A 288,358-nucleotide genomic window follows, 5' to 3' on the forward strand; every position below is an offset into this window, starting at 1 on the left:
ATAACAGTTTCCACAAAATGACTCCTGCCTGTTATGTTTTGGGTAGCCGAGGATGAATATAGTATAACAGTACTTTATTAGCAGAGACTCATGCAGCCATTACACAACAGTAACTTTCACTTTTAAGCTCTCCAGGAAGTATGCACAGTATAAGTCTGAGCACAGTGACATCTACAGAACATTTATATAAACACCACATATTCCCCCTATAGTTGGAAAACATTTGGAAAACTATAATAAACAGCAACAATTAAGCAGTATGCATTTTAAAACAATATTATACATTCTTCAAATAACAAAGTCCGTGGTCCATGCAGGTAGTTTTCTGATTCTCTCAGTATGCCTTATAGGTCCACTTTCTTCAGGCCTATTGCAGTTGACATCAGGAGTAGGAAAATGTCCTTCATCAAATGGAGCTTCTCCAATGCCATATCTAACAGGAGCAAGACGACTTGCATTCTATATGCGTCCATCAGACAGTTCATATGTGTATGGTCCTCGCTGGCGTCTCACTTCAAGTGGTGTAGTAAATTTAGTTTGTCCTTGTTTCAGTATTCCTGGTTTCTTAATTCTGACTAAAGATCCAGGCTGAACGTGTACTTCTCTGGCACCACGTTTTCTGTCAGTATAAGCCTTGCATTTGGCTTCTTGACGTTTCACAATGTCAGCAGTAGATGATTTTGTAGGCACAGTATTTTGTGGACGTTTGATGTCTGCAACATGTAACTTAGTGCGCATCTGTCTGCCATGTAATAATTCATCTTGAGATGATTGGGTTGTTGCATGGCACGTGCTCTGTAGTTATGTAGGAACTCTGTTGTAAATACTTTCCAAGATTTCCCAGTAAGATTTGCTGTCTGTAATGCTTCTTTCAGACTCTGTTGAATCGCTCGAATTCTCCATTTGCTTGTGGGTAATACACTGAAGATTTCCTATGCACATTATTCCTCTATCTCAGAAAGGATTCATTACGTACTCTGCTGAAGACTGTAGACAGAAATGTTATCACTGTAGCTGGCAGGCCATTTACTCTAATAGTCTATCAAGGTTATAGCAAATCTGCAGTCTATAGGAGCATCTGTAAAAGGACCGACAATATCAACAGCAAGTTTTTCCCATGCTGAATCAGGAAATGGTTTTACATTTGGTCTCTTGTGTACAAGGTTCTTTGCACAGCCCAGTGAAGTCTTGTTTTGTGGTGAAATTTTAGACACTGGCTGTGTGGCAGGCACTGGTGCTGTAGTAATGAGACCATCAACTAATTGTAGGTTTAATGCAGCAAATTTCATTTCATCGCCAATTTGTTATGTTTTGGGTAGCCGAGGATGAGTAGAGTATAACAGTGCTTTATTAGCAGGCTCTCATGGAATCATTACAACAGTAACTTTCACTTTCACTTTTAAGCTCTCCAGAAAGTATGCAAAGTATAAGTCTTAGCACAGTGACATCTACAGGCCATTTGTATAAACACCACACTGCCTGCTTGCTATAATTACAAATTCCCAGACTGAAGGAAACAAGATTCAAATAATTGATATTGTGTAAGTAAAGTTCATTTCGCTTGACTAATATGATAAAATAGGATTTCGAATCATTTTTTTGGTGTGATGGATACCGTTTAACAGTCATCTTAATCTGCTGATTATTTGATCCTTTGTATGTTGATGATCATATGCTGTTAAAATATGTTAATAATGTTATAGGTTCACAGTTTAAAACACGTCTTTTAAGAGATTATCACAGATTTATGACTGGTGTAGCCATTGCAAAAGCTTGATGGAAAAAATATCTGTAGAACAAGAGGAGATTATAACTATGTCAGCTTACTGTTTTGTTATTGTTTATGACTCTTTCAAGTAATTTACGAGTTATTTTCCAGAACAGAATTGCAGCCCAGTTTACTGGGTCAGTGACAGACTTAAGGTAAACTTGACTCCTCTGAAACTCTTTAGTGTTCTAGTAAAATCGTAAAAAGTTGACAAGGAAATAAAGGAGAAAAATGCAAAAAAATTAATCTAGGTTGAAGACTAGAATAATATAGTGAATAAAGTACCCCCTCTTGTAAAATATAAGGATATTATAAGTTACCGAGGAGTTTCATGACCAAATTTTTGTTTTTATACAGGTCATGGAACTCCAAGGTAACTTCTAATATCCTTATATTTTGCAACTGGAGGTACTTTATTTATTAGAATACAAGTTCAGTTAGTCATGTGACAGAAATGACATCAGAACTTACCGTTTATAACTGATGACATCAGAACTCATGGGGATGTAGACTTCACTGTACATATCAGTCTACAGATATTTGTGCAGAACTTTCCTTCTGTTTAATTCTGAGTAGCACCTGCCCTACTGATTGCTTTGGCCAAAATAGAATGTAACCGCAGCAGTATTAGCGCTAGAGCTCCTGCTTTTTTAAATGTAAAATGCCTAAGCAATAAGACTGCAAAATGCAAATATGCAGATGATGCATAGAATAAGCCTTACATACATGTAAAAGGGTAAATAAAGTCTGAGCATTAATCAAATATCATAAATATAAAGGTACAGGTATACGTTAGTTGCAATTCTTGGGACCTGGGTTTTCAAGCTAAAGGATCTTTTTGAAATTAAATCACTATACCTTAGGTCTGCTAAAAATCATTTAAATATTAAATAAACCCAATAGGATTGGTTTGCAACCATTATGGGTTTATGCAGCCCAGTTAGTATCAAGTACAGGTTTGGGATCTGTGCTCCAGAATGCTCAGGACCTGGGGTTTTCTGGATAAGGGTTTTTTGCAGTTATTTGTATCTACATACCTTAAGTCAATTAATTCAACGCCTCCAGTAAGGATTAATTATATCTTAGTTGGAATCAAGTACAAGTTACTGTTTTATAATTACAAAGAAAAAGGAAATCATTAAAACAATGTTGAAATATTTGATTAAAATGGAGTCTATGGGACCCAGCCTTTCTGTAATTCAAAAAAGGGAATAGGAAATATTTGATTAAAATGGAGTGTATGGGATATGAGCTTCCTGTAATTGTGAGCTTTCTGGATAATGGGTTTCTGGATGACAGACCCCGTATCTGTATGTAAGATAACACCCATAACAGTTATATTTTATATGCTGCTTTACTATGAACTACCTGTAATGTAGAATAGCTCTGCTTGAAGCAAAACATCCTGGAATATTCAATGTGACTAAAATAAATGTAATTGCAATTTTGAAGTCAAAATATGCCTCTCAACATGACAGCATTTTTTGGTGTCATTTAGCAGTTTTCGTTAACACAGTATCTTCAGTTCCAGGGATAGAACAAATATGCTGAATGGGAAATAAGGGGATGATTTATGTTCACAAGGTGTTAAATGAAATGGAGGCAAATGAAGAAAAATAGTACAAGCAGAGTGTGTTTTATCATCTGACACAAGTCACAAGAATATCCCACTCTGATGCAGGAGAAGGTGTTAACAGGTATAAATAATATTCTGTCAGCAAGTGCAACATCTGTCAAAATAGAGTTTTAATAAAGTCAGGGGTCATAAATATGCATGCCAGGCAAATAAAAAGATGACAACCTTTGTTGCAGAAGGTATTATATATATATGTTATTTTTTTTTTTAAAAAAAAAAGCTGTGAAATAAATTACAGGTAAATTACAGATCTGGTAGATTTGCTGAAGTCTTATTATGTCAATATCACTAAACTTTCCAACATGCTGCAATACAGCTCTTGCTAAACTACAATTTCCATCATCCTCCGCCAGCTTTTGGGATGCCACGGGGGACTATTTTTCACATGCAAATGGGCACAGTGACCCTGTAACCATCCAAATGTTGTTGGAGTTGTGGGTGAACAAGCACTCGAGGCTGGAAATCCATCCTGTAGAACAATTATCATTAGCACATTGCATCTAGCTGGGTACATCACACCAAGGGGGTAGCCTGACATTTCATGATCACTATGTCCCCTGATGATGTGATCCTGAGGGGCTCATTACTAATCAAATGAGTACTTAAAGACTGCACTAATATCTGCACAGTTACACTGCATATCGTGTGTCTGAGCTGATTAGTAATCAGTGCTGTAGTATGTTGATTTTTAGAATGCCTGGGATTTGAATTATGGCTCTGAGATGCAACATGCAGCATCTCACCTGTGTTTCGGTAGCTCACTTTAGTACAAACGTAGAAAATAATGATCTTTTAACACATGCATTAGAGTGCAGTGGATAGCAAAAAGCCACCCCACTTTGGGGGTTATTTAATAAACTCTGAATGCAAAAATAACGAAAGATTAGTGATTTTTTTTTATAAAATCTGACTTTTAAAAAAATCACGAATTTTTCGGAAATTTATTAAACCCAGAGGATGGAAAAGACAGAATCATAAAATCTGTTGAGGTTGCATATAAGTCAATGGTGGGTCCCAATGATTTTTGATGTGCCCTGGGTTTCGTGCAATACCCCAAAGTTTTCGGCTGAAAAATCCGAAAAAAATCTTGAAAATTGGCAAAAGCTAATTTTCGGGAAAATGTAATAATAATTAATAAATAGCGGATTTGATTGGAGTTTGTAGCAGAAAATATTGAGATAAATTTGGACTTTAATAAATAACCCCCTTTATGTGCACTGTATATAATATCCACTTGTTACATATTCATGCACAGGGAAAATACACTGTTGAATTAAAAGAATTACCCGTGTAATAAAAGTGCTTGGAAAATATTCATATCACTCACATTAAGTGCATAAAAGCTAACTCTAAAATAGGTCTATAGGGTTATACTACAATGAATAATGCAGCACGTGTTTTTGGTTACCTGTTTTTCTCATAAAAGCCCAATGTATTATCTTATTTTGTCCTGAAAGCACAATTACTAGATAAGTTCCCATTCTCTATAAAATAGCCACAAATAATGTGTTTTTACGTCCCCAGACTTAAAATTACTGCCCATTTACTGTTATCTGCACAGTCCCAGAACTGCTTTCACAGGTCATGCACAGGGGAAAACTGAAACATAAATATACACATAGATTCCCATACCCAAGTATAGCTGTTCTTTGGTTTTCTATCAGGCGTGTTGCCTACTGTACATGCACCTTACAGGGCAGAATGCCTGCCAATCTGTGCTTATACAAATGCAAAATGTTACTTTGAGTGTAAAACTAAGCCCAATAGATATAACAACACCAAACATCTATATAAAACACTATTCATACACTTGTTTTATGTAGGTACATTTAGAGACACATTTATCACAGAATTCTTGTGAGTTTTTTTTAAAACTCCCCTAAATTTGCATAAATTCTAAATTCGACCAATTGAAATTTATTAAAAAAATCGAATTTTTACAGCTCCGGTGAATTGAATCGACCTGAAAATGCAAATAAAAAAACTTGAATGTCAGGAAGGCTGTAAACAACTCCAAATTGATCCCTGGACTGCTCCCATTGACTTAAATAGAAAATCGGCAGGGCCAGAGTATGATAAATCTCAAAAATCTAATTCAATTTTTAAAAAAAACTCAAATCAAATTTGAATAACTCAATATCTATCTATCTATCTATCTATCTATCTATCTATCTATCCATATATCTGTCTGTCAATATATCTATCTATTGATCCTCTATCTATCTAGCTACCATCTATTTATTAATCAATCTATCCATGTATCTATTCATCCATCCATCTATCAATCACTTAATAAATCAATCAGTCTCACCATCCATCTAGCTATCCATCTATCCATCATCTATCTATTTAACCATCTATCAGCCTATTTATCTATGCAACATCTATCTATCTATCTATCTATCTATCTATTATCTATCTATCTATCTATCTATCATCTATCATCACCTATCCATTTTCTATCTATCTATCTATCTATCTATCTATCTATCTATCTATCTATCTATCTATCTATCTATCTATCTATCTATCTCCTATTCATTATCTATTTATCCATCCATCAATCCATTCACCTATCTATCTATCCATCCATTATCTATCTATGTATCTATCTATCTATCCATCTAAGTTACATTGGACTAAGAGAGAGAGGTCCAAAAAAACATTCCTCTTGATTGATCAAACTGCTTAACTTTGTCATAAAGTTTTTATTTGCCAAAAGTGGTATTATCCTGTGCAAAACAGGAGAATTGGGGATCTGCTGACTATGGTAGTATGTAAATAATGTTATAGAGGCAAGTTTAAATTAATGGTAACTTTCTGTAACTCATCTTATTTCCAAGGAAAAACTCTGGATGATGACACTAATAACCTCCCTGATAAGCACTGAAGCAGGTGTTAAACCAGCTGTGGTATCAGTTCAGGGTGTTAAAACTGATGAGTCTGATGACAAAAATAGGCAGTAATTCTTCTTGTCAGAACTTTTCTTTTTTTCTTTTTACAAAGTTCAGAGCATAATTTAAAAAAGGAAACCCATCTGAATTAGAAACCATACAAGCATGTCTGCCATATTATTCCTATTCCTAGAAAAATGTATCTTTAAATAAGTACGACAAGAAAGAAAAAAATATATTAATAGAAACATGTTCAATTTGAAACTGTCTTCAGGACTGGAAATTTACAGGATATTACTCAGATACATCTTATATTAAAAAGTAATAAATGTCACAAAACAGAAACAAATTCAAACTGAACCAAATAGTATGTAATAGCAGGTTCATACCAGGGCACTTTATTGACTTAGCAAGGCAGTTGCAGACTAAAAACTGATCATAACTTTGATGCTTTGCTTCAACATTCTAGTTTCTGACTACCATGAAAACTAGATGAAAGAAACCAAACCAACTCAATAATGCAAAATAATATACAATTCTAAGCTAAATTTCCAGGGTCAGACTGGGCTGATGGGGCCCCGGGAAAAAAATGGTGGACCTGTGGTTCTTGTGGGCCCCACTGGTCCAGATCTGCTCCCACCTGTCAGATAGTCAGCACTCCCGACCCTGACTGATGTAAGAACAGCAGGTATGCACTGGGAGAGGTGGATAACGGTGGGTTGTTGGCGGCTGGCAAGGGTGCCCTGAAGTTGGCGGAGGAGGGGATCAGGGGGGCTGAAGTTGGCAGAGTGGGGTCAAGGTCCTGGAGCTCTTGTGGGTGTGTGTGTGTGTGGGGGGGGGGCCTTTGATGTGGCAGCCCCCTAGTCTGACACTAAACATTTCAATGTACTTTAACAATGATTTTAATGTTAAATGTAATTGCTAAAGGAAACAATCTTCTATAATCTCTATACTTCTTTCTCTGACTACTTGTGAACAATGTAACAGAAGTCAGCTGATTAACAGACCTGGAAAAGAGCTGACTTCAGCTATTTTTTTTTTTTTTTTGAGAACTAGACCGAGGCGTGAGTATAGAGAACAGATAGGGATAAACAAACATTGCTTTCAGTTGGAATTCGTTTAATTCCTTTGTAGTGACGGGTGAATCTGTGCAGTTTTGCTTCGGCAAAAAGTCTGCAAAACGCATTGAAGTCAATGGGCACCAAAATAATTTTGATGTGCGTCAATTTTGACGTGAGCAATTTTTATAAGTGCGACTATTTGGTCCAAATGTATTAAAGTCAATGGGCGTCTGAATATTTTGACGAGCATCAATTTTTATATCCATCAATTTTTTTTTACGCGGCTGATTTTTCTCTGACTAATTGTCAACATAGTTTTGAGAATTAATTCGATTGCCTTGAAATGTAGTAAATTCATAGCGAATTCGTGTCTGGCAAATTTATTCGCCCATCACTATTTATTTATAATTAAAGGGATTCTGTTGCAGGAAAACATCAGTTAATAGAATCCTGCATTGAAACCTGTTTTCAAAAGTGCAAAAATATTATTTTGAAATTTTGTTTTGGAATTTGACATGGTGCTTGATATGTTCTTACGTTTCCCGGGTGCCCTTGACCATGTGACTTGTGCTCTGATAAACTTTAATCACTTTTTACTGCTACACTGTAAGCTGAAGTGATATCACTTCCTCCCCGCATAAGTCTATTAATAGAACAGCCAGATAGTCAGCACTCTGTGATCTCTTCCCACCCCAACTGACACAAGAACAGCAGGTATGTGCTGAGAGGGAAGAGGTGGATAGAAGAGGGTTGTGGGCTACTGGCAAGGGGGGCCTGAATTTGGCAGAGGAAGTAGTTAGGGGCGCTGAAGTTGGGTGCCCTTGGCCATGTGACATGTGCTCTGATAAACTTTAATCACACTTTACTGCTGGACTGTAATCTGAAGTGATATCACTCCCTCTCTCCCCCCCATAAGTCTATTAATAGAACAAAAGGAAGGTAAAGATAACAGCTCCCCAATAAATGCCCCCATGTTAGTTAGTTAGTTAGTTAGTTATGAGTAATGCACTCAATAGTAAAAACCCAAGTCTGGTTCACCCAAGTCATGACTCCAGTTACATTAAGTAGGAGAATTAATAATAGCTTATCTGAAAGTAGTTCTATTGTGAAGTGCTAGCTCTTTTTGAAAGCACAGAATCAGGCTCAATAGCCTGTGATAGCTGCCTACATACCAATATTACAGAAAAACACATTTATTGATTAAAGAACAAAATACTATATGGTAGAATGAATTATTTAATGTATACAGTGTAATTTGGTGATAAAAACTACACAATAAGAATCATGATGGAATATATTTGAAACTAGATTAGAATTGAATTTGCATTAACAAAACTTTAAATCATTGTGCATAAAGTTCTTAAGACAAACTATTTTGCAGAAACACAGAGATTCTACATGGCAGGGTTCTATTTTCTCTTATAGGAAAAACATGTCACATGCTGCTGGTTGTGTCCACATTTTCTGCTATTAAAAGTGTTAAATTGTGTCTTAAAATGTATTTCTTGCAAGAAGTTTATTCTCATGTAGCATAGCATTCCTACATGATATACAGTATAATACTTATAATGAAAAAAAGCCAGATTTGAAAACTAGGTGGAAAACCACTCTAGAACTGTACCACTGCAACTTCCTGTATTTTAACATATTTAACCAAAAACTCAATTACAGATGCAAGAAAACTCATCAGTAAGTGCTCCAGTCATGATGTTGTTAGCCATAACAGTCATCCATCTTACTGTTACCTTTCATAGAGGAAGATTTACACAGATCAGTTAAGATTTATTTGCAATTTAAAGGGGCCACAGGCCCTGAAGAACTGGGGCAAGATTTATTTTGCAATAATGGTATCTAATTTAAGAAAAAACTCAATTTTGCAAGTTTAATTTGTGAAACCTGAAAAAACCCGCTGACAAAAATGCACGAGACAAGTCGGATGGAGTCGCGAGTCAGAGTCAGAGGTAACAACTACATTACATCCAACGTGACACAACTGTCGGGTGTGGATGCAGAAAGCAGTGTCTTCATCCAACAGTCGGACCATGTAGACTCCATCCAACTTGTCTGGTGTGTTTTGTTGGCGGGTGTCGATCCAGCGAAAAACGGTTGTGGAGCTCTACCCTTCAGCTGTTGAACAATTTAGATGGCGTCACCAAATATAATTTATGTTTCATTTTCCTATTAGGCATTTTTGACATAACAAGTTGTAAAGGTGTGCCACATTGTTCAGATTTGATCTTTTGTTAAAATCCTGTTTGTTTAACTTGGAAAACAATAAAACATTAAAAAAAACTAGGGATGCATCGAATCAAGTAAAATTAGGGGTGGAGAGGGAAATCACTTGACTTTTTTTCACAAAACAATGAAGTAAAAAATATTTTCCCCATCCCACCCCTAATTTGCATATGCAAATAAGGATTTGGTTCGGTATTCGGCCGAATCTTTTGCGAAGGATTCAGGGGTTCGGCCGAATCCAAAATTGTGGTTTTGGTGCATCCCTAAAAAAAACAGGAATTTGTCGACAAGGGCTTATAAAAATGTTTATTTATTGAAGATATTCCCTACAAAAATATTCTAGCAGACAACATGATCACATGCTCTCAGTGAGCAGTTCAATGCTGATTTCTAAATAATCCTTTTTACTCAATGTGCCTTGATGAGAAAAACGATGGGTAATCATGCAAGAAGCTGTGATTGTTCACTACACTAGCAGGAAAAATCTGCATGAAGAAGTAAAAACTGTTATTTTTACTAAGAAGAACTCTGGGGAAAGGTTAGTAAAACTCTCCAAGTGTAGCTTGTACGCCAGCAAATTTTCAGAGTATAAAAATTTGCCAGTGATAACGGATGTTTCACCAACCATGGATGATGCTTTATCTGATTTAATTCAGGAGACACATATTTGCTGTCTGGATAATCACAAGTTGATTTAATACAGCTGGATAGTTACAGTTGCAAAAGTAACAACCTCCTGAAAAATTCTTATCTCTTTTGTACTTTGGACTGGAAAGCTCAGTGAATTCATAAATATTTTTTGAGAGATTTTTTGGTTATATGATTGCAGCCATAAATTTAGTTCCACCTCCACATTACTAAAATTAATGAACATTTTAAATATTTTAGCCAGTGAATCTAAACAATCAGGAATTTAAATAAAGGGGTTTTATTTTTTCAAACATCTGATACATAGAATAGAAGCACACAGACACAAATGTTTAGGATTTGACCAAATCCAATCGTCTGGCCAAACCTAATCCTTAAAATTATGGGACTTTTTGTCACATGAACGAATGCAAATTTTTCCCAAATGCTGTGCAAGCAGTTTTTAACCATTCCTTATATGAATGTGAATAAATGCACAGTTCTTTAAACAATTAAGAATAAAAAAAATCTAATACATTGTAAACCAATAAATTGTTGTTTCAAGCTGTGGAATCTTTGTGTATAGCCTGTTGCCCATACAATGGTTTAGATGGACTAACACACACTTTCTACCCCAATAGTCTACTTGACTTATGTTACATTTGAAATGCCGTTTCATATCACTGTATTTTGCTTTTGACTGCATTATTAGGCCACAGTGCTGAATTCACAGTCTCTACATTCTCAGTAGTTCCCTGACTGAGAATTTTAGCCTCTGCCACTACTGTTTCAATTTGGCTAGCAACTGTAATAGCCTTTGCAAGGGTTAAATCCTGCTCTAGGAGCAGTCTCTCTCTAATGCGAGGCGCATTAGTTTTTTCCACCATTTGGTCTCTTCACATTTCATCTGTTAGATTACCAAACTCACAGGTAACAACCAGCTCTTTTAAAGCTGCTACAAATTGTTCTGTGTATTCGCCATTACATTGTCCACGTTGGCGGAATTTATATCTTTCAGCAACCACATTTACTCTTGGCACGAAAAAGTTCTTTATAGCAGTAAGAGCAGTTTCATAAGTATCATCAGGTAATGGTAATGTATAGAATATATGCTGTCCCTCTGCTCCCAGGCAGTGAATAATAAAGCAAGCTTTCTGGCAGCAGAAATCTCCCCTTGGTCAGCAGCAATAATGTAATTTTCAAACATACTGATCCAAGCAGTAAAAGGTATGGTAGACTCACCAGGGTTTGGGAGCAAAGGTGCAGGCTGCTGCAGAGGTAGAAGAGACATCTTGTCGCCAATTTGTTGTGTTTTGGGTAGCCGAGGATGAGTAGAGGATAACAGTGCTTTGTTAGCAGGTTCATGCAGCCATTACACTTCAGCAGTAATCAACGATAACTCCTTAAGCAGAATAGAAAGTACTATGCATACACAGTACAACTCTTGTGCACAGTGACACCTACAGGCCATCTGCATAAACACCACAATAATGTTGTAATATATATACAGAGATGTCATAGTTTCATTTTTCTATGTTACAGAAACTAGGCCACCAAGAGATGAACTGGTCAAAAGAATTCAAACCAAGTTCTTGCCAGGGACAGAGCACTTAAGTTCTCAGCTTCTGTCTTACACTATTTTTATTTAATGCATCTTTCTGTATAACCAATATCCTATTGTTGGGTTAATACATCCCCATAGCAGTACTTAATTATAATCATTAGCTTTTATTGCCATAGTCTAGCAATATCCTGTTATGATTTCCTTTTTATATTTACTATAGCCCTTAATAAATACACCTGATAAGGCTAAAACTACATACAAAAAAAGACATGGCTACAGTCATTTGGTTTTATATACATGACTAATGTGCCATTCTCTGATTTCTTCTAGACATGTGGATAATTGATCATCAAGAGGTTAACAACCACAATGTATTTAATTGTTGGATGAAGTGTGATTATTGCTTTATACAATTCATTTGATGCAGTTCACATATTAAATGTACCTTGTTGCACCGGTTTAAGGTATGAAAGCAGCTCCATTTTCTAGGTTTTTGGCTAAGGTACACAGGTGGATTCTGATGTTCAGGTTTATTAATTGCAATGTCGCTCTCTTGATAACAGGCCGAGAGTCCAAGTATTTTCTTTTCTTAATACAATTCCTTTACTTAGCAACAACTTAATCTAATCCGTCACAGCTATTCTTCATCAGCTGCTTAAAATTTACTCTGCTGGGTCTTTTTTCCAACTTGTATTCTTTTCAAGCAGGCTTACCAATATGCAAAAACCTTGCATTCTCACTAAAAGCAGGCTTTCAGATAATATTAACGTTAGTCATAAGAAAAAAAAATATAGATTTCAAAGGAAAATAATGTATTGATTTAACCAGCTCAGTCTAATCAAGGGAGGTTTCGTTAATTTAGCTTGTTTAATTAAATGTAGCAATTTTCACAACACACTATATTTATTAAAAGGCCTGTTATGTTGCATTTTTATTCTGAATGGCTACAAGGAATAGTATACCTTTTTTTCAACAAGAGTTTATTGAATAGGGCATATGCTGAACATAATTTATGGCTGCTGTTTTAAACAAGAAAATTAAACCAGATTCACTTTTGCACTTCCTGGTCCTGCACAGCAGAGGAAGGGCTGATAAAACGAATTACATGTCCACTGAGTGGCCCTCTGTTAATGAGTTTTTCAAAGGCTATGTTTGTTGCTTAAAAGGTAGAGAATGAGCTCTGAACAAATTGTGCTGTTTATAATGGGAAGGGAGATGATGTTCAGTGGAAAAAAACTACTTTTAAAGGAAAACTATACCCCCCAAACAATGTAGATCTCTATAAAAAGATATTGCATAAACAGCTCATATGTAAAACCCTGCTTCATGTAAATAAACCATGTTCATAATAATTTACTTTTCTAGTAGTATGTGCCATTGGGTAATCATAAATAGAAAATTGCCATTTTAAAAAACAAGGCCGCCTCCCTGGGATTGTAGGATTCACTGTGCACACAAACATACCAACAAACCATACTTGTTAGGTCACATGAGCCAATTAACAGACAGAGTTCTGTCTTTTGCTTCAACACTTCTTCCTGTTACAGGAAGCACACAGACCATCACAAAATGGTGGCTCAAGGAAAGAGAAGAGGGCAATATTTACTTAAATATATATATTCCAGTTTGATAAGATTCTTTAATATGCCACTTAATATGATGTAAACTATATGTTGCTTAAGTGTTAATTTTGGGGGTATGGTTTTCCTTTAAATTAGTGCTTTTGAATGGTGAAAAATTTAAATTATATTTTTTAATTAAAAGAATAGGCAGAATGTATTTTCAAGACAAGTTCTATTTATTGTGATCATTATTACCAAAGGTGTTTTTAGGTGAGTACTGTCATAAACATAAAAACATGTTTATAAAAAGTATGGCAACGCAATTTTCAACTCAACAATAGCAAATAGCAATTTTCTTGCTACTGAGTGTTACAATAGCAAGAAAATGTAATTTCTCTCACACCGATATAGACCTGTGTAAGTATAAGCATGCATGCCAAATGGCACAAGACACAGTGGAGTATTTTCACTTAAATTAAAAAGAAAACATCAATATTATTAGATGTTTAACATGATGTAAATATTTAACATATAGGGTAATTAGACCATATATAATAAAACCCATGCAATGAACATATAAAAATGTTTAGTATTAAATACTGATACAATATTTTAGAATATTGCAAAAATAAGTACCCCATTTCCCACTGTAATTAATTGATTTGCTTTTTTTTTCTTTTGTGTGTTGGAGAAGGGCTGGCATATTCACTATGGTCTACAGTTACTGAACCCTCTTCCCTGAATTTGCCAATTTGCACAATTTGCAATTTGCCAATTTGCAAAGTAAAACAAATCACCAGTCCACTGTGTCTTATTCACAAAAGAAATGTTCTGTTGTATAAAAATGAGATACAGCATTGCATTTTGGACTGCTTACCTCAAAAAAATAATTTTAAATTTACTCTTCAGGAGAACCATAAACTAATATCACAATTTTTATAGCATGTTCACTTAATGAAATTGAAATTGTCAAATTAAACATTTTTCCATCTTTAAAATAATAAACAATCTTGTTGGTCAAAATCTACATGGCATGTTGGGTTGTCTTGGCCTCGTGGCACATTGCCTGTTTGTGCCAGTAATTTGTGACTTCAGCAGATCTTTGGTATTTAAATGTAACCACATTTGGACACAAGTCGTCTTATCCCGCGTTTTATATATATTTGTCATGTGTTAATTGAGATATAATATTGGTATAGTCTGGTCCTATTTGTTACAAAGCCAGAATATTCTAAAGAGATAATGGGCCAGATTCAGTGTGAAAAAGGTTTATCCTGTGAAAACTCATGGACAAGATTCAGTTTGTGATGCAATTCAATTCAAAAAACTTTTCTCGATGTTTATCAAGTGAAATCTCTATTAAGTCTATGGGAAAAAATGGAATTGAATTTGGAGAAATTTTTATATCTCCTCGAATTGAATCTCGTCCATGAGTTTTCACTTGACTTCACTTCACGTGATATAACCTTTTCTCATTGCATTGAATCTGGCCCAATGAGTGTAAAGTTTCCCCATCGTCCCAGTTGCCCAAAGCAACAAAACACAGAGCATTTACTGGTCTATTGTTTACATGGTTCATTAGACCTTGAGAATACTTTGTGCCTATTACTCCATTACCCCATAAAATATTATTAACATGACAAAATAAAATATGGTATATATGCAAGGGTTTTACTTCTAGTTCATTATAATTCTGTTTTGTTCAAAGAAGCAGTGCTAATTTAAAAGGTTCTGAGAGGTTTAGTGAACTGTTGAAAAGTGGCTTGAACATAGAATCAAATCCCATAATAATATGGAACAGAATTCTTTATACCTGGTGCTGTAGTCTGTTTCCCTTTAGCTGTTGCTGAAATACATCGATATACAAGTATGGGACCTGTTATACAGAATGCTCGGGACCTGTGGTTTTCCAGATAACAGATCTTTCCGTAATTTGGATCTTCATACCTTAAGTCTACTAGAAAACCCAAACCCAAAAGGTTGGTTTTGCTTCCAATAAGGATTAGTTATATATTAGTTTGGATCAAGTACAGTGTACTGTTTTATTAGTATATGGGAGACAACCTTTCCGTAATTCAGAGCTTTCTGAATAATGGTAGCACCACGCCAAACTGAATAAGAGACAATGTGTGCGTTGGATCCCCGAAGCAGCGGTATTCCAGCTGCACTCACCTTCGGTACAGTAACAATTTATTTATGTATTTCTTATAAAGTTTATTTGCATTGTATACTCTTTGTAGCACTGTGGTACTGATGGGGCTTTTTTTGGCTTACTTTATATGTGCTCTCCCCATTAGCACACAGTATTGTAGTATGGGTTTTATTTTCTAAAATTTGGTGCATACCTACTCTTATTAATAGTATTTGTTGGCTTGCAGATAATTTGCCAGCAGAGGTACAGTTTTGATAAAGAACAGTAAACAGCAAATATGTGTGTATAGTCATGTTAAAAATGTTTGTGAATAGTTGATAGATTTTTTTTCCATATTCTGAATATGGTGTATTCAAGGACTAAACAAATTAAGTTTTCAAAACAAAGAATATACTCACAGCAATAAAATAAAATGCATTAAAATGTGTAAAAGGTAATACTGTTAGAAAAAAAATGCGTTACGTTTCTGAAGCCTGTTACATATTGTAAGGAAAAGTACTGTTAATTTAATGGACGTTGAAAGATTTTGCAGGCTGAAGGAGCTTGATTGGATTATCAAACCTCATTATCTTAAAGAAGAATAAAGTTTATGGGTTTCTTATGAAGAAGAATTGTACATTAAATCTTTGATAAAATGGCAAGCATGAATGCGTAATTATTTATAGTTACTCTTCCCATTAACAAAGTGTAAGCCATTTTTCTTTTAGTCTGCTATTAGGAATTAATTAGGTTAATCATTTTCCATTTCTGGAATGGCTATGTTTTATAATGCAGTTTTGCAATACAAATTACACCTACATTAGAATAAAGGCAAAAGTAGTTTAAAGGAAATTTCTCATTTCTGTTCCACCGAGGGCAAAATGCATCTCAATTGACTGATTTAGAAGTAGAAGACCCCCCGTTGTGGGGGCTGTAAGACGTGTGGATGTCTATTAACAGGTGGAACCTTCCCCTATCCCCACAATTGTAAGAGACTCCGGATACACCATAGACTGACCTGTACATCGGACCACATGATGTATTGTATTATTTGCCCATGTGGTCTGTATTACTTTGGGAAATGTGTAACCCCATTTCATATCAGGATGAACAATCACAGGTCCTCAATACATTTGGCTTTATCAATGGGTAAGACTGAAATCCCACTGGCCAGACATTTTTTGACATATAAGCATATACTTCCATCCTTGAGAGCCATATTAATTGGTCATATCCTACCACAACTGAGAGGAGGGGACAGAGATAATCTACTATTGCAGAGAGAAGCTAAATGGATCCGTACTCTAGATACAATCGCCCCGAATGGGTTAAATGAAATGTACTCCCTGTCCTGCTTCTTATAAAGGTGATGGGTGTTTGATTAATGTGTAAATACATTCCGTTAAAACTAAGTGGATCCGGCTGGATTCAGACTATGCTGAGGTGTGGAACTGTAGCATGGGAACATGATGGAAGATATTTAATTAATGGTGGATATTGATACAATATACAGTTGATGGTCAAGTGACTTTTTATGCTCTCTGGGACTCCACGTGTACTCTCCAAAAGTGGATACTCTTGAACGGACTTATATCTAGTTTTAGAAAATGTTGTTTTTAACCTTCAGCTATGTTTTATGTTTTATCACTTTGCATCACAGATAAGGGTGATTGGTGTTGAATAACATATCATAATTGAGACACTTTGGAAACACATTTGGTACAGTTGTGTGAACTAGGTAGATACTTAATACCTTATTTGAATAGTGTGAGATGAAAGCGTTCATACACATTCAGGGTCTGGTTGTTTGTCTCTTATGCCTTGTTTGACATACAGTTGCTCATAGAGTTAGAGAAAGTAGGTCCCAATTAGTAAGCACATATAAGTGATTTAAAAGTTACTTGGAATTGATATTATGAATATGATTGCAAGATGGTGTTATAATTTATTCCTTCTTTTGATACAATTGGGCTTTACAATGTATCGTCCCGGGGTTGAGCTATGATAATACATTTTCTACTACCCTGAGTGACAAGAGACCAAATGAGCTTGTTATGAACCTATATGAGCAATTGTTTGTTCAACATGTGGTTTTTAACCTTTACATTTTAAATTATCTGTCACAATCTTAAACAAGAGTTTTTTTTAAAAAAAAAAAATGTTTTTTACTAAATTAAAATATTACAATCGCAATGGGTTGAACACAAAACACAGAGAGGTTGATGTAATGATTGACTTTGCACAATGATTGGTGCAGTGTGAGATAAATGGGTGTTTCACTTCCTATGCACTATCCTGATGACGATCTTCTGTAGATTGAAATGCGTTGATGCGATAATGGACAAATAAAGTTCTTTCTTTCTTACAAATATTTGAACTTGCTGCCGTGAGTGCTTTCTTCAATGGAACTATATCTCTATATATATATATATATATCTATATATATATATATCTATATATATATATATATATATATATATATCTATATACAGTATATATATATCTATATATATATATATATATATATATATATATATATATATATATATATATATATCTATCTATCTATCTATCTATATATATATATATATATATATATATATATATATATATATATATATATATATATATATATATATATATATATATATATATATATATAATGACTATTACTATATCCAAGTAATCTAAGTCAACTGGATTTGCTGTATTTTTTTTTAATCTCTTGAAGACAGTTCGCTAGTCATCCCACTGGGATTTCAATTCAGAATTCTCAGTTCACATTTTAAATTAAGAAAGCCAGTCATATGACTAGTGATATGTCCTCAAGAGTTGATTTGACTAATTACTATGGATATACCATGACCTCTAGAAGAATGAGAACATTCACAGACTAATGACTCTAATGGGGGTTATTTACTAAACTTGTTTTTTTTCTGGTCGTTCCAGAAAAAAAGGGACATTTTTTGAGATTTAATATACCCCAAAGCTGCAAAAAGTCTGAATACGAAAATCCGCCATCTCAAACCTGTCAAGGTCATGCAAAAGTCAATGGGAGATGTCCCTTTTACAATCTGAAGATATTGTGATATGTTCTGGATTTTGTCCAATTATCTGAAAAATTCAGGGTTTTCAGGCAATATCTCAAATATTTGGGTGTTAAATCTGAAAAATGTGTACAATTTGGGTTTTCACTTAATTATGCTAAGTTTTTTCCCAACTCCACTTTTCAAGTTATTTTATTGATAAATAAGATAAAATCATGGTTTGGTCAAGCTTGGTTTAATATGAGACAAATTTGAGTTTTAGTAAATAACCCCCTTAATGCTTATTTTTAATTGCTGGGGAAAATCTAACTTTTTTTAATGCCTGCAATTGATTTATGAACCAATTGCTGCTAAAGAGTGAGTAGTATTTACTGGGCACTTGTTTTAGTGCAAATCATCTATGCCTTGCAGTACAATGCAACTCCTGGTTGATCCATTGGTTTGATTTCCTTAGGTGATCCCTCTTTTCAAAGTATTTATCTTTATATAGGGGAATTAAATACAGATTTGTATTTCTATATATGGAACAGTGTAGAGTAACACCATTGCTTCTAAGATAAACTCAACAGAAATCCCACGATTCCTTACCTTCACTTGGTTTGTCACTCTTTATCCATAGAGGAAAAGACATTAGCAGGGCATTTTGTATCATGAAAATATCCAGTTTGCTTTCTCAAATTAGGATCAAACAGCTTTGAAAGAGGAGTGGTAAAATCCAAATGACCAGTACTTTCCTTTGTGTACAGATAAAGTCAGAGTTATCACAGACTGATATTTCAGGCTAAATTAAACCCAACTACTTGCTGTGCAATATACCTTAGTGTAACTTGAACTGTAATCAGGATTCTACTAGATGTGTGTTCAGATTTTAACAAACCACAGGCAATGCATTTTGCTTTGTGACATCATTTCGACCAGGAGGCTGCAGACTAAAAATTCTATTTAGCAATTGCACATTTAAGGGTTCAATAAAGCAGCAGCCTAGACAATGGACATGCATGCATTTTGCTTGCTGCTCCTTTTTTATGCTCTTTAATACAATGCTAAAAAAATATATTCTCAACTCAACATTCGAAAAAGCAGCCTTTGAGTGTTATAACTCTATAAATTTCTAAGTTGGTTCAGTTATCAATATGGCTATCTTATGTGTCTCTGCATAGCTGGAAGTGATGTATACAACAAAAAGATGGAAAAATCCCCCCCCCTGCTTCTCAAAGGATCCTATTACTGTACTTCAAGTTTTTGACATCAAGTTTTTAATGATTTTCTACTAAATATATCTGTGAATTTTAAATGGAGTATTTTTATAGAGGGCATTCTGGATGAGTGTTTATTCCCTTTAGAGCTGTGATAAATCAGCTACATTATATCCTTTTGAATTTGTAGTTTATAGTGCTAGGGCTATAGTTCAGGGAATATAAAAATACTTAAAGGAGAGAACATAAAACATATACTGTCTGTTTCTCAATTTATGCCATTTGCCCTTAGCTTCTGCAGTTAGGTTTTGCTAAAACAATATACATTTTCCCTCATTTTGTCAACATACTGTAAATCTCTTTGTTCTGCTCTCCAGCTTTGCGTACAGACTATGGCTCTGACTTTTGCATTGCCTTTTGCAATATCTCCTGTTGTAGTTCTGTTTTCGGTACAGTTAACTTTCTATATACCATTCACCATCTGTATACAGCCTTAGCCTTTTTATGGTGCCACCTTACTGCCAGGCAATATCTCTGACAAATGGGCATTAAAACGTACAATTTAGATTAAAAGTCACTCAATGTATTGAGCTATTTATAATGCCAGCTGAGGTCTACACATCTTGGTAGCAATTTATTTCCTCTCAATGAGTAGGAAAAATAACCTCCCTTGTATGAAAATAATTATTGTTATTAACAAGGATTTATAAAGCACCAACATATTTTACAGCAATGTACAATCATATTTATTTATAAAACAGTTTACACACAATTACTAACAGATACAAGGAGGTAAAAGGAGCCCTGCTCTCAATCTAGAAGTGAAGTTTTTTTTTAATAAATGAAAGATTAAGGCAAAAATTGGACTATATGTTGTGGGAAGTTTAAATCGAAATAACTGAGCTGCACTGCTTGCCAGGACATCTTATTCCAGTTAGAAAACTAATGGAAATGTATTTCCAAAATGAGCTCGATTTCTTTTTGTACCTTTGCAAAATTATTATAACTTAATTATATTATTACTCAATATTATTACATTAAGGGGCAGATTTACAAAGCTCGAGTGAAGGATTCGAATTAAAAAAACTTCGAATTTCGAAGTGTTTTTTGGGCTACTTCGACCATCGAATGGGCTACTTCTATTATTCTATTTTAGATTTTAGTTGCCCTTTAAGGAGCACTTGAAGGTTTGGAAAGAAGGAGAAAGTCTGACAGCTCGAGGCAGAGAGTTCCAGAGAAAAGCAGAAGCCCAAAACAAGTCTTGTAGACGAGAATGGGCAGAAGTGATGAGTGGAGAATTCCTATACTTGAGGTCCCATTTAGACTTCTTTATATTATCATTAGCTGTAGTGGTTTCTACTCAAAATTGCAATTCTTACTCACCATATGTGGCATAACAATTGATATTAGATTTGAACCCAAAGAGAAAAATAAAAATTAAATAAACCAAGAAACCATTGTCCAAGGGTTCTAAATAAAGAAGCTTTGGCAATGCAAGGCATGTCTTATGTGCATTTGTCCTGAAAGCAAGAGAGTCTGGGGAGAGCAGACTGGAAATGAATATCTGTAGCTTTCTATTTTGGAAGTTGTTTGGGTGTGTGGCCAAACTTGAAGCTGCCATGCCATTTCATTATCTGTAATCTCTTTTTATAAAGTACAAAAGTGTGAAAAATAATAGAATCAATAGAAGATGCAGCCATGCATCTTGATTAAAAATAATCTAGAAGTGCTGCATGACTAACTGGCTCTATGTAAATACATGATTATGGTGAAGACCTTACAGAAATGATTTCTTAAGCCACTTCTATCTTTAGAGATCCCACATTAATAAAAGCCTTGGTCAAATTGCTATACCACAAGAAAATGCCAGATAAGTGCATTAATAGTCACCAATGCAAATATATGAATGCAAATGGCAGTATTTGCTCTTTCCCTTTTTTCTTCCTGCTCAGTGTTTTAGATTTGATTTTGAAGGACTAGTCTGTAGCCATTTATCTTTCTGAATATGGTGCTGCATATATTTGCAGCACAAAGGTTTGCCACTGCTACATAGGGAAGTGGGAAAATACTTCAGTCAATCTTTTCCAGTTACTGCATATGGTAACAATTTTCTGACTTGATTACGTTATCATAATCCCAATTAAGAATATTATATACAGTCAGATATGTTTCCTGTGCATTTATCATGCTAACAGATGTGTGTGTATGTGTGTGTAGCTGTGAAGCTGTGTTGTCTAGATCTTGTTGAGGCTACCATAAAGCAGGAATGCTAATTGAAACACACATGCCATGAGAAGAGATAAAAGTAAGGAAGAACATTTCTCATACTGAATTAACAAAAGTCACTGGTGACTAATATCTCACCTTGTTGTTTTTAGATCAATAAATATTATTTTATTGCTAAAAGGGCACACTCAAATTCCTACTTTTTACGTCATTGTTTTGGGTTTTGTACACAGTGTACACATTACAAATTTAGAAGCACAGAACACAGAAAATGTAAAGCAGACAGCTACAAATGAGTTTTCACTAGTCTAGAATAGATAAAGTCACCCAGTGTCATTTTTAAAGGAGAAGTATGCCATAAAAATAAATATGGTTAAAAATGGCATATTTTATATACTGCACTTATTGCCCCAGCCTAAAGTTTCAGCTTCTCAATAGCAGCAATGATCCAGGACTTCAAACTTGTCACAGGGGGTCACCATCTTGGAAAGTGTCTGTTAAACACATGCTCAGTGGGCTCAAAACAGCTGTTTAGAAGCTAAGCTTAAGGGCCGTCACAAATTATCAAGCAGAAAATTAAGTTGTCCTGTAATATAAACTGATGCTACAAGGCTGATTATTAGAGTATCATGCTAGTTGCACTGGTTTCTATGCTGCCATGTAGTAATTATCTGTATTAATTGCTAATCAGCCTTACATTGTGAGATTTATATTCTATGTGTATTGTATATTTTGAGTGAGACCCTAAGATCAGTAAGTGACAGCAGCACAGATCATGTGCAGTGAATCAGCAGAGAACAAGATGGGGAGCTACTGGGGCATCTTCCCTCGCACAGATCTTCCCTGCTAAAGGGCTGTGGTTGCCTTAGGTTGGTACAGAAGCACAAAACATAATGTACAACACTTCTAGCCTGCTTCTTTAGTTAGGCTTTTGTTCTCATTTAGGATACAAAGGGTACAGAAGGGGGGGGGGGTGGAACAGAAGAAAAAAACATCTGCACCATTCCTGCCATATCTAGCAGCCAATCGATTATTTGCTTTAATAGGTGAATAATAATACTCACTTTAGGTCTGATAAATGATATAAAAAGCAAGATCTGAGCTAGTAGTACATTTCTGGAAGTATTCTCTTTTGTTTGAGGCCCTCTACCACAAAATGCTAAATCCTTAATAAAAAAAAAAGTGGGGCGTAACACGTGAATATATATACAGTATATGTATATACATGTTTATTTGTATATATATTTTTTTTTTCTCTCAAAAGTATAGATTTATCCATAGAAATCTTCACCTTTATTTATTCATCATTAAAAGAAAACAACCCAAGGTTTCGGTCCCCTACTTGGACCTTTTTCAAGACACCATTTTGAAAAAGTTTAGATTATGTTTATGTGTGTTTTTTCCCATGAGATGCCAAATTGGTATGTAATGTAATTAGTTCAGTTTCTATACTTTTTGAAAAAGATTAACTACTTGATCTCTTAGATGTGCAAGGTAAAAGGTCGATTTGGGCCTGAACCCCTTATTAGTTAATCTAGCGGGGGTGTCTAATGATTCCGAAGATTTGAATGTTTTTTCTTGAGTGACATATTTGGTAGCACCGCCTACTTGCTTCCCATTATTGGCCATCTTTCTTTTAAATATCCTGTATGTAATGTTTAAAGTTCAGCCTATGACTAAGTGTCTCTGGTAGACACGAAACAAGCCAGGCCTTGGTTCTTAATTTATGGAAAATAAAATGTAACTGTCAGTTGTACAGGCTGATACATTAGATAGCTTTAAGAGGTGGTTGGATGGCTTTTTAGTAAGGGAGGGAATAAAGGGTTATGGAAGACAGGTGATAGTACAAGTTGATCCAGGGACTAGTCCGATTGCCATTTGTCAGGCAGGATTATTTTTCTCCCTCTAAGGAATATTGGAGAGGCTTCAGATGGGGTTTTTGCCTTCCTCTGGATCAACTGGCAGTTAGGCATATTAAAAAATGTTAAAAGGTTGAATTTGATGGACATGTGTGTTTTTTCCACCTAACTTACTATGTTACGATGTATACTTTCAAAAATATTTGAATGCTTGGCAAAGGATAGCACCTGAGTCGACGAGAGTGCTTTATCTTTTGTATTTTGGATATAATTGATACTTCTGCCAGGGGACTGAAAAGTTGGCCTGTTTTGTTTTAATTTCAAATGGTGTCTTGAAAAAGGTCCAAGTAGGGGACCGAAACGTTGGGCTGTTTTCTTTTAGTGATTGAATAAATAAAGGTGAAGATTTTTATAGTCAAATCCCAGTGTGCATCTATACTTTTGAAAATATCTGAATGATTGACACCAGGATTGCACCTGGCTCGATGAATTCTCATATATATATATATATATATATATATATATATATATATATATATATATATATATATATACACGGCACAATTACAACTCATGAAAGTATAGTCTCTTTTGGGTAGTTTATTTTTACTTGCAGCCAAATAAACAAAAAAAAACCAAAACAGTTCCAGATAAAATACTTGCCACTTGGGCTTCTAACTAATACATCTCAGTTTTCCTAACCAATCAGGAAGAGGCCTACCACCTGTCTCCCCACTAAAACAGATAACATTCAGGAATATACAACATTCCAAACCTTGTGGTGATTTCTATCCTTTTCAGTGAGCTCACACAGGCAGCTTTCCTGTGATTTTCCCCAGACAGGAGCTCAACACTCTGGCTTGAGCTGTCTTTTAATTATCCACCTGTTATGAACCTAGGGCATGAATAAGCTCCCTCCTGGACTTTCCCAGGTATCCTAGTGGTGACCTCACAATATACTGTATATATATATATATATATATATATATATATATATATATATATATATATATATATATATATATATATTCTAGAAATAGATATGTGCATAAACTTGAACATGTCATAAAGTACAGCATTGTTTTTTCTAATTTTCTGCCATATATCATTGTAAAAGTCAAACTTTACATGAAACTTTTTTGGTTATATTCTATTGTTAATTGTAATAGTTAGAAGTTTCACTTGCTGAATTATATATATATATATATAGAGAGAGAGAGAGAGAGAGAGAGAGATACTCAAAACAGGCAGACGGCACTTCTGGAACCTTTTCCAGAAGTGCCGTCTGCCTGTTTTGAGTCTATTGGATGTTTGCAGTGGGGACACTGCTTGACAGAGCACCTGGATAAGCGTATGCGGTGAGCAGTAGCGGTCCTTTTCTTTTGTTTCCTATCTTTATATAGAGATATATATATATATATATATATATATATATATATATATATATATATATATATATATATATATATATATATATATATATATATAAAGGCAGCTATTCAGATCCGTGATTGAAGAGTTCCTTCACCTAGCTAATTATCTGCAATCGGTTCTCTGTGACAGCAAATGTAGAGTGAGAAGATTAAAAAAGAAATCAGTGAAAAATGTTAGAATATCAATTAAATCAGGGGGAGTGCTTAGGTAATGTCAGAGTGTCCCAATACTGCATGAAATTACTCATATCTGCTCTAAATATTCAGTGTAGACAACAGTGCAAAATATACAGAAATCACTGCATGTAATAGATGCTTTTCAAACTGTTACTGTGCAATTATTTGTTACAGATTTTTAACTACTCCTCAAATAGCAGGTCAATTCATGTATTAATTTAATGAAGAATTCTGTAAAATAAAGTGAAAATACAATGATTAAAAAGCATCCACTGATTTGCCTTCCAACCTTGGTATATTCTGCACATTTCTTGTATGTGATGGACATCTTTTTCTATCTACATTATATTTAGAGAGAGAAGAGTGAAAGGAACTTACTAAACTTTTACAATTCAAAAAGATTATTTTACTCATAGCATGACCTTGACCAGGGCAGAGTCAAGGCACTTGGTAATCAGAACCCCTACCAGCTGCCCTTTATCATTCCCTGTTTACCCCAAGAAAGTACACACAAATGTCCAAGATGGATGTGAAGGGCCACAGCTTTATTAACACAGTAATCAAACTGATATATTACAAACTGTTGAATAAACAATGCTGTGGTCTCCTGGCAGCATAAGGTACTTTCCCTTTCTATGATCCCACTCTGAATTTACCTGCCTCTCTACCTTCATTGCGCTGTCAAGAGTCCACTTCTTTAAACCTTCAGGTCCGGATAGGTCCAATCTCAAGACAATCACCCCACGTTAAAAATCCCCATGTACCTCTCTGATCACCACCCCATCTTAAAGTGACAGGGCTTCTCCATAGAATAAATAAATATTGAATTGACAATTCAGAATCTCCCATATTTCCATTAGATATTTAGCATCACCCTCCAAAATAAACCTTATCAAAAAAGTATACATACTGTGTCCTTATAGTCCCAATATTGTGAGAGAAACTTTAAACCCCATCACTAAATATCTACATCATACCTTCCAATATTTGAAAATCAGAAAGAGGGACAAAAGTTCTGCCATGTGTAGCGTAGCAAATTTTTTTTTGACCATACCTATTTTGTGGCCACACCTCCGAAATACCATGTTCATTTTACAAAATTTAGCAGGTTATGGAAAGTTTGAATACAATTTTAGGGCCATGTTTTATGTGGTATTACAGTTTTATTAATGAAGGTGAATTGCCCTTTAAGCTGTAAGTCTCAGTAATACCAAAAACTGAAAGTGTATCAAAGTAATTAAAATATAATACACAAAAGCCATGAATATGTTGTACATTATATCCTTATAAACGGTGAGTACTGATGTCATCAGTTATAAACTGTGAGTAGTGATGCCATTTCTGTCACGACTCACTGAAACTTGTGTATTATAATAAATAAAGTATCCCCTGTTGCAATATATAAGGATATTAGAAGTTACCTCAGAGTTCCGTGACCAGTGTTGGACTGGCCCTCCGGTATACCAGGAAAACTCCCGGTGGGCCCAGGTGTCAGGGAGCCCTTGTGCAGCTAAAGATTTGGCCTATGTCATGGCCATTTCCTATTTCAGACTACTATAGCTTATATAAATAAGCTGTTGAGTAGCCATGGGGGCAGCCATTCAAGCTGGAAATAACACACCATTGTATTGTACAGGGGTTATCTGTTATGTGCCATGTAACATGTGCCTTTTCTCTTTTTTTTACAGCTTGAATGGCTACACAGCAGCTTGTTTATATAAACTATAGTCATCTTTCTGAAGCAAACACGCAGCTTTTACTAACATGCTAACAGTATATTAAATGTTATTACTTTAAAATGCTTTCATTTTTTGGTATTACTGTTCCTTTAAATAGTTACAACTGTATCTTTGCTTATCTTAAGTTGTTACAAATGTAAGTGCAGAAAGATCATTTTAATTCTAATCCAATGTCCCCACACTTCATACTATCATACAAGACTTGGTAACTAAAAATAAGGGGGATTGGTTAAGTTAACTTAAAAGAAGAGCTTTAAACAGCAGCAAGATAAGCTGGAAATAAGAAAGCGTGCAAGGTGAATTGGAACATAACATGATTACTTTATAGAAGCCTCTAGAAAACAGAGCTGCATTCTACAGTATGATGTGTCATGTCATGATCTGTTGACCTACGTATAAATGTATAGCTTTCACAATACTACATGCTGTAGATGTATACTGAAATCTATACTTGTTTTTATGAAACTGTTGAATTATTTGGTTTTACAGTCATTTTCAGATAAGCCTTAAAAAGTTGCCATGCTATGACAATCATGCTCACCTTTCTTCTTGGCACTGTTTACAGGTAACACAGAAATAAGAATATGTGACCACCAGTCTCAATGGGTATTTCATATAATGTCATAATCATTTTCACTGCAATGCATGGTGAATATGTCACTTTGTTCCTAGGAGGGAATTATGCAATTATGCAATTTAATTAGGTGGCTTTTAGCGGAGTTCCTTGGAACATCTGAGACATTTAAGAGCAATTATCCAAATTGCATTCACCTTCATACAAGCAATTTGAAGAAAAAATATAAACAAGAAACAACAGAGCATGGGAAGTAGAGAACTAAATAAATAACCATAAAGGTCATGGTGTTAATGTGAACTACAATTTGCTAGCATTATGAAAGTACAAATGGGCACCACCACAGTTTATTTAGATAATCTACCATGGTCAATAATGCCTTATTTGGTGTTACGTTCAATAGTTGTTTCTATTTACAAAGTTTGGAGCAAAGATTCCCCGTGAGTAAAATGCAAAATGATTTATATTTTTATTCAGATTGTTCTGATTTCCATCAAGCTTCTTTTAGGATCTGGGGCTCATTTATCAATGTTGAGGTAATTTGAACCTGAGCATCAACATATTGCAACCAATCATAATATTGCTTTCATTGTTCTACATGCACCAGACTGAAAAGTGAGCTGGCAGTGACAGATTAACGTAACGTACTGTACCTCTCCACAGGTTGATATAAAGTATGCCAGAGGAAAATACACACTGTTAGATCACAGCCAACCAACAGAAGCAAAACATCAAGTTTAGAAGTTGTTTAGAAGTTTTATTTATTAATAAACATCAATTATTTCAGAATAATTCTGCATTTCTCCATTGCAATTTTTTTTGCAAAACTGCAGTGAAAATTCTCCGCCAAAAAATTTGCAGTTAAAAAAAAGTTGCGAGACAAAAATTATAATTGAAACTAAAAAGTCACCATAAGATAAAACGTCCATTGGCTTTAATGCATTTGGATTAAAAAGTCGCCATGAGGAAAAAAAACCCCATTGACTTTAATGTACTTGGACAAAAAAAGTCACAGAGACAAAAAAAGTTGTAACAAGAAAAATCTTCGCAAATTTTTTTAGCAGTTTCGAGAATTTTTCATTAAAGTGCAATGCGACAGATTTGCTCACCACTAATAAACATCAATAATAGAATGTAAACAAATATAAATAAATAAATAAAAAGAGGAAGTATTTGTGAGGAAAAAAATTGCAGGTAAAAAACTCTTTTTTCTTTTGGGACAGATTGGCCCATCACTACTCATAATAGAAGAATCAAAACAATGCCTAAGGCATTCAGATTCATGACCCTCTAAAGTTCAACTCTATGCCTCTCAAGCTATTGTGAACTTGTATGCATGCTAGTGATTTAGTTAATATACTGTAAGTTGGAGGGCATGAAGTTGGATTTTCTATTAGAAAACACCCCTTAGTACCAATGGCAAGGTTGAAGGGCAGCAGACTATGAAATTTGGACATATTTTTTCTTGCCCATCCTTTGAAAAATGTAGAAAATTACAAATGACATATTTAATCTCAGATTTGATTACTTTGAATTTTTTTTCATTCTGTTACCTGGAACCCAAACAGAAAAAGTGGGGGAGTGGGCATATACAAAAAAGAGCTTGCAATGAAGCCCTGACATACAGTAAGAGGAGCAGCCCCTATGTCACTGGCACAGAAGAAGAGCAAAAGATCCCAAGTAAGGCGGAGAGTAGTGATGAGCGAAAAATTTGCAAAACTCATTGAAGTCAATGGTCTTCAAAAATATTTTTATGTGCAACAATTTTTTACACGAACGACAATTTCTTGTGGAATTTTTCTTGTGGAATTTTTTTTAGTCTCTGGGACTTTTTTGTTCAAATGCATTAAATGTAATTGCCATTTTTCTTATGGCAACTTTTTTGTCCAAATGTGTTTTTTCTTATGGTGACTTTTTTTAGACATTTTTTTAATCCTGTATTTTGAAACTAATAGCACAAGTATATTTAACTTTTGATAAAGAATTAACTGCAATTTCAAAGAACTGGGTGATGGATCCCCTTTTAAGGAAAATTCAAAAAATTAATATGCTGGATATACTGTCCTTACTGTACCCTCAGAGGTTCAGCAACCCTACATTATATATATATATATATATATATATATATATATATATATATATATATATATATATATATATATATATATATATATATATATATATAAAATCACATCAAATATAACAGCCAGAGGGCTGTAGTCTAGACTTGTCTGTACTCAATCATTTATTTTCACATGGTGCTCTCTAATTGAAAATACAATATTCATTATTTGAGTTTTCAACTAATCAATGTCTTTCCACCTTAATCAAATGTATGTAATTGGAAAAATTGATGTTTTACTGCAGACTCAGTTAAATATGAGCAAAATATAAATATAGACTTGTTCTGTGCTTCTTAACCACAAAGGCCATCTCAGATGCTTTTTAAATGGGGGGATGTTCACAAACAGTTGCTTTAACAATAAGAATATAGAGGAAATATATGATGCAATGTATTTAGTGATTTGCCAGTCTTAATATTTTACATGTAGCAGGATTTTGATCTTTTTGGGCCTCTGTATAGGTAGCCATTGGGGTAGGAGGAGATCACATGTGTTAGGAAGAAACAGCAGCCAGGTTTCATTTTCACTGATGAGGAGGAGGTACTTAAGAACAGACAGGAAATGAACAATGTGTTGGGTAGATGTAATGGTAAGTTTGCTAACTTAGAGAAAGCTGCTGGGGAATGCTTGGTATTCAGTGAGTTTTTCTCTGTAGTAAGATAAAACCTAGAATGCAGAGTTCTGTTTGTTTTGATTTCTTTTTTTAATGATTTTAAATATTATGGAATGATTCCTTTCCAGATAAAAATGCCATTCCTGGGGCGTGTCCAAGATGGCGACTTCAGCAGACGTGCTTGAAGAAGCTCTCTCACAATCCAATTATCCTGACCGCCACAACAGCAGGAAAGGCAAAGTTTTGTGGGCTCTCCATACACGCATCACAATGGGGAAGTATGGGCCAAGAGGGAAATCTGAACAATTGCAAAATTAGATAAATATTTGCAAACAACGCAGCCAGATCAAGACCACGAGGATGAACAGGACTTGAGGCCTGTGTCACCTAACCTGCCTGCCCAAAGCTAAGATCTCCCTATGGTGGCAATTAACAGCTCGCACACAAGCACAACATCGCAACTTGAAGCGATTAAGGTAGATACATCGCTCCTGCATCAAGATTTACAAAACTAACGGGAGCGGACTATCGAAGCAGAGGCACGCATATCAACCATAGAGGATAACATCGCCCCATATCCAAGGATGTTCACGGCTCTACAGCAACAAGTGGCAACACTTTCTGCTCGAGCAGAGGATCTGGAAAACCGCAACCGGCAAAGCAACCTGCGCTTGGTAGGACTACCAGAGGGCAGTGAAGGGAGATCCCCGGAGGCCTTTGTGGAATCCTGGCTGAACGTACTCTGGGTGAGGAGACTTTTTCTAATATGTTTATTATTGAAAGCCCCTACCTCCAGGCGCCCCACCTAGGCCCCTGATCATGCAGCTCCTAAATTATAGAGACCTCGACACAGCTGCAGAAAGGAAAAAAGGCCAGCTGACTTTTAATGGGGCAAATATTTCTTTGTACCCTGATTACTCCCAAGCTCGGCCGCAATTAGGCCCAGATGGATGAGTTGAGGAACACCCTACAACCACTTGGATATTTCAGAGGGAACTATTGGCATTATGGACAGAGTATTCAAAACAATGCCAAGCTTTTTTTGCAGATTGCTTGCTTCATCGATTGCATCGGTGGCTGTTAGTCGAGCCACATCCTATTCTGACAATCATTTCGACTCTCGCTCTCTTTGCTTTACGGGACTACCGTTGCAGGCATCTGTGCATATACTATGCTTTGTAGTGTAGCACTTGGAGCAGCCTGATTTGCAAGCTTCATGGCCCCTCTGGGAATAGGGCTCACAGGTGGCGACTGTTACCTTTTTCTTACAGCGGATTTCCTTTATCCTGCAAGTGCATTCTACGTGCATTATGTTTATGGTTATGTTATTAAGTTGGAAGTAATGTAAGAGCAATTTTAGGATTTACTGCACTTAACACTTTGCCTTTTAGATCCTATATAGAAGTGGTTTGGCGAGCAGCTACCTCGTCAATAGGCATTAACCTGAGCAAGTTTAAAGTTCTGGGTATAGGCTCACCCATGTTCCAGGGCTGGGCAGAGTGAGATGGGTTCAAACCTACTTTTAACAATAATATGTGAGGAAAGATAATAACAGTTGGGGATTTTGTGTTTTATATTAATTGGTATGTATTCCCAGTCTATGCAATGTTTGATATTGGACAAACTACACCAGGTGGCGCAAGGCTGACCTCATTTCTTAATATACCATCACTATGGTAGGGGTAACATTTGTAACATGGAATGTTAGAGGCCTCAACTCTAAATTCAAAAGAGCATTAATACTTAACCATATCTACAGACACCATCCAGAGGTGGTTTTACTGCAGGAGACTCACTTAAAAGGACATTGCTGGCCCTCAAACGACACTGGGTAGGACATGCTTATCATGCCCCATATTCAACGCATTCCAGGGGGGTTTCCATTTTGATAAAAAAAAGGTTTCCCGTTTGAGCTTCTCACAATACACACTGACTTTTTCAGTAGATTCATTATTCTGCATTGTAAGATTCACTACACGCCATTAATTCTGGTGAATGTGTATATTTCACCTCCATTCTTTTCCCAAAAAGTAATGGCCCTCCCCACTGATCCTTTATGCTACATGGGGGACTTTAATTCCACAGTGAATCCAGTGGTGGATAGGCTATCAGGAGTGGAAGGTACTGCTACCCATCTAAAGGGTTGGATGGAAGCCTTAGCACTACAAGACCTATAGCGAAATAAATATCTGACAGACCATCAACACTCATGTCACTCCAAAACTCATAAGACGCTTTTAAGAATAGATTTAGCCCTAGGGAAACCGTCTTTTGCACGACTCCTTCAGGAAATTACATATTTACCAAAGGTTCACTCTTACCACTCCCCACTAGAAATTAAAATTTCCCTGGGCATATCTCCAAAGCATTCCTTATGGCGTTTGTCGCCACTATGGTTATCAAATGAATCAGTGGTCAATAGCTGTGTATTGGGAAACAAACGACTCCTCAGCAAAAACTAACATAGTCTGGGATGTCTCTAGGTGTACCCTCATAACTGCAATAAGAAGTGCTAGGGAAGCTACTAAGGAGGAAATAAAACGAAAAGAGGCAGCAATGCAAGTGGCCCATGCCGCATTCATCAGGGTAAAATCTGAGGAAAATCATGCTGAGTTAGTGAGGGCTCAAAAAGAACTTGACCTGCAGCAGGTGAATTTAACTAAGAAAACGTTACTGTACCAAAACCATAGAGTATTTGAGTCAGGTGATAAAAATGGTGCTAGCCCACCTTTCCAAAATATCTGAAGCCACAATGGTAATATCAACTATTAGGGATAGCGCTGATAATCTGTGTATGGACAACAACAAATAGCAAGCATTTTGCCTCATATTATAAGGATATTTACACTGAACAAACCACTAAAGTTGAAACTACCTAGACAGTATCCCAATCCCCAAAATGTCAATTGAACAAAGGCACTATCTACACAATCTTATTCCCTCCCAGGAAGTTGAGGAGGCCATACTACCATCTAATGAAACACCAGGCCCAGATGGGCTTCCAGCAGCATGGTACAAGATGTTGTGTAAAGATGTAGCCTCCCCTCTTGCTAAAGTATTTAATGAATCTCTAGACTCCCAGACACTTCCTGAGACATTCTACGAAGCTGTAATTATTCTAATCCTCAAAGCCAGGAAAGACCCAACTCGCTGTGACTCCTATAGGCCTATATCTTTAATTAACTCTGATGCTAAAATATTGGCGAAAGTGCTTGCTGAAAGACTTGCAGGAGTTATAACGGAGTTGATACATAGTGATCAATCCGGTTGTATGCCTAAAAAAACTACTTCAATAAATCTGAGAAGAGTTTTCACTCACCTGCAATACTCTAAACTAACACAATCAAAGGGACTTCTAGCGTCTCTCGATATAACAAAAGCATTCGACTCAGTTAGATGGGAGTTTCTATGGGCAGTGCTAGAATAATATGGGTTTGGCCCCAGGTTTATTAACTGGATTCAATTATTGTACCAAAAACCTACTGCACGCATCCGGGTAAATACAATCCTTTCTGATAGAATATGTCTGGGCAGGGGTACTAGACAGGGCTGCCCCTTGTCTCACCTATTGTTTGCATTAGCGGTTGAACCTCTGGCAATTGCTATCTGGATCAATGCAGGGATTAAAGAGATACTGACACCTGAAATTAAACTTTTTTTTACATCTATTATGATATTGGCTTTGCAGGCTACTTCTAACTTTGCCATAAAGTATTTGCATGATGCTTTTACATTACCTGTCTGATCCCCCATGTTCCTGTATGAGGGGGCTGCCATATTTGTGCAGCAGGAGTCCGTTAGCATTAGAAACTGTAACTAACAGGCTGAGATTGGACAGTCTGGTTGGCAAAGTCAGAGTGTCAGAGAGTCAGGCTTAGGAACTTCAACTAACAATTATATACAAAAACAAACCTCTCAGCAAAAAATGATCAACATGACCTATAGGTAACAACTAATGTACATGCATATGCTAAAATTCATTTTTTAGTGTCAGTATCACTTTAAGGGCCTAATGGTCGGCAGGGCTGAAGACAAAATTGCCCTATATGCAGATGACATAATTCTTTTTTTGGAAGATGAAGGGAACTCACTTACTCAAGCTTTGAACAAGGTGGAAACGTTTGGTGACTATAGTGGTCTCAGAATAAACAGGCAAAAAAGCTATTTATTTTCTTTAGAGGGCCCAAAAAAGGGAGACACTTTGCATGGGTTATGCTTGGTATCCCAGTTTATATACCTTGGTCTAGAGATCACTAGAGATACTTCTAACTTTTGTGACACTAATTTAGACCTGATAGTAACCAAATTCAAGAAGTATGCTATTCACTGGATTAAACTACCTCTAACGGTATGGGGCTGAATCAATTTATTTAAAATGATATATCTTCCAAAATTTCTGTACCCCCTCCAAAACGCCCCAACACTAGTGCCAAACCGGTTCTTTACTAAGCTCAACAGTGAAAGTAGATCATTTATATGGGCCAACAAATCTCCTAGAGTCGGATGGGCCACCCTTACAGCTCCATATCATATGGGAGGCCTAGCTATGCCTAATAAGCAACAATATTATCTAGCGGGACAGTTATCCTACATATATAATTGGTTTAATCCAGACCCTGACAATCCTCTCACAGTCTTACATGGAAATATTATGGGGTCTCTAGAGGCACTGCGTAATGCGCCATATAATACAATGAAAGATCTGCCTGCTATACTGGAGGTCCTTAGCACCCTAATTAGCGTATGGGACAAGGCATTGAAACAGAAGTCAGGTACTTCTAAAACTCCCTCCCCACAGACACCCATCTGGAGAAATTCTAACCTCCAACAGTTTCTAGATATTCCTGACTACCACTATTGGCTCCATATGGGAGTGAAATGGTTGTCTGATCTAATAGTTGAGGAGAACTTCCCTCAATTCGAAGCACTCAAAGGGAAAGTAGGGAACCAAAACATTCAATTCTTTAGATACCTGCAGCTACACCATGCTTTAAGGAGCAGTTTGGTTCCCTCAAACTGGCGACATGCAAAAATGCATGGGAAGATAGATTATGGGAGCCCACAGGTGATAAGCTGCTTTCCCAATTATATAAAATCCTTGCACAGGCTACGCCTTCCCCCTTTGCTAAAGTGAAAATGAAATGGAATCATTTTGTTAACAAGCTTGTGGGCCCATTTACTAAGGGTCGAAGTGAATTCGAAGTGAATTTTCGAATTCAAAAAGTTTGATTTTTTTGGTAATTTTTGGGTACTCGAAGTACTGTCTCTTTAAAAGACTTCAATACTTCGCCACCTTAAACCTGCCGAATTGCTATGTTAGCCTATGGGGACCTCTTAGAACCTATAGCCAGTATTTGGCTAAGTTTTTAGAAGTCAAAGTTTTTTTTGAAAATCATTTGATCGATCGATTAAATAGTTCGAATCGATTTGAACGATTTCTATGATTGATGGAACGATTTGAATATGATTGGAAATAGCTAAATTCACTCGAAAAAAAACTTTGACTATCAAATTTCTACAATTCGATGGTCGAATTTCGAAGTTTTACCACTTCGAAATCCGACCCTTAGTAAATGTGCCCCTTAAAGGAAAACTATACCCTTATTAACATATTAAAGAATCTTACCAAACTGGAATATATATTTACATAAATATTGCCCGTTTACATCTCTTGCCTTGAACCACCATTTCGTGACTCTATCTGTGCTGCCTCAGAGATCACCTGACCAGAAATACTACAACACTAACTGTAACAGGAAGAAGTGAGGAAGCAAAAGACAGAACTCTGTCTGTTAATTGGCTCATGTGACCTTACATGTGGTTTGTATGTGTGCACAGTGAATCGTACGATCTCAGGGGGCGGCCCTTATTTTTTAAAATAACAATTTTCTATTTATGATTACCCAATGGCGCATACTACTAAAAAAGTATATTATTATGATAATGGTTCATTTACATGAAGCAGGGTGTTATACATGAGCTGTTTTACTCAGTATCTTTTAATAGAGACCTACATTGTTTGGGGAGGTATAGTTTTCCTTTAATGATGAACAATGGGAGGAAGCAACTGATCACATTTACAACTTCTTGATTGCCACCAGAGATCGATTTATACAATGTAAGTTTATTCATCAAGTGTATATCACACCATGTAAACTGAAAATTATGGGGAGACTACCCAATGCTGAGTGTCCAAAGTGTCAGGAAGTGAACACTGGTTTTGAACATATGGTATGGGAATGTGTACACATTAATAGATACTGGTCCGTGGTGATGGGGTACATAGATGAGCAGTTGGCCCTGCCCAGGGTTAAGTCTCCTGAAGTTTGCCTCCTGGGGGTAATTGATGACATCATTCACGAAATGGTTCTAGGCAACTAATGAGAGCAGTCTTGTTGTGTACAAAAAAATAGACTGCCATAAAGTGTTCTGAGGCACCAAAGATGGTAGATTAGATAGCACTGGTGAACAAAACTTTACCACTCATAAAACTGACATATGTGGCCCGAGGTGATCCCTCAAAATTTGATAACATTTGGACCCCATGGGTTGATGCCAATCCAATAGTAGCATTCCCCGATCTAGCATGTCCAAGACAACCCCAATAGATGGAATAAAGTTTGGTACTCTGAAGTGCAATAGACTGGTACAGGTTATAGGTATGGTGAATGTCCTCATATAATATACCTTTGTTAAGTTGACGATAAGTTGTAAGTAGACTGTGAACATCTTGTCTTGTCTGCTGTTTGTTAAAAAAACAAAATAAAAACCTTTTTAAAAAATGCTGTTCCTGTACAAAGAACAGATACCATATTATTGTGATAATTAAATTTATATAAAGAAACATTGGATAATTGAAACTTTTCTTTAGCATTAAAGGATCAACTAAATATGCTCCAACTTGGATTAGACTTGCTGTAGCAATTACATTCCATTCATGTTCTAATTATGTTAAAATTTGTTGAGTTTCAATTTATAGAAATTACATTAAATTACAACATATGTATATGCATATGTATACATATGTTTATATATTTGTTTAGGATATTCTGCAAATTAGTTTTCGACATAGAAATGGGAACAGGTTTAATTATTATTATGAGAAACCCTTATCCAAAGACTCAAATGAAAATGTGACCTCTGATGGGTGTCATGAGAATATATTTTTAAAGTACAGGTATGGAAATGTATTATCAGGAAGGGCATTTTCCATAGACTCCATTATAATCAAATAATTCACATTTTTAAAAATAATTTCCTTTTTCTCTTTAGTTATACAACAGTACCAGTACTTGATTCAAGCTAAGGTATAATTAATCCTTATTGTAGAACAAACAATTCTGTAGGGTTTATTCAATCTTTAAATTATTTTTTAACAGACTTAAGGTATGGTGATCCAAATTATGGAAAAACACTTATCCAGAAAACATCAGGTCCCGAGGATTCCAGATAGCATGTATACCTTTATACATTTCTCTGATATTTGACTGTTCTTACTTAACTCTTTTACAAATTTTTGTCAACATACACAATTGATCCTGGATTGATTCTAAAAGCAATTATTTGTTGTCTTTAGATATTCATCAAAGGCACAGGATAACAAGAACTTAAATTCACATCTCTCTGGGATCTTTATAGTATTATTAGGATTTATTGCCAGAATAGGATCCCGCTTTTACTACTTAAAGGGATTCTGTCATGATTTTGATGGCGTAGTTTTTATTTCTAAATTACACTGTTTACACAGCAAATAATTCACCCTACAATATAAATTTTCATTCCTGAACCAGCAAGTGCATTTTTTATCTGTAATATTGGTGTGTAGGCAGCCATCTTTGGTCATATTGCCTGGTCATGTGCTTTCAGAAAGTGCCGGGATGAAACTACTTTCTGCCAGGCTGTTATTTCTCCTACTCAATGTAACTGAATGTGTCATAGTGGGACCTGGTTTTTAATACTGAGTGCCGTTCTTAGATCTACCAGGTAGCTGTTATCTGGTTACCTTTCGATTGTTCTGTTGTAAAGCTGCTGGGGGGGAAGGGAGGTGGTGATCTCACTCCAACTTGCAGTACATCAGTAAAGAGTGACTAAAGTTTATCAGAGCACAAGTCACATGACTAGGGGCAGTTGGAAAACTGGCAATATGTCTAGCCCTATATCAGATTTTAAATATAAAAAAATCTGTTTTGCTTTTGAGAAACAGATTTCAGTGCAGAATTCTGCTGGAGCAGCACTATTAACTGATGCATTTTGAAAAAAAACTTTTTTTCCCATGACAGTATACCTTTAACAGAAAAAGCTGAGATCTTGTTATGGCTTGTTATATAAGTATACTGTAATAATGTGTAATAAGGTAAGGGTTGTGTCACAACTCCACCGTAACACTACTAGAGACCAGCTCATCATACTTCTACAAAAAAATGTGATGAATCAGCAGCTCATTGGATTTGTGACAGCAAAATGTAGCTAATCTTCTCTTATTCTGAGACTTTCAAACATAAATGGAAGGTGCAGATACTATTCAGCAATACAGAAACATTATCAAGATTAATAAAATAGCACAAGAGGAGACTCACTATGGCATAGCCATAGATGCATAACAATGAATGAGTAACCCACCATGATGCTGACTGATGATACAGTTTGCACACAGTTATGTATGTTTTATTCATCAAAGTCAATCCCTTGTTACATTTGTCAACATTACTCTTTTCTTTGAAAATTTTAAATAAATAAAAACTTTAAATATTTTTTAAAAAATTAACAAAGCAGCAATACTTAAATTGGTTCCAACAATTGCTCCAAAAATGTAATTAAGATCTTTTTCCAAATCAGTAACTTGTCCTCTCAGAGAAACTGTAATCTCTTCAGTTTCTCTCCTTCAGTTCAGGAAAGAACACTTTCCAAAAGTGAATATAACAGTTATCCAAATTCCAAACCATAGATAGTAGGAATAATATTTTATAGACAGGAAGAGTTCTGTGGCCCAGATGCCCAGATTTATATTTTACATATAAGAATTGTATTTTACTGGTGACAACATTACATATTCCGAAAGATTTGTATTCCACAATACAGCAAACAGCAATAAGTAAAATCCTGAGGATTTAAAACACTTCATTTTCTCTGTATTGTTAATGTTGCCTTTAACAAGGAAGAATCATAACAGTTCTTTTTCTGCAGAACACTGTACAGTTATAGATAAACCAAAAAATCAGACACTGAACCTTAATCAGTCCAGTACAAAGGCACAGTCCCTGAAAAGTTGAAATTTTTTTAATAGCCCAAAATCATAATCCTGATAGGTAGTCCAGTCTTCACAGTGGCTCCAGTAAATGAGATTGACTGATGCAAGGGAAAATCAGCACTTTTAATAGGCTCCAAATGATCCAAGTACAGTACTTGTAGAAATGTAGTGTCACAGCTTCTATGTTTCCAGTGATCCATGGAATAATAAAAATCAATAAGTCCAGGTGTGGATTATATAATAGAAGGTGCAAAACTGGCACTCAATCAGCAGGTAGCATTTACTGATGACCTTGAAACATTTTATTGGTTGCTATGGGTTACTGCAACTGAGCAAGCTTTGTGCCTTTTATTACATATGGGTAGAAGAATAAAACTCCTCGTTTGTACTCTCCTTTGATCTCAGGTTCTTGTTTTATACTGGAGAAGGCATTGGTTCCACCCGACTTTCATTCTGCCCATCCAGGACCTTATTAGTAGCATGGACATGTCTGGATTTACCCTTTTTGGTAAATTGAAATTAACATAAGCATTAATCTTTTAATATATAATCCAAAATAGAGAGATTAGAGTTCATTATGTCTGTAGATGCATGGGCTATTTTAGTCAAATTGGAGGCAGAGGCCAGTGAACATCAATGGAAATTAAGACAGGCATTAGAGGGGGAGATCTCTTGATGAAACCAAAGAAAAGAGAGGTTTATTGGATTTTTCACCTACAAACCAGGTTGCCACTCGGTCTCAACTACATGTTTGATGTTACTTGTTATATTTAATTATATGTATACTATTTTATATTGTATAATTATACTTCTGTAAATGCCCCGTAACATGGATTATCTAACACATAGATCATTGTATCTGAACAAAGCCATTAGCCCTATGGATGATATATGGCAGTTGTAACACATGTTTTGGATTGTAATTGATTTTATTGAGGGGAGGGACTATGAGAGCTAGTATTTAAGGAACAAAGGAAAAGAAACTAGTTGGATTCTGCCTATGACTAAGTGCTGGGTAAGCATGAAACGCGTTAGGCGCTAAAGGGGTTATCTCTTATGTATTTTAATAATTGATGTAAATAAACCATAATTTTTAACTTGTCAGCATGCCTTGGGGAATTATTTAAGTATATGTAGATGCATGGGGGCAACTTGTTCTTTTCCCCATAGTGACTTTACTCTAAAACCACTTTCATTAAAGGTACTTGCCTCCAAATGCCCTTTTTGCACGTTGTATAGTTGTGCTCAGTCCTTCCTGCCTTCCCTTCATTTCTGTGGCTATTGACGGATGATGTTGTTCAAACCATGAAGCTACCATCACCTCCTGACCAGGAAGTAGCTACAGAGTTCCATCAGTGCCCTGTGTCAATAGATGCAGCACACTTGCACCTAAAGAACTGGGCACAGATGTCATTCAAAAACTGGAACTGAAGCCAGGCAGAATGCAAAAATATTTGTTGCAACTGCATCCAATTTACACTAAAGTACAAATGCAGATGCATCCATTCTGATGATTTGGATGCAGATGCATCAGGTGCAGCATGTATGAGCTTATAGTGCTCAATGCTGCTAGAATTCTGGGTAAAAATTGTGCATTGTAGGAAAAAACATGGTGATTGCACTCGAACTTGCACTTTGCACACTGCATCAAGGTAAGTGAATTCACCCTATTAATTACAATGCTCTTATAACATGGACCCAATTTCTGTCTTTATACAGTATTTTAAATGTGACTCTCATCCACATTTACAAGAGGACATGGCTTAGCCTTGTGCTATTTTGTATTAATTTCAGATTTGTTTGTTTATTTATTTACAAACCTATATTGGATGACTGTTTGGCAAAAACATGATAGTTTAGGCATTGGTATTAAAAAGCAAAGGTGTAGAAAGCAAATAATGCATTATATTGGTTAAACTGCCTAAAAGGAGATGTAGATTCCTTCTCTACAGTAAAAAAATATATTCATAATATACAAACATACTACCCTATAAAATTCTGTTATCATATCAAAGACTTGGAAGGACGAAATATATGAGAACCGTGTATTGCAGTAATTTTATATTTAATATACAGAATTGTTCCAAATTAATGATGTGTAGCACGTTTACTGTTGTAGTCAGCCTTTATTTTGACATTGGCTGTTAAATTTTTATTCATTTGAACATGAGAAGTGCTAAAAGAATTGACTGTAAGGGATTTAAAGTATCAATTAATTTGCTTTTACTGGAGAATTTGTACTGCTATGACAGTACTTTGACATTAAAAGAGTTTAGCAGGTGAAACAGCTGGGAGTATTTGTATATTAATCGGTTGTAAAAGCATGTGGCCTTTAAACATTTTCCACTAGAATGTTTCATCAGCACTAAGCATACACAACATTAACGAAGTAGAGCTATCTTTTATTTTTTAATACATCATATATATTAAAAAATATCATCAACAATTATTTTGGTCTAGCTGAAACTGGCAATTTCGCCATATATTGCTATGATATGCATGTGAAAAATTAGTCAGAAGTTGAAATAGTCTTACTACAGTATACAGTATGATATAATGATTTTCATCACTACCAGGTACGTGAGCAATGTTAGTTAGAAAATGTGTTTCAACACAAATAAAGAGTTTATTTGACAAAAACATGCAAATAAAATAGTATAGGTATGTGACCTTTTATTCAGAATACTTGGAACCTGGAGTTTTCCGGATTATAGATCTTTCCATAATTTGGATATTCAAACCTTTAGGGGCCGATTCACCAAGGGTCGAATATCGAGGGTTAATTAACCCTCGATATTCGACTGGGAATTAAAATCCTTCGACTTCGAATATCGAAGTCGAAGGATTTTAGCGCAAATAGTTCGATCGAACGATCGAAGGAATAATCCTTCGATCTAACGATTAAATCCTTCTAATTGAACGATTCGAAGGATTTTAATCCAACGATCGAAAGATTATCCTTCAACCAAAAAAACTTAGGCAAGCCTATGGGGACCTTCCCCATAGGCTAAAATTAAGTTTGGTAGGTTTTAGATGGCGAACTAGGGGGTCGAAGTTTTTTCTTATAGAGACAGTACTTCGACTATCGAATAGTCGAATAGTCGAACGATTTTTTAGTTTGAATCCTTCGATTCGAAGTCGAAGGTCGAAGTAGCTCATTCGATGGTCGAAGTAGCCCAAAAAACACTTCGAAATTCGAAGTTTTTTTACTTCGAATCCTTCACTCAAAGTTAGTGAATCGGCCCCTAAGTGTACTGGAAAATCATGCAAAAATTAAATAAACCCAATAGGCTTGTGTTGCTTTCATTAAGGATTCATTATATCTTAGTTTGGATCAAGTATAAAGTTCTGTTTATTATTACAGAGAAAACGGAAAACATTTTTTAAAATTTGGATTATTTGGATAAAATGGAGTCTATGGGAGACAGCCTTTCTGTAATTCTGAGCTTTTTGAATAACAACTTTCCGGATTACGGATCCCATAACTGTATCTAATATGAACTGAATATCTGGATACATGTTAGGTCTCCTTTCACAAAAGAGCACAAAGACATGTGCTTTGCTTATAATAGGTAGGAACTGCATTTCTCTTATGAGGGGTTCATGGGGGAGGCATCTTCTCTTTCATCCAATTCCCATAACCCAACACACATAATTTAGAGGAGACCTGTATTTAGCCCTATAACCATAAAAAACTTTCAGAATATTATAATTTTAGCAATTTGCAATTACAAAAATGAATACACTACTCAAGATAAAATATGGTTATATGCTATTCATTGATATGTACCTATGTGCTGTGTATTATTTGTATGCAGGAAAACATTCACTTCTATTTCAGCAGTTACTTGGTAGAGCATAAAAGTCATTGGGGCAAATTCACTAGGGGAATTTTCACCAGAGACGGCTTCGACATACTCCACGCCATTTCGCCATGTCTAAATTTGTTACCGCATTTCATACAGAATTTTCACTAGCGTTCATTTCTGCTTAGCGAAACTTCGCTAGCACTCTTATGCTTAGGTTAAGTTGAATAGGACGGGTACCTATTCGAATGGGTGTCTTTATTAGTAATGTTGGTGCAAATGCTTGAAGTGGCCACTTTTTCAAACACATATCCAATGAGTCATAACAAAAACAGAAGAGATCCTCTAATGCACTAGACATGAGCCCATCCTTAAACAAATGTGGCATACCTCTCAAATTAGTATAAAACATGTTTGTATGTTAACACATAAATCTTTATTAGTGTGGACTTTTTAAGGCAATCCTGCTTTATAAAAAGAAAAGTCGCCATTGTTTTTTACAAATTTAATTCATTTCCGGCATACAGGATATGATGTCACTGACATAAAATTGAGGAAGATGTAGCTTAAGTAAGTTTAACAAAGAGAAATCAGATGGCACTCACCAAGCAAAATGTGCTGAATTTTAATGACTTATTCAGATCTCTGCACCGAGAGATCATTCAGGGATCTGAATAAATCATAAAAATTCAGCACATTTTGCTTGGTAAGTTCCATCTGATTTCTCTTTGTTATTGCTACATGTATGGAACTGAAGAGCAGCAAAGTTCCCAGATAGAGCACCACAGTATTGAACCCATGGAGATAGGATTGTATTGAAGTTTGATAGCTTAAGTAAGTTTGCCTGGTCTGAGGTGGTGAAGTAAACTCTGTCGAAAGAGGTAACGTTCAATAAAATTTGCATCTTAGTGAATTTGCAGAGTAACGACCGTTCAGTAGAGCAAAAATTCATCTACCCTTAGGGTGCGAACGAATGCTAGTGGCGGCCTAGTTCGATAGCAAATTGTCCTCTATGCCTAGTGAATTAGTGAATTGGCAGATGGTATTAGTGAATACCTGCAGATGGTATTTCTGGTGAAATGTTTCTAGCATCGGCCACTTCGCCCTTTAGTGAATTTGCCCCATTGTGTAGCATCTATTGAAAGGATAAATTGACTAATTTGCAATATGGTTGATTAATGGCACTAGTGCATTTATCAAACTGCAGTTAGTTTTGATAAGTTTACCACAAGTTAAGAAAATAGAAAAAGAGTTCTGATTGCTATGGTTGATTAGTAAACTGCCTCCTGTTTCTTTCTACAAAGCCTATTTTGAATATTACTAATATTGTTTAATGAAAGTGGATAGTAAATCATTTCCTACACAATGTATTAATAAAACTGTGCTAAAATGACAAAACTCTCCATTCTCATATGTGGAACAATTAAATTGCAAGTATAGAAATTAGGGACATGACTAATATAGCCTATGGACATTATTAGTCATCTAATTGATATTTATCATAACTAAAGGGCATATTAAATCTAATCTGTTGAACAATATAGAGATGATGAAATCACTTAGGAAACTCAAATGGCTCTCCCTAAGCACAAGAATGAAAAAGCTGAAGTCAATTTGTAAATCATTATTTAATAGATTTGCTGCATTACAACTCCTTTCTAGTAATACACAAATCCGTCCATTTGTCTGAAGAAAACAGCAAGAAAAAAAAACATTGAAGTCAACATGTGTTTTTACTTTTTTGTGCTTCGTCTTTTTCATGCAAAATACATTGGGGCCTATAGGCACTTTGTACCCATGTTTTTTTTAAAGGCAAAGTTGTATTGTTTAGTGAAGCTGTGAATATATACTGTACCTGCTGAAAAATGTTGTTCATTACTACTTGTTTCTTGAATATTACAAAAAATGCTGCCTTTATAAAATATTTTTGTCTCATTTTTTACATCTCCTGTTTGTTACTGCTTGTAGAAAATTTGGGACCTTAAGGTGAAAGTATTTATGTGAAAGAGATGCTGACCTTTTTTCAAGTTTTGTAAGATCTTTGCATATGAAAGTTATATTTCACTGAAAATGGAAACATATTTGTTTAGATTTTTGTTTGGCAGAGCAGAATTATGATTTAAATACACAGCAATTTGTTCACCAATTTGTTTCCTATGTGGGGCTTGATGGTGAGACTAAGGCATAACGTCATTCTTCCTGTGTGAAATGTGTGCAAAGTTTGGACTTTAAAGCAACATTTCCAATAAAAAATATTTTAATTTAGAATTAATAAATTGCCATCTGTATATATATATATATATATATATATATATATATATATATATATATATATATATACAGGTTTCACACTGGAATATATATAGCAAGTGAAGTCACCATCAATTGCTTACTCTGAGACAATGTGTCTCTAGGTTATCCTCATATGCAACGTTAGGGTAATGGCACATAGTGAAATTATGAGTATTATGTTATATGAGAGTTTGTGTAGCTCAGTGGGACAGGGGCAAAATAATCAACCTTTCTTTCCCATTTCACATCTGTAAACACCCACAAGAGCCTGTAGTCTCAAGTGACAGGTATTTACAAAAATGTTGCAGTGAGCCAAAAAGTGTCCCTGTCTGCCATTACCTTTAAGGGTTGGGCAAATTGAAGACTTTGTGCAATGTAGCTATTTATTTTAGTTTAGTTTTAGCACATATTAAACTCTAGCTCTGCATCAGACAGTTAAAATAAGGATAATTATATCTTAGTTGGGATCAAGTACAATGTATTGTTATTTTAATAAGGAAATTATTACAAAATAAAAAATTGATTGATAAAAATATTTAAACATAAAAAAGTAATTGTTTTGTAATCAGCATACATTTATATTAGCTATATATTATATTAGTTAACATCTAGCACATTGTACAAATACTTTTATTTTCTTACAAAAAAAGCAAATCTGTCAAAAATTAAGAAATATTTGTACACTTTGGGAAAAGGCTTTGCTGGATTTCCGAGCTTTGGTTTCCAGATAATGGACCCTGTTTTTACAATGGATTTATGGATAAGCGATTGTATGCCTACACAATTGTATACACAATATGAAGATCATTCAAGTTGAACAAATGGAAGAGTTGTAACATATTTTTTTTGCATTTAGTTTATCAGTATGTGGCACTAAGGTACTTCAAAAGGCATCTTGCTGTGTAATTGTTAAATCTGCCAGTTTGAAATAGAAATGCAGTGAATGTCTCGTAGCAGTATTTTCCTCTGCTTTCTGTTAAAATTTTGTTTTAATAAAATGATTTTACCTGAAATGATTTTACCTGCAAATACCAAAAAGAATGAAGTCAAATACACCTTACTTAAAACACACGCAACTATATTGTATGTTTTTAACCAGGACATTTTCAGTGAAACATCTCTCAAACACTTTTAAGACCACAAATTTATGGAAACATTCTTTTTATGTGATGGCAGCTCTTCCTTTGAACACCTGCAGCAGTAATAACATTGGCTGCATCTCTAAATGTCATTCTCACTCTCAGCAATTGTCATAAATAAGCATTCTGTGTGTATTCAGTCATCACTAAGGGACCGTGAAAAAAGTTTGTTAGATAGACAGACAGACTAGAGAGATAGATAGATATACATTAATGGGAGAATTAAAAAAATAGTATTTTTTTTATCCAAAGCAACTAACATAACTTGTCAATTTGTCTTTAAATTAGATGTATAATGTGTGTGTGTGAGAGAGAGAGAGAGAGAGAGAGAGAGAGAGAGAGAGAGAGAGAGAGAGAGAGAGATCAAGCCTCATTTGCTAACACAAATAGCAAAACAAGCCTAATCTTATTTTCCAATGTGCCTAGAATTTTTCCTGACATGCATAGGTTTATTGAAGTAGCAACTTTGTACAGCAGCCAACTACTAGTACGGCATAACAGGCTGTTTTTGTATTGTCTTTAAGACTGTTGAGCCCATGGGTTTGAAGTGTAAAAAGAATTAATTATGTTAAGACGCAATGCATTTGGGTTACAACCTACAGATAATTGGTTAAGCAGCCCAAAGAAATATGCTGTAAAACCAGTTGTTGCAACTGTCTTTTAAGAAGAAAACAAGGTGTAAAATCTAACCTACAGTCAAAGACTGCGATATTACATAAAGAGCATGCCACAGAGTAGGTAAAAGATATATTAATGGAGGGGGGGTTGGAAAGAGAAAGGTAATAAGCAGCAACAGAATTTCATATGAGAAAAAAGGAAATGGTAAATATGATAAGGACCATGTTTCTGTTTTATAATGTTTCATATTCTTGCTTTAAAAAGGTGGAATTAACATGGGAAACTGGTAAGATATGTTTAAAGAAAGTGGTAGCTGTTTATGGTAGGACAGAAGCAAAGCATACAGTATATTTTGAGAAAATCAAAACTGTTGTTTAGAAATGGGAACTCGGGCATCTTAATTTGCCTAAAGTTTACAAAAATCCTGAAATATTACACACTGATTCAAATAGAATCTAAGTAATTTGTACATTATTTTTATAATAAGTTGACAAATTGTCTGTTGCACTGTTTCACAACTACTGCAGGAGGTTAAGAATTTAGCAATTTAGCCACATCAAGGTAGCAGCCTCAACAGTTATGGGCTAAAGGTTACTGAAGATAAATTTTTATATAAAAAATAATTATGTTGACAAGTAGTATAATCTAGAATTAATAAATAGAAGAAATGTGTTAAACTGATGAATGGCATTCTGGTCAATTCATTATTTTAAAGTAAATGCATGAAAACTGCATGAGCATTAAAAAATACAGTATTTCAAAATTTTGATTATTTCTTGCAGACAGTTTTTAAAATAATTAAGAAATAATAAGAAAATGTATTTTTGTCTTGGAAATGTAGATATTGGTGTCTATATTTAGCAAATATGAGTATGAGGAGTTTTTGCCAGTATCTATAGAATACTTTCTAGGTCTCCAATGGACCTCATCAAAAACAAACACACACACGCATTCTCACCAGTGAAGTCCGACCTGGTGTTCAGCCACCTTAGAGACACCGTCTCATCCCCATATGAATATAGTCTTCAGAAATAAGAAGCAGCACTCAGGATTTTTCTCACATCACAATTGCGATGTTTTAGACAATAAACTTGCCCTTTCTCAAGCCTTATAAAACACATCTTCCCCCTCCTGATGTATTTAAAGGGAAATACAGGAAGTGACATCATCGTTTCAGTGTACGGTTGTCACAGCAACCAATCTTAAACTAAAGCAGCACACAACATATGAGGCAATCAATGTAAATCAAACAGATCAACTGTACAATTCCTATAGAAGGGAATATAGATCATAGTCTCGATTGAGGCATGATGAATATAGTGATTTTAATTAATTAATACACCATACTTCCCTCTTCTTAAGTTTAAGTTCTCAGTAACCTCCTCCATTGAGTGGTGGCACATTTTCCAATACCATCAATTTTAATTGATCTCAAGTATGGCCTTTTTCCAAAATATGTTTAGATACAGGTAAGGTCATATTCCCCAAGTTAATTGATGATCTGTGTTGAGAAATGCATGACTTCACCTTCTGGGTGGTCTCACCTATATAGACACGGACAGGTCAGAATGTAAATTGCAAATTTTGTGGTACAAGTATAATAACCCCGTAGTTTGACCCTCTTTCCAGTCTGGGGATGAACAAATTCTTTCCCCTTAGAAACAAAGGGGCATTGATTACAACAAAGACAAGGATACATGCCTGTCGATTTGCCTCCTAAGAAGGTATTTGTTGTTGGATTTTTAGTTTTAAGGTTAGAAGAAGTAACAGAAGTACCTATAGTTCTACCCCTCCGATAGGACACAAGGGGAGTAGTTTTAAATTCTTGTATATTGGGGTAAGCATTTTTAAGAATATGCCAGTGTTTACGTAATATGTTACCTATAGACTGTTTGTTGAGAATTGTGTTACAAAAGGTATAAATCTGCTTTGTGTCTTTTTTTCGCATGGATGATTCACCATATATTGGACTTTACAAATGACTTTCTCCAGATATCCTCTATCCCTAAACTTCTGACACATCCTGCGTTCCTGTATTTCTTGTTCCTGTGTATCACTAACCAACCTCTTCACTGGATAGTTGAGTTATTGGTATGGAATTTTTTGTATGCGGAGGATGTTGGCTTTTTGTATGCGGAGGATGTTGGCTTTTATAGTGCAAAATTTGATTATGATCTGTAGGTTTAGAATATAATGAAGTACATAATCGCCCATCAATACCCTTATATATCAACACATCTAGAAAATGTATGCTCTGAGTATCATATGTAAGTGAAAAAGTGATAGATGGATGTACATCATTCAGCTTAGTGCAGAACCACAATAGGGATTCCACGTAACCTTGCCATAGTACAAAGACATTGTCGATGTATCTCCACCATGCTGTACAGTGCAGGGTGAAGTCCACATCTCGGTAAATGTACCGGTCTTCAAGCATAGCCATAAAGGCATAAGCATTTGACGGGCAACTTCAATCCCATTGCGGTTCTGCGCAGCTGGAGATAAAAACCATTCCTGAAAAGGGAAATAGTTATAACTCAATATGATGCCATGCACATGCTTGCATGCCGTCATCATGGGGTATCGAGGTGTATAGACTGGCAACATCTAGTGTTTCAGATAATTCTTTAGATTAAATATTATGTATTACTTGCTTATTATCTTTTTTCTGCATCCCCTCTGAGTCGTTTTGAGGTTCCTCCTAAATCTGGTCCCTCCTCGTCGTGTCGGTTTCCTCCCTCTATGGTGGGTTCCTTGTATATAAAATCCGGTGCCTGGGTTTGGGATCGGTCACCCCCCATGGCCTCTCTACTTCTATGCAACACAGGAGAAAGTTTATTATCCTGTTGGCTGTAAGGTAATTTCTCTTTGTTGCCTGCCATCCATGAATATATGTATCCTTTTTTATAATCTGCAGCATCTCTTTCAAATTTCACCTGCTTCTGGCACTCGCCTTCTTTGCAGTCACGTTCTAATTTAGCAGTGAGTTGCTCATGTAATTGGTTCAATTCCTCACCCGTACCACATTGTTGTAGTTCATCTTCAATCTTACCTATATGTTGCTGAACTTCCTCCAGCTAGTTAATATATTCTAGTGTCAATATCATTATGTTCATGGAACATCTATCCAAAATCTTTGTGCAATACATATCATTCTTAGCAAAAAGAGTAGGACGTAAACTCACTCTCCATGCGGGACTTTGTTGTAATCAATGCCCCTTTGTTTCTAAGGGGAAAGACTTTGTTCATCCCCAGACTGGAAAGAGGGTCAACCTAGGGGGTTATTATACTTGTAGCACAAAATTTTCAATTTCTGGGCTGACCTGTTCATGTGGTCTCATTTATATAGGTGAGAGCACCCAGATGGGGAAGTCACACATTTCTCAACACAGATCATCAATTAATTAGGGAAATATGACCTTACCTGTATCTAAACATTTTATGGAAAAAGGCCATACTTCAGATCAATTAAAATTTACAATATTGGAAAATGTGCTACCACTCAAAAGGGGAGGTAACCGAGAACTTAAACTTAAGAAGAGGGAAGTATGGTGGATTAATACATTAAAATCACTATATCCATCAGGCCTCAATTGAGACTATGATCTATATTTGTTTCTATAGGAATTGTACAGTTTGATTGTACATTTATTGCCTCATATGTTGTGTGCTGCTTTAGTTTAAGATTGGTTGCTGCGACAACTCTACACTGAAACCATGATGTCATTTTCTGTATTTTCCTTTAAATATATCAGGAGGAGGGAGATGTGTTTTATAAGGCTTGAGAAAGGGCACGTTTATATCGGAAATGTCGCAGTTGTGATGTGAGTCACTGAATACATCTGTTTGCAAAGAAAGTTCCTGAGTGCTGCTTCTTATTTCTGAAGACTATATATATATATATATAGTCAGGATTTTCAGGCGAAATAAAGAAAAACTTTTTATTTAACTCGACATTTCGATCCTTCACAGTGATCTTTCTCAAGAGTATACAAACATGCTTTGTGTATACATGTTTGTATACTCTTGAGAAAGATCCCTGTGAGGGATCGAAACGTCGAGTCAAATAAAAAGTTTTTTTTTATTTCAGCTGAAAATCCTGTGAGTGCCGCCATTCTTCACCTATACATTTACCCTGCTGGCTCGGGCACCCAGGTACTCTATCCTGTAAATGGTGTGCACATTTGGGACTGTGTATATATATATATAGATATATCTATAGATATATATATATATATAGATATATATATATATAGATATATCTATATATATATATATATATATATAGATATATATAGATATATATAGATATATATATATATATATATATATATATATATATATATATATATATATATATATATATATATATATAGTCATATCAAGTAACGGCACTCACCCAATATTTGCACAACTCCCGGGTGCATCTCCCAAAACGTATTTCAATATTTGTAGAAAGTGGAGGCACTCACGGATCCAAGTGTTAATGAATTTATTAAATTATTCACATATTTCCCCATCGATGCGTTTCGGTTCCTTTAGAACCAGGATGAAACCAGAAGTGGTCAGCACATACAAATACTATAAGCCCACCAATCAGTTAATAGAAGTGATTTGACAACTTTGCATATTAGTAATGGTGATTCTGTCAATTATGCAATAAAAATAAGTGTGTATATCATATAAAATATCAAAAAATATGTATCAAAAACCATGTATGGAACATATTAACCATGTGTTAAAATTGTGTCTAAAATGTTATGTGTCATATCACATATAATAAAATAACCTCTGAACAAATATGTCAGAGTACAAATACCCAATGTGTGTTAAAAACATTTTAAAATGATATAAACTGTTTTATCATTGATAGCTTGTGGTTCCAGATTGACCTTAACTTAACCTAATTATTCCCATTCAAATGAAAACAGTATACAGGCCAATAAGGGACATATTATATTATTTTATATGAATCATAAATGGTGACTTCATTCACATCAACTTCTAAACCTTAGCAAAAATAGTAAATCAGTTTCATTCTTTTAAGCACCAAAAATGTTGTCACTGTATAATAGTAACCCAATAGTCCAAGGGTCAGATTATTATCTTGTCATCTACTTCACATTTCTCCTATTCAGATTTTATATCATGGTATGATCACCTTCTAAATTGATAGATGCCTCTGCTATCAATGTACAGATACATTTATAAAAAATTCCACAATACATACAAAGACTATCTAATTCCAACCTCCCCTTAAGGTGGAGTTGTATACTTAAAGTAATAAATTGGAAGGACAGTATCGATATTCAACAGAACAAGGTTAATATTAGACAAAGCTAGCTAAAGAGTACATTTCCCCCTCCCTAGGAGCCACTGCATCAAGTGTCTGAATCCATTTTGCCTCCTTTTGCAGCAACATCTTTCCTCTATCCCCACCTCGTTTGGGCTGAGGTACATGATTGATTAGAAAACATCGAATTGACAGAAGCAAATGTCCGAAAGCTATACAGTGTCTAGCAAGAGGAGTATCTGCTTTACCAGTTTTAAGAGCAGTCTGTGTAGCAGACCTATGGTTATTCATTCACAGACGAAAAGCTGTGATGCATTTGCCAATATAGTACAGCCCACATGGGCATATGATACAATACACCACAAATTCAGATAAACATGTGAGTCTGTGCTGTATTTCGTATTTTTTGCCACTATGTGGATGCTTAAAATATGGTCAAGTTAGCAAGAACCCACATGTAATACAGCCGATGCATCGGAAGCACCCCATTTTTATTGTCTTGAGACAGGATTTTGACAGGCCAATCTCTTGTTCCGGTTGTACATCGGTGACCATTAATATTGCATGTAGTGATCTTCCTTTCCAATGTGCACATATAGGAAGACCACTTGTGGTGAAAGGCAAACTAGTGTCCATCTGTAGTATTGGCCAATTTTTCTTAATCAATTTGTTTGCTTAATGGAGAAAAGTCAGAAATAAATACTGGAGCATTTCTTTCCTTAGCTTCTCTGGATGTCTGTTTTATTCATTTTGATTTGATTTATTAATAGCTTTTTCCAGTTCAGTTTTGAGAAATTGAGAAATACACTGGTATCCCCGCTAAACAAATCGATCACGCATGTCATATGCTTGGCCCATTGCTGTCTCAAAATTAGAATTGTTTCGAAAGGCCCTTAAGAATTGTGTGAAAGGGATTGATTTCAAAATAGAAAGTGGATGAAAACTGTGTGCATGTAGCACTGTATTTCTGTCCGTATCTTTTTGAAACAACATTGTCCCAATGCAAAAAATTCAATGTAAATTTAAACGGAGTGGAAAGTGAATTAATAATGTCAACGAGCGATTGAAGTCCAATGTGGTTCCCCCCTCCAGATCAAAAAAATATCATCAATATATCTTTTGAAAAAAAATAATCGCTCAGAGTAAATAGAAAATATATATGCTCTCTCAAAATAATCCATGAATACCATTGCTGTACCTGTCATCTGTAAATAATAGGTGTTTTGAAACCAAAAATAATTGTGAGTCAACCCCAACTCCAAAAGGGAACATAAGAATTCAACTGATGGTTTATCTCTGTGTTCCTCAGATAAAGCCAACCTGCATGCAGACACCCCCTGATCCAATAGTATAATGGTATACAGGCTTGATACATCAAACGTAGCAAAAATGGTGTCATCCAGAATTGGACCAAGTTCTCCAATAATTCATTTCATTGCTGGTATATATATATATATATATATATATATATATATATATATATATATATATATATATGTATAAAAACCAAGTATTTAGCAGCACTCACTGTATCTTCAGCTTAACGGGTGTGGTTGGTGCAGCGCCTTTAGGGAAACTTCCGTGGTCTTCCCATACATATACAAAGTGGACAAATGATGCATCCTTCCATTTCATTCACATTGTCTTATGATTTTGAGAAGATACAATTTTTGGATGTGCTTGCTTATAGGAATTCCACTAATGGGGTAGAAACATCAGTATATACAAAACCCACCGACCGTAACCAGATTCTCCATTTCTATAGCAACCATCCACCACACACAAAAAATTCCATACCGATTAGCCAATTGATGAGGGTTGACAAAATTGTCAGCAACACAGAAGAAAGGGCGAGACAACGTCAACTAATGTGTAAAAGATTTACGGATAGGGAATACCCTGGGAAAGTGCTTCAAATGGCACAAAAGAAGATTGCTAATAATGGAACACAACAGACAGGCAGGAAGAATACGGATTCGGCTAACAAACGTATCCCGTTTGTATCTGAATTTAGTAATTCCAGTGACAGCATAGGGAAAGTCTTACAACGACATTGGCACATTCTAAGTAAAGCATATCCCCAAATAGGAGAATTTGTGGCTCCTCCGGTTATGTCATACAGAAGGGGCAAAACTATCGGTGGTATGGTTACTTCGTCTGAGGTTAAAACGCAATATAAGTGGAGGGATACCTTCCTAGGAATGAGAAAACTAGGGATGTATCCCTGTTTGGGATGTGTGCAATGTTCACATGTCATTAAAGGAGAAGCTTTTATACACCCCAGTACGGGTGAAAAGATATCATTGAGAGGACATTTTACTTGTGTGTCCAAATATGTGATATATGCGTTGACCTGTCCATGTGGTTTCATATTTATTGGGGAAACCACACAGATGGTCAAGTCACGCATATCTCAACACAAATCCTCTATCAATTTGGGAAACATGAGACTGCCTGTCTCCAAACATTTTCTAGAGGCTGGCCATGAAGCAGACCAATTGAAATATATGGTTCTGGAGGGACTTCCACCCCTTAAATTTGGAGGCAACAGGGAATTAAAATTAAAGCAAAGGGAGGTGTGGTGGAGTCACAGGTTGAAGACACTGGCACCATCCTGGTTAAATAGGGACTATAATCTGTACTTATTTCTGTGATACAATGTAACAGCATAACATAAAGTAGGTATGCTAGAGTTGATTTTTGAATTCCCAAAGGTGAATTGCTTATGACTTTACTTAACAACAGGGATGGCAGAGAATGGGTTAAAAATGCTGACAGCTAATGAGCCTGATGTCATTTCCTGTTGAGATGTTTAAATGTTTGGCATGTGTTACTGATATTATCCTGTTATGCTTGAGAAAGGGCACACTGCAGGCCTGAAACGTCGCAGGCGGAGAGATGTTCTGCCACTAGCAGGTCATGTAATGAACTTTGATCTTAAATACACTTTTTTCACTTTTTGATATAACGAGTGCTGCCTTTTTAAGAAAATTGTTAACCCTAGTTTAACCCTCGTTGAGAACTTTCTGAACATATGTTTGAATTTCACTTTTTTTCTAAAGCCCAGCAATAACATGGCAAAATGCTGGTACAATAACTAGATAGATGTAAATGAAGTTACTGGATCACAATGCAATCAATGCAGCTTTAAAAATGCCACATACATTCTCGTAGCAACCTGACAATTTTGGGCAAAAATGTCTAACTATTTAAAATAGCTTCTTATCAAAATGTATTTAAAATAATGCACATTATAAAAAAAGATGTGCTTCATCAAGTATTGGATTTATTCCACTGAAAAAAAGGACAACAACATTTTTTTTCATATTTCCTCGTCTCAGTGATTTATTGTTGAGCAACGGTGTGCTCCGTATCAAACCTATATCCAGTGTGATTGTTACTTTTCAACTTCAGTGTTCAAGTAATTTTTATCTGGGTACTGTGATAAAAATTTTTTTATATATACTAACAGTTGTTTGTATTGCATTGATAGACACTTCTGTTAGATAGTGCTGAAGATATATTAGAACAAGACTATTGATTTGTTCTAGATGTGCCAGATTTCCAGTAGAATGCTGATTGGAAAAGCATAATCATACAGGTGCTAAATGACCCAGAAAGCTGACTTTCAGCAATGTAAAAGCTAGAGAAGATAGAACTAATAATAAGATAAAAGTTCAATTTGTATTGATCAAATACAGCTAAGATTGTCAGTTTATATATAAATACTGTTTATATAGGTGGCAAAAAAAGGGCAATATAATTATATTAATTTTTCTATTTTAATATCTTGTTGATGTTACTGCTGGAACTATCATTTTGTAGCTTAAAGTCTTTCGATTACACAGTGATCAGTAGATCAGGAAAAAAGGGCTTTGAGTGGATTCACTAATTAAATACAGACATTTAAAACATACATATATATTTGGGATTATGCAAACACAGGCATTCTATGTTACATACACAGGCATAATAAAAGTATGGTAAGTATTACAAAATTATTAGCACTGTGACTTCTAACTTTACTGGCTTGACAACATACTGGTTAAAGGGGTTGTTCACCTTTTAATTAACTTTATGTATGATGTAGAGAGTTACATTCTGAGACAACTTACAATTGCTTTTTTATTATTTGTCGTTGTTGAGCTATTTATATTTTTATTCAGCTAATCTCCAGTTTGCAATTTCAGCATCTGGGTGTTAGGGTCCCAATTAGCCTAGCAACCATGCACTGATTTGAATAAGAGACTGAAATAGTAATAGAAGAGGCCCTGAATAGAAAGGTGAATAATAAAAAGTAACAATACATTTGTAGCCTTAAAGAGCATTTGTGTGTTAGATGAGGTCAGTGACCCCCATTTGAAAGCTGGAAAAAGTCAGAAGAAGAAGGCAAATAATTGAAAAAACTATTAAAAAGAAAAAATGCAGACCAATTGAAAATTTGCTTATTATTAACCATTCTACAACATACTAAAAGTTCATTCAAATGTATCCTATTTTTTTAATGCTATAGGCACAAAAAGATCTTTTTGCTTCTAGAAGTTGTCACATCAGTTTTATGGTTATGCAATTACAAAAGAAGAGGAAACACTGATACTGAATTATCATCACACATTATTGTCATTTGTAAGGCTTTACTCTGTTGGAGGAATGCTTGGGTTTTAGGGCACCCCATTAATAAAAGAGAAAAGTTAACAAAATAAGGTTACTGCATTATTAATGTTAACATAGCAGTGATCCATAAAATGCAAAATGTCAAAGTAAATAAGTTTAAAAAGAAAGTAATAGGTCTCACCATGGCTGTGCTTAAGACTCTGTTCTGCATCAAAAAGATTAAAACAGAAAACTCTGAATTACACCCATCTCCCGTAGACTCAATTAGTTATTTATTAAGGTTCATGTTGTGTTTTCCACTAAAATTTGAGTTTCAGAGTTGATTTTTTTGGCAAAAACTCTTTTTAAAAAATCTCAAATTTTTTGAGATTTATTATAACCCGACCCTGGAAATAGGTCATGCAGGAGTCAATGGCAGAGGTCCCTTGAACCATTTGAAGATGTCAACAGTCTGCATGATGTTCAAGTTTTTTACCAAGGGTTTTGCATGAAAACTCGAATAATTTGAGCAATTCCAGTTAATTAACTCATACACACAGAATTGAGTTTTTTCCATTTAAGTACTTTCTTAAATAAGATACCATTTAAGTTGTGATTTCATTTGAGTTCATTAGAGGTGTAAAAAAACTCTAACATTCAACCTTTTGATAAATAACCCCCTTAAATTATGGAATTCCAAATTGCGGAAAGACTCTGGAAAACCCCAGGTCTCGAATATTCTAGATAACAATTCCCAAATGCTTTTGGCCTTTTTTCAGCAGGCTCAATGAAAAAATCATGTTAGCTACCTTGTTGAATTCTCAAAATGATATTGAATGAAATTAAAGTCATATAATCATATTTATTTATGGGCAAATGTATAAATGTATCATCATCTTTTTCATCATAAATTAGTTATATCGTGCCAGAAAGTTAGGCAGATAATATCAATGGTCCTTCATTTACAGATATTACAGGGCAAAGGCAGATTTCAACATAATAGGCAGTTTTTATAGTGGAACTTTGAGGAAATGTGATAATGTGAATGTGGAATATGTATCCAGTATATTCTCAATTTATGATAAACATATTTAAAGGGGAAGAAATGTTTAAATCATTGAAGAGGTCACTTGGTTATGCACTCCCAGTGAGCCAAAATGTTGACTTTCAGATGATATATATAGATGCATATATATGCACTTTACATGTGTCAATATACAGGTATGGGACCAGTTATCCAGAATGCTTAGGACCTAGAGTCTTCTGGATAAGGGATATTTTTATAATTTGGATCACCACATATTAAAGTCTAATAAAATATAATTTAAACATTAAATAATCTCAATATGATTGTTTTGCCTCCAATGAGGATTAACCAGGCAGCAGAATTTTGCATTTCTTTTGTACTCAGTGCTCTGTCATTTTTGGGGAATTTTAGTTTACCTAGGAAAACTATACATTGGGTTTTTTTTTCGAGAGAACCTGAGCTTTCTAAATTGAAATTGTGTATTTCCACTTCTGGAACAAGATTTAGAACTCTAAATACCAAAAAAATAAAAAAAATTGCTATTTTTTCACAATATAGGGATTTATACCAAAAAATATTTTATTTTTTCACAAACATTTAACTGATTTGGAAACCCTCCAATGTCTTGAATGTGCCAATACTAGATACTGTATGTATTGGTTTATGAAGATTTCTGACTAGTGATGGGCGAATCTGTCCCATTTAGCTTCACCGAATAATTAGCGAAGCTGCGAAAAAATATGTGAAATGGTAAAAATTTGTGATATGCATTGAAGTCAAGGGGTGTCAAAATAATGTTGATATGTGACAAATCTTGACACGAGTGACAATTTTTATATCAGCAACTATTTTGTCAAAATGCATTAAAATCAATGGGCAAAATAATTTTGACGTGCTTCAATTTTTATGAGCGAGACAATTTTGACGTGTGACACAGTTTCACAATAAAAATCGCAGGTGGCGAAACATGGAAATTTTATGTGAATCCATTCCTGGTGAATTTATTTGGCCATCACTATTTTTGACTTCTTTAGATCAGAATATCCCAGCAGTAAATTACTGAATTTTAAAGCACTACAGTAGAATATGACATACTTTGGATTCCAAGGCCAATAAATCCTGGAACAGTAGGTTTACCCCAGAAAACCATATATTTTTGTAAATTACAGATTTTGTTGAATCAAAAATCGGTAACCATGTCTTTCTACCCCTAATTATCAAACATCAAAGCTTTTCTGAATCTAGTGGTTTCTATAAAAAAACGTATGAAAATTTGGAAAAACACCTCAAACCTTTCACTTTGTAAGTTTGTATCAGCCACATAGCATTAGGTGCCAAGAAAAAAAATTCACTGAATAGTTTGATGCCCATTGTGCATAGGGTTACCAAAGTATCTGGAGTTTAGAGACCCCAAAATGAAGTTAGCACAACTTGTCCCGGACGTCACTTCAGCTACTAAATAATCATCACATTTACAGCATTTTTTGCTGGGTAAAAACACAAAAAAGTACGTTGACCCCCCAAAACCATATCTTTTTGGAAATTGCACATTCAGACAAATCAAAAATGGGTAACCATGTCTTTCTACTTTTACTACTAAACATCCTAAATATGAATGTGAGATGTCTACTGAACAATTTGCATAGATTTACCAAAACACAAAAAAATACTTTGGGTGAATTTCTCCCATTTCGCTTCGCTGAAAAATTAAAAATTTCCAGCGAAATTCGCAAAGCGGTTAAAAATTTGCGGGACACGAATTTTGACACCGGCGTCAAAATATTTTTGACGCCAGCAACAATTACAACACAGGCGACAATTCCGACGCTGGCGACAATTCTGATGCCCATTAAAGTCGCCAGCGTCTGAATTTTCTTCGGCGTCAAATATATTTTGACGCCAGCGATTTTCGCAAATTTAATCGCCGGCGGCGAAACACGGAAATTCACTGTGAATTTGCGCCTGGTGAATAAATTCACCCATCACTAATTCAGACAAATCCAGTATTGGTAACCATGTCTTTTTACTCCAAACTACTGAGTCACAATGCTTTACCAAAGCTTATCTACCTCATAGCATTAGGTACAAAGAGAAAACATCAATATGATATGAATACCAGGGATCAGTTTGATACCCATACTGCATAGGATTATGAAATGCCAGAGGTCTACTGAACAGTTTGATGTCCAATATTCATATATTTACCAAACTATGTGGTATACAGAGACCCCCAAATGCAAATAGAGCATAACAATTTTCACGACTAAAACTCTGGCTGCTGAAATATAAGCACCAGGTGCCATAAGATCCCCTAATTGTAAGGAGACCCTAGAAAACCATATATTTTTGGAAAATACACATTCTGATGAACTTTGAATGGTAAATGCATCTTTCTACTGCAAACTACCAAGCTGCAAAGCTACAGTATGCTGAATGAAGCAGTTTTCTTCTGAAAATCTATCTGAAAATCCTCACAAGGCTTGCATTTTACCCCATTATATTTTGTAATGCATCAGCTTAAAACATCTTAAATATGCCATAGGTCTACTGAGCAGTTTGATGCCAAATACGCAAAGATTAACCAAATTATGTAGCGTACAGAGGCACACAAATGAAAACAGAGCATATGAATTTTCACGGCTGATGCTCTGGCTGCTGCAAACACCTTTGTATGTGTATTATGTGCCATATGACCAACTAACAGTATGGAGACCCTAGAAAATCATCTATTTTTGAAAAGTTTACATTCAGAAGAAATCAAAATGGGTAAATATGTCTTTCTACTACAAACTAGCATACTGCAAACTTCGCTCAGCTTTGTCTGAGTGAAGTTTAGGGTTGGGTGCAAAACGGTCGCTGTCTAATTTTCGCTGATTAGTAAATTTACGGAGATGTCCGTCCAGGATTCCGAGCTTTCTGGATAATGGGCTTCTGGATTACTGATCCCATACCTGTATTAAATGGTGCTCCAACTATAAGCCTTTCATAAAATATCCACAACAAAATATGAGTGTTACATTTTTCTTCTCAGTTTCATGGGCTAATTCATGGGCTAATTCAGGTTAACTATAATAAATACCCAGTGAACTATGGGCGCAGTTGCTACTAAATGGTTCATTTTTTTGTTGGAAGATCAGTTCATAGATTAGTTAGTATTGTTGGTAAATAAATAGCAATTATATTCTTCAAAATATGTATGTTGCAACATATTGATAAATATCCTATGTTTGTATTTATTTGCTGATTTCTCTGTTGTGTATTGAAACATCTTCAGTGTATTTCTGACTAGAATGTACTGTATGATACTGTTTAAGGAAAGATCATTGAGCAAAATAAGGACATTCTGAAGGTATAGATGCATTGTCTATGCTGATAAACATGTGTACAAACTAAATTACAGAAGCTTATTGTATTCATTTCCTATATTTATCAAGGGACTACACTGATTTATTTGAACAGATCATCCAGATATGCAAAAAATTCCATTCTACATTAGAATTTAGTGAGAAGGAACTTGTTATTTCCAAAGGACTAGAACTCATGCTGGTGCTGTTGATTATACCAGTAATGTGTTTAAAGCTGCATTCTTCATGTCATGTCCTCAGCTGTTAATGCCATGCCCAAGGGTAATCATTCTAGGTACATCTGGATCATCACACAATAAAACAATTGGCAAATCAATTTCAGTTTTCAAGAAAATGCATTCATAGAGATACTGCTTACGTTCCTTGTTTACAGATCTAAATTAAAAAGAAGGTGCCCAAATATATCTGATATAACTACTGGTTTCTAAATTGCTGTAGGCCAGTAACATCAGTATGCAGCTATGCTTACTATGCTCAGGATCATCTTCTTTCACATATTTTCTCAGTGGATGCATGGAACTGTTCATATGAGGTCCCTCAAGCACGTCTACATGGAACAAGCTAATAATCTGAAAGCAGAGGTGAATGAAAAGTCCGGAAACCAGAGCACCTTTTTATTTGTGTATAGTGAAGCAAAGGGTCGGGAATCAGAATTTTCAGTTGTATGCTTAGTGGCAGTGTACATATGGTACATTACTTTGCAGTGGCTGGCATGATTGGCACATACTGATCAATGATTGATTGTCTAGCGAATCAGGTCTATGTACCACCATCCACAATTAATTCAAAGTCCCATTACTGTTGCCTCAGGTCTTTCATAGTCTATAGGGGATTTGGAAATTTTAAAAGAAAGCATGTACAACAGAATTTAAGATTTACTCCGTTTCTCAAAATTAAGTGAATCTTTTAAACTTTAAACAGTAAAGATGTAAAGAATCTAACCAGAATGAATATTTAGCACCATTACAAATAAATCTTATTTTATTGACTGGGTGTATCTTAATTTATCTAAACAATACAACAAATTTCACCAGCATTCAAATACTATAAAATAAGACAATATAATGCAGAAAATCTTTGCTAGTTTGGCAAATTCAGACTGAATTTACCAAAAATACAGTATTTGTGATCTATGTTCTTGCAAGTAGGACCCTCTGATCCTATTTTTACTTTCTAACCCTTGTAGATTTTAAAACTGTAAGATCCCCTGTTTGTTATAACTTAATGTAAAGTGCTGCCGAACTTGCTGGCGCAATATAAATAAATGATGATGATCTCATTTTGACTAGGTCCATTTGCCCAGTGTTCATATCAGACTGTGCTTAAAAACATACATTTTTTTAATGAAAACATGCACAGTATGTTAATATTTTTAAATACACTGCATATGTGTACGTTTCTATATTTTGTAGAACACTGTAGAACAATGCAATAAAAGAACATAAATAACTTCATACATTGCTAAGTGTTAAAAGATCCAAAAGGAATACAAGTATTGTGTGTGTGGGGGGGGGTAAGTATGAGGGCAGTAGATTCTCCAATTTACAGTGGCATAGTTCCAAGATTGTAATGGATATGACATGGGCAGAGTCAAGCCCTGAGGGAAGGATACCCCATAGAGAAACATCTACCCCCTTCACTCAACCTTATTCAAGTCTGCCCCTTACAATCCCTTCTCCCAAAGACATCCAGGTTTTGGGAAACACAAGTCCACAGCTTTAATTACAGATCAATATATAGATACATTACCGGCAATGTATTCACTTACCATCAAAAATGTTTACAACTTAGAACATGAGGAAAAAGCCCCTTTTCTAAGGAACGCTTGTCATAATCCACCATTTTACACCTTCCTGGGTTACCTGGCAAGATGGCCACACAAACCCTGGACGTCAGGTGGACAAGTAAAACCAGGCGACCAACACAAGAGCTTGCATCACTACCTGTCGGCTATTTAGCCGTAACAATCCATGGCCATAGGCCCCCAATGAAAACATTCCACCGCCTGCTGTGACACAATTAAAACCCAGCCTCTGATATTATTTCCCACCCCTGCTTTTTCCTTTGAAAGATAATTCAGAGTATTTATAATTTAACCTGCAGTTTAGGTTGGGTTGCCCCGGACCCGGACAGCCCGGTAATTTGAAGGGTTGACAGGCCAAAACTGCCTGCCTGTAAGGCCCGAGGGCCCCGAGGTAGTAAGGACCAAGGAGGAGGTAACAAAGTCCGAGTTCGCAGTACAGTACTGAGTAGGCAGTAGAATAGTCGTAATCAGGCAGTAGAATCAGTTCAGGCAGACGAGGTTCAAAGACGAGAGTTCAGGCAAGGTCGGTACACAAGATAAACAACGATAAACACACCCAGGAATCAGCAAGCGAAAACCTATAATTGGGCATTGAGGAGAGTCTGAAGCTGCTTTAAATAGGCCTGGGTTTGGCGCCAATTTGGACGCGCTGACGTCATGACGCGGACGTTGACGCACTGACGCCAGCGTCCTGACGCCGGCGCCCATTCTGACGCCGGCGTCCGTTCTGACGCCGGCGACCAATCCGAGGGCGAAAAGACGCTGATGTCATAGTGCTGCGACCAGCAGGATCCAGGAGGCCGCCATCTTGGACGCCATCTTGGCGAAGACAATCGGTTTCCATTACAGTACCCCCCTCCTTAGGGGGGGCCTCAGGACCACCTGGGCTGGAAGGGAACTGTCGATGAAACCTTTGGACCAAGAGAGGAGCATGGACATCGGAGCTTCTTACCCACGAGCACTCCTCAGGACCGAATCCCTTCCATTCAATGAGGTACTGCAGGGTGCCTCTAGAAATCCGAGAGTCCAAAATCTTCTTTACTTCTAACTCTTGATGCCCATCTACAATGACAGGAGCTGGGGAGGAAGAAGAAGAAACTGCAGGTTTAAGCAAAGAAACATGGAAAGCATTGGGGATCCGCATCTCAGGAGGAAGTTGCAACCGCACAGCCACAGGATTGATGATCTCGGAGAAAGGGAAGGGACCAATAAACTTGGGCCCAAGTTTAGGTGAAGGAACTTTGAGGCGAATATTGCGAGTAGACAGCCAGACCTTGTCACCGGGAACATACAGAGGGGAAGAAACTCTCCTCTTGTCAGCAAACTTCTTCTGTGCAAGGGAACTCTTCTCTAAGTTGACAATAGTAGCCTGCCAGATGGCCGACATGTGGGCGGCTTGATCGTTGGCGGCAGGAACATTTGTGAGCAGGAAATCTTGAGCAGGAAATCTTGAGGAAAAGCCAAGGGGTTAAGACCATAAACACAAAAAAAAGGAGACTTTTCAGAAGAAGAGTGCAAGGCGTTGTTATGTGCAAATTCGGCCCAAGGAAGGAGGTCAGCCCAATCATCCTGACACAGGGATACATGACATCGGAGGAACTGTTCAAGAGCCTGGTTAACTCTTTCTGCCGCTCCATTAGACTGGGGATGATATGAAGAAGAAAACTGAAGGGAAATATTAAGGGCTTTACAAAGAGACCTCCAAAACTTAAAAAATAAATTGGGATCCACGGTCAGAGACAATCTCAGCAGGAAAACCATGGAGACGAAAAATGTGTTTAATGAATAAAGAAGAAAGTTCTGGAGCTGAAGGAAGTTTCCGAAGAGGAATAAAGTGTGCCATCTTACTAAATCTGTCAATCACCACCCAGATGACAGTGTAGCCGGAGGAAGCAGGAAGATCCACGATGAAATCCATTGCCAAATGGGTCCAAGGGCGGGAAGGAACAGGCAAAGGTAAAAATAGGCCTTTGGGAGGAGAATGTCCAGATTTTTATACAGCACAAGTGGAGCAGGAGGAAACAAAGTCTTTAACATCTTTTCTTAAAGAAGGCCACCAGACGAGACGAGATAAAAGTTCAGTCGTTTTTTTAATTCCAGGATGACCGGCCTGCTTCGAGCTGGGAGATTGGACCAGAATGGAATGACGAAGCTCAGGAGGAACAAAGGCTACGCCTACAGGAGTTTCCACAGGAGCAGAAGCTTGAATAGCCAAAAGATGAGAGGCAAGGGAAGGAAACAGGGCGGCAATGATCTTTGTAGGAGGCACAATGGATTCTGGGTCTTCAGAGATGGGGTTTTCGGGGGTAAAACTTCGGGAAAGAGCATCCGCTTTCTTGTTTCTTGAACCAGGACGAAAAGTTAAGATGAAGTTAAAACATGAGAAGAACAGTGCCCATCTGGCTTGTCGAGGATTGAGGCGCTTAAGGGTCTGGATATACTCTAGGTTTTTGTGGTCGGTGAAGATGGTTACAGGGACCGATGATCCTTCAAGTAAGTGTCTCCACTCTTCTAGAGCAAGTTTGACAGCCAGTAACTCACGGTTCCCTACGTCATAATTTCTTTCGGAGGAGGAAAATTTCTTGGAAAAGAAGGCACACGGATGCAATTTACCATCAGAAGAGGATCTTTGAGATAATATTGCTCCTGCTCCAATATCCGAGGCATCTACTTCGATGAAGAAAGGTTGGAGAGGTTCAGGGTGCCTAAGGATTGGGGCAGATGAAAAGGATTCTTGAAAGCTTCCAAGGCTAGTGGAGACCAATGCTGAGGTTTACCCCCTTTACGTATAAGAGCAAGGATTGGAGCAATCTTTGACGAAAAACCTTTAATGAACTGTCTATAATAGTTAGCAAAGCCGATGAATCTTTGAACAGCCTTGACACTGGTGGGAAGAGGCCAATCTTGAATTGCCGAAACCTTGGCTGGATCCATCTTGAAGCCTTGTTGGGAAATGATGTATCCTAGGAAAGAAATGGTTGATACTTTAAAGGAACATTTCTCCAACTTGGCAAACAGATGGTTTTTTCGAAGACGGGAAAGAACTTCTTGAACCTGATGACGATGTTCTTGGAGGTTTTTAGAAAAAATAAGAATATCGTCCAAATAAACGACCACATATTGCCCCAACAGATCCCGGAAGATATCATTAACGAATTCTTGAAAGACCGCAGGAGCATTGCAAAGGCCGAAGGGCATGACCAAGTACTCATAATGCCCATCACGAGTATTGAATGCGGTCTTCCATTCGTCTCCTTCTCTGATCCGGATAAGATTGTAGGCCCCACGCAGATCTAGTTTGGTGAAGAGGCTTGCACCCTTGAGCTGGTCGAACAATTCAGAGATGAGAGGAAGAGGGTAACGATTTTTCACCGTAACTTTGTTTAAACCCCTGTAGTCAATGCAGGGCCGCAAACCGCCGTCTTTTTTTTCCACAAAGAAGAATCCAGCCCCGGCCGGAGAGGAAGATGGACGAATGAACCCCCTTTGGAGGTTTTCCTGGATGTATTCCTTCATAGAAGAAGTTTCAGAAGGGGAAAGCGGGTAGGTGCGGCCCCTAGGAGGCATGGATCCAGGAAGCAGTTCAATAGGACAATCATAGGAACGATGAGGAGGTAAGGTTTCAGCAGACTTCTTGTTGAAAACATCTGAAAAGGCTTGGTAAACTGGAGGTAAGGAAGAATTCGGGGTCACAGAAGAAACTTTAATAAGAGATTTGACAGGCAGACAGTTCTGTCAGACAGTTCTGTTGACAAAAATGACTCCAGCGGGAGATCTGGGCAGAAGACCAATCAATGACTGGATTGTGAATACTCAGCCAGGGCAGACCAAGTACAATGGGAGTTGAAGGGCAGTCAATTAAGAGAAAAGACAGTCTTTCTAGATGCATCGTTCCCACAGTAAAAGAAAGTTCCAGGGTAGACTGTGAAATAATAGCAGAAGATAATGGACGATCATCAATGGCAAGAACTCGCAGGGGAACAGCCAAGGGTTGAAGAGGAATGGAATGTTTCTCGGCAAAATCTTTGTCCATGAAATTCCCTGCTGCACCAGAATCGAGGAAGGCTTGGGAAGAAATCTTTTGGGTTCCAAACTGGATCTGCACAGGAAGAAGGAAACGTAGAGTAGAAGGATGGGGAGAAGGACCAATTCCACCCAGGTAAGTCTCCCCAAACATACCTAGGTGTTGGCGTTTCCCGGCTTCACAGGGCATTCATAGGCGAAGTGGGCCTTTCCCCCACAATAAAGGCAAAGACCTGCAGCCCTTCTCCGAAGCTTCTCCTGTTCGGAAAGGCGAGCCCGTCCTATCTGCATCGGCTCTTCAGCCGCAGGAGAAGAAATTGCAGGAGCCGCAGGAGAAGAAGGAGAGGGTGGAGAAGGAGCCAAACTGGAAAGAAATGGTCTCTGAAAGCGAGGAGCCAGTACTGGTTGAAATCTCTGGAATTTCCTTGCCCGCTCTCGATCAACTTGATGCTCCCTCTGCCGGGTATCCACTTTCACTGCCAAAGCCACGAGATCTTCCCAGAGTGGAGGCATTTCACGGGACACCAGATCGTCCTTAATGAGCATTGCCAGCCCATTATAGAAGGCAGCATGATAGCTATCGTTGTTCCACGAAGTCTCAGCCACTAGGGTACGGAATTCGATGGCATACTCAGGAACTGTACGAGTGCCTTGCTGTAACTGGAACAAGCGAGCAGAAGCTGAAGCAGATCGACCTGGGGCGTCGAACACCGTGCGAAGGTCACGGATGAAGGCCTTGGCATCGTCAATGACCGGATCCTCCTTCTCCCAGAGGGGAGAAGCCCACTCCAGAGCTTTCCCTTGCAGGCGAGTGATGATATAGCCCACCTTCGCTCGCTCCGAGACAAACTGACCTGGAAGCAGGGTGAACTGGATCTCACACTGATTGATGAAACCACGGCATGATTCCGGATCACCGCTGTACAGAGGAGGTGCAGGGATGCGAGGTTCGGAAATCTGGAGCGGAGTAGCTGGGACCGGTGGACGAACTGGTGCCACTGGAGACAAGGCAGACAATTTCTCCAGGATTGCTTCTAGAGCCTGGCCGAAGTGGGTTTGCTGGGCTTCGTGGGTCTGCATGCGAGAAGCCAAACCACAAACGGCTCTGCCGACATCTGTAGGGACATGAGGCTCCTCAGTAGGGTCCATGGCCCAATTATAATGTAAGGCCCGAGGGCCCCGAGGTAGTAAGGACCAAGGAGGAGGTAACAAAGTCCGAGTTCGCAGTACAGAAGGAGTAGGCAGTAGAATAGTCGTAATCAGGCAGTAGAATCAGTTCAGGCAGACGAGGTTCAAAGACGAGAGTTCAGGCAAGGTCAGTACACAAGATAAACAACGATAAACACACCCAGGAATCAGCAAGCGAAAACCTATAATTGGGCATTGAGGAGAGTCTGAAGCTGCTTTAAATAGGCCTGGGTTTGGCGCCAATTTGGACGCGCTGACGTCATGACGCGAACGCTGACGCACTGACGCCAGCGTCCTGACACCGGCGCCCATTCTGACGTCGGCGTCCGTTCCGACGCCGGCGACCAATCCGAGGGCGAAAAGACGCTGATGTCATAGTGCTGCGACCAGCAGGATCCAGGAGGCCGCCATCTTGGACGCCATCTTGGCGAAGACAATCGGTTTCCATTACACTGCCTGGTTTTCCAAATTTGGAAAACCAGGCAGGATTCTCTAAGATTGACCAATCGCTGATGGCTGCGCCATAGGTCCCACCCCCAATGTGTCACAACCCGCCCCTCCATGTCAAGGCCCCCTGTCTGGTCTCCACCAGGCTAAAAGGTGGCAACCCAAAGTTTAAGGCCAGCCACAAGTGAGGAAAAGTGATTATGTAAGTAACTACAAGTGTAAAAGATTCACCTGTTTTGCTAATTGCTATAGCTTTTTTACTTAAAAATAGCTTTTTAAGTAAAACTTCCACCAGAACCCTTATTTTAACATCATCTATTCACTTAGACTCCATCACTTCTTTTTTAAAATTGTATAAATACTGTAACAGACAACCTAGATGTTAGTAAATGTGACCTTCTCAACGGAAGAAACCCTTACACTGAAAAGAGCTCAAAATGCAGAATTACAGCTTTTTATCTTAATTATGAAAAAGGTCCTTAAATAATACTATTACTGAACTAAACTACCCTCATGATAAAATGTATTAGCATATGGTATATGGAATATAGACATCCACAGTTTATGCATGTGTTATAAAATGTTGTCCAGAATAGGTAGCATCATACTATACATCTCTTAAGAAGATGATGCATATCTACAGAATATCATATTACTGCCGATGCATAGAAACTAATGTAGACATCCGGAACAGTACTGTGTATATCTTAATGGGACACCATATGTTATTTATTTTTGCTCATGTTCCCTAGATCTGATTTACTATATCAATTTGTCTTCCGATACCGCTGGATCAGGAACAGGAAATCCAAAGTGGACGTGTGGATATCTGATGAGAAGTCATTTCTCTTCACTGACACACTTTTTTTGTCATTTAAGAATGATACAGAGGTCATTGAGGTGTGTGAACTTGTTTTCTCATAACTTGGTTCAGAGATGCAAGGAGAAGTAACATTTTCCAAGTTAGGGCACAGCTATTGAATCTGGTAACCCTCTGTAACCTGGCATCTCCTCTAAAGAAAAGCAATGCGAGGGATATGATTTTCTCTTTTACTGCAGCTTAAGTAGTGCTGCTCTTGCCAACCTCTAATGCCTCTGCTGTAGCACAGGTCATATCTCTCTAAACATTTCCATTGGACTAACATCAGTTGTGAAATTTAACTCTTCAGGTAATAAAGTCAAGGCTGCTTGTAATTCCAGTAAGCACTTGTAATTGTGCCTTCTGAGCTATACAATTGCATTGCTATTAATAACATCAATTCAAGATGAATAATTAATATACACAATACTGATTGCCAGCACTTATTTACAAGGGTTTATCATTTTAAATAGAATTTAAACCAGTTTTTCTTTGCATGCTTGCAGGAATGTTACTAGCTATAATAAAACCTTATTGGTATGTTTCACAGGGGTTTGAGTATCATTATTAAGCAAAGTTAGAACCAACCAGTAGCCGATAAAAAAGTTTATAATTACACTTAAAATTTGCTGCATGGCAAATTTATGCCACTTATATTGGCATTAGAACCACACCAGAACTTATGCCATATTGGGTGATATGGAGCATAATATTAGGGTAATATGTAATATAAAAAGTGAAAACAATGTGCACAAATAAGAACTTTGGCATTTAAAATGTAAGATTCTTCATAAGACAGGTTTTGCATTGCAAATTTTAATTGTGCATTGCACACTTTTAAGGCAAATGTTACAGCTTTTTCAGTAAGCTTTATTACATATAGTGGTGCAAACTATAAAATCTGCAATCTTTCTTCCTATGTCAGAGGTGGTTGCTAAACAGTTTCCAGGTTTGCAAAAGCTGTATTAAATTTGTGCAAAGGAAAAATTGTTAGCTCAGAGGCATACATTTCTGTATTGCAAATATATTTTCCCGTTTCCGATTTAGGACAAAAAAAAAAATACCCTGGTGCTCTTATGACCACTTTTTCCATTTCCATTATTTATTTTAGGTTTTGTGGTGAAAGGCTAATCCCAATATTAACAGTATATAAACAGTAAAAGTTGCTGGTTAGAGTGTGCTCTGTTAAAAGATGGTAACGTTTGGTTACATAGGACTCTTAAAAAGCAAATCTGCTTAGTGGTTTTCTTCTTCACTATATACTGTACAGTTCAATAGAGGTGCCAGTGTTACAAAATCCACTCTGCACCTTATCGAAGGTTGAGAGATAGAGTTTTTTTTTTACCTCGAATGAATTTGAATTACCTTGAAACTCGAATAGCATCTTATTTAAGAAAAAACTTGAACGTCTAAAACTGGAACGAATATTACCACCCACAAAACTCGAATAGAATTTGAAACAAACTTTACGGAACCTGAATCAAATTTTTTTTCTCCAAAGAAATTGAATGTCATGAAGGCTATTAACATCTTCAAATGGGTCACTGGACCTCTGCCATTGACTTCTACATTAATACGGCATGTTTTATTTAAGTTGTTCCCAGGGTCGTGGTATGATAAATCTTGAATTGAAATTCGAATTTGGATTATTCCCAACTGGAATTTGTGAGTTTTGACTAGTGATGGGCGAATAAATTCGCCAGGCATGAATTTGCGGCGAATTCCAGCATTTCGCTGCCGGCGAATAAATTTGTGAATCTCTCGCGAAAATTCGCCAGTGAAAATTAGCCTGCGACAATTTCTGATTTTCAAATTTTTTTCGAGAAAACGTTCGTAATGCGAAAAGGTTTGAATTGTTCGATTTTGCGTGAAAACATCTGAATTTGATGAATTTTGCGAGAAAACGCCCGAATTTCACTAATTTTTTGTGAACTTTTCCTTTCAACGATTTTCCGCAAATTCGCCCATCACTAGTTTTGACCAAAAATCCAACTTGAAAATTTGAATTTATCATTCGAAACTTAATAAATCTGCCCCTTACTTTTAAGTCACTTAAAAACCTTTTTTTAATTCTTTATTTCTAAAAAATGTATACATAATAAAAACAAACCAAAGAGGAAAAAGAGAGAGTGTGGGTGGAGCAAAAGTTCTCCAAACAAGAAAAAAAAGTGTCTAAATAGCTTGCATAAGTTATATATCACTGCAAATACATATCCAGTAACATAGTTCAGAATATATTCATTGATCGTCCAACATACAAAGTCTTGTGTTTCCTTTGTTCCTTTTAGAAAGCTTTTAGAACAACAACACCCATGGCATATTCATCACCATTATTTGCTCAGATTGCTTCCCATTTATTTAAGTAGGAAGCCCCGTGGTCTCCTAGTAGTCAGCACTAGCTATAAGTGCCATTTTTATCACTGCCACAAGTAATGTCAATAACCTTTAATAACCCCTTTACTAATTTTCTTGCCTACTTCATCTCTGATCCCATTTCTAGCTTTTTTCTCTGACAAAACTCTTAAAATCACTTACACATCTGGTCACACACCAATGGCACTGATACCACAGTCCACAGCACATTCTCCATTTACTATAATACCTTTTTAGAAATGTTATTCAGAAATCTGGAAATAACCAGGAGCATGATAAAACAAAATAGTAAATCTCTGGATTGCTGGGCTTACTTAAGTAAGAGTCCTAAAGTCTAATCAACATATTTCAAAAATATCAAATCCTAAATGCATGGTTGATATGAGATATACATTTCTTTTGCCTATTCATGTATTTATTTCTTTAACAACACTCAAAAAGAACATAGGCAGATATATAAAATGAGGTCATGCACTTCCCAAAAGGAAGCTAATAATAAACAACTTTGAATTTGCTTCTCATGTAGGTGTCAATAAAACAGAAATTAATTGGTAATGTTTATTTTTCGCATGCTATAAATGTCACTTGGTTGATGAAAAGTCCTAGTATATACTAGATATGTGATAGAATATCTTATAAAATGGCAGAGAATTGGTGACGTAGTACTTAGTGGTATAGTTATATCCTGATTTGAGTTTATTTATGGTAAATCTCATTGCTAATTTCAATCTAACCACCCCATTCCTTAGGGAAAACTGGTGAATTATTTATAGGTGGCCCCATCTGTGTTGTTTTAAAGATGCACAAAAAACTGCTAATTATATGACATGAATACACATATAAACAAAAGGGACAAATAAATGTTACATATTATGAATAGTATAAATCGTATATGTTGTGAAATGCATGCCTTTTAGTGTGGAATCATATTTCTGTACAGAACACAGATGACTGAAAAGGATTTTGCTGCTAGTGTTTCTGTTGCCATAGAAACTAGATATTGTAGAAAAAAGATGCACTAATGGAAGTGCCTGCGTGTAAGTTTTAGGAAGTGTATGTGCTCACTTTACAGAGGGACAGGTAATAAGCCAATCATATGTTTTTTCCCCTTTTTCACCTCTGCACTCATAACTTCAATTAGTGCTAATATGAAGAGCACAAAATATGATCCAGTCAATTCAGTACAACAATAACATAATGATATTAAGTCTTGCTATGATGCTGCACACACATTAACTTAGAGGCCATTAGACATCATCCATTGGGCTAAATCACTGCAAAGCCCTGGACCTCTTGCTGGGGGAAATTCCAATTCTAGTTGCTGCTCGGTTCTGTCCATGAGCTGGAAACCATTTGTAACTAAAATGAGCAAACGTTTTAACTCAAATCCACACTAAGGGGGTTATTTATCAAAGTCCAAATTTATCTCAATATTTTCTGCTACAAACTCTGATCAAATCCGCTCTGGCTTTTTACACTTATTTATTATTATATTTTCCCGAAAATGTGCTTTGCGGGAAAAAAAATCAGATTTTCAAGAATTTTACAGATTTTTTCATCCGATTTTCTCGAAATTCACGATTTTTTTGTCATTTTCACCCAAAACTCTGAAGACTTTGGAGTATTGCCCGAAACCGAGCACACATCAAAAAATCATTGGGACTTCTCCCATTGACTTACATACAACCTCGACAGGTCTTAGATGCCGGATTTTCAGATTCAGACTTTTCCATCCTCTGGGTTTAATAAATTCAGAAAACAATGGGATTTTTTAAAAGTTGAATTTCATTAAAAAAAATCACACATTTTTTGTGATTTTTTCATTTGGAGTTTATTACATAACTCCCTAAAACTGAGCATCCTGCCTTCCTCAAGAACCAATGAGATTGGAGCTCTTCTCAGCCATCTCACTGTCTATCTAAGGAGCTGTCTGGGATCTTGGTTTGGAAGAAATTGGCAACATGGGAGCCTTTTTTTTTTTTTTTGCAAATGAAAGTTGTAGCTCAGCAAAAAGGAGGTTTTCTAAGCAAAATATGCCAGTTTGTTCATCACTATTTGTAAATATGTTTCATGTGTATGTTTGCAAATTTTACAATAACAATGTTCTAAATAAGTCTATTTATGATTTTGGAGCCCTTTTCAAAGTTTGCAGGGGTTTGTTTTCATTCACTCTTCCCAGCAGCCATACTTTGCTCCACCAGATTGCTGCTGGGGTTGTGTTGGATTTATTTCCTAGGAGAGAGCATTGTCTCCAATGCTAAAGCATTTTGTACCCTGCTTATCTAGCATAGATCTCTCTTATAAGCAATACATCCAGTTCATTAGATTTTACAATCCAAAGGGAGCAGGGATTATGAGACACAAGGTGTGGGTGTGGGCAAGATCAAGGGGAAAGTAAAAGTTGTGGCATTGATTATTGTACTAAGAAGGTGAAGAGGATTATAGTGTATTATGAATTCAGCAAGATGAGGGTAAACTTCTGTAAACATATGTGCTTACAAGATTGTGTTTAAAAGCTGGATTAAAAACTGAATTATTGGGAAAAGACTAATGTGGAAAGAAATTCAAGAGGACGGGTGCAGCTGTAGAAAAGGCTTGAATGTATATGGTAACAATTAATGAAGAAGGAAAGTAATTTTATACTTGAGGGTGCCAAATTTAGGCACCCCCAAGTGATTGTATTTACTTATCTGACACTCCGCGCCCATGCTTCAATCAGCAGAAAACTGCACTAGCCTGGGGTTATTCCAGTGAGCACCACGGAACGATCATTTTCCTGCTTCTTCTTTCATTCGTGGCTGTGCATGCGCAGTAGAGCGAACAGCCAAACTATAATGAAAAAGCTGGCTTTTTCGTTCTACTGTGCATGCGTCGGCCCTGGGGAATTTGAAGAGCAAAGAAGAGGATCGCTCCATGGTACTTGCTGGAAGAACCCCAGGCCGGTGCAGTTTTCTGCTGATAGGAGCACTATCCCAGACTGTCGTGTAATAAATACAATCACTTGAGGTGCCTAATTTTTGGCACCCCCAAGTATAAAATTACTTTCCTTCTCCTTTAATGAGGTGCTAAGGAGGTGCTGAGGAGAATCTGGTTACATTGTTAAAATGTGTGGTATTATGAATAGCTGAAGATAAATTCCAAGATAAAGGGTGCTAGATGGCACTGCCACATCTTTATTTAGAGCAACAGGGCAAATGAAAATAAAAACAGGTTCACCACTGAAGGAGATCAGGTTACTGACTAGGATCATGTAGGTTGTGTAGGGACTCATTTGGTTAATGTGCCCCTATGGCTTTAAATCCATGCACTTCCTGATCTCCCTAGTTGCTGGGCAGATGTTCATGTAGCTAGTTGTAATTTGCATAAGTTGTATTATTGGCCTAGAGGCGTTGTGACCACTTCCTGTCACACTTTGATATAGTGGTCGTGAAGGAGTGGATCTTTCTCTTTGGTTTCTGGTTGCTGACCCAGCTTGATGTTTCCAGGTAGCCTGGGTACATCAAGGTCCAGTAAATTAATTCTGCCCTAGAGGGACCAGTATATCTAGAGAGTAAAGTCAGGATCCAGGGACCCTGTGAATGAGGCCAGCTAGAGATAGGTTACTACCTTTTATAGTACTCTCTAGGAGAGTAAGATAGGTAGATTAAGTAGCATGAGCAGCTTGGCTACAACTAGGAGGGATAGCAAAGAGGTAGCTCTCCCCTCAGGCAAGACTGGCCTGTAGTATAGTGATATAGTGATACAGCCTAATAAGGAATTAGGGCTAGTGAGTTCCCTGATCCCCTGTGTAAGGATCCAGGTCACAGTGCTGAGATCCTGAGGGTGCATCTATCCAGGTGTTATGCAATCTCCTCAGGGACATTTCACTGTGCTGTCTCTGAGGGACATGTTGTAGTCATGTTGTGATATTCTGCTGGGGCCACTGTGGATTGTAAGTACAATAACTGTGGATTATTTGTCTTGGACAAATAAACTGTTCTATTTGTGTTGCAAGAACCTCCTGGAGTCCATACCTTCATTTCTTCCAATTAGTGAAGGCGCAGTCTGGTGTGTTAGAGTCCTTTGTAACACATGCTCTATTCTCATGGCTGAATATTAACCCTTTTGGTCTAAAACAGCCCAAAAACCTGTTACAGTTTTCTAAGATTTACTACAATCAGTTATGAAACTTCTAAAAATTACCTCCAACCATACAGTTTACAGCATTATGTAGTTTACAGCATCTATATACCACATATCTACTGGGCAAAAATAATTTCAGAAGGCTGCTGGCATTCATTTTTAGGATGTTTTTTCTTAGTAACCTGTAACATATGGAAGAAAATGCCATAAACAGCAAGCTCTGAGTTGTTTTTTGGAAAATGAATAAAAAACTCTAACTTTGGCAAGTTTTGGCATTTTGGCTTTGTTAGCATATGCAAAAATATAGTTTCCTGAGAAAACCAATTTCAAATAGCATTTTTTACCTAGCGATTCAAAATATGCTGATATCTGTAGGCTTTGTGAAGATCAAAATTAATTTAGTAGGCCCCAAAGTCAGGTTACCTGCACCAGCTTACAAAAGGCTAAGCTAATGCTTACTGTTACATATATCATAATTATATGCTTGCAAGTGAGGAGAAAAAAGGAATTAAAAACTCAAATTTTATATTTTATATGATAAACTATATATATATTATATACTACTAAACAAAGAAGTTGATTAACTGAACAATATGGGGCACATTTACAAAGCTCGAGTGAAGGATTCGAATAAAAAAAACTTCGAATTTCGAAGTGTTTTTTTGTCTACTTCGACCATCGAATGGGCTAGTTCGACCTTCGACTACGACTTCGACTTCGAATCGAACGATTCGAACTAAAAATCGTTCGACTATTCGATCGTTCGATAATCGAAGTACTGTCTCTTTAAGAAAAACTTCGACCCCCTAGTTCGGCAGCTAAAAGCTACCGAACTCAATGTTAGCCTATGGGGAAGGTCCCCATAGGCTTGCCTATGTTTTTTGGATCGAAGGATATTCGTTCGATCGATGAATTAAAATCCTTCGAATCGTCCGATTCGAAGGATTTAATCGTTCGATCGAACGAATAATCGTTCGATCGAAGTATTAGCGCTAAATCGTTCGACTTCGATATTCGAAGTCGAACGATTTTAGTTCCTGGTCGAATATCGAGGGTTAATTAACCCTCGATATTCGACCCTTAGCAAATGTGCCCCTAAGTGTACAGAAGAGGCAGCAGGAAAAAAGGAAGCAAAAACAAAAATCAAGAAGAAGTTTCTGGGATCTATCATCACCCTACAGCAGTTGTTTTGATACTGCACATGTTCTCCATAGAGGCTAAAGCACTGGCAATGCTTAGGAAATACTGTACATCTGCTTACATTTTGATTCACAGATTCCCACTGATTCATCTAAATCTTAAAATGAGCTATAGGAAAACTATTATTTATTGGTAACACCAAACAGAATATAGACACAATTCAAGTTTTAGAGTAAATAAAGCATGTACATCTAAATTGGTTTTATGATTTGGCAAATACAACTTACAGAACAAAAGTCTTTATAGACCCAAACTTGAAATGAAGTTAACGGGAGGAACATCTAACAAACTGTTATAGAATGTATAAAAGCAGCTCATAGCTGACAATTCTTACCATAAAATAAAAGTCAGCGAAAGCCTTAAAGGAACTTCAATATATCTTAAACAAAGTTATATAAAAGTGCAAACATTGGATAATTAGTGACAATCCACACATGACAGTTTGAACGACAATGGACTATTTTATGTGAAAATGTATTTTAAAGGCTCTGTTATTTTGTTCCTTACACACATAAAAACATATAAGATAAAGATAAACAATAAGCTGAATCCACCTTAAATTATTTTAAAACCATTAACAAATAATGTGCACATGGGCAGGTTTTAAAACAGACACTCCTACCACCATGCTTTGACTTTATGTTACACAGTCCAACTATATCAGAATAAAACATTTGGATGACTAACTTAAAAAGATATAATATAAAATCCAACAACTCCCATCCCTCTGGTGCAGTATGTGCTTCAATGTGCAAATATTTGCTAGGAATCAAGCAAGCAGCATATAAGCATATAACAGTGGGAATGATTTTTATTGCAATGGTGATTAGTGACATTTTTTGCCAGGTATAGGTTTTAGGTGCAAATTCCTTGTTTTTCCAGCATTAAATATTTCTGCAAAAATCACTGTAATATTTTAACATGGCAAAACATCCACTGTATTTTGTTAAAAAAAGTTGCTGTGAAAATCTGTTTTTTTTCCGAATTTTAAACAAAACAAAATAGGACAGATTGGCTTGTCAATAATAGTGATTATTTCTCATGTCAAGTTCTACTTTGATTTTTACATGCCTGCCTGAAGAATAGTTCAGAGATTAAGAAAGCCTCTGCTTATAACTGTGGCACTGTCTTTGTGCTGCAACCAGACCTTAAAACTTATGTGACCAAAAGTACTGAAAAAATGTCAAATGCAAAAAATAATGAACATTTCCAGAACAGAGAGGAAATAATATAGAAGATAGAGAAGACGAGCATGGCATGGGTATGGCAAACTACTAACAGGAAAAATACAACCAAGCAAACCCAGACAAACAAGAGGTAGATAAAAAAAAGAATACCCCCTATATAGGCTTTTTTATACTCCATATATATGGTTTCTTGAAGCTTACATTTGTTTCAATAATGAACAACCAATTTTAAATCCAAATTTCTTCGTTTTTTCCAGCCCTTAAACTATTATTTTGCTCATAATAACAAAGGATTAGTAAATGTTTTTCTAATATTTGTGTTACTTTATCTAAAATGTTTGATCCATACAGGGCAATTTTGAAAGTAAACCTGCAAATTGCATTACATTGTTTTTATTATGTTTCTTGGTGATACTGTACATTTGTAAGTCAGAAATTCAGGAAGCATAAAGATTTGAAGAGATGTTAATTATCTTACCTAATTTAAAATCCAGACTCTCTTGACTAGAACAATAATTTTTTGGCCACTGAGAGAAATCAAAGCACAACACTTGATCATGATAACCCCAACTTGTCAAGAACAGATGCATCGCTCATGGTTCCACGTTCAAGTTGCTCAAGCTGAACCTGTAACAAAAATGAATTAATTCATTTTTAACTGAAAAAAAAGTCCATTGTATACCTAAAGCAAGGAATAATTTCTGCTTAATCAATAAGTGCACCATAGTAAGAGACAGAGTGGAAAAATAATGAATGTCTCTCAATTTGTGGATAAATATTGGAGGTAGGGATTCTTTAAGTTATCCCATAATAACATTTAACAGGATCATAATTCAGAAACGGTAAGACATACCACTGAATACATGGATAATACTGATATACACTGGAAACAAAAGTAAGCTGCTATCTGCTAGAACAAAGGGCTTTCTTTTACCACCATAAATATAACAATGTATATAACAAACCCAGAGTACATTTCGTTTTATCATTTTCCCCATTTCTAGAATTCTGCAAAGACAGTTTTAAGCAAACACCCAAGAGGATAGTTTAAATATTCATTACAGTAAACATAAACTTTATATTTGTCCTAATCACATTGTCTTAGATTTTAATCAGTAAATTCTTACTTATAACATATTACAACAATAACCTTCACTAGTGATGAGTGAACTTGTACTGTTTCACTTTAGGTAAAAATTAATAAAGAAAAAAAAAAAGGCTTTATTTAAATATGGCCCAGACAGCTTCTCAGATAGACAGGGGGATGAATGGTAAGGGCTTAGATCCTATTGGTTGATGTGGAAGGTAAGGGGCAGATAATTATGACATCTGCAATTTTATTTTTGGTGAAACAAACCACATGGTGAAATACTAGCACAAACTCACCAAACAGTCAACAAATCCATGAATTTTACATGAAAATGTACAGGACAAAAAAAAGTTGCTCATCACAACAAGTTACTTAATGGCCCATTGCAATTCCTCTTAAAAAAAAATTCTACATTTAAAGCATTAATTTAAAATATATTTTGCACTGTACCTAGTTACAGTTGTACTTTACCCTGCCTCCACACCTTTTGCGAGGGATTGCCCCTTGATAACTAAGGTCTCATCCAGAGCAAAGTATTGGGGTAAAGCTCATAGTGAGAGAATGGTGCACTCAATTTACTATAGCATTACATGGGCAATAGAGTGGCATGTGCTATTTCTTTTGGTGTATCTGCGCTGCACTTATTGACACAGGCCACTGTGGGAAACCTGGAGGTACTGCCTTTTATGGAAGAAGGGATGCCTGTGCTATGCAGTGCTAAATTCAGAACAGAAGCCAGAAGGAAGGCAGCAGTGCTGAGCACAACTATACAGAAGTGCAAGGAGCACTGTGGTGCGTTAAGTAAATTATCCCTATTGTGTTTTCAGAAAAAAAACAAATCAGCCAAATACATTGTATTAAGTATTGATTGTCTTACCACAGAGCTTGCTTTGTGGGGCTTCAGTATTGTGTAGGTGTGCTTGTTTGAAAAACACTGAACTACTGTTACACTAAAAACTTAAAACATCAACATAATCTGTCTAGTTCAAAACACTTCCTTATTCTGCTATTTTGCTTTCCACCCCTAAAGCGTACAAAGTATATGAGAACGAAGCTATGGCATAATTATAGTGCTTGAACTGTAGGGCAATATCTATTTCGAAAACACCAAGGTTTGCAGCATTGTTAATATCATACCGGGAACTCTCAGCAGGGTCATAGAATTTAAGCATTATAGCGATGGTAGGGAGTGCTTTAACTGCCCATTATTACATGCTTACGACGTGTGGAGAGGCAAAAAGCCAAAGACTTAATGAGAAGTCTTTCATGACCATTAAATCGAAATCCTGGAATCTTTAATGCATCCGTAACAATGCTGCTTGTTTTGTAGCATTTAATTTTGCAGTAATTCAATGGCTAGTACAATAAAATACCATTCTCCAACAAAGACACGAATATATCGATTTGTTAACAATGTCTTGTGCATTCATAACAAACTGTTTTTAATTAAATGACAAGTTGATGGTTGATGGAATAATACAATGCATTTTTTCATTTTGGATTTTGTCATCAGTTGAGTTTATTATTTGAAGTCAGCAGGCAGGTGTATGAAATGAGACACATTGTTTTACTTGTATTTTGTCTCTTAAAGATTTACAGATGTAGCCCAATTTATTACATCTACATATGCTAAATACCATCTGTTCTAAGAAGATATCCTCTCTGTATTACAATTACAGTAAGGGGGTTATTAATCAAGGTCCGAATTTATCTCAATATCAGCTGCTACAAACGCCGATCTAACCCGTTTGGGTTTGTAACACTTATTTATGATTACATTTTCCCGACAATTTGCTTTGCGGGAAAAGCTCAGATTTCCAAGATTTTTTCGTGAATTTTCCCAGAAATCTCCGAATTTTTTGGAGTTTTCACCCGAAAGCTCAGAAAACATCGTGAAATTGCCCGAAACCCCCGACACAACCAAAAATCAATGGGACTGTTCCCATTGACTTTTATGCAACCTGCATTGGGATGCCATGTTTTTATATTCAGGCTTTTTAAACCTCTGGGTTAAAAAAATCTGAAAAATTTTGGATTTTTTTAAAAGTTCAATTTTATAAAAAAAAAAATCACAAATTTTTCTGATTTCGGGAAATTTTGGGTATTCGTAGCTTAGTAAATAACCCCCTAGGTCTGTTCTGATTGTGGTATGGATAAAAATCAACCCTAAAAGAGTCTCAAAACATGATGAAATAGGTTCGCAATCTATTTAGGCATTTGTTGCAGAAAACTGTTACACTGCTAAAGTATATATAAACTTCAAAGATGTTACTCTAAAAGAAGTAGAGTTTTTTTCCTCATTTTTTAAATTACAATACAGCAGAACTTTTGTAAAGGACTCATAGTGTTGTTTTGAAATGTAGAATTGAGTAATGTAAGATCATATTATCACAGCTAACATTCTAGTATTCACTTTGCTTTGTATAGTACAATGATTCGCAATAGAGTGCCACAGAATTTTAACACCTTTTTTGATCCCCAGTCATGATATTAGCTTTTTTTTTTTTTAAGAAAACAATTTTTATTCGAGCAAAAGTTAGATACATTTTCTACAGCTCCGAAAGTGCACAATGATATTTCCGTTACAACAGTTGGCATAATACAGGTGTAGAGAATAACAGTGGTATACTTTTAATATTTGACATTAAAAATGTAAATATGATCTTAAACACTACAAAGTATCAATTTTTTTCACCTGTTACTCATAGGTATTTGCCTCCTACACTGCATCTAAAGGATTTCTTCCAAGTGTAAATCACACTGCCATCTCTTTCATACCTTAGACAAGTCACTGAGTCATATCTGTCCCAGTATATGCAGCTTGTATAAGATGGCTGTAAATCAAGTGTCCCACAAATCTCAAGGGAGAAAAAAATGCTATATAAATACTTTATCTTCCCTTGAAATCTATATACTGAATACCTTTATAACTGAAAACATCTAAATAATCTATGGAGTTCAACATGCTTGAATGGTAGGCAATAGCTATTTCAAAAGTTCCAAGGTTTAGAACATTCTTAATATCCTATTGGGAATTCTCAGCACGATCATAGAATTTAAGCATGAAAGTGATAGTAGGGGGTGCTTTAACTGGACATTATTAAATGCCTACAACATGTAGAAAGTGTTTTAACTGGGCATTGCTAAATGCCTGCAATATGTGAAGAGTGCTTCATCTGGTCATCGATTAATGCTTGCAATATGTGGAGAGTGCTTCAACTAGTCATTATTAAATGCCTGCAACACGTAGAGAGTAGGGATGCAAACTTGCTGTATTTCATGAATGTAGCTTATATAGTATGAAATGGAACAACCAAAAAGGAGAAACATGTATCACTGATTGTATTGCATCATGTACAAATTGGTGAATGATGTAGCGATATTAGAACCCATGGCAGTTGAAGAAATCTGCCAGTAATGTTACATTCAAACAAAGTAATTGAATGATAAAGCTAAATCCAAAACCGAGAGAACGGTGGAAACTCAGAACTCAGCTGGGGAAGGTGAACCTTAATCAAACACTGTATGTATGTATGTTCTCATCATGCAGAATGATGGTGTACAAACTACCCACATCCATCGATGGTGGTATTAGAAGAAATTGTTACATTGTTTTGTAGTGTGATTAAGTGTAGAATCCATTTCCTAAACAATAAAAAGTGTAAAAAGTATAGTAGGGAAAGGGATACTGGTTGGAAAAGTGACCCCATGGGGCAAATTTACTAAAGGGCAAATTTTCACTTCGGGAAAGTTCGCCATACTGCAGGCAACTTCGTCAGACGTTATTTTGTAGCAAATACATGTATTTATCAAAATGCAACATTTTGTCTCCGCAAATGAACGCTGGTGTACTTTCGACAGCTAAACTTCATCAGTGCGAATGTGTCTAATCAAATTTTCTCTAACTTTACTTTCTTTCTAGTGAAACTTCGGTAACATACTTACGCTTATGTCAATTTAAATATGGTGGGCACATACAGGTCATACATATGTCTTTATTAGGGATTGTTGGTGAAACTGGCCACTTATTATTAAAAATGTCCAAGGAAGCAAAATAAAGCTTTTATTGTCCTAGACATGAGCCCACACAAATGTGGCATGAGTTTCAAATGGTTAAAAAAGTTTAAATAACATATATTTAACAGTTACAACTTGTAAACATAATCCCACATTCAAATATGGAAAAAAAAAATCTTATTTGTGACTTTTTTGGCATACAGGGTATGATGTCACTGACATAATAATGTTTAGGATGTAACTTCATCTTATCAATTCTCCCGGTAGAACCTGGCAAAACAGCCTCTGGTAAAAAGGGTAACCTAGTTTGCTGAGCGACTCTAGTGCTGAGCTTTTTAGCTAGCAAATTGTCCACTTCGCCTTTTAGTAAATTGGTAATGTCCCTGCAATTTGTCATTTTGGTGAATTTTTGCTAAAAAGCTGCCCCATAGGGTGTAAGCTGGTGGATCTGTAACTTACTTATGGATCTTGATGATATTAGAGATCAATGTGTTTTAGGTGTGTCTATACTTAAAATATCAAAGGTCTGCTGGTCTAACCTACCTGCTGCTATAATTATAACAGAATCTAACTTATGGTTTTATGTGATGGTGGGATCCCTGAGTAGTTTAGAATAGTTGTTGGTGCCTGATAATTGACCCTACTGGTGGTACTGAGAGTTCGGAGATAGGATGAAATAGGGAGAACAATTAATAAGAGCTTTTTCTTTAAATTATATTTTAAAAAATTAAACTGTAAATGTACATATATAGTGTAGAAATGAATCGCTTAAATGCAATTTCCACTTTTGACAGTTCCAGTGGCAGAACATGTCACATCACTTAATTCAAGAATGATTTAAATTGATCCATTTATGTTAGTGGTATGGCGGGATATAATGAGCCAGATGTTTAGTTTGCCCTGTAATGTCTAATTTTTTTTTAAATGTTTTCAGTGTGTTAAAGATTTTCAGTTTGTTTTCAACGTAAAGTACATAATGCATGACATCAAAAATATTGAAAGGCCAAGAAACATGTTTATTACCCGTATTTTAGCAAGTACATGTTTCTATCTAAGGATCATTAGGTCTGCAGTTGCACACGTTTTTGTCAACTGGATTTTCATTAAAGAATTTCCAAGAATTAGAAAATGGAAGAAGAATAGTATATCAAGGTTAGGCATGTTTGTCCACTCATGTGGAAAATAGCCACAAATTGAAATCAGGTTTACTGTATTGAACAATAGGGAGAAAGCATGAAAGGAGAAGGGAAGAACTAGAAAACAAGTAAAGCAAAGATATGTTCTCCTTGTAAACCAAAAAGTGAAGCAAACTAGAAGAACTGAAGGTTACATTCATGTAAAAACAAGACACAAGGGGCAAATATAGGTGCAATGTATCAGGGTTTAGACCACAGTGCGCCTTGATTCACTGCATATACCACCATTCTCAAGATACAAAATGTTACACCTGACAGTGATTGGCCCACAAAACAACTTGATGGAGAACCCGTGAAGGCAATTGGTAGTTGGATCCGAATATGTAGCACTCTACCTAAGGCAGGTGTGATAAGCACAGTACTCCCTTGCACAGTAGACCACTGTTGTCTGTACCTTCTACAGGATGGGGTATTAAAAGTTGCAGCCAGCAAAGAGTGCAGCCGTTCTGCACACGGACCAGCCCACAAATTATGTGAAATGTATATTAGTATGCATGGAATTATTATATGACCCATATTTCCTTGTTTAGTAATACATATTCAGATTTGCTCCAGAGCAGTGACCCACCATTTAAATATTACACTTGCTCTGTTTGGTGCCATTTGATTCTTAAAGTCTGGTTTAATTTAGCTGAGTGTGACCTTAATCATTGACTTTTATGATAAGTTAGGATGAGGTGAAATATTTGTACCACAGGTTGATTGGTAGATTTACTACAAGACAGTCCAAGCTATGCAGTTCTGGTGCATTCAGTGATCTAATATAAATGGTAGGTAATTGTTCACATTAATCATAATAGATCGTAAGCTCTATGGAGCAGGGAATATGTGCAGTGCTAAATAAAACTAGTGTTGATATATAACAATAATAACATATTTTCTCTGTACAATTGCTTGCTAGTTAATTATTGTAAATCTAAGCCTTTGTAATGTTTCTGCAAAGGTAACCATTGTTTGTCAATGCTTGATTGGCTGTATCACCTGGATTGATAACATAGCCTCATCTATGCTTGTTACTGCAAGAATGATTGCCTTGCCCAGTTAGAATATTGACCAAAGCTCTTTTTCCTCTTGAATAAGTATTTGTATTTCTGATTTTGCTTATGTCGCTAGTTAGTTTATAGATTACCTTTCATTAAGTACTATATAGACAAACAAAGGTCTACTGGGGGAATGTAAGAAAAGTCCAAATCGAAAAAACTGCTTAAATAAGAACACACATTTGCATCAATGTAATAGTCTTCTTTAGACAATTGCTGCATTATGCATTTTATGTGTATGCATTATTGTGTATAGCACATTAAGACCTGTCTTTTGGAGTATATCACATGAAGATTGTGAATTTCTCCATGAGAAGGCTAAATATGTATTAGGAACATTAGGGAATGTCAACCCAAAATATATTTTTTTGCCTAATTTTAAAAAAAAAAAAAACACAATCCTAAGCAACTTTACAATATTCATTCATTACAATTTTTCTATTTATATATATTACTATTGAAATCAGTATTTGTCTGTCCCTTTCTACTCTCTGCTCTGAGGGCTCAGACTGTTGATATAATGTAAGACAAGGCAGCTGATTAACAGGCCTGTCTTTGCTGGTGAACTAAGACTTTTGCAACATTGTTTACAAGTAACAAACAACCATTAAGCAAATACTGCTTTAAAAGCAATGACATTTTTTAATAAATATATGTTGGAAATTTGCTTAGAATTATATTTTCTTTTATTAGGCAAATTTTTATTTTGGAGTTGAACTTAGTATAGACCTTGTCCTTTCCTGGATATTTAGCAGTAGATAGCAAAAAATCACTTTACTGGAACAATAACAGCATTGTGGAATCTTGAAATTCTAGACCAGTGCGGCATGGAAAACGTTTAGAACCTATGGTATCTTTAATCTGCAATAGGGTGTAACCCTGCCTAACACTTGATTTGTGCAGAGCCCCTACTGACTTATAGCACAGTTTATGTCTCAAGACTTGTCACAGCAACCTTTCCAGAGCCAAGTCATTCTCCAAGCAAATCAACTTGGAAGTATATTCTATTTTCAATACCTAACAAAACATTATGGAAAGATGGACAGCTGCCAATAAAATACTTGCTAGTGAGTTAACAGAGACATTTGCTGACAGCAATATAGTATGGCAATATAACGGTTCCCCGCGCATTTTGATTAGAATAATAATTGCATTAAATATCTTACAAATTAGCTGTGTTGAGCCATTGAGGATATTTCTTAGCATTGCTAACCTTAAATAATTAATAGATTCTGCGTGCATGTATATTTTTAAGTAATCTTGCATTGATTAAATATAGGGTGTACAAACAATAGGAGATATTGCTGCTTCTAGAATTTAGTGTTACTCTTATCATTCATAGCCACATGAAACATAACAAGCTAGAGACTAGATTGTGTAATAAATGGGTATATTCATAAGCCATTAATCATATTGATGTAAACAAGTCAAGGCTATATGCAGAGGGCCAATCAGAAATTTCCCATAAGATGTTGGCCTGATAGTATTTCCCCAGTTACACCAATGTCAAAGCTTTCAATACTTTACAGCTAATAAAATGAAATGCATGATCCTTCCAGCAGCATATTATTGAACAATATATATCCTACTTCCAAATATGTATCATCAGCCCATAGCTTACTATGCTTCAAAGTGACCTTGATATTTTATAATCCTTTTATCAGAAATACCTTCTGACATTCCATTATGGCAACCAGGCTGAAATATCTACTTCATTCTGCAAATAAACTGTCTTCTTTATAACAAACAATTTTTAAATCGATCTGGAAGCTTGATTATCCTTTCTGAAATGTAGAACATTTATAACTACAGCTTAACAAACAGCCTGACTGACCAACACATAGGGAAAAGTTGCATAGATGACTTCTGGAAACCGTTATCAAATTTTATGTAAACACAAGGTGTTCATTTTACATGCCGGCCATGGTCGAAACAATGTAATTACAGACAAGCAGGCTATCCCAAATGATGTCTCAGGATATCTGAGATGGATAGATTTGTTTCTAAATTAACCCCTCAAATTCCAACTTAGAAACAAAGAAATCTTTTGGGATAGGTCACTTGTCCATCTATATCTCGCTAAGTAAAATAAAGAAATGAAGTAAAGACTATGAAGCAGATGCTTTTTCATCCTAGGTAAACTCCTCTGAAGCTGCTGAATCTTGTTAGCTTTCTGGTGCCAGCTGGAGCTGGCATATGATGTTTTACTAGCTGGCTTTTGAATTCAGCCATTGAAAGATCTTGCAAGTTTGGGTAGACTATCAATATATTGCACTAAAACTTGTGGACAAAACTGCTCTGGTATTTATGAATTTCTTCTTTCAATCCGTTTTTCTTTTTTTCATTTTTAATAATAATAATAATAATAATAATAATAATAATAATAATAATAATAATAATAAAAATGTAAGGGGATGGGGGGGAGGAGTAAAAGACCCTTTCAGTCTCTTTCTATATTCATACAATTCAATTTTAAAACTCTGGCACAAAAAAATTTAGAGAAAGAAAAGCTTAATCACTGGAGTGTGGCAATTTGTTTTGTACCCCTGTCTTGACAAAGGCCCCTGTATAGGCCCAAAATGTTGCCACTTGCTTATGGGCTAATAAACATCTGTCACCAATTCAACTGCATCAGTCGTGCCATTGGCATTTTGTTTTGTATGGATACATTTTTGGGGCCTTTGGCAGCTTTGGGCCTTACACCTGATAGCACCTGGCACCAAACTAGTGTTGAACACTGGTAGAAGCACTACAATTTGGGATTCATGTATTGTAGTAGATGTCAGAGAAAATGAGACTTAGGACGGTATACCATTTTATATGAATCTATAGATGCAGAAACAAAAAATGTAAACTCTGTTACTATGTGAGAACAAAAGATACTTTTTCCAGTATTTCACTAGCAGTACATACAGTGTTGGGAGTTACATGAATTGTGACAACAGGCATGCTGTGTACCTTGCCACATGCAAATGTGGAAAACAGTATGTGGGGAGAACACAGAGAATTTTGAAAAGGAGAATAAGAGAACACCTGATACCAGTAGATCCATTGATGTAGAATAGTGAGCAGCAACTATAAAGGTTAAGAAACAAATATCAGCTGTGGTGCAACATAAGATCTTGGTTATATGATATGATAATATGCATGTATGTCCTAGAGGTGGTGATTTCAGCAGTGCATTCAATCAAAGAGATGTATACTGGATTTATACATTAAAAACTAAAATACTGGTAGGTATGAATTGTGATTGGGTGGTATCATTCTTCGATTTGATATTTAATACTGCGAGCAACTTCCCCTTTAAACAGATGTGACTGCATAAATAGCCTATGGATATGTTGTTACATTTGTAGGCTGTGGAGGGGTAACACTTTTAGAATTATCTGGTTTTAGTCACATAGGGACCCTGGTGGTTAGACATTTACCTTTGTATATTTTGACACCTAAAGTGGTCCTTTAGATCTACTAAGGCAGCTGTGTCTCCCTTCCTGAGTCCAAGTAATTTGGTTTAGTTATGGGTTGCCCACTAGGTGGCAGCATTTAAAAGTATAAAGTGGCCCATGTGCTCAGGGTTACAGGCCCAGGGTTACCATGGTCAAGATTTAGAAAGGTTATTTATTGAGAGTAAGTTTTGTCATAGTTGCTCTAGGAGCAAAAAGAAGGCTCAGGGAAGGTAGTGAGCAGCTTCCACTCCAACGAAGAAGGAATAGTGGGCTTAGGGCCCTTTAGTGTGTGAACCACTAGTGCAGGGATTTCAGTGGGTGAGTTAAGGATCAGGTAGGGTACCAAGATACAAGACCCCAGGCTGAGGTTCCTAAAGTACAGTGCTTTACTCTCAGGAATGAGTTGCCTCAGGAGTGTGGTAACTTACACTATGCCTATTTTACCTCTAGGAGAGGATCTGTCATTGCTGTATTTGAATGTGCCTTAATGGAGTGACTGCTCATTTCAATTAATGAACTGTTCTACTGTTATTGCTAAAAAGAAACCTCTCTGTGATTTGGATCCTTTGATGCAAATAGGAGTCTACAAGGTACCCGGAGTTGCTGGGAGTTTCTCAGGTACAAGTGGGTCAGAGGCACACTAGAGAAAGAAATAGTCCCGGTCACACACTATAATTCACACAGCTAAAGTGCACTCAAGGGTATGCTACAGTCAGGTTGAATATAGGGTATTTATGGGTGTGCAATAACTGGTCATTTTCCTCTGATGACATGCTCGGGAAGGGCATGAAATGTGTCAGGTAAAATTCGTCTAAGCAAAGAATTCTCATATGATTACCCAATGAGGACTCGTTGCTTTTAAATGAATGAAATAAAATGTAACTCTTCTTAATCTATTTCCGTCCATTGAATCTGTTTTTCAAAACTGGATTTGCTTCTGGTTAGGGTGTAGGCAATAGGCCTAATGGATAGTGTTATGTGGATAGTGTCAAACAAACTGGTGCTGCTATTAAATGTTCTCATTCAGATTTTTTCAGTTCTATTCAGTGAACATACATGCATGAATTCTTCCTTTTATATTTCTAGAGAAGTAGGTACTACTCTCAAGTAGAGATAGCCCAAATGCTGATATGCTAAATGCCCATACATTAGACTCTAGCACCTTGTGCAAAGCAACTGAGTTGAATACAATTAAAAGGCCAGCATGAAGAGGTGGAGTGTAAAAGGAAGCCCTGTACTTCACATCAGCTATTGACAAAATGTAAGGTCTCCCTTTGCACCAATGGAATCATGACATTTGAGTTGCCCAAATGCTGGTACAACTGGTGCAAAATTATATGCCATTTATGGATGAACAGTAATATAAAACAATTAAGGTGCCCTATATTGATAAAAATTGGGTGCATGCTTCAGAAAGACTACTATAGTGTCTATAAGTGACTGTGTAGCCATGTGGGTAGCCATTCAAGCTGAAATAATACTGAATAGCACAAGTGACATAGCAAATAAGCTCTGTAGAATACAATGGGTATATGTCTTACTGGAATCTAAACCCCTTGTATTTTTCTTATCTGCTATTTTTTAGACTGGATGGCTGCCTCCTTGGCAACACAGCAGCTTATTTCTAGGAACTATAGTAGTGTTTCTAAAGCAGACACCTTCATTTAATGGTGTTACGGTTTCTTTAAGAAGCACTCCATTTGAAAAGATGTATTGAATGCAAAAACTTTCTATTAACTGCCACGTAGGAATTTAAGCTATTTGTGACTAGAAGAATTCAATATATGTAAAAGCAGTGGTTCCCTCTGACACGCAAGATGGCATAGAACGATATAATTAATCCCCAACATGGAATTCAATACTGTCATCGCAGCAAGGGCCGAGCTGAGCTCAGATTTGACTGCATATGCAAAGATGTGATATGATAAGGTCAGATCAGCTGCTGTTAGTTCAGCTTAATATTTTCCCAGCAATGTTTTTATTCTGCTGATGTAAGTAATAGCAGATTGACTATATCACCTTACACCATTTGATCCAGGCTTATCCTTGCTGGTCCCAAAATGATATCTTTTGTCTTTAGACCTTTTAATGGAAAGTGAATAGTTCAAATGGCTGAAGGAAAAGACTTCTACTCTAGTGCCATGTTATCGAAAATATGAAATGCAACCAGCGATCATTACTATGTAACTAACCGAGGTACTGTACAGGAAATTCAATTCTCTATTATGTATTATGTTTAACTTTTCCCATGGTAAAGTTACTCTGTTTAAGCTGTTTTAAACTAATATAATTACATGGTTGTTATACCAATACTGTATCATAGCTTTTAGTAAACGTATCCCAAAGTTGTCCCTGTTATAATAATTAAGCTCCTACCAGATCACTGGCTCAAGCATTTTTTTGTGCCCCTTAATGCTTTTGTACTTGGATCTGGGGCATCTACAAATGATGCCTTATTTTTTTCATACTGAATGGTTTGTTTTTTAAAAAATCCAATGGATGGATCAGATTTTTTTCATTTATTTACTTAACTGCCGCATTACAAAAGGTAAAAATATGAATCTTGAAATTCACAAATTCCTTGGACCCTGAAACCCTTCATGAGTTACATATTGCAAGCTCAGATCAGAAAATAAAATCAATAGACCTTATGGTATCTTTTACCTTGGAAAATGTTATATGAGATAACATTGGGGACTAAATACATTTTATGCATTTTCCAAACAAGGCTTAGAATATATTGGAATATTTTAGAACTCTTATGACTTTTAAAGGTAACATAGCCATAGTAGATGTATTGTCCCATCCAGATCAGTATCCCTTTATTACTATTCTTAGCCATTTTTTAGTAATATACTGTAAGAGAATTTCAGTGACTGTCTTAGTGATTTGGCAGTGAAACCTGTGAGAATTATAGTGTAATGCTGTTGTGAATATGCTTCACATGAGAAGGAACAGTTCATAAAAGTTAAGTGAAGGGAATCCCCTAGACATATAAGTGGGAAACAGATGGTTATGTAGTGATAAAAGGCCACAGAGTAAAAGAATACATGTTATATATATTTTTTGTGTATATCTACAGATTCATCTGCTTTCCGTGAAATTAATTTTCATGTTGGCTAGAATCTTGTCCTTTGAGAATTCAGGTCAGGTACTGTTAATCAATCAGAAGCGATGCTTTTGCTTCAGAAACTGCCATTGACCATGTAAATGGAAAGTTGTATTTTTTAGCTTATAGACTAACTATAATGAGGCCACTCAATTCTGAAAAATTGTTCAAAGCTGCAGCCTTACTGCAAATGTTTGTGATTAATTGAAAGGCACAAAATCAGAAGGTTAGAAATGTTCCTAGAATAAATGTCTGATAAATCGTCTGCATTGAGATACACATTGGTGTAATATGCCAGGAGTTTGGAAAGATCAGGGTATAAACCTTTCCGTCTCTATTTATTATTAAACACTTTGCTTTAAACATGGATATAACCCACACAGTGAAACAGTTCACAAATAATGAAGAGCAACATTTTTGACAGACTTGGATTAGTGATGAGTTTCTGCATTGTGAAATTGGCGATTTTTTCCCGAAAACATAGCAACATTTTGCAATGAAAAATTTTGCCAGAAATAATTGTAATATCTGGATATGTAATCTGTGCTGGTACAAGTAGTTGATTAAAATATGACTGATGCAACCACTAGGGGAAAAGAGTTCCAAAGGGGTCGAATTTCAGATCCAACCTGGCTTCAATGGCTTGTTTTGTATTGTCTGTCATTTAGCAATGTCATTTAGCATGTCAAAATCTTTTTATAGCCCTTTGTACTTATCTAGTCCTTAACTAACACTGGGAAAAAACAAAATCCACAACCAACATCACAAAACTGCCAACAAAGCCATTCAACAAAAAGAAACACAGGAAAGGGAAAGAAGGGGCAAGAGACAGAAAAGCATACAAATAGGGTTCCCACTTACCTAATATCCTATTAGAATGAGCACACACATACTGAAGGCAACTAATCACAAAGGTCTCGAAAATACTGGAAATCTTTTCCTGAAATAAGAGTAAAATACAGTATTTTGATGATATAATTTTCTTCTCTCTCTCTTTCTCTCACTCTCTCTCTCTCTCTCTCTCTCTCTCTCATTTTCTGGCCTCTCTCTTATTTTAAACATTGTTAGCAATTGTCAGATGTTCATGTTTAAAAAGAAATATATTTAGAGCTATTAATTCCAAATTTTTTGAAGGATTTTCTCATTGCCTGTTGAGTGGCTTCAATGATTGTTCCTTGCAAAAATACAGTGGTACCAGTTCAGTCATAAAAAAAATCATGATAGATGTCATGCCATGATACATTCAGCTGGCTATTCATATTTGCAACCTCACTCCTATATCAAAATAGAAGAACAGCATCAATGTGGGTGTTAGGTAATTGATACCAACCCCCAAAACAATTATTTTAGCTTTTTACAGCCAGTAACACCAGGATTCTGCACCCTTTTTAAAAAAGGATCACTGTCTGAATTCTTAAAATATATATGAAAACCTAAGCAATATGTTGTAGCTTAATGTTGTAGAGCTACTGACCTGGTAACTAATATGCATTATCTACAGAAAACAATGGATGGTGGCTTTGTTTAGAAAGAAAATATGACAAAAAAACAGGACTTTTAAGTAACATTTTTATGGTGAAAATTACAATTGAAATTAATTATTTTAATTGTTGACATTACTGTTACCTTAAGGGGCCCATTTACTAACAATGAAATTTGGTTTTTTTTCCATGAATCTCTAAATATTCGTGGTTTTCTGATTTTTTTGAAAAAGCTCTAAAAATGCGAGATTTATTAAGGGGCACATTTACTTAGCTCGAGTGAAGGATTAGAAGGAAAAATACTTCGAATTTCAAAGTATATTTTTGGCTACTTTGACCATTGAATTGGCTACTTCGACTACGACTTCAAATCGAACGATTCAAACTAAAAATCATTCGACTATTCGACCATTCGATAGTCAAAGTACTGTCTCTTTATAAAAAAAACTTCGACCACCTACTTCGCCACCTAAAACCTACCAAGCACCAATGTTAGCCTATGGGGTAGGTCCCCATAGGCTTTCTAGGCAATTTGGGATCGAAGGAAAATCGCTCGATCGATGGATTAAAATCCTTTGAATCGTTTGATCGAAGGAATTGCGCTAAATCCTTCGACTTCGATATTCGAAGTCGAAGGATTTAACTTCGAGGGTCAAATATTGAGGGTTAATAGTAAATAGTATATGTGCCCCTAAGTGTAAAAACCATGAAAACTACTAATACAAAACTTTACCAGGTAAAAGTTGTTAAGGTCCTATAAAAGTGAATAGGAGCTGCTGTCTTAAATCAATTCAGACTATTAGAGGTTTTTGGATTAGAGGTTTTTCGCTAGGAATTGCCAGAAAGACATTAAAATATTAAAACATTAAAAGCATTACATTCCATTCATACTTTTTAAAATTTGGATCTTTTAATAAATTTCCAGGACATTTGTAGTTTTGGAGTTTAGTCGTAGTTTCAAAAACCTATAAAACCACTAAAATCCAACCTTTGGGAGCGAATCTGTACCCTTATCTACAACATTACCGGCTACAAATACGGCCATGATGACCATACTCTGTTATTATTTCACTTAGACAGGAAATCCAATAGTTTAATACCAGATATCCTTTCACAACATTTACTAAGGGCAGCTATATCCCTTATTCCCAAGAAATGGAAGTCACAAGACCCTCCCACTATTTGTGAATGGACCAATTTAGTAGAGGAGACCAGGAAACTGGAAGAGATTACTGGGTTGGTACAAGACTCGCTGAACCGCTATAGAATGACCTGGTTACCTTGGTTAGAATTTTATAACTTGATCTGAATATCTCCTATTTCTTATTCTGCTAAGGATGCTCCCCAACAGCTATACTGTGCTCACTATTCCCAGTCTAGGATTTAATGGTTGTAACAGACCCGATGTTTTTGAGAAATGACTTGTTAATAACCCTGTACTTATCATGGAAGTGTAAATGTGAATTTTTTACTGTCCTCCCTCCCCCTCCCTTTCTTTCTGTATCCCCTCTCTCCCCCCCTCTTTTGAAAACTTCAATAAACAGAGATTTGAAAAAAAAAAAAAAATCCAACCTTTGATACAGTAAATAGGCCTCCACACCATGCTATGCTATCATAAAATATTTATACAGTGAAAGAATTATCTGTGTGTATACTTTATTTTGAGGTCTATACTCCCCTGGGGGTATGCCTCGTTAAATTTGATTTACCCTAACTGAAATTAAAGAAACAACGTGAGCTGTTATGGTAATAAAAGGTCCTTCCATGCTACCATTTTGATCAGGGTGGGTATATGGCTATAAAAGAAAGTGACTAGTTTGTTATCTTTTGAGAGTACATTTAATGGTCTCTTTTGCCATGGGTATTTCAGTCAATATATTTCGTTGATTTATGCAGAGCAGATTCTGTCAGATAGGTAAGAGATAACTTAAAATGGCTTAAAGAAAACCAACCATAGCCATTTATGCCTGAGACTGGCCTTTCTGCAGGAACACGCCCTTAAATAAATCTGCATGAAATAGCACAAAGGTATTTCAGGAAGCAACTACATGTTGATTAATATAACAGAGCCCCAATTCATTCTAAAGTGATTTACTCAGCCAAACATGGGGTATACTTTTAAACCCAGTGAAAGAAAGTATATACTGTAATTGGATGTCAAATGTGAATCCTATTTATAATGTTGCTCAATTTAATGTACTACCACCTTCCTCTTGCCAGGAATTGCAAATGTAGAGGCTTTAGGTTCACTATTTATATAGAATATGTCTAGACTTGACCTAAATTGCTTCCAAAAATCTAACTCACCAAAATTAACACTGACATTAGCTCTTACACTTGCATAAATAATGGCAGCTACTGCAAGACAAATCAGACAAGTGTTTTACACAGTTAATGGAAGATGAGCTATAGACAATTTTAATGATTTTGTGTAAATGCAAGCCTTGTGATTCCCCTTGCTTTTTTTTTTCCACATTTTTATAAATATGCAAAGTGACTACAGAAAATATTCTCATAGAGAGCAGATTAAAACATTTGTAAGCAACCAGCATCAATGTGCCATTTTAGACAAACACGGCAAACTTCTATAATTTCATAATTAACTTTTTGGAGTTGGCTAAATTGTTTATTTTGATTGTAACTGTCTAGCTCGTTTGTAGATGTCTGATGCTTAAAGTAGAGTAATTTAGCTTTTTGGTTTCATGAAGATAGACAGCAATTAGCCTCTCATTTGTGCAATGTCTCTAACACAGCATGAACCAGCCATTGTGCTCAGTGGATTTGTCTGAACATAAAAGTGGAAGCTGCCTTGGTTCAGTGAGAAAAGGTAATCTCTTCAGGAATAGTTATCATGTGCAGCTGTAAAGAATTTTGATGTTGTTAGGAATGTCTCACTGTATCAGTCATGCAATTCTGTTTAATTGCACATTTTCAAGAAAATCTAACCTTGGTGCTCCTTAAAAGAAACAGATTTTTGTTCACCGCTATGTAAAACCCCATTGAGTGCACAGGTTTATTGTTTGCATTCAAACTAATCAAGAAATGAGCTTTCTAAATGACAAATTACTGGTTTTAAATGTGAAGGGGCTGATTTATGAACTCTTTTTACAACTGTTACTGCTCGTAAAAAATTAACAAACATTTTATTTATACAACATTTCTTGAAGTCAGCCTTTGAACCCGCACCATAGCAAGCAGGCAGAAGCCATTTTGTGGACACTGTTATTAAAGAACCAGTAACACCAATAATTATTACGTTCAAAATTTATTCTATGCCCCTCTAACAATGCATCTACCCTGCACAATGTTTCATATTTCAAGTGCTTTATGTACAGTTGCCATTAAAAATGTCTCTTCCTGTTCTCTAAGAAGGTGATAGGGCGGCTTCAGTTGTGCCAGACACCTACGTACATGCTCCACAGCAGCTCCCGACATCACCTCCCGACATCACCTCCTAAGTCAGTTGCTGCATCTTTAAAAAGGATTTTCTCTCCCCTTGTGTTTTAATGCAGTAAGATCTATTGCTGTATGTGCTGCAAGCAGGGAAGGCAGCACCCAGGTCAGCCATAAACCCACAGTCAGTCTGCTGCGCATTCCTTTACCTGCACTTACTGCAACTCACAGCACAGCAATATGGAAGTAACAATGGCAATGTTCACTCTCCCTCAGAACGTAATTTGCAGGAATGCAGGGGAGAGAAATTCCTTTCTAAAGCTTTAGCAACTGACTTCCGGTTTGAGGAGGTGATGTCGGGAGCTGCTGTGGAGCATTGGCTACACAATTATAGACTGTGAACAGGGAGGGAGAATGTGGGGAGTGCAGAGACATGTAGGAAATGCAGAATGGAAAGATAAAGTAATGGTTTGCCCCGCCTCTATGCCTAAGGCATAGAGGCAGGGCAGGCAATATATGACCGATAGCTGGGTGTTGACAGAATGGGTGATTTAATGAATTAATTAATATTTGAGATGGGGAGGAAGCTGGATATAAAGTGACAGTTAAAAAATCGAATCCATTTTTGGCAGATGGAGTTTCCAGATGAGGGATCTTTCTATTCTTTTCTGTTTGCATATGCAGGGTTGGACTGGGGGCCCGGGGCCCTCTGGGGCTACTTCCCCAGGGCCCACTTGCCGCTGGGGTGCATCATGTTTGTGCGCATGCACAAGGGACCGAGTACACGCACAATTTTTTTTTTGCCGCCCACCCGACAAAGGACGGTTTGCGAGATTAAGCAGCATATCTTGGGGTGGATCTGGGCCGACGGGGCCCACAAGAGCCGGGAGCCCACCAGGTTTTTTTCCGGTGTCCCGCTGGCCCAGTCCGACCCTTTTGCATATGTTTGCATATGCATTTAGCATAAACAATATATATAGTGATGGGCGAATAAATTCACCAGTCATGGATTTGCAGCGAATTTTCGCGCTTCGCAAAGAAATTCGCGAAACTGTGGCAAAAAATTTGCATACAAAAAGTTTGTGCGCATAAAATTGTCGCATGACAAAATTATTCAGACCCCCCTTGACTATAATGCGTTTGGACGAAAGAGTTGCACATATAAAAATTTCCGCTTGTGTCAAAATTGGTGTATGTCAAAATAATTTTGATGCCCATTGGCTTCAATGCATTTCGCAAAATTTTCATGGTTTCGCAAATTTTTCGGCAAAGGGAAACGGGACAGATTTACTCATCACTAAATATATACCTTTGTAGTTATATACCTGTATATAGGGGATAAGCCCTTTGTAACTGATTATTTCCATGGCATATACAGTATATATATATATATATATATATATATATATATATATATATATATATATATATATATATATACATATATATTGCATAGTATAAATGGAGAGCAATGTAATTTTTAACAACTTCTAACACCCTCTTCGACATGAAATAATTGACACACCTTTATTAATATACCCATTTGATTAGTAAAGCAAGCATATGGATATTGCGATGCAGTTAGATGTCATTAAAGGATCTCTCTCTAGGACAATTTGGTAATCACTACATAACAGAGGTAATAAAAATGCACTGATTTGTCAAAGGTCGCCAATTACTATAATGGGAAATGCTGCAATTAGCCCACAGGCCATTTATCTAGACATGTGACTCAAATAGCTTACTATGTCCCACAATGTTAATCCATCTAAAAAGTGTGGATGTGTTGTATGCAATAAATTAGTACTACAGTGTGTCAATTAAATAACCTGTCCACCAGCAGCAGCCCTAAAACAGCCCTAAAACAAACAAAAGCACTTGATATACAAAAATACAATGTACATAAACAAGAAGAGCTTAATTCAGTGCATCAGGGTCATATAGGGATCTTATCATGTTACCCCTGGATTTAGCTTTGACAGTTACTGTATCTTTAAGATGCACTATTTTACAATGCCTCGCCCATTAACCATTTTGTGAAAAATATTAGGGGGGGGGCATTTAACAAGGCCCCAGGCAGAAGTGCAAGAACAATAAAGGGTGCAAGAGCATGTACCTGAGTGCTAATGCACAGAACACTTTTGTCCAGGTTGTGGCTGTGCTCTGCACCAGATAAAAAATTTAGGACAATGTTTAGAGCACAAGTGAATTAGTGCAGCTAATATTTTCAGAGTGCCAGAGTGCCAATGTTGCTTCTGCGGGGTGGTGTTAAAATCGCATTAATGTGTGATATTTTTGCACAATATGCTACGGCTTTTGACTTTACCCACTGTGGCAGCTCTGGATGGCCAGCATCAATAGACACACATGTGCATTATTCATTCGAGTGGTCAAATGAACAATTTAACTTTCTTAATGCTCACGGCTTTTTTTCTAATGACATTGTCCTAGGAATAACTTTGCACTTTGTCTGACACAGTCTTTAGAGCTATATATACACATCTTACAGAATGATATCACCAAGCAGGATTTCTAGCAATTTAACTGCACATGTATTGGCTCCTACAGAGCTAACTGAATGGGAAATAAAGCAGGAAAAACAGATGGAGATATCATTTATTGTCTCCAAAATGGGTTATGATTATAAAGTTTTTTTTACCAGCACAGTAAAGCCTCATGAGTCATGAGACAGACGCATACAAGTATATTCAGTGACTTAGCAATGAATGTGCAATGGCTGGTAATATAATACACCAACAAAAAAGAAATTCATGATGATAACGGGGCTAATTTCAGCTTATTAAGTCAATATATCCATCCCCCCAGGCACCTTTTTAATTCCAACAAACAGAACAAATACATCCTCCCCCACATGTACCCTGAAGTGCAAAAAGAGCTGTCAAATAGCACCTGGTTATGTTACAAAAGGGGGATTATAATAAGCAACGTTTAACGTTACCACTGTCTCTGGAGTTTCGTTAAATATTTTGTTGCAAAATACGCTTTGAGATTGCAAAATTTTATTTCATACACTGCAAATGTGCTCCAAAGCCATTTGACAGCAAATTTTGCAAGGAAGTTGTTGAGGTCTGTAAACAATCAAAAAAGGACGCAAACACAATCGCTAACATATTACATTCCCCCATAAGTTAAAACAAGGCAAATAAATAAATTGGAAACATCCTTGCAACTTAGTAGGTCAGAATGGGAACAGGAAGCAAAAAACTGTCATTAAGCATAAGAAAAGCAGACTGCAAACAATGGTTGCCCACTTTCTTAGTAGATTATGTAACCTTAAATCTACCTTAAATTCTTTCAATGCTAAATGAAGCAATGATAACACCAGTAGCTCCTAAATCACCAGGGAGAACCATGGCCTAACATCTACATACCACCACATAATCAAGGACCTATTAGTTCCTATTTAACCCAGCTGTCAGTACTCCACCTCAGAGCAGGACCACCAGCTTCCAGGGCCCAAGGCTTACTCATACATCCCTACACCCACAGTTTGCCGCAGCCAGTCCACCCATCCTGAATGCTCTGTGTGGATAGGGAGCTGATAAAGTTGCTTGAACCATTTTCCCAACCCAAATAGCGCCACCTTCAAGTTGCACCTTAGGCACTTGCCTACCCTGTTCCTCTTCCTAGGGAAATGTTGGCTGCAACTATTACAGCCATAAACAAATTCGGGAAGGACCCTACATTGTGTGCAGACTGCAGACCAATTTCCCTGCTTAGCATTGACTAAATAATCTATGCTAAAGTACAGGCTAACGTGTTCATTGTTGTCATGTCTCAACATTATAGAAACTGAAAGTAGAAGCAATATTCCAATATTACTGTAGTCCTGGCACTAGATGCAGAAAAGGCCTTGGAAAGGATGTACTGGGATTGCCTTCAGAGGCCCTAAACTCATATAATATTATGGTCCTTTTCTCAATGCAACCCTGTCACTTAATATAACTCCCCTTCAGCTCAAGTTAGTCATGCATACTTCCTATCTGAATGATTTGAGCGTACTAATGGCACGTTACAGCTTTCATTTATCTTTTATAATATTTGGGATTGCATTAAAAATGTTATCTAACACTATTATCATAAATAATAACATATATAGCAATATACAGGCAATAAAGGTTATACAAACCAAGAGTTGCTGCAGAAATACTATACTATTCCACCAGACTACGCGGTTTAGTTTTTCCAATTATTGATCTACAGTATAGCACAAAATTAGATAAATTCTTATGTGGGTTCCTGACAACAGTAGATGGCATGACCTAAAACAACAACATATCACTTCTGCTATGGATTCAGGACAACTAAGCTACAGCCGCTGAAAACTACAGAACACATCCTGAAAGTATGGCAAACTGTAAGGGCAACACATAACTTGGTACCATTTTCCATTTTCAGAGCTATGCCTAACACAAAAATCCCAACTTCACTTCAGCCCATCTCAGCTCATTCACATACATTTTCAATCAATACCAACTAGAGAAAAACTAATCTTACAAATACGTTCAAATTTGCATTTGCTGCCTGCATAACCCCCAGTGTGAGACCTTACTAACTTTGAAAGGCTCATACTTCCCATAGGAAACCATCTCTCCTAACCATCCTATATACTAAAATGGGAAACCTCACAAGGTTACTCATATCCATTAGAAACTTACTATAGTTTAATTCTTCTGTGCAAATTACTTTTAAAATCAGTTTAAAATCTTTTTCCATTGGTGTTTGGCTCCAGGGACTCTTAACCAAATATATCCTAAAATAAGCTAGTTATGTTAGAGCAATGATGGAACAAGGGAAACGACATGAATATCTATTGCACTGTCTACATATAAAGCAGTTTTGTAATTTCACCTTAATTTTTTTTTCAACAACTACTATTTCAAAACATAGGAACAGACTAACCTAATAAATGAACATACTGGATATAAGAATTTATCTGCAATAGTAACAATCAGAGGAAATATGACTATTAAGACACATGATTCCACTCAAAAACTCTCAACCTTTCTACTTTCCTGCCTACTGCTCATCATCATCATTTATATAGTGCCAGCATGTTACCTAGCACTTTACATGGATTTATAAGGAACAAACAAAGGTTACAGAGTAACAAATAGCAGGGCTACTTGCAAGAGCTTACAATCTAAAGGGTTAGGGTACATTGGAAACATAAGGAATATGAAAACAAATTGGATCCTTTTTCATTTCTATCTCTGCTCTCCCTTATTCTTTTACTCTTCAACCTTCTTTGCCACCAACCCTGATTTCCCTTCTCCCCCACTTAACCCCCCCCAATGCCTCCTCTACCTTCAACCCATTTAGGCTCCCATTTTATCTTCACAGTGTTCTCTACATTATTCATATAAATGCTTTTAATATTTTCAGTATATTTTGAATTTGTTATCTTAAACCTCTTATTGAAAAAAACATTATAGCACGGACAAAAATGAATACTTGGGAATTTTAAAATTCAGAAATAGTGATAATTTTAATGAAATTAACAATTAACAAGTTATTTAAGGTCAGATCATATGCTTTTAGAGAATGCGAGTTATTCATATAACACCAGTACTTTTTAAATTATTCGATATAAATTCTACTTCTACAACTAAAATGTCTTCTAAGATCTTCTTTGCTTAAAATTTATTATAAATACAGTGTGTGACCTGTGGGGATGAGTTCCAATAAACCACTCTTCCATGTACTACAGGTGGTAAAACGTAATGTATTTCTTTAATTTATTTTAGAAATCAGTGCTTCTTAGAAATTCATTAACTTCTACTTGATGAAGTGTGAGAATAGCATATTCTTCATTTCTTATCAGCATTTCTCTAATTAAGCATCAGATCACAGTTAATAATGCCCCAATTGGTGCAATTGGTGACTAGCCAATGTACTTAATATTTCATTTAGAGATTAATTAACTTTGTTTAAACAATGGTTTATTATTAGTATTAGTTGATTATTCATAAAGGCTGAACTTATTTAGCATACATATATGCTCAGGATATTGAAATAAATATAATTTCAGTTTAATATGCAAATATACAACAGGTGAAGCCTAATAAAAACACAATAGTGGGGGAAAAAACATAACATCACATACAGGAATGAAGTCTCCAAGTGAATTGGCATAAGAAACTAACACATTTTAACATAGAAGCCACTCCACTGTTGTATATTTGGAAATGCATATGTTCAAATCAATATGCACCCGGTAGCTGTTTGAGATCAGTATGTTAACTGAAGGGACATACAGAGATTAAGCTAACCTGAAATGTGTTCACCTGAAGAAAGTCAGATTGAAAGTAGTAGTAGAAAGAAGTCTTGCTGTTGGTTGCTCACACACCTTCTCTTATGTACTTACAGTGACTTGATCTTTAATCTTTTTTCTAGTCATTTTCTTCAAGGTGAACACTTTTTTTGCACTTTGATAAAGGCCTTATGGTAGGCTGAAATATTAGTATTCAAAATTAAATTTTATTTGAAGATCAAACGATTAAATCCTTCGAATCTAACGATTTTACTTTGACTTCCAAAAACTTGCTCTAGAAGGTCCCCATAGCACTTTGGCAGGTTTAATTTGGCGAAGTATTGAAGTCAAAGTTTTTTTAAAGAGGCAGTACTTCGATTATTGAATGGTCGAATATTCAAAGTATTTTACATCGAAATAAATTCAAAGTCGAAGTCGTAGTATCCTATTCGATGGTCGAAGTATCCAAAAAATTAAATTGAATTTTGATTTTTTTTATTTCGAAAATTCCCTCGAATTCTGCCCCTTTAGTCATCTACGTATCTATCATCTATCCTGATCTATCTATCTATCTATCTATCTATCTATCTATTTATCTATCTAGATGGATAGATATAGTAGATAGATATTATTGAGTAGTAACATTGCCAAAGCGCATTAAAGTCAATGTGTTTACACAAAATGTGTTTTTTTCCCAATTCCTCCAAATTACAGCTACACATACAGTATTATTAGAAAAATACAATCTTCATAAAAATACTTTATTTATATGAAAATGTGTTTGTAATGTGTTTATAGAGAGATGCAATGTTCAGAGGTATAGTTTCCCATTGGCATTAGCATTCTTTACTGGGTACACTGGCTCATAATTAACACATTTACAATGATAATGCAGACTAGAACAATAGTAATATATTCTGATCTGCAGCACCTGGATTTGAGGACTTAACGCAATGAATCATAAAACAAACAAGGCTTAATAAGGGAATGTTCAAAAATAGAAAAAAAAGACCATTATTATAATATATACTGAATGTATTTATAAGGGATAAAATCAGTGATTTGCAAGCTTTAATAATTGGCATTGTGCATATTTGAAAGGAATATAAAAGTATTTTTTTCAGAACAAAGTTAAAATAATAAATTAAAACAAAAGGGGAATGATCAAGGTATTATTAGCTTTCCACAGTCTTCTAATTATATGTAAATATTTAAACAAATGATATTTTATTAACTGGAATATAGTTCTTAGGCTATTAAATAATGTAATAGTTCACAGAAACATCGAGCACACATCTCTAGAGATCAATTAACAAATTAAAGTCTATATTCCTATATCCCTAATTATTTGATAATGATTTAGATATTGCATTTAATTAAAACACATTCCATGTTATAGAGGAATTTCAAAAAGTTTTTCAAATATTACTCCACAGTTGCGATCTCTAGAAAAAAAGGCTCAAGTTCCAAATGTTTATTAAGCCATTCACAATGTCATTTACTCTTTCTGGAAATACAAAACAGTTTCAATATCAAACAAATTAGCAGTTTAGAGCTATACCGCTATCTAGCTATAATTTGGCCTGATCACATAACAGATAAAGAATGTTTGTAACAGAAAATGTAAATTAAACAAATGAGTAAGTAATGGCTAAATAAATGCTTTTAGATAAAGGAAAACAAAAGTGTCAGTGGGAGGCAATGGGAAAGAGTAATTGAATGATGGTTACGTGGCAAGCGCTGCAACTCTATTTGGAATTTTTGATCAGAATGTGCTCCAAATGTACATAAAAAGTACATTTTTGCTTAAATCAACGGAGTTTCCTCTTGAAAAGTCAGAAGCTATAGAGGTGAAATCATAGAGACATAGGGGCCAATTTATGAATGCTGGAACCAGTGGGCTCAAGCAATCAAACATGGTTTCCACATCCAAATACCTTGGCTTGCTGCTGATTGTTTTTTTTCCCGAATGGGTTTTTCCGAAAAAATGAAAAGCTTGGCACCTAATACTCGCCAAGCTTATATATTACATAAAGACTTTTTTTGTTGGGTGAAAAATAATCATCAATATGCCAAGGAATACGAATGCATAAACCACTCAGAGCTTAGAGCATTAGTAAATTGACCTTATAGTTCAAAAATAAAGCTGTATAGTTTAAAATTATGATCACTCCTATGATCACTGGGATTATGTTTGCAATTCATAAACATGTTATTATTATTAATAATAATAATAATAATAATAATAATAATAACAATAATGGTAAAAATAAAATAACAAAATAAGCCATTGAACATGCAAACTAAAGGCAATAATGTGCCATCATGTTTACTGCACTAGTCTAAGCACAATATTTCTGCATCCTTGTATGCTTTAGAAGGAATTTGCAAGCTTTAATAATTGGCATTGTTAAAGACATTTCCAAACTGTTTCCCTCACTCCTACTTGGGGAAAAGTAGTGAACAGGGGACTGAGTATGAAAACTATTTTAGATAAAATCTAGGGTAAATGTTATCCTAATTATGCCTATAATGGTAGGCTAAAAGCCAATTGCAGGTGTTAGGAATTTAATGTAATAACGTGGTGAACCCTGTATGGAAGCTGCAAACAAATTAATATACCAGAGAACTGAAAGAGTCTCTGATCATCAGGTAGTCATGGAGGTAGATTCCTTGTGAATACCAGGAAGGGCTGTCCCGCACTATGGAAGAAGATTGGCTGGATCTTCCAGGAAAGTATAGCTGTAGCAGGAAATAATTCCAATATCAATAATGTGGTCTTAAAGATGACCTCTTCCAACAGGTAATCCCAGAAATTGGATCCTACACAAGGTAAATATTCAACACGGGGAAGGAAGGAGTTGGTCCGGGCAACTGGGAATAACCAGTCTGTGCAGAGGTAAATCTGTTGACAATGTTACTTAGTTGGTAGAGAGCCAGAGTTTCAGGAGTAGAGATGGCGCGAACTGTTCGCCGGCGAACTTGTTCGCGCGAACATCGGGTGTTCGCGCTCGCCGGAAGTTCGCGAACGTTGCGCGACGTTCGCCATTTTGGGTTCGCCATTGTTGGCGCTTTTTTTTGCCCTCTCACCCCAGACCAGCAGGTACATGGCAGCCAATCAGGAAGCTCTCCCCTGGACCACTCCCCTTCCCTATAAAAACCGAAGCCCTGCAGCGTTTTTTCACTCTGCCTGTGTGTGCTGAAGAGATAGTGTAGGGAGAGAGCTGCTGCCTGTTAGTGATTTCAGGGACAGTTGAAAGTTTGCTGGCTAGTAATCGTTTTGATACTGCTCTGTTATTGGAGGGACAGAAGTCTGCAGGGGTTTGAGGGACATTTAAGCTTAGGTAGCTTTGCTGGCTAGTAATCTACCTTCTACTGCAGTGCTCTGTATGTAGCTGCAGTGGGCAGCTGTCCTGCTTCTGATCTCATCTGCTGACTGCTGCAATAACAGTAGTCCTTGTAAGGACTGCTTTTATTTATTTTTTTGTTGTTTTACTACTACTACTACTACTACTATAAGAGCCCAGTGCTATTAGTCTAGCAGTGTTGGGGAGTGGGACTGGTGTGCTAATCTGCTGCTCCTAGTAGTTCAGCAGCACCAACTTTAATTTTTTTTTTTTAATATTCATTTTTTTTTATTTTACTTTTTTTTATTTTACTACCGCTGTAGTAGTGTATAAGTTGACCTTTTAGGCATTATTTGCCCTGTAGGCATTTTTTGCCCAGTGTGTTATTCAACCAACTGCCATCTAGCTGTGTGACCTTGTTCACATTCTGTCTAAATATCCATAATATTACCGTCTCCAGAAAAAACACCGGAGTGACTTTTTTCAAGCAGCCATAATATATTTTACGTAATCCGTATCCATCGCTGTAGTAGTGTATAAGTTGACCTTTTAGGCATTATTTGCCCTGTAGGCATTTTTTGCCCAGTGTGTTATTCAACCAACTGCCATCTAGCTGTGTGACCTTGTTCACATTCTGTCTAAATATCCATAATATTACCGTCTCCAGAAAAAACACCGGAGTGACTTTTTTCAAGCAGCCATAATATATTTTACGTAATCCGTATCCATCGCTGTATTAGTGTATAAATTGACCTTTTAGGCATTATTTGCCCTGTAGGCATTTTTTGCCCAGTGTGTTATTCAACCAACTGCCATCTAGCTGTGTGACCTTGTTCACATTCTGTCTAAATATCCATAATATTACCGTCTCCAGAAAAAACACCGGAGTGACTTTTTTCAAGCAGCCATAATATATTTTACGTAATCCGTATCCATCGCTGTATTAGTGTATAAATTGACCTTGTAGGCATTATTTGCCCAGTTTTTTTGGCCGCAGCCACTGAAGCACAGAGGCCAGAAAAAATATGCCATATAAATGCTGAAAATAGTCATTTTTTGCCATACGTTGACTCAACGTATATGGCAAAAAATTACTATTTTCAGCATTTATATGACATATTTTTTCTGGCAACTGTGCTTCAGTGGCTGCGACCAAAAAAACTGGGCAAACAATGCCTACAAGGTCAACGTATGGCAAAAAATGACTATTTTCAGCATTTATATGGCATATTTTTTCTGGCAACTGTGCTTCAGTGGCTGCAACCAAAAAAACTGGGCAAACAATGTCTACAAGGTCAACGTATGGCGAAAAATTACTATTTTCAGCATTTATATGGCATATTTTTTCTGGCAACTGTGCTTCAGTGGCTGCGTCCAAAAAAACTGGGCAAACAATGCCTACAAGGTCAACGTATGGCAGTTGTTTAAAGAGAACAGTAGATTACTAGCCAGCAAAGCTACCTAAGCTAAAATGTCCCTCAAATCCCTGCAGACTTCTGTCCCTCCAATACAGAGCAGTATCAAGCAGATTACTAGCCAGCAAACTTACTATCATCTGTCCCTGAAATCACTAACAGCTCTCCCCCTACACTATCTCTTCCAAGCACACACAGGCAGATTTTTCAGATACATTTTTGCCCTTGATCCCCCTCTGGCATGCCACTGTCCAGGTCGTTGCACCCTTTAAACAACTTTAAAATCATTTTTCTGGCCAGAAATGTCTTTTTTAGATGTTAAAGTTCGCCTTCCCATTGAAGTCTATGGGGTTCGCGAACCGTTCGCGAACCGCTCGCATTTTTGCGCAAGTTCGCGAATATGTTCGCGAACTTTTTTTCCGACGTTCGCTACATCCCTATTCAGGAGACGGAATTTGGAATTCGCCCCCCACTTAGTTAAATAACCGTACAGTCAATACAGGAATTATGCAGAAATCTCAGGCAAGGGTTAGCGACACAATCTTAGGAAATAGCTTAACAGGCTTGAAATGGTTAGTGAGACAGTCTTTGCAAACACAATAGTATAACAAGTATCCAAGCCTGCAAGGGTTAAAGCACAGTTTAAGAAGGAATCACCAGTGCTAGCTTTTTTTAAAAAAAAAAAAAGTCTTTTAGGCAGATAATTAATGCAGACTTGTACTGAAATAGTCACTCAAGGACAAGGAGAATACAGGCAGAGCCGTTGCTATGGGGCAACATCCAGGAAATGGAGCTGTAGAGGAGAAGGAATAACCGTAGTCAGGAACATGCCAGGTCAAGCCAGAAATCCGTCCAACTGATGCAGAAGTGCCAAGGGAGATGTACTGAGCCAAAACCAAAGAGTAGCCGAAGTCAGGAATCAAAGAAATCACAACCGATGAAGACGCTAAAGTTACTTCCTAGTAGAGCGTAAGTATAACTGCACATGCTCCACCCTTTAAGTACAGATAAAAGGCAACCGCAATATATATTGAAAGTATATGAGCATAACTTTTAGCAACAGTGTTATGTTGGACCATTAAGGGGACTTGTACTCAAAATGTCTGAAGACTGCTGTTCTAAGTACAAAATATGATTAATGAATAATAAGTTAAGATGGTAAATTGTTCCACATCATTGAGGTATTTGGGGACACCCCTAAATGGGACAGAGCCAAATTACTTTTGTACCTCTTTCACTGTTGCTTTTCTAAAAAAGACAACATATCCTTACTTTTATACCTTTGAACTGATAAGTTGGATCTAGATCCCCTAAACAGTGACTCACTAAATGTGATTATTATGGAAGGTTACGAGGTCAAGGCTACTAACCCATTATTTGTTTAGTATTATGGATGTAGGCTAATTTCAGAGATGGCATTTTCTCCACCTGCATTATTCCACATGGGGCTGATTTCAGTCTGAAAATACAAGCTTAAACATTTTTAGGCTGCAATCCACCCCATGTGCCCAATGGCAGGCAGCTGCCATTGAAGTCAACATTTTGTGCTTGTGTTTTGGACCTGTGATGTCAGTTTATCTATTTCTTCAATCCCTCCTTACTTTTGAACTCAGATAGTCATTCCATGTCTGTAAAATACTGTTGTTGTGGGTATGTAGGGGCTGTGGGTCAATGTGTTTGCAGGTGTTTGTTAAGGAACCAGCACTATGTTGGCATTGACTGCATCATACCAAGTATGACAGGTAGTAGTTCAAGAACAATAGATTGACATGATGCATTGGTGTTAGACCTTTGCTTCTTGTCTTTACCTACATTTGTATGTAGAAAGAGTAAGGGTCTTTATGGGTGAACGCCAAGTTTCACTACAGTACACCTTGATTTTCCTACAGCCCTGTACAGCTCAGCTGCTTGTCCAATAGTCAAATTTGACAATTAGATTTTTACAGCCTTTTATTAGATATAAAAATAAAAGCAAAAATCTGATTGGATCCTCATGTCAAGTACACTTTTTCATAAAGAATTCCTAGGATGTGCTATGCAAAAACAGGAGTTCCAGGTCAAGCCTCTTTCCCTTAGGGGCAATTAACCTTACAGTTTACTTCTAGTATTATGTAGGCAGTGATATTCTGAGACAATTTATTTACTAAACCTCAAATTTATTTGGTCGTGCTCGAAATTTTGGGAAAAAAAAACTTGAATATTTCGAGATTTATTAAACCCTGATGCTGCAAAAATCCAGAATCCGAAAATCCATCATCTCAGATCTGTTGAGGTCCTGCGTAAGAGAGGCACCTATCTCAATTTTACAATATTGTGATTTGCACTGGGTTTAGCGTAATAATTCAAAAACTTCAGGATTTTTTGGCAAAAACCCCCAAAAATTAACGATTCGGGAAAAAAAAATCAGAAAAAAATCGGACGATTCAGGTTTTTGCTAGATTTTATCGTGTTTTTTCCTGATCCAATTAATTAAAGATTTTTTTTGTGTTTAAAATATTCATTTGATTTTTACATAAATAAGAGAAATCAGTATAACAGCATATACCATGCAGACTCAGAGGATGTGAGTGTAATAAGTACAATGGCATGTCATTTTCAAAAGTTAATAACATTAATAGATAAAGACATATAAAGTTTTTTTTTATTAATAAATAAGGTCAAATCAGTTATGAGAGTTTGGTTGTGGTTTTTTTAATTAAAATAATGAGAGAAATTAGGAGTTTAGTAAATAACCCCCTATCTTCATTCATTTATTTATTTTTGACTCTTTGCTACAACAGAAACTGATTAATCTGAAGGCTAGATTTTTTTTATTTTTAATAATATTTTATAACTTACATTTCTTTTTTTTCTTTTTTTTTTTTTTAACATATTTAATTAACATTCAATTTACACCTGTTGCTATTCATTTTCCACTGAGCCTTTCATACCAATGCCTGGATGTTAGGGTGAAATTAGAGCATGCAGAACAAAAACTTAACAGCACAAATTTTTAAAAAAAAGCCAATTATAAATAGTGATGAGTGAATCTGTCATGAACCGCAGTGAAGTCAATGGGCATTTTTAAGGCAACTTTTTTTACGTGCGTGACAGTTTTTCTTACACAAAATGCATTAAAGTCAATGAGCATTTTTTCTTATGGAGACTTTTTTTGTCCAAATGCATGAACGTCAATGGCCGTTTTTTCTCATGGCAAATTTTTAGTCCTAATGAATTAAAGGGGAAGTAAAGTCTAAAATAGAATAAGGCTAGAAATGCTGTATTTTGTATACTAAACATAAACTTATGGCACCAGAAGCCTAATTAAACAAATGATTTATGCTTTCAAAGTTGGCCACAACTGTGCACATGCTCAGTGTGGTCTGGGTTGCTTAGGGATCGTCATAAATTATCAAAACATCACAAGTTAAATAATATCTGCCAGAAGCTGATACAGCAAGACTGATTAATATTCAGAATATACAGACTGCACTGGGTCCTGTGTTGTCATGTAATCTAATGTGGATTTTATAGTCTTTTTATTGTTTGATACAAACTTTCTCCAACTCTGCAGAACCACTGGCTGCAGCAAAATAATCCTCCAAAGAGAATCCCAGTTTATCTGTTTAAATATGGCCCCATGATCTTTGTCTCTGCAGCTGGAGTTGGAAACATTAAAGGGGATGTAAAGGCAAAAATAAAATCCAATACAAATCTCTACACAGTTGCAACTGCTCTACAGGGAAACAAACAAAGCTGCTTGAGTTCTGCATGGCTGGGAAGTAAGCAGCTCCCCCTACTGCTCATAGGTATGATTGTTTCCCTGCAGAGCAGTTAGGGACTGTCTGACAATTCCTATCCACAGCAGTAAATGAAGGGAGAATTTCACTGCATACAGTGAAGTTTCTTATAAAATGTTTAATTAAAGTATATTGGAGATAGGTTTCTTTTTCATTAAGGAAAGTAAAAATGGGATTTTATTTTTTGCTATTACATGCCCTTTAAAGTCAATGTGCGCTTTTCTTATGGGCATTTTTTCTCTGCGAATTTTCCCGCTACAAAGTTCCGCAAAAAAATTCGCACATGGCGAAATTTGGAGTTTCGCTGCAAATCCATGGCTGGCGAATACATTCACTCATCACTAATTATAAACAAACTTGTGTGTAAGTACACATTAATTTTTTAATTAAATATTAAGTTACATTTATGTTATATAAGTATCTGTTTGTATGAGTAGGCACCATTTTCTGTACAAACACAAATATTCACTGACTATTTAAAGTGTTTTTCTTACTGCAGTATAAGCTCATCGCTGTCATTTGTCATTTGTGAATCAATACTATTTCACAAAGCTTTGAAGAATCAGCCCTAAACCATTTGCTTTTCCCAAACACTGATAAAAAAAAATCCACACATTTTGCATAAAAAGCGTGCAGTATATGAGAAATGTACTGCCTGTAGGGGCCCAAAAGTTTCTTCTGCATTCTTTTTGGAAAGAAAATAAATAATAATGTTGTGCTGTTATGTGAAATCAATAGTTTCCTATATAAATTGCCTATGTTGAGAGTTTATTGCTACATCCTCATTTATGTTTTCCACATTGTCACATCAGTCTAATCGCCATATCGAATTAAAGTGAAAAAAAAACATTTATGTATGATCAAGAATTGAAAATCCATGATAAACTAAAAAACACAGAGGGCAGGCATTCACTCAATTTCGTTTTTCATGCCGAAATATTTACAAGTCATATATTACATTAAGCTACTCATGGAGATTAGTAGCTGCTACTCAAAGCTTCATTGTACCCTATGAAAAGAAAATTGCTAGACCATAATGCTTGCTGCATAGAAAACAAGGAAATCTATCAAATAATGCCCAGCTACCAGTGACAGAAATATGTGTGACATGAGCTTACAAATCTGAGTTTGAATTGGTTCAATTTAGTAACCATGAATAATACAGCATGTGCTCAGTGAGAAAGTCATTATGATATGCCTCTTTTATGGCTAAAGGAATAGTAACATCAAACAATGAAAGTGTTTTAAAGGAATTCATATCTAAAATACTATTAGCATGCATTGGTAACAGCTGTGTGTTTACTTCAGAAAGACTACTATAGTGTAAATAAATAAGCTGCTGTGTAGCCATGGGGACAGCTATTCAAGCTGGAAAAGGGAGAAACGCACAGGTTACATAATACATAACAGATAAGACTTGTCCAATACATTGGTGTTTTATCTGTTATCTGCTATGTAACCTGTGCCTTTTCTCCTTCTTCCAGCTTGAATGGCTGACCTATGAATTGTATTACATGGTCACAAATTGGTTCTTCTTTAAGGTTACTGGAGTTGCACAGGGATACTAGACCATTGTATGTAAAAATATACTGCAGTTGAGAAGGTGGCATTCTGCAGAATATGATACATATAGGAGTTGATGGACTACGCCTATGATTTATGTGGCAAAACTCACAAATTTGAATTTAAAAGCACCAAAAAGAGATTTATCACAACTCGACCCTGGAAACAGTACTAATTCGAATGTTCGCCACCTAAAACCGGTCGTGTTCATTTGCAAGTCAATGGCAAAGGTCCATTAAACCATTTGAATATGTTAATTGCCTTCCTGACATTGGAGTTTTTTAAGGAGGAAAACTCAATTAGAATTCGATTCAAATTTTGATAAGAATTTACTGGTCGGGACTATTCGATTAAATAACAGACCACATTTTTTTTCATGAATAACCTCCCATTTGAGTTGTGAGTACATTCAAATTTATTAGCGTAAAGAAAAAATTCACATGAATTCGACCTTTGTTAAATAACCCCCATAACTGAAGTTTTTGAACATGCTAATGGTTGCAGAATTAGGAAACTTCGACCACCTACTTCGCCACCTAAAACCCACCGAGCACCAATGTTAGCCTATGGGGAAGGTCCCCATAGGCTTTCTAAGTATTTTTTTAACAAAGGAAAATCGTTCAATCGATGAATTAAAATCCTTCAAATCGTTCGATCAAACGATTTTTCCTACGATCGTTTGAACAAACGAATTACGGTAAATCTTTCTACTTCGATATTCGAAGTCAAAGGTTTTTACTTCGACGGTCGAATATCGAGGGTTAATTAACCCTCGATATTCGACCCTTAGTAAATGTGCCCCAAACAATATACATTTAACTATAATGTATTATTACCCTGCTTAGTATAAACTGCATGTTTGCTTCAAAAATATTACTAGAGTTTATATAAATAGGCTTCTATATAGCCACAGAGGCAGCCATTAAAGTTGAAAAATGGCAAAAAGGCACAGTTATACAACAGATAAACTGTTTAAAATAGATATCAAATGGCATTCATGCCTCTCTACAGAACTAAAAACATCTATATAAAATTGGACATTTGTTGCCAAGAAATTGTTTATCTGTAGATGCTGGATACACAGATAAAAACTTTCAAATAAAAAACAAATACTTGCCCCCTGTACATTGCACTTGACACAAATAATGTATATTTAAGTCTGTAAGGGGTAAGAAATGGGCTGCAGTCCATAAGGCCTTAGCAATGGCTTGGAAAACTTTCTCTCTGTATGGGATGTATGTAAATCCAAAACTTAATTTGTTAACTAAGAGGTTTATTTCAGAAAGTGCAGAACTGGCTATTTCCAGCAACCATACAAATCCCAGCACAATAAGTCATCAGCTGCACGATGATGCTGAAATATGTTGCTCATAAGTGCTAGAAAGCACCCTTGCTGAATATGGCCCTGGTCAACAAGCATGACAGAATAATTATGCTAATAATTCACCTCTTAGAAATGGCTGCTTCTATTGCCTGTAACTAATTAAAATGCCTAGACATGATGAAAAGGCCAGTTTAGAAAACAACAACATAATAGCTGTGTAACGTTCACGTTAACAGGAACCTTGCACAGTGATGGGTACTCTCGGATGCACAAGGAATTCCTGTGGATTCTGGTGTTAACTGGCGCCCTTTTGGGGCTCAGGGTTTCTGCTGCAGAAACCAACAAAGAGTACTAGAAACGAGTCCGTAATCAAGGTACTGGCAAGGAATTAGAGAAAACATGGTCGAGAATCAGGCAAAAGGTTCAAGGCAGGCGGCAGGAATCATAGTCAAAGGTCAGGCAGGAGTCAAAAATCAGGATTTCAAAGTCAGAATAAATGCTTGGGCAGGATCAACTGAAGCCAGCTTGGGCACTTTCAAAATGGAGAATTGGTCTTTTAAAGCTGTTTTGGTGCCATAATTCGAATTTGCTATGAGTGAGCGTCATGACGCAGTCACCAAACCGCCGACGACTTGACGCCGGCATCACCGCCGGATCCGCTCCGGCAACCGGGAAGAGACTCACCAGGAAGTAAGACCTCTAGACAATCTTACAAGCTTACTTATCTTACAAGCTGGTTTACCAGAATAGAAAACAGCATTGGCCTTAATAATTTTGATTGTAAGTAGCTGTAACATTTAATGGATATTTTATGCCAAGTGTATGCTAGAATGTTTCTGTGATGTATTTAAAGGAATTCTGTCATGAGGAAACATTTTGTTTTCAAAATGCATCAGTTAATAGCAGTGCACATATAGATACCTACACTGAAATCTATTTTTCAAAAGAGTACATTGATTTTTTTTATATTTAATTTTGAAATTTGCCATGAGGCAAACCATTTCCTTACTTCCTTATCAAGTCAGACTTGTAACTTGTGCTCTAATAAACTTCAGTCTCTCTTTACTTTTGCATCACTGGAATTATGACAAACCATCCCCCTTTTCCCTTCCCAGCAGCCTATTATAGGCTTCAGTCATTCTTTACTTCTACATCCCTGGAATTATGTCAAACCCACCCCGTCCCCCCTTCCCAACAGCCTATAAACGGAACATTGGGAAGGTAACAAGAACAACTGCTCTACCTGACGGATTCAGCTGAAGTAGTATGAACTCCATGTTTCTTCTGCTGCTTCTACTGCTCTCATTTGGACTTATAGAACTCAATGGTAGAGAATCTAAACTGTATTGTAGCAATCATTATAATAGGCATAACGGCACATACTGTCCCCCAATCACTTCATGGGCAATTGCAGACCCCCACACTGTGTCACCCTTAAGAAATGTCACTCCCTATAGGCAACAGTTATCCAAAATACCTTTGAATTGCTCTCTATGAGAATGTGCTGTGGCTCACTGCTGCACAAGGAGAGATGGCAGGTGGAGGTTCACCTTTGAACTACGTGCGTAACTTAGGTGCTTTTAATTTAATTTAATATTATATTATAAGACAAAGCAGTAATGGGGTATTTTAGCTGTTATGGACTGCTGTTCTAAGCGTTTACCGCTGATGGACAAAATACCCTGTGTGTTACAGGCCTAATGAACACTGCCTAGCACTGCTACTACATATTGTTATTAAAATGCTGTGTGTTGTGTGTTTTTGGGGATGAAGATCAACTAAAAACTTTATTGGGCAGTGTGTGTGTTTATATATATATATTTATATATATAGGTATATAAAATTAAAAAACACACTGAAATGCTGCTCATCCCTTTTTATTGGGTTATTGGGTGCACATGGATGAGGCTTGATATACATACTGCACAATTTAACCACAGCACACCAATATATAGCCCCCTGGGAAAAACTATTTTTTAATAGTAATAACATCTAGTAAAAAAGAGACACTTTTAGTTACAAAGTTTGTACATAAGCTGACGTGCCCTGTCAAGGCAGTGTCCATGCGTCAGTCCTAACTAAGTGAAAAAAGAGAATGTTACCTTTGGGGGGAGATCTCTTCCAAAGAAACCATTAGGCTGGGGTTGGGAGTGCAAGAATTGAGGAGAGAGCCACCTCCCCATAATATAGAATTAAAAACACATTGAAATGCCGCTCATTCCTTTTTACTGGGTGCACATGAGTGAGGCTTGATATACATACTGCACAATTTAACCCAATATATAGCCCCCCTGAAACTTATACTATACACACACACACATAATATACAGTTGTTAATAATATCCAGGTCAGAAATAGATCGGACAGTTAGAGGAAGAGGGTACTGACAATCCAAATACATTAAATGCAGTGAGAGGGAGTGGATCCGGACAGCACAGACCATCATCCTTGCCCTTCCGTACCAGAAGGTTACCTGAAGACTAGAAAAGCTTTTAACATTGTATGCATCAAAACAAATATAGAAATTGTCTGCATTGCTAAAAAATACTTACATGCTTCAGCTAGTGGTAAATATATAAAATAGCACCCAAGCAGAAAAAACAGAATAACATTGTAAGAGTTGTAATCAAATGGAAGCTACAGTACAGGACCCACAGACTCAAGAGAGACCTGCAATCAACACCTGTATTGAGGGAATAACAGTTCTGAAGTTTTCTGTGTTTACTGTACTTATAGAAAATCATATACTGTACTAATGCAATTTTTATGCCATGCACAACAGCATACTGAAAATAACATAATTCACATACCACATTCCTTAAAATTGTGCCTCATTGTCATCCCCTGTTATGTGGAGTTCTTAGAAAACATTTATATGGTGAAGCCCAAATCAGTTGACACAAAAAATGTTCTACCAAGGCAACCATTAGTTAACAATTCATTTTTTCTCTTAATTTTTTGGTTAATGGCCTCCGCTCCGTACACCCTCCAGTATGTTTTGATTAGAAAATTGTGTGAGCCTGTGCAAGTTGTTGGGTAACATTATTGCCTAAAACTTATTTAACATTTTTTTATCTTTTTTTCTTCTAAAGCTGTTCGGAGCTTTTGAATGAGATTTAGCAAAAATAAATTGCAGAATACTGATTCAATTAAGGATAATGTAGCTATCTTTTAAAGGGGGGAATGTAAGGGGAGTATCGATATTAATTATTTTCAAACGATAAAATGTTCATCTTTGCAGCATAGTCTTGTTTTATCCAACATCATAGTTTTTCACTAGCATTATTTCTGGCTATAGATCGGAATGTGAATTTGCTGAATTCGTGACAGTATACATTGTCTAGAAGATGCTTTACACTTTTCAAGATAAATGATTTAATATGAAAACTTGTGTGGGATTACAACTATAAACTTAAAAACTGGTTAGAAGGGACTGATTTTATTGTAGCTGAACACATATGGCCTTTAAATCAGTACTGCTCTTAAAACAATTTATTAGGTATTTTCTTTTTATCAATAATCTTATTCTCCTCCAACTTTTTTATTTTTAAAGTGATTTCCAGATGGCATTAGGTAGTTAGAAGCAGAATGGCTGTGACATAAAGCCACAAGTTATTCTTATTTTATTGCAGCTTGTATACTGTACATAAAAATCATGATGAAATGTCACCATCTAAACAGAATTTTATAGCAGTAAATAATAGTGATTTATCCAACCTTGTAGAAGTACCGCTTGAAGGGGAAAAAAACAACCTAAAACACTAAATCTAGCATTTGAATGTGAGCTGCCTAAAGTCAGCAGAAATATACATCTATTTTATTTGCAATTATCCAGATTTTAAAAGCATACTATACAGTTTTGAATGCAGTCTATGTTTAATTTTTCCTTTACGTCCTAGACAACATCATTGTTAAAATACTGGAGGTAAAAAAACAAAATAATGCTCAGTGCATTCAGTAAAAACACCACATGTTTCTTAGGAATAATAACTGCCCTCAAAGGTGTCTAGTAGGTGAGCACTTGCTTTATGGGCTGTCTATGAAATTTTGAAGCAAAGCAGAACTTCCTTCACATATAAAATGCTTTGCATGCACACAGAGGATGGTAGTTTTGTAATGGTTTCAGCTCTTCTTAGTATTAGCTTAGTGTAGCTTCATTCAATTGTCCAGACATTTTCTGATCAGAAACAATGTCCTATGTTGATACACCAACACAAATAAAAAAATCTGGTCTGTGTTTTCCAGTTGTACTTCGAAAATATATTGCCCCAAATGTAATAGAAGGCACAAAATTTGCCCAGGGGCAGTAACATAGCAGCTAATAAGAAATGTATTTTAAAGAGGAGACCAGTAAATGCTACCTGCTGATTGGTTACTATGAGTTACTGCTTCTGGGCAAACTTGGTGCCTGTATAAAATGCAAATGGTAAAAAAAAACACTTTCCAAACTAGTAATGTCCAGTTATCCATTAGAGAAAAGTGAGCATTTTATACTTTCATAAAGAGGAAAAAAATAACCTCCAATATTACTGAACACAAATTCTTTTAACTTTAATTTAAAATGTCAACAGCAACAAAAATAAAGCACAACTAGCAAACACGCATCCAACAGGACATTCTGTTTAACGATCTTTACTTTGGTTAATGTAATACCATTTAGTTAACATTCTAGAAGAAGCTTTTGTTTTGATGATCCAGTCTCACAAAATAGAACATCATAAAGGGATAATGTCTTTTGGGAGATCATATCTCCTGAATGATGAATAAAAAACCATTACAGTTTGTGTGCAATCGCAATTGGTGCCAGTCTGAACATAGTGCTGTAGGCAACATTTCTTAGTGATCTATAAAAAAGCATTGGAACAACTGTTTATTCTAAAATCTTTATTTATGAATTTTTGTATCCAGCTGACTCACATCGTTAGGCTAGTTGAGTGCTTTGAAACCATTAGAAATGACAACCTCCAGGACCATTTTGTTTGAGTCAGTCAACAATTTTTGCTTTGCTCTTAAACTACTCTGACTCATGTTTTTCTTACATTTTAGTTTTCAGCTGAAGCTCAGTTGCTTGATTGTCTCTGTTCTTCTGTATACTCTACAATATTATTTGATTGCAAATAACTTTGTAGAGTATACAGAAGAACATAAGGCTTTTGCTGCCTTACCTTTCTAAAAACAAGCTTATTGTATTACATCATCACTTATCTTAAAACTAAATGTAAGTCAGTGACATAGATGTACTTGTTGTACTCATAAGTTCCAAGAACCTATTTGTTATAATCCAAGGCAAATTGTACTTACAGATGAAGCCACTTGGATTTGTGAGTTAAATGCGTCATGACTCAGAGTTAATTGAAGAAACTGTGTTATCTTAAGTCATCTTAACTCATTTAATGCATTTAACCTTTTCATTAGCATACCAAAGCTCCATTGTTCACAATGGTGAATGCTTTAATTAGATGGGTTGTTGTGACACAGTTTTCTGTGTTAAATGAGATAAATGGGATATCTGTGTTTAGTTATTCTGTGTCAAACAGACAAACCAAAGTGGCTGCATCTGTATGTAACTATTGGCATTTTACATATGTTTATATACCAAGTAGGTTACTTTAACTTCCCCAATGCTCGGCAAAATCATATAAAGGAACTTAGCAGTATATTAATATATTGTATTTGCAATGGTATGTAGAGCGATAGAATTAAATATCTTAGATGTGCATTACTTCTGTAGATGTAGGAAGCTCAGTGAATGTTTATATGTATGGCCTCTGTAGGTGTAGGAGGACCACCAAATTCATTACTGAGGAAGTAAAATTAAATAAATATAAAAAAAAAAAAAATATATATATATATATATATATATAAATAACGAAAGAAAAAAGATGCACACCAGGGTTTGTGTACAAAAGATTAAAAATCCATATTTATTAGATTACATTAAAAAATTCGGCCAACGTTTCGGTCTGCTCCTAAGACCTTTATCAAGACCATATTTTTAGTACATCCACCATGTTTAAATAGCTAAAAACATGTGACTCACCCAATTGTGCACACCCCCGCAATCATGTGACCATAAAGAGTCCAACACCAGATAGGAAACAGGTATATGTGATTACTGCAAAGTATAAAAAACTTTTGTTACTTAAAAGTTGATACAAAGTAAAACAAAACATACAGACTGATCAATGTGGAAACTTTTGTCAGAGCTTAATGGCAACTATGTAGCTTATAAATCATATTTAGCGCTGATTTAGAAAGCATAGGAAAGAACAATATTCATTCAATCCTGTAGGGGCAACAGTGTTTAGTTTGCGGATCCAAAAGGTTTCACGCTGCAATAGCAATCTAGATCTGTCTCCACCTCGCTTCAGGGGTGGGATATGATCGATGGCAATAAATCTAAATGTGGGCAATCTATGACCTTTTTCTAAAAAAATGTTTCGCCACAGGTTTGGTAGTATGGCCATCCCTGAAGGCTGTACTGATGGCAGAGCGGTGCCCGTCCATCCTTAGCCGCAATGTTTGGTCTGTTTTGCCTACGTAGGATAGCCCGCAGGGACACGTGATTAAATATATCACGTGAGTGGTGGTACATGAAATGTGATGTCTGATATTTAATCGTTTGCCAGTTTGGGGATGAAAAAATGATGTGCCCGGGCTCATATATCTACAGGATGTACAGTTTGGACATCTAAAACAACCGGGTTTCAGTGTACTCAACCAACCCCCTGGTTTTTTTGAATAGCACATTGTCGGATCACTCTTGACCAACAAGTCTCTTAGGTTTGTACCCCGTTTGTAAGACAACATTGGGGGTCCTGTTACCACTTGTCTTAAAGATTTATCAGTCTCAATGATTTTCCACTGATCACGTAAAAAATTACTGGCCACATCGGCACATGTGTTATAAGTGGTAGTAAAGGTAAGTCTAGGTTCCTTTTGTGGTGGCACACCTACATCCGCTATCCTTTGTCTGGCGGTGGAAAGGGCCTGGTGTAGCAACCTATCCGGATAACCACGCTCACTAAAGCGGAGCCACATCTCCCCAAGTTGACACTTAGCAATATGTTTATCAGAATTGTTTCTCAGTACCCTACAAAATTGAGAAATCGGAAGGGATTTTTTCATTGGGGGTGGATGACAACTCTCATAATGAAGGAGTGTATTTTTGTCCATCGGTTTTCTGAAAAGAGTAAAATCCAATTTATTGTTATACAGTTTCAATTCAATATCCAAAAATTGAATTGTATTGGGGTGTATTGTATAAGTGAATCTTACCGGACTATCCAATGCATTAAGCTCATTAACCATCTCAATGAATTCATCATGGGACCCACGCCAGATGATTAACATATCATCGATGTAGCGTTTAAAGAGAAACATCTTTTCGGCAAATCGTGGAACTATATGGCATTGCTCATAGTGGTGCATGAACAAATTAGCATATGCAGGCGCCATGGCCGCCCCCATCGCTGTCCCAGATGTTTGTAAATAAAAATTATTTTCGAATCGGAAATAATTTAGGGTTAATGACAATTCAAGTAGTTCTAATACAAAAGGAATAGGTGGACCAATGTATACTGTCGACTCCGAAAGAGCTTGTTCAATAGCAGCTAAACCTGCTTATCCTCGCCCCCTGGCCGCCCGATAGTCTCTGGCCGCGATTCGCTACTACATCCAATAGGGATCTATTTGGATAGTTTATTACAACCGGTTGTCTGTGCTACCCCTACATACTTACGTGATACACCTCACCTTTTGGATTGTATTAAAAATGTATCTTTTACACAGGATGTGCCATACCTGTTGGCAACTATGGATGTGGTAAGCCTGTATACCATCATTCCCCATATGGCAGGTTTAGCTGCTATTGAACAAGCTCTTTCGGAGTCGACAGTATACATTGGTCCACCTATTCCTTTTGTATTAGAACTACTTGAATTGTCATTAACCCTAAATTATTTCCGATTCGAAAATAATTTTTATTTACAAACATCTGGGATAGCGATGGGGGCGGCCATGGCGCCTGCATATGCTAATTTGTTCATGCACCACTATGAGCAATGCCATATAGTTCCACGATTTGCCGAAAAGATGTTTCTCTTTAAACGCTACATCGATGATATGTTAATCATCTGGCGTGGGTCCCATGATGAATTCATTGAGATGGTTAATGAGCTTAATGCATTGGATAGTCCGGTAAGATTCACTTATACAATACACCCCAATACAATTCAATTTTTGGATATTGAATTGAAACTGTATAACAATAAATTGGATTTTACTCTTTTCAGAAAACCGACGGACAAAAATACACTCCTTCATTATGAGAGTTGTCATCCACCCCCAATGAAAAAATCCCTTCCGATTTCTCAATTTTGTAGGGTACTGAGAAACAATTCTGATAAACATATTGCTGAATGTCAACTTGGGGAGATGTGGCTCCGCTTTAGTGAGCGTGGTTATCCGGATAGGTTGTTACACCAGGCCCTTTCCACCGCCAGACAAAGGATAGCGGATGTAGGTGTGCCACCACAAAAGGAACCTAGACTTACCTTTACTACCACTTATAACACATGTGCCGATGTGGCCAGTAATTTTTTACGTGATCAGTGGAAAATCATTGAGGCTGATAAATCTTTAAGACAAGTGGTAACAGGACCCCCAATGTTGTCTTACAAACGGGGTACAAACCTAAGAGACTTGTTGGTCAAGAGTGATCCGACAATGTGCTATTCAAAAAAACCAGGGGGTTGGTTGAGTACACTGAAACCCGGTTGTTTTAGATGTCCAAACTGTACATCCTGTAGATATATGAGCCCGGGCACATCATTTTTTCATCCCCAAACTGGCAAACGATTAAATATCAGACATCACATTTCATGTACCACCACTCACGTGATATATTTAATCACGTGTCCCTGCGGGCTATCCTACGTAGGCAAAACAGACCAAACATTACGGCTAAGGATGGACGGGCACCGCTCTGCCATCAGTACAGCCTTCAGGGATGGCCATACTACCAAACCTGTGGCGAAACATTTTTTAGAAAAAGGTCATAGATTGCCCACATTTAGATTTATTGCCATCGATCATATCCCACCCCTGAAGCGAGGTGGAGACAGATCTAGATTGCTATTGCAGCGTGAAACCTTTTGGATCCGCAAACTAAACACTGTTGCCCCTACAGGATTGAATGAATATTGTTCTTTCCTATGCTTTCTAAATCAGCGCTAAATATGATTTATAAGCTACATAGTTGCCATTAAGCTCTGACAAAAGTTTCCACATTGATCAGTCTGTATGTTTTGTTTTACTTTGTATCAACTTTTAAGTAACAAAAGTTTTTTATACTTTGCAGTAATCACATATACCTGTTTCCTATCTGGTGTTGGACTCTTTATGGTCACATGATTGCGGGGGTGTGCACAATTGGGTGAGTCACATGTTTTTAGCTATTTAAACATGGTGGATGTACTAAAAATATGGTCTTGATAAAGGTCTTAGGAGCAGACCGAAATGTTGGCCGAATTTTTTAATGTAATCTAATAAATATGGATTTTTAATCTTTTGTACACAAACCCTGGTGTGCATCTTTTTTCTTTCGTTATTTGGATAATTTTGCCCTTGAAGATAGCACCCAGGTATCAACTCAGAATCATGCATTACGGTGTGCGTTAAGAACTTCTGGACTATATATATATATATTTCGCGCCAATGTTTGTATTTAAGCATGTTCATTTTTATCTTTCTGTACTTTGAGAAAGGCCTCGGTGGAGGCCGAAACGTCAGCCAACCTTTTCAAATAAATATAAGTGATTTGTAAGACCTGAGAGTGCGGACCGCTTTTTGGATATATATATATATATATATATATATATATATATATATATATATATATATATATATATATATATATATATATAGAGAGAGAGAGAAGTGAAGAAGCTCGCACTCACAGGACTTATCAAAATCAAAAATGGTGTTTATTTCAGTAGAAGTAACTAACGTTTCGGCTTGCACTCAAGCCTTTCTCAAAGTGAGAAAGGCTTGAGTGCAAGCCGAAACGTTAGTTACTTCTACTGAAATAAACACCATTTTTGATTTTGATAAGTCCTGTGAGTGCGAGCTTCTTCACTTCTCTACTTAATTTTTGGGCATATTGCACCCAGGCAGCGATGACTTTTTGACGTGCTGTGCCGGCTTCCTGATTATCTTAATATATATATATATCCCAGATTTTATGATTTCCTGGAATTCTTGCCATTTTTTTTGCCCCATACTGGAAAGTGGCGGATTTTTTTCAACTAATTTTGACACCATTCCCTGGGAAACAAAAAATCACTTCCACTGTATTTAGTGTAGCATTATAAACAACTAGAATATTCACAAGATATGTACCGAAATGTATTATAGACTTACTGTTAAATGGTTTCACAATACAATCTCTTGAATTACCTGTTCAATTTTGTATCACAAATTAAACTCTAAATATAAGGCTATATAAATATATTTACAATTCTTTTGTTACTCTGTATTTCTATTTTTGTTACAAAATAGAAATACAGTTATAATCCTCTAAACTATTAGTATAATATTGCTAAGTATTTTATATAATGAATAACACTAGCAATCCCTACTTGTGTAGGTTAATATAGAGCAGAGAGGTTAAAGTACCCCCTTTATGTTGCCTCCTTTCACACTCAAGTTGTCAGTGTGTTTCAACATAGTCCTAATAATCATTCTATCATTCTGTCACTCATTAGTGCAAAAGAAGAGAATATCTTGAAATATGAATGTTACTTTTGTGCTTTCTGGTTGGTTTTGAGTAGGTTTGTGATTTGATCTTTTTCAGAAGGATTTGGATTCGGCCGAATCCTTGTGCCTGGCCGAATCAATCCAAATGTTAATTTGCATATGGCAATTTAGAGGAGGGGTGGGAAATCACATGAATTTTCATCAGAAAACAAGGAAGTAAAAAAATGTTTTCCACTTTTTTCCTTTCCTGGCCCTAATTTGCATATGCAAATTAGGATTTGGATTTGGTTCGGTATTTAGCCATATCTTTCACAAAGGATTCAGGGATTCGTATGATTTCCAAATAGTGGATTTGGTATATCCCTAGTTTTGAGAATCTTCTAAACCAATTTTAAAAAATTTTTTTAGATTCATTTAAACCAATTTTGAAGAATGTTTCTCAAATTGCTCGAAATTGTGAATATGTGAATCATTCCATATTTATGAAATTCATATAAAACTTTGCATAATAAATACATTAGGAAAATGCTGTATGTGTGCAGCACCTTTCTTCCTGTTTAGATCATTTGCTACCAGCAAATTTATTTATAAAGAAAAAGACAAAACTGACATTAGCAAGAAAATTACATTATCAGTAAAAAAAATTGGTGGTAACTAACATTTACATATAAAAGGCTGTCTCCATGAAGTGCATAATGTGAAAGATGCATACTGAATGTGTTAGAAAAAGAAAAAAAAATACTAAAAGACCCTTCTTTCTTCACAATGTTTTCTATTGTAAATGGACAAAACATTGCAATATAATGCAACGGGGTATTTGTGAAACACAAATTAAAAGCATTTTGATGAATAAACAAGAAAAAAAACAATCTAGGATGCTGCATTGCATTTGCTGATTATCTGAATCAAACAGGTTTTCTTGGAATTACTGATTTTTTGGAAGTGGTTCAATTAAACTGTTGTTGCCGAACTGGTCCTGGTGTACGTATGCAAGAATAGTCACTTAATTTCAAATGCTTTGATGTGGATCAATGGTTTATTATTTAAAGTAACTAGAATATAGAATATAAGATGGGGCCTTACCCAGGATCTATAAAGATGCATAATTCTGTTTTCATCATCTGCAAAAATAGAAACAGTACTTTCAATGCCCACCTCAAAGTCATTATTAAACAAGTTGAAAAACAAGGGACCTAGTACAGAGCCCTGTTGTACTCCACCAACAACACTGGTCCAATTAGAAAATGTTCCATTTACCACCACTCTTTGTAGTCTATCTTTAAGCCAGTTCTCTATCCAGGCTACTATGTTCCAGGCCAACATTCCTTAATTTAACCAGTAAACTTCTGTGTGGCACTGTATAAAATGCTTTAGCAAAGTCTAAGTAAATCACATCCACTGCCATCCCAGAATCGAGGTCCCTACTTACCTTCTCATAAAAAGAAATTAAGTTAGTCTGGCAAGATCTATTACACATAAAACCATGCTGGCACAAACTCATAGTATTATGATTTGCTTTGAAGTCCAGTATCTTATTCTTTATTAACCCTTTGAAAAACTTTCCAACCACTGATGTCAGACTAACTGGCCTATAGTTTTGAGGCTGAGAATGGGATCCTTTTTGATTAGTGGCACCACATTAGCAATTCACCAGTCTCTCTGCACTATGCCAGACCTCAAAGATTACTGAAAAGTTAAGTAAAGAGGTTTGGCATTCACAGAGCTAAGCTCGCTAAGTACCTTGGGATGAATACCATCTGACATTTGTTTATCTTAACATGCTGTAGTCTGTTTTGAATTTCCTCATGTGTGAACCATGCATCATTAGTTGTATTACTAGAATTGGGACTATCAAGAAGGGAACCTTCTCACCCACCCCCCCTTGCCTAGTTTATACACTCCTCCAACCTCTTAGCCATTCTTTCCCCTAGCACAGTGGACCCCCTTCCATTTAGGTGCAAACCGTCATAACTGTATAGGTTGTACCCCAAGGAAAAATCAGCCCAGTGCTCTAGGAACCCAAACCCTTCCTTCCTACACCAAGACTGCAGTCACTCATTTAGCTCCCGTTGTCTTCCTAAACTTGCACGTGGCACGGACACAATTTCAGAAAAAATTACATTGGAAGACTAGATCCCTGAAATCACTCTTTAAGGTCTTTCATCTACCATTCATTTTGTCATTAGTACCATACGCACTAAGACAGTTGGGTCATGCCCAGCCCCACCCAATAATTTGTCTACCGGATCAACCACATGCCAAACACTGGCACCAGGTAGACAGCAAACTGTTCGGTTGTAGCGATCTGGATGACAGATTACCCTATCCAATTTGCAGTAATGTAACTAGAGGGGGCGGGCTCTGGTGCGGGATGTGCAGCTGGACCCCCACCCTCCTCTGTACGCTATTTTCTCTGCCGTAATCAGCAGCAGGCAGCAGAGTTAGTGGCGCGCAAGCTTCTGGGGAGCCCTGAGCGGGTGCGGGCCCTGGCCCAATCGCACCTCCTGGTCCCCCGGTAGTTACGCCACTGTCACTTTGCTAATAATTGAATCCCCTACAATCACAATCTGCTTAGGCCTGACTCTGCTCTCCTCCCCACCACTACTAGAGAAACTGGTCTCCCGGGTGTTAGAGAGATCAGCCCTATCTAGAATTGCCAATCAAGAGTTCACATTCCCATCGTCTTCACACAATCTGGCAAATTTGATGATCTTAACTCCAGATCAGCCTCCATTTTCCTTTTGCCTGCCTTAGATTTTCTAACTGTCACCCAGCTATCTGCCTTAACATCCTGCTGCTGTTCTGTTCCCCCCAAGCTATCTGGCCCTGGTAGGTCCTACTCAGTGAGCAAGAGACTTCTTTCAAGATTGTCAATCGAGCCTCCAACGTGCCAATTTGCTCACAACCACCACATAGTTAAGCATTTTGGATCTCTTGTTCAAAATCTGCATACATATGGCAGACTGTGCATTGGACATACCTTCAATCTTGCTAGCACTAATTATCCCAGTTACAGATCAAAAACAGGAAAAGAAAATGAGGGTTTAGAAACAAATGCCTGTCTGAAAGCAGTTCCAACATGAAGTGCTGGTTCTGTCTGAAGGCACAAGAGCAGGCAAAATGACCTGAATTGGCTGCCTACACACCAATATTACAACTTTGTAAGTTCAGGAATACAATTTTATATGTTACAGTGAATTATTGACAGAATCCCTTTAATTATTCGATTCATTCATTCTTGATCATCTCTGACTAACTAGACCAGCAGCATTCCTTCGACTTCGAATAAACTCAAAATTTTTTAAAACTTACTTGTTAACTTATTTATTAAATAATATGAATATAAAAAATGCAAACAAACAAAGCCGTGAGGAAAAATGTGAAAACTTGTTCTTGAATGGGGATATAAACTTTTAAAAAAAACCTACTGAATATAAACTGCATACATTTTGCCTAGACAGCTCCCATTGACTTCTACAGGCCTTGCTAGCTTGCAGATGCTGCAGTTTTACATACGAGTTTTTCATGCTTTTTGCATTTAATAAACAAGAAAAATGTCAGTGTTTGAAAAAATTAGTGCATAAAAATCAAATTGCGGTAAACATTTAAGTTCAAATGTTGATAAATCAGTTCCTGCGTCTTATATAAAATTAACCTGCTTCCTACCATACTACACATGGGATAGTGAAAAGAAGTGGCTTCAAGAGTATTATCCCCAGGTTATTAGTGTGTCTGTTCTTTCTTTTTACATTTTTGTTTTTCTTTACACTGTGGTCATAGAAAGTGTAAAGTTGGGCATACACAATAAGATCTGATCAGGTTGCAGTGAAAAGAATGGGCGTGAAAGGTCGTAGGACTGCCAATGTGGTCCTCAATCTCCAGAAGCCCCCTCGATCGATATCTGCCCAATTTTTAGCCTGATATAGATCGGGGAGACCCATCAGAAGCCCCCATACACTGGTAGATAAGCTGCTGAATCGGTCTAAAGGACCAATGTCAGCAGCTTTAATCTGCCTGTGTATGGCCACCTTCAGAGTATGGTTTTGTGTTTAAACTCATATAATACAGACATATAATACATATAAAAGCATTTAAGTTTTTTGTGTTACTGTTAACTTTTAAGCACTTGCACTTTTTTTGCGATGTGTTTTCAAATAAAATTGATTCAATAATTACCATTTTAAAATCAAAGATCTTATTGGTAGCTCTGGGTTAATAGACCTGGCTGCAACTGCATCTGTTTCTACACTGCCATCTATATTGCCATGATATTTTGTATGCTCTAAAATTATTCATCACCTTTCCACCGTTAAAAGCATTTATGTTTCATGACTTCTAAATTCTGAATGACATTATACAGCCAATTTTTACTGTCAAAGAGCTAAGACTTTGCAAAATGGCCTAGCTCTAATTATATCTGCAAGTATAGGCTACAGTATGTCCATTTCTGAAATTGCTTTATTTTATATTATAGAAGAATCATTAAGAAAAAGACAATGCTGATGCCTTCAAAGTAAATTACCAATGATGGTATGAAAATTAACGTTTTGGAAGCAATTATGCCAAATATGGCACTTGTGCAATGCTTCTGGGAATTATGTCTCTTGCAGTCACTGATCATCAAATTATTTGAGCGCCTTAAAGCAGTCTTGAAACATTCTATATAAAAAAGTAAACAATTTCTTTACTATATCAGGTAATTCTGAATGATTAACCCATTGGAGTCATGCTATCCTAAATCCTTAAAAAAATCAGGACTCTTGGAAAGCATATACGCAGCTTCAGTGAATTATATGTATCTTTCAGATTCTTGAAAAATAAATTTATTTTGTTGATTTGCTGCCATCAAAGTTGTTATTTTCACTAGGCCAAAACATGGCAATGATTGTCCAAGTGACTATATTGTCTAAGCACCTTTCATACATTATAATTCTTTTCTTGAAGGAGACCTGTCACCCTAAGAAATCATTCCAAATTCTATACTATCATGTTAGTTGGACAAAATAAATGTTGCTTACAATATATAGATTTTTAAAATACTGTTTGCTTCACCACAATTATGCATATAGGCAGGTGGAAACTTTTATCAAGGCAAAATTTGCATTATCCCAAAATCCCATGTAAGTGCCATAAATAAGGACCTGATGCACATGTCAATGCATAGGCTACACAATTAAAGCCAATGAGGAGGGAGGGGACATATGGGAAATGCAGTGATATCTAGGAAGTGCAGAAATGAAAGTCAAAGTAATTGCTGTGCCTCAGGCTTATGATTGACAGCTGATATTTTGAAATGAGTTTACTAAAGGTATTGGATTAAATATGTGAATAATATATTAAATAATAAGAATAAAACAAGAATTTAAGTTTCATGCTCAGTGTGAAAAACAATTCTATTGTACAACTTTTTATGTTCTGGCCCCCTTTACCACTGATTATCAATAAACATCTGTAATAGTGAAACATGTAACAACAACTAATGCTTAGGAAAACTGTAATATTCTAATAGCAATATTTAAATGTATTTACTATAGTAGGAGGTAACTCAATAAGTCATAGAATTTAAACTATTAATATGCTCCTTTATATTTTCATATGCCCAATGGGGAAAAGCAGAATAAGGATCAAAGCTTTTACATGGAAAAATGATTCTAGATTATATACACTAAATAGCAGGGTCATTCTTTAAAATAAACTACACACAAGATTAGAAGGATGGTATCAGATCAAATGAAACATCTTAAAAGTCTGATGTAGTTGCATGGGTCAAAAAAAATGGGAATAATAGAAAAATCTGATGTTTACCTAAACAACATTGAAGTGTTTCCATCCAACATGACACATCTGTCTGAAGGGAATGCGCCATGCTGCATCTGCATCCAACCAGTACATTACATTGACTGCAGCATGCAGTGGCATGAACCAAACACATCATCCGACGTTGGGCTTGATGCAATTTAATGCGCTAGATGTTTCATAATGTTAAGGTGAGTTTATCTCCGAGCAATGAGCAATGCTAAGTAATTCAATTCATTGTGATATGGAATTAAGTCAATGCGAGAAATTGTCGACTTTGTGGAACTGCACTATTGATGCAGAACCGGTTGTTTCCTCTCTTTTTTTCGTAATTCTACCTCTGTCTAGAATTGCATTAATACAACATTTATCACGTTCATAACGCTTACATTTCTTGATGTGGAAAATAACTTCCGGTTACCCTCTAAATGTCAACGTTGCCTAAGATTTTTAGGAGCATCTTCTATTGGCTCATCCCAAGCAATCAAAGGTTATTACTTAAACACCACACCCAGACATAGCAATGCTATAAAAAGGAGTTGCTGTTCTGGAAGATTTGTGGGATAGCCTTTGCCCTTTATGCTGCAGGTGCTTGTGTGCTCCAAGTCTGCTATTCCAGGAATGTTTGGCCTTGCAAAACATACACCCATGTGCATTCTAGCAACCCACAAGACAACCATGTTTACTTAACTGTGTACAATATCAACCTCAGCTTGGCTCTTTTCTTTTTTGACACTTTTACATTTTTTTCACTTGTGAACTTAACCATATCCTCTATATTATGTTATAGTTTACCCTACAATGGCTGAAAGGACCTTCTCCAACCTTTCAAGGAGAACATATATTATTTTTTCTGTGATTGTGTTTGTGCTCCATGCTACAGGTGCTTGCGTGCTCCAAGTCTGCTTTCCCAGATATGTTTGGCCTTGCAAAACATACACCCAATGTACATTCTAACAACCCACAATACGACCATGTTAACTTAACTTAAGTGAGGTTGTGGAATGCACTGCCGGGTGAAGCTGTGATGGCTGATTCTGTTAATGCATTTGAGAGTGACTTGGATGATTTCTTGGACAGACATAATGTCAAAGGCTATTGTGATACTAAGCTCTATAGTTAGTATAGATATGGGTATATATAATTTATGTGAAAGTAGTGAGGGGTGTGTATATGGATACTGGGTTTTAATTTGGAGGGGCTGAACTTGATGGACTTTTTCTTTTTTCAACCCAATTTAACTATGTAACTGTGTTTAAGAACAACTTCATCTTCACATTTTTATAGAAGGACTTTTTGAAATTTAACCTTGCACTCTAAACCATATCCTCTATATCATCTTATAGTGTACATTATACCAGCTGAAAAGGACCTTCACCAACCTTCCAAACAGATCATCTATCTTTCATTTTCAGCAAGTGCTCATCTTCTCTTATGTGTGTTTTTTATTTCAAAATGTGGTTTAATGTTTGAGTGCCAAAATAACCCACATCTAAACAAATATATTTGTAACATCCATCATCTACAACAAACCAAACATATGCTTACTTAGAACCATTTACTGGCCATGTTTAATTTTTTCACTTATTTGAAGTCTAAATATAATTCTTCAGAATGTGCATTTAAAAAGTTAAAACACCCTGTTTAATGAAAAATATTTAATGATAATTTCAACATAATGTAATGTTTACACAATTGCTAATTAATCCTACCATCACACATCTTTGTGGTGTCAGGTTGTCTTTTTTTAGGTTTCTTAATAGTTTATGTTTGTGTATATTTCTAATACTATTCTAGCCTGCCATGTCAAACCCGGGCTGCTTGCTAGGGTTACATACTGTAACTAACTACATAGGTTTTGTAAGGAAAACAGCAGAAGCCATGATGCAACACATAAATATGGTCAATTAAAAATCAAACTAAGCATTATCACCAAGCTATGTTTGTTTTGAAAGCTTTCTCTAGGTAGTCAATGTCATTATTTGATGGTAATGCCACTGTGTCTATAAGTGTGTCTCAAAGGCCTAAACATATTTTTTCCCCTTACATGAAAAATTGTCTTGATAATTTTTAAGTATAATGGACCTGCTGGAATATAATCACAGCATCTGTCAACAGCATGAGCAGTGTAAGCAGAATCACTGATGTAATTAAAAAAGGTTTAATGACTGCATAAGAAAGGTAAAAGAAAAAATGTTGGAAGAAGCCCTTCAGGCCAAAAAAACTGGAAGACGACCATATCAGCCTGTTCAGTTCTCTGCATGGGAATAGTTGCTACAGAAGATCCATCCACTTATTAAACACCTGGTAAAGTTTTTTTTTGCCTTAACCGACGACCAAAATTTCCTAATGATTGCTTTTTTTTAAAGGAATACTTGTCCTTAAACTTAACAAATGTGCTGATGTAAAGATTTTAACATTCTTAACCCCCCCCAACAAAACACAGTATAAAAACATATTTTTTTTGGTTTTAAGACTTTATTATTGTCCTGGTATGTGTAATCTGTATGTGCATACTGTATTTTGGTTGTGTATTTGCAGCAAAGTGCCTTTTTTTTTATTTGACATCAATAGTCAGGTGTTTTTTTTTGTCACACAAGCTAGAACAAATAGCAGCCTGTTGTAAGGATTTTATTTTTATTTGTATTAATAAAAATGGTGGCAAAGATTTGTTGTTTGTTTTTTTGATCAATTAAGGGCCAACATTTATTAGACAAATGTTTCAACTAATACAGAAGGGCAAATACTATAGTCTCACTCACATAATCCAAACCTAGCATAAAGGAGAAGGAAAGGCTAAAATAAGAAAAGCTGTATATATTGCCCATTAAATGTATATATTCTTACCAGCAGGCATTTCTACATTAAATTTTTCATTAATTCTGGAGCTTTAAACCTTTATAAAACAAGTGTCAAGCTGCACTGAAAAGGTTTTCCCTGCTGCAGTCCAGAAATCCTTCTATTCAGGGCACACACACGCGCAATTAGTCTCAGCTCAAGCGCACAACAATCTTCTGACTTCCCTGTGAAGAGAGAAGGTTAGGGTCACGTGGTCTCCCCGTACGTCATCCCTGACCTCTCTGTCCCGAGTCTGCATTGACTCACCCGCAAATCTGATTTATGTTTCCCGGTTGCCTAGATACAAAAGGAAGCTTTGAAGCTTTACAGTTTATCAGTGAGCGGAAAAAGTGATTCTGCTATTTTAAAATGGTGGCAGCAAAGTTTCACCTATGGCCAAATTTCCGAATGCTTGTGCACGTAGACGGTAATAATATTGAACTTTTCAATGCAGCATTTCTGGAGGGGGGTTAATGGCTAACAGAGCTAGGTTGTTTTTTTTTTTAAAGTTCTTCTCCTTTAAATGTTAAAAATAAGGTTTACTTACATGTAGTCAAGTTTAATTCCAATTCTAGACACGGCAGCCATGGTCAATAACCATAACCAGCATCTCCTGTAAAAAGATTGCTTATGCTTAAATCAATATACTGTAGGTAGTTTTATCATTTGACATAAAAATTCAACACTTTACATTGCTCTTTTGCCATCTTTAATTCTGTTTACAATTGCATTTTAGTTTTTGTTTGTGGGGGGCAACTGGAGTGAAGAGAACAAGCTTTTATGTAAAAAAAGCTACATAATTACTTTAACAAACAAAGGTTAGAGTTTTAACAACTTTGCTCCAAATGAACACCTTTTGAACAATTCAAAGATTAGCGCTGGTATGAGTGTTTAGTAGTAACACATCTCACAAACATAGACAAAGGGACTACACACTAAGGATGGATTTTGATTAAATGACTTGTAATGTTTCATGTTATTAAACAATTGTTTGGTACTCTTTAAACATTAGTATGTAATAAGAGTTTTAAGATGTTTGACATGACTAATCTATGCAAAAATTACATGGAAAGTTCAAACAATACTTACCTACAAGCCAACCACCACTTAATTGATCAGGTTCAAAATGCCTGTAGACTGATGAATTGCACAGAATATAAGAGTAGTGTGTGCTTCCAGGGAAGGCAGCAAAAACATTAATCAAATGCATATTTGCATCACAACTGATCTGATGTTGATCGAATTAAATAGATTTTTGTTCTGGAAAATTTGCTCCTCACCTTGAAGGGGCAATAAACCACATGAGTACAATCTATTGCACCCATGATGATAGGCAGACCTCCTCTGACATAAAAGTCCCTTTTCACTTTCAGCCACTACTGTCTGGTGTTGATAAATTTGATAAATAGATCTAGTAAAACTTGAGTTAGTGATCGATAAGTCAATAAGGCGCATGTGTGAGAATAGAAGACAGAAAGAGGGTGAAAAGCCTTTAGAGATAGGAGAAAGAGCATTTCCGCCGGTTCAAGGTGGCGTTAGGGAAACCGGAAGATAATGAAAAAGAGTTCACTCTATATACGGTTTCAGGTTGAATTGAATTGCGAAAATCAAGCATTCCTGGTACTGTACTTTGAATGAGCCATTATGTAGTGAAAACATAGGTCATGCAAAGATATATGGCTAATGCGATAAGTGTTAAGTGCAATGAATCAAATTGTGGACATATGAAAAGGCACACTTAGGGGCAGATTTATCAAGGGCTGAAATTTGAAGTATTGGAAGTTTTTTTTAACTCCTATTACTTTACTAATTTGATTAAAAAAAGACCAATTGAAATTTATTAAAAAATCAAAGTTTTTAAATTTGGGTGAATGGGCTGTATTCAAATAGTTCGAATCGAAGTTTTAGCACATTAGTTCGAATTCGAATCAAAGTATTTGCCCCAAAAAACTTTGATTTTTCAAAGTCCACCAAATGACTCCAAATAGGTTCTGGGAGGTCCCCCCATCAGCTAAAACAGCAATTCGGCAGGTTTTAGATGGCGACTGGTCGAAGTTTTAAAGAGACAGTACATGATACATTTTGATATTCGAATAATCGAATTTCAAATTCAAATAGAATTTTGGCCTATTTGATCGAAATACACAAAAATAGCTCAAAATTCGAATTTTTTTACTTCGAATTTTCACTTCGACCCTTGATAAATCTGCCCCTTATTGTACAAAATGTACAATATTGCACTGAATTGAATTGAGCCCTTTATCTGATCTTACTTACAATTCAAAAGGGGGTGATCAGATTTTGTAGGATTCCACAAATCTTGTGCTGTTGCATGGCGGATAAAGGCACAGAGGTGGGGCAGGGAACATAAAGGTGACATAGAGGTGGGGTTGGCAACATATGATTATCAGCTGAGATTTTTAAATACCTTTTATAACAGTTATGGAGGTTTTAATAAAAAAAGAATTAGGCTTTCATGTGCTTTAATTTGAAAAGGACTTTTACTATACAGCTTTTTATGTCTGGGTGACAGGTCCCCTTTCTGAGCTAAAATAGCTAAATATTAGGTTTTAATGACTTTTACATTCTATATGTACAGTATATTATGAATTGGTTCTTAAGCTCATGTATTGTAAGTGGCAGCAGCCCAGAGCATGTGCAGTGAATCAGCAGAAAAGAAAATGGAGAGCCGGAAATATCTATGGATGCACAGATTTCCATTGGTAAAGGGTTGTAGTTACCTTGGACTGGTACAGAATTCCAAAGCATAATATGCAGCATTTCCAGCCTAATGCTTTATAAATTTTAGCTCTCCTTTAACACATTCTATAAAAATATTAGTATATAAAATATAGTTGAAACAAACTGTGACACCCCACAGCTCACACCTGAAATACCTGAGCTCAGCATGGCAAAGAACTTTTTTTCAGTCTGGAAAGTATCTTATTCTTTGTTGCTACATAAGCAAAAATTGCACAACTTTGCGTCTATAATTTATTTGCAAAACAGAGGTTGGTAAGATCTTTCAATGTATAAAATGGTATATAGACTTATCAATGGTTATACTGTTAATCCTACTCAAATTGATTGATCAAAATATTGGACTGCTACAGCTCACCTAAAAATATAATTACAAATTGTTAAAAGTGTAATCCACTGCTCACTTCAAAGTAGCTGTTATCCATTTTTCAATAAAAATACTAAATACACACAGATTAGCATAAATCACTTCAGAGCTTGCACTACATTAAAGTACTTACAAAGTAAAGGTCAAAACCTCTGACACATCAGAGATTGAAATGTAGATTTCCATCAACTAATCCTATTACAAATTGTGCAAAATGTTGAGACAGTTCTCATTATGCTCATGATTACTGGCAAAATTAGTATACTCAAGTTACTATGTTGAAAATGATTTTAATATATTTTCTTCGACATGCCAAATGCATTAAGTACAGAAGCCTTTATAAGTGACAAAGGAAAATAAATAATTTCAATTACTTGCCATTGTTATTAACTGGGTGAAAATTACTACAAAGATGTGTGTAAAGATAGCATTTGAACATCTTGTAGGTAGTGCAGTACCTTATATTGGAGTAACATGTGGTTCAAGTATAACAAATTTGTAAATGTTCAGGGTTTTTCTTCAAGCCAAAACAACTAAACTACTACAGAGTATAATTTTTTTTTATTTTTCTATTTGGGATCATATCTATTCATATTCCATTCTCTTCTTCAAATCAGTGCATGGTTGTTAGGTTATTTGAACCCTAGCAACTATATTGCTGAAATTGCAAACTAGAGAGCAGCTGAAAAAAAAGCTTAATAACTTAAAAAACAACTCAAAAAAATCCTCCCCCGCCAACTGCTGAGCGGCTTTTAAGAGGGAGGGACTGCATTAACCAACACCCATTTTAGAAAAGTAGAAGTAAGGTGTTGTAATTAAAAACAAAGTAGAGTGATATGTGCAGTTGCACAATAGTGTGTATACATGTATAAGTGAAATGTGAAGGTGTGTATGGTAGTGAAAAGGGAAAAGTGTATGTGTATTTAGGGATGTGTATGAATGTAAGCATAGAATGAAAGAGTGTAAAGGAGAACTAAATGAATAACACAATAAGTGTGTATACATAGAGAAGTGTCTAATGGGACGTTGGTTTTTTCATGGCTAGATCCTCCCATGCCGCTAGCATCTATGGCTTTTAAGAGAGAGAGATTGCACAAACCAAGGCACAACAAGTGAGGGGGGACCACCAAAAATATAAAGGGGTGGGTATGAGGGTGCAATAACCACATTAAACTTTTTGAAATTGGCCTCAGGTGTGCATCCACAACCCCCCCCCCCCCATAGTTATGTATTTGCCGGAAGCTTTAGCTAAGCTCAAATTTGCCTATCACTACTTATAATAAATTCCATGAAAATCAAAAAACTCTGAAGCAAACTGATTTTTTCTCAGGATTCCTACCATTTCGCATCAATATTCTGATGAATCCATTATTGCATTTCTTACACAGTGCTAGCTGAATTCTCAGAAACTTGAATTGTCTTTTTTCAGGCCCATTCTATCTTGTGCATTTGGTATGTAAGATATCAAATCCTGCAGCAAAAATGATGGACCCAGGGTTCTGTGTTTTTACACCAGCCCTACACAGAAGAAAAATCAAGACTGTTGCATAAACTTGCAGTTGAGGTGGGTGCATAAACTAGAACATCATTTGCAGACAGATCAATATTAGTACTTTAATGAGCTTAGTCACAGCCACAAATGTAACCAATGTAAAAAAAAATAATTTCTATCATCATACCATATAAATATACATAATCAACTTTAATTAAATGTCCCCTCTAATTCACTGCTTTAATTGGTCCTGAACAATTTTTTGAGTCAAGAAGGTCTCTCTGGGGAAATGAGTTAGATGTCTTTGTACTCTTTGCTCCCTTTACAAAGTCTACACTTAGACTGTAAGCTCTATGGGGCAGGGTCCTCTTTCCCACTGTGTCTCTTACCACATAGCACTTAAGATTTTTGTTCTGATATGAGCTCTTTGTATATTCATTGTGTGATTTGTCTACCCCGTGTATATTTTCATATACAGTGTACTTTTATGTATTGTACAGAACTTCCCAATTCATTCTCTGGCATAAATGTAGTAGCATATATATCTTGAAATGATGATAAAAATAAATACATTTAGATTTACCAATTAACATTAGGTTATATGATATTTGACCATAAAGGGTAAAGCTCCATTTAAAATACAGTACGGGATGTCATAAATTAATTGTAGCAACAGGATGAAAAATATGTATTTTTTCAAATGCAACACCATATTTATCAAGCTTGTTGGTGGACATGCTTCTGAAATTGCTCTTCTGATACCATGACACCTTCTAAAAGTGCAAGTAAATCCTGTGGCTATTGCTTAAGCAAATACTCCTTGTTGATAAAATACAGAAAGTCAAGGAAATGACAGTGGTATAAACAATATCCTGGAGGTTTTTGTCATTTCTCTTATAAACAATGAGGTGTGACTTATGCCTATAGGTATAAATACAGGTATGTAGTAAGTAGATTTCTGGTCATAAAAACATTCACAGTAAGAAGCCACATCAATTGAGTTCTGCTCAGCTTTTTATATATTAATTATTGTCAGTAGTAAGGGTTATTTCTGACCTTTCAGCCCCAGAGCTTATAAGTGGAGGTTTCATATAGATACAAAGGGAGTGAAAATAGTATTATTATAACTCATGTATGATAGCATGGCATATATGCTTTATGAGTTTCCGTAGTCATGAATCAGCTTATACGGCTTCAATAAGATAATGTTCAATGACAACCTGTATCATCACATCCAAGGCCAGTTAAAAATATCAACTCATTTTAGATCCATTGAAAATCTTTACTTATAACAGAACATGAAGTACTTCTTTTAATGAATACCATTTTTAATTAATTGAGATGTGATGCACCAAATGCCTGTTGCCATGTAGTCTATTTCTTATATATATGACAAAATGTGCTATTGCACCTGTGTCTGTAGTACAAGTGTGATGAAGTAAATGCATGTGCAAGGCACATGAATATGTTGGAGTAAAGCCGTACTTTCTGTACACCTATAAAACAAAATGTAGCAGACACATTATGATTCTTGCATGATGGTGCTCAAATAAATCTTAGAAGAGCTCTCCCATTGCCCACTGACTGATATATATTAGTCATAACGTCCATGAACTGAAAGCTAGATGGGTGTCCCGAAGGTAACCAGCAGCCCAAGGAAGACATAGTTTATATATATTTTATTTCCTTTCCAACATAAAACTCCTATATACTGTACTGTTTTTGCCAATGTATACCCTTGCAATAATTTTAGGGGTTTTTTTGTACAGCGTAATTGTTCTTTCTGGGGTTTTCCTTAAATGGTTAAAACCTTAAGTACAAAGACATGGTCAGCTTAATTGGCATGGTGAGACAATGAAATATGAAGTTAAATTGAGCTGTTCTCTGGGCATTTACCATAGAGCTACAAAACATCTCATAATCTCTGTATCTGTCAAACCATCTATGCTCCAGGTTCAGTGATGTGCTCTCTGCACCAGTATTTAACAATATTTGTCTCATATTTCTTGTTTGCAAGGCTTCTCTCTCCTTGAACCAGTGCTCTAGAATACATCTGTATGCATTTGCACATATTCAAAGACTAACCTATGTAATAAGGCTGATTAGATAGCTGTGTACAAATGCAATATACATTTGCCTCACAGTTACATAGTTACATTCCTACTGGTAAAGAATGTTATCACCACCATTTAGAATATAAACCTTTTGGAATACAGATATCCCTTCTCTTGTTCTCACTAATTATACATGTATAATTCACTTTTATTATGCCAGATTGTGCCACATTTATGGAACATGTATGGGGTTCATTATCCTGAAACCCTTTATCTAGAAAACTCAGAATTATGTAACAGCTGTCTTCTATAGACTCCATTTCGTCCATGTAATCCAATTTTTAAAAAAGTATTTCCTTTTTCTCTGTAATAATAAAACAGTAGCTTGTACTTGATCCAAACTAAAATATAATTCATCCTTATTGGAAGCAAAACCGCCTATTGGGTTTATATCATGTTTACATGATTTTATAGTGGATTTAAGGTATGAAGATCCAAATTATGGAAAGATCTGTTATCAAGAAAACCCCAGGTTCTGAGCATTCTGGATAACAGGTTCTATACCTGTACTGAACAACAACCCATACAAACAGCTGAGGCGTACAACCTGTATAGTCTTAATATCTGCATACAGTTCCTGTACATTTATGTTCTGCAAAAAAATATTTGTAAAATTTTCCCTTTTTTTTAAATACTCAAATGTTATTTATAAAAAACCTGAATCTAAAAAATTTGATTGAATGCAATCGGGGGGAAAACTTGAATACCTCGAATTGTTTGAATTATTGGCTAAAAAAACTCGAATACCTTGAATTGATAGAGTTATTGGCTAAAAAATTCTCAAATACCTAAATTTTGACAAAGGAAAGGCATTTGGACTTGAATTAGAAATAAAGAAATTTTTGGAAGTTTATTTTGTTACTGCTACAGTATATTAATTATTAATTATTTACTGTTTGTTTGTGGAAGAGGTCACATGAAACATTTGAAGATGTTAATAGCCTTGATTATGTTCTGGTTTCTTTCAGTGGGTTTCACTGGAAAACTCGATTAATTAGAGGGATTTGAGTTTTGTTCCCCGCTGAAAACGCGATTAATTGGAGTATGCAGGTTTTCACCCCAAATTCATTGATTTATTGATTCAGGTGTTTTACATTCAAGTTTTTTCATAAATCAGAAAGTTGTGAGTTTATTCAAGGTATAAAACAACCTAACCATACTAGTCTAACCATACTATGCTGCTAACATCTTTCACTTTTACCATAGTGGCTTTAAAATTAGTATCATACTGGATTAATCTTTATGTATAATTAACGTTACACATAAAGGTTTTTACATTCAGTAGGGGGTTGCAGCATGAGAAATAAAGTGTAATCCATTCATTTATTCTGTAAACTACCCTGCTATTTGCCCTGAGACAGCATCCTCTTATGGTCAAAAATAGAAAGGGTCATGTTGTTAAATTGTAACCCATAGTGATAGCCAACAGTGTTGGAATTCTGATTATAGTTTATTGTTAAGTGTTGCAAGAGTATAATAGAGCAGATGGTACAACATATTCTGATTCTGAGTCACATAAAATAGACTCATATGCTTGACATAGACATATTATGACCAATAGTCTTTTTTATTCTGCTTAACTGTTTGAAACATGTTAAATGTAAGACTTAACCATATTAGAGATGACCACAGCCATCTTCAATATACATTACAAACAGCAATAAAATGTATATAACGAAGTCCTCACAAGTCTTAGTGTTTCCATTCCCTGGATGTTCCGTTGTTGACATCCATTTGGTATATCCTTAAATATATACTGTACATGTCCTGGGAAGAACAAATATACAGTATGAAGAACCACACAGGAAGTCCCACCCACCTATTATCACAGTCAGTTAAACTTTACTGAGGTGAAGATTTGTTCCAGTAAAGCTGGTCATAGAGGCAAAGATCCGATCGTTCGAATTCTCGAACGATCGGACTTCCCCATCTCCCGACCTGCCACTATTCTTTCAGATAAAATAGTAAAAGAACAAATCAGACTAAGTTCTGCCCCTACAACAATCGTACGAAAGTTATGTCCGACAAAAAGCTGGTGACAGTCTCCCACTGAAAATCGTCCGATTGGCAATACATCCAGAGATATTATCAGTATCTTTTAACCTGTCCGATCGACCGATCTCCATGGGACGAAAAATTTTGGGACTCGCCAATAATAATAGTCCAATAATACCTGCTACTGTGGAAGTGTATGCAGCAGAAAAGTGCATACATCCATTTAGAAGAATCCATCTTGTATACAAAAGAATTTTAGTCCATATATAGAAATGCAGATTTGTAATAATTTCTATACAACTATCCAGCAGGGCTGGATTTACAGTGCAGGCACCCCTAGGCCCGCTGCCATTCATTGCCCCCATCCCCTACCCTTCCTTTGTGTACATGCGCACATTTTGAGCATCTGGTCCGATGTACTGGGGATTGGTGCACAGGAAATTTAAAAAAACTATTGTATCTCCTGTGAATCTCCAGTGCTTCTGAACCAATGCAGTTGTGGTTGGGCGGCATGCCGTCTCCCTAAATTTTAGCCACTTTAGGTCTCGGCTTTTGTGTCCTTTTCACCTGCAATCTGGAACTGCCTACAGGACACCCTGGTGCACAGAATACATATAAAATCTACTTATATGACACTGCCCAGACTTAATATTAGCTGTTGTGCTAACCATTAGATGGTTCTAAAGAGTGGTTATTCTTATCATATCCTATAATAGGTAGAGCAGTCTTCAAAATATGTGAAAGTAAGGACAAGATTAAAATATATATCATAAAAAGGGCATTTGACTCCAAAAATCATTTAAGCTGAGTGAAGACATGGTATTCCTTGTTTTTAACCAGTAAGCTTTGGGTTTTTTTTAATATCCTTACTTTTTGTCAATGTTAACTTCTCCAGTACTAGCCATTTTAATTTGCTCTGATTATGACCAAAATCCAGTAAATTACTGGATACTGATGTGTCATTAGCAGTACTCATTTTGAAGTTCTGTATGTCAACTCTATGCTCCTTTATGCATTCCTTAACAACTCCGTTTGTCTAACATATACTGGAGAATGAGTATGCTAATTGTAACATTGATTTCCTAAAGTATATTATGAGACATAAATTGAAAATATACTTTATGAACACAACATCAGGAAAAGAGTTCATATTAAGAATAATCTGCTGAGAAAACCTAGTACATGTTTACCTTCAATAGAAAATGTTTCTATTGTTACATTTGAACATGTTCAACTCAATGAGATATCAAGACTTTGGGATATAACATATTAAAAACAGAATCGGTATACCTTAAAAACTGGGCTTACAGATGGGGCTATTTTTTTGTCATGGATAAGTATAAATATATGAAGGAAGATTTAGCACATTTATCAAAATGTGATCGAAGAGTTTACCACAGAAACTTTATTTTCATTCCTATGGGAATTTGGAAGTTTATTTATTGATGGGTGAAATCTCTAATCTCTATACTTTACTTATAAATCTGCCCTTTAATGTCAGAGAGAACATGATCCAGTGTTTAATATAAAAAAGAATATACTTATTTATACAAGAGGACGTGATAATGGGGGAATTACTCATCAAGGCAAAGAGTTCTTAAATACAGAATACATTATATTATTGTCTGTGATGCAATTGAGCCTGTTTTGCACATGAGGGCTCAACTCACCTATATTTTAAGAATGAGGGGAGGGATGATGCACTGTGTGCCACTAGAGGTAGTAAACACAGGTAACAGTCACATATTCTAACGTGAATAACCTTTAACAAGAAAGTAAATCTGCAATTCTAACATTTTAGACCACTTGTATTTTGCAGATCGAGGCCTTCAACAAGCATAATTTTGGTCTAAATATTATCAATCTTTGCAGGCCAATAAAGGCTTTCAAACACCAAAAGAACAGAAGATATGTGGGCAGTAGAGCTAACAAAGCTTTAAATGCTCTGAGAGAAATGATTTGGCATAGCCCTACACACATGTTGTCTATAACTGCATTTAAAGAATATACAGTATAACGATAGGTTATAGCCTTGTTATACCAAAACCTCATCGTAATCCTCTCAACCAAAATTAGGAAATGAAATGCAAATTACCTCAGTGCTTATGATAGTATAAAGATTTAGTCAAACTATATCAGCAAACTTAAATATATATACTGTATATATAGGCTTTCTTTTTGTTATGTTGATGAAACAGGCCTTCTTGATAATTATGATATCACAAGAAATAATTAATAGTGAGAACCTGGTAGCAGCAGATAAAGGTTTCAAAGGGATCTTAGAACAGCTTTGTAGTTGATACTGTATATGAAGAGTCATTTACAATGCCCCACGCAGTATACAAAGTGCAAAAAAGGCCATTGTACAAATAGCTGCAGGTCTCTGCACTCCATTTCAAAATGCAAAGACCTTTGCACTGCTGTTTAAACCTAATGCAGCCTGGGTTAGGCTGGGGGCTCTTGTGCCCCTTTAGTGCTCTTGCACTTGAGCCCCCCCCCCCACAGTTGTAAATGTCTTACCACTCTTCTGCAACTCTATAAATGATACATTTGAAAAAAGAGAGAGAGAGAGAAAAAAACATGATTTTTTTCTCTGAAACTTTAAAATTAGATAATTAATGTGCTTTCCCAATTGTATACCCTGCTCCATGGTCAGACTGGGGGGCCTACTGGGGCTGCTGCCTCAGGGCCCCCCTCCACCCCCTCACCCGCACGTGCAGTGGTGGAACTACCAGGGGAGCAGGGGGTGCGAGCGGACCAGGGCCCGCACCCCTTCAGGGGCCCCCGGCAGCCCACTCGCCACTGAAATCTGGCGTGTACGGAGGGGGGCGGGGCCCAGCTGCACGTCACGCACCAGGGCCCCCCTCTAGTTATGGCACTGAGCACGCGCACTGTGCTTTTACCGTGAAGAGGTTCAGGGTACAGATCTGGGCCAGTGGGGCCCACAAGAGCCACTGGCCCACCGGGTTTTTTCCCAGTATCCCGCCAGCCCAGTCCAACTCTGCGCTGCTCACCTTTAAATTTCAAAACTAAAGGATACTGTCAGAATTTAAAGATCTTTCCAGGTTTGCTTTGGTGTTTGTCTAGTGTGTGGAGTCGGATTAAATACAGTAAACAAAGTAGGTGCTTGGCTAAAATGCTCCCCATCAAGAATCAGGTATCCAGGCTGCTGGAGAGGACACTAAGCACAAATATGCCAATAGATTTAAATCACTTACCCTCTAACAACAGAACTATGTTCTATCGTGAAAGCTTGAAAACAGATTCCATGTCAAAATATCAGGAAGATTTTAAATATGAAGATAATAATCATTTTGTGCCTTCATTTTTCGCAGTCAATTTCTACTTCGGTGCAGCAAATGCTTCCTGACTTAATTAAGCAAATTCAAGGCAAGGCTTATGCTGGCACATTAATAAGCAACCTTTCATGAAATAGTAAGCAATTTAAACATTGCAGTCGAAGGCATTAGAAAATTAATTTTGCATAAATATTGCTAATAAAATACTTACGTCTATTGCGGAAAGATGTGCATTCGCCGTTAAAATCTGTCACTCTTTTACTGACACAAAATGAAAGCAGCATTTTTTTCATTTATTTTTTAATCAAATTACTGTGTTTAACATACATTACGGCAGGTGAGCTAAGCCACTTATGACTAATTTTTTTAAAGTGGGATATTGTAAATATACATGCTTTAATTTAAGTGCTTTTTCATTTATGTCTTTTATTTCTAATTAAATGTATTCAAATAAATGATTTTAATATGATTTTATAAAAGTGCGTTATTGGCTTAAGCACTGTGTGTTAAGCAAGAGATAAGGATGCAAAATATAAGGATGTGCTCTTTTGTATTTTATAAAACAGCAAGCATTAAAACAGCTTTGAGATTTATAAATGTTATTTCTAATTAGATGTATTTTGCATATTACTGCAGTTACATCCCTTTGGGGCAAATTTACTTACCTCCAAAAATTCGCTAGCGCCGGCTTTGCTCACAGCGCAACACTTTGCCAGGTGTAGATTCGCCAGTACAATGCTAATTCACTAAAATCCAAAGTTGCGTCCAGGGCGCCGAATGCTGGCAAAGTTGCACTAGCATTACTGCGCCAAGCAAAGCGAAGTTGCGCTATTGTTGCCTAATTTGCATACGGAAGGAAGTTAAAGTAGAATGGACGTATATGTTGCAACAAATACATTAAACTACACAAGCCTGGGAAACCTTAATAAAAGACTACTGTATATTGGCCTACACATGAGCCCACTGTATAGTTTATGTGCCATATGTTCGCAAATGTAGGGGGGAAGCAGGTTACCCCAAAAAAAATTTACGCTTTTCTGCAGCCTATCAACCTGAAAAAAGGAAGAGAAGTGTTTTTTGGGAATTTTCAACTATTTTTTGAGGAACTCCTGTCTACTCTATTGCACTTCGCCCATGGTCTGAGGTGGCGAAGGCAAGGCTGGTACAAGTTAACATTCAGAAAAATCCACATCTTAGTGAATTTGTGTAGTTACGTCCATTCGCCAGAGTGCCAATTCGCCTGGCGTTAAGGAGGGAAGTACTGCTAGTCTATCTCCTTCGCTAGCGAAGTTATGCCAGCTTAAGTCATTTCACCCTTAATAAATTTGCCCCTTGAAGTGGATAAATTCCCAAAGTCATATCGGTGATTGGGTCCTGTCACATGCACACATTGGGTGTACTAGTTGCAAGAAACAATATCTGTATGTTGTATGCAAGTGACATAATTGTAGGCTGGCCCAGGATATTTTTTTTATTGAAAAAAGAACAGTAAAAACAGATGTTCTGTATTTTCAGTAAAGAAAAATCAGATGGCAAAGACAAAAAGACATATCAGTTCGGCTCCCATAATAAATGTGTGTGTGCACAGTCTCTACGGTATTTTTATAATGGCATTAACTTTGTTCTCTCCAGCACTAAGAAGAATGTGTAGGCATGTGAGCGACCTTGAATATATTACCTTTTCTATACCCTTGAAAATAATAGTTGCACAACCCTTCATTAAGAACATAGTGTTGCATAAGAAGTATTAGGCTATAAGTCTTTCATTGTTAGGAAGAAATATTATGGGTAACATTATTGTGTAAATATGATGCTGTCCTTACCTTTTATTTAAGTCCCCGCTGCCTAATTGAAATACATTGCAGACAACTGCAATATGAATGTGTCAGTGTCTAGTACATCTGTGATGATGGGTAAGTTAAGGAAATGTTTTACATTAAAGGTGGTAGAAATGAATTGTTGCGAGATTAAATAAAGTATTTTGTGCAATACTCAGGGCTGTATTTATATATAGGCACCCAAAGGCCTGTGCCTAGAGCAGCAGCTTTAAAGGGGCAGCCCTAGGTGCCTATATAAAGAATGAAAATTTTATTTTGGTAAAAATAAAAAATCTCCCTTGCTGCTAGAGACTTGTGGGTAAACATAACTGTTTAGTTGGGGGGGGAATAAGGGGATAGAAGCACATTTTTTTTGGGCATCGGCACAAATGATGTCATGAATGTGGTGTCACTTCTGCAATAGGGAACTATGGTGGCACCAGAGCTAAATACAGTGCTGGCAATGCTCTATTACTAAAATAGAAGAGAAAGGTTGGTATAATATGGTGATCAATGGCGATCGCATTGCTTTTCAATAATTGTTATGATAATACCTTTATCTCACCATGTTCACATGGACATCAGAAGCTCTGATACTGTATTAAACAATGGAGGGAGTCTTGCAAGGCAGAATGAACCATTTTAAAATAAGTATAGAATACAATGGTTGTATCACTTAAATGTTGAAAATAAGATTCAATTACTCTTTACACTAGTAAAATAAAATTAAACATTTTAATAAGACATTTTGACTGTTGCTATCAAAATGTTTTGTTCGCAGTTAATGGGTACACTAATAAAAATGGGTAATGGTTAGTGATGGACAAATTTGTCCAGTTTTGCTTTGCCAAAAAATGTGCACAAAAAATTTGTGAAACGGCGGCGAATAGCTGGAATTCACCACAAATTCGCGACTGGCGAATAAATTCGCCCATCACTAATAATGGTATATATATTGTAGCAATTTCATTCTCTGGTGCTTCTGACCCTTTATATAACCCAGCTGTGAGGTGCTGCATAATTTAGGAACTCGTGTGAAATCGGGGGTTGCTACAATAGGCCCTATAATGCTAGTATCTCATTAAGAATTATCTCTTCGATAAAGGCATGCGGTTGCCTTATTTTAAACACATCCAATACTTATGGGTGTGAGTCAGTGGCTTAACTAGATGTTGCTGGGCCCCACAGCAAATTATTTTGCAGGCCCCCAAAATGTCTAGAGGTTGATCTGTTTTACCAATATTTATTGAAATTGTGTATGAATTAGGGCCTCATGGGGCCCCTATAAGGACTGGCCCCCCTGCAGCCGCAGGGTCTGCTTCCTCTGTAGTTACGCCCCTGGTGTGAGTACTCAGTACAGCTCAGGAGCCAATGCTAAGAATCTAGTTACTAAATGTGGACACACTTTAGGCTTTTCATTACATGACCTTGTTGATACTTTAATTAGTGCCATGTATTGAGAATTTAGATGTGATTGCAATTCCCAGGTACTGTATGTGAGATAATAAGTTTTACCCCTGTACCCAAACCTGCCCTTAAATCATGTGTGTTGATCACAAATGTTTTTGATATATCAATATTTAATCCAGTGGGGCAGGGAAAACCTCTATTAAGATGCATTATCGTAGGGGATCAGAGGATTCTTCACCCAGTTCTATGCTGTCTGTTTGCATTCCTTTCAGCCCAACTTGCCTCTGTGTCTTTGCCTGTGCTCCCTGTGGCATAATCCAGCCTGGTTTCAGGCAGCTATCACAAGTCAGCACTGCAGAGATGCCTGTTAAGCCCAATGTGACAGCCCCTATGAGAACACCAAGGCGAAGATATTAGCAAAGAGGTGTGTGATCCTTTTTTGAGGACATGTCTTGTTTCTGTGCCTGCTACATGGGCCTAGTAAGCTGGATGAGTTGCAATGTTTTAAATAACACACATGGAGACCACAGCTGGGTGGATAACAATGGCCACAGCTTGTTTATTGTTATAATTATTTAATAACATTTGTTGTTACAATACTGTAACTGAACCTGGCAAGCCAGAATAACCAATCCTCCAGCTGCCTTGAATATTTTTAACTCTCTCGGCTCTGCCTTATTGCCAGGCCAGGAGCATTTTAATTTGTATCAAATCACATTTTAAATTAAACACGCCAAAAACCTTCATGGAAAAGCTTCGCCCTAGTGATTTGCTTTGGCACATTTCCATTTTAGGATCGCAAATACAACTGCATTCTGTAAACCCAGATTGAATATGTGTAGGCCTATTGCTGACGATGAACCCCATCTACTCGATAAAAGCCATTGCCACCCAGCTCTAGGTCTGTGACCAGATTAAACCCTTTGGCAACCATTTGGCAAATTTTGCTGTAGTCAAGTTAATCTTTCTGTGACATCAGGTTTTGTTTCACTAGATTGAGACCAAATGATGCATGATATAATCTCTTACCATACAAAGATGACCCCAGGAAAAAAGAAATGCACCTGTGCTAAATTCCTCCTTATGTAATAAATAAGTTCAATGGACTTTTCTTACTGATGTCATTGCCTCCTAGATGCAGAATTACAATATCTGGTTTACCCCATTTTGAGATCATTTGAGACAATGCAAACCAACTGTGCCAGCTTGCTGCCCCTGAGCCTATTCATCTTATTTTACTTCCTTCTAATTGAAATTGAGATTAGTTCTATAAGAACGTTTCAATGCTCTTCTTTGTACATATATGTAGGGATGTCCTATTATGAAGACTGAAATCACGGCTGCTTCTGAAAAATAAATGAATTATCCACTAAATCAGGACTAATGTAAATCTATCTGATTTCCATCTTCCCAACGTTTTGATTGCTTTCTCCTTAGAACTATATAATGAGAGCTGTGTGGTTGCACCAATTCTAAAGGAGTGCGTACCATAACCCTTGGGGTCCAAGCCAAGCTTATTGATTTCATTCTTTAAAACTCAGAATAAGCTCTTACTGGTCAAAGTACCTGCCATGAAAAATAGCCTAACAAGATAAACTCCCATTTTCCATCTATGGGGGAAATTTACTAAGTGCCAAAAATTCGCCAGCGATGGCTTCGCAGGCATCGCAACACTTCTCCAGGCGAAAATTAGCTCAGACAACGCTAATTCAATAACATTTGAAGTTGAGTCCAAGGCGCCGAATGCTAGCAAAGTTGCGCTAGCGTTAATAGATTTGTTATATTACCCTACACATGTGCCCTACACATGTGTAAAAAAAAATTACGGACTTTTGCACCCTGAAATAGGGAAAGACGCCAGCGTTTTTTGGGACTTAGAAAATTTTTTAACAAAATATTGAGGAAGCCCTATACACTCCATTGCACTTTGCCTGGTCTGAGCTGGTGAAGGCAAGTCTGGCAGAACATGTAAAATGCAGTGAATTTGCGGCGTTACGTCCATTCGGCAGGCATAAGAGTGCAAACTAATGTTAGAGTTTATCTCGTTTGCTAGCGAAGTAACGTCTGTGCCCATTAGTAAATCTGTGAAGTTCCGAAATTATGTCACGCTGGTGAATTTTTGCCAGCGTTAGTCACTTCGCCCTTTAGTAAATTTGCCCCTATGTCGGTCTTTGACTGCTTAATCCCGATCTGCAATTTATTTTCAAGAATAGCAGTGTCTGAGAAATTCAATCCTCCTGTTCTACTTTTGCTAGGATATACAATTTCACTAACCCTCATAGCGTAAAACATCACATATTCATACTCAGAAATACATATTATTTTGTTCCAACTTTTCAACCATTAGCTGTAACATGTTCATAGTAATAGGCCTCCATTTATCAACTGATTTTCTTTGTGATAGCCTTTCAGAAGTTGGTTTACAATTGTCTTCTTTGTAACATCTGGCCTTTCAGAAAGATTCAAAAAGAAATACATTTGTGTTTTTTAATGCACTTTTTCCTGTATTTGCAGTTGAACCATAAAACTAATTAAACTGTCTACTCTGAACTTTTAGAGTTATACAAATGCTGTGTCCACAAAAACCAGCTGGTTATGTATGCCGACCAAGATGTGATTACTATTGACTTGGCAATCCAAGTTTCCAATTTGTTTAGATCAATTTCCATAGATTAGTTGGGCAGTTGATCCCTTTTTTCTGCTTGTGGTACCCATATACCTGAAGACATCTAGCTGAAAACATGAGAGAGCGTCAGAGACTTTTTTCTTGCAACCTGGTATACAGTATGCTTTGCTTTGAGCCAGATACAGTATTTAATTCCAAAGCTTTTAATTTTCTTTACAATTTGCCAAAGTATTTAAATAACTGTTGGCGACTTTGCTGACAAGTTATTGATAACTTCCACCACATCTATATTATAGCAATGCAGCAAATTCATTTTTTAACCAGCTGCTGACCCCATATATTTAAAGCTAACAATACTGGGAAGATCTCCAGGAGTACCATATTTTTAATATACCATTTGTGTCCATGCTGACCATCAGTTGGCACTCTGATATGCCAGTTAGGGTTCTGGAGTCCAGCTGTAAAAGATGTTAATCTCTACCCACTGGGATTATTTTGGTAGCAAAATTTAAATGTCCAATTGATAACTTGATGTGCCTAAGATTCAACTTTCTTGCCTTTAACACTGCTGCTACCAAATTCCTCAATTTAACTAATTTGTCACATGGCAAATGAATTTGCATAAGATTTGTGTAAATTTTGATGCCTAAAAACTGAATGATCTGATTAGGGTAAATCGATTTTTTCCTTGGCAAGGGGGCTAAATTCACTAGCTAAGTGTATAAAAGTGTTTAATAGGATTTCACATGTATTTGTGTGACCTACAAACAAGAAGTTGTCTAAATAATGTGTCATGTAATTAGATTTAGTTAGGAAGGAAACTGACCATTGCAAAAGTTGCAAATACTTCAAAATAATGGCAGTACGGAGAACAATCCATCAGAAGACATTTATCATAATAATATTGTTCTAAAAAATGAAAACCCAGTAGATGGTAACAATCTTGATCAATGGTTAATAATCTGACAGCTACCTCTATGTCTTTGTTTGCTAGCCATGCTCCAGGGCCACATTCCCTTATGATCTGTATAGCCTTATCAAATGATGCATAAGAAAGAGAGCATAACTTTGGGTTACAATTTTTATATGCGTAAGTCTTTCGTCCAAGTGCATTAATGCAATGGGCATCCAAATAATTTTGATGCGGGACAATTTTATGCACACTACAATTTTTAAATGCGCGACTCTTATGTCCAAATGCATTAAAGTCAATGGGTGTCCGAATAATTTTGCCGTGCGACAATTTTGACGGGTGCCAATTTTTTCATTGCACCAAATTTTCGCAGCAGTTTCATGAAAACATTTGCCGCTGGTGTAATCTGGAAATTCACTGCAAATCCATGCATGGCGAATAAATTTGCCCATCACGAGTTGTCAGTTTTAGTGGGTTGCTCTTTTGTTTTTTCTGCATTGGGTAAAAATCCTTTAATACAATGAAAGGCTGGATGTTGCCCAGTGCACACTGCACATTCAATCTACAATTATATGGATCCTACAAATGCTTTCATTTTATGCCCAGCAACAATTGTGCTTTTGCTGGCCCGCTTGTGTCTTATTTCCAATTGATTGGTTTTGTGGCCTGGAGACCAGCATCCCCATCCATAAATGAATGTCTTTTGGTCCCTATTTTTTGCGAAACATAGCTTTTATATTCATCTAATATTATGTCAACATGTTTAAACAAACCTGTTGCCATTTCTGGTTGCTTAACCATCAAAATATTTGCATAAATGCAGAATCCCTGTAGCCAATTATAAAAGGTTTTGGCTACAGGTCTTCTAGGATCTTCCTCATTGTCTCCCTTCTTATCATTCTTAAAAAAATTCCTTAAAAAATGTGAGCAGATAATAATATCCACATAGTCCTCTTTAAGATTTATTTCTCTTATTGAGCTAGACAAATGCAATCCTAACGGTGTAACCTCACATGTTAAAGCATCTTTAAAGGGCGTAACATCACATGTTAAGGCATCTTTAAAACTTAGTTCAGATACCCCTGCACTGGTTGCCTTGGAGCCATGCCAGGAGGTAAGACAAATATGTATGTAGAAACACGGAGCACCACAGGAATGAAGTCAGGAGTATTAATAGAAGTCCAAAAATATATTGATCCATTAAAATCGGCAAATCATGATAGGAACAATGATAGGAACTAATTGTTCCTATCATGATGTGCCAATTTTAATGGATCAATACATTTTTGGACTTTTATTAATACCACAGGACTTCATTCCTGTGGTGCTCCGTGTTTCTACATACAAGTTTGACTATGAAGTTCTGTCCGGGGTACTTTTCCAAAACGTGATGCACACGGAGGAGAAGTCACACACCGTGGTGCTCCCAGGTAACTATGTATTTAAGAAAAAAATGCTACAAAATATTTCAACAGAAAAAAGTTGCATGCCAATAAGAATCTCATTGTTCCACTCATTTTCAAAGAAGCTGAAAATCTCGAAGGTTTTAATAAACTGAGAGGATAAATAAATAAAATAATAATAAAAAAATATTTTAAATAAAAATAAAGTTGTCAAAGAACATTCCCATTAACTTCTCTACAACCTTGCCAGCTTTTACTTGCTGATTTTTTTCTGGTGACTTGTCATGGTTTTATTCTTTAATAAATGGTGACTATTCAATGTTACAAAGAATATTCTCGAGTATATTCATGCATACATTAATTTTTCACTGCATTTTTTCTTGAACCGTAAAATAAACTAAAACTCGATTTTTAGCCCCTAAATATTGAATTAAAATGTGGCACACATGGAAAATTAAGAATTGAATATGATTTCACTGTGTTCCAGTTATTTTTTTTTTCACTTTTTAAAGCAATTAGGTGTTTTACTTTTGAGTGTATCCATAAAAAAGTGCATATTCTAGATTGTTTGGAGTTTTCAAGTTTTTCTACATTTCACAATTTGATTTCAAATTTTCATAAATCTGACTCATTTTTTTATGAGGTTTTTAAAAACCCAAAATATTTATTGTTACTGTACTTATCTACAGTATACTTCCAATGCTCATAGAAAAAAAAATCATGTTGGTTAAAATCACTTAAGTAATACACTTAATACACTTATTTTTAATCAACAGCAGAAAAAAAGAAAAACCTTATTTCCCTCATAAAACTACTGAATGAAAGTCAGATAAGATTTTGCAGAAAATGCCATAAGAGATGTTCAATTGATTTAACAAAGTGGTTCTGAAAGTGGCTTTCCCCATGCCTGGTATGACAAGTCCTTATACAGCTCTGACACTTTGATTTCCACATTGCCCATAAAACTGCTAATGCTGCATGAAATGCTTTCAATAAAGTCTCCAGACATGACATTGAAAAAGGGTAATGGATTTCAGCTCTTAATCTGAATGCTCAGCAACTAGGACAGATTTATGCAAGGGTGCAATTTTTATCTTTCATCCCATTGGGGAAGTTTTTTAAAAATTCTTCAGCCATAGTTTTGAAAGGTCATCTGGTTTAATTTTCTCACAAGCATGAATGAATGTATGTGTATGTATATATATATATATATATATATATATATATATATATATATATATATATATATACTGTACTGCTACATTTATTAGAGGAGTTCGGTGAATTAAATCTAACAGAAAGGCCTACTAAATGGAAACTTAATTCTAATAATGCCAGTATTAAATTTTTCTTACAAACAACTACATTTGAAACCAATAGGATATTGAAAAAAAACATTAGGAGCCATGTGAATTTATCTAAGGAAGAGCGTATGGCGATTTTCACTCTCAAACAGGATCACAGGATAATCATAAGGCCGACAAGGGAGGGGGTATAGTTCACTTGGATTATAAGTATTATCATAATGAAGTAATACAATAATTGAGCAAAACTAAAACATATCAGAAACTATATTTTGATCCTGTCAATGAATATAAGAGCATTTTTGGATCATGCAGTGGATTTACATTGAATTAATAGAGACACTCAGAACTTTCTGTTACCGAATTTTCAAATTTGCCATATTTTTTATTGTCTCCCCAAAATCCATAAGAACATCACACATCCACCAGACCATCCTATAGTATCCTTTAAGGAACAGATTATTTTGCTTCTGTGGTATTTTTATTGACCACTATCTGCAAAAATCTGTTCAAGCTCTACCGTATTATTTAAAAGATATCCCACATTTTTTTGTCTTCATCAAGGATGTAAATTTTTCACAGACAAACATTATATTGCCTACACTGTACGTAAGTAGCCTTTATATGATAATTCCTTATTCTGAGGGTATTGAGGCAGTGCGATCAGTATTGGAAACCTCTGAAAATAATGATGGTCCACAGGTGAACTTTTACACTTATCTTTAAAATACAATTATTTTCGCTTTGAAAAAGAGAAATGAGGGTACCGCCATGGGAGCATCCATAGCCCCTGCTTATGCAAATTGTTTCATGTCTCTTTATGAAAATAGATACATTATGCCTAAATATCTTTCGAATATTCTAATGTACCATCATTATATCGATGATATTTTTATAGCGTGGCAGGGGGACCATATTTCCCTGGAAAAAATGGTGGATGATTTGAATAGTCTTGATAACAAGGTGCATTTCACAGTCTCCATTGGTTATATATGAAGTACAGTTTCTACATGTGACGGTTTCATTGGAGGATGGTGGTTTGAGTTAAAGCCTGTTCCATAAACCTATGGACAGGAATACCATTTTACACTATAACAGCTTCCATCCACCATCCACAGTGTTCCCTTTTCTCGATTTTTGCGAACAATTCTCAACAATTCTAATAGTGTCAATTGCGAAATGCAATTGAAAGAAGCGCATGACCGATTTTTAGAAAGGGGATATGCCCAGAAACTGAGTGCAGCTAAGATTAAAGCTTTAACACTTGTTTCACAAGGTAACCCAGAAGAAAGTAGTGATTAGCGATTAGAAACATTGTTAACAAAAATTGGCCCATTTTGTCAAGTGATAACAATCTTCCTAGTACACTGAAACAAAAACCTATATGGAGTTACAAACATGGTAGGAACCTTAAAGATATCCTAATGCCAGTGGATCCCTTTGAATGTTATGATGTAACTCCATTATGATTGGCACCACTAAAAAACTGTTGCTACAAATGTGCAGGCTGCACTACACATAGAAACATGTTAAGTGTAAAAACATTTTTATCATCCACATACAGGTAAACCCATTGAAATAAAACACAGGATAACATGTACCACAACACACGTGATCTGCATTATAATATGCCCTTGCGGGCAAAACCCCCAGAATTCCATACAAGAACGCATGAGTAACCACAGATCAGCACTATGTGCTGAATTAGAAAAATAGCAAACTGATATTCCTCTATACAAACACTATTTGGAAATAGTCCACCTACATTTAATTTCATGGGGATAGATACTATGCCTAATCCTCAAGGTGGTGGTGATCGTTGTTGCATGTTTTTACTAAAGGAAACTTATGGATGAAAAGATTAAATACATTATCTCCATACATGAAATTTTTTTTAAAACATTCTTCAGCCATAGTTTTGAAAGGTCACTTGGTTTAATTTTTCACAAGCATGAATGAATCATATGTTTATACAGTTTATATACTTGTGGATAAATGTTGAGAGGCACCTGAGTAAAAATCAGTGGAGTGGCAGAGTTCTCTGTGATCGGTTTGTCCGCCAATAGTGTTGATTGTGTGTGCTTTAGAGCCATTTCAAGTTTTTTGTTCAGTAGGTCCTCCGAGTATCCTCTTTCCAGAAATCTATTGAACATTTCTTGTGTTTGCAGCAAGGCAGTATCCCTTGAGCTATTGTTAAGTATGACACAAAGGAATTGTGCGTAGGGAATCCCTCTGATTGTGGCAGGAGAGTGGTTACTATTAGCATGCAAGATTAAGTTCTGATCCGTAGGTTTTCTAGGTCTGGTTCCTAGGTGTGAATCCTCCAGGAAAATACAAGTCAAGATAGTCAATGTTATTGGTATCAAAGTTCAAAGTTAATTTGACCTAGATCATTAAGCTGTTGATGAAAAGTTAGCAGAGACTCCTTGGAGTAGGTCCATATCAAGAATAGGTCATCAATGTATGGGGAGTAGGTAAGTATTTCCCTGCCTATTAGAGGCAAGATGTGCTCAGATTCAAATTTAAAAATGAAGATGTTGGTGTAGGATGGCCCGAGCGCACTTACCATGGATGTCCCCGAGATCTGAAGGTAATAGGCTTTCTCAAATCTGAAGAAGTTACGGTTAGTTCTAATAGATGAAGAGGAAGAAGAAGAAATTCAGTGGGGACTGTCCAGGAGTGTGAGCAGAGTAGAGCTTTCTTGCAGGCAACGATCCCTTGATCATGTGGAATTACGTGTGCAAACTCTTGACATCCATAGTAACAAGGATGCTGTTTGGGGGATATCTGTCAATTCATTAAGTCTCTTGATTACATGACAGGAGTCTTGTGTATAAGATGTTATTGATTGCATTATTGGCTGAAGAAAGTGGTCAATATATGTTGAGACTGATTGATACAAAGATCCCACTGCTGAGATAATTGGTAAATTAATTGCAAAAATTGGTAAATTAATTGCAATAATAGTCCAAAGGGCCCTCACATGAACAGCGACACACTTGAAGTACAGGGAAATGTTGCTGTTCACATGAGCACCATTGGGACTATGGAGTTATATTTATATATTTTCTCTGTAAGCATCAGAAGCACCAAATAGAGCACAACTTAAATGTCTATATGGTATTTTTGGCTCCATGCATTTTTAGTGTTTCTGAACTTTTAATAAACCTAATTTAACCAAGTTAGATTGTATATGAATACATTCATACAGGACAGGCATAATTTTATTTTCACCTATAGATTTAATGTAATTAATTTCTACATTAAAGTAAAAATAGCAAAGAAAAATATCCTACCATATGAGGAAAACATGTTCCATATAAATATTTTTTGTGTGTTGAGTTCCTGAACTTCTAAATTATATTCTGCTAATATTTAATAGTGATGCTTCTGCTTCTTGATTAAAATGCTTAGTCAGCTTATTGATTTAAACAGCACTCCAGTACTGGAGATAAATACCTGTAGCTTTAATTTCATATATGACTTAAGACAAATATTGACATGGACAGGAACAAAGGATAGAGTCATAAATATGACTGGTCTAATTTACGAAGAAATACATTTTTTTAATAGCAGTCCTTCAGCCTGCATGCTATGCACCAACATTTTTTTTTGTGAATTACATACAAGTTACGGCACGTGGTTTCAGCATGGAAATTATTTTCAGAAACCAATGCCTTTGATGTCAATAATGGCATTAGAATCTTATTTACTTGTTTCAAGTTTGTTGTGTCTAGGAAATTGCCAGGTCCAGTGGTTACCCATGTATGCAATTATGTAGAGTTCATCAGAGCGAGCTGAACAGGCACATTTTGTCCTGGGACAGAAAAAACCTCACATGTCATAAAGGGGCATGCCTCTGAAACCTTGTGTGGTTTTAGCATAATAAAAATGTAGGGGCAAGTCCATCTTGGATCAGCTTTGTGTGTCAGTAGCCATTATTCTGATACTTTGGAAAGAGTGCCGTCTCCCAGAATAATAAGCCCAAAGCATATAGTACAGAGGCCAGGGTGTGCACATGGTATTTCTTCTTATACAGGGCAATTCCCAGACATGTGTTCTATATTTTATCTGTATTACAATTTTTTAGATACATACAAACAACATAAATTCTATTTTCTTATTTTGTATATTTGATAGCAGCAGATGCAGGTGACAGGGCAGATGTATCTTAATATCGGGATCTATAAGCTATAGTCATTGGCAATTAATGGGGCTCATGAGATTGAACAGATTAGTATATATAAAACACTGCAACACTGTTGTTCAATGCAAAGGGACATTTCCTTATTTAAATTAAGACATTTTATATGTATTAGGGCTCTTAGATGTACCTATACCTATAAGTGTTCTTAGATCTAGATGAAAGGGAGCATTATTACATGCGTAATAGCAAAACATTACAAAAAAAAAGAAACAAGCAAAAAAATTATGTACTGAGTTTGCTCCAGTCCATTAAAAATCCATTTATGGCTTTGTAGGTACATAAAAAGTTTGCGTTGTTAGTGTTTTGAGGAAGAATTCACTATTCACATTAAAGATCTAATGTACCCTACTATAGGCCACTTTTACTTAATAATATAAGACAGGTATCTTCATTAGGTAATAAAATAATGCAGAAATACATTTCAAAACAACTGTTAGTAGTTGTGCACACAAGTATTCCCAAGGCATTGCAGAAATTATTTTTATCACTATATTATATAGCATTGCCTAACATTTTTAAATTGCATAAATGTACTTGTTTGTAGTTGTACTTTAAATATGCATCTAATACTTAATTTAATACGTTCTGCAAAAAAAAAAGCTGCAGTGTAGATTCTGGTAATAAAATTGAATAACCCTGTTCCCAGCCAACACAATGGGTATGAAGATGCAGTCTTTTAATAGCTATTTTTTTGAATAAGTTAAACAAATCTTTCCTTTTAAATGTAAACTACTGTATAGTATGCAGACCAATAAGCAGGGCTTGTGCTGAAATGTTTTCTGGAAACCCATTATCCAGAAATCTCTGAGTTACGGGAAAGCCATTTCCCATAGACTCCATGTTAATGAAATCATTAAAATTTTAAAAGGATTTACTTTTTTTCTGTAATGATAAAACAGTACTTTGCACTTTATCTCAACTGAGATAAAATGAATCCTTAAAGGGATACTGTCATGGGAAAACATGTTTTTTTTCAAAACGCATGAGTTAGTAGTGCTGCTCCAGCAGAATTCTGCGCTGAAATCCATTTTTCAAAAGAGCAAACAGATTTTGTTATATTAAATTTTGAAATCTGACATGAGGCTTGACATATTGTCAGTTTCCCATCTGCCCCAGTCATGTGACTTGTGCTTTGATAAACTTCAGTCACTCTTTACTGCTGTACTGCAAGTTGGGGTGATATCACACCCTCCCTTCTCCCTATCCCCGAGCAGCCTAACAACAGAACAATGGGAAGGTAACGAGATAGCAACTCCCTGGAAGATCTATACACTCAATAGTAAAAGCCAAGTCCCACTGAGACGGATTCAGTTACATTAAGTAGGAGAAATAACAGCGTGCAAGAAGTAGTTCCATCCTAAAGTGCAGGCACCAGTCACATGACTGGGGCAGCTGGGAAACTGAAAATATGTCTAGCCCCATGTCAGATTTCAAAATTTAATATAAAAAATCTGTTTGCTCTTTTGAGAAATGGATTTCAGTGCAGAATTTTGCTGGAGCAGCACTATTAACTGGTGTGTTTTGGAAAAAACATGTTTTCCCATGACAGTATCCCTTTAATGGAAGCAAAACAATCCCATTGGCTTTATTTAATGTTTAAATTATTTTTTTAGTAGATTTAAAGAATGGAGATCCAAATTTTGGAAAACCCCAGATCCCTAGCATTTTGGATAATATGTCCCATATCTACAAATGAAATAAAATTCACTAGTAGGAATGATGTTGTCAGTTATACTGCTATCTTGCATACAGTGATTATTGTGCTGTTCATATATCACTGTAATCGAATATCAGGAGGGAGAACTGCTATTTAGTTACACAGAGCTTGTGCATTTGAATGCTTTCAATTTGCTTCTATTCCCTCCACTAATATGACTGATGTCTTATTAAGGCATATTATCGTATTACAGAACATTTGATTGTTTGTCCTTGATTTCTGGTGTTTTATAGCTAGGCTATTCAGTTATACATCATCATACAATATCTGAATAATTTTCTAATTCGGACCAGTTTTCATGTTTTATGACCAAATCTACTGTTCTTCTAAGAACCCCACCCCAGCTGAGTTCCAGGCTTCTCCATTGTGAATATCTTTTGTCTCCCATTTATATGTCTATTCATTGTCTCATATAATGAATGTAACATATATATTTATCTGGTTGTCCGTCATTGACTGATGGACAGTTTCAGGTACTTATAGAAGTGACTAATTTCCAGAAGTCTTCCACTGAATATATCTTGTATACAAAACCAATACAGCCTCATTTATAAAGCCCATTGCCCTGCATCTTGCACCCTGAGAGGCAGCTCTTTTCTATCCTTAAATGGAATTCAAAGAGATGCATCTTGCTCTGAATGCAGCCCTAACTGAGTTTGGTAGTGCTAAATCCAAAAACTACATGAGGTGGGTGTCATATAGACATCTTCTAACAAGTGATTAATCCAGACATAAAAGTTAGAGAATGCTGGGGGTAGCAAGATGCTGGGGAGGCCTGTATTTATGGCCACCTTATTGCAGGTGGTAAATAGTGAGATCTCTTGCATCTGACAGTGCTCTGCTCTGTACCCTACACCACCAATCCAATGAGTGCTAGTGCTCCTTTTATAGGCCCAGTAGGAGAAAAAGTTTGCCACCTTTAGGGCTTCCATTTCAGTTTGGAGAATTAGAGTTCCCGTTTTCATTTTGATTAAATAAATGTAAAATAGCTTGTTCAGTTTTGTGAAGTGACAAATTATATATTTTAGAAGGTGCATGTGACATGGAAATCAACTGCCTGAAGGGAATTAAACTATCTTCGAGATTCATTTTCTTTTGACACATTGGCCAATGTGGCATACCTTTTGAATAAAGCTTTCAAAAGAAACAATTACTCGAAATAGGCATCCTGCTGTTTAAGAAGCATAGAAAATGAACAGATGTGCAACTGTGTTTCAGCTTTAATTCCAGTTACTCTTATAAAGAATATTTTTTTACAGTCTATTGCAGGAATATGAAAATTAGCTTTTTCCTTTCTATAATAAATCGCATAGTGCTATATCTGAGAAACTCCCTTTTAATCACCTATCTAGACACGACACTTTCATTTAAGCACATAGGGCTCATTTAAGAACACAAAATGCTAATTCAGACTCAATTTGCCATATGTTTTACCCACAATGCAGAGTTTATCCCCACTAAATCAGTGTCATTTGGGCCTTGAGGGGGGGTTGCTTCGGCTACAATTGTCTTGTTATGGCAAAACATAAACAATTACTTGTGCACAGTATGTCTTAACAAATCAGACATAATTGTGCAGAGTTGGGATTGCACTACTTCAGGCACTTGACTTAAAAATGAAGTTCCAGGGTTCCCTTGCATCAATAGACACATGTGTGCACATTTCATTGGGGCAAAACATGTAAGAATGAGAAGCGTGTTTAGGTGCAAGTACTTTCAATAAATGGTGTCAATGCACACATTTCCATAATTGTATGACCACATTTTGCATGGCTGTGGTATAAATGAGCCTTAAAGCCTTTTCCTGCTGATCTCTTGGTTTCCCAAAACTTTTTAAAACAGGAACATTTAGAAATCTATTATTATTATTAAAACACAGGGCAGTTGGTGGCTTGCACTTATTTTAATCAATATACCTTTTCTTTGCATCTCAATTTTGGATCAAATAGCCAGTCTATTTCCATCGTGCAACATAGTGAAGTTATTGCCTTAGTAAACACTTTACCAAGGATAGAAATAAAGCAGTTCCTGGTAACTTTTTAAAGCAGTTGTCTAACAAGAATTTTGTCTCTTATGGTACCTTACATTCTCTCCAGTTTATGTGCTCCTGGTAAGAAATCGGAATGAAGCGTATGCCATTGGTTGTGTGCCTCATACATATTGTACCTATAAGGATGTCAGAGGAATAAAACACCAAGCCAATAGCTTAGTATTCTGTAGTTCATAACATCTGGAGTGTTACAATTAATATTCAATGAAAAGAGATCACCTTTTCATAGGATATTTTCAAGGACCAATGTTCAAGATGGATCACCAGGCTGAGAAATACTGATGGTCCAACCAAGAGTACTTTTAGGGGGTAATTTTTCATCAAGTTTCACTGTGAAAATGACGCCCATAGACTCTAATGGCTGAAAAAAATTGTTGCGCATCAAAAATTTGTCTCGCAGTTTGTCAAGTATCAAAAAAAAAAAATTGGCTCCCATACACTTCAATGCATTTTAGGGAATTTTTGCTGTTTTGTGAACTGATGGTTCATTAAAACAATGTCAAGTGTTGAATTTAGAATAGCATGATGCTGATGTGTCTGAGACTTTCATATCTGCTCTTCATTCCATCTCAAGCTTCCCAGTCTATATGTTGCATGCTATAAGCCAGACTAGGTTATTTAATAATGATAGCATTTAGTAGCAACAAAACTTTTTAAGATGTGCCCTAACCAGGGTCGGACTGGATCACTGGGGCCCGCCAGGTTCAAACCTTTGGGGTCTTGTGCGCATGTGCGAACTCCAGGGCCCGTGTGTATGGGGATCACCATCCAGAAGATAGAAACTGGATTTGACCTGGCTGTAGATGGGGCCAGACAATCAGGGGAATGGATCCCAGTCCCTAACACTACAACCAACTCATGCTAGAGTAAATGCGAAGCTCTTTTTTTCACATGTGGTGGGACTGTAAAATACTGGCACCCTTCTTGAAGCTGGCCTTTGATATTTTCCAAAAGATCTTGAACATAACTCTGACTAGTTCTGACAAATTGGAAATCAGAAAACCTTCTGGATTTTGAATAAAACCAACAAAATTGACTACTTTACAACCAGATATAATCATTTGGCACATAAGTTACATCAAAAATGGACCCAATGCAATAGTACTTCTATTTTCTTTTTTCCTAGTTACACAGAATCTTTAGTATGGATAAAATATACAAGACAAGTTTTTACAAATACCTACATACTGTATTTATAATTACCAACCAAGGTGAAACTGGGTTTTCTTTTTAAATTGTATCTGCCCATTTTACTTTCTTTTTCCTTACCAGTACTTAGCATATCTGTTTATCCTTCATTGTTTCTCTTCTTATCTCTCTCTCTTCCTTCAACTGGCTTATTTTCCTTTCTTGGGTCCTTACCCCTCTCAGTATAAAAATAGTTTCAGTTGTACTATTGGGTTTGCACATTTTATACTGTTGGGTTTTTTCTTTTGTTATAGTTACTATTATTTTGTATAGTTTAAGATTGGCTTGGTATGTACCAAAGCTTGTATTAATGCTGAGTTTTCTTACCAAACCTCAACAATAAAACAATTTGAATAACAAAAGAAAAGGTATTTACTTGCTAAACCTTGCACAATGCATATTTCCCATTTAACGATACATTTTCTCCAGATCTTGAGACTTCTGCAATTTTTTTAAATACAAAAAGACCCTTCATATTTTAGTTTTGAAGAATAACCACAGTTTTTACTATGCACTAATTTACCTACTAAGATATTTAATGCAATAAAGTGATCATTTAATTTACTTTAGCTTCACTTTTTGCCAGCTTTTCATTACTTACACTCCTACTGTTTTTCTGTGCACTATTGTTTAGCTGTTCTTCATCTTACACTCCATTACTCTTTTTCCCATATACTGTATGCTATTTTCCCAGTTGAGCTCTTGCCCTATGTCCAACCTCTCTATGTTATTTATTTGGAACATTTTTTTAAGACCTGTAGAAAAATTATTATAACTATATATATCCTATATTATGTTCATATAGACACAGAAGGAAGTATCCTCATTACACATGGGTTAACTTTCATGTTGGATACGAGGGAAAGAAAATGTGACACAAAGAATGAAAAACACTGGTAACAAAATAGTTTGACTATATGAGATAGAGTAACTGGTTTCTGAATAATCACTGGTTTTGAGATCCTTTGGGATGAGTTTGGTTTACATGAAAAAATTTGGAAGCAAAATGTGACAGCTTCTAGAATGAAATCATTATTTTGCATAAAATACAAAAACAACTATTCACTGATGAATATATTTGCATTTAGCTTCTAACCATATCATAAAATAGGATAGCTGAAATGAGTAAGGACAAGTGTCAAAAATATCTCAGTGCACAAAACATTGAGGATCTTTTGCAACTGTAGAGAGAAAAATAATCTGACAACTAATTCAAAGCATTGTAATTGTTTTTACAAAGTGTCCCAGATGGACAGTCCCTGTTGTCATTAAATGCGTGAAGTTGTTTATGTCTTTGGCAGTATTTAGAAAATATTAAACTCATTTGGACATCAGAGTGCAAAACCAACTTTGATTATAAATTGTTTTACTACAATCAAGGCTGCAATTAGAATAGTTATATTAATAATCATTGTTGACATATTCCACTTAATTTATTATTGGCATTCAGAAGGGGTGCCAGATCAGTTACGTTTTTATATTCTGTGAAGAAAATAATAAATTATATTGTGGTTTGTTATCGCTTACTTCATTGCAGATGATCCAAGCTTGCTGCATACTTGTTAGGGTTTGTTAACTTTCCAAAACAGCTGTTATTTATTAATTTATTTGCCAAAGAAAAAATACATACATTTAAATAATAAGGATCATTGTGAACATTCCTTTAATGTTACACTTCTACATATACAGCCTATTTAAGGTGCCTATACATGTTACAATTACAATCTTTCCAGTGACCAATCAAAATTTTCCATCTTGGCTGACTGGCGAGACTACCGATATCCAAGTATTTTGCCAATATCAGTTGCCTCATCTCCCACTATGCACAAACCAAATATTGTACAATAATATCTGTTCATGTATAGTTGCCTTTATAAAATCAGATACTGTAGTCTAAACGGTGTCCTAGAGTATCATAATGTGCTGTTGGTGTAATGTTATGTGATTTATTTGTAATGATGGGTGAATCTGTCCTGTTTTGTTTTGCCAAAAAATTTGTGAAAAGGTGAAAAAATTTGTGACATGCCTGAACACTTGAGAAACTCATTGAAGTCAATGGGCGTAATTTTGACACGAGTGGCAATTTTTATAAGCATGACTATTTTGTCCAAATGCATTAAAGTCCATGGGCCTCTGAATAACTATTTATTGTGACCAAAATAGATTATAATGGATTATAACTTTAACACACTTTATTTAGCTCTTATTTTTGACAACCAATTTTTCCTCTCAATGCAACTTCTTTCCCAGTATCCACTTGACATTTCTTCCACAGGATTGTCAGGTTAAAAACCTTTATGTCCCATTTATGAGGCAAAAAGATTTGTGCCTGACAGCTAATAACTCACTCCCTTGGGAGTTTTTTCTTAAGGGGACTATTTTTTGCGAAAAAATTTGCACATGGCGAAATGCAAAATGTTGCCTTTAATCCATTGCTGATGAATAAATTCGCTCATCACTACTGTCTGCTTGCACCTTTCTTACTACTATGCCATTCCATAGAGACCCACTTACATCAGGGTCCCCATACTTACCACTCGCTCAAGCACTCTGTCCCTTGTACCAGGCAAAAGGATGCAGAAATCTCCTATAAATTATAATCATTAATGAACCTACTGACAATGAATTACTGGCAATAAATATCTAGAGACTGACTTATCTTGTTTCCCAGAGACCATTTAAAAAGATCATAACATCTTTTTCATTCACATATCTGTGGTGCGATGTCTAACATGGTAAACTGTGGTGCAACTTGTGCTGTGAGATGCCAAAGTGCACTAAATCTGTACATATATTTATGTAACCTTTGCTGGTACACTCACTTACTTTGGTGCAGTTGCTATGGCTATCAGGTGGCTTAAGCCTCTTTGTATGAAAGATAGTGGGAACTGGAATTTACAGTGCAGTGCCTCTACCTAGTGGGAATTGATGAATTGTACCTCAGGGGAATTCCACCAGTAAAATAAACCACAAAGTTTGCAGTTAACAAGTATAACGTTATAAAACTGAAGAAAAAAAATGGGGCATCTAAAGCACAATTCATGTGGCAGGTACACAAACAAGACCTGTCCTCACACAGGGGCCCCACAGGGTGCTCTCAGAGGCACACTGGAGATTACAGGCAACTCTGCAGCAGGGTCAATCTTAACAGTGGCACTGTTCACCTCTTGAGTCTCTAGCAACTTGGCAGTGAACAGAATGGCTCTCTCTGTACATCTGGGGCTGCAGATCTGCACAGCACAAGAATAGCCTATTTGAACCCCTGGATAGTCTCAAACACACTGGTTCTGGCTGGATGCAGCAACAGGGGCACTTTTATAAGATCTCCTGGCCCACCCCTTTTGTTTGGCTCCAAACCCAGGCTCTTCTTTGTTCCTCCTCTTTTTCCCAGATGTCATCTGGGGTTTCCAGCCAATCAATCACTTCCCTGCCTGTAACTGGGCTCGGTGATGTCACAAGCAGAACAAGGAGAAGGTTTGTCTGATCGCCTACATTTAGACCAAACACATAATCCCACTGCTCATTAACTGTAGCAGTAGTATTTAATTGGGGAAATAACAATGGTGGGGGAAACAAGATAAAAGGCTTATGTCCTATTACATATATTCTGCCACAGTGTATTTCACAAGAGTAATGGAGGTAAAGCTTTTATGATTATTGTGCATAGTTTCCTCATTCATTAGTTTACTTCAGATTATGAAGTAAACTAATTTGGGCATAAAATAAAAATATCAATTATAGTAATAATTCTGTTATTTTTTTCTCTGATTCTGGTTGATTTGTTGAATCCAGAATTCAAAATTATTTATTGAAAAACGCAGAGTGCTAAATGTATAACCACTATTATTGTTATCAACTAAACACTACTGAATATATTTTTTATTATAGTTAGAATCCCATTAAATGGTCTGTTTTTCTAATTAATTTTCAGAATGCATAGACTTGTAAATAATAAATAATCCATGCTTTATCTCCAAACAGCACATCTTTGTATATTTTATGTTTTAAGATAAGGATATGGAAGTGTGTCAGCTCATGCAGGAACGTATTAATCCATCTAATAATTTATTAACTCTTGTTTACTTGTTCATTATTCTGTTTCTTCCTTTTCACGTGGATTTGCTAGTGTGCACTGTTGATCTTATTTAACGTAGTTTAAGAAGGAAACAGCAAGATTCCATATTATTACCATCAAGTCCTTGACTGGCCTATAACAGAGTTCAGAGGGATTTAGACAAAGTTAATTAATTAAGCACCTAGACCAGATGGTCTGCACCCAGTGGAATTATATTCAGTAATATCATGAGAATGTTCAACATGCAGAGTGTATATGCAGCTGGTTTCTGATGACAAAGGATTGCTCCGAAAACCGTTGCATTGATTTATACTGATGTTTTTTTTTATACATACATATGGAACTTGCAATGTTGCCAGTAGCTCCAGGCAGAGGAACAATGCGCACAGCTGGAAAATCAAGCTGCTTTGCACCTCTTTTTGTTGACTACAATACAGGGAGGTATTATAGTACAAATACAGTTCCCCAGTGTGTGAATCTTGGCTCATCTGTGAGGAGCAGCCATTCTGTGCCACTATTAAATTAATATTGTCCAAGCTATTTTAATATATAACAATAATCTCACAGTGTGGCACTGTGATTAAAAAGATGGAAGATACAGTGATCACAAATTGAAAAATAGATCTGTACCTTCAAGTAGGTAAAAAATAGATTAGCAGAGAATTTTTATATGGAGCAATCAGGGGCATATTTATATTTAGGGCCGGTATCTAGGGTGGCAGGTTTTGGACGGCAGCCCTTGGTTGCCTAAAAAATAAATTTTTTTAACTAAAAAAAAAATTCCATAGGAAATCCAGTGAAAGCATTGGGGAGGGTGAGGGGTATGGGGTCGGGCTGGTTGGCAGAAGTGACATCACATCACGTTATGCCACTTCTGCTGCGTTTGTGCGTATGACATCCTGGAAGTAATGCCTTTTTTCTTGCAGTTTCTTCAGTTAGGTGTTAATCAAGCTTGAAAAGACATTTAAGGCAAAAATATATATTTTTTTTTTTAGACATCCTTGGGATGGGACAAAAGCAAAGTTAGTGACTTTCCTCTCCACCTAAAGAGCACAAGTGCTAAAGATCCCTTTCATCTCCCCATCAATCCTGTTACTCATACAGTATATTTTACATATGTACAGTGAGAGGATTCCCAATGCAACAGCATATGATAGACATCTAGGGGGCAAATTCACTAACCTCCGAAAATTCAGAATTTGCGTAGTTACATCCATTCGCCAGAGTGCAAATTCACCAGAGCGAAGTACCGCTAGAGTCTATCTCCTTTGCTAGCAAAGTTATGCCAGTGACTGTAAATCGGCGAAGTACCGAAATGACGTCACTCTGGCGGATTTTCGCCCTTTAGTAAATTTGCCCCTGTCAGGATCCCAAAGGTTCTGGCACTGCTCTTCGGCGCAGATGCCGGAATACACGTTGTGACACAGCGTGTCCAAATTCGACGCAACGTTGTGACACATCACGTCCGAATTTGATGCCGGTGACGTTTCGCCATTAGACGCTGGGGCCTATTTAAACCTGTAGCTTTCAGCAAATTCGTTCAGTCACCTTCACCTGTGTATCGTGCTCACTCTCCAGTCAGGCCACACCAGAAGACCCATAGACAATTTCAGCAAACAGAGGTATGGATGGAGCACATAAGACGCAGTCTCTGCCGCAAATAATTATTTATTGCATCACAACATGTTTCGGGTAACAAGGACCTTTATCAAGTAAAGGATCCTTGTGATCCGAAACATGATGTGATGCAATAAATAATTATTTGCGGCAGAGACTGTGTCTTATGTGCTCCATCCATACCGCTGTTTGCTAAAATTGCCTATTTAAACCTACCTTCAAGGTCAGGACTTTGCTCAGACATTGTCTTGGCTTCTTGGAAACCCTAATTTTGGAGATTTTGGAACTCATCTGACCACGCTTATTGAACTCCCTTCCTGCTGTGATGCCTAGAATTTCTCTACTTTTCCGGTTTGACCTTGCCTGTCCCTGACTACACTGATCTCCGCCATCCCTGACTCGGCCTGCCTGACCATTCTACTTCTTCTCTACAGAGGGAGAGCTGTCCTTCATTATCATCACCATTGTTATTTCAGCTCTCATACCTTCCCCTACCAGTTTCTCCTCTGTGCATATTGAGGACACACCATGTGGGGTACTGTAAGAGCGGCCTTCCATCAGCTAATTGGTTCCAGACTCTGGTAAGCCTGATAGCCCCATGGCTGACTATAAAGATTTTCATTCATTCAGGTCATGGTATATCTAGTATAAGTTATTTTAAAACAACTGGATTTGCTGAGTAAGCATTCAAGATTCAATGATTACTCAGCAAGTCCAGTTGTTTTAAAATTACTTATACTAGATAGACATCTAGGCTGTTCATCTGGAGGCCTGCAGTCCACATATGATCCTCCAGTAGATCTTTATGGTGATTGGCCTGCTCAATAGCTCTATAGACTTATGTGTATGGCATCCTTTTAATATAATCTGCCAATCATATATATGTCCACTACAAAGAAAAAGTTGGATGGCATTAAACAAGTACCATGAGCACCATGATCTGATTGAATAATAGTGATGGGCGAATTTATTCGCCAGGTGTGAATTCGCTGTGAATTCCCTCAATTCGCCGCTGGCGAATAAATTTGCGAAACCGTCACGAAAATTCACCGGTGTCAAAAAAAATGGACGCCGGCGCCGTTTCGCAAACTTTTCGCCTTTCCCAAGAAAATCACTATTGAATAATGCTGTGGTCCATATTCATGTGCAAAAACAAACCTGTATTATACAAGAAGATCATTTCCTTATATAAAAATAAAATATCTAAGACATAATATAGTGTTTTGGAAAGATTTTATTGTACATACAATTTTATTTTGCCCATACCTTTTGTCACAGTTTTTATTTTTCTCATGGGGTTTGGATAAATCCCCATGGAATTGGCTTAACACAAGGGGCAGGTTTTATCAAAAATCTAATTTGTAAAAAAAAATGCTGAGAAAAATAGAAAGACTAGCTTATTTAAGAAACAATAAAATATTCCTGAGCACATTTTTCACAGGAAAAGTCACATGCCAGTGGGAATTACATTTTTCCATTCATTTACTATGAGGCTGAATGTTTTAATAAACCAGGAAAATAAAGTTGTTAATTTTCCCTCTGACTTCTCTACAAACTCATTAGCTGTAACTAGTCAATTTTTTCTGGTGACCTTTTTTTTTCTTTATTAAATTCTGACCATTGCAGGTTTCAGAAAATATTGCACTTTTTTTCATCTGCGTTATTTTGAATTCAGAAAATAATACTAACTTGATTTTTGATAAATCGGCCCTTAAAATCATGCAAATGGGAATTAGAACAAATCCATGGTAACTTTATCCAATGAGGTTTAATAAAAACTGGGTCATGAATAAACGATGTATTACAATATTTCTATATATTACAGTTTAATTGACCTCAGACCTCATGGGAAAAAAAGTTGCATGTCAGTGAGAATCTCATTGCCCCATTCATTTTCAATGAGGCTGAAAATCTTGAATGTTGTAATAAACTGGGAAAATAAATAAATAAAGTTGTTAGAGAACATTCACATTGACTTCTATACAGCCTCACCAGGTTTTACTTGCTGAGTTTTTTCTTGCTACTTTTTGTGGATTTTTTCGAGATTTCAGAAAATACTTGTGCTTTTTTTCCGTGTTTTTTCTTTGTGGTTTTCTCGAATCAAGGAAAAAATGAAAACTTGATTATAATAAACCAGCCCCTTGATATATATTTTGATATATACAGTATTTGATATTTGTTCAGAAAAAAAACCTTTTATTATTTTAATAATCATTACTTTAACATCTTTTTCAGTTCAGTACTTAAAATATTGTTTTTTTCATTAATGTAAAAAAAAAGACATTTTAGGTCTATATTCAAACAAATATATATATATGATATATACAAAAACAAGGATACTGGTATTTCCCCTTTATTTTGCTTGATTGGAAAGAAGGAATTTATATTGCATCAATCTTGTTTGCATTACTGCACAGATTCCTGAGTGATATGGGCTGAAGACAACAAGCTTTTGGTCAGTGTTTTCTTGTTCATTCTTCAAAAATTTACACAAAGTTGAAGATGCAACAGAAAACATGGTATTGTTATTGCTGTGGGCCAGTGCTTACCATTGCCCCTGCTGACATAAACTGCATGTGGCTTTGAATCTCAGCTGGGTTTCTGGATAAGAGCTATTACACTGGATACATTGGGTCCATTAAACAATATAAGCCACAGGATACACATTGGTGCTCACTGTGAAGTTATGAACTCGCATACTCGACAAGTCAGGCTCCTTCAGTAAAGGCATACAAACAGGTTTGCTTTATTTCCCTGCAGCCCTGAGATGAATTCTGTAGAAAGCAGATCCAAAGAAGATGTTACCTACTCCAGCGAATGCTCCTGTTCATTCTCCTCAGAATGATTAAAACTGACAATAGCAGATATTTTAATGTATCACAAACAAAAATATAGTTCACGTGTAATTAATGTTCACTCACTTGTATTACCCAATTTCAGGCTGTGTAGAGGTATATAAACCAGAATAGGGATACTAAAAACAAGAAAAAGCAGTTAAACCCCACACTACCTTACTAAAATGAATTGAGATCTAATTATATAAGTGAGTTCATGGTATCAAACAATTAAAAATAAAGCGTCAGCAATTCATGAATAAAAGTTAGAAATTAGAAAATAGTATAGAGGTGGAGTTGTCCCGAAGAAACTAGCTGCGTTGTTCTAAGCCCTGGGACACCACATGTGGGAGAAAGGCAGAACACGTAGGACTGTGGTCTCGTTACTATGTTTAACTGCCTTGTAAGGAGAGCTAAATTTGCTATAAAACCAACAAATCCTCAGTGCCTTAGAGATAAAAGAGAATAAAAGGAATGAATGCTGCGCTAATAGCGCTACAATTCCATTAAATTTCTCTAGATCCGAGATTCAATCAAAGTTTAAAAAGGTAAGATTTCAATAATGAGCTTTTTTAAAAAAAAAGGGGTTTGAAGGCTCGCCGACGTACGTTTCGCTTACGCTTTATCAAGGCAAATGATATTTTAATGTAGTAACAACTGAAGCTTCACATTAACAGCAAAACATTAATAATATTCTGAAACAGATCAATTAAAAGAAAAGAATCGCTACATTTTTGGGGGGTTATTTACTAAAATCTGAATTTCTCTAATTTTTTTATTTAACAAAGCTCAACCAAACTCTTGTCCATTATTTATCATTAAACTAACTTATATAAATCGGATCTGGGGAAAACCCGAATCTTCTGATTTTTTCTGAATTTTCTCCCGAATCACTAGATTTTTTCGGGTTATTGCCTGAAAACCCCCATATTTTTCTGATTAATGGGCTAAACCCAGAGCACACCACGATAGATTCAAATTGGGATAAGGACATCTCCCTCTGACTTATACATGACCTTGGCATTTTCTTTTCCACAAAAAAATTGAGTTTTTGTAAATAACCCCCTTTGTATCAGTTGTAAAGGCAAAGGAAGACGTTGCATGATTTCTTTCTTTCCTTACCTTTTCTTTTTTTCAGAGTATTTTCTTTGCACCTTTATCCCTTCACATTTGAAGCATATAAAGCTTATTTTGTCCAGCCAGTTTTGCCTCAAAAGCACAACAGATAATTCATAGTCTTCATCCCAAATACAAAGTGTCATTCTACTTTTAACCAGTGTTGATTCACTATACATTTTAATTTCAGATAAAGGCACAAAATAAAATGGGTTTACTCTTTTTGTATAAAATATGAACACTATGGATTAATAGCTAAAATAGGATAATGTTAAACCAGTTTAAATAAAAAGATACATCAACTTTTCTTTGTGTTTCTATCACATGCAAACAAATTTTGAATGAGTTTAAGTACAAGCTTAATATGGGTTTGGTGGTGGAAGCATGGAGTTTACCTAATAACTTTTTGAATATTAACTCATCCAATGTAAACTATTCCCTATCTGAAACAATATTATACCTGTGTGGTTGCATAGATAATGTGTAAAAAAAACCTCATTATTGATAACTTTGGGTGCTGCTTTACTGACTGGCACTTACAAGGCTTAATTTGTTTTTCAGTGCCAACACCCCTTTGAGTAAAAATGCAAGTTCCATAGGCCAAAACTTTTTCTTGATATAGTTTTTTAACTTTAATTGTATTACTATGTTATCATTAATGATGACAGTAGATGTTCTCAAAGGAGCAAAGTACAAAAAAACAAAGAAAAAAGGGTAAAAAGGGAAAAATAGCACTTAAAAATGGAAAAACTTGAAAATCTTAAAATAGTACAGTAAATTGCTGAAATTTTGAGCATGACTTCTACATGAAAAGGAAAATCATGACAATTGTAATTACAGTGCATTTGTATCTTGAACTTATGTATGTTTTGAATTAATAAAGTCATTTTATGACCTGCAAGCTGTCTCAAATCCCAAATTAGAGGATAATACCTTTATGACCTGTGCAAAAGCTGGTATCTGTTGCCATTTCCTATGCCTGGCCATTTAAACTTTACTGGCTGTTAAAATATGAAATGCTAATATTTCATGGGATTTTCTGGGAGAAACATGATATATATTTAGAAGCAGACTTTCTGGAGAATTAGGCCAAGATCTCTGTGTAATATTTGAAAGTAGATTTGTTAGGGATGCCCAAAAGATATCTATAGATTCACAAGAACACCAAGTATGACGCACATCTCATTCTTTCACACAATCTCTCCAATGTAAAGCCGATTCATCTGGAAATATTTTAGATATCTTCGAGGGTGTTAGGTACCATTTACATTTTGTAAAAAATGTCATGTTGTTTAATGCTTTATTATTTTGCTATTGTGGGAATGCCTGTGAAATATTTTGGTTCTGCTTGATTGTAGCACTTAGCAAGACCTTCCTTGATTACAGACCCCCATAAATGGTTAGAGTTCTCAATTTTTCTGTGGTAAAAAGACCAGATATTCTCTTAATTGTACATATATGAGAAATTCTGAGTTTTAAGTCTTATTTAAGCTTTCAAGTATTTTCAATTGATTTATTAGGTAAACATCTTTCAGCTTCAGTAGACCTTTCTTTTTCTATGTATCAAACTTTTCTTTTCAATCTCTCTTCATGAAAATTTGAATTTGTGAATTTCAAGGTATATTTTTTTAAATTTCAAAAAATCCCAAAACTCATCAAACTCAAGTGTGCTTATTTATTAAAAAAAAAAATGAATGTCAAAAACTTTATGGCTTAAAAACATGAAAACTGAAAGCATGGCAACAGCTTGTCATTTGCAATGAGTACATCAACTTAAAAAAAAAACTCAAATTGAAAAAAAATCATTTCAATTTTGCTAGCACTATTCCCATGGACTTCTATGTGAATTCAACAGCTTTTAGTTAAATTGGGTTGAAAAAAGACAAAGTCCATCAGGTTCACCCCCTCCAAATGAAAACCCATCATCCATACACACACCCCTCTATACCTTCACATAAATTATATATATCCATATCTATACTAATATATATACTATAGAGTTTAGTATCACAATAGCCTTGAAAAACAGTGATATTTATTACTGTCCAAGAAATCATCCAAGCCATTCTTAAAAGCATTAATGGAATCAGCCATTACAACATCACCCAGCAGTGCATTCCACAACCTCACTGTCCTGACTGTGAAGAACCCCCTACATTGCTTCAAATGAAAGTTCTTTTCTTCTAGTCTAAAGGGGTGGCCTCTGGTATGGTGATCCTCTTTATGGGTAAAAAGGTCCCTTGCTATTTGTCTATAATGTCCTTTAATATACTTGTAAAGTGCAATCATGTCCCCTCGCAAACGCCTTTTTTCCAAAGAAAACAACCCCAACCTTGACAGTCTCCCCTCATAATTGAAGTCTTCCATCCCACTAACCAATTTAGTTGCACGTCTCTGCACTCTCTCCAGCTCATTTATATCCCTCTTAAGGACTGGAGTCCAAAACTGCATTGCAGACTTTCAGCTTTAATTCAGTGGGTGGAACAAAATGATTGCATAAAAATGTGAGAAACTAAACCCTTTTTTAACACAATCACTTCAGAATTAATCAGAATTAAAAAACTGAAAATAAAATGTTCATTTCTAATAATTGGTTGAAAACCCTTTGCTGGCAAAGACAGCCTGAAGTCTTGAACTCATGGACATCACCAGATTCTGGGTTTCCTAGTTTTTAATGCTCTGCCAGGCCTTTACTGCAGTGGCTTTCAATATATTGTGTCTTAACACAATATAGAAACAAATGCAGACAAAAAGTATGATTAGAAGAATATATACACTTATATTCATTGTAGATGTTGGCTAATGTTCTTATTAAACTTCAAAATATGGTTCTGACCTGCAGAAATAACTTGACTAATGGAAACTATTTCATTAATGATTGTTTGTTTTTTCAGCTAATAGGCATGTCTAACCCAGTGTTGTTATCGTTCCAGATTATATATTATATAAACAGGTTTGAGTTCTGGCCTAATAGCAATCAGCTATAAACATTTGGAGGTTTATGGTTTATTAGTAGTGATGGGCGAATTTGCGCCGTTTCGCTTCGCCGAAAAATTCGCGAAACGGCGAAAAATTCGCGAAACGGCGTTTTTGACGCCGGCGTCCGTTTTTCGAAAAAAAAATTTGACGCCGGCGAATTTTTTTGGCGAATTTTCGCGGGCGTTTCGCGAATTTATTCGCCTGCCGCGAATCGCGCAAATTCGCCGCGAATTCGCGCCTGGCGAATAAATTCGCCCATCACTATTTATTAGTCGTACTAAAACAATTTAGAAACAAATGTTCTTTCCTCTTTGTTCATTTCTACAGGGCACAATCAGCTGCTAGTCATGTCCATTTTGGTTTGAAAAATGTATTATGATTATGAATAAACCTTCCTTGGTTTTCACTCTATTGTGTTGTTGGTATTTTCCTGTGAGTGCCCTCACATCGGGAATTACTTCATTGTTTATAAATGGACTGGCACCCAGGCAACTACTGAATTCATGGTGTGCGTTCCATTGACGGGAGATATATATATATATATATATATATATATATATATATATATATATATATATATATATATATGACCCCCATTTAAAAGATGGAAAAATTTAGAAGAAGCAAAAGAATTCAAAAACTATAAAAAAAATAAATAATGAAGACCAGTTGAAAATTTGCTTAAAATTAGCCCCTTTACAACATACAAATTGAACAAACTGCTGAACGATGGCGCTAAAAATTACTAAAACCTCAAAAATGTTTTTCGGACAAGTGAAAAAATATCTGAAAACCTCTAAAAACCTTTTTTCTAAAAAAAAATCCAATAGGATCAGCACTGCTATGGGTCCTTGACTGCTTTTACTAGGAAAGTTGTGTATTAAAGTTTCTTGTGGATTTTATAAGTTTTAGAGAAATAAAAAAAAACAAATTTTAGAGAAAAAATATAATACGTGAAAAACAATCTGAATGTTAGTAAATAGGCCCCCTAGTGTCATCATGAATATTCATATTAATATTGCCCATTAAAATGACCAATATGACCATTTAGCTGGGTACTTGAAGGCACTTTGGGATACTCATTTAGAGAATTTTGTTGAAGCTATTTTGTTTTAAAATGTGTACATGTTTACAGCAAATGTTCTACTTTATAGTGCCATGATGCCTTTTGGTGGAACTGTGGGATTAGGAGTTCCTCCATTAAGATATGACAGCCATAAATACAGTATATCCCAATATTACTAATTGGATATTTCATTATACTCTTTGTACTTTCCATTTATATCATTAGCCTTGAACATACCTGTATTATTGAACATGGAGAGCCTGTTATTTTGAAAAATGAAGTGTGAAGCTGTTTAAATTTAAATTAAGAGCACTCCTTCAAAATACTAGGTGATATGCATTCATCTCAATACTATACTGCAGTGTCTGTAAATTTTAGCTGGCTTTTATAGATCTGGAAATTATTTAGACATGCACTGCTTATACTCTTGGTACTTCTACATACTGCCATCCATCATTCTTTTCAAAACTTTAGACATGTCAACTGCCAGATGCCAGAGCAAAAATGAACCAATGATACATCAGATAGTTCTTTTAATCAGCATGTTGGTTCTCTGAATATTTTAGATCTCATTCTTGAATTCGGTATCACCAAAACTTTGTGTGCCTTTGAACAGCTTCCCACACAATTCGCAATACAAAATAAAAAAACACAAGAAAGATCCTCTTGCCACTTTTTGTTTTGTTTACTTACATATTGCCGAAATTATAACTGTTAATAAATAAGCCCCTAAATCTACAAGAAAGTGTATATCGCTAATAACCATAATATAAGCACACCATGGATAATAGTGTACCTATATGATTCATAAGCAATGAATTTTTTTTATGTGAGCCAATGTTAAATCCCCATTTTTTACCCACAAAGCAAAGTTTTCTCCAGTTTTATATTTTACAGCATGCACCCACAAAATAGTGCACTTGATTAACCAATGAATGTGCAAATCAACATATTTGGTAAACTGGGCAGAGGATGTATTGCTGCATAGTGTTAGCATTCAGTTCAATAGGTGCATGTGTAGGCAAAACTTGTTAAAGGAGAAATAAAGCCTAAAAAAAGAAGTAGGTAGAAATGTTGTACATTATGTTTTGGGCTTCTAGACCAGCCCAATGCAACCACAGCCCTTTAGCAGGGAAGATCTATGTCTCCAAATATGCCCCAGTAGCTCCCCGTGTTCTTTTCTGCCGATTCACTGCACATGATCTGTGCTGCTGTCACTTACTAAACTTAGGGACCCACTCACAATATACAGTTCACATAGAATATAAATGTCACAATACAACGTTTATTAATAATACAGATAATTACTACATGGCAGCACAGAAACCAGTGCAACTAGAACCCGAAATGAATAATCAGCCCTGTAAGCCGACCTCTGTCATGTCTCTTCTCCCCCCCCATCTGCCCATTTTTTGTTCAGTTACTGTAAACAGCCTAAATCTTTAAAACTGCCATTTCCAGTAGTGTCTTATTTAAAGGAACAGTAACATCAAAACGTGAAATTGTTTGAAGTAATAAAAATATAATGCAGTGTTGCCCTGCATTAGTACAACTGCTGTTTTTGCTTCAGAAACACTACTATTGTTTATATAAATAAGCTGCGGGCAGCCATTCAAATGTGAAAAGGCTCTGGTTATACAGCAGATAGCAGATAAGCTCTGTAGATCATAATATTATCTGTTATCCAATTATCAATTTCCGCCATTGCTACACAGCAGCTTGTTTATATGAACTATAGTAGTGTTTTTGAAGCACACAGATCAGTTTTACCAGTGCAGTGTTACTTTAAAACACTTTAAATGTTTGATGTTACTGTTCCTTTATACAGGAAGCACCAGATGATTACTAAGCTGGTATACATTCAAGTTCATGTAAAAGCAATTGTTTTCATTTTTTTTAATTACTATTAGGGGGGTATTTTATATTACAGAAAGATCCATTATTCAGCAAAGGGCTTGTCCAAATCATTCCAGATAATAGATCCAGTAATTTTGTTTAATTAATTTCATGTCATTTTACATTTTCTCAAAGATATGATATTTCTGTGTCAGTGATAAACATCAACCATAGCTTTCTGCTGTGAATATCAGGATCAGTGCAGTGGTAGCAATGTTAAAAACATGTTAAAAGTCAGTTCTGGACAAATTCTGTCCATCTTTTCAGTCGGGATGTGAGGACTGTGTCTGTAAATTCAAGACAATTGGTAAGTATGCTATTACAATGCATATCCTCTATTATTATGAATGAATGAATGAATTGTTTTTGATGTAGCTGTACCTGAACTTTATATATTATGTCCACAGTTTTATGTTAATTACATTTTCAGTTCAGATACTGAAAAAAATACTTTTTTTTATACTAATAATTTTTAAAGTTAAGAGAATTACACACATTCTTGTCATATTATACAGGCATTTCATCAGTGCCAGCTTGCATTCTTTGGACTACAGCTTTTTTTTTCAGCATTTATAGAAGCATTATATTTGATACCTTGCCAAGGCTGCTAATGTTTTGAAATGTTGAAAATTTGGCACCTCACTAAACATCACAATTACAATATGTAAAAGACTGTTAAAATGACACTGGAAATATTATTCAGTAAAGAATATGGATATATGCCTGCCAAGGATGAGCGATATAATCATCATTTGCAATAAATCACTGACTTGCAAATAGAAATTTGCTACTCTACCAAGTCCAATTTTACTGTACGTAACCAATTTTTTTAAAAAAGAGACAGCAAATTAACAGAAAATGTAATTGACTGTAATGTGTGGTGGAGGATTTTAAGTATATGACATAGCCAGTATGCAGCAACATAAATTTATTATACTACACTCTGGCATCATTTTCGCCAGGAACTTGAATGTGTTCCAGCAAACTCCCAGCATAAAAATAAGCTCAGTATTTATGAGTAGGTGCTTACTTTATTTATTTGAATATAAATGGGGGAATATCAATCACAATACACTTCAACTGTCCAGTCAGCACATTCACCCCAACCAGATTAAATGAAATATTAGGGTAGGAGAAATTACTCATTACAAATTAAAGTAATTGTGTATCAAAGTGATATCATTTCTAAAACAATGGTTTGTGATTTGCCTCCAATAATAAATATTTTTTTAAGAAACAAACTCCCTATGGTGAGGTGACATTTCTAATACTAGCTGCTGTATATTAAAGTTTCATAAAATGCTTTTTTTTACATTGCTTCCTTTTTTTGGAATAGCAGTTTAAGCATCAGCCATTGCATCTGTATAGGATTACTAAAATAAATAGCACCATTAGAATTACCTGATTGGCAATTAAAACTGATATGCATATTGGAATATTTAAAAATATTACACTAAAAAGATAAAGTTTGTAAAACTTAGATATATATGATCCCTCATTTCAGATTTAAACGTTTTACAGAGGCTGCAAAAACATGATGGCAATAACCCTATTTATCAAACTTTTTGTTTTTGTGTATTTGTGTAATAGAGTTTTTTCTACTTCAAATAAACTCTGATTTTATCAGATTCACATCGTTGCTCATCTATTAAAAAATCTAAATAAAAAAATTAGTTTAAATAAAATCATGAAAAACATGCAAATACCTTGAATTTTTACTCAATTTATATATAATGTTTAGTAACATGCAGCTGTTTGAGTTATTCCTCTCTTCATACGATTTCTCTTTTTCTACAAACGACAGATATTAATATCCTCTCATTGAAAGCCCTCATCCATCACAACTGCATGGAGTTTCCTTGACTGAAACTTATTCTCAGATTTGTAGAATAACATATATGGAATCCCCCTTCTCAGTACTTCAAAAGCAGTCCCCGTTTTATTATAGTTTTACAGGGTTTGTGTTTTAGTGCAACTATTTTGGACACATATTATAAGAGCTTTAAATGGAAGTAGATGTAGTAACAGCAAAGTTATTCTCTTTTTTCCAAAAAGGAATATGAGGTAGGGAAAGTTTGGGACTTTTGGCTTAGTCCTTTGCATAGAAAAGTAAAAAAATAAAAAAACTTTATAGTGTGGATGTGACATATTGTTGGTAGACATTAGTAGAGGAATCTGTTACAATTAACACAGTGAAGCAGGCTTTCAAATTAAGAAAAAAAGCTTAAAGTAAATAATGCAATAAAATATTTTTGTACTTTTAAAAACTGGGTTCAGTAAGTTAGCAAATTTCTTATAGGGCTTCTATTCAAAAAGAAAATATCGCTAAAATTTGAACTTATGTTACAATGATACTGTCTTTGAAAGCAATGCACTGATGTTAGGAAATATAGACATATGGAAAGATTAGTATACAGAACAAAATAGAATATCACGCTCTAGTCCCCTTATAAGGAACTCCATAATATGTTAAATTGAATGTAACTTTCCCCAGCTCATAAACTACAATTTCCAAAATGCTTTGGAAGTGTGATGGATTATTAATTAATTGTAATGCAATTTTTAAAAATATACAGTACCTACCTGTAACCTGTTGTTCTTAACCAATAAGATTATGCAATAATGTTGTATGTATAATAACATTGTAGTTTAAGGATAACCTCCAGTAAAGAACTGTTGAAAAAGATGCTTTGGGTTACAAACTTTCAGTACTTGCAGCTCCAGTGGGAAATGACAGAAGGGAGACGTCGTTACCCCCTTTTTTTTTTTCAAAAACAGAGTTTTGAAATGTGAGTAAAGGTTCTATTTAGAACACTCACTGCACATAGTTAATAATTCCATTTTAGGAGTCGTAAATGAACCTTAAATCATATGGAATTAGGTTGTTAGAAAAACAAATCATTTTTTGTATTTCAGCAGATTTGCAGATTACTTTTTACGCTACTCATAAATCTCTGCTAAACTATAATTTCTAGCCTGAATTGCTGAATTTGATTTAAACTTGATTTGAGTTTTTAAGTCTATTCCATTTATCTTACTTAATATTAGATTTTTTATTATATTAAATTTAGATTGGTCGAATTTCAAATTTATGGGCGTTTAAGGTAGGACAAAATACTGAAGTGATTATCCTGACCATCAGGGAATAGCAAGCAGCTTAGAAAACTGGGAGACAAATAGCACAGTTGATGGTGTAGTATGTTTACTTCACAAAAATCATCCTACAAAGAAGTATACACAGTAAGAAGTTACTGAAAGAGCTTTCAAATCAAATAATTTTTTTTTAACCAACAACCTAATTGTTGTCCTGAAGCCTGTGCATTGGTTTATTTATATATTTTAGACAGTGGATAAACATAAAGATTGTGTTTTTGATTTAAATTGTACATTTGTTAGCAATCAGCACCGAAATAAGGACAGGATTCAGGGATTTGTGATAAAAAAAAAAATATTTAAAATTATACTCCAAAGCCCTGTGATTAGATCAGGGAAGCTCATCAAGTGTTTTGGATAGTTATGTTGTGTCCTTTCAGTTTGCTTGGTTGAATACTTGTTTGAATACATGTGACACTTTAGAGCATACTTCATTTAACAGGTTATTTTATCCATTTTAAAATGCATATTTGAATCCAAGCTTGCAGAGCATAAAGTGCCATCCCCCCTTTTGTTTCTTGACTGTCATTTACTACACACTTCAAGCATTTTGGGCAGAATATAATAAATAATTTGCAAATAATATGCATAATGTGAATAATGCTTCTTCTGTGGGAACTTTTCCTTACATATATGTTAAATATATGTAATATATTGTAATAAAATATGTAATATTGTACTAATATATGTAATAATATCCCAAGGAGGACCGAAACATTGGATTTTTGTGCAATGTGCTTACAAGTTTTTTAAAAGGCTGTGCCGGTCTGCATACATTTTCTATGCAATTAATTTCGCTTAGCACCCCAACTTTGCATTTGAGTGCAGACACTTCCAGGACTGGTATGTTTGCTAACATGTAGCACTTCATACACCAAGTAAAAACAGTGTTTTTAAAACCACAAACAAACTTATTTCTCTAAAATCATGAATGCCATGAACGTTATTAAAAGAAAAAACTATGACTATCTCTAAAACACCTTAAAACTTTTCTGATAATTACTAATGAAAAAAAAAATCCAAAAACCTCAAAGTCTGAATGTCTAAAATAAATTCCAATAGGATCAGTGCAGCTCCCATTGACTTCTATGGGACCTCAACTACTTTTACAGTACTTAAAGAAGTTTTGCATAAGAGGTTTTCATGCTTTTTACATTTAAGAAATCTTATTTTTTTGAGTTTTAGAGAATTTTTTAAAAAATGTAAATTTTAGATAAAAAATACAACAAAGGAAATCCAAATGTTAGCAAATGGGCCCCAAAGTGTGTGAAATATTCCTCCAAAAACCCCAATTTAAAACAATATTACACTGTTGGTTTATCAAATGTTTAAACCATTTTGATTACATATGATTTTTAACAAAAAATATTTAAGGACAAAGTATGTATTAAGTTTCCATGAGTAATACTGTAGGTTGCCAAAAAGCATTAACAAATCACCTGGATTTTCCATTGACTCCTACTGTGTCTAGTTATCAAGTACTGTGACCATTTATTCACACCTTTATACCAAATCAATGAATTGATAGAATTTGGCCCATAAGATGTAATGGTTAGTGACAGTTGTAACCAGCTCTACTTGCTAAAACCTATTTACACATACATTAGGCTGGTTCCTTATCGTATTCCACTGCTTTTAAATTGATGCGAGAATTTTTGCAGGAAGAACTTTTGAATGAGAAAAAACATCTTGGCTAATAAGGTAGAATGATACATAATTTTTTTCCTATTCAGCCTTTGATAAGTATGTCTCTATATTACCAAAATACAATTTGTGTTCTTATTTATGAGTTTTTGTCGACAAACTTTGTTCAATTCCAACCATTATTTATATTTTAAAAATGTTTTAATTAAAGAAAAACTATCAGGAAACAATCTCTAACTGTACCAGGCAGAAGTATGAAAGTAAAAGACAGAACTTTGTCCATTGGCTTATGTAAATCGTACATAAGCCAATGGACAATTTTCTATTTAGAATAACCCATTGGCATATACAGTAATGTATTACAAAAAAAGTAAATTTTTATGAAAATGATTTATTTAGATGAAACAGGGTTTTAATATGAGCTGTTTTATGCAATACATTTTATAGAAACCTACATTGTTCAGGGGTATAGTTTTCCTTTAAGGAACTAAAGATTCCTTTCCAATCTTTTTACTGAGTTTACAATCCTGCCGCAGTTGATTTTTTACTTTTTCATAAAGTTAGGTGGTGATTTGGGTAGGTAATATTCAGGATAAAAATATCACAAATTTCACAAATTTGTTCATCTCTAGACAAAGGCAAAACTGTAATTGAAAAGAAACAAATGAAAAAGTATAATTCTTACAGAAATCCAAAGACAGCCGACTGTTTTTACATGACATGCAATACTAACAAAGGCTTGACAGAAATTAATATTTTCTACCTCTTTGTTTACCGAGTTATTCTCTGTAAATGCAAGTTACAGAGACTTCAAGGAAAATTATCATAATACTTAAAAAATTCCATTAAAATCGTAGTAACAGCACAAAGCCGACATGCTGTAGGTACACAAATTGCTTCTTAGCTTTCAATGAATAATTAATAGCATGCTAGTGGAAAGCATTCCTTTTTGCTACAAAGGCTGACTCTCCTTTAAGGGAAAAGTTAATTAAAATAAAAGTAAATCTGAAATGTATTTAGTATCATCCTATGTTCTACAGGCTGGGACGGCAATCTGAGAATACTGGAAGACAGTTGTTTCTGTTCCAGACTGTCATACAAAGTGAAAGCTTTTTATAAAATTCTGTTTGCTGAATTAAATTATTATATTAACCAGGAATGGTTTATTGCATTCACTGTTGTTTCAATGTTCTGTCAGAGGTGGTAGAGTGACACTTCCTGATCCTGTCAGCGCATCTCTCCACAAATCTAATATTTTTATCATCCAGTTTTTCTGCTGTTCTATTACAGTCCATTGTTGATCAACACATTTAGGCCTTTCAAAATAAAGTACTGTGTCCAAAAGGAATGTGAGGATCTCCAATAATGAGAAAACGAATGTCAAAAGTAGAAAAATTTATTAGGACATAAAACCTAACGCGTTTCGTGCCTATTGGGGCACTTATTCGTAGGCATGAGTAAGTGCCCCAATAGGCACGAAACGCGTTAGGTTTTATGTCCTAATAAATTTTTCTACTTTTTACATTCGTTTCTCATTATTGGAGATCCTTACATTCCTTTTGGACACAGTACTTTTGATCTTGCACCTTGGGACTGAGGTGAACTGTGAGTGTTTTCTCCTTTATTCTTTAATTTAATTTTGTATTTTTGATCCAATATTTATTTATTGAGTGGTACCATAGATATTTGCTATAATGTGGCAGTAGCACAAACCCTGTTTCTATAGCCTTTCAAAATAACCCTAAAAAGGTATAACAAGTAGTCTAAGCATTATGAAACCCATAGGTACGGATTTATCAATGCTCGATAACAATGGTTAATGCTCAGTAAACCATTTGTTTTCCACAATTAGTTTTAGGTGTAAAAAACTGGCACAATCCTTAAAGAAAGGCTGAATCACTGTAGGTTGACAATTTATTATGCAACCCCCTCAAGTGATAATTTAGTTTAATTTCTTAACTCATATCCCAGGCCGACTCTCTTCTTCGCTGTAAAACTTCACTAAAAGTAAACACATTGTGCCAAACTGACATCTATTTGCTAGGGATGCATCAAATCCAGGATTCGGCCAAGATTTAGCCCTTTTCAGCAGGATTTGACTGAATCCAAGTGCCAGGCAAACTGAATCCAAAAAATCACATGACTTTTTGTCAGACAAAGAAGGAAGCCAAACATGTTTTACCCATGCACTACACGTGTGGCATCTTTCCCCCTAATTTACATTTGCAAATTCGGGTTTTCGATTCGGTTCAGTATTCAGTTGAATCTTTGATAAAGGATTCAAGATTCCGTGGAATCCTAAAACAGTGGATTTGGTGCATCTCTACTATCTGCACTAATTAATGTATCAGTTCTATCACTGATAAATCTGCCCCATTATATATCAATATAATTTTGAAGGTGAAGAAGGTTCTTGTCTGCATAGGTCTGATGCAGGTCTGGAATAAGGTAAAACCACAGACTGCTTTCCAAATGAACTAAGGTTTCATATGTTTACTCATAGCCACAAATCTGCTTTGTACTGTGGCTACATCTGTCCTTGCTGCAATCTTTTCTTCTCTATGTTACCAAAGCATGTCTAGAAAAATAACCTTTAACATGTTTAATCTGCCTTCAGCAACACTGATAATCTTTGCTTTTATCAACACCCACATAATGATAAAGCCTGTGAAATAACAATCTTATATAATAACAACTTATGCAGCACACACTTTCATATATTACCTTTAATAGGATTTCAACAATTTTATAAACCACTTAAACTGTTTTGGAGTTATATTATTTTCAGATAACGATAAAGCATTCAATGATGTGTGTGGAGGGTGTTTTTCTGTTAGCTGTAAGTGTTTGCTCTACTTCTCTACTTTGGTTTGCTAGCTAGATGTAATTGTTATTGAGGTTACTTTAGGTAAAAGCCTGAAACAAGATATATTTTAGTATTTTAACTATGCCTAGTAGGAATAATAATCATACAGATTAAATGGCAGGAGATTCCAAAGAATTCTGGGAGCCACATGTATGTAGTAATTAGAAAAATAAAATGATTATATTGTACACCCAATAGTTCTGAAGATTAATAAAATAGTGTATACAGTATATGCATAATACAGGTAAACGTGCAAAGGGAAGTTCAACTTACTACTAGTTTAACTACAAAATGCACAACAATGTTCTGCAAAAATGTAATTTGTTTTTGTTTTGTTTTTTCACTTCTCCTGTTTGAGTTTTAAAACTGAACCTGGCAAACAAGTATTGATTTGAGTAGCATACTATTTCAAGGACAGAAGGATACGTAATGATGTTTACTACAGGATTCTAGGCTCACACCCACTTGTTTTTCTGATATGGTCACTACCCTGGTAATAAAATACTTAATTAAAATAAATACTTATTTACTCTTAATTTCTGGTATAGAAAGTAGTAGAATTCCCTGGAACATACATAAAAGATGAAATGCTGTGATTCTCAGAAAACAGATAAAATGCATGTTAGTGAAGATGTTTCTTGTTGTTGTTTATATCACTTTTGTATGCACCTGAGAAACGAAGTTATGCTGAAACCTGTTATGTAACACTGTTGCAATAAACACACAATGCTTTGAAACGCACTGTGCTCTCCTGGTTCAATTTCTCTTTATTTGGAGTTTTCTGAAACATACACAGGGTTGCAACCTGTTGAGTGGCACTATACAGCCAAGACTGAGAAAGAGGACCAGCTTCCATTTTAGTTTGGCAGATTTTGATAAGTAAGATAAAGCTATAAATAAAGTCTTAGATCATCAGTATTAATAATTTTGCTTTAGGTAGACTGTGTGGTATATTGCAATACCATGTGCTACATCATCTTCCATTTCCCTGATTCTAACAGTTTTATGATGAATGAACGTAAATTCATGCAGACCTACATATTCATTTGGACTTCTGTCCCTGGACTACAGTTCACATCATGCTTTAAATCTTTATAATATAGTGTAAACTGCTGAGAGATGTAGAAGAGCATCATCTGGAGGTGAGCAACGCTGCCTTTCAAGATATGTGGCCCTTTAAAATTTCTATTTGACAAATCCATAGGCCAAATAAAAAAACACAAAACTATAGATATTCTTTAAAGTATGACTAAATACTGGCTATGAATATAAATGTAACGTATGGTATCCAGAAACCTAGAACAACCACCAAGATCCTGGTCTTTGCTTATGCTTCTGCCTATAACCAACCCCTTTTGCATTGGGAGGAGCCCTCTGCTACTCAGATGCCATAAAATCTTAAAGTAAGAGGACCAAGGGGAGAGTTCTGGGGAGACATGGGAAACGTAATGTGTACAAGAAGGAGCGTAGTCAAGGGTAAAGTCAAGGTCAATTCCAATCAGGCAGTGCAATACAGAATCAGGAGTCAGAGATGCAGTAAAGTCACAGGCCAGGGTCAGAACCAACAGTAGTGCTGTACAGAATCAGGATCTAAACTAATGGTTGAGAACAGGCAAAGGTCAGGATGGGCAGTGAACTAGCAAAGGTCACGGACAGGCAAGGTCAGAGAACAGACAAAACAGACTTGAAGTGCACCCAGCAACTATAGAAAGAGACCGACGTTGGTGAAACTGGGTAACGACGCCTTTAAATATTGGAATTTTTGAGCCTTGTGCGTTGACGTCATTATGCTGGAACTTCATCGCACAGCACCATCCCTGCAAACAGAGCCCACCTCCCTCTGCACCACTGAACTAGCAGGTATCCTAACAATAAGTGAAATAATGATCAATAAATTGTATAAAGTTATCAGAAGTAGCTATTTAAGACAGAATGTTATGGGATGTTATAGTTATATATTAATAGAATTTAATTTTGTATAATTTATAATAATATAATATAAATAAACCTGCAGATTTCCTAATGCATCGGCATATAGCAGTTGTTGAATGTAACTAGAGCAGACCCTAATGTTCCACTTTGCTTACAGGAGGTGATGTGTCAGAAAGTTCACTAATAAGTAAATGCTAAAGGAGAGTCATGACAGAAGCTACTTTGCCCAGGGATTGATTGAAGTGGTTTGTAATTACTTCATTTATTGATCTAATTCATCACATCACACTGACAAACATGTTCTGTATAAACTGGTAAAAAGGAACTAAAATGTTAATGGGGATTTCAGAAAGACTCTTAGCTGACTGATCTCACAGTAAATATACCAGCTTTCAGATTATGGTACATATTTAATGCAGATATGCTTAAATAGCATAGCATAATTGTAGTACATACAGCAAGTTACTACCAGAAAGTGTTGTTGTCATGCATTGCTTTCAAGCTGTATAATAAGAGACTGGGGTGATTTTGACATTATTTCTCTATCAATTTTGCATGTATAGCACCTCAGCTACTAGTTTTGATAGGCTGTCCTGCTATCCCACTGGATCACAGTTAGTCTGACCAATTTTTAATCTGCTAATGCACATGACTAGGCATTGTCAACTGGGCAGGGGTGGAATGTGTGTATCAACTTCTTAACTCTAAACTAAAATATCCCTTTGCTCCACTATGTTGTGTATATTACCATCTTACAATAAGACAAGAACATCAGGTTTCGGATTGAAAGGCCACAGCTTTAATACAAATTTGTATTGTAGCTGTGGGCTACCTGTCATGCAGCCACCCAACTGAAGGGGTTAGGTGGGCAAGTGAAAACAGGAGTGTATTCTCTACCAGTCGACTACCTTGCCGTAAAAACATCTGGGCCTAAGCCCCAACTGACAAACATAGCCTGCTTGCTGTGACATATTAACCATACACAGAACACAAAACTGAACAAACCACATCCCTAGCCTACTCAAGGGAGGGACTCAGTTGCAGCCAGAAGTACAATGGTAGTACGTATTGCTTCCTGGGCGACATCACATCCTATTTGACATGTACCATACACTGCCACCCCCTTGTCTTTGCCCAATCATACCCCCCTGCCTGCATGCTACACTGGCCCCCATTTGTAGTAGATACAGTAGAAAGGGACACTACAGTTTCTCTGAATATATGCAAAAAGCTGCAACGTCTTCTGTCACATCCATTAGTTAAATGGATGGCCACATTACATAACATATATATGATCTTCAGGGTGATTGGTGGTTAATCAAAGGAGCAGTGTATGTTTACAAATACAAAATGGCATACGTTAGTGTTTTCATGCCACAGTATAAGTTTTTGCACACCTTTGATATTGTATTGAGTAGGCTAGAATGTATATCTTAGCACAGTGGCTCCTTTTTTGGTCAATTCAGGTAAAAAGCAATGTCTTGAACTTAGCTTGTCAGCAGCCCAGAGCCCAATGAGCATGTGTCAAGCCACTGGCACACACAAGACAGCACAATAAGATCCACAATAGGGAGTTGCTGTGGACAACTTTGAAGGCACAGATCTTTACTGTTATAGGGCTGCTAGACATCTTGGAATGTATAATAAGTTTGCAAGACAAAATACAGCATGTCCAGCCATATCCTTTAAAAAAAAAAAATCTGTCCATAGACATATACATGATTGTGTCTTGTGTCTTCTGCATTCATTTGTTAATTCTTGCAGGCTTGGCCTTCTGCTTTCTGTTTTGGCTTGTCATGTGTTATATATATATATATATATATATATATATATACAGTTCTCTGTATTATATAGTTATATAGTTACACAGAATATGTTGCTATTCTGTAAATAAATGTAATAATAATAACGATTGATGGCAATTCAGTGCACGTCAGAAAAATGCAAGAGAAAAGGACAGAGTCTTTCATTACAACAGTATACTGACACATAAGGGATGAAAACATGCCTGAATCATTAAAACCTAACTTGAACAATCCATTAGGTAAATGAAGATAACATCAAAGATTTAAAATGCCATGCTAATAATATAGACCATTAAACAGCAATGTTGCATATATATATACTGTTATATCTCCAAGAAATGGAAAAAGGTCTGAAAATGCTCTAATAATATGCAAATATATTCAGTGCTTTCAACAGATGCACAAGGAGCTATAAATCAGTTAAATGCATTAGAAGTGCTCATCTCTGATAATTATCATTTATTTATTAAGTGGCAAGAATTCTTATTCAGTCACGGTGAACAACTACCATACAATACAGTTATAATAAGTTAGTGCAAGAAACAAATACTTTTTTTCCCCAGTGTGAAAATGCTTGCAAAAGGTTGCACAAGTTCTTGGGTTAATATTCTGCAGGATCTTGTCAAATAATCAAATAATCTAAATTTTAAAAAGTTATTTCCCTTTACTCTGTAATAATAAAACAGTGCCTTGTACTTGATCCCAACTAAGATATAATTAATCTTTATTAGAAACAAAACCAGCCTATTGGGTTTATTTAATGTTTAAAGGATTTTCTAGTAGACTTCAGGTATGAAGATCCAAATTATGGAAAGATCCATTATCCAGAAGGTACTGAGCATTCTGGATAACAGGTCCCATACCTGTACTATAAAAAGTAAAGATATCAGTATATAATGTAAGTAGTATATAGTAAGTATGTATATATATATATATATATATATATATATATATATATATATATACAGTATATATATATATATATATATATATATATATATATATATATATATATATATATATATATATATATATATATATATATATATATATATATATATAGAAGTTCACAAAGTACCTGCACTCCTTCCTTGTTAGCCAAAGGTGGGTGCTTGGTCAGTCAGCGTATACAATGTTCAAAATGGACCAGCACACCAAATCTTCAATCAGAAAAAGGTTTATTTCAATATCACTCAAGTGTCCAACGTTTCGGCCCACAACCTTGATAAAGGCCCTAATGTGGGCCGAAATGTTGGACATGTGAGTGATGTTGAAATAAACCTTTTTCTGATTGAAGATTTGGTGTGCTGGTCCATTTTGAACATTATATATATATATATATATATATATATATAAAACAAGGGAAAGTTGTGCTCACCACTATTTTTAAAAACCATTAGGCGGGGGTGCAATGAGGCTGTGACCACAAAATACATATAGTCAACTACAAGAGTCCTCTGCACTCAACCCATTATCAATATATTTAAGACAGCGACATTTTGTGCATACTGCTACTAAAAAAATGCCTTACCCTTTGCATTTTTTTAGTAGCAGTATGCACAAAATGTCGCTGTCTTAAATATATTGATAATGGGTTGAGTGCAGAGGACTCTTTTAGTTGACTATATGTATTTTGTGGTCACAGCCTCATTGCACCCCCGCCTAATGGTTTTTAAAAATAGTGGTGAGCACAACATTCCCTTGTTTGTTATAGTTCTACAAGAGCAGTGACCAGCTCCATGTTGTAGCTCCCACCCTTCCCAGCTATAGTCAGGTGATCCCACTGGTGTCTAATAAAAGGGCAGTCAAGTTTGGGAGTTTTACTTTGAAAGCAGCTAGTAAGTTGCAGGTAAAACTTAGTCCTTTTGTACAATGTATAATTAAGCAATTGAATTCTTAATGAATCAGATGAAAATTAAGCGTAGGACTGGCCAGATATGGGATGACTTTGACGTAGTTGGCCATCTTAAATATATTGCAATATATGGACAAATAATCCCTGTGTTGTTTAAAGGGTAAGGCATTTTTTTAGTAGCAGTATGCACAAAATTATATTGATAATGGGTTGAGTGCAGAGGACTCTTGTAGTTGACTATATATATATATATATATATATATATATATATATATATATATATATATATATATATATATATATATATATATATATATATATATATATATATATATAAATACAAATTGACAGAGCTTTAACAAATAGATAAATAATTAGAAATAGAGAAAAATTTACTCTGAATAATAATCTCTATAGAATTATACAAGTGATTTTTCATGTAACCATTATAGGGGAGTTTAATAACAAATGTTACAAGAGCATTACAGATACTTTTAAATAATGTTGTACTGTGTAGGAGAGCTGTGTTCACTGTGATATCATGTATAGTGTAGTGTATAAAGTGCAAAAGAATCCAGTGCTGCTGGAATCATATTAGACAAACGAAAAACAAAGATGGGAAGAGTGAATCAGAGCCAAAGCTGAAAATATGTAGTTACTGACATATTGCTGTGGGATTCTTTAACTGTAACCAGCAGCTCACTGTACTCTGACTCCCTACTGGAGAATCCTATAGCAGATGGCAGACTGCAAACAGTATACTAAGCTGTCAAAACACTTGGAAAGGGAGCTTAGTGAAACACAATATGATAATATACAATTTCTGGACATAAGGCAGTCATCTGTATAGCCTAAAGCAAAATTTAAGGTTTGGGTGGATTACAAAAAAAAAACTTAACTCTGTGTCTAATTGTAATGAAGCATTATAGTCTGCTGCAGTATTTACATTGAATGTGTAAAATAAGCGTTTTATTCTATTTAATATTTATTAAACATTCTCAAGTGTCAAATCTTGGGACAAAATCGAACTTCAATTCATATTGTACTATTGTCGCTTCAAAAACTCGACTTCTTTGTGAAAACTCGACTTTTCAGGTTATTGGATGAAAACCCTGACTTTATTGAATTATTCAGTGCTGATCACAATGTGAAGAAACAACTTCAGGGACATCTGTCATTGACTTCTACATGATCTCAACAGGTTTGAGATGGGTTATTTTCAGATTTGGATTTTTAGAAGCTTTGGAATATAATAAATCTCTAATAATTTGAGGGTTTTTTTCAAGAAAAATTAGACTTTTCCCCCTTAAAAACTTAAACCAGATAAATTCTAGGTTAAATAAATGGGCCCTTTACTGTTAAACTATGTATAGCGCTATATAAAACTTTCTTATTTAAAGATAATATTCATAGAAATGTCTCTGACAGGTTGAGATTGATAGAAGCACAAATAACCTATACATGTCAAGGGTGGCCGGGAAACAGAAATTTAAATGAAGAAGCCATATCTTTTGGGTTGCAATTTTGGACCTCTTATAATGATAAATTAGTTAAATAAGTGGAAGGGAGTTTGACTTTGTTTTCATAAAAAACTGAGTTTAATTTGAGTTTTAGCAGATAACCCCCTAAAATAGCTAATTTCTAGGGAAAATTGTTCTAAGCACAATTAGAGGCCCATTTATCAAAGGTTGAATTTCGAATTCATGTGTTTTTTTTTTTACTCTAATAAAGTCGAATATACTCAAAATTCGATTGGGAGGTTATTTGAATGTCTAATAAGCGAAACGAATTTTACAGATTCAAAAACTCAAATTAAATTGGAGTTAGACCGAAAAAAACTTGAATGTCAGGAAGACTATTAACATCTTCCAATGGGTCTCTGGACCTCTCTCATTCACTTATACATGAACTCGGCAGGTTTAAGGTGGCGAATAGTCAAATTTGAATTATTCTCAGGGTAAAGGTTTGATAAAATTTGAATCGAGTTTTGATTATTTTCAATTCGAATATGTGAGTTTTGACCAAAAAAACAATTCAAAAATGTGAATTTTGAATTTCATATTGGACCCTTAATAAATCTGCTCCTTAGTGTAGTGCATTTAAGTGGAAGCATGTATAATATTTTAGATGTCAAACCCTGCTTTAAATTTCCTGTTAAATCAATTTCAAAAAAATTATAAATCAATTACATAATATTTGTAAAGGCACAGTGGATTACCATATCACTGAAAGTTTATGGGCGAATAAATTCGACAGACACGAATTTGTGGCAAATTTACATAAATCGCAACAACAAATCGCCGTGTTATAAAAAATTGCCACGAGTCAAAATTGGCACATGCATAAAAAATGTGCACATCTAAATTATTTGGATGCCCATTGACTTTAATGCATTTGGACTAAATAGTCGTGCGTATAAAAATTGACGCTTGTGTCAAAATTTACATGTGTCAAAATTATTTTGACATCTATTGAGTTCAGAGCATTTGAAGAATTTTTCGCCTTTTTGCGAATGTTGCTGTAAATTTAAGAATATTCCAGCGAAACTGCACAGATTCGCCCATCAATACCTGCTAGTTTTCCAGCTTCATGAAAAGATTGAAAGGGTAGGTCACCTTTAAGTTAACTTTTAATATGTTATAGGATGAGCAATTTTTAGCAACTTTGATTGGATTATTGTGATTGTACTATACTCAAGCACTCAGTGAAGTGAAAATTATTTTGATGCGCGACAATTTTTACATGAACGACATGTAAAAACATGCAAGACTTTGTCCAAATGCATTAAAGTTAATGGGTGTCAAAATAATTTTGACATTCAACAATTTCAACATTCAACAACTTTAACACGTGCAACTTTTTTGTCCAAATGCATTAAAGTCAGTGGGCGTCAAAATTGTTTTGATGTGCGTAAATTTTTACATAAGTGATTTTTTTTTGTTGCTAATTTTTTTGCCGGAGAAATTTTGCAGCAGTTTTGAGAAACAGTTCGCAGGTGGAGAAAAACAGAAATTCACAGCAAATCCATGCCTGGTGAATTCATTCGCCCATCACTAGTTATGACAAGAGGCCCATTTACAAACAACTGGAATTTCACTTTGTTCCACAAATCTCTGAAATTGTTTTTCCTATTTTTTTTTTAAATTTTTTTATATTCAGTCATCTCCTATTCATTCCAGTCTCTTATTTAAATCAGTGCATAGTTGCTAGGGTAATTCAGACCCTAGCAACCAGACTGTTGAAATTGCAAACTAGAGAGCTGCTGAATAAAAAAGCCAAATAAAAACACAAATAAAAAATGAAAGCCTATTGCAAATTGTCTCAGAATATCCATAGATACGGTATATTATTGGTGCATGTTTTCATGACAACATGTTTCGCTGAAACAACTGTCATGATAACATGCAATAAAAAAAGTTAGTGCAAAAAAAACTTTTTAAATGTATTTTAGGGACAACCTACAGTATTGTAATAGGCAGACAAATGAGGATGATGCAAATGTCACCTACAGCCTGCAGATGGCAGTGTTAGGCAATCTGGAAACAGCAAGGCTGATGCCATGTGACTGTGTGAGGAATGCTGTGAAAGAATAGGGAAAATGGTGTCATACTTACCGTGATTTTCTGCAGCCACATCAAAGGATTGCAAAACCTGATCTTGCTCATCCCCAGGAAAGGCTGGTAGAGACAACTCATCCTTGATGTGGAATGTTGAGAGCACCTTAGGCTTAAAGGTGTCCGCAAATCTCAGGACTACCTTGTCCTGAAAGAACACTGGGCTGGAAGCATCACACTTAAGGGCCTGAAGTTCCCCTACCCTTTTGGCCGAGGTAATGGCTACAAGGGACACCACTTTCAAGGTCAAATGCCAGAGTGAGCATGCCTTCATCGGATGAAAAGGTGCTGAGGCCAGCATCGTCAGAACTAGCAGTAGATCCCATTGAGGACAAGAAGGTCTTCTAGGTGGTAGGATCCTTAAGGCTCCCCTGAAGAACCAAATCACCAAAGAATGCTGTGACCATTTGGTCTCTGAAAATGCAGAGATAGCTGAGATCTAGGTTTTCAATGTACTGATGCTCAATCCCTTGTCCAGACCTGATTGTAGGAATTCCAAGATGTTGCCTACCGATAGAGAGGCAAGTGATACTCCTTTATCTATACCCCACTGGAGAAACACCTTCCAGATTTTTTCATACCTGCCTTTAGTAGTGGCTTTTCTGGACCTCTTGATTACTATCCCTGAAAGACCCTGAGCTTCTAAGTTCTGCCGCTCAGTCTCCATGCTGTTAAGGCCAATGGACCTGGGTCTGGATGGATGAACTTCCCCTGGACCAGGAGGGGGCTCAACAGAGGGAGTTTCCAAAGAGATTCCACTGAGAGCTTTAGCATTTGTGGAAGCCAGGGGCGCCTCGGCCACGCCGGAACTATGCATATCACTTCTGCCTTGTCTTCCCTGATCTTCTGCATCACTCTCGAGATCAGAGGCAGAAGAGGAAAGATATAGGCTAAAGTTTGGCTCCATTTCTGGCAGAAGGCATCTGATACCAATGCTTCTGGATCTGGTTCCCTTGAATAAAACACTCTGCACTTCGTGATTGTTGATGTGGCCATGAGGTCGACCGTCAGACGGCCCCACCTGCGAACCAGCATGTTGAAAACTTGTGGATGGAGACTCCACTCGTGTCTCAGAAGACTGTGTCTGCTCAGAAAATCTGCTTGCACATTTTCTTTTCCCGGAATGTAGACTGCGGTGAGGTCTTAAAGAACCTCCTTTGCGAAGCGAAACAAGGGCTGTATTTCTGACAATAGAGCCCTGCTTTTTGTGTCGCCTTGCCTCCTGACATAGGCCACTGTGGTCATGTTGTCTGAGCGTATCTTTAGCCTGTGACCCTTTAGTTGACCATGAAAGGCCAAGCAAGCCTGTACTACTGCTCTGATTTCCAACACATTCGATGGAATTGTATGAGGATGGCTCCGGCCACTGACCCTGGGCTGCTTGTCCATTGTACTCATTGTAAGTGTCTGTGGTCATGATGGGGCATGGTTCTGGGAATAAGCTGGATCCCTTTGCCACATTCCTTGGGTTGTTCCACCACTCCAAGGCCTGGCATAGGTTTGGTGATATGAACACCCTCTGGTTCGGGTCTATTCCGTCCCAGCTGTGTAGGAATATTGACTTGATGGTTCTCATTCTCCAGTGAGACTAGGGTATTAAGCCTATGGTTGATGCCATCATCCCCAAAAGGCTTAACATTTTTGATGCTGAAACAGGATAGGATGAGATCACCTCATGGACAGCTTGAAGTGTTGCCTGTTGTCTCTTGTCTGAGAGGCATACTATGCCCTTGACAGAATCCAGTGAGGCTCTAAGATAGACCAGCCTCTGGTATGGGAGAAGCTGGCTCTTCTCCCAGTTAATACACCACCCATGGGACTGCAGAAAGCGTATTACTTGTTGTTGATGACTTAGCAACTGACTCTTGGATGAAGCCAGGACAATCAGGTCGTCCAAGTAATGAAAAACCCTGAACCTGTGCCATTGTAGCTGGGCTACTAGAGTCACTAGTATTTTCGAAAAGACTCTCTGAGCCGTGGATAGGCCGAATGGAAACCCCTGGAACTGAAAATGATTTCCCCCTATGAAAAACCTAAGGAATTTCTGGTCTTGTGCAGCAAAGGGGACATGGTGATAGGAATCCCAAATTCCATGGAGCACATCCAATCCCCAGGACATATTGACTCCTTCACTGAATCCAAGGTTTCCATTCTAAAATTTCTGACCTTCCAGGATCTGTTGCTCATTTTTAGATCCAAAATCGCCAATCTCCCGACGCCTTCTTGACTAAAAAGAAGATTGAGTAAACTCCTCTTCCTACCTCCCCCGCAGGGACCAGAACAATAACCTGCTGCTGAAGCAAGTTCTTTGAAAAAGAGCTTCTCTCTTCTTTTGGTTGGTTGGGATTATTGAAGGATGGAATGTATGCGTCGGAGTCTTGAATCCGAATTCCAGTCTGTAGCCCTCTTTTATTATTCTCTTTATTATTTTATTATTCTTAGAACCCAAGCATCATCTATAAAATCTTCCCAGGTTTCCCAAAAGAGGCAAAGTCTTCCCCCTATTGGTGACCCCTGGGGACCACCACCTTCAGAATTGTTCACGGGTGTTGCTCGAGGACTTTCCCTTGGACTGACGAAAAGGCCATGTCTGGCCCCTTTTCCAGTTGTTAGGCTTGGTGTTGGACTTTGCTTGGTGTTGGACTTTCCTGATTTATATGGCAAATTTCCTTTGGACACATGTGTATCTGGATACCTACTCTTCCTTCTCTGAGGAAGCAGCTGACTTTTTACTTTTGATATCAAATCCTCCATCTTTTTCCCAAAAATAACTTGTCCCTGGAAAGGAATTGAACAGAGTGCTATCTTTGATGCTGTATCCGCATCCCAAGACCTGAGCCCGAGGGTTCTCCTGGCGGAAACTGAAAGGGCTAGGGATCTAGAGGCTAACCTGACCATGTCTACCATGGTGCTGGTTAAAAAGCTGAAATTAATATTTGAGATTTCTTTCTGTACCAAAGGTAAAAAAAGTAAAATTATTAATATTATTGTTACATTTATTTATAAAGAGCCAAAATAATCCCCCGGTATGTACAATAAAACAATTGACATACAACATAAAATGCCCTGCTCCCAAGATATTTCTTCTTATTAGAGTCACAGATAAATACAATAAAACTATTAAAATGTGATATGTAATTAACACACTTAGACATCATTTTATGATAAGAATAAAATGATATAATAACCCTTTCATCACAAACAGAATATAAAGTGAAAATAATTAGATCAAACTCTAAAAACATGAAAACAGTTGTCTTAGTATGTTATTTGTATTTAGAGTGTGAATTGCATAATTCAACACCACTGTTCATAAAATGTCTCCCTTTCCTACTAAACTTTGCTAAAAATGCTCTGAATACAGTGGCTAGGAGACAGCATCCTAACGAAGTGAGGCTGTATACACTGTTCTATTTACATTTTTATGTGGAAATATAAACTCACATTTCTTACAGACATTAGGGACACACATTTGAAATAGCCTTAACTGAATGTAGAAGAGATCTGTGTTCTTCTTTATATGTTTCATTAAAGATACATAAGAGCTGCTGCAAAGCTCTATTCTCCATTCTGTGATCAAAGTTTAATTTTGACCTCAAGGTCAAAACGTTATGAATGTTATAGTTTGTAAGATGGTAGCAATAAAACAATAGTATATTTAGGGGCAGATTTATCAAAGGTTGAGGTGAATTTATGAATGAAAAAAATTAAAATTTCGAGGTATTTTTTGTGTACTTCGAGAAGGGAATAATCCAAATTCGATTCAAATTTGAAAGAAATTCAAAAATTAGAATATCTAAATTTATTATGTACTGTCTTTAAGAATTGCTGTTTTAGCCTATAGGGGAGCTCCTAGAACCCATTTGGAGTCAATTGGTGGACTTTGAAAGTTGAAGGTTTTTTTGGGAATGCCTTCGATTCGTATGATACAGACCTATTTGATCGAAAACTGACCTATTTGACCAAAAAAACCTTTGACTTAATTTTGGTTGGTCTTTTTGAATTTGATTTCGACGTTTTTTCAATTCGAAATTCAACCCTTGATAAATATACCCCACTAAAATCACTGGAATCTCAATGCCTAAGGCTCATGGAAGCATCATGAAAGAATGTGGATGTTTACATTCAATTTCCATAGAGAAATAAGATGTTTTTATAGTCACGGTTTTAAAGTGATCAAAAGAAGTAAGCATAATTTATAAATGGAGCACATTGTGCAACACACTTTTTGGATGAAAAGTGCTATGTTTCTTACCCACAATGCACTGTTTAGCCATCCCAATTACAATTCACAACCCTATTATTGCCCAGTTTAGTGGCCTGTTATTATCCTTCCACCATACATAAAGATCTCAATATTTATTTAAAACGGTCACCCTATTTTTTTAGTGGAATACTGCATACTGTTATTATTATTATTAATAATATTATTATTATTAACATGTATTTTTAGGCTTCTCTAAATATGTGTGTCTTAAGAGATCTTTTGAAAGCGGAAAGGTTGGGAGAAAGTCAGACATTGGGACTGTGGGAGAGAATTCCAGAGGATGGGTTCAGTCCTTAAAAAGTCTTGAATGCGAGCATGTGAGGAGGTAATGAGAGAAGAGTTGAGGACCAGGTCTGTAGAGGAGCATAGTAAGCGGTTAGCTGAGTATCTAGAGAAGTGATGTCATCTAACTTAATGTCAGGGTCATTAGTTTGAATTTTATTTTGAATCGTAGTGGAAGCCAATGCAAGAATTGGCAGAGGGGTATGGCAGAAGAGGAGTGGTTGCTGGGGTGTATAAGCCCGGAGAGAGTGTTCATTATGGACTGGAGAGTGAATAAGCATTTTGGCGGCATCTTTGGTGATAAATGATCTTATTTTGGATATGTTCCTTAGGTGAAAGTGATATGATTTAACAAGTCACTGGATATGAGGATTGAAGGGCAGAATCTAGGATAACCCCAAGGTCTGGGGAGACAGGGTGACAGTGGTATTGTTAACTATGATAAATACTTATGGGATGTTACGGGTGTTAATTGGGGGAAAGAGAACCATTTAAGGTAGAGTTGCAACATCCAAGAAGAGATAGTGGACAGGAAGGAAGAGACCCGAGTTAAGAGCTCTGGGTTGAGATCTGGAAAGGAGAGATAGATCTTAGTATCTTTAGCATAGAGGTGGTATTGGAAACCATATGAGTTGATTAGTTTGCTGAGGGAGGAAGTATAAAAAGAAAATAATAAGGCACCCCAAAATAGAGCCTTGACCCCAAGAGAAAGGTAGGGGAGAAGGAATGTTTAGTGAGGTAAGAAGATAACCAAGATAAGGTTAATGCAGTGAGCCTGAAATTAGGAAAATGACAGAGAAGGAACAGATGAAAGAACTGTAAATGTACGCGAGGAGAGAGACGTAATCTTACACCACTCCTGGCTCTGTTTCCAGGTCTGTGAGTATGAGTACTGTAAGTTGTAGGCCCCTGTAGGAGAGGGCAGCAGGTGGAGCAGTGTTAGTAGGAGAAAGCCAGGTTTCAGTAAGTGCAAGTAGGTTGAAGGATTTGGTGATGAAATGGTCGTGTATAGCTGTATGAAGAAAATGAGTTACCTGGAACACAAAACAGACTAATTTATTTACTTCATGTGTGGAGAGGGAAGCAGAGAAAAGTAGAGAGGCTGCGATTTCTACACCTTTGTGAGTTGAAGGAAGTGGCAAAAATGTTTTAGGAAGCATGAAAGTGCAAAGAGGAGAAATACAGGATAAAACATGTTTGAAGTTTGAAGTAGTACTAGTCAGGATGCTAAATCATTGTTTAAAGCATTGCATGAAGGTTTGCACACATAATCCTTATTAAGAACATTTCCGTATCTGAAACAGCTTTTTGGACCCACTGATTTGACAATCTCAAGTCATATTTGTGGATTTTTTATTAGGGGTAGACATCTTGGATATTGAGATATTTCAAAATACAGTAAATTTGTAAATTACCATTGCTGCTTTATTTTCTTTATTTAGTAAGTAATAGAAGTAGAGAAACAGATTTGTACTAGGTGACCATGCTATCTACTATATGCTTGCAGGAGCTTTCTAGGTAATTATACAATTCTTGGTGGTTCCTCACAACAAAAAGTATTTGGGTTCTTTTCAACAGAGTAAATAGCACCGTCAAGGCCACAACACATCCAAGATCAGCATAAAATAAAGATAACTCTGGAGAACCACAGCAAGTTCAGTGGGTTTATTCCATCACAACATGTTTTGGATAAACATATCCTTCATCAGGCGCTAGTTACATTGTGAAATAGCCCAAACCATTTATTAACCCACATTACACCAACAAGTTTGTCAGCTCCCACCAATGGCCAGACATAAAATTAGCATGTTACACTAATACACATCAGAGTACTACCATCATGTGGCCTGCTCTGATAATGTGCCGAATATGCACCAAGGAAATATATAAATACAATGTATACATCAAAGATCATGTTCTCATAAAAGTTACAATAAATAGTACAAAATAGTTAAAAGGTTTCCATAATATGTTAATAAATAACACTAGTATAGTGTATAAGTTTAGTATTGTATCCACAAAAAAAGTTATGGTCTGTAGTATATAAACAGTATAAAATATAAATATCAGAGTCCTACCCTTTAGTAATATTCGATCCAATGTCATGTAAGTAGTTTTCGTACAAAATACATATCTATAATACAGTATTCAATCTAAAATGGAGAGGAATAATTTACAGGTTATAAAAAGCACTTGTAACTGAACGCACCATTTATTCCCCATGGTTCTAATGTATTAAGAATATTGATCCATTTAGCTTCACATTAATGGAGCATTCTTTTTCTATCATCTCCCCATAGTGGCAATTTTATTTCTTCCAACACTTGCCATCTCAAGCTTGTACTATTATGTCTGTGTTCAAAAAGTGTTTACCTACAGGGGTAGGTGTTTTAGTATTTAGGGGGTCATAGTTAGAGATGGATCGTTTGTGCTCACCTATCCTTATACGTACTTTCCTTTTGGTTTGCACATACATTTTACCACATGGACATTTCAAACCATATACTGTACCACATATTCAGAATTGCAGGTACAATAATGTTTAATTGGTAGCCTATTACATTTAAAGGATGGGTTACATAGGCACCCTTGATCATAGAATTACAATTACTGCAATTAAGACAAGGAAAAGTTGGTGGACCCAAAAACTGCGTTGTCTTTTGGGGACGTGTTTTATCAGATTTGACTAGTTTGTCAGATAGATTAGCTCCCCGCTTGTAGGAAAAGATTGGTCATTCCTTACAGAGTCTACTTACTTTTCGTAATATTGTAATATTGGCCAGTACTTACAAACTACCTTATGAATTTCTTTACTATTTGGGCCAAAAGTGGAAAAAATGGTATATGTTCACTTTTTCTGCTACAAACTACGATCAAATCTGCTCAGGTTTTTTATGCTTATTTCTTACTTTTTCCCGAAAATGTGCTTTGTGGAAAAAAAATCAGATTTTCACGAATTTTTCAAACTTTTTCATCCGATTTTCACGAATTTCACTATTTATTTTTCGGGCCCGAAAACCCAGCGCACATCAAAAAATCGTTGGGTCTTCTCCCATTGACTTATATGCAACCTTGACAGGTCTGATGCCGGATTTTCAGATTCAAACTTTTCCATCCTCGTGGTTTAATAAATTCCAAAAAATTCATGATTCATGAGTCAGATTTTATTTTAAAAAAAAATCACGAATTTTCGTGATTTTTGCATTTGGAGTTTAGTAAATAACCCCCACAATGTTATATTTCTGTCACATTTTCACATTTAACAAATTACTTTCTCCTGTTAAATTAATTATTGATACTATCAAATTATTCAAAATTATACTTATATAGCGTTTTATCTGTCATTAATATGACTTGCATTTAAAACCATGTTTATGCATTTTAACATTTTGCATTTTGACTCATCCCTGAGTTTTCCCTAATGAAAGATAACAATAAAGAAACATAATCAAAAAATTTGAAGGCAGAAAGAAAAAATGTCTCACTAAATTATGTCTTTGCTTTAAAAATGTGTTTTAATCTGTCTCATGTATGTTTTTTTGTCTTCCAACACTGAATTAAAGCTCACTATATCTGCAGGAAACTTAATCCATCGTTTCACTCTTTTTGTTTTCCTCTAACCCTAAAATGTGTCCAGCCCTAACAATATTAAGCTTATGTAAAACACTTAGAGGCACATTTATCAAGGGTCAAATTTCTAATTCATGGAAGGTTTTTAAAACTCCCATAAACTCCCATAAATTCGACCAATCAAAATTTATTAATAAAATTAAATTTTCTCAGCTCGGATGAATTGAATCAACTCGAAAACGTTAATCGAATTCGAAATTAGAAAAATTTGAGATGCTAGGAAGGATGCAAACATCAGCAACTTAATCCCTGGACCTCTCCCTCTGGGGCAAATTCACTAAGATTCGTAGTTGCGCCAGACGTAACTTCGCCGCACTTCGCCAGACGTAGTTTCGCCAGCGCTTCGCAAATTCACTAAAATCCGAAGTTGCGCTCAGGGGTAGCGTAAGGTTGCGAAGTTGCACTAGCGTTGCTTCGCTAAGTAAAGCAAAGTTACGCTAGCGAAGGCTAATTTGCATACGGCGCCAAATTCAAATTTCAATGGAGGAATACGTATCAGCACTACAAATGGCTAGAAAAGCTTCAAAACATCAAATAAAATTTTTATTTTGCCCTACACATGTGCCCACTGTCTAGGTAAGTTGCCATGAGTCAGGAGATGTAGGGGGGAAGGAGGGGAGCCCCAAAAAAAATTTCGATCTTTTTCAGGCTATCAACCATAATGTAGAAAACACGCCAGAGTTTTTTGGGACTTAGAAAAAATTTTGACTTTTTTTGAAGCAATCCCTATCTACTCTATTGCGCTTCGCCTGGTCTGAGGTGGCGAAGGAAGTCTAGCGTAAAAGGTAGCGTTCAGTACACTGCACGAGTTAGTGAATTTGCGTAGTTACGTCGCTAGCGAAACTTTGCCAGGTGTAAGGGTGCAAAGTAACACTAGCGAAACTACGCCAGCGTTCGGTAGTGAATTTGCGCAGTAACGAAAATGCCAAACGCTAGCGAAGTAACGCTAGCGTTCGCCGCTTCGGCGCTTAGTGAATTTGCCCCATTGACTTTTACAGCAATTCTGCAGGTTTAGAGTGGCAAATATTCTAATTGGAGTTCTTAAAGGAAAATTCACAATTTGAATTTGAGAGTTTTGACCCATAATATATCTGCCCCTATAGCTTTGCTTATTTTTTCTTTTTATATATCAATATTGATATATCACCTTTCGATGTTCTCACTTCATAGCTTGCACCTTGAAGTTTGAAATTCTATATTATTTAGATTAGATACCATAGTAGTGTGGCTTCTCTAGAAATTCCTGTTTTATTAATATCTTTCTGTAGGGATGGTGTCATGGGATGGACTGGAAATGCATTTTCTATTCTAGTCTTCACTCTGCAACTGGTTTCACATGTTTCTTTAGTTATCAGCTCTTTTTGTTGTACTTGTATTGTGTCCTCAATTATTAATCTATATTTTTATCATGGGGTCTTATTAAAGACAGTCATACTTTAAAGCATAATGTAAGCTATTTTAGGGCATTTCCAGTTATGTGCATGTGTTATGAACAAACAAGCACAAAATGTCACCCATGTCCTTTTAACTGCCATTTCATTTAGCCTCTATGGTTTGTTATTGTTCTCACTCGAATCAGAATAGCTTGAGGGTATGCTATAAATAACATAAATAAAATGGTGTTATTTAAACCTGACAACCAATGTTTAGTTGATTAGCCTAGTGCTGAAAAAATAACTTTTTCAAAAAGTTATATATTCTATATATTTTATTTATATTATTCTAATACATGCAGAACTTCATGGAGCTTATACAGTATATCATTTACATCATTCCTGTAACGGTTGGCACCCAGAATTTAGAACCAATGCCAAGCACCCTGGTCTTGGCTCGTGCTTCTGCCTGTAGCAGCCGCCTTTGGCCTCGGGAGGAGCCCTCTGCTACTCAGATGCCGCCAGGTCTTAAAACAAGAGGTGCAAGATGAAAGGTTCTAAACAAGCAGAGGGACACAACTATAAGCAAAGTCTCTGGGCAGAAGGTCGTGGTGCAAGGTGTTTAGACAGATTCGTAGTCGGAACAGGCCAGGTTGAGGCAGGCAGAAAGTGAGCGTAAACAAATCAGGCTGGGTCTGGGCAGGCAGAGTTCAAAGCGTGGTCAGGCAGGTAAGGGTCAAAACAGGGAGATTAAATAGATGGATAAGGCAGAAGAGATTTCAGGCAAGGATCAGGATACAGAGGTCAGAATCGTCAGGAACAGGCAGGGGTCATAACAGGTAGTCAGAATCAGGATCAAGATCAGAATAGCAAAAGCCAACAGCACCAGGAACAAATCCTATAACGGGCAAGGTCAGAACGCCCAAACAAACTATTTAATACATTTAAACTAGACCACCAGGTACGATCGCTACAATTCCCTGCCCCCAGTGGAGCTTGCAACCTATAGTCCCTCCCATCACATTCATATACAGTAGTGTCAATTTTTTTTTATTAGGAGCCAGTTAACCTGCCTTGGTTTTATGGTGTGGCAGGAACCCAGAGAAAAAGTATGCAGACAGTTGAGCTGAAATTAAACTTAGGACCACAGCACTGCAATCCACTATGCCACTATTCTACCTACTTTCCTATTAGACTTACAGAAAACAAGGCACAATCATTTTTTTTCTGTACAAATCGGCCATTAAGTACTATATAATGATATGTATAATATATATATATATATATATATATATATATATCTATATAGTGAATAAAGTACCCCCTTTTGTAAACTATAAGGATATTATAAGTTACCGAGGAGTTTCATGACCATATAAAATATGTACAGGTCATGGAACTACGAGGTAACTTCTAATATCCTCATATTTTGCAACTGGGGGTACTTTATTTATTATAATACACACGTTACAGTGAGTCATGTGACAGAAATGACATCATACACACTATTTTTTATAAGTGCCACTATAGTCATACACAGTAATAACCATTTTATGTATCTCCTTTAAAGGAGAAGGAAAGGTTAAAACTAAGTAAGCCTTATCAGAAAGGTCCATCTAAATACACCAGTAAACCCCCAAAGTAGTGCTGCTCTGAGTCCCCTGTCAAAAGAAACACAGCATTTCTTTCCTTCTATTGTGTACACATAGGCTTCTGTATCAGACTTCCTGCCTTCAGCTTAAACCTCTTTGCCCTGGGCAAGAGCATGCTCAGTTTGCTCCTCTTCCCCCTCCCCCTCCCTTCTCTACTGTAATCTGAGCCCAGAGCAGGGAGAGACTCAGACAGGAAGTGATGTCACCCCACGTTAATACTGCAGCTCCTATCCTAAACAAACAGAGAGTTTCTAGAGCTTTTTACTCAGGTATGGCAAAACATTCTACAGAATAAATATAGCATTCTAGCTTGCACTATTGCAGCTAATCTATTGGCAATAAAATGCCTCCGTAGCTTTCCTTCTCCTTTAATATTTTCTTTTTATTAATGTTATTTTTTTTTTTAAATGTTCAGTGCATTTTCTGCTTGTATTATTTTCGTACCCACTGGAATCATTGCTTTTCTGTTTCAAGCAGAAGCAGCAATATGTATCCTCATTTCTGCCCAATTGACCCACTGTAGATCTAGAAAAGAGTATACACTGTTTTACATGCCTGAGAAGAGATTTGATTCGAGTTCTTGCTTAAAAAAGCCAATTATGCATTCTGCAATTCCACATGGCATTCTGTGTGCTAAAAAAGTAAGTACTGTTACTATAGAGGGTTTTATGAGATTTTCATATCATCAGCTGATCCCACCCATGTGCAAATATGTAGATACAGTAAATAAAGTTCCTGATGCAGACATGCATAGAAGCAAATCTTACTAATGGTCCAACTAAGCCTAATTCTTCAAAGAAGTACTGGCACACAAGGGGTAATTCCCCTAAATGTTTATTACGTCAAACAAAAAATTCACAACGTTTTGGGGGCTGGCCCCTTCGTCAGGCCAACTAAGCCTAAGACATTAGAAGCATGCTTTGGTCCCTGCTAACCCTTATTGAGAAAAGCATTATGGTGAATCTACCAAATGATTCTATTAAGCCACCATCGGGTACACAAGAATATGGTACACCCTACTTAGATATTGTGTATATTACATTTAAAAGGCAAGTAAAGTCCCAATAATATGTATATTGCATGCTCTAATCAAAACAGAACTGTATCCTTCACATAAAGAGGGAGAAATAGAAGCATAATCATATTGCAATGCTATTTGATATGCCCAGGTGTTTGTTTTGTTTTGTATTATAAATTGTTTTGGTTGATTCAAAGTGACCCTAGTGAGATGTAATTATAAAAATGCCACAGTGTAATTAAATATCCTTTAATTGCATTATATACACTTTTGTAACCTCATAACATTGGGCTGCTCTTTATATGTATAAGCATTATCTGTACTTTTTTTTAATCTTCGGCTAATTTAAAAATCTCTGTTTAGTTGTTATAATGCAGGAATTCTGATAACAATGAAGGAATAAGGGAATTCTGGTAACAAACCCATATTTTGCTTCTGTGTTTTTTTTACTTTCATAGAACACATGATAGACTATAGCTGCACTGCATTATCAAGCACAGCAAGGGTAGCTGTTGCTCAGAAGCTGACTGAAATCTGGTTTTACCTTTATTGACTCTACATTGCCTTGTAGTTTTTTGTTAGTGTATGCAAAGCCAGGAAAGTGGTTTCACAAGCAGAAAACTGGAATTGAGAAGATAATTCAGAAGAGAAGCTTGGATTTTCTTCCAAGTACCTGCAGTTTTGCATGCAAAAAGGAGAGGTCTTTCACATTCCCAAAGTTTGTAGATAGGAATTGAAAACTGGCTTTAAAGCCCCAGTAGGTGATCTTTAGTCTATAGGGCCTCATGACATGGAAAAGTCAAAATCAAAACTTTTTTTTTTGGGGAACTCAAATCAAGTAAAGGTGCAATAAAAAGTTTTTCATTCATCTGCCTTTATGTTGTCTACTTTTCTAGTACCTGTAGTTTTTTTTGGACATTTTGTTTGCACTTTAGGATTTTAAAAGTATCCAAGCTTTCTAAGGTGAAATGAAAAACCATCAATACCTTAACTAAATTCAAATGTTTGTGAAACATAAAGTCGCATTATCAAAACTTCCATGCAATTTTTATCAGCAATTTTCTATAACTGAAACGAGCATATTGGAACATTACCAATAATTTGCAGCTTGAAACTGTAATACACAAAGTAAATTGTACTTACGAGTCATTGTTTGTTCTCATTAACCTGAGCACACTTGTGAAGTTTCTTTGGATGAGCTAGTTCAACCAAAAATAGCCTACTAGTACCCTTTTCTTTGTTGTCTATGGGGCAAATTCACCAAGGGTCGAATATCGAGGGTTAATTAACCCTCGATATTCGACTGGGAATTAAAATCCTTCGACTTTGAATATCGAAGTCGAAGGATTTTAGCGCAAATAGTGCGATCGAACGATCGAAGGAATAATCCTTCGATCGAACGATTAAATCCTTCTAATCGAACAATTCGAAGGATTTTAATCCAACAATTGAAGGATTATCCTTCGACCAAAAAAAGTTAGGCAAGCCTATGGGGACCTTCCCCATAGGCTAACATTGGGTTCGGTAGCTTTTAGGTGGCGAACTATTGGGTCGAAGTTTTTTCTTAAAGAGACAGTACTTCGACTATCGAATGATCGAATAGTCGAACGATTTTTAGTTTGAATCCTTCGATTCAAAGTCATAGTCGAAGTAGCCCATTCGATGGTCGAAGTAGCCCAAAAAACACTTTGAAATTCGAAGTTTTTTTACTTCGAATCCTTCACTTGAGCTTGGTGAATTGGCCCCTTAGTCTCAGTATACCACAAGGTGCAGAAAGTGCTGAGGTTGAATGGAAACCCAATAATAAATCTCATTCAAGTGTTAAAAAGTGAAAATATGCTAACACTGTCTGGTTGGACTGAACAGGTACTAAGATAGGACTCCAGGTTCTGTACTGCATGTATGTAAGGTTACGCGTAAGACTGTTTTATTGTTCTGTTCTCTGATGACCAATTTACTTTTCCTGCATTGTTGTGGAGACACCACAGGCTAATTATTGTTACAGCTTGTGAACCAAGTTTTTTTGTATGTTCTCCCCTTCCCCATTCCTTTAAAATTGAAAGTTAACACCTTCAAAAAAAAGTGAAAATATATGGCAGTTATAAGGAAAGACTTACAGTGTTGCATATCCATATAATGCTTTATAAATACATTACGCAGGCATACATACAAAACAGGAGCCCCTATTTGGTACTGTGCAAAATAGCAGAGCAGCCACCAAGCCAGAAAGTCTCTCATGTTTAGGGCCAATATAACATATGAACTACAAAGTTTTTCCAAATGTCTTGAAATCTTGCAAACTGTATTTTCCTGAACTACATTTCAATGAAATGATGTTGAGATCTATTATTCTGGAATGAATATTAACACCATATCTTATATAAGAAGATACTTGTATTTCATCTCTTGAAGTGCATTAATTAGTCCATTTGAGAAGTAACAATAAATACTCTCCAATGTTTAAGAATTTTTTTTCTAGCAATCTTACAAAAGTCACACATGCTTCTTTTATTTTAAAATCTTTAAATATACATTCTCTTGTGCAGTGTATTGAACCATATCAGGGAAAACCATTTACCATAAACTGACAGCAACTCCCAGGGCAAAGCTGAATTTTAAAAATGAATGCTTAGGGGAAATGTGAAATGTATACTTTTTAAATTCCCATCAGTGTCTAAATGAATTATTCACCATATTGTATGGGAATTGTTTTGAAATGTTGAGTTAGCAGATTCTTAAATATAATATGTCGAATCTGGACAACCATTACAAAATACTGTATACTGCATTTCATACCTGTTTGTGATATTCAGAATGCATGGGTTCAGGATTGTTCTTGTCATTCTATCAATTCTATTAATAACATTAGGCTGCATCAAAATTTGCGAAACATCACCAAAATTCACATAAAAAGTCAAAATCTGCCAAATTCAACTGGAGTGAATAGGAAGGTGAAAATACACAAGTTTTTTGTTCAGTAATAATATACACACACTATTGGACTGTCTGCTAATCTACAACTGCTTATTTAATAGTAAAAAAGCCTCAGAGTTCCAGTTACAAAAAAGTTTTTAAAAATATGATAAAGTTTGTTCCATCTATATGGTGTGATCACACAAAGTCATGCTTACTGTGTTCAGTGCAATACACACTGATATTAAACAAGAAACAGTTAATCTAAAAATCTTTCAAAGCTTTCCAGAATAAGAAGTTCCATCCACATGTTCCTATCATGTATATGTCATGTATAGATACTGGAAATGTTGGTTTGTGATCTTGAAAGTGATTATTAAGTGTGGGATATTCTAGAAATAAAATGTTGGGCATGAAAGTTAGGAGTCAAAGTTACTTCTTCGCTCATGGTGTTCCCTTACAGCATGTACCAATGACCAACAAAATTTTATTGACCTGATGAGTCCCCTCAGCCATGTAGAAGAAAAATGTTTGCAATGCACATGTATTGCCATCCTGCCATCTTTAGCCCATGTGAATTACCTTCCAGCAAGCCCTTCCTGTGGGGGACGTCCTTGGAAGGCGTAAGAATGTAAGAATGTGGTGGTTGCAGGATTTCTTCTGTCTACGCTTGACAAAGGGGCATGCCCCCAAGACCATGGGGGCATGTTTCACACAATAAACACAGGGGACCACCCTATGGAAAAGTAATTATGTGTGCCAATGTGGCCTTTACAAATATTCTAGGTGGTTGATAATCCCCCTTAGCTCTAAACACTAGAGTGTAATATTTTTTAGAGAAGTTTTTGTGACCCACACATCACCAGTTCCTTCATATGAAATACATGCCCTTATATTTTTCATATTATATTTATTCTACAGCTGTACTTGTCAAGCCTAAATAAAGCATTCAAGATTGATATTGAAAATATTAAATGTTTGTATGACAAAATACAGTTTTAAATAACCGATTAGTAAAAGTGTTTGTATTTGCAGTGCATCTAAACTGACAGAAAAGATTTTGGGTAAAAAATAAGACCAACAAATGGCTGAAATGGAAGCAAGGTTACATAAAGCAGACTTTGCATAACTTGTACAAATAAATATCTATTCAGAAACAGAAATATGCCTGTACCTTTGGCAAATTGCATGTTTGATTTTCTGAAACAAACAGATTTCATAGCTGCAAGTAATATTTTTACTTACCTTTGCTATGAAACAGAGCAGTTTAAGAATAATATGGCGTTTAAGTCTTGAAGTTAACTTTGCAGGTGCTCATGTTGCATCCCATTTTCTATTTGATCAACAGTTTGCAGTCTGTGATGAAAATGAAAATAAAGTATAGTCATTAAAAAAAAGAAAAAAACTTCACAATAATAATCAAATAGAATGTGTTATCCAAATTATGGAAAGGCCATCTCCTATAGATTCAATTTTATCAAAATTATCCTTTTTTCTCTGTAATAATAAAACAGCTTGTACTAGATTCCTACTAAGATATATTTAACCTGGTTGGAGGCGAAACTAGCATATTGGAAATATTTAGGATGTTATTTATCAAAGGTTGAATGTTAGAGTTTTTTATACCTTGAATGAACTCACAACTCAAATGGTATCTTGGTTACAAAAAAACTCGAATGGAAAAAAAGAAATTCTGTGATTTCTAGTTTGTGAACCCAAAAACTCTAATTAATCAGATTTTTAGTAAAAAAAAACTTGCTCGAATAGATTGAGTTTTCGGGCAAAACCCGAAGTTGCTCCTGGCTGGCAGGCTACCTGTTACTGTATTACTGTAATTTAAAGGTATAGTTTCCTGCCAAATAAATACATCAGCCTTTCCACTGTGTGTGTGCATTGCAGATCAGAGAAGTTTCAAAGGAGGGGTATTACAGTTCAGCCTGTCCTGAACTTAGGTGGAGGCACGCCATTTTAAAGTGTACCTGCTCTCCCACATAGTGGAGGCACAGGACTCCTGTAGCGCCACACGCAACTAAATGCGTGCTAGATCTCATGCAATAGTAGAAGAGGGCTATATTGTAACCCAAAATTGTGAGTTTTGACCAAAAAAATAACCTCTAAAACCAAAATTTTCATGGAAAACACAACTCTAACTCAAAGTTTGAATTTTTGAAGATTTATTATACTCCAACCCGAGGGGTCTGAGTCTGTGTATGTACTGTATGTGAACTGGGTCTCATTTGGAGGGATTTAACTTGATGGACTTTGGTATTTTTTCAACCCAGCTTAACTATTTAACTATGTACAGCAATACAGCTTTCTAGGTAAGCCTAATCAACAATACATGGTACATTCCATTTACCAATAGGATAAAGCAAGTAGAAAAGATTGCATACTTAAACATATGTAATGCCTTCTAGAAATTTTTATCATACAACCCATTTTATACTATGACCAGAGGTAAACAAGTTAGGGATCACCATACGGGGGTTACCTTGAAGTGGTGTGGTGGCTTATCAATTTTATGATCATAACTTCATAACTAAAAACTGTTTTTCTAAATACATGCACTTACATACTGTATATATTGCATTAGTTATGAGACAAGGGAACATGGAATGTGCATTGATTAAATGGACAAATCAGTAACACTTCCATTGTATTTAAACACATTTTTGCTTAGGCTTGGAGTGCACCTATAACCCTACTCTTTTGAGTTTATTTAATTATTAAACCTTGCCTAGCTGGGAGATCCCAGCCTGCAAATATTCCTCTGAGGGATGTCTGCCAGCCCAGCTGGATTAAGTATTTTTGAGCATGAATGCTTGCCTGATTTGCTTCTTAACTAAATAAGTGGTTGAAGACATTATTATCTAATTCTGAGTTACAATCTATAATTGCTCCTCTTTTCCAATTATATTAAATCAATGTAATCTCCACACCCACTTTCATACACACAAGCACTTGGTGGTTGCAACAATAAAAGTCTGCGTTGTCCAAAACAGTAGAAAATATGCATTCTTGTCTGTGTGAACCACTCTCTCATTATGTAAGCTCAGCAACATACAGTTCAAATCAATACTCTTTTTTATCATAACTAGCCAAAGGGCATTGATATCTGTTATTAGAGATCTTGGGTTACTGTAGCTCAGTATTTCTAATGAAGGGCAAATTAATAATATGCACTAAATACTTTAAAAGAGTGCACTTATTCTCAGAAATGTCATTCTTCTTTTTGCCAGCCTCATAATATTAGCTCGCTGGGTAGATATAAAACAGGGATCCTTAATTATACATTTTGAAAAAATGGCAAGAAAATCAGTCATACAGGATTGCTCACATATGAAGAACCTTTGTAATTATTATTTAATTCAAACCCATATTAAATATAAAAAAATATATAAATTCTTCCAGTTCAGCCTTTATGTATCTCCTTATGCTATTGCATAACTGCACTGAAAAAGATTTCGCACGTACCTTGTCTCCAAGAGGGACACAATATTATTAATAATACAACAAAGTGTACTGTCTTTGTAATACATGCCTGTAGGTTACCATCCCACAGTACCATCTCTCTGCTGAGACCACTGGTACCAGTTTCTGAGAAAACAGAGAGCCGTAAAAGTATAATATAACAATATAACTATTGATCCATACTCCAGGGTTTAAATTGTACTGCACTTGTTAAATAGGTTGTAGACCAAAACATGGATTGTAAATATAATATTGCTAATGTTTCTGGTTTATCAACTTTTTTTGGAATCAAATGAATTTTATCACGACACCTCAATGCTTATGAAAATATGCTGGACTATGAACAATGGTGTGCCAGTTATGGATAATGAAACACATGCAGATATACCTCTCTTTAGTTTATAGTTTACTTAAGAACAGATGCATTGTTCTCTCTCAGCAATACTAAAAATGAAAAGTTGTGCAGAAATACAGGTTAGAACAGAAATCCACTGTTATGTGTCATAGGTTAAGCCACTGCTCGCTTTGAGTCCTCATTTGTCATACACTGTATAGTATTTATTTTGTGACCATAAAAAATTACAGCATGCTCAGTTCAAATCAAATTCTTTAGTTAATTCTAGAACTTTTCATTAGAGAACTATTCTGTCTATATTATTGTATTCATGTGACTTGATGTTAGCAGATAAGATGTCCCTCACTAGAGCCAGGAACTTACCTGAGTCAGGAACATATTCTTTATCCTGATAACATCAAGAGGCAGGACAGACTTCAGAGACCTACCAGGTGGAAGGCTGTACCTATTTAAGACTAGGTAGTCAGCAAGGGCAAATTTGTGACTTTGAGGCCCCAGGCCAATTGTGCCCCAGTTAGGGAATAAAGCATTCAGGTTTAGTTTAGGGGAAAAGGTATGGTACTACAGTGAGGCGGTCCTGGCGGGTTTGTACAGTGTAGCATTGTACACAAAAGAGAAACAGGGGGAAAGTGAAGTGACTAAAAAGTCCCTTAAATAGATGTGTGTGAGAATAATAATATTAATAAGAGTTTATTAGTGTTTCTGTGTAATGGAGAGCCAGGCTCCATGGCTGTACCTTAAGGTCGCTACAGTAAAATATGTGCCTGGGTTCATCGCACCACTGTGTACTATGCCTGTTTCTCAGAATAAAGGCCTGTCTAAACATTTACCTAGTGCACCAGCCACAGGTGGTCCTTTTACAAACAGTTTTCAGATATTGATATACCTTCAATAGCAGTGCTTCTTTACCCATGTCGCTAGACTAGAACTTGAGGTCTGTAATCAAGCAAAACTTTAAGATAGATTCTTAAAGCAGCACTGCATATTAAAGGTTGTTTTTTATTCCTCCAGGACCAAAGGCTCCATTAATGCAAAATAATCCACCAGCGAAAATACTTTTTTTACCCTTGAATTTGTGTTCTTGGCTTCATAAAATCATCAACAAGGCATTGACATTTTCCTCAACATCTAAGCAGCAATATTCAAGTTCAAGTTTCAATATGTTACATAACTGAAATAAAATTAGTAGGGATGATTTTCATTGGTAAATGTTCTTGAAACTGTAATTAAGGTTACAATGCCTACTTAAGAGAGTCAAGGAACATGAGTCAGTTTTATGGAAGGTATCTCCTTTAACCTTGGCACTCTTACTTTTTAACAGAATAATGCAGCATGTGAATCTGAATACAGTTAGTCAATGTATAACAGCTGCACTGCCATATGTATATACTAGAACTTTTCATTAGAGAACTATTCTGTCTATATTATTGTATTCATGTGACTTGATGTTAGCAGATAAGATGTCCCTCACTAGAGCCAGGAACTTACCTGAGTCAGGAACATATTCTTTATCCTGATAACATCAAGAGGCAGGACAGACTTCAGAGACCTACCAGGTGGAAGGCTGTACCTATTTAAGACTAGGTAGTCAGCAAGGGCAAATTTGTGACTTTGAGGCCCCAGGCCAATTGTGCCCCAGTTAGGGAATAAAGCATTCAGGTTTAGTTTAGGGGAAAAGGTATGGTACTACAGTGAGGCGGTCCTGGCGGGTTTGTACAGTGTAGCATTGTACACAAAAGAGAAACAGGGGGAAAGTGAAGTGACTAAAAAGTCCCTTAAATAGATGTGTGTGAGAATAATAATATTAATAAGAGTTTATTAGTGTTTCTGTGTAATGGAGAGCCAGGCTCCATGGCTGTACCTTAAGGTCGCTACAGTAAAATATGTGCCTGGGTTCATCGCACCACTGTGTACTACGCCTGTTTCTCAGAATAAAGGCCTGTCTAAACATTTACCTAGTGCACCAGCCACAGGTGGTCCTTTTACAAACAGTTTTCAGATATTGATATACCTTCAATAGCAGTGCTTCTTTACCCATGTCGCTAGACTAGAACTTGAGGTCTGTAATCAAGCAAAACTTTAAGATAGATTCTTAAAGCAGCACTGCATATTAAAGGTTGTTTTTTATTCCTCCAGGACCAAAGGCTCCATTAATGCAAAATAATCCACCAGCGAAAATACTTTTTTTACCCTTGAATTTGTGTTCTTGGCTTCATAAAATCATCAACAAGGCATTGACATTTTCCTCAACATCTAAGCAGCAATATTCAAGTTCAAGTTTCAATATGTTACATAACTGAAATAAAATTAGTAGGGATGATTTTCATTGGTAAATGTTCTTGAAACTGTAATTAAGGTTACAATGCCTACTTAAGAGAGTCAAGGAACATGAGTCAGTTTTATGGAAGGTATCTCCTTTAACCTTGGCACTCTTACTTTTTAACAGAATAATGCAGCATGTGAATCTGAATACAGTTAGTCAATGTATAACAGCTGCACTGCCATATGTATATACAATGTCTAAATGCCTCTGCCTGAAGAATTATTTTTTGTTACAGAAGTGACAAGCATAAATGGTTTCATAACAGTTTCAGCAGTATATACTGCAAGACTTGAAGAGCGCCATATGTAGTCATAGTCTATATTAACCCTCATCTAAGTGCCGCCTCTCTTCAATGTCAGTTTAATATACAATAATTAAATTAGAAAATTGTAATAAAGAAGTCACAGTGCTTATCATATGATATCAGTGCTTATCATATGATTATTCAGAAAACTATTGCTCAGCAAATGCAGACATATCTTGGCTACTAACAGAACAATAGGGAATTAGACTTGTGTAAGAGAAAGTGTATGTCTTTTTATTCTGCACCCTTATCCCCAGTCTGCAGAACAAATTAAATGACAACTACAGTAGGCAAAAATGTTGTATATTATTATTAGGGTTTCAATACTAGACCAATGTAGCCACAGCCCTTTAGTAGTGAAGATCTGTGATCCAAAGTTGCCACTGTAATTTCCTATCTTCTTTTCTGCTGATTCACTGCAAATGCTCTGTGCTGCTGTCATTTTCTGAGCTTACGAACCACTGCACAACATACTGAATATATGTATAATATAAATGTCACAATATAAGGCTGAGGCTGATTAGTCAATAATTATTGAGGCTAATAAGTAAATAATTATTGGTACATAGCAGCTCAGAAACCAGTACATTTAGCACCAGAATTTAATAATCAGCCCTGTAGAATCATCTTATATTACGAGCAAACCTAATTTCTTACTTGATGATTAGCTTAAGCTTATTTTAGCTTCTCTCGCAGACACTTCTAACAAAATTCAAGATGGAAAATTTCTGTAACAACTTTAAAGGGCTGGATGATTACTACTATTAAAATGCTGATTTATAAGTTCAGTATATAAAATGTGGCATTTCTAGCCATATTTATTTTTAGGGTTTATTTATCCTTTACAAATCTGCATACCTCAGTAGAATCTAATCCTGTCATGCCACCAAATTGGATAGCAAAATGATTTCAATGCATTGTGTGTTTTTTTTTTTTTCATTTTTGAAAATGTAAAGTTACAGATTCTGCGTAATCTAAATACAGATACTGACATTTAGGAACACATTTATTATATTTTAAAATATTGAATTTTCAAGATCTAAAACATTCAAAAATTTGTCAGTTAAAACCTGGCACACATATATAAAATTCGACAGGAGGTGTAATATTTTTTGTTGCCGTTTTTTTCTGAACATTAACACAGGTTTTTATGATCTAGCTTTTTTTCACAAATATGCTAGCGATAAATCCCAATTTTTTTTCAATGTGTCAGCTTTTAAGAATTAATTTTCTGCTTAGACCAATCAAAGGAATGATCTTCTACAAGGTATGTGAGTTTATGTCCATTGAGTACTGTATATATAACACTTGATCAATCTGTTGGCTACATGAAAAAAGAACAAGTGATGAGCATTGCAATAATAAAAGCATCCCTAAATTTCTTAAATTAACTAAATTCTAATTGCACTTGGATTTCCATTTTTTATTCTGCCTCTAAATATCAATGTTTTCAATATTTCAAGAGCTAATTTTAACATTTCCTATAAAATACATCCTTTTGTTTGGCCCCTTGAACAAAAGCAATATACTAGCAGTTTAAGGTCTAATTGGTAGTACCGTAGATCCCTTTGTTCAACATACATTTAATTTAGTGATTTCTTGAACTAAACAGGGCAGATGAGAAAATTATATTTATTCCATGTTTGATTCTTTGAAAGTAGATAATTAGATTAGTAGATAAGTATATTATATGCTAGTAATATAATTAACTACCTTTCAAGAACCAAATATGGAGCAAGTTCAGGTTCCCTGTTTGGACAGTGACACATGGGATGATTTGTAGCCCACATGTCAGTGAGCAGACAACCCCCCTGAAATGTTGGGTAAATTATTTAAATTACATAAACTAAAACATTTAAATGCAATTACTAGATTTGTATATTTTACCCACTGCCATAAACTGCACAGCATTTTTGTGTTTTTTGCCAACTGTAAAATTATATAGCCAATGTGCCATTGCAATTATCAAGTAAACTGTTCTAAATAGTTAAGTTTCTTGTCTTTGGCTCTGTAATAATAATATTTTTTTTTACATTTTTACATATTTAATTACATATTTAATTACATTTTTTTAATAGGAGATTCAAAGTATCAAGAAAACCCAAGGTCCCAAACATTCTGGATAACAGGTTACATACCTGGGAACTCTTTACTGATTTCGTATCATAGATGAAACTTTTGGTTCAGATTTCTAGTAAGAGACTGCTAAATTGTATAGAACTACACAGTATGACAGGGTATTTGGGAAACACCACTGTCTTGGAGGAAAGTGCCCTGAAAAGAGTGCATATAAGTTGCATGATATGGGTTGCAGAAGGATACCCAGCACAGGTAGGGTTAATATCTGGCAATGAGCGAATTTATTTGGCAGGCGTGATTTTGCTGCAAATTTTCACGATTCGCCACGGTGAATAAATTCACAAATTTGCCGCAAAAATTAGCGGGCAACGCTCATTGACTTTAATTCACCAGCGTCAAAATAGGTGTTTCTATCACTATTATTTCTTTCTCAGCCAAATAATTAAGTGGAAGCTGAGAGAGCAGCTAGCTAGGATGGTAAAATGGCTGTGTTGCCACACCTTAGGGCTCTCCTGACGCCTCCTAGAGTGGAGTCCAGTGTGGTGATGCTGGGAGAGACAGTGCCTGGCAGAATGGATCTTGCAGTCAGTAAGAGTGTTGCAGAGGCTGGTGAACCTAAATCCCTGGAGTGGAGAAGGGACTGGCAGAGGCTAGTGAGAAGCTTGAATGCTCTGAAGTTCCAGAGGGTGAGTGTTTCCCTGGATGGTGAGAGCCCAGAGGGGTGGGGGACCCTGACATTTTGCATTGAAGTTGCTGAACGGTATCCTGAATGATTTGCATTGAAGTTGCTGTATTTTCTGTTGTCTGTTGGGAATGCCTAGTGCCTAGTGTTTTGCCCGAAGCATTGGTGTCCCTGTCTCTAAGCTCAAAATCCTACACTTACCTGTTTACCTAAACGCTAATTACCCCAACAAGTTAGTGTGCAGACAACTGGCATGTCACAACAGATATTTGACATATAATTAGGAAGTGGATAGAAAATGACAGTGGGGGTCATTTATTAATACTGGGTAAATTTGCCCATGGTCAGTAACCCATGGCAACCAATCAAATTGCTGCATCCATTGTTCTACTTGCAGCTGGCTTTAAAAAGCTAATCACTGATTGGTTGCTATAGGTAAATTTGCCCAGTGTTGATAAATGAGCCCCAGTCTCTTCCTGGTTTTTAGTCAAAGTAATAGTCAATAAGTGGATATATAATCAGCAAGTGGATATAAGCTTTTCATACTACTTCTACATTTGGTTTCTAGAATCCGAACTGCAAAAGGTTGACACAAACCCACAACTTTCCCTATTAGACTGGAAATGATAAATGAAAATAGATTTTCTGAAAGCAATATACTGTATATTTGCATAAAATTTCTTCCAATAAAAGGACTACATTAGCATTTAACCACAAATAAATTAAAAATGAATGATAATAGCACCAGAGCATCCGGAAGGCAACATTTTCCCACTTCTAATTGTATGAATTGTGAGAACTATATTACATGGTGTTGTTGAAATGTTTTTAAGTACAACACGGTTAGTAGTAATGCCAATAATAAACATTAAGAGGCTTTTAAATACATAAGAAATGCATCATCTACGACTAATAACTTAGTCTAAATGCAGTTACCCCCATAAGCAGAAGCCCACCAAATTTAAAATAAGGATTTATTACTACAGGGAAGTATAGAAATTGAAAAGGTTTTAAGAACAATGTTCTTAAAATGATTAAGGGGGTTATTTATTAAAGGGGTGGTACACCTTTAAGAAAACTTTTAGTATGTAATACAATGGTCAATTCTAAGAAACTTTTCAATTGGTTTTCATGATTTTTTTTTATAGTTTTATAGTTATTTGCCTTTTTCTTCTGACCTTTTGCAGTTTTCAAATGGGCGTCGCTGACCCCTTTTAAAAACAAATGCTCTGTAAGGCTACAAATATATTGTTATTGTTACTTTTTATTACTCATCTTTCATCTATTCATGCTTCTTCTATTCATATGTCAGTCTCTTATTTAAAGCAATGCATGGTGCTAGGGTAATTTTGACCCTAGCTACCAGATTGCTTAAAATGCAAATTGAAGAGCTAAACAACTCAAAAACCCTAAACAATAAAAAAGTAAATCCAATTTCAAACTGTCTCAGAATCACTCTCTACACTACATCATACTAAAAGTTATCTCAAAGGTGAACAACCCCTTGAAGGTTGAAGATGAGTTTTCCATGAAAATTCTAGTTTTTGAGTTTTTTTTTGTCAAAACTCACATTTTCAGTTTAAACAAAAAAAAGTCACTTTTTTGAGTTTTTTGGAATTTTTTTTATTTTTTACTATTTATTATACCCCGATCCTGGAAAAAGCTGGAATCCCAAAATACACTATCTAAAACCTGTCAAGGTCATGTAAGAGTCAATGGCAGAGGTCCTATGAACCTTTTGATGATGTTTGAGTTATTTTCTAAGGGTTTTGCATGAAAACTCAATAGATTCGAGTGATTCAAGTTTTTTCCCTGCAGAAAGCTCAATTAATTAAAGTTTTCAGGTTTTGCAACTCAAACTGGCAGTATCTAGTTTTTTCCATTAGAGATGTTTTCTTAAATAATAAACCACTCGAGTTGTGAGTTCATTTGAGTTCACGCGAGGTATATAAGACTGACATTCGACCTCTGATAAATCCCTAAAAGTTTTTTATAGTGCTCCATAATTTACTGACCTACATAAAAAATATGATGTCAAAACTTTTTTTTACTATAATTTATTGTAATATGTATTATACATTCAAATTATTGGGAAAATATGTTCATTATAAATAATATTAAACACTATCTGTGCATATACTGTAGCCCATATATCAAATGGGCCATTTTAGGTATCTCAGTTGTGCTTGGGTCAAAGCAATACGTGAAGTGAATCAGTCTTGCTTGATAGATTATTGTGGGATGGAGTGATTATTATTGCTTCAGTACACAATGTTGACAACAGACTGAGTTACAGTTCCCTGACATACTCCTACATCCACTGACACTCCTTCCACTGACAAAATGTAATTTAACAATAAAATATTGTCAGGTATGAAAGAATCCATAAGCAACATAGGTTAAATTGCAGAATCGGATAAGTGCAAACAGCTGAATACAGCAATTCACTACATTGTTGTGTCTAGAATGAGAATCCTTGGCTGTATATATGTGTATGGCTTCAAATAGTATTTTTTTATTTTATTTTAAGAATATAATAATTTTGGAATTTAGACATCCCAAATGGCAAATCTTTTGGAATTACTCATTCAAGAATCTATAGCTTATTCATTTTGACAACATTAAATATTTTCAATATGGATGATAAATGAAGATAGTAAGGGTTACAATATTTAAAAAAAAGTGAAGTGGTATGTTACTAGAGTGTGTGGACCTTTAAAATGTATGCTGTGGAAAATTACAGGTACTACATGTGGATCCATTATATGCTTTGGTCCATTATATTTTAACTACAGTATATTTCAATAAAACATCTATACATGCCTGCTATTGATATTCCTAAATACATGATTTAAGTCAAAGAGGTTACACCTTTTGTTAAAAAAAACAAAACCCATAGCCTTTAGAAGGCTGAGGACTGCATTGAAAGAGATGTAAGGATGGTAACATGGTAAGTAGAGGGAAACTAGGTAATGGCGGGTGGTGTGAAAAGATAAAAATTCCATTATGTAGTGTTAACCCTTTATGTGGTACATGACATAACATTTAGGGGCACATTTACAAAGCTCGAGTGAAGGATTCGAATTAAAAAAACTTCGAATTTCGAAGTGTTTTTTGGGCTACTTCGACCATCGAATGGGCTACTTCGACCTTCGACTACGACTACGAATCGAACGATTCGAACTAAAAATCGTTCGACTATTCGACCATTCGATAATCGAAGTACTGTCTCTTTAAGAAAGACTTCGACCCCCTACTTCGGCAGCTAAAAGCTACCGAAGTCAATGTTAGCCTATGGGGAAGGTCCCCATAGGCTTGCCTGCGTTTTTTTGATCGAAGGATATTCCTTCGATCGTTGTATTAAAATCCTTCGAATCGTTCGATTCGAAGGATTTAATCGTTCGATCGAACGAATAATCCTTCGATCGTTCGATCGTAGGATTAACGCTAAATCGTTCGACTTCGATATTCGAAGTCGAACGATTTTAGTTCCTAGTCGAATATCGAGGGTTAATTAACCCTCGATATTCGACCCTTAGTAAATCTGCCCCTTAGTACTTGACTCAAAGGGAAGAATAAAACATATTGCCATAAAACTTCTTGCCCCAGGATGAAGCTGTGAGTTTCACCATAAAACTGAACAGGACAATAAAGTTTGCTCATCCCTCTAATTTCAGCAACCTGGTAACTAGGGTCCAATTTACAACCAATTATTCCAATGAATAATAGTTGCTTTCTAGCAGCGGTGGAGAAAAGGGGTTTTTACTATTTTTCTTTAATTAATAAATCTCAGTTGAGTAAACAATACCTCTTCTTCAGGAAGTGCACTTTTAAACAAGTTATTAAGGATCCTTCATCTTATTTCCTTTCAAGGAGAACTAAAACATAACAAATGAAGTAGGCTAGAAATGCTGTACATTATGTTTTGGGCTGCCGTACCGGCCCAAGCAAACCATAGCCTTTTAGCAGGGAAGATCTGTGCCTCCAAAGCCCCAGTAACTCCCTATCTTCTTTTCTGCTGATTCACTGCACATGCTCTGTTCTGATGTCAGTTACTGAGCTTAGGGACTGACTCACAATATACAATACACATAGAATATAAATGTCACAATATAAGGCTGATTAATAATTAATACAGATAATTACTACATAGCACAGAAACCAGTGCAACTAGCATCAACATGTATTGATCAGCCTTGTAGCATCAGCTTATATTACAGACCAACCTCATTTTCTGCTTGATAATTTGTGACGACCCCTAAGCTTAGTTTCTCAACAGCTGCTCAGAGCCCACTGAGCATGTGAGTGTCACTGACACTTTCCAAGATGGTGACCCCCTGTGACAAGTTTGAAGTTCTGGATCGTTACTAGCTGTAACACTACTGATACATGATATATAAAATATAGACATTTTTAGCACTGCTTCATTAATGTAATCAAAATAAATGCTGTGGCATTGACAAAGTTATTATTTTTACTATTATACTCATTGCAGATAGAAACTTAAAATTCATAAATATGAAACTGCTTGCTGTGTCTTTGTCATTATTGCGAACAGAAATATGCAATATGGTTATAGATGCAACAGCAAAATAAATAAACAAGTGCAGCTTTTTAGTGCCATAAAATGTGCTTTCAAAAGAGCAACACATTATGGTTTAAGTGAAGCTCTTCATTAAGCAGCGTGAGAAAATGAAGCATGCAAGGTAGATGGAAAAGCATTCTTAATAGTTCCTGTACACATAATGCAGGCCAGAGACAATCAACAGCTATGCTTCATTTATTTTATGTCTCTGAGCGCTCAGAGACCAAATGTTACTGTTTGCTGTACTGTAGGGCCTCGCTGCTTTGCATCAGTAATGAAAAAATGGATTTGCATATTATACTGTAATTTATACAACCTTCGAATCCAATGACAGGCTGTAATTGTTAGCCAATATGGAAGGAAATGTATGTACTACTCAGAGAACATTAAGAACCATTCAGATGGCCATTAACGGTTCAAAGCCATTTAGTAAGTCATGAAAATGACCCAAGTCTGTCAATATAAAAGGTACATTAATGGATAACAGAATCTCTGAGAACACACAAAATGAATTAAGAACCGCATTAAAAGTGTGTGTGTGTTTTTTAATAACCTAATGATTGCATTAAACCAGATCTTCTGGCATAGAGAGAGACAGAAATGTACAGTACACTTAATTATGTTCTTAGTGGAAGCACTGGTTCTGATATTTATCCCTGAGTTCAAATGTTTTATGCATATCTACTATTTGTGCTTTAATTTATTTTTCATTTGTTTCAGCACATCCTGTACAACAGTTTTATTTTCTACAATGTACTAATTTAGGAAACTGTTTATTAAACTGTATTTAAAAAAAACTGAGATTAAATACACCACACATTGACATCTGATTGTCAGGTAATGCTGTGCAAAAATTTGAATAATTATTGAGCTGTTTATTTAGTTTTGATATAACATTTTCCACTAAAAAGCAACTGTCATTGGACAATGCTGTGTTATGGGGTGGTTCACCTGTAAGTAAACTTTTAGGGGCAAAAATTCACCAGTGATGGCTTTGCAGGCAGTGCAACACTTCGCCATGTGAAAATTCGCTCAGACAACGCTAATTCACTAAAATGCAAAGTTGCGTCCAGGGCGACGAACGCTGGTGAAGTTGCGCTAGCATTAGTTCGGCAAGCTGAGCGAAGTTGTGCTAGCGTTGGCTAATTTGCATACAGCGGAAATTAAAGTAGAATGGACCTATATGTTGCAGCAAATACATTATACTACAAAAGCCCAGGGAAGCTTAATAAAATAAAGTTGTTAAAATACCCTACACATGAGCCCAGTGTATAGTTTATGTGCCATATGTTAGGAAATGTAGGGGGAAGCTAGTTACCCCAAAAAATGTGTACGCTCTTTTGCAGCCTATCACCCTGAAAAAAGGAAAAGACGCCAGCAGTTTTTTGGGACTTAGAAAATTTTTCAACTAAAGTTTGAGAAAGTCCTATCTACTCTATTGCACTTCATCTGGTCTGAGGTGGCGAAGGCAAGTCTGGCGCAAGAGGTAACGTTCAGTAAAATCTGCATTTTAGTGAATTTGCGCAGTTATGTCCCTTCGCCAGAGCGCAACTTCGCCTGGCGGATTAGTGAGAATGAGCGCCAGCATCAGTCTCTTTCGCTAGCAAAGTTACGCCTGCGCCCATTAGTTAAACGGCGAAGTACTGATTGCGAATCACACTGGTTAATTTCCGCCAGCGTTAGTCACTTTGCCCTTTATAAATTTGCCCCTTAGTATGTTAAAGAATGGCCAATTCTAAGCAACTTATATATTTTTTATATCTAAAAATCAAATGCTCTCCAAGGGTTCATACATATACTGTAGTTGTTGCTACTTTTTATTACTAATCATCCTATTCGGTCCTCTCCTATTCGTATTCAGTCTCTTATTCAAATGAGTGCATGGTTGCTAGGGTAATTCAGACCCTAGCAACCAGATTGATGAATTGCAAACTGAATAGCTACTGAATAAAAAAACACAAATAATAAAAAATGAAAACCGATTGCAAATTGTCTCAAAATATAACTCTCTACATCATATTAAAAGTTAACTCAAAGGTGTACAACCTCTTTAAAAATGAGAATTACTGCTATTTACACCATTTTTATACTATACATTTTAAGTAAATACACAAAGGCAAAGATAAACCGAAAATAAATTTGCTTGGATTTGCAATGGGAAGTATCAAATCACAAAATATTGAAATCTAATTTTTTATTGTTTATCCCTTTGAAAAATGGAAATTTTTAAGGATATATACAGTCAAATGTAAAAGTTTGGGAACCCCTCTTAATTCTATGGAGTTTTGTTTATCATTGGCTGAGCTTTCGGTAGCAACTTCCTTTTAATATACAACATGCCTTATGGAAACAGAAGTATTTCAGCAATGACCTAAAGTTTATTGGATTAACAGAAAATATGCAATATGCATCATGACAAACGATATATAATGATATTACATCAATACATAGTTGATCCTTTTGCCTCTAGACTCCTCCTATAGCCTTTGATGAGTGTCTGGATTCGGTATGGCGGTATTTTTGACCATTCGTCCATACAAAATCTCTCCAGTTCAGTTAAATTTGATGGCTGCTGAGCATGGACAGTCTGCTTCAAATCATCCTTTGGATTTTTCATGATATTCAAGTCAGGGGACTGTGACGACCATTCCAGAATATTGTTCTTCTCCCTCTGCATAAATCCCTTTGTAGATTTCGAAGTGTGTTCCATCTTCCGCCAGTGCTTTTTGTTATGATCAAATAACTAGATTTTTGGCTCATCAGTCCAAAGCACTTTGTTTCAAAATGACTGTGGTTTGTCTAAATGAACTTTGCATACAACTAGGGATTCTGTTTATGGTGTTAGTGCAGAAAGGTCTTAAGATCATATACATTCTATGTTTAACCTCTTACCTGTTTGGAACCTAGATCAATTATTCCTATGCAGTGTACTCCTGCAAAGTTTCTTAAACAACTCAGGCCTCATCAAATAACTAATATATTAGATATATATATACTAATATATACTAGATATTCAGATAGTTGCACAGGAGGATCAATCAGTAGTACAGATGGTTCTATCAGAATTGCTTTCAGTTTAGTCATCCCTCTGTTCGAGTAACCAGAAAGCATTCATGGTTGATGTAGCCTGAGGACCAAATTAGGAACTTCCTCTAAATATTATTACATACCTTTGTGATTTTTGCACAAATTAAGCTGGCTGGCATTGAATGGGATTTCACAAATCACTTTTTGGGATAACCATAATCATAATTGAAGCTCTTATAGCAATAAACTATGTCTTATTTGACTTATACTGATTTATCTTCAAGCTATGCATAATAACTCGTTTTTTTCTCAGCCTGAACAATACGTCATCTATAACTGAGCAAGGATATGTTTAACCCTTCCCATTATGCATTATATAGAGTATATATAATGCATACACAATATATATATATATATATATATATATATATATATATATATATATATATATATATATATATATATATATATATATATATTGTGTGAAAAAACAAATATGTGAAGGGAAATATATACCTTTTAATATAAAAAGTATGTGCTTAAAAAATACATGTTTCAGATTATTTATTGTTAATTTCTGCAAAACTCTGCTAGTGCCACTCATGGGTCCTACTTCCTGCTGCCTCTTTTCCCAGGCTATGCAGCGTGACTGAAGCCTGTCTTTGCTTGTGTGAATGCAGGGCTGTAATGGGCTATCCCTCTCATACTGTGCTTCTGGCAGGGACCATTAAAACACGCCCTTCCCTCATTTGAAACACAGATAGGGATCATAGCAGATCTATGGAGAGCTCCAATAAAGTAACCATTTTTAAAGTTTATGATAATTTTTAGTTCAGAGTGAAAACTGCAACATATATTATTCATTACTGCCTATAAGATTTGAGGTTGTTTTACTTATGTCTCCTTTCACTTCTGTGGTTTAAAAGCACATCTGAATGAGAGAGTTAACATGCAGTTAGCACAAACTGTTTGGTTAAGATGCATTTATGACACCCAAGTCCCTGTACATTGTGTTTAACTTCATGCCCATCTTCTTTGACTTACAGTATATGCATGTTTGAATGAAAGAAGTCAATTTTCGAATGGCAGAAAAACATGCAGCCTAGACAAGCTCCATTAGCCCCACCCAAGTCCATGTACATTATATTAGTCATATTTGCTTTAGTGGACCAGGCTCAGCATGGCAGCACAAAGAAGGACAAATCACAGCTTGAGAGCCACCAAAACAATGCACTGTGAAACTCACACTTCTCTTTGATATGGTAAAAATCCATGAAGCTTTATAATCAGCAACAATGATTTTTACTGCATGAAAGAGGTGTGAAGTGCGGGTCTACAGTGTGTTGTTTCTGTGGATTCTCTCCCCATGCTACGGGTTTGGGGTGCAGCACCCAGACCACTATTGGAATTTTTAAGCCATGTGTGAGGTGTAATAAGTGGTGGATTTTGGGCACGGGCACCTGAAACATAGGATTCATTTGGTGAGTGCATAGGAAAGTGATTTAGTTTGGTTGGTGTGGATGCCCTTATAACTCACTGACAACAGGGAATGCTTAAAACAATAATCTTTCAGATTTTGGAGCACCTTAATATTTGTATTGTACAAATCACAGCCTAGCTGAATTATTGCTTAACAGTTGCTGTCATACCACCAACAAAAAAAACTGTTGCAAATACAATACTGTCACAATATCCCTAGTGCTAATATAACATTTATATTGCCTATGAAATGCCTCTATTAGATTATCTATTAAATGTGACATTCATTATATTTGAGCAATGTTAAACATGCAGTGAACACGGTGCCATATTACAAACAGTAATGGTATACTGTCCCCTCCAAAGTAGTAAGTGAGGATCTCTCTTAACTGTGGAGTTAATTTATCCTTTGCTCTATTAGAGTAGCCTGGGGTCACTATTTTATGGTCTAATAAACCATGCTAAGTATATTATTTGAAGACAGTGCTACATACAGTATACATGCAAACTTGCTCTGCTGCATCTTCCAAATGTTTGTCAATTGTATTTTGTTATTCTTTTTTAGCTAGTTAGGAGACACTAGGTAGTAGTGAGAATATGTATTTGCCTAGCCTTGTTGTCCATAGTATCAAGGTAAGTTTTTTTGCCAATGAGCAGTATTCAGCTTTGACAGACAGGAGAAAATTTCTATCTATCTGAGCACAGAGATGCTTCCTGCTGGTCATGGTCTTTCCACGGGCAATGTGATGCACACAACAAGCTATACCCCTGACACTCTAAAGACAGATAAGGTTTCCAAGGTTTCCACTCCAAAAGTGTATAGTTTGTGATAAAATCCATTGTCAATGTATTTTATTGTGACCTATAGTAATGCTGTGAGCCATTGATCACTGATAATACGATGCATGTTGCTGGCATTATTTTACATACATCAGTATAGGTTTTAGGACTTGTATAAATATATGAAAATGTACATGTGCTGTTTTATGAATTACATTAGTAGTTGCTCACCACCTAACATTACAGATAAAGATTTGTGAACCAGCAATGCGCCAACCATTTTTGCCTTTCATTAACATTTACTGAAAATTAGTGATGGCCGAATTTGTCCTGTTTCACTTCGACAAAATATTCTGAAACGCATTGAAGTCAATGGGTGTCGAAATTATTTTGACGCGCATCAATTTAGATGCCTGCGACAATTGTTATATGTGTGCCTATTTTGCCCAAATGCATTCAATGGGCATCCGACTATTCTGACGCGCATCCAAATTTTTTCGACACAGGTTTGTATGGTTGTATGTTTTTCAAAGATAACCACAGTAAATACATTGATCTGGCTCACTGCAAATCCTTCTCTGAACATAATAACTGTAATTATCAGCAAGCCAGTAGAAGCAAGCTTTCCCACAGATCAACACATTTTTAAGACAGTATAAAATAAAAGCATGAATAAAAAAGAATCTGTCAAGCCGTGTAGCATTCATCAGCTGAAAAAGCATGCATTAAAATATAAATTTTCAAATTTACTATCATAAGAATAAGCCGTGTTTGAAGTCCACAAATGAATACATACAGCTTCTCCAAGTAAAAGTCCTTATTTCAATGTATTTGAGAATTTTGTTGTAAGAAAAACATTGGAGTACTGTGTGCAAAAATTAGACCAGCTCTAATAGTTTACTATATGATAGAAAATAACAGTTCTCATGTCCTCTGAATGATATGATTAACAGCTGTAGGCACAGTATAACATCACTAGATTTCTATTCACAAGCTTAAAGGGATCCTGTCATCAGAAAACATGTTTTTTTCAAAACGCATCAGTTAATAGTGCTACTCCAGCAGAATTCTGCACTGACATCCATTTCTCAAAAGAGCAAACAGATTTTTTTATATTCAGTTTTGAAATCTAACATGGGGCTAGACATTTTGTCAATTTCCCAGCTGCCCCTGGTCATGTGACTTATGGGAAAATGTATATACCAAAAATTTGAATTATTTGATTAAAGTTGAGTCTATGGCAGATGGCCTTCCTGTAATTTAAAGCTGTCTGGATAATGGGTTTTTGATAATGTATTCCATACCAAAAATTACAGCAAGTGATAGTGGTATGTGCTGCCTGGAATTACTGTAAATGGATTTTAAGGGAGAGCTAAACATGGAATAAGTGAAACTGAGAGGTGTTACTGGAATGTAACATTCCGTTGAATGATTCTTAACCATAAAGCAGGCATCCCACAACCTGAAGATTTATACTGAAACACAAGTGCCTCAGAAATAGAAATCTCATCAAAATTTTTTTTTAAAACCAAATATTTTTGAAAACTGAACTGTGAGCAGCTTCCCTAACTGCTTATACCGTATAAATGCCTACTAATATAGGTTTTAAAAGACTCAATTTTAAGGGCAAGTCAACCCCAAAATAAAAAATTGCCTAATAAAAGAAAACATAATTCTAAGCAACTTTCCAATATACATTGCAAAGTTGCTTAGAAATATGTTTTATTTTATTAGGCAAAAAAAAACATTTTGGGGTTGATATTCCCTTTAAGGAAATATTGAAAAAGATATTTATACATACATACTGAGAATATTAGGATCAAAATTCTACCCCTGGGAGACTCATTTATCAAAGGTCGATTTTCGAATTCATTAAAATTGGAATATATTCATAATTCGACTGGGAGGTTATTTAAGAAAAAATTTGAATTGCTCATTTTTGATCAAATGGTTTAGACTCGGAAAATCTAATCGTATTGATTCGTATTTGTTTTGTACAAATCAAATTTTTCTCCACTAAAAGAAAAAGGTTATTAACATCTCCAAATGGCTCAGCTGACCTCTGCCATTGACTTGTAAGTGAACTCGGCAGGTTTGAGATGGCTTATATTCGAATTAGGACTGTTTCCATGGTCGAGGTGGTATACATCTCACCTTCAAATTTACATTTGAATAGGTGTATTAAAATTCCAATGTTTGAATTCAAATTTTTAATCAGACCCTTGATAAATCTGCCGATACAAGTTTTTGCAGAATTTGGGAAAATCTACATTGTCTGCCTGGGTATTAGTAACAATAATGTAAAATTCAATGAAGTACAGTACTCAACAGGTCTTGTGCAAACAAAAATACATTTTTTTAAAAATAAAATAGGATTTACATTAAATAGAAAAACCTTATTTTTATTTGCACAAGACCATTAAGTGCTGTAATCATGGGACTGTGTATATATATATATATATATATATATATATATATATATATATATATATATATATATATATATATATATACACACATACCTTACAGTACAGTACCCTCTGGTGTGTTTTGTCTACTGCGGAGCACAGAAAGATAAAAATAAATATGCACAGAAAGGTACAAATAGATACTATGTTAAGACAGATATCTGTCTAAATATATACTGTTTTAGAGCACCACTAATTGTGTTGTGATGTATATAAATTATTTGTATTTCTCCACTTTTCCCTTTACAATGAAACTGAAAACTCATTCTTCCTTGGACTACCTCTGTTTTTTGCATATTTAGGTCATTTGTCCAGCTGAAAAATGCATCAACTTTACACACTAAGGGGTCCATTTATTAAACCTCAAATTTATTTGGTTGAGGGTTTTTAAGGGGGAAACAACTTGTACAATATGATTTGACGCTCAATTTTGTTGCAACATTTTGTTGTGCCAATTTCTTTGCGAAAAATGATTGATGAATTAGTTCAATATGTGGAAGGGAGTTTAGTAGACTTTGTTTTCATAAAAAACAGATTAAAATTGAGTTTTAGTAAATAACCCCCTCAGTAAGTACAAAATGTACAGTAAATATCTCATAACCATATTACTATTCCATATTATTAATGAAAACAGCAGTTCAACAAAGAATTAAATTAGAAATGCTATGGATCACTCTGTACCAGTCCAGAACCCTTTAGCAGTAAAGATAACTATTTTCAAAGATTTCTTCTGTAGCTTGCTGCTTTCTTTTTTGCTTATTCACAGCATCTGGGCTATTCTGGGCTACTGACATTTACCTGAGATTAGGGACTGGAAATGCAATGTGTATAGGTAATAAAGAGTCTTACAAACAAAATAATATTTTTTGCATTTAAAGAGAACACCAACTTCAAGCATGTACCATTAAAAACTGTCTTATGAAGAATATTACATTTCAAAATGCTCATTTTTATTTCCTATTACAACTTTTACTACATTTGCCCCTACTTATCTACTGTAACCCAGTGCATACTGAGCATGTCCAGTGTTAATGGCATTCAACAAATGGCCAAACAAGATCCAAGATGGGGAGGAGCTGTGCAGAACTTTGGGCATGGAGAATTGTTGTTATAGTGCTGCTGGCCATCTGGGCCTGCAGAGTAGATCAGTAAAGGTATGGGACCTGTTATCCAGAATGTTTGGGACCTGGGGTTTTCCAGATAATGGGTCTTTCTGTAATTTGGATCTTCATACCTTAAGTCTACTAAAAAATTATATAAACATTAAATAAATCCAATAAGCTGGGTTTGTATCAAGGATTACTTATATTAATTTATATCAAGTACAAGGTATTGTTTTATTACTACAGCGAAAGGGAGGTCATTCTTAAAGATTTGGACAAATTGGTGTCTATGGGAGACGGACTTAATGTAATTCAGAACTTTCGGATTACAGGTTTCCAGATAACGAATACCATACCTGTATAAATACAGCATTTGTAATCACATTTTCTTTTTAGATATTAGTTCTACTTTAAAAAAAATTATCTGTGTGCTTTTTTTAAAAAAGTGCAACTTGGACATTCTTGCAGCTATGTAATAAAAGGTCTAATCTCCTATAGCAACCAGGCTGGAACCATTTTCTGTTCACCCTTTGTCCATATTATTGGCTGCCAAGACTTAATGACTGAACATGGGCAAACTTTGTGACACTTATTACATACAAATGGAGATTAATGTTAACCCAACTACATTTGAAAAATACTAAAGCTAAGTAAAAGTTATAAGAAACAACACATTGACATTAACGTTGCAGAAGATATTTTCTGACAAAATGTTTTATATTAAGTCACAGTAATATCACTGATGATGTAATTTATCATGTGATATGACATAACATCTTTGGGTTGTATGCATTAGCTTATACTGTGTTTTAAAGCTTGTAACTACTACACAACCTCAACTTTGCTTCAAGAGTTTTCCTTTGGAAATATTTATGGCTCAGCAGGGTGCAATGACAGTTCACCCCTGGTGTTAAATACATTTTCCTCAGTCCAGTAACCCACAGCAAAATCTAGATTACTAATGCAATTAGACCAGTAAAAGCAGTGGAATGGAGAGAGAATTAGGATCATTAATATAAGACATATCTGAATGGGGGCTAGGAAAATATAAATACAAACCAAAAGCTAATTATCTAAATGACAATCTCTTTTGCATTAGCTTCTACACAGAAAATGACATATCTCATTCTGCATAAACTTGGAGTCTATAAACATATCTTGATATCTCTATTGTACTGTTATAGTGCAACCAACTGTGCTGTGTCTTAAGCATTCAATAATTTAATACAGGTGAAAGTGTATTTTACAGCAGGTATCAAGGTACTGCTGCATAAAATACAACAGGGAATGGAATCATCTATACAGACAGGAAAAAAAGTTGTTTTTTTACCTTATTTAAGATGACAGTGGCAAACATAATTATTGCATATTTTCAGCTTTTCATTGGGTAATAGTGTAATACATTTCCTATGTTGTTGGCTTTACAAAACTGTCAAAATACTGTAGATCAATTTCCACACTGCTGTCTCTTATTAAAAGCAGTCCTCTCACAATTAGGTTCCTTCATAGGCTAATGAAAGATCATTATCACAGAGTTTTCAAAACACTGACCTATCTAGTAAATTGGTTCATAAATATCAACTTGGAAAAATTATAGTATGCGTCAGCTAACCATATATTGTCCTTTCTTGCATATTGTTGAAGTATAATAAACTTCTTTATGCTATCAGTACTGGGAGAAAAACATCGCATTAGCAATCATGCAGTTAACAACTTTTCTTGCTGCTTTTTTAAATGTAAAATATTTTTAAAAAGCAAACTTTCTATGCTTTTATTGTACGTCTGTTCCTAAGACCAAGCATGTGCTGTGAATTAGCTATCCCTTAAATAAATGGAACAACATGGCTGGAAGATGCTTGAAACCTGTAAAGTAAATTAAGAGTCAAATCTGACAGCTAAAATTAATATTGCATATTTAACATACTTTTACAAACTGTATATTGATAAATGTCATGGTTAAAATGAAATAAAATAGCCATCTATAGTAGTCTGTCTTTATTTTATTGCATATCCAATTGGGAAATATTTCTTCTCCAAAAGCAGATGAGCTTCTTCCAGGACTGCTGTTCGGATATCATGTGGAATGATAGCATGCCATGCAAAGGTTACCTTCCACAGAATTTGTCATTTTGGAAAATATTTGGAAACATTAGCAGCAGAAACCAGAGCAGTGACAGCAAAAGAAACCTTACTGTACTTGTCTTCTTAAATTCCATGTCAACCTTTTCTACTAATCGCCACAGGAATTGGAAAGAGCAGGTTTGAAAATGACAATTTATGGTATTTGTCTCTGTTTTACGATGTTTACTAGGACGAAACATTTGACATTTTGCAATAAGCTGCTTTTATATATTTTTTTAGAGCAGATTGTAGCAATCAAGGTCTATTTCATGTGTTTCGCACAGTACATATATAGTATTATAGGCACCTGCCAAACTCACATTAGAGGGGAAATATAATTGTAGGTTTGTCAGAATGCCAATTACTATGTCTTCAAAATAGCCAAGGATTAACTCTCTTGAGTGAACTGCTGAATTGCTGGTATGCTGTTTCAGTATATAGCCAGCAATGCTCTATGGCGTTAACTGATAGATTTTTTTTTAATACATATTCAAATAATATCTACACAATTATTTTACAGCAGCAGAATTATGTAGTGTAATATGAAATTGTTAGCCGCTATGATTTAGCATAAACTGTACTATTTTTTAGTGACTTTTTTGATGCCAGCATCTGAGAATGTTGAGGGCACTTAAAAGAAGGCTAATTGGCCGGGCAGATTTTTTCCCCCAAATTTGCCCCAGCTAGAAAAGTTGACGTGCCTTAAAATGCTACTCCAAATTATTAACCTTTCATTTAATATACTGCTTATCCGGGTTCATCTTCCAATTACCTTGTTTCTTGGAGTAGGTACCTCCAATAGCCGTATTATTTATTCTCATACAGTTCTACAGTTATTTCAGGCTGAAGAGCTGGTCAACCCCAAAAAATTTAAGTTTGATCTATTATCCAGTAAGTCATTATCCAGAAAGCTCCAAATTACAAGAGTACAATTTTCTAGATTCCCATTCAAGCAGTTTCCTTTTTCTTTGTAATAATAAAGCAGTTACTTGTACTTGAGGGAACCTAAATCCATGCATAAATCCATGTTGGTGAAAAAACAACCCTGTTGTGTTTATTTGATATTTAAATGTTGATCACTAGGTTTAAAGAACGTTGATCCAAATTATGGAAAGACCCTTTGTTCAGAAACCCTAGGTTACAACCATTCCAGATAACAATTCCTGTAACTGCAATTAAAAAATATTAAATGCATACAAATTAGAACCAGTTTCTGATTATCTTAGACCGTGTCAGTATTCCTAGACTTTTAGCAGGACCTTATGATTTTTCTAGAAGCATGGGGGAGGCCCATTTATTGAAGATCGAATTTTGGAGGCCTATTTATTAAAGGTTGAATTTTAGTGGTTTTAGAGGTTTTTGAAACCATGACTAAACTCATTTTCTTTAAAACCATGACTGTTATGACATTTGCTAAAAAATCCGAACTGAAAAAGCACAAACATATTGTCACACAAAATATCTAAAAAACTTCTAAAACCACGAATCAAAGAAAGACCTTCCAGTTGTTGTAAGGGACATCTGTTTTTGACAGGTTTTAGATGGAGTATATGTGTATTCGGAAAATATTTGTATTAATAATAAATCCTGAAAAAGTCTGTGACTTTTTCAGATTTTTGTATCAAAAAGCCTGATCCAAAAAATCTGCAGTTTAATAAATTGGCCCCTTAGTGGTATTAGAGCAGATTTGAAACCACCATTAAACTAATTTTTTCTAAAACCATGAATGCCATGAAAGTTATTAAAGGATCTGAATATAAAAAGTAAAAACTGAAAAAATGCTTAACAATCCAAATAGAAATATGAAACACCTCTAACAATTCAAGTTTTTTTTTGACAATTACAAGCCTCCCCAAGAAAGCTCTAAAAGTTTGGCTATATGGCTAAAAATAGTTCCAATAGGATTAGCACCTCTTATATTGACCTCATAGGACTTTGATTGATTTTACTTGCCGAAGTTTTGTACTTGAGATTTTCTTGTTTTTAACACTTAATAAATCTCGAATTTTAGAGGAAAAAAAACATGAATTTCTAGAGAAAAAATGCTAAGAATAACAAATAATTGGCCTAATGAATTGGGAGAAAATTAGCAGCATCATGCAAATAAACCTGCAGAATATTCACAGAATATAGTTTAGTAACATACATGCAGCACTATATATTCCAAAGTCTAAAGGAATTAAAATACAAACACTTCAATAGTTACACATATGGTTGACACAAAAGTTTCAGAATAATCCGATAAAATGAATCACAAAATTAATTTGCTAATTTCTATTTAATATTTCAGCATGTTAGATGTTCGTAAGACAAAGCTAGAGAATAGTGCATCATCAGGTCCCATCTGTTTTACACTGTTAATAAAATTAGAATAAGTAGCACTTTAGAATTTTGTGTAGATAGTTCATGCAGATGAACTAAGGATGACTTCATAATTATTTGATTTAGCAGTAGCTGATAGAAATCCATAGGCATTGTTTTTGACTAGCTTTCTAACGTCTGGTCGACAAGGTGATATTTAACATTTTTTTTATTTTAATAACTTTATGGGGCTATCTCTTTCAGATTCTTCAACCACATCTGTTACATATGCGCAAAGAATTTTAAATTTGTTTTTATATTAGACAGAAAACTAGGCTGAAAAGAGCACACAGAGACTGGTGCCCTTTATCAGAGCCGTCTGTTACAAACACACAGTGTCCTCTATTTGCAGATTCTGGATAACAAGGTTAAATTATCTTATGACCTTGAAGCAAAAACTTGTAACTTTTACACTTGTTTTTTGTAAGCATGGATTAGAGGTTTTGTGAGACTTTGTGTGGGAGTATGTGATTTATGGCTGCTAACAAGAACTAAACAAGTGTATCTGCAGAAAAACATGGACTTGGTAGTTAGGTTACACAGCTGTCTAATAATGCACCTGGCGTGCCTGTCAGAATGGTAATTCGGCAAACGAGTTGAGTTCTGGGAAAGAATAATTTTGCCTGCCACAATTCTGAAAACGAAGCAGCAAAACAGAATACACAAAGTGGAATAATTACAGATAACCTGTGTTTGAAGGTACTGCTTTATAGGGGAGAAAACATACCTTGCAAGATATGATCTACATTGCTTGAGATTGCTTGATCTCTAAATACTCAATTCACACGTAAAGCTCAAAAATCTTTTTTTGGCAAATTCCTTTTAAATTACTGACATGAAGGGCATTCATCATTGTGTAGGTGGACTGTAACTTAGCTACTATTAGGATTAAGGGAAAGATGGACAAATATGTCTACTTTTACACTCTCCCTGTAAACTGTACAGTTTAACATAGATTTTACCCACTGATTTCCAAACACATGCAGTGTAAAGACAACACATGCAGGCGCGTTTCTGCCATGAGGCACCTTGCCTCAGCTGGCAGCTCCCCAGAAGTTACCAGGGGTGGCAAAAAGCCAAATCGGCGTGAAAATTTTTTTTGCAAGACAATTTTTTTTTACTAATTTCTGTTGTGAGTAGTGATGGGCGAATTTATTCGCCAGGTTTGAATTTGTGGCGAATTTCCGCAAAAACGTGAATTTTGATGCTGGCGACAATTAATAGGCACCAATTGACTTCAATGCACGTCAGAATTGTCACCGGTGTCGAATTCGCGTTTCTCAAATTTTTCGCCATTTTCTAAATTTCACAGGAAATTTGTGAATTTTTCAGCGACGTGAAACTGGAGAAATTTGTCCATCACTGGTGGTGAGCTTTAATTTCACTTTTTTATAAATCTTAAACAAGTCATGATATTTCCCTTTGGTGAACTGTGGTGACCTCTAGTTAAATTTTTGATAAATATGCCCCAAATCACCAATGCAAGATATTGGATTTGCAGGGCAGCTGCCTTATTGTATCAATGTGAATAGATACAGCTACACAAGAATATCAGAGGCATATTTAACAAAGTATATACTATATAAAAACATAATATGGTATAACCCTTTGTCGGTCCCTTACTTTGGTGCAGTTGCTATGGCTATGAGCCTCACTGCATTAAAGATACCGGGAACAGGGATTTACAGCACAGTGCTTCCACATTGTGGGCACTGAGGAATTGTACCTCAGGGGAATTCCACCAGGAACAATGCATACACAGTTTGCAGTAAAACAAATATAAATTTTATATAGTTCAAGAAAATGGAATTGGGCATTTAATACTCAATGCACTCCTGCACTAGGGGCATGTGGGGACCTCTTTGTATTCCTTTTAGTATCACAGTCCCGATCACACCGGAAGGGATTAATGACCACATAGTTCAGTTCAAATGCAAGGTCTATTTCCAAGAGCTCTTGTACCCCAGGTAGCACTGCATTTAACCAAAGCACCTCTCCCTTTGGAATTAGCAGCTGCTCCCACATAGCAGGTGCATGAAAAAGACCTGTCCTCACACAGGGGCCTACACTTGTATCCTTGCCAATATCCTCCCTTAGGTGTCACACTCACTAGGGTACTCTCAGAGGTAGTCACACTGGAGATTACAGGCAGCTCTGCAGCAGGGTTAATCTGAACAGTGGCACCTTTTATCTCCTGAGACTCTAGCAGCTTGGTGGGGAACAGGATGGGCTCTCTTTGTACATCTAGAGCTGAAGACTTCTTATCCAGATCTGAACAACATGAAACAGAAGCCTGTCTGCACTCATGGACATTCTCACACACACACTGGTTCTGGCTGGATGCTTTAGCAGGAGCTCTCCCTGTCAGCCCCTTAGATTTGGCTCCAAACCCAGGCTCTTCCTGGATCCTCCTCTTTTACCCAGACATCCTCTGGGGCTTTCAGCCAATTGCTCACTATACTGCATGTAACCTGTCACAGGCAGAACAGAGGGAAGGGCGGTCTGATCCCCTATATTTGTTAGTATAAGAAATACATCTACTTTAACAGATAATTAATAGATTATTAGTTATTTTGCGTGAAAAGAATGACTTTTACATGGCAAAATATATTAAGGCCATAGAGAAGAGGTTGTTGCATGTGTACTCTAAATATACATTATTTTGACCTTTACATAATTCAGATTCAGACTTTGTCACTTTGCAAGTTTTGATTATACGGTCTTCAGCTGTGACCTTCCTTTCTATCAATGTTATTTTCACATCCATAGGGAACAGTAAAGATTATTCATTTCCATTTACTATCCTCTTTCCGGATGAAATACAATCAGACATCTGTGGGCATGGGAGGGCTGCAGTAAATAAAAAAATTGTGATCTAACAAACGACTTGTGTTTACAATGACAATATACAAAATTTTGTCTTAGCAGTGACATTTCATAGCATAAGCTCTGTAAATATACATGATACTGAAGAAATACTAAGAAAGGTTTCCAATTGTCTTTTGACAGAGGATCATTACTTTATTAAATGTCTTTGCTGCAAGGAAAATAACCTAATGCTTTATGGCAGCTATGCTGTAAACAAGGTCAACCTTATAAACTAGATATAAATTGTTTTGTTTTTTGAAAAATCTATGTGATGCTGCTGCCTGGTGAAGGGCAGCGTGGGTTACCAACGTGTTTGTATCTGCTTTTATCAAAAATATTTTTAAAAAAGAACCAGTATAGACTAGCTTCACTAATTATATACAAATCTGTGCCCAGTAGAGCTTAATATTCAGCTTATCTGCAAGGGATGCTGAATAATTATGGAAACATAAATATTCTCTCTCTCTCCCATTGACTTATATTACGTTCATTTCAGTGCAATGTTGGGGACTGGCTGTAACAGTACTAAGCACAACTTTGCCAAAACATAAGGGTAACACAACCATTTCACACATTTACACCACTCACACACATGCACACTTGCATACAACATGCATTTTGCCAAGTGTATGCTCACACAATTTTATAGCTCTTTCTTTTACTGGATTCTGTGGGGTTTTTTTTGCCTGAAATGTTTTTATTGCGATTGTGAATAACCTATTCACTAACCAAACTGCATGATACATTTGGTATGTTATTTTGGTGATTATATTACATTGTTGGTGATTCTGGTGCATTTTTAGGCATTTTATTGCATTTTCAGTTCTGCGTAGGTGTTGTCCACTTGTTTCTGTCCATAAAATGCATTTGTCCAAGCTAAAATACTCAAACTAAATTTCTGACTGTTTAATAAACTAGGCAAAAAAAACAAAACATTGATTTTAGTGGTTTTATGGAATTTTAGTGCTTGAGTGATTTTATTTCAGTCTACATTGTTGTTTGTTACTTTGTTGTTGTTGTTGTTTTTTACCCATGGAAATTTTGCTTGCTATATATCCATTTGGGGCTCTCTGTATGCCACATAGCTTGGTAAATTGAGGCCAATTGGCATGAAACTGTTCAGTAGACCCCTGGTGTACTTATAAGGATGATGTATTCTGGTATGTTATGAAATGTGGAGCATATATGGGGTGCAATGCAAGATTTGTGACAATTTTTAGAAATTTCATAAAAACCTCTATGTTTAGCATGGCTTTGCAGTTTCATAGTTTGTAGTAAAAATACATATTTAGGCATTTTGTAGTGGGTCTTATGACACATACTACAGACATAATGGGTGCTTATATTGCAGCAGCCAGTGTGTCAGTGGTGAAAATTGATACATTTTCATTTTGGTGCTTCTGTATGCCACATAGTTTGGTAAATCTATGCATATTGGGCATAGACTCCTGGTGTTCATATTTAGATGTTTTATGCTGGTAGATTAAGAAATGTGGAGCGTATAATGAGACCAAATTCAAGATTTGTGCCAATTTTCAGAAATTTCATTAAAAAAATGCTACGTTTAAAATTGCTATGCGGTTTCTTAGTTTGCAGTAGAAACATGTAATTACTAGGAGAAATTATGCACTTCGCCATCTATAATTTCTTTACAAAACTGCATAAAAAAATTTGCTGAGACAAAAAAAGAGTCACCAAGACAAAATTTTCCCAGAGACAAAAAAGTCACCACAAGAAAAAAATGCTCATTGACTTTAATGCAATTGGAGGAGAAAACATTGATTCCGTCATCACTAGTATTTACCCATTTTGGATTCATCAGAATGTGTTCCTTCAAAAAAATATTTGGTTTTCTAGGGCCTCCCTACTGTTAGGGAATCTTATGGCTCATAATACATATAACGGGTGCTAATATTGCAGCAGCCAGAGTGTCAGCATTGAAAATTCATGTTGTCATTTGGTGGTCTATGTGTACCACATAGTTTGGTAAAATTATGCATATTGGGTATCAAATTGTTCAGTAGACCCTGGCTTTCATATTTACAATGTTTTTTTGCTGGTATGTTAAAAAAATGTGGAGTGTATAATGTGGCAAAATTCAAGCTTTGTCACAATTTTCAAATGTCATAAAAACTGCTACATCCAGCATGGCTTTGCAGTTTTTATTTTTATAAATATTATTTATTAATTTATTAAGATTCACCTGAATGTGCACTTTCTAAAAATATATGGTTTTGAGGGGGTCAACTTTTGTGGTGTTTTATCCCACAAAACTACAGTAAATGACAGTGTTGATTTTTCAACTGACCTCCAAGACAATTTGTATGCGTTAACTTGATTTTGGGTCACTAAACGCCAGATACTTTGGTGATCCAATGCACAATTGGCATCAAACTGTTCAATGGACCCCTGGAATTCAAATGTATAATGTTTTCTCTTAGTACTTTATGCTACTGTATGTGGGAGATACGATGCTAGAACTGGAAGCTGAGGTGATTTTCAGGTATTTCATCAAAACCAACAATTTTTGGAAAGCATTAAGACAATTTTCAGGAATTTCATCAAAAATCAATTAAATGTTTGGGTTTAGATCCCCTTTAAAGCATTTACATATGAAGCATTTATCACATACAGCCACACTTTTGCCTTACTGAAAATAGCTAGATAGGCTTTGAAAAATAAAAAATGTTTCTAATATAGTTAGTTAGCCAAAAATGTAATCCACAGTATAAAGTCTGGAGTGACCAGATGTTTAACATAATAGCCAGAACCCAATATCCTGCTTTCCATCTCTCTAAACTCTTAGTTAGTCAGCAACTTTAAGGGGGCAACATGGAAAATAACTGCTCAGTTAGTTTGTTTTTGATACTTAGCATGCATGTCAGGTTAAAAAACAATGTTTATGACCCATGTGGTTAACAACTGGTAAATAATAAGAAAGTTGCAGGAAGTATTCTGACTTTTATGTGAGACATCTGGTCATTTCAGCTTTTATAGATTACATTTTTGACTAACTATGTTGAAGACATTGTTTTGGACAGCCTGTCTATTTACATAGTTTTAATTTTATACTGAACAATCCCTTTAAAATTGTTATCATTGTTTTAATAATACAATAAAGGTAAGGTATTAAGAAGACTACCAAACACTATTTACTAGTGATGGGCGAATGTGCGCCTTTTCGCTCCGCCGAAAATTCGAAACGGCGAAAAATTACCGAAACAGCGCCAACGTCTCGTTTTTGACGCCAGCGCCCGACGGGCGAATTTTCGCGGGCGTTTTGCAAATTTATTCGCTGCCAGCAAATCGCGCAAATTCGCCGCGAATTTGCGCGAGGCGAATAAATTCGCCCATCACTACTATTTACAACTCAAATGGCACCACTAGGAAGAAGAGGGGGTTTAAAAGAGCTAAGAATTAATCCACTTTAACCAATGGGCCAAGAGCACACAATTAACTTGTAATCTACTGTGTAAAAAGTTAGTGTTAAAAAATCCATTAACTGGGTCAGTCTAACTGCCACCATAATGTTCAAAGCATTTCAGTGGGATATAACAATCCTTGCAACACAGCATGCAACTCTTCCAGTCGAGAAAATAATGGGAGGAATCGCATGCATTTCAATGTCAATGGGTCTGAGAAATCATATGATTTAAAAGTAATCAATAGTGTGAACAGGCCTTAATAATCAGGACATTTTAAAAACAACTGCATAATAAAGACAGGCCAGTTATAGTTTATATTAATCAAATCTTCAAAGTTTAATAAACCATAAGAACCGAGACTGACAGATCAGCTGTCAAACACCATGAACCTGAAGGAGACAAAAGTACCTGCTGAGCAGCAAAAATAGATCAAGTCGAATACAGCATGAGTCTCAAAACCATTACTGCATGCAGCAACTTACTGTCATCTAATCAAAGAAAGTTATTTGTTTCTCGAACGAAACTCTAAAATACCACAAGGATATCTTAATGCTGACAATTTCATTTCTTTTTAAAAGTTACCCTGTATAATGGTGGTGGTTTAGTCACAAAAAGTGATGGCATCCTAGTTGTTTGCATGTTGTATGATTTTTATTTGCGTTTTACCAGATTAAAAGAGAACAAAAGCCTAAAGTACTGGAGGGTTCTACTTTGTTAGACACAAGACTGTAGTCTCACAGCTCCTTTATCTGCAGCTCACCTATAGTTTAATGACGTAACTGCCTTTGCACCACAAGCAAAGATGTAATGACACAATGGCGTAAAAAAAAAAATCCGACAGACCCAGACATCCCTGCGCACAGAGCAGTAGGCATTCCCGCTGTCTGCTGTATCACTTGTGCCCATTATTGTGGACACATGCAGTACTGTAAGGGCTGAAGAAACTGCTGTACTGAGAATGTGCCCACTGAGGGAGGCACAGAAGTAAGGAGGATATGGATCTGTTGAGGAAGTTAACCATAAGAAGTATATTTCTAACCTCTCACTTCCAAATTGTGTATCAGTTTAGTAAGTTATCTTCCATAGATTCCATTTAAATGAAATACTGTAATTAACATTTTTAAAAAGTATCCCTTTATTCTGTAATAATAAAACAGTACCTTGTACCTTTTTTGTACTGATTTTTGGAAGTAGAGATCTAAATTATCTGGATAACAGGTCCCATGACTGTATAATAATTAGAATTGTATACTAAATGAAATATACTATACACATAAATCATTTGATATTGAATTCTCTGCAAAGGTATTTTTCAACATGGGTTAATTTCAAGAGTCAGATGATAATCATAAAGTCAAGAATCGATAAACAATCAAATCACAGTCACAGACTTTCATGATTTTACATCAGAGGTGCACAATCTTCAGTGTGGGATAAGTGGTAGTTTTGAAATACGCAAATAAAATATTCATTGGTAATAAGAGTCTGTATGTCAGTTACCTTGATGCTGTTCTCATTCTGTAGATTCATACTGACATACTGTAATATGTAGACAACAAAGGTCTGAAAAATATTTCTTATGAATGACAGTGCATCCCATATTATTAGGTTCATTGCCATTTTCTTTTATATCCTGTAGCTCTGTTTTAAATGGCACAGACTGCCTTTCAAATCAATGCTTAGTGAAAGCCAAAATTAGTATTTTCCTACAGTCTGTAGAAATCATTATTGCTATTCTATTCTGTTTTATGTTTGCTATATCTACAGCAAATTCTTTCTGACTGATTTCATGAATAACTACAGTATGTAATTTTGACAACAAAATTAATGACTAAATAGTATAGTAATAGTTAGCAAGCTTACAACAATTATTTGAAAAAAAATGTTTATAAAAATGACAGTTGCAATGTGATAATTTAGTGATTATGCTGCATAGTGGTTGAACTGTGGAAGGTAAATTGCTCTCTATTCTGTTTCTTTGCTTCTAGTGAAAGATTATATGTATTTAATTTCACTTACTGACATGAGTGAATTGCAGGTAATCTTTTCAGCTTGTTGGCTTTCCTGCAAGTAATGCATAAGAAATAATCAATGTTCTATTTTAATTTTTCTATTTATATCTGTTTACAGAAAGTAAGAATATTTATGAACAGCAAACTTACATTGTTATTATTTAAGACAAATTCAGGGGACATATTACTTGTTGTTTAACCCCTCCACTTGCTAAATGAGTAGCGCAAGACATATTTACGCCACCAAGTCTTTTTATGTCTAGTTCCATTCTTCCCAGCATCCTTACCTTTGATACCTCTAATCTTCCATCTGTATCCCATGGGTTTACTACTAGAGTTGTTGAGGCACCAACTATTGATTATATCACACAACCACTCAATTTAGTATAAAAGAGCCCATAACAAACACAGCTGTTATTAGTAGGTGAGGCCCATAATTACAACATAATTTTCTTGATATTGGTAGGAGCAGCTAAGATCCAAAATATTCTCAAACTTTCAGAAAAGTCTTTCTTGGGAGGCATCCTTACAAACCAAATAATGATAAATGGTGCAGGTCACTGACCTACTGTGTGTCGCATAGGGATACAGAGACTAGAAGTGCTGTCTTAAAACTTTATTTCTATCTCCACACAGTTATGCAATTGAAATGTTTTTTTTTGATGAAGATGGTGTAGATGGCGTTTAAAGTCCAGCATCATCAGTAGGCCCAATGTTAAAATGTTAAAAAATAATGGTTTAAATAACACAATATAAAAGACTCAGGTGCCCAAATATAATATTATTCACTTGAGTTTCCCCTTTACTCAACTTTTACATTTGGAGAAGTACTGTATGTCCATTTTTAGGCTTAGCTTACTAGTTGAAGAGGACTACAGTGATGCCAGAAGTTTAAAAGAACATTAACATTATAATAAGTATGCATCTTGAAGTGTGAAGGTTTGTAATGATCCTACCTTTCTTATCATGTTCCCTACCAGACACTTTGTAGAAAAAGGTGGGTGATCTATCGCAATCCATGGGTTAAATACCTCACACTTTAGAAAGCAAATGTATAATCATTGACTCCCCATGCCAGGTTTGCCAGATCAGAAATAATTTTTTCTAAGCATGATAAACATGCACAGACATTATATTTAAGTGTATCATGTATTATTTTAATTTGGTAAAATTATTAAAGTTGGAATGCATTGTGTCCATTGCATTGAAGCCTAATAAACCAACAGGGCTATTGGGATCTATATAATAGGACCCTTAATTTTACTGTTTCAGTGGAACAAATTCAGTAGAATGCTGTCTGGCATGACATACACCAGCTAATTGTGATCTGTTTGCAGTTTTGAGCTAGAGTTTGTTTTTTCCAAAGATCAATTCTGACATGTTACTCTGTAGCATGTATAGCCATAGTATGCTACTAATAGCACAATATATCAGTGTTGAGTGGTGTTATTGTATATAGATCATTGTTTTTCCTAACAATGCTAACACCTTTATTTATAGTTATAGATTAGCAATTTAAAAAAAACACTTGGAGCAAATTCATTATTATTTGTACATAGGATTCTAGCATATTATTGTTATTACATCAAGGGGCAGATTTATCAAAGGTCGAGGTGAATTTTTGAATTAAAAAAATTTGAATTAGGGGCTATTTTTTGTGTACTTCGAATAATGAATCGTCCAAATTCGATTTGAATTTAAAAAAAAAATCGAAATTTGAATTTTGAAATTTATCATGTACTGTACCTTTAAGAATTCAAATTCAACTATCCACCATCTAAAATCTGCCTATTTGGTGTTTTAGCCTATGGTGGACCCCCTACAATCAATTTGGAGTCATTTGGTGGACTCATGAAATATATAAATTTTGGGGGTGAAAAACCTCGAATCGAATTTGATCGAATTTGATTTGAATTGGATTCGAATTTGCAGCTCGATCCTATTCACCCATTTTTAGAAAATTAGATTTTTTAAATAAATTTCAATTGGTCTTTTATTTTAAAATGTCAAATTTATGGGAGTTGATGGGAGTTTTTAGAAACTCCCATGAACTCAAAATTCGACCCTTGATAAATCTGCCCCCAACTGTTTCCCAACACACACAATTTTTTTTCCTAAGACTGGGTTTTTAAATCTTGCCAGGTTTTAGGTTTTTATAGGAAGTGTAAACAGGAGGACATTAATTAATTTCAGAGTATTTATTATTAGTGCTATGCTTTTTTTTCCTGATCACATAATATTTAATTATACTATTTTAAACCCATCAGATTGACACTAAAACCCCATGTGGTTTTCCTGATTTATGGATGACATCTTCACACCTGACTTAATTTAAATTTGAAAGACACCTATTGGGCACTTTGCCAAAACACTCATAAATAGGATTAAAGTATTTAAATATTACAGAGAATCATTTCATAAACACGAAAAGCTAAATTGGCTAAAAACTAAATTACTGTTTCTGAATTTAGTAGCATGCACTGTAATTATCAAAAACATACACTTTTATAGATTGCACATTTACATGTTGAACTTTTTCCTTTTTACAGTTATGTACTTAATTGAATCCTTTTAGAGCTTGTATGAAACTGCTTTCACCTAGAATAATAATGTGCTGTGACACTGGTTTAAAACTGATACTTATCTTTGAGAACATTACAGATAAATAATTTTTGTTTCTCGTCTAAAAAAAAAAATATGTTTCTCTTTATATGTTGTCCTGAGATAACACAATTTTTTCTAATTAAGAATTAATATTCAAACTAATGCTATAGATAGGTGAATGCTCCCTAAAAAATATAATAATGTTCAGCAAAATAACCTTAGAGAAGTCGCTTAGTGAGAAAAAAATCTGTTATTTAATAGCAGGATAATCTTTCTTTAGTTAGTAATAGCTGTAATTATGAGCATAATGTAAAAAATAGATGGTTTTCTGTTCAATGGTTAGTCCATCTCCTATGTACCACATGCTTATGATACATCTTTATATATACAATATATACCCTTTAATAATTATATCTGTTTTTAAGACCCTAAAATGTAAACGTCCTATTTACATTTTGAAAATATTCCACAGCATCAGCACTCATTCACTGTCTCAAGTACAATTCGTTGTGTGACTACAAAGTAAATCATGAAATATTAAATTAACAAAAATGGAAAACATAATGCACTTAACAGATGAGTTAAAGAGTATCTGTAATTTGTGGTAGCTAACCCTAAGTTTTAAGGTACTGTTCAATATTATACTGGCCCTAGGTTTTCAAACTTTGCACTTCAAATTAATTATTGATGTAAATTCTAAAGACTGGACGTGAAAAAAAGGTCTATTCATAAAAAAGTTACCAGTGGAATATAAAGAGCTACCAGAAATACATAATTAAAGAATATCTGTAATTTGTGGTAGGAAACCCTAAGCTTTAATGTACTGGTCAATATCATACTGGCCCTAGGTTTTTAAACGTTGCACTTCAAATAAATTATTGATGCAAATTCTAAAGACTGGAAGAAAATCACCTAGAGGTCCATTCATAAAAAAGTTACCAGTGGAGTTGCCATAATTGGAATTTTTTTTTTACTGCCCATGCAGTAGTAGGTGGGGTGATGTAAAGGGGCAAACTTAAGAAACAAAGGGGCTGGCATAAAGGAATGGACTAAGACATTAAGGGTGGGCCTATGACATTGTGGGCTGCCTGAGCCTGGGTAAAATTCCAGCTTTAAGTACTGAAGAGGATGAAGGGGTTGCAAATACTGAAGTAGCACTTGACTTTGTAGCCAGCAGATCGCCAATGCCAATGAATGTCCATGAAACATACAAAGACCTCCTGAAAGTTAAATTTTTTTCTCATATTTTACCAGAAACAAACTCAACCTAACTCCCATCTACGAATTTGGCAAATTTACTAATAATAAAACTAAAAAATAAATTTATACCTCAAATATTTGAGGTGATAGGCTTAAAACCCGAAAATTTTTGAGTTTATAGGCTTTAAAAGACGAATTTATCAAGTTTTCAAGCGAAAACTAGCGTCAAACACCTTAAAAAACGTGAAGGTAAAAAATGTCTTCAAATGGTTAAGGGGGCCTCTGCCTTTGACTTTTACATGAATTCGACAAGTTTTAGATGGAGTGTTTTCAGATATGGATTTTTTTGCTGCTTTGGGCATAATAAATCTCTAGAAATGTGAGTTTTTTTTAATGAAAAAACTAAAATGTTTACAGAAAACAAAACTCTACCTCTTATAAATAGACCCGTAAAAGTTAACCACCACTTTAAGGAAATTAGATGTTTAAAGTACTAATTGTAAAAAATGATCGAAGGATATTCCTTCGATCGTTGGATTTAAATCCTTTGAATCGTTCGATTCGAAGGATTTAATCGTTCGATCGAAGGAATTATCCGATCGAACTATCTGCGCTAAATCCTTCGACTTCGATATTCGAAGTCGAAGGATTTTAATTCCTAATCGAATATCGAGGGTTAATTAACCCTCAATATTCGACCCTTAGTGAATCGGCCCCCTAAAATGTGTGGCCTCTAGGGTCCCCAAAATGAAAACACCCCGTATGATCTTTCAATAAAGTCATATATTTTTAGAAAGTACACATTCCCAGAATCCAAAATGGGTAAACAAACTGCAAAGGTTTCCTAAAGTTGGCAATTTTGAAGAAATTTGAGAAAATCACCTTAAAGCTTCCACTTTGAAGCACCTTATTAACCACATACTGTATCACTAGGTACCAAGCTAAATCACCCTAAATATGAAGGTCAGGGGTCCAGTGAACAGTTTTATGCCCAATGTGGATAGGTTTACCTACAGTAGGTATGTAACATACAGGGGACCCAAACGAAGATAACCCATATAATATATCATTTCTGTCATTTCAGCTACTGCAAAATCAGCACACTTACTGAGTTTGATCTGGGATAAAGCTACAAAAAAGTATGCTAACCCCAAAAAATCAAATATTTTTGGAAAGTACACAATTCCCTGAAAACAAAATGAGTAACCATGTCTTTCTACTACAATGTTCCAAACCACAAGCTTTCCTAAAGTTGGTGCTGTGTATAAAATTTCTAAAAATCACCTCAAAGCTTCCATTTTGAAGCTTTTTATCTCCCACATATCATTAGGTACCAAGATAAATCACCCTACTGAATCACCACTGAACAGTTTGATGCCCAAAGTATATAGGTTTACCTAAGTATGTGGCATGTAGGGGCCCAAAAGTGCATACTAATTTGATGGTTTATATCTACCATAATTCATAAATACACCTCCAGATTTATGTGTGGTAAAAGTTCCAAAAAAGTTTGGAAAGCACACATTCTGAAAAATTCAAAATGGATAAATATGTCTTTCTACTCTAAAGTACCAAACTGCAAAGTTTTCCTTAAATTGTTGATTTTTATGAAATTGCTAAAAATCAAGTCAAAATATTGCAATTTTATCTCACACAATAACTGTACAAAGATCCCCAGAAAACCATATATGTTTGTAAAGAACATATTCTGACAAATTCAACATGGGTAAATATGTCTTTCTACACCAAACTGCAATGCTTTCCTAAACTCAGCGTTTTTATGACATTTCTGAAAATTGCCTTTCTGTTGCAATTTGCTGCATTTATCTCACAATTTTTTTTATATACAAAGACAAATCACCCTCAATATGAACACCTGAGGTCTACTGAACAGTTTGATGCCCAATATCCATATATGGTATGTATAGACCCCAAATGAAAAACGTGTGTATGATTTTTACTCCTGCCAACTCAGCTGCTGAATACAGAGCCTGTTGACTTTGTATTATGAGCTGTAGGACCACCTAACTGTACAAAGACCACCAGGAAACCATATATTTCTGAAAAGTACACATTCTGACAAATCCAACAAGGGTAAAGATATCTTTATCATATCTGCCTATGACTAAGTGTTTGTAATACGAAACACGTAAGGCTGAATATGTTGACATAATATGATGCTGTTCATTAGGCCTCCTGGTGTCTTATAAATGTAGGGTTGTTGTATGAAAAAAGTTAGCACATTCCCAGTTTTAAACTGGAGATGAGGTGTTCTTTACTGTGAAAAATCAGCAAAAAAATGTATTATTTATTATTTTTGTTGTTTATTTGCCTTTTGCTCTTCCAATACATTTAATTTCATACAACTTCCAGTCCCTCAGATTTCATAAATGTTCTGCATTTACGAAATCTCAGAGGAGACCCCCAGTGATAGCTTGCCAATTCATGACTAATGATAACTAGTATGTAGAAAAAATATACAAGCCCATTTACAAAACAGTTGTGACACTGTGTAAAATGTAAATACAAAGAAATGTGATGATTTGCAAAGCATTTAAATCTTAAATTAAACTGCAAATAGTACAAAGACAGTTTAAATGTTGAAACTGGTAAAAGCTATTCTTCTCTGAAAAATCTATGCTCATTTTGAATTTGATGCCAACAACACGTTTCAAAAAAGTTGGGACAGGGGCATGTTTCCCACTGTGTTGGATCACTTCTTCTTTTAACAACAGTCTATAACTGTTTGGGAACTGAAGAGACCAATCACAGTTTTGAAAGTTAAATGTTGACTTGATATAGGATCTCAGCTGATCAACCATTTAGGTTCTCCATTGTTGTATTTTTCATTTCATAATGCACCAAATGTTTCCAAGGGCGACAAGTCTGGGGGTGTAGGCTGGTTAGTTTAGCACCTTAACTGTTTTACTACAGAGCCATGCTGTTGTAATATGTATAGAATGTGGTTTGGTATTCTCTTGCCTTCACAGAAAAATTTATCATTTGGATGGCAGAAAATACTATTCCAAAACATGTGTACGTTGTTTTTCATTGAGCATTAATGGTGCCTTCCCAAATGTGCAAGCTACCCATGCCAAGTCCACTAATGCACCCCATACCATCATGGATGCTGTTTTTAATACTGTGCAATAAAAAACAGATGGTCCTTCTTCAGACCACAGGACAGTTTTCCCTTTCACTTCAGTCTAGAGTCTTGGCAGTGCTGATTCTGGTGCTGATCATTTTTATATATTTCTTCTTCTTTGCATGGTAGACTAATAACTTGATTCAACTGACTGATACATCAACACTGGTTTCAGAAGTATTCTTAAGTCCATGCAGTAATTTCCACTACAGAATCATGTCTGTTCTTTACAAGTGCCTGAAGATCATAGCCATCCAATATTGACTTTCTACCTTGTCCCTTGTGTTCAGAGATGTCTCTGGATTCTCTAAATCTTTAATGATACTATGTACTGCAGATGATAAAATCCCCAATTTCTTATTTTAATTATATTTTAAGTTGAGGAATGTTATTCTTAAATAGTTGCCATATTTGCCAGTGCAGTTGGTACGACCCTCCCCATCTTTACTTCTGAAAGACCCAGTCTCTGTAGGATGTTTTCTTTTTAAACAAATCATATTTTTCCAGGCTTTTGTTGCCCCTCTCTTACATTTTTTTAATTGCATTGCTGGCATCAAATTCAAAATGAGCATATATTTTGTTTCAAAATGTGATATTTGACTTTGTACTGTTTGCAGTAGATTTATGGGGAAAACTTCATAAGTCGCAAATCAACTCTATTTCTTATTACATGAAAATGCAGTCCATTTTCACAAAGGCACAGTCAGTAACCAAAATACTGGGTTGCAGTTTTATTCCAATAGGAATGGATAGAAAGCATGTACTGTATGTATTTTCTGTGTTGAACTGGAATCTCACCCAATATGTATATGGTAGTATTCATTTGAATTATATTCACACAGGCAGTGTGATAACTTGCCTGGAGTTGAACTAGGGACCTGGTGTTTTTATGCTGTCTGCATTACCACTGCTCTATTTAAGCAGAGAGCTAAGGCCCTGGTTCACTACTATAGCTATGCTTATAGTAATAAATGCTAGCCTTTTGACTGGCTATAAAACCTCCTACTCTGCTGTGACTCATTGCCCAGTATAGGTCTATGTACCATAGTTCCTGGGTGTGATATCTTGTCTGATCCTGTTATTGACCACTGCCTGACCTTGACCATGCCAATCTGCTGCCAGAACTGACCTTTGTCTGTGTTTGACTATTCTTTGGATTCTGATTCGGTGCTGTGATTCTGATCTGTGTATGACCCTGGCCTGTGACCTTGACTACGCTTCTGCTTCCTGAATTGGTACTGTACAGTCAGTTTGGTTTTTACCCGGTCTGTCTCCTGACCTCGCTCCTTGTTCTCTGTTACAGTTATACATTATGGTTCCCTCGCTGCCCAGAGCTTTCCCCTTGGTTTTCCTGCATTAAGGATTGGTTGCCATGTGTATGGAATTAATTGAAATATTTAGCAATGATTTTTAAGTTTTCTGTTTATTATGTGTAAAACTGCAACTATAACCTGCAAAGACTTATTTCATTAATAAAAGTCCTGTACATGGACTTGTGACCTGTACCTGTGGCCCCATCATTTCTATGTATATTTCAATGGGGTCTATTCCCAGGTTTTACGCTTTTAAACCCCCCCTATGCCTTGCAAACCACTGTATTTTATTTGCAGATAACCTGTTATAATCCACATTCATACACGTACAGTACTTGTAAAGTTTCTTGTGGATTTGGCAGCGTGCGTGTCCTAACATGCTGATGCGGAAGAGCTTTGCTGCAGGAGAATAAGAGACTGGGGAACAAGAACAGGGAAGCGACTGCTTGGTTGAAGAAGGAGGGTGCGGGGGGAGAGAGACAGAAGGCTTCGGAAGGCTTGCACAACTCACATGACTGGGGCAGCTGGGAAACTGACAAAATGTCTAGCCCCATGACAGATTTCAAAATTGAATATAAAAAAATCTGTTTGCTCTTTTGAGAAATGGATTCAATGAAGAATTCTGCTAGAGCAGCACTATTAACTGATGTGTTTTGGAAAAAAACATGTTTTTCCATGACAGTATACCTTTAAGTTAGATAAACAGACGTCAGGCACAAGCTTGTGAGTAGTAACAGAAGCGGTTTGGGAGAAGGAGAGGTTGGAAAGGGAGGCTGAACGTAGGGACCGGGAACAAGATCTTCACAAACAAGAGGCTGCTGTGTAAGAGAAGACGGGGAAAGAAGCAGTCCAGGAAGGCAGAGTAAGGGACAGGCACAAGACTAGATAAAAAAGGAACAGGAAAGGCACAGGAGTGGTGAACAAATCTTTACTTTGCTGCTGAAGAATGTTCAATAACATAACATCACTAGTAACACTATTTCAAATAAAAAAAAATCCAACACATTTTAGGGGCACATTTACTTAGCTCGAGTGAAGGAATAGAATAAAAAATACATAGAATTTCGAAGTACTTTTTTGGCTACTTCAACCATCGAATTGGCTACTTCGACCTTTGACTACGACTTCGAATCGAACGATTCAAACTAAAAATCGTTCGACTATTTGACCATTCGATAGATAGTACTGTCTCTTTAAAAAAAACTTCGACCACCTACTTCACCACCTAAAACCTACCGAGGTACAATGTTAGCCTATGGGGAAGGTCCATAGGCTAAGGGAAGGTCCATAGGCTAAGTATTTTTTTATCGAAGGAAAATCGTTCGATCGATGAATAAAAATCCTTAGAATCGTTTGATTCGAAGGATTTAATCGTTCGATCAAACGATTTTTCCTACGATCGTTCGAACAAACGAATTGCGGTAAATCCTTCAACTTCAATATTCGAAGTCGAACGATTTTACTTTGACGGTCGAATATCGAGGGTTAATTAACCCTCGATATTCGACCCTAAGTAAATGTGCCCCTTAGTGTCCTTAACAGGTTTCACTTATTTAACGTTTTCCTGGATTTTACATTTTTTTTCACAGTCCCTTGAGAAATGTAAAATCAGGATTCTACTGTATTTTAATTAATCCAGGGGATCAGAAAATTAAGAAATAACAAAGAGTTATTTATTTAACCAGCATACTGGTTTTGCAGAAATTTGGTTAATGGATAGCCAGATTGCAGATATTGTATATCTATTTTTGTATTTATACAGAAGTTACCAAACTGCATTAATTTTACAAAGAGTAGCCAATTAAATGTTTACAATTCAAAGGTGGTAAGTAGCTTCAACAAAACAACAAAAGGTAGTATAAGAATAAGGAATATTTAACTCTTGATAAAGCCACTCTGTACAGGTATGGGACCTATGAATGTCTGTGATAATGGATCTTTTCATAATTTGTCTCTTCATACATTAAGTCTAGTAGAAAATCATTAAATACAACAAATAGGCTGGTTTTGCTTCTAAGAAGAATTAATTATATGTTAGTTTGAATAAAGTACAAGGTACTGTTTTATAATTGCAGAGAAAAAGGAAATAATTTTAAAAAATGTGGATTATTTTGATAAAATGGAGTCTATGGGAGATGGCTTTTCTGTAATTCAGAGCTTTCTGGATAATAAGTTTCCAGATAACACATAACCTGTATTATGTTATACTATCATTGTCCCTCCCTCATTAATTTTTCCTTTCTTTTAGACCAATAAGTAATGATAATGCTTGTCTCATTAGTACCACGTGTTTAGTTGGTGAAACTGCAGCTGCATACACACTGAATCCTTTCAGCCCTTGCCAAATAAGCAATTCTGATTGTGTTGCAAGGTGTACCAATAGCATTTAAGCAAAAGTGTGTAGAAACATAATGGGTGTCAATGCATGTTATATCTGCTAGATAATTTGATTTCAAGTGCTAACGGAGAGGTTGATTCAACCATGTCCCTTACATCTGTAAATTAATGTGTACATTTGTATTGAATATAATTTAAAGCAATAAACTAGGTAAATGGAATTCTCTCCATTGATACTGTAGGACAAAGACAAAATAGAGTTAGCATTGTAAAGTGCAATGTGTCTTGCTTTTATCTTAGGTGATTAAATTACTACCTCACAAGAAACAAAAATGGAGTAGCTTCAGTCTCACAATTTGCTCTGTGTGGTTCAAGAATTAACAAAAACCATCGATTTTTCGTGATTAAAACAAGACTTCATGCACCATATAGATCAGAAGAGAGAAAGACAAGCTATAATATGATGGAAACATTCACACAGTTAACATGCATTAAGACTAACAGCATAAAATCTGGAACACTTGCAAGAAGGAACATTGAAATATAACATAAGAAAACCCTCCTTTATAAAAAGAAAAAACGTGTTGAAAACATAATAGTATATTATGCTGTATAAAAACAATCAGAGAAAAGATCCTGTATGGTGTCCTGACTGTAGGAACAGCCACCTGCAGGTGAATCTCTATCTGAGTGTATAAAGGGGCTGGTAGTCACACTGCTGGTGTGTAAGTGCTGGATTCGCCTGAAGATTCAGTGTAAAGTTATAGATGTGAGTATCTTTGGAGTGAGTATTAACATTCAAAGTGTCAGTGTGCTAAAAGAGCACTTGAAGATTTACAGAGACTGTATTTTTGGACAGAGTTAAAGGACTTTATTCTCCCTTTGAGGCAGCTTGCACAGGAAAAGATAGGTAGTAAGTTGGAGGCATTGCACTAATGAGTACCAGGTAACCAGTTTCTCTCCATACCATTGCAGAGTTGCTCAGGCTTATCCCATGCCAACAGGTAATTGCCACCCATGGAGTGTAACATTGTCAGAAGTGCCAGAAAGGATGTCAATGTGGTTTCATTTGGATTTGATATATTTTTGTATTTTTCAGCAAAGAAGTTGCCTATTTCTCTGAAGAATGCACAGGTCATACAAACACGCTGAAATTCAGTATGGTCCAAGATAATCATCATAATTTGATGTGTTGTGTTGTTTATTTATTCTCTAAAGGAGGATAATATCTATTTCAGAGGTGCAATACAACTGGAAGCTATTACAATAAACATTTTAGAAGACATTTGGGGAATATTAAAAGTATATAAACAAATAAAGAAGAAAAGAACATTTGAATGTCTTCTGAAGTGTTTCTATTTAGTCTACATGTATGTGTTAGCTCTGATACATAAAGTAGCTATGGATTCATTGTTCTCATATTGTCTGCTATGAAAATATAATGTTTTCATTGGAATGATCAGTGTTTATTAAAATGATGAATGCGTTTCCAGTTATTCTGAATAATGTTCTGTTCTTGAGAAAAGGCAAGCTATTTTAGCATTTAAAGAATAAACCTGAGAAAAACATTTGTCAGTTGCCATATTTATTAATATTTAATTTTTAGCTGTAAGTGTGCATGTGGTGCATGGAGATTCTTTTTTCAGGACAGCCACTTATCAGTGTGGTACATGTGAGGTGATTCTATAGCATACAAGGAGCATGAAGGACAAGCAACCCTGCAAGATATGTCATGTTCTGAAAATAGACTGTGCCAAAGGATATCATTTTCACTTGGAGTTTTGAGAATTATAGAAACATGCTACAAATCTTTCTCATTTAAAATAAGTTGCACACCCTTGAAAATGGTTATCACCAAGAACCTCTAGAAAGCCTTTCTACTAAGCAAATGCTGCACATTTTATGGGCTCTATTTTCAGTGAGTTTATTACAAATCAGTGCATTTAGAAACAGTTTCCTGTTGTGCTCAGATTAACTCTTGTAATCAGTTCAGTTATATCATCCATTACAGAACGGATGATTGAAAAGAAAATACAACAGAATTTATAGCAGTTTGTGTTCACTGTACACTCATATAGCTAGCTGTATTGTTCTAAAATAGGATAACTAGAACTAGAATAGAGTGGGTTTTCAGAAGTGTAAATGTAATGGGACAGTCTTTATTTGCTTTGTATATTTTCAAATATACAGAGCAAATAAAGACTGTCCCATTACATCCAGTTATACAATTAGTTTTTCATGTTTCCAGCAAGTCTTTGCACTGGCCAGTCTCTAAAATTTGTATCCCATTGGCCCAAAAGTTTTCTCCAGGGACATTATGTTGGAATGAAGCCAACATAATGTCATTGTGTATGCAGAATCAACCTAGTGACTACTTGGTCAGTTTAATTGTCAGATTGAAAGCAACCTAATTAATATAATAATAACGATGGTCAATACATACTCATAGAATCCAGCCACTTTGTTCTTGGTATTACTTTGTAAACAGGGCTGTCCTACTTAATTCTCTTATTCCACACATTTATTGTTTCCCAAGAAATGATGAAATAAGAATAGGTTTAGTAATTCAGGGCCAAGGGGAAACAGATTTTGTTGTATGTATATAAATGTACGTAACAAATATAAACTACATTAAGGGGCCGATTCATCAAGGGTCGAATATCGAGGGTTAATTAACGACTAGGAACTAAAATCCTTCGACTTCGAATATCGAAGTCGAAGGATTTAGCGCAAATGCTACGATCGAACGATCGAAGAATTATTCCTTCGATCGAACGATTAAATCCTTCGAATCGAACGATTCGAAGGATTTAAATCCAACGATCGAAGGAATATCCTTCGATCAAAAAAACTTAGGCAAGCCTATGGGGACCTTCCCCATAGGCTAACATTGACTTCGGTAGCTTTTAGCTGCCGAAGTAGGGGGTCGAAGTTTTTTTTAAAGAGGCAGTACTTCGACTATCGAATGGTCGAATAGTCAAACAATTTTTAGTTCGAATCCTTCGATTCGAAGTCGTAGTCGAAGGTCGAAGTAGCCCATTCGATGGTCGAAGTAGCCCAAAAAATACTTCGAAATTCGAAGTTTTTTTACTTCGAATCCTTCACTCGAATTTAGTGAATCGGCCCCTATATCTCCAACTCAATTTAATTTATATAGTCCAGCAGCATCTTCAGATATTGGCTGCAGATTGTATATACTGTACATGTTGAATTCAAAGTTAAAAGAGCTAATTTTTGTATTGTCCCAGATCCATAAATTTTTTTCCCTGTCAGGCTTCTGGTACTTATTGTTATCATTGCCAGACAATTTACAGGGCCTTTCCTGGGGACAGCTTTTAGTTATTTAGGAAAAGGATATATTTTTAAGGACTATCGAAGATTTAAAAATATGCCAGAATTGTTGTGTAATTCCATTTCTGTAATAAAATATAGGCTTCTAAATGTCTAAACAATTTAAAAAAATAATATATTCCTTAATATGAAGAAATTTATATCAGAAACATATTCACGAAAATGCAACTGATTTGTACATCCCCATTTCTCCAATGACAAATTTCCATAGCACCTCTCCAGAAACCTGCATACGTTAGACCAAAAATTCCACTAACAGTAGGTTTACCCAGGAAACCATACATTTTTTGAAAAACACACATTCTGACAATCCAAATTTGGTAAATATGTATTTTTTTTACATTTTTTTTATTTTTCATAAATATGTCTTCCTACTCCAAACTACCAAACTAGAATTTTAGAATTTTTTGAAAATCACTATTAATCTTCTATTTACAAAATCTTCTCTCTCATAGGTCATTAGGTACCAACATAAAACATCCCGAAAATTAAAGTTTATGTTCTACTGAACAGTTTGGTGGTCATTGTGCATAGGTTTACCTAAGTACAGTATGTGGCATATAGGGATCCAAATTTTAATTACCTTTCTATCTAACAACTAGTTAACTAGGAACCACAGGAAGAATGCTGGTAAGGTCACCCTTCAGTTAACAAGATCACCCCTGACAACCCATGCCTTCACGACCCCCTTTTGGGCCCCTGGAACTTTCTGTGGCATTGTTGGCAGGGAACCTGAACACTTCGGAGATCAACATGGTGCAGGCAAGGAGGAGGCAAAATTGTAATCAAAGCTAGGCAAGTACCAGGACAGGCAGCAAGTATCAAGGCCAGGAAACAGGCAAGAGTCAAAACCGGAACAGCAATCAAAACAAGGATTAGGCAGGAACTGATAACACAGAAGCCAGCTTGGGCAAGGAGGAGTAAGAAAGGGAGCTATTTAAAGGGCAAAGAGTCAATGGGAAGGGACAAGGCATGATTGACAAGAAGGGGAACCAATGAGAAGCACAGTACTAATGTTTACAATCATAATACATTGGAAACCAATGCTCATGAGACACTTATCACATTTGCTGCAGCTGCCACTAGATAACACTTTTGCACAAACTTACACATATTACACATATCATACACCTCATTTAGCTTTCCCTTTTATTTCTTATTCACATCTATACACACAGCTACACTCACATCTACAAACTCACACACATACATACACAAGCGTGTATACACATCATTTCACTTTGCCTTCATTTTCTTTCCACTATCACCTTTTTTTCAAAAATGGGTGTTGGTTTGGGCAGTCTCTCCCTCTCAAAAGCCTCATAAGCAGGTGGCAGGGGAGGATCTAGCCCACATGTTGAAACCAAGGCACAGGAGATATTTACTCCAAGTAATGCTATTAAGCAGAGAGGTAAAATACCTTTTATACTATGACCAGAGGTAAACAAGTTAGAGACTACCATGTGGGGTTTACCTTGATGTGGTATGGTGGCTTATCAATTTTATGATCATAACTTTGTAACAAAAAAACCCTGTTTTCAAAATACAGATGAAGCCACTTTGATTTGTGAGTTAAATGCGTCATGACTCAGGGTTAATTGAATAAACTGTGCTATCTAAAGTCATCTTAACTCATTTAATGCATTTAACCTTTTCATTAGCATACCAAAGCACCATTGTTCACAATGGTGAATGCTTTAATTAGATGGGATGTTGTGATGCAGTTTTCTGTGTTAAATGAGATAAATGGGATATCTGTGTTTAGTTATTCTGTGTCAAACAGACAAACCAAAGTGGCTGCATCTGTACATGCACTTGCATATTTATTGAATTACTTAGACAGGGCATCAGGGAATGTACATTGATTGAGTGGCTGGATCAGTAGCACTTCCATTGTACATACATATATTAAAAATTAGCCTTAGGTGTGCAACCACAACCCCCCTTTTTTGTATTTACATTGGGCACGCTCTGATGATGTCACTGTGTCATGACACAGCATCGTGATGCCAGAAGCAGGAAAGCAGACAGTCCATCGGTCTGGGTGGGATCCATCTAAATATTTCTGATAAAAATGGACTAACATGGCTGCCAGGTCCTAGTGCCCGCCCGCATGCACATCCCCCACAAGCTCCGCAGTGCACTTCTATCAAATTTTGCTGCCCTTGGCCTGGGCCTTTGTGGCCTCTCCACAAATCCTGGCCTGCTGGTTGAGGTTTTTTGGACAAAAACTCAAATTCTTAAAGAAAAAAGCTAAAATATTTATAAATTCATTATACCCCTATGCTGCAAAAAGTCCAGATAATAATAAAATGCAGTCCCTTTTAGTCTGCTGCTTTCTATGGCTCACACTAAAGGAGTAAGATATTATATAAGACCACTTTAGTTCATATTCATAGGTAAAGTAAAAATGATGTGGTATAATCACAATTTCTTGTGCCTTGTCATTCAGATTAGTAAAGGTATGTAAGTTTGTAAGTATTTTAATTGGTTGAGGGAAATGTTATTAAAATAATTGGTGATATTTAAGAACAATGTTAGTCCATATTTATCAGAAATATTTACTCTGCATCTATTTAATTTAACAAGTATGCTCCATTTTTTATATCATAGCGATCAGTAATTTAGTTTCTGCTTGTATTTATTCCTTAATAATGTCTGCACCACAATTTACTGCACTGAATAATTTTACAATAAAGCAAGTATTTAATATGCATATATTGTGATTATGTTCACAATGTTTCTAATACATTTTAATTTGCATCACCAGTCTCAGTGTTTGTTTTGTGATTACTGTGTTATCAGTCTCTTCTGCTTTGGAATAATAATACTCAATCACTATACAAGCAATGGATCTGATAAATTGTCTTTCTCCAAATGTTACCAAACAGCCATTACTCTTTCCCCTTGCTTTTCCTGCAGAACAGTTTTCTTTGTTTTACTTCATGAAAGTAGCTTGAAGTCATACTCACATGTCCCTATTTCCAATTCTCAGTATCACTTCCAAAGAAGGCTAACTTTATTAAAATTATTTAAAACGTCATTCTACATACATTTGTGCACATTTTGCTGGACTTATAAATCCCAGCATACCAATATTATTAATAATTACAGTATGTTGAGTATTGCAGTCCAGTAACAGTATGGGTTCCAGTCTTAAATCAGCAATGCTTCAATAAAAAAAATTCCAGCCTCCAGGGCCTGCAGCGTAATGAATGCTACACGAGTCCTCCACCTGATTAGTAAATATTTGGCTCCATGTTACTAGGTCTTGCTATTGGAGTCTCAAGATCAAGGAATGTCCTATTACATTGTAATTTGCGCAGTAATCTCTGTATATTATACCGGTAGGCCCATAAATCTTTGGACAGAGACAATTTTTTTCTAATTTTGGTTCTGTACATTATCACAATGAATTTTAAATGAAACAACTCAGATGCAGTTGAACTGCAGACTTACAGCTTCAATTCAGAGGATTGAACAAAAAGATTGCATAAAAATGTGAAGAACTAAAGCCCTTTTTTAACACAATCACTTCATTTCAGGGGCTCAAAAGTAATTGGACCATTGATTCAAAGGCTATTTCATGGGCAGGTGTGGGCAATTCCATTGTTATATCATTATCAATTAAGCAGATAAAAGCCCTGGAGTTGATTTGAGGGGGGTTGCTTGTATGTGGAAGATTTTGCTGTGAACAGACAACATGTGGTCAAAGGAGCTCTCCATGCAGGTGAAACAAGTCATCCTTAAGCTGCAAAAACATAAAAAAAAATCCAAGTTCTACAGTTTGGTACATCCTGAGAAAGAAAAAAAGCACTGATGAACTCAGCAACGCAAAAATACCTGGACATCCACGGAAGAAAACAGTGGTGGATGATCTCAGAATCATTTCCATGGTGAAGAGAAACATCTTCATAACATCTAAACAAGTGAACACCACTCTCCAGGAGGTAGGCATATCGATATCCAAGTCTACCATAAAGAGAAAACTGCATGAAAGTGAATACAGAGGGTGCACTACAAGGTGCAAGCCACTCATAAGAATCAAGAATAGAAAGGCTAGATTGGACTTTGCTAAAAAAAACATCTAAAAAGCCAGCACAGTTCTGGAAAAACATTCTTTGGACAGATGAAACCAAAATCAACCTCTACCAGAATGATGGCAAGAAAAAAGTATGGAGAAGGCGTGGAATAGCTCATGATCCAAAGCATACAACATCATCTATAAAACATGCAGAGGCAGTGTGATGGCTTGGGCGTGCATGGCTGGCAGTGGCATTGGGACACTAGTGTTTATCGATGATGTGACACAGCACAGAAGCAGCCAAATGAATTCTGAGGTGTTCAGAGATATACTGTCAAATTGATTGGGAGGCGTTTCATAATACAGATGGACAATGACCCAAACATATAGCCAAAGCAACCCAGGAGTTTATTAAAGTTTTATATGAAAATTTTATTTAAAAGTGGAATATTCTTTTTTTTTTTTAAAAAAAAGTTTTAATTTTCAAGTTTTCAAAAGAAGATAGGTTAAGAGAGGGACAGAGAAAGAGAAGAAGAGGAAGGGGAGCAAAGGTAAAGGGAGCAGGGCATGCTAACACATCTAGCAATCAGGAACAGCACAGTTTAACAATTCACATTTCTCAGCAGATTGCCCGGGTTGTCTCTATAGGCCAGCCAAGGGTCCCAGATATTGTTAAATTTTTGTGGACAGCCGCGGGAAAGGTTTTTGGTATGACAGTGAACCAATGACTAGGTTCAGCCAGAATGGCAGGGATGGAGAGGCAATAGATTTCCAATTCAGAAGTATGGCTTTCTTTGCAAAGTAGAGAAGTTGGAGATAGCAGATTTTGGTGCAGTGGTCCAGATCCATATCCTCAAATATTCCCAGTAGGCAGATCAGTGGAGTCTGGGTTCACAGGCTCACTTAATAACTGCACGAATGGTTCAGCTCAATCTAGTCAGTGGCTGACTCAGGATATGATTCAAAAAGCTTTAATACAAATTAATGTAAACAAGGCTCCAGGGCCTGATGGCATACACCCCCGGGTTCTAAGAGAGCTTAGTTCAGTTTTAGACCAGCCCTTATTTCTGATTTTCTCAGATTCACTGTCATCTGGTATGGTGCCTATGGATTGGAGAAAAGCTGATGTTATTCCAATATTTAAAAAGGGATTACGATCTCAGCCTGGCAATTATAGGCCAGTAAGCTTGACATCTGTGGTGGGCAAATTATTTGAAGGCTTGTTAAGGGATCACATTCAAAATTTTGTCCTAATGAATGGCATTATGAGCAACAATCAGCATGGCTTTATGAAGGATAGGTCATGTCAGACGAATTTGATTGCATTTTATGATGTGGTAAGTAAGATTCTGGATAGTGGGGGGGCAGTAGATGTGATCTATTTGGATTTTGCCAAAGCGTTTGATACTGTGCCCCACAAACGACTGCTTTCTAAACTAAGGTCTGTTGGGCTTAATGAAGTCGTTTGCACATGGATAGGAAACTGGCTACAGGATCGGGTACAGAGGGTGGTTGTTAATGGGACATTCTCTACTTGGAGTAAGGTTCTTAGTGGGGTCCCCCAGGGCTCAGTATTGGGTCCACTTTTATTTAACTTGTTCATTAATGACTTAGGGGAGGGTGTTGTAAGTAATGTATCAGTGTTTGCAGATGACACAAAATTATCCAGCCCAATTCATTCCATCCAGGATGTGGCATCCTTGCAACAGGATCTTGACAAACTGGCAATCTGGGCAGCTAAGTGGCAAATGAGATTCAATGTTGATAAATGTAAAGTCATGCACCTGGGATGTAAAAATATCCAAGCCACTTATACCCTTAATGGGACTGCACTAGGCAAATCCATTATGGAAAAGGACCTTGGAGTCCTTGTAGATGATAAACTTGGCTGTAGCAAGCAATGCCAGTCAGCAGCATCAAGGGCAAATAAGGTCTTGAGCTGTATTAAAAGGGGCATAGAGTCACGGGAGGAGGGGGTCATTCTTCCACTGTATAGAGCACTTGTAAGGCCCCATCTAGAATATGCCGTACAGTTTTGGTCTCCATCACTCAAACAGGACATTATTGTATTAGAGAGGGTACAGAGAAGGGCAACTAAGCTGGTAAAAGGTATTGAAAATCTTAGCTATGAGGAAAGACTGGCCAAATTGGGAATGTTCACGCTGGAGAAGAGGCGCTTAAGGGGTGATATGATGACTATGTATAAATATATAAGGGGATCATATAACAATCTCTCTAATGATTTATTTACCAGTAGGTCTTTCCAGCTGACACGAGGTCACCCATTCCGATTAGAAGAAAAGAGGTTCCGCCTAAATATTCGGAAGGGGTTTTTTACAGTGAGAGCTGTGAAGATGTGGAATTCTCTCCCTGAATCAGTTGTACTGGCTGATACATTAGATAGCTTTAAGAAGGGGTTGGATGGCTTTTTAGCAAGTAAGGGAATACAGGGTTATGGGAAATAGCTCATAGTCCAAGTTGATCCAGGGACTAGTCCGATTGCCATTTTGGAGTCAGGAAGGAATTTTTCCCCCTCTAAGGCAAATTGGAGAGGCTTCAGATGGGTTTTTTTGCCTTCCTCTGGATCAACTGGCAGATAGGTAGTTAATAAAAAAAAAAAAAAAAAAAAAAAAAAGGTTGAACTCGATGGACATGTGTCTTTTTTCAACCTTACTTACTATGTTACTATGTTACTATGTTACAGTGGGGACAAAATACGAGGCAGGTCCAAAGCTTCCGAGGAATAAAACACAATGTCTTTCCAGAATTTCTGAATAATTGGACAATGCCAAAATATGTGCATATATGAACCAACATCCCCCCCACATCTAAAGCAGACATCGGATGCATTAGGAAACATTTCGCCCAGCCTATAGGGAGTCGGATAGACCCTATTCAGGAATTTCATTTGAATGTACAGGTCCCTAGCTGGTATAGTTATCTCTGGGATCTGTCTTAAACTGTCCTCCCACATGTCATCAGTTAGTTCCGGGATATCCCTTTTCCATTTTCCTAGAACATTTACAAGTGGATCAGGGGAAGTCAGCCACAACAGTGTATATGAGCGGGACAAAGGTTTGTTTAGACCCTCTTTACGCAGATATTTTTCAAGAGTAGTGCCTGATACTTCTATCGGGAATTGGGATCGAAAGGCGTGGGAAAGTTGTAGGTACCTGAAAAACATACTTTGAGGTAGGTTATATTCATCCTTCAGATCTTGGAACGATTTTATGTCCCCCTCCACTACTATATCTTGCAGTTGTTTGATACTACGAGTGGCCCATTGAGAGACATCAGGAATAGTGAGAAATTGAGGAAGATAGCCATTACCCCAGAGTGGCACCCACTTGGACCACGTTGGTCGAGACCCTTGTGCCAGTTTAAGTGCTTTCTGGTACGCATCGAGCACTGTTCGTATGGGGGTCATGGTGTTATGTCTTATAGAAGGTCCCCTATAAAGGAGGTTTGCTAGGTCCTCTAGTGAGCCCACTATGTTGGCTTGCAGGGTTGTAGCTGTGTTGTCCTGGCAGGGAACTAACCACCAGTGCGAGTAGGTCAGCTGGCTTGCAAGGAAATACAGCTTTAAGTTCGGAAGGGCTAATCCCCCTTTAGTGATGGGGGCTTGTAGAGTTCTAAAATTTAAACGGGGGGTGGTCTCCAGCCCAAACAAGTCTCCTGATAAGCCGATCCACATATTTGAACCACTGGGATCTGGGTGTAATGGGGGAATTGTGAAGGGCATATAAGAAATTGGGGAGGAACACCATTTTAAATAAGTTTATCCTTCCAGGGAGGGTAAGCGGTAATTGCGTCCATACGCCTTGGATATTGGGGACAAATTAGCCTCCTCAAAACCTTTGCAGTCTTTCATTATGGTGATCCCTAAGTATTTGAAGGATTGTACCACCCTGAGACGGCCAATGTTTGCAGCAAGTTCAACAGGGAGTGGATCTATGGGGAAAATCACAGACTTATCTCGATTAACCTTTAATCCTGAGAACCGGTCAAATTTTTCATTTAGGTCTAAGGCAGCATCAAAAGCCCCTCTAGGATTGGCCAGATAGAAAAAGTGGAATATTCTTGAATGGCCAAGTCAGTCACCTGATCTGAACCCAACTGAGCATGCATTTCATTAGTTGAAGACTAAACTTCAGACAGAAAGCCCACAAACAAAGAGCAACTGAAAGCCATTATAAAGGAGGAAACCCTGAATCTGTTGATGTCCATGAGTTCAAGACTTCAGGCTGTCATTGCTAGCAAAGGGTTTCCAACCAAATATTAGAAATAAAAATTTTATTTTTTGATTTTTAATTTGTCTAATTAATTTTGAGCCCTGAAATGAATTGATTGTGTCTAGAAAATGCTTTAGCTCCTCACATTTTCATTCAATCTTTTTGTTCAACCCACTGAATTACAATTGAAAGTCTGCAGTTGAACTGCATCTGAGTTATTTCTTTTACAATTCATTGTGCTAATGTGCAAAACCAAAATTAGAAAAAAAGTTGACTCTGTCCAAAGATTTATGAGCCTAACCTTGTAACAGCAAGACTACTGATATAGGGCTTGTATATAAATACTGGTTTCGATAATGCCTTGATGTGCCTTAAAGCTCTGCCTTAGTCCTGATAAGGCGAGTCAATCAATGTGAAGGAAGTAGAGCCAGGCACTCGCAGATCAAACTGCAAATAAGTTTAATTGTGACACAGTTAAACTTATTTTCAGTTTGATCTGCGAGTGCCTGGCTCTACTTCCTTCACATTGACTGATATAGGGCTGGTAAGTGTTATTTCTTTAATCCCTTTTTGTTTGGGCCAACTACTCTATAAAGCTACTCGGCACAGTGGGGTAATTTAACAAACTCTTTTTACAGAATCCCCCTCAACGCTCCTCTAATTGATTATTATTAGAGGTTCCTGACACTCCAACATGGCTTAATCCAGCAGCATAGAGAGCCAGTTCTGTCATTCAAGCTTGGATGCAGCAGTGCAATCTTGCTATATGTAGTATGTATTCTAGTACATTCCAAAAAAAATCTCCATCTTTTTTACTTCAGTTTTTGTTTGCATTTATTCATTAAAAAACATGTCTCCTGAAACACAGTGAAGTGAAAAGAGAGCAATCACAAGCAATGTCTGGGAGATTCATTAGTGATACTCAAAGCATTATAAAATACAGTCACAGGCGTAAACTTCAGTTAGCACATGGTCTCCTTTTTCCCTGTTGTCCCTCCTGCATTCAGGACTTTTTCATGTGCTTCACCTATCTTTTGGACACTCCCAGAACCTCCAGGCTTTCAAATGATCACTTAGTCGACCTTTTCCTCAAAACCTATAACCTAAGCCAATACATTACAAAACATATCTCCAGAAACATAGTGAAGCAAAATCTAAGAATTTGGGAGAATTTTACTCTCATCATTTTACCCCATTGGATAGATTCATTATATATTGCCATAATGTAGCTCTTTACAGAGCAAATGACTGAATAAAACATTGGATAGGGCTCATTAAGAGGGTTATTTATCAAATGTTAGAGTTTTTGTATACCTTGGATGAACTCGAATGAAAACACAACTCAAATGGTATCTTATACTCTTCAAATGGAAAAAACTAAATTCTGCGAGTTCGAGTTCTGAAACCTGAAAACTCGAATTAATCGAGTTTTCGGGCAAAACCCTTGCAGGCTGTTAACATCTTCAAATGGTTCAAGGAGTTTCTGCCATAGACTCCTACATGATCTCAATAGGTTTAAGGTGTATTTTCAGATTCAAGCTATTTCCAGGGCCAGTGTATAATAAATCTCAAAAATGTAAATTTTCTTTTTCACCTGAAAATATGAGTTCTGACCAAAAAAATCAACTCGGACACTTCATGGAAAACACAACTCAAATCTTAATAAAAAACCCCCTAAATCTACAACAAATTTAAATAAAGCAGAGCTACTGTATATGTTTCAAAGATTTTTTTACCTATACCAAACAATGATTGATTTGAGTTTTTTGTCTATATTGGGGAAGAAAAACTTTCAAACTTTCAAAAGAACTAAGACTGATACAGTAATTCAATAAGAAGATACTATTACAGAGGGGGGTATCAAAGGCCATGATCTCAAGCACATGAATGACTGAATGTGATTTCATAAAAAATATGGTAATCTTTATCTATAGTGTCTGCATTTGTGGCTTCTATAACATTTTTGGCTCAGACCATTTCTGGTTCAACATTTGGCCCTATTATAGTTTCAAGAACAATTAGAACAGCAAAAATATATTCTTCCATGATGTCCCTGAATTGCCTTCAGATTGATCTATACAGAGTACCTCTATCCTATGCTTGCAAAAGAGTAGCGATTTTCAGACTGTTTAGCATTAAAGCACCCTTTCTGATTCTTTTAGCATATATTAGTATAGTTGCAAGAATTGTAGTGTCTTTATGATAACTTCCAAAAAATATTTAGTTTCGTTTAAAATACGCACTCCTATAGAACCTTGTTATATGTAAAAATTATGTCAAAAGGACTATTCAAGTGTACCCTTGATCAAGCATCAGAATTTGTGCAATTGGACAAAATAATGCAGAAACCACTTTATTTTTTTCACACAAGCATGCAGAGTTTGGAATTGCCATATCACCCTGTAGATCTGTTAAAGCTGACCTGGTTCATTTGCAGTGAAAATGGAACAAGGAAAAGGAATGAAAATAAAACAAAAGAAAAAATCAATAAGTTCACGTTGAAATAGTGGAGACCTTCCCAGGAGGATCTTGTTGATTTTCCACTTTTAAATGCTCAGCAATCTATTCATAGGTAAAGTAACATTTTATTTCTACTCTATAAGCTGTTTTCGATCTCAACTTTATAAAACTGAAACTGTCATTTCATTTCAAATGATCCACACTACATCCAAAATACAAGAAGATGCAAAATATTTCTTACTGCCAGTGGCTAAACCTGACCCTCATCACTGTGATGAAGCCTGACCAAGATTGATGTCTCAGAAAGAGAATAACACATCTGACGGTTAGGGGCATATTTAAATTGAGTGATTTTTTTCAGCAGTCATTTGCCTGAACACAATCTAGGTAAAGATTGATAAACCTGCCCCTTATAATTTGTATTTCCCCCTTAAGTGAAAAAGCAACTAACCTGCCACATGCGATTATCCAGATAAAACAGAAATAATTTTTGTCTCTCTCTAAGGTCTAAATTTGCAGAAATCACATCTATACAATCCTTATGTTCTGGTACCATACTCCAGCCAAACTCCACACTGAGGTTCATTTATAAACACTGGGCAAATTTGCACCTGGGCAGTTTCCCACAGCAACCAATCAGATGTTTGCTTTCATTGTTCTCCTTGTAGCTGGCTGGAAAAATCTAATCACTGATTGGTTGCTATGGGTTACTGCCCAGGTGCAAATTTGCCCAGTGTTTATAAATGAGCCCCACTGTCTTTCCTGACCACTCTCTATTATGCTGGAGGAATTGTGGAGATATTGGCACATTACCGCATATATTTTGGACATGTCCTGCAATACAACTGCTATGGTCTGAGGTTTCGGATTTAGTAAGCAAAATATTGCATGAGCCTACACTGGCTGACATGAGCACCTTTTTGCTGGGCAAGCCAAAGGTGCAAAAATCTACCATGACTTTAAAAACCATATCCTCACAGTCACCCGTTTATCTATTCCAAATGGAAATCTGCTACACCTCCGACCTTAACAGAAAATAAACGAAAAGTGGAAAGCAAAACATTTGAGTTTGGTATAGCACTAATCTATAATACGGTTCCCATTCTTTGGAAGTGTGGACTCCTTGGGTACTATTAAACTCCGATGACTGAATATTCATTGTATGTAATTAAACCCTATATTATTTAGTAGGCTCCTTTTCCCCCACTTTAATTTCATTATTACTCTTATTTGTATTATTGATTTATTTCAATTTCCATCGTTATGAGTATGGCTATGTTGAAATGTTTATCCGATACTGACTTCTTGTTACATGCTTGATATAGGCTAGTATGCAATGTATGCAATAATATATTTGTATCTTTATTACTGTCAAGCAACATTGATACAACCAATAAAAAAAAGTTATAAAAACATTTGCAAAAATCCACAACAACTCATATTAAGCACTTGTGTTCTAGAGAAGTTCTGTAAGCTTTATAATTAGGATTTACAAAAACCCCACTGCCATATGTGTATTTAGCCAACCATGATTGTCTGAAGACAATTGTGTGTTGAATTGTGATAAGTTAATTATTGCCTTCTTACAGATTTAATATTTAGTCTATATGATTCATATATCATTCTGTCCAAGATGTTTTGTATTTCCTTGCATCATGTCAGGGTATTTTTGCTTTTGCAGAGGCAACATGCCATATGTTTAAATGAAAAGGCATTCTGAGGCCATGTGAAAAACACTGAAATGTTATTGCCTATGAAAACACTGTGCTGTTCTTCATGGGTGAATGACTGATGGCTTTAAGCACATTACAAAGAACATAATCACAGATAAAAGACAAGAAAAAAAGATATATCAGTTTTTTACTACAGTCATAGGATCCATTATCCGGATACCCATTATCCAGAAAGCTCAGAGTTACGGAAAGGCCATCTCTGATAGACTCCATTTTATCCAAATAATTCAGATTATTAAAAAATGTTTCATTTTTCTCTGTAATAATAAAATAGTACCTTGATCCAAACCAAGATAGAATTATACCTTATTGGAAGCAAAACTAGCCGGTTGGGTTTATTTAATGTTTACATTATTTTCTAGTAGACTTATGGCATGAAGATCCAAATTACAGAAAGATCCATTATCCGGAAACCCCAGGTCCAAAGCATTCTGGATAACATGTCCCATACCTGTAATTAGTGATGGGCGAATTTATTCGCCAGGTGCGAATTCGCTGCAAATTTGCGCGATTCACAGCCAGCGAATAAATTTGCAAAACAGGCGTGAAAATTCACTGGAGAAAGTTCGCCGGCGTCCAAAAAAAAAAAACGGACGCCGGCGCTAGAAATGGGCGTCGGCATCAAAAACGGGCGTCGGCGGCAAAAACGACGCCGGTGCCGCTTCGCAAATTTCGCGAAACGGCGCAAATTCGCCCATCACCACCTGTAATAACTATTAGGGGTTTCTTTACTAAACCTCATTTTTTTCTGGTCAAGGTTTTTTGTGGCGAAAAACTTGTGGGAATTTTTTTTTTCGAGATTTATTATATCCGAAGCTTCTTAAACCTGCCAAGGTCATGTCAAAGTCAATGGCAGATCTCCCTTTTACAATTTGAAGATATTGTAATCTCGTCTAATCTTTGGGGTTGGGTTTTTTTTTAGGGTTTCGGGTGGTAACCTGAAAAAAACAAGTGATTTGTCGCTGGATTTTTAAAGCGTAAGCTTGCTAATAACATATTGAGCTAATTTCAGTGACAGCACTTTTAATATATAATTCATTTCTACAGCATGAATGTGTGAAGCTGCTACAATTGTGTGTCATGAACAGAACGTATTCAATGTATGCAATAACAATTCTGCAAATAACTCACTGGGTTTGCCCAGTGTTCATAAATGAGCCCCATTGTGTGTAGTTGAAATACATACATATACCTGTACATACATATATTTTGTGGGACTGCACAACACAGAGAGATAAAGGTAAACATACAATTAACTGATGTTTATAGTGTTTGTCTTTGTCTCAGAGCCGCTGCAAATGAAGCCATGTTACAGTGATGAATTGTACAAAATACACATGCATATGGAATTACTGAAGTTGGGTAAAGATTTTGGAGGTTGACTTGTTTCTGTGGGTTTTAGTTTTGCAACAGATGGAGTCCTACATGTTGCTTATTGATCTTTTTTGGGTGGGATTTGGATGCTAAATATCATCTACCTTATCTTTTACTCTTATTATGCTCATAAGGCAAAAATGAAATATTAACTTGTGATCGGCGAATCTTTCCTGTTTCGCTTTGCCGAAAAATTTGTGAAACTGCAAAAATTCATGAAAAGGCAAAAAAATTCCCAAAACGGCAAATAATTCATGAAAGGCATTGAAGTCAATCGACATCGACATTTTTTATGAGCCGATTTTTATGCATGTGACAATTTTTCCCGATCCAAATGCATCAGTCAATGGGCATTTTTTCTTGTAGCAAATATTCTTGTCTCTGCAACTTTTTTGTCCAAAAGCATTAAAGTCAATGGATGTTTTTTCTTATGGCGACTTTTTTGTACAAAAGTCCAAACTCTAATCACTAATGTTAACAGTACGTATTAGAAAGAATGAACAAATATGACTGCAGTCTAATTTGAATCACCATTTGTTTGGGGGGAAAACAAGTTCAAACACCACTTTTCTCAAAATAGTATTTGGTATCTGCTTTGGAGTCACCTTTTTTACTATGTACAGTATATGGCTGTGACCTTTTCCTAGTATACAAAACCCTTAGCAGGAACAGAACCAGCATCATAGGTATCACTGGCTTATTTTTGGTACTGAAACATGTGCAGAATCTTCCTGTTATTTTTACTGTTGTCTGGCAGGTCCTGTCCTCTATTATTAGGAAAGATTTCTGGTGGATCCTGGAATTGAAATGAAGCAGGGAGGACAGGGTTTTATTTTGAACCATTATCCATTAGGTATTACTATATACAAGCTTATGCAGCTGTATACTAAGGAGCATTTTGAGCAATAATCTCACATTAGACAGATTAAAGGCAATTTAAGCTCAACTAAGAGCTCTATCTAGTCTTTTAAGGACACTGCTCATCAGATGGGCGAATTTGTCCCAGGGCAAAATTGATGCTGGCGACAATTCTGATGCCATCGACAATTCCGGCGCCAGCGACAATTACGACGCACATTAAAGTCAATGGCGTGCGTTTAATTGTCACCGGTGTTTGAATTGTCACGGGCAAATTTTTGCCAGAGAATTTTCACTGCAAATATAAGAATTTATTCACCGGCAGCGATTTCGAGCCTGCGAATAAATTCGCCCATCACTACTGCTCATTTGAAATCCAGCTAGGGATACTAACTGCCAGTGAATTAAATGCTAACAGTACCAAAAGTGACTCTTTGTAATTAAATACAGTGCTTACATTATGGTCTGCATGTTTGTGCTTGAAGCTTCATACTGTAGCTTTGTACAATTTATACGCTAAATTAACCTAAACAGTTGTCGTTTTGAACACCCTCAGGCCCGCATCAGATTGCAATTGTTGCCAACATTTGTAGCCTCTATTTTATATAGGCACGGAACTACTATTTGTCAAAAGAAGAAATACAAATTATGTAATACATATCTATCATGCTTATTTTCATAAGAATCATGTTTTTTGTTCATTATTATTCTAATCAAGCAAGCACTAAATCCATAGTTTTAGATTTCAGCTGAATAACTAATCATCAACCCCACAAAGGAATGTGTTGAATATTGCAGCAAATAATGAATCTTAATTAATTCCATCCCATTGAAATTAATAAAATTATGTCATAAAAGATGAATAAAAAGTAATCTTTGACTAGCTACTAATGTCTTATTCCCAGTGTTTGTGCTATAAAATCATCATTCAAGTACGCTTGTTGCTAATAATTGCAAAAATGTTATTTTAGCCTCTGAAATTAACTGAATGTTGATTGCCTTTTATCTTTTCATAAAAATGTTATCCGTTCTTGTGTATGTTGACTGTACAAATGTGTTCTTAATTTCCAAATGGATTATTGTCTGATCCCTCTTTATATAAGTTTATTCCAGTTGCATTCATATGAAACTTCTTTCTCAACCTCTTATTTGTTTTATATATTTGATAGAGATGTGGTATATAAGGCATCCTTTATATATACAGAAACAATCACACCAATTTTCATATTGCTGTGTGCACCAAATGCAATCAAACATCTGTATATTGCTGTATATTGCTATAATTATATGACCTTGTAATGTGCATACTGTACAAGGAGCAGTAATTGGGAAACTTTGAATACAAAAATATGAATCAGGTACATTCTGAGTATATATATATATATATATATATATATATATATATATATATATATATATATATATATATATATATATATATAAACAAGGTAAAGTTGTGCTCACCACTAGTTTTTAAAATCATTAGGCGGGGGTGCAATGAGGGTGTGACCACAAAAAACATATAGACAAATACAAGATTCCTCTGCACTCCATTATCAACCCATTATCAATATATTGGTATATATATAAATTGTCCAGCTTAAATATATTGCAATATATGGACAAACAATCCCTGTTTTGTTTAAAGGGTAAGGCATTTTTCAGTAGCAGTATGCACAAAATGTCGCTGTCTTAAATATATTGATAATGGGTTGAGTGCAGAGGAATCTTGTATTTGTCTATATGTTTTTTGTGGTCACACCCTCATTGCACCCCCGCCTAATGATTTTAAAAACTAGTGGTGAGCACAACTTTCCCTTGTTTGTTATAGCTATACAGGAGCAGTGACCAGCTCCATGTTGTAGCTCCCACCCCCTCCAACTATAGTCAGGTGATCCCACTGGTGTCTAATAAAAGGGCAGCCAAGTTTGGGAGTTTTACTTTGAAAGCAGCTAGTAAGTTGCAGGTAAAACTTATTCGTCCCTTTTATAAAATGTATAATTAAACCATAGAATTCTTAATGAATCAGATGAAAATTGAGCATAGGACTGGCCAGATATGGGATGACTTTGACGTAGTTGGCCAGCTTAAATATATTGCAATATATGGATGAACAATCCCTGTTTTGTTTAAAGGGTAAGGCATTTTTCAGTAGCAGTATGCAGAAAATGTCGCTGTCTTAAATATATTGATAATGGGTTGAGTGCAGAGGAATCTTGTATTTGTCTATATATATATATATATATATATATATATATATATATATATATATATATATATATATATTTATTTATATGTGTATGAGAGTGCAAGATGCATACATACTGGCTGTAGGATCAAGATGTAGACCAGATTTGTGAATAAAATCTCCCACCCTTGTCTTTAACATAACAGTTCACTTGCTTTTGCTGCTTTTTAGATTTCTTTATAGAAGGCTGGATGTACCCTAAAAATATCTCTTTGTCAAGTATACTGTATAAAGTACACATGTACTGTAGGATGCAACAAAATGAAGGCAAAGCCATTCTATAGATAGAATAAAGACAGACTGCTTTATCATTTTTCAGGTTTGAGGGATTTTGAAAAGCATTTCTCCATTGCTATCTAATTACTGTATAACATAACTGAAACAGAAAAACTTGATCATGTTGAGTCATGGAAAAAAACATTGATCACAAAAGAAAATTGCATTGATTCTGTAAAAAATTGCTTTTGCTATAAATAGCTCAAAAACCTATCTGTGTTTTTGCAGTGATTTGGGAGCTCAAATGATCTAGATTTAGCAATCCAAAAAAATCACAACAATCTTGACAGGTCTTGCATTTTAATAAATTAATTTAATAACTTTTTCCCCTATGAGCATTGCATTTAGCGGCATATAGTGCACACTGGAGCTATGTTAGATTGGATAGGCTAGATTGGAGTAAGTTTCTCTAAAGTTTTAAAAAACTTTTGAATGTGAGAAAGAATAAAATGCTGTGAATGCAGATTCCCCCGGAAGCCCCACCTGATGAGGTAATAAATAAATCGTTGCCTGTTATCGTTCCTCGGGTTCAAGGATTGAGTGGGCTGTGCAGCAGCCCAAACTTCCAGGAGACCACTTATGGTATTTATGTTTTGTGCTTACTAGTGGGAACTAGAGGGAGAAATGGTCATTCTCCCAGTCAAAGGGCACAGAACCAGCAGAGTGTTTTCCATTGTTTTGTTTGTTTCATGCTGTTTATAAAATCTGTACTAACCAATCCCATAAGGTATCACTGGCTACCCAAGATAGTTGGGGACTTGAGGGAAGGGGCACTAAGGCAGGTATCCTATTTGTGCATTAAGACTCAAGCTGGACTAGATCCTCCAGCCCAAGAGGAAGGAATATGTTTGTCAAAGGTCCAGGACCCTTGTCAGTCTGGTCGCCTATAGGGGTGATGGCTAAGGATATGTTCCAAAGTGGAACTTGCTTAACTAAGTTAAGCCATGAGATATTCCTTCTGATAGTGGGAAACAGGAGATGAAATTAAGCAGAAAGCACTTTAATGAACACCATAGATGTGCTGAGAATAAAAAAACCTGTGCTACAACCCTGAATACATTGAGATTTCAAAACCTTTAAACGTAACAGACATTGTTAAATGTGTTAAATGTACCTACAAGAAACTGATAAACTAAACTGTTCTGTGTGTTATAGCATCCCCCTTATACACACAACTCCGCCCCATCCTGCCTTTCTCGAATTCTTTCTGAAATTCCATTTGAACATACTGGTTTAAATAATGAAGTGTCAGAAAGATTGGGAGAAAGTTGGACAGCATGTGAGAGAGTATTCTATAGAAGGGGTGCTGCCCTTGCAGTCTTCAATTGGAGTATGTGTGGAGGTAAAGAAAGAGCAGTTGAGGAATAAGCCAGTAGAGGAGCGCCAGAAGGATATGATGAGTGCCTGGAGAGGAATAGAGGTGAAGAGTGGGGTGTGTTATAAACTGATTTTAATGTCAGGGTAATTAGTCTGAATTTTATTCCTAAATGAAGGTGAAGGATAGAGCAGAATCAAATAAAACCCCAAGTTTTGAAAAATATTGAACTGCTGGGAATCCTTCAGTTTACTATTTAATAAATTGACCCATAAAGCTATGTCAAAATAATTTTGATGGCCATTGCCTTCAATGCATTTTTCTAATCTTTCGCTTTCACAAACTTTTTCAGAGTTTTGTAAATTTCTCCACAAAGCGAAATGGTACAGATTGACCAACCATTATAATAGAGGTATATAATGAATGTGTGCTTGAGCAAGCATCCATAATGGGTCAATGTATCAAATATTAAACTGAAGGATTCCCAGCAGTTCAATATTTTTCCCTATTGTCAAAACTTTCCTCATTATCAGGAACATTTTCCTAACAGTAAGGAAAGTATTATGATTTGACACATTTATTAAAGGTGAAGGTCTATCTATTAAAGGTAAAGGTCTATCCATGAATAACGTTAAGGCGTAAAGTGTGCTAGGGGACAGTCTGTAGAATAAGTACATATTTGTGTTATGAAAAATAATTCTTTTAATATAATTAATGTATGAGGTGCAAGATTATTTTGGTTTTTCAACCTGTGCTAATATCAGATAGTGTTTCAACATTATTCTGTTCAATGGGGCGGGTGATGCTCACTATTCCCAATCTGGATCCTTATTCCATGATGTAAATCAGTTATCCTTCAATGCCGATATATTTATACAAATCAGTGTCTATCATTACTCCATTTCTGAGGCTGAGAGGTTTTATTGTTAATTCCATTTTTTTATTTAAATTGTACAAAATGTAAATCCTATTATTTAAAACCTGCAATTGTGGAAAAATTGTGCATTGTGCTTGTGTTCATAAATGAGCTTTACAGTGGTAAAACATGTGTTTTGCCGAGGAACTACAGCTAAAATGTTCACTCATCCCTAGTAATAAGTTATACTATTCTCTATACATGTGGTATGTAACTTGTGTACAACACATTTTAGAAACATTACTGTTTAGTTCAGTACTTTCATGTGGTACTGTTGCATAAAACAATGTAAAAGTTTATTAAAAATTCTGAATATTTCAGACTAGGGCAGCTTTGTATGGAAGTCAAAAGGCTCAAGATCTACTGTAATTTGAACATTATAAAATATTATAAGTCAAGATTGTCAGAAAAGCCATGTTTTTATGGACCTATACCTAGTTAAATGTAGAGCATAAGCCTCATTTACAATGAGAAGTGCAAAGAGCTAAAATGACTAGTGATGAGTGAATCTGTCCCATTTTGCTTCACTGAAAAATTTGCAAAACTGCTGACATTTTTTTTTCATGGGACAATTTTTATGCAAAAATATGAAACTTTTCTTTCTCATTCCAAATCCAAGTCAACCTGCATTTTTTCTTATGTTGACTTTTTTGTCTTGGCAACTATTTAATCTCTGAGACTTTTTCTTCTCTGCAACTTTTTTGTTTTGGCAACTTTTTGTCCAAATGCATTAGTCAATGAGCTTTTTTTCTGAAGTTATTTCTCACTCATAATGCATTTAAGTCAACAGGAGTTTTTTTCATATGGTGAATTTTTCATCTCTGCGACTTTTTTGTTAATTTTTTCGCAAAAACATTTTTTACTGCAGTTTTGCAAAAACATTTCCTGACAAAGAAATGCAGAATTTTACTTAAATTTTTAAAAAATTGCCATGCAATTGTTCTTATGCATTCAATACAAGTCAGTCATTTCTATTTGATTCATTTCAAATATTAGTAGGTATAACCAAATCTGTCCCGTTTTGCTGAAAGATTCGATAACTATGGGAAAATTGGTGAAACATCAAAAAATTTGCAAAACACATTACAGTGGGCGAGATTCTTTGTTGCGGCACACTTTGTTGCAGTGACTTTTGTGCAATGTTTATGGATGGTTTTTGTTGCACCTTTTTTTCTGCTTTTGGAATGCCAATAAAACAGTTTTCTTTACTTCCAAGTCTTGTTGACTGTGCTGAGCAAATTTGACATATTTTGATTTGTGTCAAAATGCGCAAACCAGTGTCAAAATTCCCCAAATTGCATTGGAGTCAATGGAAAGGCACAATCGCATACATTTTTCCTCCATATACTGCTACACACATGCTCTACATTGTTAGTTAACATCCTATCATTTATTTATCTATTTATACATCTATCTATACATCTATCTATCTGTCTGTCTATCTATCTATCTATCTATCATCACTATGCTACAACTTCTTTTTAATAGGAAAATGAGGTTTCCATGATGCCAATTTTTTAAAACAAGTCTGTGATTTTTGACATTAGTATCTTGTACTACACTTATTAACTCTGTTACTGTTTAATCAAAAAGTACCAGCTATAGTTTATATATTACTAGCTTACAAACACAGGTACAACTAATATATCTGACTACCATTAGATAATATGTGGGTGCTGAAATCTCAATTGCTAAAAACCCTTTATGTGGAAGGAGAGGTGAGGATAATATGATAATATGGCAAGTTTTTTGTTGCATGCAAAACTGACTGCGCGGCAAATTTTTGGAGCTGTTTCACAAACTTTTCACCAGTGGTAAAACTCTGAAATTCATGGTGAAAAAATTTGCTTATCACTAAACATCACTACAAATTTCCAATTTGTTTTGTAATTTTGAAATTGAAAGGACACAAAAACCGCATTTGAACTGACAAAATTAAAGAAACTTATGCTGTAAAATAATTATATTAAAGCTCTGTAATGGGTTCAGCTGTAAAAAAAAGTTCATATATTTACAACTCACAATGGCAGTCTAACATATTAATTACATTTTGAAATAAGTATACAGTATATAGTTATTAAAATGGAAGATCCCTGATTTGATCAGACACAGCAAAGAGGCCGAATGACAACCAAATTGAGTGCTAAACAGCATTGGGGATCTCTGGGATAAGAAAAGTCTGTAGGGATCTCACACATCATTGAATGTGACAGCACATCAAAAGGTGAAATGAAAATGCAATCCTTGTTAACTCTCTCATAACGAATAAATCATCATTATCTGTATTAGAGCAGCCATTAATGTTGACATATGAGCTGGCATTAGGAGAGGCTAAACACTGAATAAACTTGGAAGCAAAGCACTTGGGTATCTATCCATGACAGCACCAGGCATGTTGGCAAGACAGCAAGGGAAAAATTCTGCTGCCAGTGATGGATTTGGTTTACAGAGATGTTCAAAAGAAGAAGTGCACAAAAGAATGACATAAATGGACATTTTGAAAAGAGTCTACTGCAATTATTTCATTAGAATGAGTTATTAACTCTAGATTATTACAGCTTTTGAGTTAGAAACTAATAATATTTTATGTAACTAAGGTTGGAGCTACAGTAAGATGGAAACAATGTAATTGTTCTATTATTTGAAGTATAGTATAGTATAGTGTAATGTTTTGTATTTTTTTCACATATAAGTCCCTTGAAATTACAGATACAATAAAAACCAGGTGTACCCAAAAATAAAGCAATTATACAATTATACAAAAAACGGTAATGAAATAATGATAATTGGAGTGTTTTCATTTAGAAATCTTTGTATTAAACTAACATGTACAGTATGGATTATTTTGCCAGGAGAATCTGTAATATATATTGAATACATTCAAATAAAGCAAAATGTCTAATGTCAGAAAAAAGTTTATTTTTGGGATGTAATTCTATATACGTTAGCCTACATGACCTTTAGCACACTAAAAATGTTATGTGTATGCTATTCAGGAACAAAACTGAAAGGGGAAATATACATTAATTATCTCAATCTTGAAAAGTCAAGTGTAAACAGAGTAAGCAGCACTGTTACAAAAGGTGTGTGTCCCTTTAAAGAAGGCAAGAGGAGAAAAAAGAAACAATAAAAACTAATAGTGTAGTAATTTCACTGTTTTCATTAACACCGAGGGGCATATTTATCAAGGGTCGAATTTCAAATTGAAAAAAAAATATATATATATTCTATTTGTTCCCCCTCTTTCTCTTTTTTCCTTTCCGCAGAGTTGCTTATAAATGGCCATCACAGTGGATCTGTGACTCCAGGTGCTTCTAATTGGAGCCTTAATGCTACCTTTTGTAGGGTAAACTTTTCCCATAGTGGGTTAAATGGTTTTAGTAGGTGGGGTTAAGCAGGTTTTATTAATGGTGTTGGGGGGGTGTGTGTTCCCCATGCTTCTGAGGAAGTGGCGAGACGCCACAAAAGGCGTCAAGCGTTGGGGTGTCACATGTTACGATTTTAATGGATTTCCAATAAAATATTTCAAGTTTTAATTTGTCCGGCCACCGTGTGCTCCATACCATAACTGTTCAATTGCACTAAGCTCGTCTGGAATCGGGACTTGATACACGTTGATGCAGGGTTTTTTGCTGGACCCACGGGTCAGGAGTGAGGTGAGTGCTGGTGCTTTATGTCTGTACATATTATTATACCCCAAACCTGGAAATAGCTCAAATCTGAAAATACACCATCTGAAACCTGTTGAGGTCATGTAGAAGTCAATGGCAGAGGTTACTTAAACCATTTGAAGATGTTAATAGCTGTCATGATGTTTGAGTTTTTTTCATTGGTTTTCATTGAAAAACTCGATCAATTAGAGTATTCAAGTTTTTCACACCATCTACACTGATTTGAATTTTTTAAAATAGAGTTTTTTCTTAAATTACAAACTATTCAAAATCTCTTAAATTTGACCTTTGATAAATAACCCCCTAAATGTAAACACTGAGGCTCATTTATTAACGCAGCGCAGCGCATAATTGGACGCAAAATTTGACTGCGCCATCACAAGCGACACCGCAAATATATTTGCATGTTATTGCGCTTATCACTTAGCTTTTGCGATGGCTTTTTTTATGCGCTTTGCGCAAAAGATTGGGCATTTATGTCGCAAACGATGCCGTGTTTGAGAGGGGCGTGTCTGGGCGCTTGTACTGCGGCCGTCGCAGAGTTGCGTCTACATATTCGCACATTTGCGCCCACACAATAGCACCACAATTTTTACGACAGCCTCTTGGTGGCGTAATAGTAACGCTCTTCAAAATAGCTGCGCTAGTTTGTTCGCATTTTTGCGATTCATGTTAATTGAATGTCAATTTTACTTGTGTGCAGGGCAATACTGCTAAATTGGGTTCTGGCAATTAGTGTCTGCTGCCTGTTGGTGGGGATGTTTGTTTTTCAGATGACAAAGCTGTGTCTATTACTCCAGTTTCTATTGAAAGCCTAACCTTTTCATATCTGAATCTATTACTGAAATCAATGCATGTTTGCTAGGGTAATTTGGACCCTAGCAAACACATTGCTAAAACTGCAAACAAGAGAACTGCTAAATAAAAGCTAATTAAAACAAACGCTACAACTAATGGAAAATGATAACCACTAACCAAATGTTAAACTAAAAGATAACTCAAAGGAGAACAAGCAACCAGGTCTCGCCCCCAACATTTTAAAAGAGACCAAGGTTCCTTTAAGAGTTCCAGGATGCCGAAAAACCTTTGGAAGCAAAGAAATATTTGCGTAAAAATAAACGCAGGTGGGGCACATTGAACGCAATATGCGCGATAGGTAGCGCAACTAAAATAAGATGTGCGTTCATACATGTGCACAACTAAGCCTTACCTTTGCGGACTATTATAAGCATTGCGACAACTGAGACGCAGTTCTGCGCCGTCTCAACTGCCTGCATCTACAACAGCGCACAATCGTACTTTTTAAGGTATCTTGCAGGGTTGTGCGTAACATTAATAAATACTCGCATGCTCTGGGCAAATATCAGACCTCTGCGCTCTTTTTAGCGCTGCGCTGCGTTAATAAATGAGCCTCAGTCTGTCTTATATTTAACTTTTATGATTGCTGTTTTTAACACAGTAACTGAACTTGCAGGTACTAAATGACACACACACATAAGTAAAGATTAGAATCCCTTCATGATTGCCTTTTAGATCAAGTTATACTATGGAAGCATTTGATACATTTTCTATTTTCATGTTGTTTCATAGATTTCTGATCTACAGTGTTGCTAAGACGAAGAAAAGGAAACTTGATTGCACCCAGAGCCAAGATATCCGTTTTAGAAAATAAGAGCACAATTTTCAAAATATTTATTGAAGAAACAATTTTATATTACTCCAAATGTCCTCTTAGGGACATTGTTTCTTTTATCTGTACACTGTTTTTGTTAGGTGTTTATGATTTTCACTCTTTTTTCTTGCACTGCAATTATTTATTTTGCTTGCCATGGGGATAAACATAAATACAATAGCGTGCTTTTTAAATCTTCTCTTAGATGAATTTATCATATGGGGCAAATAAAGTTATGAACTATGTGGTGCAGATGTCTTTAAATTGTGCTACTGAGTAAGTAAATCCCCTGTTACACTAAAATGAAAAAAATCTTAGGTACAGTGAGCTCTCATATTACGATAGATGTGCTGATTGTTGAAAACAACCTTTCCTCTTAGCAAGATGCCATAAATAGTAGGACATGAAAAATACATAAATTAGAATCAAAATGTGACCTAGATATTCTGAAGCCTGTACTTTCTGGCACAGAGCAGAGTGGCTTTTTCCCAACAATTTTCTTATTTTACACTAAAGGGAGGCAGATCATGCTGAATTATAGCACTAATTCATAGCTGCCAATATTTTCTGGGTCTTTTGAAATAGCTTTTCAAACAATTAGTGTCTTTTCTGTAATACATATGTATATCCTAACTGCTGCTATAGTGACATGTATTTGCATTTACTATTTTTATAATGCACTGCAGATCATGTTATAGAAGAAAGAGCTTAAAACTGGAAATATTTCCATGTTACATAGGCATTTATTTTCACATATTAACAAGAGTACAGTAAACTGTAGTGGATATTAAATAAATCTGATTTCGAAATAGTCTTTATTATTTGTTTCCTATAGTTATTTTGATTTTTAATGATTTAATTGTAAGGTTTTATTCCATATTGCCAACCAAGGCACTGATACTGTGAATGACAGATTTCACCTGGTAGATCAGCAGTTTGAACTGGACTACTGACAAACAGTATTACTGCATTATTTGTAGTAGGAAAAAATATTGTGTTATGGAAGCACACTAATAAACATGT

This window comes from Xenopus laevis, chromosome 1L (assembly GCF_017654675.1).
Source record: "Xenopus laevis strain J_2021 chromosome 1L, Xenopus_laevis_v10.1, whole genome shotgun sequence".
Lineage (NCBI taxonomy): Eukaryota > Metazoa > Chordata > Amphibia > Anura > Pipidae > Xenopus > Xenopus laevis.